The sequence below is a fragment of the Amblyomma mixtum genome, chromosome 5 (assembly GCF_055824585.1).
Source record: "Amblyomma mixtum isolate Tamu chromosome 5, ASM5582458v1, whole genome shotgun sequence".
Taxonomy (NCBI): domain Eukaryota; kingdom Metazoa; phylum Arthropoda; class Arachnida; order Ixodida; family Ixodidae; genus Amblyomma; species Amblyomma mixtum.
The window spans coordinates 58159609-58447966 of NC_143016.1; the positions used below are offsets into that span (position 1 = coordinate 58159609).

Genomic DNA, 288358 nt, shown 5'->3' on the forward strand with positions numbered 1-288358 from the left:
AGAAAACAGCCTGCTATACAGGAAATAACCCTGACGAGATAGCCAAACTAAACCATGTTTAGTCGTCGAGCATTATTCTTAGTAATATTAAGTTGTGCAATAAACCTTATAAACAGAAAGGAAAACGCTGTTCATGGATTGCCAATTCCTTGCAATCCATAAGACATTGTGCATTGCCTTGTTACCAGATACAGCTCCGGCATTACACGCGTACCTTCGAATGTGAGTGGGTTCGGGAAAAAAAGCTAGAAACGGCGGCTGAGAAAAACAGAAACAGATTTATCTTACTACTACCGTCCAACTCAAATACGATGGCTTGTGGCCGGAAAGGCCTTCTACTTACGCACTCGGCACATGCGCGACCAGAAGTGCCAAAAACACTTTGTCATGGTGATCATGCAAATATTTGCCCCAAGCTCATTCCCGAAAAACGTTGCCCCGGGGGCCTGGGCAAAGCCTTAGGGTTTACGCAACATTTACTAGAAAAACTTTCTGGCAAAGGCGCACGTAAAATCTGACGAGGAGACCCTGTCAGAAAGGTGCAATCTTTGTATATGTAGCGAAATGCAAAGAAGAAGCGGCACTAGCGATGGCAATACTGAAAACATTTTAATTTGGCCTAAAACTGATGGTTGGTCACCCTATTCCGAATTGTTATGTGTTCTGTTTCACTTAGCTCTTTAGCCTTTTTTTTTTACTTCCACTTCTTTCTTTAAAGTCCGTCGTTGCATGTGCCTCCAAGTGAAATTATTCGTAGCTATAGCGATATAGAAAGAGTTTAGCCAAAGTATTTCCAGCGCAGTTTGATGAAAACTACTTCGGGGCTTGTAACTTGTAAATCTCTAATGCAAACCCTCTCGCTGGCATTCGGTATGGCATAGCCCGCTACGTAGCACGTAAAAAGCCCCCTTTCTTCCTGCCGTCCTTGAGTTAAGACTTTGGGCCGTGACCCGGGATCCATATAAAGCAACCTGAAGTCAAACTAGAGGTAATAAGTCGGTACAGCGATCGCATTTCTTAGTTCTGTTAGTTAAAGACAAAAGAGGTCAGAAGCGGTCATGTCATTCTATGTGGAAGCTTTTGGACGATTTTTCCGAAGCACGCAATGAAGAAATTGTTTCGAGTGGTATACGCACGCCGGGCGGCATCTTCGTAGCCAACCGTAACAGCCAAGCGACCAAATATATCTCACGGAAGACGCAAGCTAGATTCCATTAATGAGCAGAACAACCCTTACAAAAATTTCTTTACACACTCTGCAGACTCTCCATAGACTTTTGCCTCTAAAGTGTATAGACTGGCTATAGAGAAATCTTAGAGCATAGTCTATAGACAGTACGAATACTATAGACAGAAGAGCAAGTTGCTGGGCTAGGTGGTGCTGTTGCATCGTGGCGGAGCAGCGCAAAGGACGGGACACAAGAAACAAGGAAGGACGTACACAGGCGCTGAGACTCCCGTCCTTTGCGCTGCTCCGCCACGATCCTATAGACAGTCTGTAGAAAATCTATAGATTTATGACCATACACTTTTACTAGACTTTTGTATATAGATAGTCTATAAACTGTGATTGACAAAAGGAATTATCTATAGGAAGGCAATAGAGCCTACAAGAAGTCTATAGACTGCCTATAGACCACACTTTTCTAAGGGAAGACGCAGATCGCACTTTGTTCAAATGTTAGAGAACAATGCGCTTCAGACAAGGTCATCAAAGTGTGCGCACTTTGGTAATAGCACCAACTTGCTGCGGGGATTGTGAGTGCATATTTTACAACGACGCGACCTCTTGCAGATATATCGCCCAGTGTTTCCTCACGCAAAGAGTATTCAGTGCTTTAAAGAAAGGGTACGCTTCGCTCGACGCAGCGCGACGATTCCCAAGCAGTGGTCGTATAAAAACGCCCGCTACTGACCCAATAAACAAGTGGGCTTGCTCAGAGTTTGCAAACGTGAATAAAGCTCCCCCGAGGACGCGACAAAGCAGGAACGTGCTAAAGTATGTGGCAAGCTGAGAGAACGGAGACGCGTAAACTCTGCGCTTGCCAGCCAACCGTGAAGTGAGGCAGTTTGGGTGCATACTCGCGCACTCGCTTCGCCTTACACCACCGCTGCTCAAGTGCCTCCCATTCTAGTCCGAAGCGCCTTTGCTTACGGCGGAAACCGTGGCAGCCGTTGTGGCAATATCGCTTCTATATGGCGTGCTCCATTCCGGAGTTTGTTCACTATTGTTTTGTTCTTAGCGTGGCGGCAGCAGTGGATGAACTTTTTAATTTTTTCGGGCTTGGAAAGCTTCTATTATTGAGAATTGCGGATTACCTATCTGCTATGCCTAGAATATTGGTTTTGTTTCGTTTGGTTTGGTTTATTGGTTTTAACTTCCTTAAGTGACTCAGGCTATGATGGGACACCCTAGTGGAAGGCTGCGGACAATTTCGACCACCTGTGGTTCTTTAACGTGCAGTTATTTAACGTGGGGTTCTTTAACGTTAACAGTACACGGGTCTATGTCACCACCACGGCCGGATCTAAACCACATCATTGGGGTCTGTATAACCTAGCACCACAACCCTTGAGCTACCGCGGTGGCTTCTTAGTCTGATGTCCAACATTCTTGAGTGAAAATATTGGATATCCCAAAATTGCAAGGTACTGTTATGGAAATATTGAAGGTAATGGTCCATTATTCCATTATGTAGAAAAATCTTTCTTTTAAAGTTTTTTTCATTGCTCTCATCGAGCAGTTAAGACTGTCACAGAAAACTATTGGGGAGCGCTTTTGACGATAACAAAAGCATTAATAGCAAAAAAAAAAACGCAAGCCTGTGGACGGGATATCTGCGGTTGTAATGACTGGTAGAGTAAAATCTTTCAATATATAAATAAATTGCATTCATAACCTCTTTCCCTTTGGAAATTGTTTTGTCTAGAATTATTGGGCATGAGAAAAGTATAATCCGTTATTATTTCAAACAATGAAAGTAATTGGATGACCATAATGTAAGAAAAATTATGGCTTCTAAGTGAGTTTTAGCAAAACCGTTTTCCTTTCCCACTCCGCAGGTATGTGCATTCGTAGGGATTATCAGAAGGCAAAATGTTTAAGAAATATTTGTAAACGTACGTTCCATGGTTCGAAAACAAAGAGGCGGGGAAAAAAAGATATGAGTCTCAGTTAAGAGGCTTCCAGGGCTAAGAGCTCTGAAATCACGCCTCCCATCTCGCCCCTCCCCCCCAACACCCCCACTCCCCCTTGCCTTTTTAGCTGAACTTTTCCGACTGAGGAAGCTGCTGAAATGTTTTGCTGTACGGTGCGTTTTTGTCACCAAAAGCTTCTATTTTCTAAAGATTTACTTGAACTTTACTGAAGGCACAAAGCAGATTAATTTTCACTTGAAAATTGGTTAGTGAAAGAACGCATGCTTTTAATTAAAAAAGAGCAGATGAATGAAATAAACCCTTAACTCGAAGTCTTCGAAAAGAATACACAGGTTTTTTTTTTTTTTTTTCATGCTAATAAGACAAACACAGTTGAATCATATGCGTTTGCGAAGTACGTTTGTTTCTGTGTTTTGCCGGCAACGACTAGCACTACATTCATACCATGGCCATAAGTAGACTGGCGGCTGTTTCTAAAACTTTTTTTGGAAGTCTTAGCTTCAGTTTCACGGCCTGTAAGATATCAGAACTAATAACAAGATTACGAAACAGCCAGCTTTAATGAAACGTCACAACAGAAGCATTAACGAACAACCGCAAAACTTTACAAACCGTTCGAGAGCGAGTGAGGGGGCAAAATAAAGGTTATAAAAAAAAATCCCCCAACCGAATGCGAAATCCGGGATATCAGTTTTCGCTGTTTGTCTGCAAGAGAGAAAAAGAAACCGAACACATGATCAGGATGAGAAAAAACCTATTTCTGCCTTTAATAATAGTGTCAGTGTTCAATATTCACCGTATGCTCGAAGAATGAAGAACGAAAATAACACTGCTAAATGTACAGAAAATAAAGTGCGCAACTGAGAGGCCTACAGTGCGAGAGAAATGGAGTCGAATGTGCGGAATAAGCGGATGCAAGAGGGATCTTGTCTCTCTGCTAGATTATACAATTTGAAGATACGTTGACACCAAAGCTCAAAAAGTAAAACAGTTATTGGGGAGACTTGCAATAGGTGGCCTCACGTAATTTAGAGCAAAAGAACAAAAACTGAAGCAATGAAAAAATACCCGTTTCCCCCTGGATTTCATTTGTCCTCATATATATGCGAATCAAGAAGGAAACAGCAGCAATCCGAGAGGAACACGTCGTTAATAATGCTCTCGGTTCAATTGTTCCGTATTTTTTCAGCTTGTTCAACTATTTCGCGCAATGTGCTCTAACAACGAATTCTTCACAAAGAACAATGAAGAAGGCAACATGAGAAAAGGCGATAGAAAGATAGACAAAGGAGACTGCAAAGGAGGGTTGCCTAGCAATTGCCGCGTATGTCGGAAGAAAGGAATTAAGCAATGCAGAAAGTGGTGAAGTGGGAGCCGGAGAAATAATAAGGACACGTTTTCTGGATTTCAAGTGCAGCAGTGGTTGCGACGAAACAAGAAACAGAGATTACGAACGCTGCCCTCGGGGAATGCAAGAACAAATGAGGAGAGAGGGACAAGAAGGTTGACAGAACCATGACCGATAACCCTGACTCCCTGCGCTGCTTTTTTTTCGCGCCACGAAAGAGCACGTTAAGAAAGGGTCGCACTGACTTCGCTTGCGGCTGGCTGCAAATAGAGTGCAGCATCGCAGTACAGCGGTTGCTTGCCTATTTCGAGAATCAGCGCATGGTGCCCGAAGCACAAAATGAAAAAAAAAATATAGAAGGCGAAGGACAGTGGAAAGAAAGGAGGAAGGAAATTGTGTGACATTCGGAAAACGACCATTGGCTGAGCTGTGTCAAGGGACTGATGGCCTCTCTGCCTCCTGGAGGGACAGCTAAGCAACAAATGTTCGTTAAAGAAATCGTTAATTACATTTCATCGCAGGCAGTCCTTTGTTTCACCAAATTACTATATCTCTGGCTCTGTAATTTCCGCTGTTGAATCTTATAAATACCTTGGTGTCACCATTTCTAATTCCCTGAACTGGGCTTCCCACATTTCTAACATTACTAAAGACGCCAACCGCGTGCTCGGTTTTCTACGTCGTAACCTGCGTCTAGCACCTCCTTCTATAAAACAGCTTACCTACATAACACTCGTCCGTCCCAAATTGGAGTACGCATGTGCAGTTTGGGACCCTCATCAGACAATTCTTTCTCTCGCCCTCGAATCCATTCAAAATCGTGCAGCAAGATTCATTCATTCGAACTACTCCTATCATTCAAGCGTCACTAATATGAAGTTGCAATCTAATCTTCCATCCCTCGATTCGCGACGTAAAATAGCCAGACTATGCCTTTTTCACAAGTTTTACCACTCATCACTTGGAAGCTGTGTCATCGTCCCTGCACATCGAGCCTCTCACCGCCTTAACCACGGCAAAGCAGTCTACCCGCCATCAGCACATACCACTGCGCATCTGAACGCTTTTTTCGTTCAGACAGCAAAGGACTGGAATCACCTTCCTGCCGAAGCAGTTCGCCACATCCATCCAGGCCGCTTCAAGTCATTCATCGAAAGAATAACATAACGCCTGTAATAAGCCCACCCCTCATGTAATACCCCAACTGGGGCATTTGAGGTATAATAAATAAAATAAAATCTCTTCATCACCGGTTACCTAGCTGCAGCGGTGGCTGATGAAGATATTTTTGACATTACGCATGCTGTTTAATTATTCACTGAGACAAGTTCGCCGCAGATGCACACTCATATGTTAAAAAAAGAGTAGCAATCATAATTAACCGTCTGTTGTTCTACAAAAGCAGCTATGACTTAAACTAAGCAGTTTTTCACACAGGGGAAAAGAAACGAAGTAACTAATCATACATTCGCGACTTCTCACTCGCCTACTCAATGCATGTAATAACTACTAACCACACATCTCTTGCTTTAGAAATGCACTTTCAGGCTTTTGCTTATTGCTCCCGAGCTCAAAGCATGGCTATCTCCAGCTGCCATACGATATCCACAGCATAGGCTTACGATAATGTAGAAATCTATACCTTTCTATCTTAGCTTTTCAGCCGAATTAGACATTTAAAAAACGATCGACATCGTTCCGTCATTTCCTGCAATGAGGGCAATCAAGCAACATGTGCCGATAAATATTTTTAGAGGCTCGCAAGCTTTGTAAGACGATCGAAGCGACCGCGGCGTACAGCTAAAACAATTGCACATAATTAGGAAGGTGGCCTGCGCAAAAATTAAACGCTTTATGAGATTACGTACGTGGCAATTTTAAATCTATAAAGAAAAAGAAATCCGTCCGTGATTTATTTAAAACAGGAAACCACGCACTCCGTTACTAAGGCCGGTTTAAGGTCTTTGTTGCTTTGTAACATTGCTTTAGATAAATTTTTGTTCAGTAGAAGCCCTCATCATTTATCACAGCTTCCACGAGGAATTACTCTAAGCAACGGGGAAAGCGATAGCGCCCCCTGCGTATACAAAACAGCTACACCCACGTTTTTCTATATGAAGGCGGGCGGGGGGGGGGGGGGGGGGGGGGGGGGGGGGGGGGGGGGGGGGCAGGACATAGCAGGTTTTCTTAAATATGAGAAAGGTAGAAAACCTAACGTGCATTATTCAGACAAATGCCAAACACGGCACGTGCTTCTTCTGGCTTGTTTTTCATCGAGATAATGTAATCCAAAGTTACTTCGCCTCTTTTAATCCCGTCCGCTGTTATAGCATATCTTTAGGTAATGTGCCTCTGAAATCAATCTTTCAGAACGGCTAACTGTAGCGCCGTTAGGAACCATGATGAAATTTTTTATACTTATCGTTTCCAGCCCCATACGGGGAGGTTTATTTTAGTAATAGATGGCTTGGCTTCACGATGTTCTCGTAGTTACGAAGCTAAGCCGAGCAAATCGGTTCGAAAAGCACTACAGCAAATTCGCTAGCAAGGCGCGAAAAAATGCTACCAATCTCAGAATGTCGTTTGCGAAACGAATTTACCTCTAAGCTCGCTCGCCCGTATTATTAATACGCACCGACATCCGGGAAATTTCAATCAAACATAGCCGGCAGAAACGTGGTAATGCTGCGGCATAATTACTAAATATTCTACGTAGGAACGGAGGAGTTAATGTTTATTTTTAAAAAGCACGAGAAGTTGAGTTCGACGTAAAAAAAAAAATCTCTTCGTTTGTCTGCAATCCCCATGATAATCTCATTTTGTGTGCATGGCAATATCAGACTCTAGAAATAGGTGGTATCTGCTACTTTAGAGCCGCAGGGCTAGTTAATATATCTCCGAGAATAAAAAAAAAATGACGTTTCATTCATTCATAACATACTCGTACAGATCCCAGAAATTTTTTTGTTTATGGTTTTCCTCTCTGTTGGGTTTAGATTTCAACGCTTCAGACGCTATGTTTTCGAATAGATGCCCACATTCTGGTTGATTATGAGGGTAGTAAGGAAGGAGAAACTTTTAAGCTACTTATGCTAGAATATACTGCACTCCTGCTCTGAATGCGATGCAACCGAGACCGAAAACAAGAAAATATTTCTTGGCGTTGCACTCAAAAGCCATCTGAAGCGTGATTGTTCTTGCAGCCTCGAAACGGAAGGTTAATCAACTCCAGCAGAGAAGCAAATTTCTTTTATAAGGCGAAAGCCTTTAATGGCTCATTCTGTCGTCCGTCCGTCCGGCATTACATCCAGCGCTTGGGGTGACTCATCGAAGAGCGCTGCTGCCAAAATGTGACGTCATCTTCGTCGGCAGGGGGAGCTGTCGGCGCGGCGGCGTCGAGAATCGCAGAACGTGTTTTCACCGAAGTTTCAGTGTTCGAAAAAGAGAAACAAGCATGCAAACGACGCAGGAAACGTGCAGGTGCACACTATTCGTTTCTGTGTAAGTACAAGTGTTCAAAACTAATCATGTTGACAGGTTTGCCTGTCTGGTTGGGTTTGATGACTGATAACAAACTCTAACACACCTCGAAACAAAAAGTTTAATTTGAAACACAAAGTTTCGGAGTCTGCTCGGCTCCTACTTCTGGGCTGACTGGGGGTAGCAGCTAGCGTCGTTCAGTCTCCTTCCTGTGTCCGTCCTTTTCGCATATGGTTAGGTCGCAAATCTGTCACACCAAATGTACCACGATCTACTTGATACAAGAAAATGCTAATTTCCAGGACAGACTTGTCTGCGATCAGCGTAAAACGAACAAACGATACGCCTTACTGTTTTTGTACCGCAAGAAAAAAATATCTACGAAAGAAATCGTCCTCTCTTCGGGGGGGGGGGGGGGGGGGGGGGGGGATTTGTTATTTTTCTGGTGGAAAATGACGTCACAGATTGCAAAATAAAACAAAATTTATCCAGTGGTTACGAGACACTAAAAAAGAGCTTTCAAAGGAATGAACAAAAAGAATATTTTGACTGTCAGCTGGAAAAAAAAAGATCAGGGAGAGGGGGGGGGGGGGGGGGACAAGGCAACGGAACGTCTTTATCTGAGATAAAGAAAGATAAAAGAGGGTCTTGGAGAGATTTATCTAACCATTCAGAGAGTTTGCATTCTACATCAAGCAATGAATCAGCATAAGCTCTCCGGGACCAAAAATACGCTGGATCGTATTTGCGTCCCATTTTTTTTGGTTCCCGAATATTTGCACACAGTCTCGCACTCCAGAGGCAACATTTCTTGGCCGCTTACCTCTAAGCGGATGATTTCTCTTTCAGGATGCAAGGAAAAGTGAACAAAACGCACTGTTCTTGCATTTTCTTTCCAAATCCCCGCCTTTCCGAGGAAAATTTATACAATGAGATTAACCTTCCATGCGCGCGCCTTTTCTTGTCGCTTATCTTTGCAAATGAATTTCCAGCAAAATGAGATGAGACCATCTTGCTGCTCCTAATCTAATTACGGAGCGTTATGTCACTTTATTACAAGCGGTTTCTCTGCTATTTTCGCGGCGGTTATACGCAAAGATGCTCATCACGCTCGTTACTTGTACCACTCCATCGTACAAGACATAAAAGAAATGTGGACCGGAAGCAAGCAATAACTAATTCTTGTTTATGAACTCCAGACGTTGCTTACGAGGCGCTTTTGTCTCGACCGTCGTTTTGGACCAGTCCCACGCAGCTCAGTCAACAGTAGCTTTCATTATCTATGCTTTGACATATCTCAAAGCTCGACATATCTCACTAAATTCTCTCGTGGGATCGTTATCACGGGTAATACGGTATGTTTGGGTTCACTGTTGGTGGCAAGAGGACGAATTCAGGTTGACAAGATTCCACAAACACGGATCGTGTGGTGGTCTGGCTTTACCCGCTGCTTCACCCATATCTCTCCAATGCCCGTAATGGGACGATTAACTATCGGTGCGTATACTTCGAGTGTGCCAGCAATGCTGTTCGGGCTGCTATCTATAGTATACACGCATGACACGTCGTTGGTTGCAACGCGACTTAACTGCAAAATTGCTCCTGGCTTTCTGAATGCAAGCATTAGGTGCGTGTGATTTTCTGCCATTTGTTGAAGGCCGCTTATGAACGTTGAGGCTTTCCTTGCGGCGAGCCGTGTTTTCCGGTCGATGTTGTGTGCTCGCCGCATCCCTGCTCCCATGTGGCGACGACTGAGCGGGCTTCGTTCGCCTCTCGCTAATATTCAACTTATTCAATTTTTTTTCCTGCAATATTTATGCTCAGCTTTAACGTCTGTTTTTCTTTATTTTTACTTTATTTTGGCTCATGGTGCTTTAGGCGGTGCGATCTGCTTTTTTGTAGCTTATCATAATATATATTATAGTAAGAGCTAGGCATAAGAGCATAATAAATCCTAACTGTAACGGGTGTAAGTTACAGTGTAGCGATTGCTGACTGAACCAAATGAAACGATTGAAAAATTATGTCGATATTAACTTACACCACTGAATATGCGACGACCTACAGTGGGGAGCATGTGGACGGCACTGTTTTGCAGTTAACATTTATCAATCTCTTGTCTCTTCCGCGGATATGAGTTCTCATTCTTTCATTTGAACGCTTTTTACTTCTGACGTTTTTGAGAATGAAAATGATCGACCTAGTTTCAGACCAGTTGAATAAAGAAACTAAGTTTGATAAAGAATTTGTAGTTAAATTATTAACCTGAAAAGCTAACAACACCGAACGTCTGTTGTTCCAAGAATGAAGCTGTTTTAATGAGCACCAGTGCCATCAATATATATATATATATATATATATATATATATATATATATATATATATATATATATATATATATATATATATATATAGTCTGTGCGGTGGGTATTCTTCGCAGCACGGCTAGCGCTCAAGCGCTCTGAAAATTTTGCGAAGCAACCCTGCTCACATTTTAGAAAATATGAAGGTCAAAAGCACCCTACAAGGCTGAGCACAACAGCACCCCCCTCAACTTCGTTTATTCGTTTGTTGGTTTTTATTTTGAACGTACACTCGCTAAAAATTTACAAATAATGAGGGATATGTAATTAAGTTCATTTTCTGATGTCAGAATTCTTTCACATATTGTCCTTTCCAATAAATTTTTACATTTAAGTATCTTTAGCATTCTTTTTATTCAGTAACCTCCTTCGTGGCCTAAGACTACACTGATACCGCGGACAGTAAAAAAAAGGACTAAATATTTGAATTTTTTTCTTGGGGGGGGGAGGGCTGGGGGGGGGGCGTTAACTAAATCTATGCAGGTTTGTCTCTATCATCCTCGGACTCTAATACACCGCCCTTAAAAATAATGGCAAAATAAAATGAGAGAGCATCTGTGAGCCCAGCCGGCAACTTTCGTTTGCTTAGCATAATTAGAGTTTCAGTGTCGCGTGTAATCGGCTTTATTTCGGCTGATTTAATCACCCAGGGCTAATTTCATGGTTCAGAGATTCTGAAGAAGGCAGCCATAGAAATTAACGTTGTCTTTACGTTTGTCTTAACTGTATTTTATTTATTCCTATTGCCATGCCGATTCGAAGACCCGTGCAGGTTAAGACAAGGTCAGGGGCCACGCTCCTGTAAGCAAACTTGCCTTCATCTTGTTAAAACAGTATCCTTAAACACAGCTAAAGTTCAGCGTTTCCATTTGGCTGAAACATTTTAGCTAGTAACTGCGACATTGCAACTAGTATGGAAAGCACAAGGACAGCGACAAAGAAACCGACGGGACAGCACGCTAGACTTCAACTGACGTTTTAATGCACACATAACAAATTTATACACTTGTATTCGGCGCATGCTCAGGAGACTGTACCCCCGCCCCCTTCACCTGCGCAACAAAATACGCCACGCGGTTTGTGAACTGCACCATCGGTGTGGTGTACCTTATCCCACTGACATCTGGTAAGTGTTATATTGGACAAACAGGCCAGTGCCTTAATGAAAGGCTACGAAAACACCGGACTACAGTCGCAGCTCTGATGGCGGGGGGCCATTTGGCCGCACATTGCCGCAAATGCCAAGTAAAAACAACAGGCGGTAATGAAGAAAAATGTGTTCCACTCTTTAGCCACATGAGAGTGCTGGGGCGGCTTCATATGCAGGGTGATAGGGAGATATTTGAAGCATTTTGCATTGATAAGGCAGGGGACAAGTGCGTGAGCACACCCTCAGTAGCCCTCACGAAAAAAGAGATAATCTATCTGTCAAAAAACTTGCGCGTCAATTTGGTTTAAATGTTTACTCTTTGTTATGACAACCTGCTTTGTGATAAAGTGAAGGGGGCGGGCGTACAGTCTCCTGAGCATGCGCCGAATACGAATGTATAAATCTGTTATGTGTGCATTAAAACGTTAGTTGAAGTCTAGGGTGCTGTCCCGTCGGTTCCTTTGTCGCTGTCCTTGTGCTTTCCACGCTAGTTGCAATGTTGCAGTCACTAACGAATACACACCAACTAGCCCAACTGTCCTCCATAAACATTTTAGCAACCTTGTTTCATTTATTTCCTTAGCTGTAACTTTTTTTTGTCTTTCTCCAAAATAGGCGAAAAAAAAAGTGAGGTGTGATTCGGGGGACGAAGAGTTGACTTGCCTACGAGTCGATCAACTACCAACTACACTGCAGGCGGCAAAATTAGGTCTTCTCGTCTGAAAGGATTTTCAGCGAAATGTCATTTATGCCACACCAGAACACCTTTCAGAACAACACACGAACGTCTGCGTTCGAAGCAAACTGCACATTCACACGTAAACTATTTTAACATGATGGCGTTAAGGTTCAGCGGTAAACCCGGCGTAGACGCCATCGGTGGCGTGAGCGAAAATTTTGCAGAGAAGCACGTGGGTGGGCCAACTAAGTGGCAGGTGAGCACCTAGGTCACGTGACCCAGCGACGTCATTGCAACCTGCGATGTGAGCAAACTGTCCACCGTGGCAGGCGGCAGTTAAAGTAGTGATTGGTCGCGAGAGGTTGCTCGAGAACAGGAACCGGGGTCTCACAAGCTCCAAGCGGTAGGTGCGTTTGAAACAGCTATCTGCCGGGACAGTGGTGCGTCGCTTAACCGCTGCACAGCTGCACAGCTGTGCCAGGCGTGGTCACGACTCCCAGCGGTCTATGAATGTAAAGTAGACAGTGATCAATTCCGTATAAATGGGCAATCCATCACCGTTACATGGTGCCTCTGAAGAAGGGTAAGCAATTTGAGCTGAAAAGAAAAACTGTCGAGCAGTAACTAGAACTGCTGCCCCTTCCGTCGTGAGCCGGACGCGCTACCCCCCCCCCCCCCCCCCCCACTGCTGACGAACGTTCCTTCCACTTGGTTAAAGGGAGGCCTTGGGTGTCTTGTGGATAAAAGGGGAAAGAAAAATTACAAAACAGAAATAAAAATTTAGAAGTAGGATATGAAAAAACTGTCCGTGTCTCCTCAGGGCAGAGTGTCCCGGGGTTTTTTTTTTTATTGCTGTTTACACCTTTCGAATGGGATCTAAACTGTAAACACCATTTGATACTGGCATGCTGCAGCCACAGCCCGTATCAATCCATGAGCTTGATGCGCTCGAACGTTAAAGCTTGCTTCCAGGTCAGAATCAGCATTCTGCTCGCATTTTTCTTTAGCAGCTTCCGGAGTTTCTTCATCGGAGGAGACCTCTATCCAACTTTCCTATAGCTCGAAGCTCACAACTTCAATGGCCTACAGAGGATAAGACACATTATCACAGGGCGCCATAATGAATAGCGCTCATAATTACCGTATGCACTTGTATAACGGACGCATTTTTTTTCGAGATTTTGACGGCGTGCGCGGCCCTTATACAAAAGCAACATTTTTTCCACTCAGATTTTCCGACTGCAGTGGAGCCCAAATGATGCGACAACCTACGGGAACCATCACCCATCAAACTGGTTTGTAGCGCAGACGTGAAGTAACCCCAAATTATACGGAATAACAAGTAGGCGGGGAGATGTGCGTACAGAGATTCGATTTGCTCTCGACCGTTATGACGGCTTCACCGACGCTTTTAAACGGACAGCGTTTCGCGAGCGCAACCCGCAGCCGTAGGTACGAGGCAACTTTCGCATCGCCTCTTCTCCTTCAGCTTGTTGTGTTATCAGCTTCATGTTATTGTGTTAGTGGCAAACAGGTAAAAAGGTTTGTTTTCTTTGTGATAAGCGGTGGTTACCGTCAACGTGCCTTCTACTGTGGCTTCGATGCGAAACATCTTAAGTCTAGCGACACCGAGTAACCGACGCGCTACTGCACTGTAAACAGAAAGTAGTAAAATGGGAGTAAACTGTCCTCTAGCGCACTCCCTTTTATAAAGGGGAGTGCTCTAGAGGACAGCTTGCTCACTTTTTACTCCCATACAAGGCGCATTTGATTTTAGAGTGCGATCTGCCTTCGCTCGGCGCACCGGCGGGATGTGTGGTGCTTCGGGGCAGCGCACTGCTAGCGAGGGTCCACCTCACTGGGGCTTTTACGCAGCACCTAAGCGAGGTGATAGCTTGTTTATTATTAAAAAGATGGTATTAGAAGCCTCATGGAGGAAAAAATGCGTTTCTGGTGCTTAATTCTCAGGACCTGAAGGGACCTCACAAGAGCGAAAGTGACAATTGTACGTTTCGATGCATTTGTAATGAAGGACGTCTTAAGGTGCTGCGTCGCGAACAACTACCACTTCAGTCCCGAACCAGTCCAACAGCAGAGATCAGTCCAGAGCACGCACGAGCGTCGGTCGGTCGGTCGGTCGGTCGGTCGGTCGGTCGGTCGGTCGGTCGGTCGGTCGGTCGGTCGGTCGGTCGGTCGGTCGGTCGGTCGGTCGGTCGGTCGGTCGGTCGGTCGGTCGGTCGGTCGGTCGGTCGGTCGGTCGGTCGGTCGGTCGGTCGGTCGGTCGGTCGGTCGGTCGGTCGGTCGGTCGGTCGGTCGGTCGGTCGGTCGGTCGGTCGGTCGGTCGGTCGGTCGGTCGGTCGGTCGGTCGGTCGGTCGGTCGGTCGGTCGGTCGGTCGGTCGGTCGGTCGGTCGGTCGGTCGGTCGGTCGGTCGGTCGGTCGGTCGGTCGGTCGGTCGGTCGGTCGGTCGGTCGGTCGGTCGGTCGGTCGGTCGGTCGGTCGGTCGGTCGGTCGGTCGGTCGGTCGGTCGGTCGGTCGGTCGGTCGGTCGGTCGGTCGGTCGGTCGGTCGGTCGGTCGGTCGGTCGGTCGGTCGGTCGGTCGGTCGGTCGGTCGGTCGGTCGGTCGGTCGGTCGGTCGGTCGGTCGGTCGGTCGGTCGGTCGGTCGGTCGGTCGGTCGGTCGGTCGGTCGGTCGGTCGGTCGGTCGGTCGGTCGGTCGGTCGGTCGGTCGGTCGGTCGGTCGGTCGGTCGGTCGGTCGGTCGGTCGGTCGGTCGGTCGGTCGGTCGGTCGGTCGGTCGGTCGGTCGGTCGGTCGGTCGGTCGGTCGGTCGGTCGGTCGGTCGGTCGGTCGGTCGGTCGGTCGGTCGGTCGGTCGGTCGGTCGGTCGGTCGGTCGGTCGGTCGGTCGGTCGGTCGGTCGGTCGGTCGGTCGGTCGGTCGGTCGGTCGGTCGGTCGGTCGGTCGGTCGGTCGGTCGGTCGGTCGGTCGGTCGGTCGGTCGGTCGGTCGGTCGGTCGGTCGGTCGGTCGGTCGGTCGGTCGGTCGGTCGGTCGGTCGGTCGGTCGGTCGGTCGGTCGGTCGGTCGGTCGGTCGGTCGGTCGGTCGGTCGGTCGGTCGGTCGGTCGGTCGGTCGGTCGGTCGGTCGGTCGGTCGGTCGGTCGGTCGGTCGGTCGGTCGGTCGGTCGGTCGGTCGGTCGGTCGGTCGGTCGGTCGGTCGGTCGGTCGGTCGGTCGGTCGGTCGGTCGGTCGGTCGGTCGGTCGGTCGGTCGGTCGGTCGGTCGGTCGGTCGGTCGGTCGGTCGGTCGGTCGGTCGGTCGGTCGGTCGGTCGGTCGGTCGGTCGGTCGGTCGGTCGGTCGGTCGGTCGGTCGGTCGGTCGGTCGGTCGGTCGGTCGGTCGGTCGGTCGGTCGGTCGGTCGGTCGGTCGGTCGGTCGGTCGGTCGGTCGGTCGGTCGGTCGGTCGGTCGGTCGGTCGGTCGGTCGGTCGGTCGGTCGGTCGGTCGGTCGGTCGGTCGGTCGGTCGGTCGGTCGGTCGGTCGGTCTCAAACAAAACGAGCGTCGGAGCGTTCAGTGCTTGTTGTCTTTTTCTTAAGCGCCAGCCGGTAAAGGTTCCGGAGCCGAAAGCCTGTCTTACATTTTTTTTTCTTTTGCGTCCTTGTCACTACTCTAAACATCTTCAGGAAAACATTAACCCCCAGCTAAAGGACCCGAAAAAATATCTGGCAGTGTGCAGACAGACGTGTAGCAGTCCCCAGACACAGCCATGAAAGAATGACATATAGCTCGATGTAAAGGCATCAACAGCTTCTAATGCTATCGTACAGCTGACACATAATGTTATTAGGTGTCCCTGTGAACTTCTCCTGGTGCGATTCTCTTGTACGTATGACGAATTCAGTAGTGTTAAGGCATTGCTGCGTAGTGGCGAATCCTCCTTCCGATAGCGGTTCTAGGGGGAGTCTGAAAAGAAACGACACGTCCTTGGTATGATCGTCTACCGCGTGTAGCAGACAGTTGTCGCACTCTAGCACGGCTCCCCGCCGAAGGTGCCGCAGAAGGAAGGTCATACACGTTTAAAACGCACTTTGGCTTTTGCCGACTTCTTTTTTTTTTAATTATCGGCTGCCAAGTTCGGGGCAGGGACCTTACACGAGAGCGCATGGTATTCAGTCTATCTGAGGACTCAGCGGTCTTGGAGATTTAAACCTGGTATCCTGTGCTGATATTCATTTACAATCATACTTCTATATGGGGTGAGACATGTAGCGGATAGCTTGCATGCAGAACTAACATTTCAGAGTTCATCTGCTCTCGGCAGTCTGCTTGAATCCTTCGCTCTTGTTTGCACTATCACATTGGTTCTCATCATTGAAGGACTCCGCAGGCTGTACGGATACAGGCTGTAGAGCTACTGGCGTGCTCGCTCACTAGCAAGGCACTACTTTTTATGCGGGCGTCGTTGTGTCTTTTTCAATCTTTACAGGACAACTGCTAACCATTCAGCTTACCAGGTCTTCCATCATTTCTTTATTATGTATCACCTTCCAGGTCGGCTACAACGCCTACTTACTAGCGCTTGAGAAAATAAGTTTCTCTTGTTTTCTTCATTTCTTCATTCAGCATCCTGTTTCCTGGTTTCTCTTATGTTTAGACACGACAAGAGTACTCACAGAGTGGAAGAGACAGACGTGCGTCCGGCTCTTCTGTTCGTCACTCCCTTTCTAGGTGTGCCTACCCTTACCATGAACAACTCGCCGAAACTTCTACCCTTGTTTATCAGCGGACTGCTTATTCCTCCGTTTATTTTATTCCCACATTCGCATGCGTGAGTGAAAGCACCTCCATGCATGGCACGTTTAGACAGAGAGAGTATTCTTTTAGAGGAGTAGGATGCAAAAAGGCCACAATCGCTACGGTCCACTCTGATCGGGTAGACAAATTGAAGACTGACACCAGAACACTCTGGAAGGAATGTGAAAGGAAACTACACGACACCGGTTGTTTACTCTAAGCTGGAATCTGGGCTTGGACCATGCGCTCTTCAAAAGTGGCATGAAACCGAATCAGAAAATAGAAGAGAACAAAGAAAAGGCAGAAAAAAATGGGGAAAAACAAGGAAGGGGGCAGCTGTCGTCGACGCCAAAATAGATTAGGCCTTGACTCCTCTCTCGGAGGGCCTGGGGGGCATGCATACCTCAGTTCCCATCGAACTAGCGGAACGAGTAGGCGTACGGAAAGTCGTGTCGAATATTCAACGCTCTTGACAATTTCTCGGGCTCACCTTCGCTCTACACCTTCGTTTCCTTTTTGCTCACTCAAGTTTACATCTCAAGATGGCGCGGTTGCCATCGTGGTATGGAAGAAGGCAATCAATTTCCAGTTCGCCGTTAGCGCCCGAGGGTAAACTATACCGAGGGGGGGGGGGGAGGGGGGGGGTAGACGGGGGAAGGGGAGCGTCGTCTCCGCAGAAGAGTCTGCATAGCGTTTCCTGATTGTATACCCTGGTTCCTTTCCTTTTTTTCTTTGTTTCTTTTCAACCCAGCCATAAACTCAGTTTCTTGTTTTCCGAAGCGGAAAATGATAAATTGCTACCTCGGGAATCCCTTTCGTGCGTATCGCAAGTACAAGATTTCTTTTCTGATACTCTTTCCACGCCCATAAAAACAAGAATTTTCATCTTAGAGCTTCAGCAAGTGAAAACGCAGTGGGATATGTTGGCAGCCTCGGGTAGTAATAATGCATTAATGCGTTTGGGCAAGAAAGTGCAGACAAAAAGAAGTAAAGCAGCCGCCGCGGTGGCTAAGTGGTTATGGTGCTCGGCTGCTGACCCGAAAGACGCGGGTTCGATCCCGGCCGCGGCGGTTGAATTTCTTTGGAGGAGAAATTCTAGAGGCCCGTGTACTGTGCGATGTCAGTGCACGTTAAATAACCCCAGGTGGTCGAAATTTTCGGAGCCCTCCACTACGGCGTCTCTCATAGCCTTAGTCGCTTTGGGACGTTAAACCCCATAAACCAACCAACCAACCAAAAACAAGTGAAGCAGAAAAAGCGAAGGCACTTTCAAATAAGTGCAGTCTACTTTGTGTTAAAGTGGTGGGCACAGCACTACAAAGTCATATATAAATGGCGCTGTCTTTTTTACAGCTTATTGGAGGTAAATTACGTAGCCGAGCTCCAGGGGCATATTCTTGCTTCTCTGATTCGAGGGTTTTCAAGGCGTATACCGATATTGGCCCTGACGGCACGCGCTTGCAGCTTAGGCGAGTTCTTTCTACTTGTTGGCCAACGCTTCCGCCTTCGACCTACATTTTGTTTTAGACCCAATAAAATTCGTTTTAGCTTACTTGCCAGTTCAGGCACCCTGGTACGCTCTTTCTCGTTTAATTAGCTAACACATGCAATTTCTGCTGAGGTTTAATGCGCACACAGAAAGGCCCTGGGACGAATTGGTTCTGTTAAAACATACAAAGGTGGGGGAGTTGGGGAGAACACTTCCACTCGGCTTGTTTTCCACGGTATTCCGCTTTTCGCAGTATTCTTTCCCATCGCCGCCACGTGCGGCAAATATCCGCTCATCAAGTATCCTCTTAGACACTTAGAGGGACAGGGGGACAGCTGGCAGATGGAAAGTTGAGAGAGAAAAATCCTGATAAGCATCACCTGGCACGGTTGGCAGGTGCAGGTTTCACAAAGACGCCGACGCCGGACACTTTTCGCCTTCATGTCACTCCTAATGCTAACCCATTCGAATGAATGGCATGGAAACAAAGCGCGCTCTTGCTGTTTCGTCTTTCCCAAGCGCGGCCGAAGCTTTTTCCCAAAAAACGAGACTGACGAAGGTGGAAGGAGGCTGCGCAGTGAATCCCATTCAAAGCACTCTTTCAGTTCCAATTTCCCTTATCACCTGGCTTTTATTCCCAGTGACGTGGGAGGTGATCTTATGGCGAGAAAAACTTTTCTTGGCGCTCATGGAGTGTGTCACGCGCTGGGATTTCGATAAAGCTGGAGGATTTCAGTTAGCGACGAGGTCCTTTTGTCATGACTACGCAGCGCAGCAGTGCTTAATTTCTTCTTCTTTCTTTCTTTTTGAACGCGGTAGTCTGCACAAACTTGACGCCGGCAGAAATGTAGAGACGTTCCCGATTGCGGCTGAAAACTCTCCTCTCATAACTGCCTGGCCCTTATTTCCTTAGAAAATCGGCACCAGTTATTCTGTTTCTTTCTTTGATAGCCTGGGGTGGTGCTGATATTCTTATATGCTTATTTGTTTCTTTCTTCAATTATTTGTTTAGTTCGTTTCATTCATTTGAGCATTCATTCATTTCTTTGCTTGGGCATTCTGTATCGCTATTCTCTACACTATAACAATAAAAAATATCGTGAGCAAAACCCTTATTTTTATTTTGATTTTATTTCCAAAACTATCTGCACAAAATTCCAAGAGAAATTCAGACAATGAGGAGGACGGAGGGAATACGATAACTGCAAAAGAAAATTGGGTAAATAGACGGGGAGATTAAAACGGAGGCTTTGTAAAAGCGCATGGCCGTGCAACAGCACGCGATGGCACCTCACGACCATTTTTTGGTTGCCTCTGAAAGCGTCATCTCTCATGCAAAAGACGCTCCTCCACCCCAGAGGACAGGATTTGCCGCAACCTCAAGGAACGTTGGCAACAGTGGCCTGGTCGTGGAGATATGCGCTTTCTGATTTTGCAGAGGATGTGGAGGAGAAAGTCCCTGAGCAAGGTCCGTCCTTCATCTCCCTTCTTTGGAGGCCGCCCGCCGCAGTGGAGCCGACCCGACAGCGGCGACATGTCCGAGGCGAGCGACCAAACTCTTAGCGGAACCACGACGCGAACACAAACTGCCATGGGAAGCTGACTCTTTTAGACGAAGAAAGGCTTCTTATGGGATCGATAACTCCAGGCGCATTCGCCTTAATGGGCAATCGCAACACCCTGCCCCACCCGTGCGTCCCGACTCTTTTTTTCTGTCAGTGAGCAAGTTCCGGGCGAATGGAGCGGAGAGCGAGGTTACGAGGACAGGCCGTCCTCGCTTGACAGCTTATAAAGACGAGCTTTCGGCTTGCTGCCCCCAATGTGTTCTCATCCCAGTGAATGCCAGCTTCGTGGATGAAGGAACGCGTTAGGTTTGCTTTACTTGCGCCGACGGGGTGGCAGAGGTGTCGCGATGACGGAGTGTTGATGCACTCCGTGCCGATCCGACAGCGTGACGTTTTCTTCTCATTCTTTCTATCGCAATTCCACGCTTATCCTAAAATTTGACGAAACTTGCTCTCTGGTCGTATAAGAAACTACCGGAATCGCAAAAGTAGAACATTACTCCTCTCTTCAGCTCCTCGCAGCCGTTCGTTTATGTGTCTGATAGGGAACGCTTCAGATTCAGAAAAGAAACAAGGGACAAACGGTAAAACCTTGCCAGAGAACTGGAATTTCTTTCTGAATTTTATTCTCGCTAATTTTCGTCGCTTAGCGCGTTTACTCTTTCCTATTCTATCTTTGTGAGGAGAAAATAGAGGAGTGAGTATACACTTCTGCTTATCACGAATGCTTGAACAAACCGCCTGAGGTTGTGTTCTTGCAATTTTCGGTGCTTGTTTGCTATTCTTTTGATTAGCCTGATGGTTTGATGTGTCATTATTGTGAATTCTGAGATGGTCTCTGAATTGAGGTCGTTTGGATGAACATTCCAAGGTGCGGAGTTTCTGCACCTCCGGCCCTGGGAGGCCGTCGACCGTAACTTCTAGAGAGGGGTTTCCCTTTCTGTGACGGTCCGCGGCCGGGTGGAGCAGCATTTGTGGGCGAGCATGCAAGGCCTATACAGGCCGCACACTCCACTCGAATTTCAACGGCTCCTCGGAAAATTCTCTCATATTCTCACGGCCGTCCATGGCAACAAAGCATGATGAAGTGTCGTGCGACTATTTAGAGAGGAAATACAAAAAAAAAGGAAGAAAAACCTTCTCACGATTTTAAGTGACAAAGCGCCGCATATAACCTTCAGCTTCCCCAGATTTGAAATGTGATTGGTTTCGAGGAAAGGAAATGACGCAGTAGCTGTATCACATATCTCAGTGGATACCCGAACCGCGCCGTAAGGGAAGGGATGAAGGAAGGAGCGAAGGGATAAAGGGGGGGGGGGGGGGGGCAGATTTGCAGCCACATGGAAGGAAATCTGCGACTGAAAGACAAGTGGAAACTTCTACCCATAGCCCGAAAATCGGAGCGGAACCCACATCTACCCCGCTCCTTCGACGCAGACGACAGCGCCCTGTGGATGACCACGGGAAATGTCGGCGAAATGGAGGAAACCCTCCAAGCGGGAGCTGACGCGGTATTGGAGTGCGCGGCACTATAGGCCTTGCATGCTCGCCCACAAATGCTGCTCCATCCGACCGCGGACCGTCACAGAAAGGGAAACCCCTGTCTACAAGTTACTGTCGACGGCCTCCCAGTGCCGGAGGTGCAGAAACTCCGCACCTTGGAATTTTCATCCAAAACAACGACCTAAATACAGAGACCGTCTCCAAATTCACGATCATGACACATCAAACCATCAGGATAATCAAAAAGATAGCAAACAAGCACTGAAGTTTGCAAGAACACGACCTCAGGCGGTTAGTTCAAGTATTCGTGATAAGCAGAAGTGTATACTCACTCCCCTATCGTCTCCTCAAAAAGATAGAATAGGAAGGAGTAAACGCGCTAATAACACAGGCCTACAAATCGGCCCTAAATCTCCTTCAAGGGACCTCAACCAACACACTCCTCCACATGGTGTTCATAGCACTCAACAAAAACTGACTGAAGCCCACCGCACAGCACATTTGGGCAGTCTATCCTCCACAAACACGGGCAGGCACATCCTAGCCGCATTAAAGATTCAACCAACGGGCCCCCTCCGGACAACACCCACAAAATTCCTAAACAAATCAAGGAAAAGTTAATCGTCCACCCACTACCCAAGAACGCACACCCAGCCCACAACCGGCAAAGACGTGAAGCATGCGCCGGAGCCCTGTATAAGAAAGCACACGGACAATGAAGCCGCACTCTACGTAGACGCGGCAGAATATGCATGCTACCCAGCCTACGCCCTAAACGTGGTGTCACACAACCTCAAGCACAAGGCCTCGGGCTTAATAAGGGCAACCACCTCCCTCGAAGCCCAAGAGACGGCCGTAGCATTGGGCATAGCATCTTCCACTGCTACGCTCATAATTAGCCACTCCAAAACCGCAGTAAGGAATTTTGCAAAAGGATTGATCCATTCTGTCGCCTACAATATTCTCCAATCAAGCCCCCACGACGCCAGACCAATCCAACTAGTCTATAGGTGCCAGCCCACGCAGGCAACCCCGGAAATGATGAGGCGCACTCTGTTGCTCGAGCGCACGTCAACCGAGCAGGCCAAACAGTTGAGAGGGATTGCGCGAGGGACACACTAATCACCTACAATGAAATCACCCTACACTTTAGAGAGGAAAGGTTCACATATCCGCTACCACACCACACCCTCACGAAAGCAACAGACTATATGAAGGCAACATCCAGTACAGAACGTTTCCTTCACCGACCTGTCTGGCACTAATGCACCCTGGTTAATACTAACCTCAATGCTCTCTTTGTGGGGCTCCGAGAGCAAACTTCGAGCACATACTGTTCATATGCCACCGCAGCGGTGGCCTAGTGGTTTCAGCATCCGCCTCGCATTCGGAGGTGCGGTGTTCGATCTACAGTGTCACTGGGCACCCACTGGTGATACAACGGGTGCAAGCTTTCCCTTGCCTGGTGCTCGGCCTGTTTAGGATGAAATGCTTGAAAAATGGGTCCTGGACCCCACCTTGAGAGGAAGACAAAACCTTGTGTCATGGCGCTTTTTGGCCACAGGCGCCCCTGCGACATAAAAATTCCTCATCGTCATCATCGCCATATGCCGGCAAACTCTAACCACCATCTCGCTGGAACCTTAGAGACCTAAAATGTTTGGAGATCGCGGTCTCTATAGCTCAGATCCGGCCTCACAAAAGAGGCTGGTGGAATGGACGGAGAAGGTCGCCAGAACTTATGGACTGATGGCCGCCACCCGGGATTAAGAAACAAGCAAACCAAACCTCCCCTAACGTCTTCCCTTACTTGGTTCATGCATAAAGTTTTATGCGAAGCATACTACTTTAGCTACCACTTCAGCCCTTCACCGTGGTTATGCGCCTCCAAATCACGTGATACATGACGTCACACCACGTGACACGATGACGTCACGACAGTAGAGAAACGGGGGCCCACCTCGCGCCGTCGCTGTGGTTGTGCGCCTCCAAATCACGTGATACATGACGTCACACCACGTGACACGATGACGTCACGACAGTGGAGAAACGGGGGCCCACCTCGCGCCGTCGCTGTGGTCGTGCGCCTCCAAATCACGTGATACATGACGTCACACCACGTGACACGATGACGTCACGACAGTGGAGAAACGGGGGCCCACCTCGCTCCGTCGCTGTGGTTGTGCGCCTCCAAATTACGCGACACGATGTTGCTTCGTATTCTCCAGGCTTAACCAAGTTAAGCCTCAGCCATTTTTTTTTACCTACCTTTGCGTTTCGCCTCCATCGAAGCGCGGCCTCCGTGATCGGGTTCGAACCCGGGTATTCCGGCTTAGTAGACGAGCGCATTAACCACGGAGCCACCGCGGTGGTTTAAATATTTGCCATGTTACAATTCTGTTCATGTGAGTAACCTGTAGTTACTGCGCAAAGAGAACGAGACGAAAGGCACACATAAGCTGAGACAATGCGCAGATTCGCTCGTTCACTTCGAATGAACCAACTAGCCCGCCAAAGTGTCCTATTGCAGTTACTATGTTAGGGGAACTTGCACACGTCTCAGCTGCAGATGCTAATCAGGCATAACCCCGTTGTAACAGGTGATTACTGCAACTCTGAATCAAGTAAAAAAATTACTTAGTGGAGTGTTTCTTGAAGAAGGAAAATGTGTGAAAAATAACAAGTTGTCTGTAATTATACATACATGACTTGCTCGAATTCTTTGCCTCAATCTATCGAAAAGCTGAAACAGCTAATGAGCTGCGCTCACGTTTCGCTTTAGGATATAATGTAATCGTCTACGAATTTTGTTATCTACCTCGCCTCCGGCGGTGATTGGGCCCTCGGCACTGATGATGGCGCGTGCAGCGTTACACGAGCGGATGTCGTTTTCGGCACCACCTCCGCCTCTGGACATACATCATGTACCGGCGGCCGGACGTGTTCCTTTGATCGCGTGCGGAGTCGGGACCCCGGCGCATAATGCGAGGGGTTGGGGCCAGCGGCTCGCCGACGCTGGCGCCATCAGCCTAGTCGGCAGTCACCGATCAAAGAGCGCCACCGCGCATCCGGGATGATCGTTTGTCAGTGGGCGCTCGTACTTCGTGGAAGCTGTCTGCTTAGAATAGGTCATACCTAGAAATTCCACGGCATAACTGTATAGTCGGGAAAGCTAAAGGGACGTGAAGTGTTGTATATTGCCCGCCTTTCTTTAACTCCTCCTCCGCTAACTCAGAGCACTCCCAGCCGTCTCAAAATTGTTAACTTCCAGACGACTTCGAAACTTGAGAGCGAACAAGGAGCCGAACGTATCAGAAACGTTGCAAAGTTTTCCATCCAAGCGATATCTACAATAAAAAAAAGCTTTACCATATTACAGCCTCGAGCCGGATTTGAACCAGCGTGAAGCCGATGCCTTAAACCAGTAGACCATCGCCGCTGCCGCTCGCACTCCGCATTCTAAATGGGAGCCTCTCACGCTGTGCTGGATATCGCCGCCTTCATCACTGTTCACCGTTTTGAAATGCACCGTAAATGGTTGACAACGCCGCTGAAGAGCGGGAGATCGCTATGGCACGCAAAACAGAAAAAAAAAACAACAAAGAAACGCAGCGCAAAATGCCCCCGTGTGTTTTGCGATGTCAGGACACGTGAAAGATCCCCAGGTGGTCGAAATTATTCCGGAGACCTCCACTACGGCATCTCTTTCTTCATTTCTTCTCTCACTCCCTCCGATATCCCTTGCCTTACGGCGCGGTTCAGGCGTCCATCGAGACGTGTGAGACAGTTACTACGTCATTTCCTTTCCTCAAAACCAAAATCAACCAAAACCAATTTGTTGCCTTCAAGTTATGATATTGTCACCGACAAACGCAGCAGGAAGCGGGAAGCACAGACGTATTCTCAGACGAGGCTCGCCGAACCACCGGCTCATGCAAGACAAAGACGACGCTCGACCACGCGCTGGGAGCCAAGGTGCGGCCACCAGGTGGCACCTGCAGAGTGTCAACAGTGTGGCATTGCCCCTCTCCCTTCCAAGAGGCATCGGCTCGATGCTGCACGGGCGGGGAAATAAAAATAATAATAAAGGTAAGGCGGAAAGTTAACGGCGCGAGTGTCTCCGCGAAGAGGGGCTAACGGGAGTAATACAGGTGGCGCTAACGGGTGGCGCCTGCAGAGTGTCAGCAGTGTGGCAATATCATAATAATTTCAACAGCGCATGCTACACACGGACACAGGACGAGGAAACACACACGAGCGCTCGCGTGTGTGTTTCCTCGTCCTGTGTCCGTGTGTAGCATGCGCTGCTGAAATTATTATGAATGGCCAACTGCCCGTCAGCTCACTCTGTTTATGATATCAGTTCGCCTTTAATCAATACTCAGCCATTTTCATTATTAAGGTCTGCTCAAATGGGACAATATAAACTGCTTAATTAAGTAAAGCTATCTCCTCGCACCGTTTCAATTAACAAATATTTATTCTCTGCATCTTTCGTTAAGCACTTTGCGCTTGGAGAAAAAGCTTTTTATGCGGTTTCGTTTCTTGTCTGTTGTTATAGGAACGGCAACTGGTTCTACGCATCCTTACCTCCGAGCTTAAAGACCTTTCATAAACAAATGTCATGTATGAAAAACCGGTTCTAAATGTCACGGTTTCCTTTTTCGCCGAAGCTCACCACGAGCGAATCGTTTCCGTGTTCTTTAACCGCTAACATTAACCTCTCGGCACAAAGCAATCGAAACCACGGTTAGCCCGCATGCGAACATGCTTAAAATAACAGGTCGTTAAACGTCGCTGCCCATCAACCTAAAACTCTACTTATTGATGTACATAGAAAGGACTAACTGCTCCTTAACAGAAAACTGACCATCTTATCTTGCTGCTGCTATTGCTCTTCATCTTGCTTGCTGTTCTTTCCCTTTTAATGGTCAATTTATCTAGTTTTATGCCATGCCAGTCTTCTTCTTATATTCTTATTGTTTTACGTTCCGTGTAAAGCTCGCTGTGGAATTTATTCTCAGCAGAACAAAAGGTGCACTAGGTATAATGATTCGTTACCGGGAAAGGAAAGACGCAGTATTTGGCTCACTGTGGACACTTGAACCGCGCCCAGGAGAAGGGATAAAGAAGGTTTATGGTTTTGGGGGTTTAACGTCCCAAAGCGACTCAGGCTATGAGGGACGCCACAGCGAAGGGCTCCAGAAATTTTGACCTCCTGGCGTTCTTTAACGTGCACTGACATCGCACAGAACACGGGGCTTTTGAATTCTACCTCAATCGAAATTCTAGAGGGAAGGTGTCATAGCGGTGAACTACGGATTAATTTCGACCACCTGGGGTTTCGACCACCTGGGGCTTTTACCACCTGGGTGAGTCACCTTCGTCGAAAAGTGGATGCCGCGAATTGAACCCGCGTCCTCAGGCTCAGCAGTCCACCATTGTAACCAATGAGCCGGCGCGGCGGGATATTATAATAAAACACTCGAGAAATCGAGCGCACATATGAACACCCTCGCTACATCAAAGAGCGAAAAAAAGTTGTGTTCATAAGTCCTGAAGGCGAATGTGGAACACCTTAAAAGTGCAGTGAAGAGGAATCGGAACTCGTCTTTTTGCCGCGAGAACTCGATCTACACGTTCCGAGCATTCTTAGAAACTTCGACTTATTGCCCTGTATGGCCGATTTCCCTAATTAAATCGGATTAACGTCCGGCTCCCGCCTTTTTTTTTTAATTTCTTCGCGTACGGTGGGCGGAGTCGACCAACGCGTGGAGCGCCTTTCAGCCAGCTCCGTGGAGGCTTGCCGCTCTGCCATCGGCGGAGTAATGCGTAGTGATCCGTGGTAGCAAATAGTCCGCGCGTATTTTTATTTTTGCGGGCTTATTTTGTGGCTATTTATCTGCAAATGAAACTATTTATTCACGGAAACCTAAAAAACAATATAAGGTAAAAGCAAAGCCTCCACGGAGCTGGCTGAAAGGCACTCCACGCGTTGGTCGACTCCGCCCACCATACGCGGAGAATTAAAAAAAGAAAGGCGGGAGCCGGACGTTAACTCGATTTAATTAGGGAAATCGGCCACACAGGGCAATAAGTCGAAGTTTCTAAGAATGCTAGGAACGTGTAGAGCGAGTTGCCGCGGCAAAAAGACCAGTTCAGATTTCTCTTCACTGAACCTTTAATTTCGCAGTGAGTATTCCGCATTCGCGCCGAAAATCAGAAACGTCATCTTTTTTTTTCCAGTTCCTTTTTCCTCTCTCTACCCAAAAGTAATGCACTGCTAAAGAATAGTGATCGAACATGAGCACAAAAAAGATCTCCGAGATTTTCGCTTTTATCCCGGCAGCGAACAAATGAGGGCGTAACTTGTTCCACCATTCACACCCATTCGTTCCACTAAGTGCACTTGCTCCCACTGGCACCTGTCACATGTGCCCACAGGTGACGCCACACTATACGGGACTAAGACCGACGTGAACAACATCGCCTTCTGGCAGCAGGTATACGCTGGAATGACCATTTGCGACATGCCATGCCATCTACGAACAAAAGAAAGAAGCATCAGCAAGGCGTCTTTCACTCTCTCCCTCTTCGTTTCCTTTCAGGTTTCATCTCCAGCCTCGCCGCTGATCCATTTATTCCTCCGCGCCATTCCCTTTGTGCCTTTCACTCCGACCGCCTTTTTTTTCCCTTCCGCCCTTAGCGAACCACGTGCCGACGTTCCAGAAGAATGACCGTCGCGACACGGCTGATTGCTGCCCAGCGTTCCACTTCTTTTGCCTTGCGATGCTTTCCTGTCCATTCCCAATCCTCGTCGCTCATTACCAACGAGCACCAGCTGCTGGATGAGTATGAAGAGCGAAGGGAAGACGACACAGCAGGAGAGGGGGAAAGACACGACAGAGCTCACAACCCTGGACAGAGGGGGAACCCACGGTCGCTGTCCCTGTCTGTTTCAATTTTGCAGGGCTATTAATAACGGTTCCCCAAGAAACCAGGCGTGCATGACGCAAGTTTTCAAACGCCTTGTCGCTGCTCCTTTTTTGTCTCTTTGTTTCTCTCTCACCCCTTTAATCTTTTCTCTTATATATCAATATTTCCTTCGCAACGCATGATCGTCTCGCCGTTGAGGATAAGCAAGAGATGTGAACGCGGCGTTAACGATGTCTTTCAGAACGTCGGCTGGATGATTGAGGCAGATATGTGGATGGTGCGGAGGAAAAAAATATCGGAGAACGCAGGCTCTGAGATGGGCTTCAGCATCTGCAGACGGTGCCAGCTCCTGCCTTTGATGTGGCTCGCTTATTTAAAGATATAGAAAGTATAAAGGTCTGTCCATTCTGGGCTGAGGTGAAGGTCGCGAACGCTTGCTTTTTTTGCCGCCGTGTTAAATTTTAGCTGAAACGAAATTTCATTAAATTGGGCTTGCTTTGCGCGAGCCCAATTTAATGAAATTCCGTTTCAGCTAAAATTTAACACGACGGCAAAAGAGAAAAAGGCCGATTTCCTGCGTAACCTGCAGAGTTTGTATGAAACAAGTTTGATTCAGGACAACTACCGGAAGCACATATGAGATGGGCTCGGCGACGAGCCGCTGGCCTTCGTGCCGGGTAGTTGTCCTCAAGAAGATAATGGCGCACGCCCACTGCGGGGGATTGACCAAGCCACAGGGTATACTGCTGTATCAAATCTTCCTCTGCGTCTTTCACTGTCTTCCTGAACACAAGTGTACAGCTTCTAAAAAAACAGCAATAAACTATTTGCGTTGAGAGCCCGACAGTAGACAAAGAACACTAGCCTTCCGTTTTATCCTGCTGCCATATTCACTTTGTAGTATGGTAACGTACAGACTTATTAAACAAATTTATTAGGAATTCGGAACTTTTCACAAGTCGAGCAATGTGAACAAGTAAAGAGTGCACCAAACTGTACATTGGGATTCCTGTAAACCTTCCGTTGAAGATGGGATGAACATAGTGAATGGCAATGTCGCTCTTCAGTCGACAAAATGTTTTGTCCTTTCGTATGAACGACACGTTTTTTGTATACTGTCGCATTTTTCAGTAGGTCTTTGGCTTAGGCAATGGGCAGCTGCGTAGGACAAAAAATTCAATTGTTACTATACCCAAACTCTTCCTACCCCTCAGCTTCTATCGTACTTCAGCCCGGTTTCCCCAGAGTGCACTCTCGGCGGAGAATCGCACGCCACCCTGGACCACATCCTCTTCGGCTGCCCTGCCGATCCTAACCCCCAGGGACAGCCCGCCATTGGAACATGGGAGGAATGGGATGCCCTCCTTCCGTCACAGGACCCGGACACGCAACTTCGCTGTGTGAACCGGGTGCCAGTGCCATGGCCCTACGTGGCCTGGACACATGCGCGTAATGTGAGGGCTGTGCGGTGGCCCTGAGACCTTGAACGGTCCAAACTCGCTTGCATAATCAAGTTTTCCATGCATACTATAAAAACTGCTGTCTACAAGTTCACGGCCAAGAATACTGCAATAAATCTGTTGTGACGACACAAATTATTCTGTTTTGGTTTATCCACAACGTAATGCCTATATCATCACTCTTAGCGTAGGATTGGCTAAACAGAAGAGTATAATATGTATTCTTGGTCACATACAGCATATGTTTCCGCGTCATTGAAAGTACTATTTATTGAACATTAATTGGCGTTTCTAAAAGAATAACGAAACGAAGAAGCAAGAAATAGGCTACGAAGAAGACGATAACCCGGAAGAATAGAAGGGCTTGTGTGGGTAACTAGCAAGTCGCAGTCGCACGCAACGCTCCTCGTGTGCTGTGGCGTGAACTGGAACGCGAACAGGATGACTTGAAACTAATAATACAAAAATATTATAGTCTTGAGGGCAAAAACGCTAACTAAATCAATTAGCACCTCCGTGATGCAGACTTTGGGACATAGAAGTGAATATCAAGTGCGCTAGTACTTAGTCCTCCTCGACTAAGGTTCCTCCTTTGTTGTTCGCGTTGCAACTGTCCTGTTCACGTTTCATTTTACACTAAGAGTGCATCGGCACACAAAAAAAAAAAACAGTACATAGCGCAAACCAAGTTGAAGTGCCAGAGATAGCTGAAGACTGAGCGTGGGAGCTCTCTCTGGAGAAACGGCATGGCTTTTCAGTGTTGCACTCATGTATACAGCAATTTCAAGGATAGGGTGGGAAATTTTTCGTTTGTTTTTACTGCCTTGCTTTTAGTGTGGAAAACCTGACGCGTGAGTAATGCGTGCGCGTTTACCTGTATTATTTAAACCATGTTAAAACACGAATTTGTTGGCTTGTACTTCACCTAAAACTTGCAAGCAAAATTAATCATAGCCTTCATAACGCGGAAGTCAACAGGAAATACTATGTTTAGCGATGAGTAGCCTGCAGTCTAGGTGATCGGTGGCCGCCTTCCCTTAACAACCACGATGTTTTGAGAGGAAACCGGGCACGAAAACGTCACAGCCAAGAAATGCGGCAAGTAATAACATACGACCTCCTGTCAGCGCCCACTCGGACAGCCTGCCTACGTGTCTATGTTGTGAGGTTGCAGTTGCACCCTTGTACTTGATATTGATGTATTTGTATATTTATTTCAATTGTACGACATTCTATAAACTATGCAGCTGTAACTAAATGTTGCTAAGGTTGGATCGCTTCTACACCGATGGTATGTCTTTTGTGTCCTTTTACGCAATACATATTTTATGTTTATGCTTGCTGGAACCCACGTACACTAAAATCCGTTTGTGTTCTGCGGTGTTTTTAAGAAAACACATCATTTTTGAAGCTTAAGTGCCGTTGAAAGTCACAGAGTACGGACTGTACTTTAACGCAGTACCCTTTCAATAATTTTTTGGCAATAGGATTGCTCTCAGACGCGTTGCAAGATGTTCGCTTCGTATAAACGAACTTCTTGGCGCTAATGACCAACTAACTTCAATCCTCGGGCTTAATCGAAAAATTATATGTAGTTCGATTAAAATATGAATTCTGCCACATTTTCATTAAGCTAAATACGCGTTTCAAGACATTCTTTCACGTTTCAGAAGGAATAAAAACGGCTGGCACAAAGTATGCGGGAAAGTAATAGAGAAATAACTGTGGGACATACGGCTGCTGCATTTTCTGTCGTAATTTACAGGTATTTCCCTATTTAATAAATATGTGGTCGTTAACAGTGACAAGCCCAACTTTTGTTTGACTCTGAAGGGAATATACGAAAACTAACTGCTCACGGTCGTACCGCACTTGCGCAGCTGAACCCGTCAAATTTACCACACAAATACAATCATGTTGTGTACCTTAGGTGGATAGTCCAACCAATCATAAACTTCGCCGTCTTTGCAGCATAGTGTTTCTTGAAACTGACAGGTACAGTCTGTGTCAAAAATATACGACCCAAAGGATTTCGTTTCAGGACATAAACTGCCGCTCGTTTTGCATCGTCAACGGTAAAAATCTCTCGAAGTTGAGAGGAGACCTCGTCATCCTCCCTCTGTAGTCACTGAGGACGTCTAGTGGCACTAAAGAGCCTTGCCACACAGCTTAAAAGCAAAGCCTTTGGGCCATGCATTTTTGACTCAGACCATACATGTGAAGTGAGGCAAACTTTTAACATCTAAACTTGCGTAAAACCGCTCTCATGTTTAGAAGTGGTTCTGTCTGGTAGTTACTATTTTTGAATCGGCTGGTGGCTCGCAGATTTAGTGGCAGAAGATTCAAATAAATTCGTGCCACACATGACAGCTGACCACCATCAACTTCCCCGACTTCGCAGCCATCCAGTGGAGTAGACATGACCTATTCCAAGCGAAGTGTTCCTCTCCTCCGAAGTACGCGCGCCCATCGACGAACGACGCACGCGGGCGCTCGGTAGAGTAGTTCGATCGACGGCCGCCGACCAGGCTGGTGGCGCCAAAGTCGGCGAGCCAGTAGCCCACACCACCCACACTCTCCGCCGGGGTCCCGACTCCGCGCTCGGGCACACCTCCGGCCGCCGGCACGTGATGCTCGCCCAGCGGCGGCGGAGGCGGCGGCGGCGCCCAAGACGACATCCGCTCGTGCTGCACGCCACGACAACGCTTGCCATGCCAGCATCAGCGCCGAGCGCCTGATTGCCGCCGGTTGCGAGGGAGATTCGAAGATTCTCCGCGCCGAGCGGCGTGGCAGCGGGTCTCAATATGCGCAACGCCAGCAGCTGCTGCGGCAGCAGCTACTACTCCAACCACGACAAGTGTCGCCGTGGGACACCCAGCCATCGCCTTACAGCCGAGTGATGCCGCCCGTGGTTCCCATGCTGGTCGCCTGCATGGTCTGCGGCGTGATCCTTAGTCGCACGGCCGCCGCCGCTTCCGACCGGACCCCTCGTCGCCAGCAGATAGTCGTGCTGCCACACGAGGACCGGTGCCGTGGCTTCAACTTGAGCACGCTGCGATATGCCACGGACACCCTGGTGGCGAACCACACGCAGCTCGCCACGTACCTGGCCGAGTCCAACCTGACTCTCACGGTACGCAACGTGTCCGAACGTGTCTGCGACACGGGCGGTCTGCTGCCCCTCATCGAAGCCATGGAGGACCCGCAGGTGGCCGGGGTCGTCGGAGGCCTGGACGAAGAAGTGTGCGCCGCTGGCGAGGTCCTGGCGCAGGTGCACCGCAAGCCTCTGGTTGTGTGGAACTGTCACGGCCATGGCAGCTCTGCAACTGCGGCGGCAGCCAACGCCGACAAGGCGCCCGTGTTCTTCGGCCGTGTGTCTCCAAACGTGGCCCTGGCGGCGTTTGCCGTCGCCTCTTGCCTCAACGACCTGCGGGTCAAGTACGCAGTGCTAGTGGTGTGCGAGGAGCAGCCGTGGCTGGCGCTGGCCAACGAGCTGGAGGCCAGGCTACGGCCGTCGGGGCTCGTCGTGCGACGTGTCATTGCACTCTCATCCAGTGCCAAGCTGGAAGAGGTGGACGCAGCTCTGCGGGTGATTAAGACGCCCATAAAAGGTAAGCCAACATTGCTTTTATGCATACCCGTTCACCATATCGGTTTGCGAAGTGCCTCAGGTGAATGAAGACTAAAAGTAGCGCATTGCCACGCCTCGACGTGAGTGATGTCAGACGACAAGTTGACCACCATGGGGGAACAAAACAATATCTTTATGTCCGCCTCACTTTCTATTCCGTGTACACTGATGACCAAGAGCAGACTCCTGATATTTCATTCTGTTAGTAAACATACCTGCCTCCGGATTATTATAACAAGCCGCAATGGATCAGGAGCGCCGGCATTCGGCTGCTGAGGCCGAGGTCGCTGGATCGAATCCCAGGAGCGGCGGCGGCAAGATTTGGGTGGCAGTGAGATGCGAATTACGCTCGTCGGCTGAGCGCTGTTAGTGCAGATTAAATAACTCCAGCCAGTCGAAATTAATCAGGAGCCCTCCACTACGGGGCTATCAGTGCTCAGGGGAAGATACGACACGTTGACGTTCACATATATTTGCGCTTTATTAAAACTTAAGTTTGCAAAATAGCGTGGCGTAGGATTATCGTACGGCTGCGATCATATTTTGAGAATTCTCTAAAATATTACTCCAACTGCATGCTACAATTTTCGCTCATCACCCCAACTGTGTGACGTCATTAGAATTGTTGTTTAGCGGTAGGAAACACAGCGGTAGTGGGACACTTCTGCTTAAAAATTAAAAGAACAAAACTGGCAAGGATAGCAGTTACACATGCGAGACGCCCACTCCTGACCGAGAAACAAGTGTCGTTTGAGCTTAGGGGTCAATTCATCAATGCCAACGGGGTCTGGCGTGCTAAAGTTCTTAGCCAGACGGCATATGCTATCTGTTGTCTTGATCAAAGCGCACCCGTTGCTGTTTCCCTCCATAGTGTGCATATGTTTCACATCGCTATGCTCGGATAGGAAGGACTTTCTGAGCGCTTGTCTCATGAATAATTGGTCTGCTTTTTTTCTCTCAGATGCGATCGAATGTTTTCCTCATCCAGTTTGATTAAATGACTTCTTTCGGCGTCGATCGCTTTAGAGCTGCAAAATTATCTACGCAACTCTGAGCAAAAACACAGGCTTATCTTGGCTGTCTGAATACGTTGAAGCCGCTGGCAAACTTTGTGCTGCAGCAGCTGCATTTTCGCCTACCTAGTGCGCACGCGCAAAAGCTGGGCACGCTTGAAAAATGCATGCGACTGCGGAACAGCTTCGCCACTCTCTGTTACTGTCCATTCCGCGCAGCCGTCGTTTTTGTCCCTTATCCTTTTAAGCACAAGGTACACTGTTACTGGGTGCACCTGCACTGCAGCATAGAATTTATCGATTGGTTCTTGCTTGCATGCGTTTGTAGTCTTAGATGCTGTTGATTTCAAACAGTACACAAAACTGCAAACTCACTCAGTCGCAGTCAGCTTTATATGTACTGTTCAACCTTTGCCTGCTTATCGACAGTTATCGTTTCAGTGCGTATGATTCTCTTATTTGTTTTCAACGTCAGTTTGCCATGGGAACCAACGGTGCTTAGCATAATGAATCACTGTCCCGAGACAGGCACAGAGATTCAATCTACAGCTATAATTTTAGCTCATGGCAAGCCTGAGTGCTCCCAATCGCCAAAGAACGAGCCGAGACGACGTGGCCATCAATAATCCAATAACGATTAACACACACATATTTTTTTATTCTTTTCCTGTTGGGTCACAAGTATGTGTTGGGTGCAGGGGTCGCTTGTAACTGCCACCCCGCTAATTACCGATCGCGAGTGTTGACCAGACAAATGCACTTTGATTTGCATGTCCTTAACCTCTTGACCGTGTGCGCGCACATCCTGCTTGTATGTGCGATGAATTCTCTTTTATATTTTTTATTGAAGAAAACGCTTGCCTGTACTGATAACGAATATGACTCGCTTCAATTTGCTTTTTTTTCTATTTACATTAATATAATTAAGCGTATTAGTGCATGTGTATGCAGCACTAAATAACCTCATGATGAAAATTTGTGGGCGCGAACAAACAAAAGACAAAGAAGAAACCAATCTTTTGTTTGTTCGCGCCCACAAATTTTCATCATGAACAACCTACAACTAGGCCAGCTTTCCAGTCTGTTGAGTAAATAACCTAACGAGGTATACGCGGCTTGTTCGTAATCTCTCCGATAAATCCTAATCTCTCCGTCAGTATGTTTGCTCGGCAGCGTTTGTGTGTTCCTGGTATCTAATCACGCATGTAGGCTTCGGATGAAATATGTTACCCGTGAATCGGTTCTACTAGAAACCTTAACTCTGAAATGACTTCCGATATGCATAGCCTCTTCTTTCTCATTCCCGGATTCCTCAATTGTGCTGAAACCTCACTGCTATTCAAAGCTGCTTTTGCATGCTGAAAAAATAAACAGATACTTTTTCTAACAGACAGAGAGTCTTGCCATAATTACCTCCTTTTTTTTTTCCTACCGGAGAAAAGCTTTGACACCGCAATTCTGCTGCCTTTCTCAGTTACTTTGAAAGCTCTCTGGCCTCGAACTCCTCATTTTCACCTGAGTAACCATCCGTTCCCATTTTCTCGATTTATTTTTCGTCACCTCTACGGGACACTGCTTAATCCGCGACAAGTTATTGCTTTTCCGGCACGGCACCGACTTCGGCGCCTCTGTTCTTTCCTGCTCTCATGGGCTCACACTTTCATAGGCTAACCCCACCCCCCACTCCCTACCACAGCGAACACAGCCCCCTATGGTGACACTCCTTTCGTGCATGTTCGCGTGGCTGTTTCCAGGGGTGATAATTCTCGTTAAAAAGACAAGCTCTATGTTCGTCTAAATTAGATTTATGTCCACCCTATTTGCAGTTTTGCGCAGGAGCAGCAAGTCAAGCTACTGTTGTGGGTTAACGGCCTCCGGGCGAACCACGTGGACATGACAGCTTCAAAGCGGTGATCACTGACGGTGCGCGAAAATGAGGTCTTTTTGCATTAAGGTCGAGTCAAGTATGACTTGTAAGATGGAACTTCTTGACAGCTTGTAGGAACCTGCGTGGTTTCGTACGCTGCTCAGCTCGACACGTTGAATCATTAATTCAGCTATTATCAACGAGGCAACGAATTATTTGCGGCTGATGGCGGAACTCTGCCTAATACCGACCCCTGTGGCAAGAATTATCCGACTGTGTCTTTTCCTCTGATTTATATCTGCTAGTAATTCTGCAAAGTAGAGATATTAATCCTAAACCCTTCGCTTGAACGTCCTAATAATGAAATTAGGTGACATATACCGCTTTTTCTAGTGTCAAGTCCAATAGCAGAAACCAAAACAGTGATGTTTCTTCAAGTTGCTTCGCCTGTTTCGTCGACTAAGCGCAAATTTGATAAATTGGCCTTTTTCCGAACATGACTCAGCACGTCGAGTTCGCATTGCTGACGCGCCACAAGCCCGGTTAGCGTGGCGCACCTCAGCTTAATTAACCGAACGCACCGAACCGTCCTCACTGCACCGTCGAGATAGCGTGCAACTTGACACCTCTAACGTACTTTTGCCTGACACAGTGAGCCGGTCTTCGCGCTTAGCGCCGAGACACCCCGTCAGAGCTTCCATATGTAGCGTGATCGATCAGCGACCGTGACATCACTTCGCGAAAGCGTCGGTCCATCATCCACAATATAGCTCTGCGGTGGCCGAGATAGGTGGGGAACGAGACACATTGCACGGTTGAATCAATAAACCCGCCAGCGTGACGTCGAGACCCACGCCATTGGGTTTAGTGGTTGCCTGATTGACGGCGGAGTGCGCACGTCAGAGGAGTGGCGTGTTGACGCGGTGTGGTTATACTGCTCGTTTTAGATACGGACGAGGTTGTCGATCAAGTCACCCAGGACGAGATTCGTCACGTCGTCGGCAACAGCAGCGAGGACATTTTGGCAACTAAAGTGTTAAGAGGCGAAAGCCGAGGACACTATGCCGTGACGACTTCCAGTGGATGTGACGTCACACCGTTCCCATGGCTTTATCGATGCCCTAGTTGTACATCTTTTGGGGGATCTTAAGTGTTAATTACGCGTAATTACACATTTTTCCATTTAATTTGATACAAATCCGAAGTTCTTCCGACCATTCTGTGACAATTTTTACTATGCCGTGACGACTTCCGGTGGACGTGACGTCACACTGTTCCCGTGGCTATATAGACGTCTGCACTATTTCGACACAATTTTAACATTTTTGCCTATAATTAATAACTAATTACTCTACAGTCATCAAACTTGTCTACTAGGTTAATTTTTTCCTCCTCTATCTGTAGCACCCATTGTTTTTCTTCTATCTTTTTTTAATTCCCGAGTTAAAGTCGTGTGACACGCTTTGTTAAAGGACGGACGACAGTATGAGCCATTAAAGGCTTTCGCCTTAAAATTCTTGGCATCCGATTGCAACTTCTTCTTGGGTGACCTGCGCACGGACGCCAATTCAATGCCTTCTGAGGATTTAACGTGCGAGACTGAGTGAATTCATGAGTAAAGTCCGATAAATTGAGAAATCGAGCCGTCACTAGCCCTGCCTCCGTATCGCTCGATCACGTGAACGCATTCCTATCTGTGTGCCTCCGCTGGAATCTTGAGAGCCCACGAGCTGCAAGCATCCAGCCCCGTGAAGAAAATCGCTGCGAAGCCTCTATTAAACTACTGTTAGGAGAACGATTAAACGAACAAAGAGTCCAAATCTAATATCTCATGTAAACACAGCCCGTAATGTTATTGCGCCTTTTAAGATCCTGGCTGGACATTTTTAAATTCAGTTGAAAAAATCAGCTTGCAATTTTTTGTGCAAGTGGAGTTGACTTGCAAGGCCGCATTGTTTAATTTCTCATCCCCACACCACCAGTGCATTCCTGAATGAGCTGTTCACGGGAACTCTAACAATTAAACACTGATCATTCACCTTAACGCTTTAAACTTTTGCTAGCAGGCCGGCAAAGTCTCAGCTAAACATTACTGATCCTGTCTAAGCATTAACCAGCTCTGGAATCGCATTGACGACAGCGCAGTTTTACCTTCGCCTTGTGGTACTGTGGCTTTGCTAAGCGGATACTCATTATTCCACGCTTCATAAAGTTATCACAAGCGCGAAAATTTAATTATCTTCGCATGAAAACAGTGTGGCCGCTTTTAGTCTGCACAGACCTTACGGGGACTTCTCTCGCCCAGGAATTATGTGCATGCCCTGAAATGCGTGTACGAAACAATTAAATTACGCATTAATAACAGCAGCGTGTTTCGACCGCTGTCTGGTCTGGTTTAAATCCATATTGCACGCCAGCACATATGTCGATCCGAGAGCCCGTCCGAGAAATGAACTATTCACGTCGGACCATGCTCTCACATTACAAGCGGTTCTGCGTGTCGCGAGTAGCGGAGTTATTGGATGTGGTTTTTATCTTTCATGCTTGGCTATGGGTAAGCACGAACAGACTGCGGAGCAACGCCATCTCTCGCTGAAACTGAATCCGCCATCTAAAGCAGCAGATATTAAATATGAAGGCCTTCGTAAATACTCCTAGTCCCTCGAAACTACCACAGTGGATATTTCTGAAGTATGTATATGTCGTTAAAAGGAGCTAGCTTGCTTTTATACCAGTATTTGCTATAAAGCAACACAAGTCAGCATCCACGTGTTCTAACTCGAAAAAGCATCGCACAGGCCTGATGTGCTTTTGTTTTGTTAAGAGGCTTCAGTCTAGCGCGTTCCTAAAGACCAGCGCTGTTGCGTTTTTTGTTTTGTTACGTACAGGGATTTATAAAGCTGCATTCTTTAAATACGTTTTTCACTTTCGCCCTACACTTTCTTTCTCCATCTGGCTCTTAATTTTTCGCAGCGATTGAGGCCTACTGCCACTTTCTCATATCTTAACTTAACTTCTAAAGAAATCGATAATAAATAATGAGAATTTTTTTATATGCTTTAGGTTTAGCTACAAGGAAAGAGAAAACGCCATTTACAGCGGCTGTCGGTTTTGATGGTTAATAAATATTTCAAATGTTTTCTCCCTTTCTGTGAATTTAGGTGTCTTACCTTATAAAGTTCAAGATTGAATTGTGTTAATTAGTGCGCTCTCTACCGCTGTGATGCCCGCGCGATTCACTGTGCACTTGGTCTTTACCAGCACTGTCAAGGTGCATTATGGCGTGAGTCACAGCCAATCCATTCCTAAGATTGATAGGGCACGCTGCTGTGTTGGCACCTCTGCCAGGGTGGACATAAATTGCTCGATCCATTTCCCATGTGCTGTAATTCCTCTTCCGCGCGACGTCTTTTACGCGAAAACACGCTAGATCTTTGGCCGCCCTGAAAGCCGTCTGTGCGCTTAGATATTTTAGACAGTGAGTGAGTGAGTGAGTGAGTGAGTGAGTGAGTGAGTGAGTGAGTGAGTGAGTGAGTGAGTGAGTGAGTGAGTGAGTGAGTGAGTGAGTGAGTGAGTGAGTGAGTGAGTGAGTGAGTGAGCGAGCGAGCGAGCGAGTGAGCGAGTGAGTGAGTGAGTGAGTGAGCGAGTGAGCGAGTGAGTGAGTGAGTGAGTGAGTGAGTGAGTGTGAGTGAGTGAGTGAGTGAGTGAGTGAGTGAGTGAGTGAGTGAGTGAGTGAGTGAGTGAGTGAGTGAGGGAGGGAGGGAGGGAGGGAGGGAGGGAGGGAGGGAGGGAGGGAGGGAGGGTCGGTCGGTCGGTGGAATTTTCCTACCAAGTTTTTGAGTTTAGCTTTATACCTACTGTGATATGGAGGTAAGTGGCAACTCTTGAGCTTATACTCTTGTTTTTAATAGCGAATTTACACGCGAGCTCATTGTATAACCTGCCTGTCTATTCTATGTGCTGAATAAAGCAACAGTTAAAGCTGTACGACTCAGCTGGCAGCTTCCCAGTGAATGTATTTTAGAGCTTCCTCTTGGTTGCATAAAGCATACGTCAGAAAGAGTGTAAGGACGTGTTTATGTCGTACGTGTTGGCAATGTGATACGCGTTAGCCGTGCATCCTGTTCGGGGCTATCAAGAAGCACCTGCGCCGCTGTTGTGACGTTCTCAGAAGACGTAGCATCAAACGAGTGGTTTTAATCAAAAGAGGATGATGTGAGGATTCTGCGCAAAAAAATATGTCGATAGGATGATTAGTTAACTAATTAGAGCCAATAATGTCGAAAAAACGTCAAAATAGAGCAGTCGCCGATATAGTGAGTGGACGGGAAAACAGCTGTGGACGGCAAAATGGTGGGAAAATAACAAAAGAGTGAAAATAAAGTTTGAAATGAATTGAAATGTAATTTATCAGTGATAATTAATTGAACAAAAAATTTCGTTGGGTACTTGAAAAGGCGGGACGGGATATAGTAAGGGGACGGGAAAGCAAGAACCAAAATGTTTGATTGAGATAAAAGAAGGTATAATAAGAGTAAATAAATCTGTCTTTAATTAAACCATAAGCTAATTACACTAATTCAGTAGTTAAATTAATTAACAAGCAAAAATAAAATTAAAAGCATGCAAAGAGAGGCGATGAGTGCCGCGGAGCAGTCAATGCTTTCGCAGTTCTCCTAATGCGGGTAGCCGCAGTCATCTCTAATTTTTTATGCGTCAGACAACTATTATTCAGGAGAAACAAGCAAGCGGCAACTGCTAAATATTGATAATATGGTCTTTGTCATCGCAACGCACGGTGTTTGTAAAGTACAATCATGAGACATCAGTATTAGGGAGCTGATAATGTTGTATATTTGCTGAGTGTTTGCACAAACAAGACAACAGCGAAGAGAGTACTTTCTAACCTGTGAGCGCTGCTGAAGACTCGCAAAGCTTCTTGGCGACTAATAAAAGTTAATGCGATCACTTTGCGGCACGTAACTCCTATCTACATTCGGCTTTTGCACGCTTATGAGCAGCGCGCTTGAGTCGGCTCGCTCATGTTTAATTCATACCCCCGGTGGACCTTTCAAGAAGAGTTACTAACTATGCATGAAAATACTGCAAAATCTTCATGCGGTTCAGCAAAGGGAAAGTTCAGGTTGTAGCTGGGGTCCCTTTTTCGAAGCGCATAATTTTTACGCCATCGATTGAAAGACCTTATATACGCTGTGCTCAGCTCGCGCTGACCGCTGTTCATTAGCCGTGATTGTCATTTGACACTGCTCTGCGGGGCAGATGTGAAGCGAGTTTTACGTTGCCCAGAAATTACTTTACGCTAAAGATTTCATTATGTCTCTTGAAGCGAGCTCGGGTCACTGAATCCTCACTGCTTTGAATTTACACTGAAACTGAACTGCTCACGCCAAGAGGCTTAGAAGCAGCGGTAACCTTTCTGTGACTTCTTCCAGGGCCCAATTTCGTCTTTGTTCCTCATACAGCTGTAGCATACGATTTGAGAGATGAAAGGTTTCTAAACCTTCCGTTGTGGAAGTGTACCGGGCATAAGACTTCGTGGTGGAGTTTCCTACGCCTGTGAGTTATACCAAAATAGGGAACACTTGAACGGCCTTTCTGTAAAACAGCCTCTAAAGGCCAGAAAGAGAAGAGAGAAAAGGGAGCTTCAACATACATCACCAATGCTGATGTATGTAGCAGAAAGAACGCTTTGTATTTAGAACGAGCGATACCATCAAGAAATGAATGTTGCGGGCGAACAAATTGTGAGAACTTGAGAACTATAAAGATACTATGGCTGCTCGGAAAGCAGTATTGCGAGGATAGAACAGATACGCTGGCTTTATTACGTACGGACCCTGCTAAAACGAAGCGTGTCAAAAAATAGGAAACATAACAACAGATACCACAATCAAGCCGCCGTCATCCATAGATGGCCAGCTGTGATTTGCATAGTAAGAATGCTTCACAGAAGAAATCAAGGCCTTGCCGACTCCAGCTTTGAAAGCAGAAAGAAGCCGTTGACAGATGTTTAACAAATCAATGGCTTGCTTAATGATTTTAAGAAAACTTGAGCTACTCCTTCTTAAGCTATAGCATGTTGCCATTTTGAAACAGTGTGTCATGGGTAGGTAATAGTTCATGAAAGTAGGCTCAGAGCACTAAGTTAAGTCGTGGCCGATTTCTCAGCGTTCCATCCTGAAGGCATCATATTATTACTTCCCGGCCGAAGTTTGACCGATATTTAGTAACAGGGTGCATTCGGAGTAACCAGCACGCGTACTTTTCCGAGGCTCGCAAATTGGTTGCACATGAACTTTTTGTTAGGGGTGCGCGTAAGCCCTTTATCCTTCTATAACGACCACAAGAACATTAAAGGTCTAGTGGTTAATTTCAGCGCTAGCCCTTCTGCTGGCTTATTGTGATGGAAAATAACCTACCTGACTAACTGAAGATAAACGGTCTATTCTTACTCAGGTCTTCTTCCGATTGCACTGTGCCAGAAAGAAAGCGCTAATGCAAAGATAAAACACGGCCATCCGGGATAGGGTCGACACTGTTAAGAACAGTGCTGCACAAAATCGAACTAGCCACAAAATAATAAGAAAGGAATAGAGCTAATCTTGGAACTTCGAAGTAACAGTCGCGTCATGTCGCTGTTGGGGAGGACAGCCAACTTCACTCCACTTCATCTGGACTGTGCTTTAGATTCACTGAACGCGTAGCGTTGGGAACAACTTCATCCGGTCATTGCCGTAGAAAGGATCGACGATAGGACGTCGGTGCTCACCTGCCCCGCTAGAGGGCAGAGAGGGCGCTGAAGCGCTGACACAGCTCGGCCAATTACCGCCCTCTAGATGTCACTGGGCCTCTCCTCCTCCTCTTTTCCTTCTGTTTCTTTTTTATTTATTTCTCCCTCTCCACCTAGCCGCGTTGTACACAAAGCCCCCGGGGAATGCACGAAAAAGAAGTAGCGGCCCTAGCAGCCTAAAACATCGGGGTTTGCCAGCGAGCGCACGCAGGCGCGAATGACCTTTTTTGTTCGCTTTTTTTGTTCGTGCTCGCTCGTTTCGCGACAAAAAGAAGCCCAAGAATCAAGGCTATTGATCACGGGGGCGCCCTGAAGGGGATTCTTGCGCTTCGATTTCTTGTTTTCCGACCGTTAGGGCCTGAAAACCTGTACTCAGTTCCTTGCTTCAGCCTGTGGAGGTTTCCGCTGTTTCCTTGCTTTCTTTCGTAGTGTCATTTTTGTCCACTTCTTTGCCTCGATGTGTCGGCAGACCACATTGCTCCCTTTTGTATTGTTTCAGACACTGTTTCCTGCGTTGTCTTGTACATGGCTTTTTCAAAGAGCAATTTCGCTGATAGAGCATGCGACGTGATAAAGAAACGCAAGGGCGTTAAAAATAAGGTGTACTAGAAATATCAAGAGTGAAAGATAAAGCTGTAGTTTGAGAGGAAACGATGTGAACGAGGTATTCCCAGCACCGCGTGGCGAAGGGTGCTGGATTTCTCAACACTTCTGCGTTATTTCAACGTTTTTTTCTTGTGTGTGTGTGTGTGTGGCACGTTTCCAACCAGTGGCAAAGAGAATTTACTTTCTGCTGCTTTTTTCTAGCCTTTCTCCTTTACTGGCGGGAAAGGGAGTAGTGTTTTGATTTTTGACATTTTTGGAAGTGAAACTTCGAATCGACCATCTTCCCGGCCACAAGCTACTCCTCTTGCTGCTGCTGTCGCTTTTTCCTTAACCAGCTTCTACTTACATTTGCGGTTTTATATCCGTCATGAGGACAAGCCACATTTCCTCACGCTAGATTTAAACGAAATTATTGTTAGCTTTCGCTAAGCCTTCTGGATAAACTGAGTGTCTGTATATACCTATATATTATTATCAGAGGGTCATCTTACTGCCCCAGGACGTTTTTTTTTTAACACTTGAGGATTAAGTTTATGCGTTTTCTTTTTTGTTAGGCATAATAAGTAAGGTTTACTTCATGATGTGGGATTTGCATAAGCTTAACGTGATTAGTGTAATGCAGAGCGCATCGACCTAACAGCCTTTGTTTCTAATATATGTAGAAGTGTGCCTTTTTCCCCTTGCTGAAGGTTTCTTATTGTAAATGCGCAGTTCAGTTATAATCCCCACGCAGCGTTGAAGAGAGCGCAATCGGCGCTGCTCTTGTCGCGAAGGAATAATGTACTCCTGGCCGGTTGCAGGGCCGTACATTTTCTTCCTTCTCTTATTTGGGCACTGCAGACCTAAACTAGTCTCACAAAACGAAGTAAACCCGCTTCTCTCATGGTGTTTCTACATATCTGCAGCCCAATCTTTCGTGTACATTTCTTTCTATATTTATGGATCAGGCTACGACTTACTTAAGAAATCAGTGCTACCACGAAAGCCTCTACTTTTGTTAAGTTCAATATTTCTCCCACACACATGGTCTCAATGTCCTCGAAACGGACACAACAGGAAATTACCCCCACATTTCAACTTGCGCGTGTGACGCATAACTCTAGGGGTTGCTATGAACCCCGAAACGACGCCCTGAGGGTCATATTGTTCGGCCGTGGCAAGCGCATAACTTGGGAGTAACGTTGAGCGATTTCGCTGATTGACAGCGCAGTCGTCGTTATCCTCAATAGTTTGTGTGTATTCCTCTCCTTCCCCTTTCTTGAAAAAAAATAGGTTCATTATGCTACAAATGCAGGACGGATTTTTTCGGGGATCTCCAGCCTTTAAGAGAGAGAGCCAGACAAGGATGAATAGGCAGGGCGGTCAACCACGCCATCCCGGTCATGTATGGCAGACATGGGGAGAGAAATGAAGAGAGCGAAAGAGAAGAAAGGAGGAAAGTTAAGTTCGTTATGTAAACAGAACTTTTCCGTAGCCATATGCCCTTCAAAAATATCGACACTGACGGATGAATACGCCTAAAAAGAAAAGAAGCAACTATGTTACCGAAGAAAGCATATCAGGTGTTGGCCTCGACATTGACTGAAGCGGTTTGACTACCACAAAAAGTGCAAGATGTTTACTGTAGCACGTTGATCTAACATGTCGCTAGGGAATAAGCAACCACTCGCGGAGAATAACGGGCAGAGCTGCGTCAGTTTACTTGCGGGCACGGGCGTTGAATTAAACGCGCGGCACTTGAGCGGAGCAAGCCGAAGCGACTGGGCGCGGGTCAGCGCCCAAATGGCCCCTCCCTCACGGCTGAGCGGTGGGACGCTGCGTTTACGCGCTGGCGCGGCAAATCGACGACGCGTGCTGTCACTCAACGTCACGCGTGTGTGCAAGCCCTTCGCCGCGGCGCAGTCGGTGGAACTAATCTTATTCTTAGGTTCCGCGCGCAGTCCATTCTTTCGGCGGTGTCTAAAAGCTGTCATTTTCGCGCAACGTGTTAGTGACAACACGATGCAGAGTTGAGAAATACGCCCCCTTTGCAAGACAATGGCCCGCGTTCCTTCAAGCAGCTCTGGTTATAAATACGCTCTTGCTGTCTGTGTGGAAACCTCCAGCTACTTCGTTCCTCTGGTGAGTAAAGGCCAGTGCTTTTGAAAGACTTGCTGCCAAAGCTTTTCTTTTTCTTCTTTTCGCTATCCCCGTGGGTGTACTTTTGGTACTCGTTCTTTGCGCGTGCTCAGATGGCATGCCTGACGGCAGGGCAGATATGGGTCTATTAAACTGCCACAGACTGTGGAACTAAATTTGCGGTTCCAAAACTAAGCTGAATAATCGTGTCTGCCTGTGTAATCGCTGAAAGTAATATCGAAAAAAAAAAAGCGAATTCAGCCAACCGCAGAGGACTGCAGAAAGTTGTCTATTCTTATTGTCACTGTCCCATTGGGCATTTCCGGATTTCAAGTTTGCTTGTTTTCATTCGAGAAACACTTGAAATGCATCTAAACAAAATAGTGGGCCTTCTGCATAAGAAATATAAGGGCGGAAACTATTAGAAAAGAAAAAACCTGATAATGTAAAAACCGATTGAGAAGAAAGGAAATCTCGAGAGCTTCCTGCGAATATTCCAGAGAAAAGAATAGATGTTTCGCGGAACAATTTTTTTTTTAATATGCTGGCTTCATTCACTCTTTCCTGGTTGGCGGAGGGAAGAAATAAAATACAGACTGCTTTATATTTGCTTGTTACTTCTAACAATTAGGAAGGTTAAGATGTATTCGTCTTGTTTTTCGTTCAAACATCAAAACCACCGATTGGACTAAACCTCTCTTATCGAACAACGAGTTTATCTCGCATTAAATTCCTGGCCAAGGCCCACTGGTATATTTCTGTTGTCTGCCATGCTCAAATTTATTTTATTTATTTATTCAAATTTATTCGCCAAGAGATGTACGTAACAAAAAATGCCTGCAGGTAAAGCTACAGAAATATAAGTAAAAGATGAGAATCTCTGATCGTACTTAAACTGTAACAAACATCCAAGCCTATCCCGCAAATGGACGTAAAACAAAGCATAAAATGGCTACTGACGCATCCAGTGTCGTAAGCTTCCGTCGCAGTGTGACCGCCGTCCATCGTGAGAACGTCGCTCCCAAGTTATCACTCTTCACAGCGGTGTGCTGCAATTTTCTTATCCCCTCGAGCTGAAACACGTGTTCATTGCAAGTGTGTCAGTTCCGCTAAGCTGACAGTACTGTTTGTCTTGTAGACTAAGAAGGCAGTTTTCGGGACCGCAACATGTTTTTTGGCGACAAAAATCTCCAGTGTACTGCAGCCAGGTTATCCCCGGTACTAAACGTTATATTCAAACAAAATTTTCGTCCGCGATAGTTTAGTCACTTCTTAATAAGTGTTAATCCCCTTGAAAAAAACAACGGCAGGTTACGTAAAACCATGGTAAATGCGCGAAATACAGCGCCAGTCTGTGTTTTTTCTTGTGCCTTTGTAATCTCATCCCATCTTTTCGATGTTTCCCAACGTGTTAGAATTAAGTCTTCCAGTGAACATGTGCGACTTTTATGAGTTCTTGAATCTTTGAGCAAAGTACGGGACTGTCAGCTTTTCAGGCTTGGAAGAGCTGGCGGTTAGCATCTTGAGACTTCGCACTTCGCGACACCTCTCATCCGTCCGCGCAAGCATTCTTGCCGGCCACCCATCCATATTTTCGTAACGAAGCGACTACTTCTTAATGTCCCCATTCTCGCTTTAGTGGAGGTCTAAGCAATGCGTTTATATTTCAGCACTTTTTGTGGAAACAGGGTGCTATTTAAATTTACACTCCATGGTCACAACGCGTCAATGGTTCTACAAGGACTTGTAATCTATGCTTTGTCCACCACCTCTGCTTCGCTCTCTGTGCTTTGATTGCTAAGGATAGGAAATAGTTGCACCAGCTATCGAGCTACTGTTACTTCTCAAGCTGAAACATTTTTCGAAGGAATAACCACAAAGACATTGCCGTTTAAAGCATGGATACACAGGAAAGGTGTTTAGTTTCTTCAGTCAATGGCGATCTTTATTTTTGATGCTCCTGCAATCATCGAACACTGCTTGAATAACCGCGCGGACATCATTTTTTTAGTACACCAGAGAAAGTTACTTCAAAGAGCACTATAAAAAAAGACTAGAACACTAAAAATAACTCCTATTCCTAAGTTCTTACAGACTGTCACGCATGACAAACTTGATAATGATCTTTTTTGCCTTTTGAAGTAGCCTGAGACAGTAGATAGCATAGCCTCTGAAAGACCTTGATGTTGGGCCGTAACGCCAAACCGGTTGTTTCTTCAAAACTGCTTTTCAGTCAAAACATGCTGCACCCTTACATTGTCCGACCAAGGTGGCGTCTTATCGGACATACCCCCTTTGCTGCTCAGCTAGTAATCCCTGCTTGTCCTTTAGTCGTCCAAATCGCGCTGATGACATTTCTTGGGCTCTAAAGACCATCGTAGAAATCATTAATGGAAATACTAATAAAGCATGCTGTATCTCTGCGCCCACTTGGTTATGCCGCTAGAAAGTACACCACTAACTGGCCGCTGTGTAAATAAGCTCAATAAAACCGTACATTTCTTTCTTCACACACACACACATTTAGTTTTTTCCCGAAATTAATGCAAGGAAGAAAGACAGCTTCGTAGCTCATTTGTTATCACAACTGTCAGTTTTATGCCGCCTTAAAGTTCTTTGCTCGTTTTTTTTTCTTTATCACTTAACGACCGGTGGCGAATAGCGTGTTGGCAAAACTTCACCATACCCTGTCGGACACCGAGCTTTATCCACTTCAATTATTTCACGCATAGAAGAATGCCAGCAGCACCGCGACACAAAGCTCTGCTCTTGCTCCCACGCACGAGAAACAAGGATCGTTTTTTCCTGATGGCATTAAGACAAAACCATTAGGGAAGCCCCAGGCAAGATTCCGTGAAAAGGCCTCGCGAGGGGCGTTGGATTGCTAGCGTCTCCTTTAAGACGCGGGGGCTTCGTCCAGAAGCCAAGGTTCTCGGCTCGCGAAAAAGGTGCCTGAGGCACATTCCTGCATTAAAGCCTCGAGAATCTGCCTTTTACACCTTCGGGAGCGCGTGTGTGGCGTAATTAAGAAGCAATCCTTTGCATCCCAACGCCACCCTCGACTTGCGATGGCGAGAGAAGGAAGATTAATTAATTACAGCTTCCTTCGGGCTCCCCCGTCGCTACTTAATTATTGAGGAACGCTGAAACCTGAGAAGGGGCTGGGGCAGGTCTGAAGCTATAACTTGTACGGAGCCGAGGAATTAAGCGCAAGTGCCCCAAGCTTGCGAGAAACCAGCAACACCGTACACCTGAACTGTTCGTGTTAAGAAATTCTCTCGAAATTACACGTAAGTGCTTTTTTGTTCTTGTTCTCAAATGTACATGTGCAAACCTCGAGGTGTTCGTAATTGTAGTTGCACGTGTAAGAAAAATAAAATTTTTCTTCATAGAGCGAGATTTGGAGGTGACCAAGGAGCAGGTAGTGTCATCTGCAAAGAGGGCGGAGGGGGGGGGGGGGGGGGAGAGAGAGAGAGAGAGGAGAAGAAGGCAGAAAAGTTCTCAGTTATGGGCGATGTTAACCGTGTAAAGAGTGCCAGGATTTGCGTAAGCTTTGGCAGATGCAAGAATGGAGGCAAGCCCCACACGTATCATGTTACGTCATGCCACAGTGAAAAAGGCACCACGCTTTCGAAGGCGAGGCTACCTGTACAGAACTCGCACAAAGACCAGCGACCTGCACGCTCTACCCACGAGCATCACCAGGACGTTGACGGTCATGGCTGGTCTGATTTGTTTTCAAGGTTTGTAAGCAGCCGCATTCGCTCCATAAACAGCCAGAATGACGACAAAGCTACAACGTGCTCCTAAATAAAAGCTTTGAATCTTCAAAAAACGACCTTTCCTTCCTTTTTTTAGGTACACGTTCTTTTGTGTTATACGCTAAGCGTTCCCCCTGCTACTTGTGTTGCAAGTTTCCCTTGATGCTATGGGCCTAATAACCTTTGTTATCTCATTTCGCAGTGACACAAAGGCAGTACTTAGAGCCGTCAAAGAAATACACCCCCCCCCCCCCCCCTCCAGAAATCGGCCATTTTTCTTTATTTCTGGAACTTGAGTTGTTATGATGGCTCGAACCCTACCATAAAGGCCGCATTTCGATGAAGGTTTAATGACAAAACACTCGAGTACTGAAATTTTTCTTCCTAGTCAAATACCAGCAGGCGGTCGAAACTAATTTATTGCACCCCCCCCCCCCTTCCCCCTATGAAGCCCCTCACAGCCCGCAGCGCCTGTCCATTTACTAAGTGTTTCCTGTTCATCCTGTCTTCTCCACGCCGTTTTAAAAGCTCTCCGGTTGCTCCACCGAATTGTTCGACCGAACTGATCCACCAGTGTCCAGGCATTCGAAGCGTGTGCTTGTGTGTGTGGAGGAATCCTGGGAAGGAGAGGTTGATCCCTACAGAACTCACGCAAATGATGCATATTTTACAAACACAGACATATCGGACGCAGACTGAAACTCTGCACACATCCTCGCATTTTCACGGTGGTTTGATGTGAAAAAGAAACAAGTCTTAAGAAATTAGCTTAATGGTGGCTCTGCTGAGTGCATCTAGTGCATTCAGCACTTAAGTTTAAATCTGATCACCGCAGGGAGGCTTTTGCGTTGGAGCTGAATACGCCGCATAAATCCTGCGCCGGGGCTAATTGGCCCGAGCAATTATTATGTGTGTCTCTTTTAAACTCGTTGGGTTTCAACATTGTTTCATTAGTTACAGGTGATGATCGATGCACGGTGAGGCGTGCCATTGGGAAACTTTTCATATTTATCACCATTTATAAGTATCACAGTGCATACCGGCGTTCATGCCAGTGACGTGAAGCTATTTCTATAGGTTCATATTAATACACGAAATCAATAATATAACTCACAAAACCAGCAGTAACGATAAAAACAGCCCTACGGAAAGCACTATGTGCGCATCGTAAGACTTTCAGCAGTTTACTATTCGGTACTGTTGATTTCAGGTTTTAAGAAAACATGAGTTTTGATCTAAATGACTACATTCAAGCACACTTTTTAAGACTGACAGTGTCGCCTATCGCGCGAATACGAGTTAGCTTTTAGCGAACAAAAGAAATGCTGCATTTTTCCTCCTCTGTATCACTTGAAACCACTTTCTATTACTTGCAAGAAACTTTTTGGTTCCATTTTTACATCTATTCCTAATTTTCTCTGGGGTAATACTAATATTGAGTTTGATGTCAAGAATAAGCGAAAGAAGAAATATATAAATAACAAGTTGTCCAGTGGTGTTCCAAGCCGGAACAGAGAATTTCTTGAGTTAGACCAAAAATTCCCTACGCAGCTAGACCTTTCTTCCCTGCAGCTGCTCGAAACCTCCGTGCATTTGGTGGGAGAGGGGGAGGGGTGAGACATTTTCGGTTTTTCCAGTTTTTCCAAACTTTAAACTTCGTAAAAACTCCCTTTTTGCCACATTTCGCTTCTCAAATTATACAAAAAGGGATAAATTCCTTGACTGCAACATCACTCCAATCCTCATCTGTATAGTTTGTGTCATTCAGTGAAAAGTTTTCTCACCACCAGACTCTTATGACTGCATAAGTTAAGAAAATAGGTAGAAATAAATTAGAAAATTATTTACTAGTAGCCCCCAACTCAAAGCTGTCACTTTATAGCATAAACCCCTACTGGTGTCTATAGTATCCACGCGAATAGACAGAGGCCCGTAAAACGTGCGCCGACTCTTTCTTTTGTACGGTTTTCTCAGCTTCTAATGCTGCACTGTATACGATCTGAATCTACTAGAGATAAGCAAATTGTAGATGTTCTTCTTAAACACCTTTGGTGCGACTGTGGCAACTTCTCTTCAGTTCTCACCGGACATATAGTTCAAGACGATTATTTTTAGAGATATCAGCAAACAGAGCCTTTGACAACTTTTCATAAAGCGCAAAGCACGGAATCTCATTAAACTGCTACTTTACATTGTTTGAACTTGCATTGCCAGCGGTAAATTCTTTCAAAGTGTGCCATGAAAGATTACTATTCAGATCATAGTGACCTCAGAAGAGGGAGCTTTCCGCACTGAAAAAAATCAACAAAACTTCCTTTTTCCGCCGTCAGCTCCCACGAGACGATATCAAACGGCTACTGTACCTTGATCGTCTGACGCAGCTATCAATCGCCTTTTATTATCGTATAACATTTTTCGGTAGACCAAGAAGCTTCCACGAAATTTTCAGAGGTATATAATTGAAAACTATGGATAATTGATTGCGGGAAAACCTTTTTAGCGGATAGGTCTTTAATATGTAACCACATAAAAAAGCCATCCCTTACTGCGCGTTAAATCATCCACGATAGTGGACGGTACCGAAATTACTTCGTTTCATATTTAATGACAAAAGCTTCGAGGTCTGAGCAGCCCTAATAAAAAAAAAACGATAAAGATAATACGAAAAAAAATCCACTTATTGAAAACCCTAAATTCTAAAAAAAACTCTACGGCTTTTCAATTAAGCGGATAGCTCAACCAAACGAAGAGCTCTTCTTCTTCAGCACACGAGAGGTTTCGTGTCGTGAGTTTAGCATAGGCAATGAAAGAAGTAGTCAGGCAAATTGACGACAAAGCAAAAAGTTCCTCGAAGTGACTTTACTCCTTATATATTATGCTCTGCAGAAGCCTTTCTGCTAAGTGAAGTCGTGCTTTGAAGGAGCTTCTCCGGTTCACGACTGATCGCCCCCGCCTGGCTTTAGCCTTCGACCTTTCATGAAGGAGATTGCCGCCCCTTGGGAGTGTAGAAGACCTATCGACGACGGAAGCACTCCCTTTCGACATCCTCGCTCGCAAGCCGCTTCTCTGCCGTATAAATATCGTCTCGCACGCTTTGTAATAAAGGACCTGCAGAGCGAGTCCTGAATCTGAATGCCATCGTAAAATTACACGAGTCGTGGGTTGGCGCGACTCTGAAAGATAAGGCGTCTTAACTGATCGCTTCGTGCAAAGCGGTCTTGTAGGCGCCTTTTTAATACGGTCATGAGCCTTCGTGTCGTGGACCATTCAGTTCTTTTTCAGTTATGGCTTGAGCAGCAGTGTGCGTCGAATCGCATCTAGTGCTGACTTTGCTAAACACGGAAATGGTGGGCACCGATAACATTACTTCAAGCAGTTTAGTTCATTGTTTTTTTTTAAGAGTCTAGTATTGAAACTATGGGGTCTTATTGGAAGTTTGCTACTGTTCCAAAGCACTGCATATATTGATTCTGCGCATAACCTGTAGTACTTTTTTCTAAGCTACTTTTGTTGGCTGTAATGTAATTTGACTCTGAGAAACTTGGCCTGTTAAACCTTTCTGTCCCGGTGTCTTCTCACTAATCACCATCGTTACGCACTTCAGCAAAGGTGTAACTTTTTTTCTTCTAACACAGTTTGGATTATTGTATGTGGTGCTTAACATCCCGAAGCGACACATGGGATATGACGAACGCCGTACTCCGCTGGAGAGGGCTCCAGGTCGATTTTGACCACCTGGCGTTCTTTAACGTGCGCTGACATCCCACAGCGCACGTGCGTTTTTCTATTTCACCTTCATCAAAATACGGCCGTCGCTGCCGGGATCTAACTCGTAAAATTTCTTAAAAAATGATTTTCTTCGATTTTCTTCGATCAATTTTCTTAAAAAATGAATAAATAAATGAATAAAAATAAAACCCTAGGGGTCAATAGCCGAACGCCAATGCAACTGAGCCACCGCGGGCTGATATCTTAGCGTTATATTTTGCTTGCTGTGAAATACGGGCTTCCCACTCATAGCAGAATACGTTCGCTTAATTCATCAAAAATTTCACCGTACTTAGTCAAGGCCTTTTTAAGACTGAGAAAAAAAGCAAGGGAGATGCGCTAGCACGGTAAGCTCCAGTGCACAGAAATTTAGGCTAAAACATAATGTTCTGCTCCTCATAATAAAGATAGACACTACGGCATCACAGCAAAAAAAAAACAGCGTCATGAATGCTCGCGGTGATGAATTTGTCATTATTCTTGTTTGCAGCGGCTCTCAGTTGCAGCTGAAACGTTTCGTGGAGTCACCTTATAAAAAGGCCGGTTTACTTAAAACAGAAAACTCGAAACGCAGAAATACAGCTGCGATCACCTTAATGTTACTGTGATCAGTTCTGATGGTTGCTACTGCTGCTGCGATTTTCTTTCCGCAATACAAAGGTTTCAAATTAGCACGCAAAAAGAGATATAGGCATTCTTCCATGGACTCTATTAATTCATTATAGTGTATTTGCAAAAGCAATGCTTTAATCATCTAGTATGAATGAAGTGTGAGCTAGAGTGCAGGCAACTAAAAAGTAATTTCGCAGTTATGATAGTCCTCGTGCAATGAAAAAAAAATAGAATTTCAGCCTTTTCAGATCATTTTTTCCTTGCTTCCTTATTAAGCTTACTACAGATGAAAACGAAAATAAGTTATTCAAGCAGCTTCAGCCTTAGTAAAGGCTCAGCTGTTACAATTTTTTTTTAAGCTAAAAGTTCGTTGTAAGGGAAAATTCTGAGTGCGGGCGTCTTTAATTACACCCTTTAAAATAAAACTGAACGTAGGGCATGAAAAGTACCGAATATATTAATATCCTCTGCCATTACCACAACGTTCGGCGAGGGGCCGCAGTTCATTTCTCGGTTCGTTGAAGCGAACTGGATGAGCGAAGCAGGAAGTCTGCATTTTTCGCTAAGCGTGCAAGGAATGTCTAAAAACTCTGTCTTCAATTCCCACTTTTCTTTTTTATAACTCTGAGCCACGCGATATTAAGCATTCAGGCGTTAAGCATTGCGTACTGCTCGATTTTCTTATCAACGCGGTGATATAAAACATAATAACGGTTTACTGAAGCCTTTCCCTGCCTGGAAATGTCGTGCACGGTAACGACTTTTTCCGAACGACACCATATTTGAAGTACACGCTTCTGTAAATGGTTACACGCGTCGAAAATATAGGGTATGTTGGTACGTCAGCTTCACTGAGAGACGCCTTAGTGGAGGGCTACGGATTAATCCTGACGGCCAGGAGTTCTTAAATGTGCCATCACATCGCACAGCAAATGAGCCTATTTTGCATTTCTCTGCAGCAAAATGCATGTGCTTCAACCGGCATTCGAACCCACGTCCTGTGGTTCAGCAGCCGAATGCCGTATCCACTCGGCCATATTGGATGGTGCGTCGTCAAAAATGCTGGCATTCCGTGTTGTAACCCCTTGTGTTATCCGCCAGTGAATGCATGTGGGCTGTGCTCTGGGACAGCTGGGAACGGTTCGGAGTGCATTTTCGCGTTGCAGACTGTTTCGCACGTTTGTTAATTGTGACTAACAACACGGAAGTGACGTGTTCAAGCCTTGTTGCTAACAGTCTTGAGACTCGTTGAAAAAATTCCAAATAAAATATGGTTGGCAATAAAAATAATTAGACTTGGTACAATAACAGTTCTGGCGATCTGAATAAAAGGCTTTTTCTTGGCTTGTCGACAGCCGTAGAGAGCTTCTAGCGTTCTAATTTTCTGACAGCCCATGACTGCCCGTAGTGGCGTTAGCGTAGGCAAGTATGAATTGTGGCGTTTTTCAAACTACGAAGTCCTGTCTGAAGAAGTTTTGTTTCAAAATAGTAAGGGAAAAGAAAGTAATGAGTTCGCGCGCTTTTCGATCCCTATGTACAACTTTAATTTGTCTGAGCAGGTCACCAATGTCTTCTTCAAGGTACCTGAGCAAATGAAACCTTCTTACCTTTCGATGAGGTCAGCTGTTTGACCAATTCGGTGTGTGACGATCAATGATTAAGTGCTTAGAAATGAAGGCATACCTGTGTAGCAGACAACGCATAACGCATGTATTTATTGCTTACATATCATCTCTGTCTCTGTTTATAATCGCTGCCGCATTCATCTTCGTACGGTACGGCACAGCCACTGAAACCTGTTCGCGTTTATTGCGAGCCGTAATTATGCATTCTTCTTGTGATAATAACACTGATGATGAGCGCAGTTATTATGATTATGGCGGTGGCGGTGGAGGTGGTGGTTGTTCTAATCGGGATGATGAATGCGCGTAAACTTTTGACGTAAGCACATTCATCCATCACACAATTTTGGTATCAGTAAGCTCGTGCTCTGCGACTGCTGTTTTACGCTTTTCCTTGCTCACTTTTACAGCGGAAGCGTTCAAGCGCCGTGATAGGCATGTCTGTCAGTATTTTACTTACTATACCTGGAATAATCTGTTCCTGACCGGGTCGCCCCGACGCAAAAAAGAAATTAAAAAACAGAGAAGGAAACAAACTTGAGTACATGAAAATTCTCTTATGAAGAAAGCTGTAATCATTTGCAGTCGTTCTTCACGATCAAAGTAAGTCAAGCACACGTGTTCACTGACCAGGGCCAAGTTGCTTTTTTTTCTGCGTCAATTAGTCTTCGGGTTGATGCGCCTGGTTTCGTTATTCGGCAAATTTCTCCTTTTTTTTTTCCTCTTTTGAAGCAAACTAAAAAGGAAAGGAAGCTTCGTTATCAGCCTCCTTCCAGCTTGCGCATTGCGTGAGAAGCAGACATACAAGCTCACGTGTAACCTACATCAGAGCCAAGAGTACCGTTAGCGCACGAAAGGCTCTCAGCTCCGAGCTCCGCTTTAATTTGTTCTGCCTCTCTAGGGACAAGTGAGGGTTCCGGAACAAGAGAAAAAATAAATGAAAGCTTCGGAGGCTATCTTCCTTCTGTGATGACCCGGGAGACAGAAGCAATACCCGTCCCCATTCAATAGCAGCCGCATGCCGCGCGGAGTACATGCGAACGGAAGCGGAACTGTACGAATGCCTTTGTACTCGGGAATGTGGGCGCCCAGGTGTAGAGAGAGAAATAGGCAAAAGCGAAAGGACAATACAGCGCTCGTTCCGAGAATGCGGAAACGAGGTATCCAAAGTTACATAGGAAGAGGAAATGTCCCTGCGTCCGCGGCAAGAGGAGGGAGATAATAAGACTCGATTCGTCAATGCCACAGCGCATAATGACGAAAAGCAAGCTCGAGCTCTTGTACGACATCCCAACAGCCCGAATGAATGTTTCGCTAGCGCAATTTTTATCTTTATTTTCGCTCGCAGGCAGATGACGGTGTTCTTGCAAATCTCCGTTATTCATTCTGAAATACTGGTGGTGAAAAGCGTCAAACGCATCAGAAGCAAGTTCGTTGTTTCTTTTAACGCTTTCACATTTATATATCTATGCTTACCATGGCTGAAAATACGGGAAGAGCAAAAATGAAAATATTGGAATAATTAGGGTGATTCATTGCCCTGCCCTGGTACATGCAATTCATTATATAAAAAAGGTAATACTTCGAAGCAGTCGAGGTGTCTCTTTCTTTGTTCAGAACGCACCCAGTTGCAGAGCCTCTGCAAACCAGCCACGTTGTTGTTGCCCCGTTGTCTTATGTATTTCCATGGCTAGAAAGGCTGGCCGACAAAAGAATATTTTGAATTAAATCCCATTCTGATGCGACGCCGGTTTGGCGATTTAATACTACACTTAGGCTACGCTATACGAGGAAAGGCGTATTCACATTTTGTCTTAGCAGAGATTCTACTAATGTTAACAGCAGTATGAGAGCCATTCTACAAGGGCTTAAAAACTATTCTCATATCGAGCTCTGAATTCTCACCTGAAGGGTATCCAGAACACGATAAATTTGGGCTTGCTTATAATCGACTAAAAGCGCGGTTGGTGGTACCTAGGGATAAAGCGGATAAATAACTAGCTAAAATAATTTAGTAGCAATAGATCATTTCAGTAGTACTAAGGAAGAAGACAAAGATACTGCATCTTACACGTCGGCCAAATGTTTCAGACGGTTTCTCAACAACCGCGCGCTGTCTTTTTTCTCGGACATTTCCGGAAGCAGCAGCTCAGTATAGAGTGCAGCAATTCTGCGACCTGTATCTCAGTATACAACATGAAAATAAGAATAAGAATGGGGTGGAGCGCATATGGCTGGTTCTCTCAGATCATGAATGGCAGTTTACCAATATCCCTCAAGAGAAAAGTATACAGCAGTTGTATCTTACCGGTACCCACCTATGGGGCAAAAACGTGGAGGCTAACGAAAAGCGTTCAGCTCAAGTTAGAGACAACGCAGAGAGCATTGGAAAGAAAAATGATCGGTGTAACGCTAAGAGACCGCAAGTGGGCAGAGTGGGTGAGGGAACAAACGCGTATTAATGACATCCCAGTCGAAACAAGAGGAAGAAATGGGTTCAAGCAGGGCATGTAATGCGAATGCAAGATAACCGCTTGTCATTAAGGGTAACGGAATGCATTTCAAAAGAAGACAAGCGTAGCAGGGGCCGGCAGAAAGTTAGGTAGGCGGATGAGATTAAGAAGTTTGTGTGGATACGGTGGCCGCAGCTGGCAAAGGACAGGGTAGATATGGGCGAGACCTTTGCCCTGCAGTGGGCGCAGTCAGGCTGATGATGATGATGATGATACAACATGCTGTCATAATCGCCATCAACACCTGGTTATACGAGTCTAGATTGTACTACAGAACAAAAAATGGCTCCTGAATCAGCGCAGTGCCCTTCTTCCGCTGTCATTCAGCACTGCCCCAGAGGAAACAGAACCATAGCTGTGTCCAGAGTTTCTTTCCCATCGTCTGTGTGCGAAAACGGGCACTTGCAGCCTTTTAGTTCTCGCAGCTAGGCGGCATAAAAGAGCCGCGATTACTGCCCGGCACAAGCGGCGACGACCCTCATAAAGGGAATGGTGGCGGCGGGATCGCACACGCCTCGCTCCTGATGACCACGGCCGAGGCTCGTTCCCTGAATGGAGCTGGGTGCTTGCAGAGCGAGACAGCAGCTGTCATCGGGGCGTCTTTGTTGACTGGCTCGTGTAAACAGAAATCGGCACGCGGCAACGCGTTGCCTGGCGGCGTTGGTCTTCCGTGTTGATCCGCGCGCGGTCGTCCCAAGGGGTTGCAAATGGGGAGATTGGTGAAACTTGGGGCGCCACGCCTGGTATCTGGGAGTCGTAACAATCTACCCGCAGGGGCGTTCTTTCGCGTGCGACGAGGCTGATCGAGGTTCTGAATAATTCGCGACATGTTTACCGCCAGGCCCCACCGCCGTGGCCTATCTATCGATTTCAACTGGCCTGTTTTAATTGAAAATCATCGATTTGCCCACTTTGTAATTAGAGACAGCCTTTTTGGGGATGCACGGGGGCCTCAAAAAAGACCGTGGACGGAGAAACAGAGCTGTCGGAAACTGTAGCGAAAACATGAACAACGCAGACTTGTTCCTTTTATTTCTGTCGTTTTCTTTGTTTGGTTCGTTCATTTACAAGCGCAGCTGAATAGCCTTGTTGACACAGCATAATTGAAATGAGGCACAAGATTTTAGAGATCAGCACACAACAGGTGTCCTCCATTTCCTGCCCCTGTTTTAAACAGTGTACAAAGGGGGGGAAGCATCAGGGGCCACAACATTGTGGCTTCCCGCCCCTTGTTCACTTTGTGCTGTAAAAAATCTCATCCAGCTGCCCTCTTTCTGCCATGCTCCTCATTTTATGTCGTATTTCTTTGTTTATTTTGCTTGCTTTCTTGCTGGATTGATTGATTGATTGATTGATTGATTGATTGATTGATTGATTGATTGATTGATTGATTGATTGATTGATTGATTGATTGATTGATTGATTGATTGATTGATTGATTGATTGATTGATTGATTGATTGATTGATTGATTGATTGATTGATTGATTGATTGATTGATTGATTGATTGATTGTACGGAGTCAAGCAAAATTCTGACGCTTTTTGTCCACTGCACTGTCCGCAACACAGCCGTATGTAGACGCTGACATCAAAATAAAATTAGATTAGATGGTAAAATTGGATTAGACTTTCTTGCCCTACGTAGTGCTCGATACCTCACTAATCACGTTGACTATCGTTCGTGGCAACGATATTAAGCACAATAGCGTTTTCTGACCCTTTAAATATTCGACAGTAGCTTGGCCACGCCGTTATTAATCGTACGTCGATGTGAGAGCACATGGGCACAGCCTCGAAGCGCAGTGCCACGGTATAGAATCACTGAGGATCCCTTCCCGCACTGCTAGGCTTAGCGTTATTGCGCTGTGTGCTGAAAACCTGGCTTTTCCTTTTCGAATGTGTTTTCATCGGACAAGTAACTTGCGACATCCGCACATCGATACCCTGTGCGTACGCCGAATAGGTGAAGCAACAACTGTGGCCTTTGTAACGGCAGCTGCCTTCTTTCGTAAGCGTCAGCGCTGAAAGCGATCCCGTCCCAGTACAGTAGACACGGCAGATGTCGTTTAGCAATATTTGGCACGAGCGGCAGAACTTTATAGCTGAGCTAGCAGGAAAATGCGCTCTAATTAGTACGCACCCCGACGCACCCACGCTGATTTTGCAAAATGGCGCCCGTCAGCAAATCAGAACGCCTAAACACTTCCCGTGCTTCTTCCGGGGCAAATGCGCGGCTGGGGAAACATCCTGTGTCGAAACCACGTGTTTTGTCCCATCATTATTTTTATCACACGTCTACCGCCGCTACAACCTGGCCGTAGAAGTAACCCGGAGCAGGGACAGCTTTTTCACTGCACTAAATTACAATTACTATTCTAGCGGAATAGAAATTAAACTCACACCGTACGTCAACCGTACGTTGTGACTTTGCCCGTTTATCTCTGCTAGACGAAATCACTCGCCCCATTCGACAATTTTCAGCATGCTAGCAGCGCCCCCCTAGCGCTCAACATGGGCAGATTTTACGGCGTACCTCGTTCGTTGAACTTTTCTGTGCTTCCTCGTGCTGTCCTTCCATGGAGCGGTATTCCAGACTTCATCTCCTCACAAAGCAATCGCGGCACTTTCCGTACTCATCTTGTGAAGAATTTTTTTGACAGCAGTCTTGTACACCGATTCTCTATTCTTCCGCTCTACAATTTTTCATACATCTTTTTGTTATTGTTCGTTCTTTTCCTTGCCTTTTCGTTTTTATCTTCGCTTTTATACACGTGCAGAAATAGCCTTTTCTGCTTTTTACTTGCCTTGTTTCATGACATATTCCTGCTTCACTTTTTCTTTCATGCAGTCTCATTTAATTTAAAGCGATTGGTTGTCGTTCATTCTTGAAATGGGATTATTTATACTCAGTTGCTGTTGGCGCTGTTATGTTGCGCGTTTTTTTCTAATCATTGTTCATAAAGGCTTCTACTCTCAATGAATACCACTTCCACACATGTCTTTGTAGCATCCCCAATGACATCAATTAAATATTGAAATCACCTAGAAAACGGGAAAGCTCGAAAAGGTCAAGGCTAAGTATTAAGACGTTGACAACAAATCACTTATGGCATGTTCAGCATGGGATAAAAAATGTAACTCCTTTTTTTTTTTTTGACCGGAGGAAACTTTGATCCTTCTGGGCTTATTATGCGCAGTGGTCAGCGGCATTCTAGCTGCGACTACGCTTGCACATAGTGCATGTCACGTGTGGCACAGTAGCAAGAAATGGATAAACGCCACTCTACTGGTGTAGAGCTCTGTTTGTCATTTTCTTATTGGACATTATTGAACATCAGCACCCCTCAGTCTAGTTATGAGACTAGTTTGTAATATCGATTAAAAGAGTATGCAACCACCGAAGTGTGTATATTCGCTCCAAAACACTATGCGAATTCGGACTGGCGCTGCGCAACGCCCAAACAAAAGCATGACTATCGCAACGCTCCTCTACTACACCCCAGATTATCGTAAACACTGAAGCTCACGAAGCACCTCCTACAAGCATCATGCACGAGGCCTTCAATCCCCAACAGGAGTACTGCTCCTCCCCGGTCTTTGGCCGAAGGGAAAAAAAAAAGAAAAAAACGCGCGATCGCAATCCGCATCGACACGGCAACGAAAACACTTGATAGCCGAGTTTCCTCACGTAATGCCGCTGGCGTTTGCGCTTGCCACAGGCAGAGAGGCCCAGGAGCCAAGAGAGAACAGGAGCGGCTGGAGAGCTCGTATGCCTAGCATGCTAGCTTCAATGTCACCGCTTCGCTAATAAAAATCTACAACAAAGAGGCAGAGGAGAAAAAGAGGTGGCGGGAGGGGGAGGGGAGGCAGTCTCGGCAAACAGCGTGCGTTTCACGACCGTCCTTTCTTTCTTTTTTTTTTTTTTGTCTGTCCTTCGATTCTTTCTTGCCGAGACACACCAGCACTCGATTCCCTAGCCATCTGCTTGCATTGGGGGATCCAGTCTCGGCTCTGATTTGGATTGGTTGCGCCCATCCAAATCAGGAGAAAGAAAGCCTCACCGCGAGGCGGCCTTCTGGCTCCCTCGCTCGCTCGCCTCCAAATTGCTTTCGTTGTGCCTGCTCCAGAAGACTGCTAGTGTAACACGTTTATAGGTGGGAACAACGGCTGCTGCGGACCTGGCGTCCCGTTATCTCCAAGCCAAACTGGGTTCTCTTTTCCGTCCTCTCTCTCTCTGTCTCCTATCACAAAGAAATCACTTGGCTCTCATGTTGTTCTGCTCTGTTTTCCTCTGTGCTTCCAGACGAAAGAAGAGAAACACTTGGTTCACGTGCAGGGCACAACCGCCCCTTGGCGGTTCAGGGAGCGGACTGTGCTCAACTTCTTCAACAGTTTTCTTGCAGTGCTTTTTTTTTTCGTATCTCGGCGTCTGCGTATATCGTTGGGCTAAGCTCTTCATCTTTGTACATTGTGCAATTTGCAGCGTCTCACTCGGAGTAAATAACACAATCATGCGCGCATTGGTTAAGTTTTTCTGGAATGAAATCGCAAGTGCAACGATCATTGGAATGTGCGCAAAAGATTTGCTCGATTACTGAGATACTGATGGTGCCAGTGATCAGCTCATGTTATGCAAGGATTTTATAAAGTTTGAATCTGTTAAAGCTATCCTCATAATCAATTCCCGTCAAATAACTTTCTTTTTTCCAAGTATTCGCCGCCCAATGCTTTTCAACGAATATCTTGAATGTCAGTTTAAGAAGAGAAGACGAAGTAATACGTCGAGAAGAGCACAATTTCAATAGAAAACATGGGCTTCTGTGGTCAATAGGCAATGAAACCAAACAGGTGAGAGAGAAGCAGTTTGCTATAACAGTGATGTTCCGGAGGTACTGAGAATCTGAAACTATTTACCCAAACTATTCACGGTAGGTGCGGGCTATCAGAGAACACTGAAAAAACGAGCAAATATATATATTTTTTTTTTCAGGATTTAAGCATGTGCTTTAGGTGATGAAGTATTTGTAAGCTGCTGCTCATAACACGGTGGCGTGTGCTTGCGGCAAAGGCCGCCGTGTTATGAGCAGCAGCTCACAAATATCGCTCACGTGAAAAGAGCACGGGAGATGAGTCTTTTCAGTACCTGCTATAGGGGCAAAAAACTTGCAGCTGGACGATATAGACTGAAATGAGATTTAGAACATGGGCGCTCACAATGAGAAGAAAGACGGGCAGGAGCAACGTTAAGGTGCAGGAAGAGAGCTTACTGCTTTAGAGTACGAGCACTAGGGGATCGTCTTTTAATTAAAGTTTAGAGCAAGAAATAGAATTTAACATGGCATGTTATACGCATAACTGGTGCTGGTGGCTTATAGGGCGAAAAACGTGGTAAATAATGGACAGCAGTCAGGCGGAGTGAGAAGATTACGCCGCATGATGGTGCGGAAAATCCCTGAATGACATTTGCCTTTGCGGTGGTCTCAGAACCAGGAGACACTGAAGGCGATTTTTCTGTGCAGCGGACCTAACTTGTGCTACTGTGATGACGACGATAATGCAAGTTACAGTTGTTTCATTTTTACTTCAACAAAGTACTTTTCATGTTCCTTTTTCTAAGTGATTCTGCTAATTCTTCACGTAGGCATTTTTCCAACCCTGGTGAATATCATCCAAACGATATAAATGGTTTTTCACCTAAGAATTTAAATAATTTTAAAAAATAGGCTTTTTGAGTCTGAAGACAGCATTTGGCGGCATAGGTTTCTTGGCGGTGTAATACATGAGAATGCAGGTAAAATGCGCTAACCAGTAGCTGGTTAACTAATATTGAATAGTTAACTTTTTAACTATCACTCTTAGGCTCCTTAATTATTAAGAGGCGTGCAGCCCACTGTAAGTAATATCCATATCAGTTTGTAGAATTTCGAAAACGGGCTTACCCTCGGCGCTGTGGCTCAACAAATTTGCGACATCACGGCAGAATACATGCGCTTTCGAGGAGCTTTCAGGCAAAGCAACCTCTCCAGTGCAGTTAACTCGTCGAAATAGCCAAAATTTGTTGGGCCACAGCGCCAAGGGCAATAGCGTTGTCGAAGTTCTAAAACTGATATGAACATTACTTACCGCGGGCTACACGCCTCTCAATAATTAAGGAAACTAACATTAAGGAGCCTAATTAGCACGTCTTAGCTGTATTCTGATGTACTACACCACTGACAATGCTATGCCGAAACAAGTGCTATTCTAACTCAAAAAGCCTATTTTTAAAAACCATCTAAAGTCTTAGGTGAAACGCCTTGTATATATTCACCGGAGCCGGAATAATAAAATAAACGACAGAAAGGTTTCAGTGTTCATGCTTGAAAGTTTTCTCCTCGCCAGTTATAAACTCTTCGCTGTGGCAGCGAAGAAACGACAATTACTCCGTTGTGCGCTACTTCCCCAAAAAGAAGGATGAAGAGCAGAAGGATGCTGGCATCGACTGTGTCGTGTTAGACATGCTTCAATTACTTTTTCAAAACGAGCTGCAGTTATTATCCTTTCTTTTTCCTGACCCGACTTCAGCGCAGCAGCGTTTTTTTTTTTACTTTTGCATTTTTCATTTCCTTCTTTCTCTCTTTTGCTTTCCTTCCTCGCTTTTTGATTGTTCTGTATCTCGTTTCCCGATTTGTTTACTTGTTTCAGCGTTCCCAACCCATCATTTACAATGTACAGGCGGAACGGAGGAGTAAATATATTTGCGTTGTCCCAGCCAGCCCGCTCGGTTGTGGTGTGAGCCTCTAATCAGCGCTGCCGCAGAACGACTGTGAAAGGACGACGCCGGGATTGCACGGCGTACTAATCCTCGCCACCACCGCCGCCTCTCTCCCTCGTCGGCCCTTCTTCTTCCCCTCTCCAGCCACTCGCTCAAACATGAGCTCGCTCTCGGACAAACCGAACACGCCGCTGTTCATCGCGCTATGAAAAGGCAGCAGCCGCAATCGGAGCTGGCCCTGCGTTAATTAACCCGCGGCCTGGAACGCAGCAAATCCGAAGCCTCTGCGAAGCGTACGAAACAAACGAGACTCGCTGCGCGCTCTCCCACCCTTTCGCTGCCTGCGAACAGGTTCGCGGGAAAAAACAAGGAGGGAGGGGGGGGGTCTGAATAAGAGCTGCATTCATGCGAGCATACAACGCGGGAACCCGTGTAAGATCTCCCTCATGTGGACTGTTGCGCGGGTTTCTGCGCGGCGCTTTTCTCCACGCGCCGAAATATGAGCAGGCCAGCGATACCGAGGCGCCCCCGTCGACCTCTGTGTTTGGTTTGAGCCGGCCCGCTGGTTGGCAGCGGCGTGGATCCCATTTGCATTCGCTCGAAAGGCATTCCGCTGCGTTTTGGGTGGCTGAACTTTCCTACATATCTGTGTGTTTGCGGCCGTGAGTTCGCACTTGTGTGTTGTGTGTGCGTGTACGCGAGTGGGCGGCTGAATTTTTTTGCGAATGATAGATCCGTTTGCGTCCCGCCTTTTTTTTGACGCTATATCGGTAAGTTATGCCCCGGTGAGCGGTGCTGAAGAATAAATCGATGGAGATGATCGGAGAAAAGGAGAATTGCAGATATACCTCTAAAATAATAGCCAGTTTTTTGTGGCTGGCTGATTCTACTTGCCGTTTCTTTCTCTTGAGAACTTGAAACTGCTTGTGCAGCGTTTAGAGTAGGGCGAATAAAGTATTGAACAGGCAGTTATGACCTGTATGGCATTTCGCACTTCTAAGAACTTCCGGACCACCTCCCAGTAAAATGTGGTTATCTTGAAGGACATTGCTAGGAATTCATCTTCCTCGTGGTTGCTACCGATCGTCATTTTATAATCTCGCCCTCCATTGTGCATCTGAAGTTATGGGACTCTTCTAGAAGTAACTTTCTCGGCATCCTATGTCCTAGACGACACATCTCTTTAAAATGTAGACCTTCCAGCTTGAGTCTTCAACGGGACGAAGAAGGTCAGTTATGCATCTTGCAAACTAGGCACCCCTTGCAAACTATCTGGTCACAATATTTCGTAGCGATTAGTGCAGCTTGAGATTCGCAGACACTCCCGTACGTATTATGGGGAAGATGTCCTTCGGGATAGGGGTACTATATTTGTAGGCAGTGCCGTAATGTGCAGGTGTCAAGCGGAGTGATAATTCACTGACGGAATACATGAAGCGTCTATGGCTGTGCTGCCTGACACGCGTGTGGCCAACCGAGCCGTCGGTATGAACTTGTAGGATGGCGTCAGATAACATCCTTAAGTGTTCCAGGATGGGTAGTAGGCTGCTGCAGAAAGCGGGTCTGACTTTTAGGCAGGTGTAGTTACTGATGACATGTAGCAGGTAACGAAGTTCATGATAGTTGTAGGCCGAAAGCGGGTTAACAGGGCCTCCTGCTTCCCGCAGAAGTGTGTCTGTTCCTCGAAGGGAAATAATTAAGAGGAGCTAGACGGTAAATTTCAGCAGCCTACCCTTACAAAAAAAGTTTTAGACAGTCTATAGAGTGTCTATCGACTTCTGTCTATAAAGTCTATATAGTGTCTATAGACAAAAGTCTATAGGCAATACAAATGCCATAGAGAGTCTATAGACAATCTATAGATTTATGGCCATACACTTTTAGTAGACTTTTGTCTACATACATTCTATAGACTATAAATAGACACAAATCAATATCTATAGGAAGTCAGTAGAGTCAATAAGAGGTCTATAGACTGTCTATAGACCATTTTTATAAGGGTAGTTCTAAGACCTATACCGATTCGTCTTGAAAACACAGTTTCAACCTTAATAATTATATACACTGTAATGAAACACACCACGATGTAAACTACGACGACGAAGAAAACACAAAGGGCAGAAAGGAGAGAAGACGCCGAAGAGATCATAGATTAAGGGAAGGCGTTCGAAGGACTGTTCACTCCACCTGAGGCCAACAACAACAACGACCCTCCACAGTGGGTATGCGCCATCTGTACCTAAAGAAAACAAAAAAGATCACCTGTGCTCCTTGATCTCCCTTAGAAAGGCACATTCGGCTAGTCCCCGGAATGTAAAACATCAGCGATCCCATCGTGCTTCGAAGAGGGTGGGATATTCAACGGTCAGCATCACTGCCACACGCTAACCCCGCATCGCCTGAGAACGGCGTCCACACCTCCTCGGCTGATTCTAACCAGAGCCTTGCCCAGGTCATCTCATCGCTCTTCCATCGGCTAGGGTTCTTCGTCTCCTCTTTCGTATCCGCTCTTGGTCGCTCCACCCTGAAAACTGCGCACTGATCGGCGAGCCTAACGGTATTTAAATGCCTCCCTGACGACCCTGCTGCGTTGGTGCAAGCCGTAGAAATCGCTGCCCGTCGCTCCGCATTGCCCTTCAGACCTTATGCGAACTTTTGCGAAAGAACATTTCCGCGGTGCCACTCGAGAATGGAACCTTTACGGGGGCCATCGCTACCTCACTTGGTCGGCCTATACCACGGCATTCCTCCCAGCTTTCTCCAAACTTCCCCGTAAGTAAGACGTCCAGTTCAAGAGGATGCGATCGCGACAGCAATTTCGGGGGCAGGACGTCTCCACATTCATTTATGTCCAACTTCACCTCATTAAGGCGTGAAATAGCACGTGGCCATCGCCTGCAGCTCGGCAGTATTTCGTCGACAGCCTGCATGATTCCATCTATGCGGCTATCCTGACAGCCCAGGACACCAACTCTATAAACGATTTCGTGTACCTCCGTATTGCACGACACCGCAAATCGGCGCAAGACGCCCTCCTCCACCTGAACATCTGCCGGGAGTCCACGCATCCAATATCAACTCTGAGATGTGTAGCACCGAACGAGTGCTTCGGTTCCTGGGGAGCATGTTCAAGGCAAGATCAAGTGGTTCATCATGACGAGCAGCTACTCTTTCATCAACGGCACGGCAGCCAAAGCGACATCTTCGCATCAGTTAAGGGAAGGTAGTCTAGTTCAGCGTTGTTGATGAAGAGCACGACTACAAAGCGTCCAATGTCATTGGTCTCGCAACTTCCAAGCAAGTAACCTGCAGAGAAAAATACCATGGCAGAGGGACTCACGTGGACGTGCATGCGCGATTCAAATGAGCAGGGGTTCCCAAAAGTGACATGAAAAAACCTGTGTTTCATGACTCAGCAAATAATTCTATCAGTACCAAAAATATAAGATTGTCGGTCTGTACGGTTATTTTTTACCTCTGTTAGGAGTGCCTATCATCAAGCATGCCTAAAGATGGAATAAAAAGGTAACAACAGAAGGAATGGTATCGGAATGTAGAAGGCATTCATAATGCTCCTCCTTACTGCGAGCTATCGTAGCAGTCGGCAGCTTAATTTCACTAGCGACCGCTCAGGGTTAAAAGAGAAGCCGCATTCACGCTGGGAATTTGATTGAAAGACGGAGAGGGAACGCTACTTACAAATTCACATTCGGCGCTTAGGCAGGTAGAAAATTGATTTCAAAAACTGGATTCTAAAAAAAGCAGATAAAACATGATCACAAACATAGACGATAGGGCTTTCAATAAGTACTCTCATGTTCCTGCAGAATACTTTTTCCCCGGTCGCTTTAGAGCACTACGATGCCTTCTTTAAGGCTTCAATGTAAAGATCACGAATCTTTACGTCTCGGTTTCGCCGAGTTGCGACGAGGTAAGACGTAGCACTGGTATTAAAATACAAAGCCCGAGCACTGAGCTGTTGCCCGAATTTCATGGCGCACGCAGTCAGTCGGTCTTCGAACGAAATCGCAGCCAGCAAAACCGAGTGCTAATTTGAAATCTCAGAAAGCCGGGTACTGGGAAAGAGCGAATGAGAGAGAGAAAGAGATGAGAGGTAGGGAGGGATGCAGATACCGGCTCTCCATCGGTGATGATGCTAGGGACGGACGACAAGCGACCTGCTCTGCCCATCCGGGGCTTCAACGTTAAATGGGCAGGCGGCAGCGCCGGGCCTCCGGGGTCAGCGGAGGCAGTGACATGGGCGACGGCAGGGGGAGGAATCAATGGCGGCGCCCGACAGTATACGCGCTTCCACCGAACAAACACCTCTTCCTACCTCCCTTCCTCTCTTCCCTCCCTTCCTGCATCAGTGCACCAACCGCGCACGCATCGGCGCCCGTCTTCCCTCGGTTGCCAGATTCCTGCCGGCGAGGGTCTGGAAGCGGTCGAGTAGACTGGCGGACAAACGCGACTCCCTTGCGCTTCGCTCGTCCCTCTCTCTTTCTCTCTCCACGGTTTCCCGCACGTCAGCACAAACTGCGTCACTGGTGCACGCGAGCATCCTCAAGTCTTGCTATGTCGGCGTTCGCTTGTGTATGTCTATTTTAGTTCGCATCTTTCTTTATCGCTCTTCTCATGAGGGCAGCGCAACGTCCGCGGCACCGGAAGCCCGCTTCAGCTGCCACAGAAGGAGGGTGCCGTGCCGTCTTTCTTGTCGCAGTCCTGATCGTGTTGTTTGCTCGTGTCACGTTCATTAATATTGTTGTTGACGCTGTTGCTGCCTTTGTTTTTCTACTTGTTATTTACAGCGCCTTGCCTCTTTGTGCTCCGGCCCAACTCCCGTCGAGATGCGATCCCCATTTCCGGTCACCCTTTTGCTTTCGCCTCGAAGGCTTTGTACCTGTTTTTCTCTCGGTCCCTGTCTTCCGTCGAAGCTCCGTTAACCAGCTAATCGCTGAAATCTGCTGAGAACGCTGCAGAGGCATCTCACATAGTCCTGTGCTTCCCTAATTTCATAGGCGCACATAACCACTGGTATCGTGTTTAGTAAAAGTGTATTTGTGATTTTGTTTATTGCCTTCTGCAAGGCACAGACGTGAAGTCTTCGGTTCTTGTGCTTCTGTACAGTGAATACTTAGCTTAACGCTATCGTTTATTGCTACTTAGCTAACACTTGTCTTCGCAAACATTTCGCTGCCCTTCCTGCTTTACTTTCTAAGCATTAAATATTTAGGAAACTGGGACTAGAATAACTGCGTTTTGAGCTGTGTTTAGAATAAATTCTATTTTCAATAATCTACTTCCATTCGCAATTTTTTTTTCTTTGGAAAGTTGTCAAAATAAAATTCTGCACAGTAAAGTTTCAGATCCGATGAAAGCCTGCAGTGCATAGACGCTCATTGCCGTGAGTTGTATTTCTTCTCGACGTAGAGCACGAGATTACAGCGTTAAAATAGCAGTCGGAAGGGAAAGTGGTAGATTTATAGTTCAGTTCAGGTGGCTGCAAAAGCTAAATCCGAATCTAAAAATGAACTTAGAACGAAAACCACGCACAGGACGATACACAGGGAAGAAGTAGACAGGACGAGCGCGTTCTAAGTTCATGCATTACCAACTAGCCCCCCATCGTACACTCTCCGAATCCAAAGCAGTCTTTGGTCTGGCGTACCCATTCTCTACACGACATTACCGCTATGAGGTGAAGTTACCTATTGAATTGTGAAGTCAAGCTAGCGGTCGTTAAGTTGCTTTGAAACCAGCATGCCAGAAAGCATTACTATTCATTTTTAATACTGTTTCGTCTAATGCTCATTCTTCCAAAATTCTGATTGATTGATTGATTGATTGATTGATTGATTGATTGATTGATTGATTGATTGATTGATTGATTGATTGATTGATTGATTGATTGATTGATTGATTGATTGATTGATTGATTGATTGATTGATTGATTGATTGATTGATTGATTGATTGATTGATTGATTGGTTGATTCTGCAATAACGCTTAAACGACGAACAAAAAACAAGCAAAGATAGTAAGCGACATGGCACCGCTGATAAAACTCTGTTGTGCCATCTCTTTTTCCTCTCAGTCGTCATTTTCTTGTGAGCTGCAGCAAAAGAAACAAAGGCGATGTTGTCCACCTCAAATTTTACTAAGGGTCCCAATTTTCCTTCAGCTACTTTGACGTCTTCTGCAGCAAAGTTTCATTACGTGCTCCAAGTATATCACGGTCAATGAAAAAATAAATAAAAAACAGCGCATGGCCGCTGCTCTTTCGCAGTATTCATATATATAACGATGTTCTCTTCAATGGTCCAGACATCCTCCAAAACATCGCCAAGGTCGTGCGTGCTCAGGTCCATTAAGGCCACGAAAATAAAGATGACAAATGGGCCACAAGCTCAAGCAAGTTTTAAGGGTTCATCGTCATATCCAACTAAATATATAATCCGGTGTTTACGTTTCTCCGCGATTCCGACATCATCAGAGAAAAAAAGTGCTTGATCCGGTACTTAGAAGATATGGGAGGTTGAAGGACAGTTTACTTACCGAGGACAATAACAACCCATTCTTCTCCTGTTGTGCTTTCCCTATCTCCTGTTGCCTGCCTGAACAACAGTTCGCAGAAGCAACAAATAGCCTTGTCTCGAAGATCGAATACGTTAAAGGCAGAAGCGAACGTTGGAATCAATGTTTTCAGCTCCATCTCAAAAGCAAGATTGAGCGGGTCTGAAAGGCAGAGCCTTACTCCATACGGGCTCACAATCTCCTCCGTCCGTATTCTTGTTCCAGACCCCGTTTTCATATCAGCGTCGTTACTGAACAAAAGTCTATCGATTCGCTTCCGTCGTGGAGTGCATAGAAAGCGCACCGTTAATAAAAGAAGCGGTAACGACCTGTAATTCTTTTACCCTGCGAGTACTCGGTTCCCCTGTTTTATTTTTTTGCTTAGAAAGCTGCCTCGTCTCTCAAATTATATCCCCGTAATGTTCAGAGCTGCAATCTGGAAGAGGCACCATGCTTCTGCGTACTTTTCGACGAAGCGCCGTTAGGATCTAGAAATAGCCAGAAAGCAAACTTCGGCATCACAGCAATTATTTCGCGGGTCGCAGGTATGCGCACGCGCACATCGCGTCTTCTGCTGTTTATTTTGGTATTTCTTCGCCCGTGGTGGTGGTTGTTGTGAGTGCGAGGAAAGGACATTGGTTAGAACCATAAGAAAAGAAAAATGTGACATATAAGAAAGAAATGAATTTGAAAGTCTACGAAAAGTTAGCTCAATGACAAAAGCACGTCATTTCAACGAAGAAGTAGTTTAGATTTTAGGTTTTATGGGGTTAACGTCCCTAAGCAACTCAGGCTATTAGAAACGCCGTAGTGGAGAGCTCCGGATAATTTCGACCACCTGGGGTTTTTTTAACGAGCACTGATATCGCACAGTACACTCGCTATCAGTACTTTTACTTCGATATCGTACCAACTATGCAGTCCCTAATCGCTCATCAGGCTTTGAGCAAACTGTTTAGCTACAAAATCTGTGGCCTTCTTGTCAAGAACGTCTTGAACGTAGTACGAAGTCTGTCTTTCAGTGTGAGACTCTGACCACAACGTACGGCCTCTAGGACCCACATGCCCTATCCCTTACTATGCAGTTGCGCATGGCGACATGTTTTACACGGTACTAATGTCAGTCTTTGGTGTGATAGGAGAAAATTAGTGGCCCTGTGGTACTTGTGTAGACCAACGGTTTGCGTGTGCAGTTTGTACAGGTAGCTTGGGACGTTAGCATAGAAAACATGAGACGTCAGCTGTACGTTGTTCATATCATTTTTTGAAAACCACCATCTTCAAATCAGCATAGCTCAGCTTGCAAGCAGTTCAATGACTAAATTGGGAATCTTCCTCATGCAGAAAACCACAAGTTACATGGCAAAAAATGTGTGCAGAGAGCAAGGAATTGTCGTTTGTACTGGTCCCAGCTGTCACTTCCGAAGGGGCCAGCCCCGGAACTGAAGCTCAAAAGGGAGCAGCTGCGAACAGCAAAGGCGTGAATTATTTGTTTGTTGCCACACTGCGCGGCGTCTCTACTTGGCAGAGCCGCCGCGGTGGCTCAGTGGTTATGGTGCTCGGCTGCTGACCCGAAAGACGCGGGTTCGATCCCGGCCGCGGCGGCTAGAATTTCTTTGGAGGAGAAATTCTAGAGGCCCGTGTACTGTGCGATGTCAGTGCACGTTAAAGAACCCCAGGTGGTCGAAATTTCCGGAGCCCTCCACTACGGCGTCTCTCATAGCCTTAGTCGCTTTGGGACGTTAAACCCCATAAACCAAACCAACTAAACCATCTACTTGGCAGAGCAAGGCTGTCGTATCTTCTGCTCTCCCCTTAATTAGTTTTGTGTTTTTGTGTGTTAACTTGGTAATTCATTGTTAATTTGGTTGTTAATGGTTAAATTTGTGTAAGTCTGTTATTTAGTTCAATGGTAATTGTCTATACATCAGACGGCGTGTATCAAAGCTCCACTATGTTTTACATTGGTGGCCAGCAATTTATCGAAAGGTTTTTTGTAATGGGCTAATATACCAATTCTGCCTTATGTAAGCCTATTTCAATGTCCAGGGCTGTCAGAAACCGTTGATGCTCTTTGTTTCGCAACATTGTTATCGTTTTAATCGTGTTTGGAACGTGGCGAAGTGTTACTAGGCTGTCGTTCACAAAAACAACAAAAAAGCGGAAACGAGTGAAAGTCCTTCTCGCGCCATTGCTCTAAGTCGACAGCCTCGGGCGCTGAGCGAGTAGCGCCGCTCGAAGGGCCCTCAAAACTGGAAACTTGTTCCCACACTCGCCGCTGTGGTCGTCGAAGTCGAGGTCGAACACGGCAAGCCCGTTGACCAGCTCCGTCGTGAAGCCGACGCTTCGAGGCCCCAACGACGACATCCAGCCCCGGTTGCCGTCCCAAGCGACGAAGCATTCGCTGACATTGTCGTGCCAGTGATGCCAGGGTTGCTTGCAGATCTCCCGGTATGGCACTCGGCGAACAAACGTCGCCGGCGCGCCAACGTCGTGGTTGCTGCGGTTCTTAAGGTGGAACTTAAGACCGCCAAATGAGATCCCTATCAGGTACCGCGGCGCCGGTTGTTCGTCCTCTACCGCAGCTGCGTCAGAAGCGTAATCGGCGCTGTCTGCCATCGAAGACAGCAGCGTCCGCGAGAGCTGGTAGATGAACTCCAGCGAGGATCCCTCGTGGACGCTGCGACGGGGATGCGGGCATGTAGCGAACTGCTGCCGCGGATCCCTGCCGTAGCCTTGAGACGGAGGTGAGATGACCAGCATGTCTTTGGTGTTAGCGTAGATCTCAGTGCGGTAGTAGCGCACTTGCTGGCGCAGGTCCCGCGGCAGCACCACTGCCACGGACACGTCCCGCACAGCCATGATGAGGTCGTGGACACGGAACGCGTGCTTGAGCATCTCCACGTCCTCTAGGTAGACCGCAAGGCCGCCGGCGCCCAGCTTCTGCACCTGCCCCGAGAGCTCCGTGGCAAAGCGTGCGGTGTTGGCCAGGGCCATGTCCAAATGGTTCACCAAAACGCGATGGCCCCCGAGTGTCACAAATAGATGGCTCGGAGGCAGGAATTCCTGACCTACGACCTTCAGGAACACCCTTAGGTGCCTGGTGACCACAACCTGACCTCTGGTGTTCACATCTACGCAGCAAAAGGCCACATCAGTGCAGAGCTGCACGGGGAAGTCGTACACCGAGAAACCCGGGGACCGGATGCTGCTGCGGTCGTCGTAGAAGCAGAACAGCAGCCACAGTGATGAGCGAGGTTTACGGTGTGCCCGGGCGCCGTTCCTTGCCTTCCTGTCTGCAGCTGGAACGAAGGCAGCGGCTCGTCCAGTTTGGTGTGTTGTGGTGCTGGTCGTGGAACTTGGCGGCATAATCTTCGTAGATGTTTTGAGCGTGGTTGCAATTGCTGCAGCTGATGATGAAGCCGAAGGCGACGTGGTGGAAGTCGCTGCAGTGGGGCGACTTGTCGTAGACAGTGTTCCTCGTGGTGACGCTGTCGAGGATGACAAAACAAAAGCGTTCGATGAGGTTGAATTATCCTCTCCTTGCGACGCGGTCTGCCACACTTCTTCGTACAGTTCTTCCACCTGTGTTCTGTCCCTAGTGTCTTCTGTTGTACTGAAATCACCCGTCACTTCGCCGTAGTAAGCGTCATCGTTAACAAACACCAGCGCATGTTTGTCAAGCTGGGTGGTGATGTTTTCCTCCAACGTTGTGGCTGCGCCCGCACTGCTGCTTGTCACAATTAGGGTTTGCTTCAAAGGGACGGCTTTCTTCGTAGTGAAAGTGTGCGAGCTGCTTGCCTTTTTTCCAGCTCTTGTTCTGCGTCGCGGCTTTCGCGTGGCAGGTCGATGCTTCTCCGCCGACAAGGTCGCCGAGTAGACGGGAAGAACACGAAAATCCTCCTGCGCTGGACGAGGCAAGGGGGCATTCTGAAGCGGACTCGCGGATGGCCTGTTCTCGCGGGACGCCGTGTTCGCAGTCTCGTTGGCCGATACGTCCCCGGAGTCACGCACGATGACCGTGAGCACCGTAGTGATGCCGCACACGCCGAGGAGGGACAGCCCGGCAAAGATGGCGGCGGCTGTTCCCTTACTGAAGCCTCTTGTCAAAGAGCTGCGCTGTTCGTACATTTTCCGCAGAAACACTTGCGATGAGTCTCCGCTCATCTTGAAATCGGCGCTAGAAGCGAGCATCGTGGATCAGAGCGAGAGACGCACGTCCAGGCAAGACAGTCGTTTTGGAAGGGAATGGCAGTAGCCTTACGAGCAGCGCGTTCGTATTTACGTTCTTCTTCCTCACCATTCATCCACACCTGGCTGCAACGAAGCGGCGGTGGTTGACTGAGCCGGAGAAGAGTGAATATATGAGCGCGGTCTGCTGACAGTGGTATGATAATGATTTGACGTTCAACACGTGTGATCTTAAAAATGAATTTAGTATTTCCTCGCTGATGTCGGCATTAGCATCACCTTTGAACAAGTTTCCAACGTTGACGACCCTTCGCTTGTAGGGTTCTGTATATATCCAAAGATTTCATGCGTGTAACTTGCGTTGTGCAGTATTTAAATAGAATTCAAAAAGAATGCCATGAACTTTCAACTTCAGTTACTTAAAAAGTATATTATTGTTTGAAAACAGCACCTTGTTGTTCACGATGGAATGAAGGACCCCGCAGTAAAAAGACGTTCTCGTAAAGAAAGGTGTCTAGCATAAGTGTGAACATTTTCTGTCTCTACTATCTTTTTTACCTCAGCGTAATATACTAGTACCTTCTCATTTACGGCCTCGACATCACCGGGCGAGTAAATTATGCTGAAATGACGTGAACTTCGTTTTCCTCGTGCTATATAGGGCATTTGCATCTCTTACCTTACTCGGCCGCATCTAAGGGCAGTTAAAGCAGGAAAGAAAATAATTAGTTCTAATTCACCGATGATATTTCCGGCTACAGTGTAATTAATGTGAGAACACGCCTCAGCAGCAGTCATACGCCATCTAAAAAAAAGTTTCAAAGCTTTCTGAATGCTTGTGGTTCGAGAAAAACTTGTACTCGCCCGAAGGTCGAACTCGGAACCATCTACCAACCTGGCGCGTTTTCGTTTTTATTACTTACACAACACCATAACCGTAGTCCTGTCCTATAGTCTCTTATTCGTGTCGGTATTGCTGCTATTTCGTTACTCGAATTTAAAGGATTACGTAATGCACACTAAGCAGTACGACTGCTGAATAAATAACAATATATATTCGGAGGTCGTGGGTTCGGATCCCACCGGCGGCATGTGGTTGTTTTTTCTTCTACTTTTCTAATCAATTAGCTTTAAGCGACAACGTATTCAGTAATATTCTTACTTGATCAACACCACAAAAAATAAATTAATTAAAAAATCCCCTGTGCTCCTTGGTTTCTGTGGCTGTTGGCTTCTCTCATATTTATAACGAGCCCCTCATCCCCTTCCCTTGTTTGCTTAAGTTTTTTATGTAAGATGCATACGTGCAGTCCTTTTCAGAATTATCAATAACAGAAGATTTGCTTCTAAGCCGTCCGGTGAGGCTCTCTAGCACTACCGGAAGTCTTAAGCTCAGGAAAGGTGCGGGTTTCTCTCATTTTCCAAAGATTTAGAACACCCACGAAGCAAACTGAGCCACGAAAACCAAACCCAGTGGGCTCTGTATATTTGACAATTTCCCTGTATCATTAGGGAAATCGAGGAGCTCGCTGCTGTACTGGAATGAAGACAGCAGTTGTTTTTTTTTACCTAAAAAAAAAGAGTGCAGAGGAATGTAGTTGAGAATGCAGCGGTATATTTCATTTTCCTTGAGGAGGAATATAACACAGCCATCGCATAGTAATAGTTTTAAATAGTTTCAAACAGTTTTTGCATCTTGCTCATGCATATAGGTCCCCTCCCTTCTGTTACGCCTAAAAAGGCGCTCTAGGCAATGAAAGAACGAATTCCTCTCTGTGTTAGGCCAGAGCGTGTCATATTTCTTCCCACTGCCTGCTCCATCTGACCCTTATTTGGTGGCGTCTTTCAGCCGTGCTGCTGTCCATGGACCCGTGGGGCCTGTTGCTGAGCCGTGCCCTGAAGGCGCTGCACAGCCAGGGCGTGGGTCGCGCGGGAATCGCGCCCGCGCTGTTCCTGGTGAGCGCTCCGCGGGCGCTGCACCCTCGGGGCCTCCTGTCGCCGGCGCTGCTCGCGCTGGACGCGGCGGCGCCCGAGCTGCTGCGCGCCCTGTTCGTGGTGACCTTCGTGTCGGCCGACACGTCGTACGCCAAGCTCTGGAGGGACCGCCGCGCGCAGCAGCTGCACCGACAGGCCGCGGCGCACACGTCGGCCGTGAGTGCTGCTCTTGCCCTGAGCCCGATAGGTCGCATTTCCAAAGGTTAAGCGAAATCAGTGTATTGTCCGGTTTGTGTTAAAAGCGCATACGCATTTAATGGCCGTGTTTTATCGTCTCCTCTTTTTATTTCTTTTATTTTACCGTTGCCACACCGCTCTCCTTCCGTCTTTATCTCCCAAATTCACACCCCTTCCCCATGCAGAGTAGCATGTCAGTGATATTTAAACGCCGCCTAAATTCTCTGTTTTGAAGCGAAACGCTTCACTAGGCTCGTCAACACCGCGCTTCGCGTGGGCCACCCCTGGGCGCCGCCGTGGCGCGCCCTTTCCCTCTTCTCTGTTCTCCTCCTTCGCCGCTGCCGCGCGGTCTCCGCCGCAGTCCCAAGAGAAGGTTCTTTCGCAAGGCGTTGCGATAACGCGTGAGCGGCGGCGGCGGCCGTAGAAGAGGCGCAGACATTCGCCATGGACAAAAGAAAAGAAGACCCAGAAGTGATAGCGATGGAATTGGCTCAAAATCTACACCGCTATCGTGGTGCTCCCAGTGCCTTGTGAGCGAACTGCGACAGCCATGACGTCAAACAAAGCATAAATGCAGCTTTTCGCTTGTATATCCAGGCTTAACCAGAGCTAAGCCACTGCGAATTTTTTCATTAAAGTGTCTCTCTCTCTCTTGCCAAAAGTAACCGGGGGCGTACTTTGTGGCTGTGAACCAAGTAGCCTTTGCGCCGCGTTCTGTGTATTTGTTTTGTTATATCGGCATGGGCACGAGAGAGAGGGCGTCTAGTGGTGGCACCAGCTGGACCTTGTCAAAGAAGGAAAGAAACGCACAACTGGCATACCCAATAGAAAACAGAGAATATGGCATACACAACCTATCTACAATATACGGCTACCGCATAAAAAGATCGTCAGTATAGGCAGGAAGTTTTACAGTAGTATACCTCAACAGCAAACTGATCCCCAGCAGGCAAGCCAATGAAATTAAAAAAAGAAATATACAAGCATGCATTCGGCGGCGCCTCTTTTTGAAGTTCGCGGAAGTTTTTCTCGGCTCTGTTAGTTAATGGAGGAGTTTAACTACAGCACTAGTGTATTCTTTCTTTCAAGTATTGCCCTGCACGCATCACAGGAGCATACGAACGAATGGTTAAGCCCTGTGCTTGCTCTGATATTTTTTTTTTTTGACTGCTCATGTTTGCCCCTTGCAAACTGTGGCGTTCGGATTTTGTATTTCCGATCGGCGCTGTTGCACAAGCGAGGGCAAGAGAATAGCACTTCTGAAATCTTCCAGACAGAGAGAGAGGGGGGGGGGGGGGGGGTATTTTTTGGCTCATGTCCGAGCCTACGAAATTTTCAGAAAGAAGCCTGGCTGGAATTACTGTTGTTTTCAGATCTTTCATAGTATCCGCATCGCACAACCGGCATGCGAAGTTACTTCAGAAACAACAGAAAATAATTTAGAAAGATCGAGTCAAATTTACCATCTGAGACTAAATCGAAGGGAACCAGCAGCTACTCTTGTTACTCATTAGAATTGGTTGACGCGTCCCTTATGAGCGTAATGGACGCATCACTGTATCCCGTTGCTTTCCAGAGTGAAGTGCACGCCGCCTTTCGTTACTTCAACGCCGTGTCGCTCCTCGTCACTGCCCTGTGGCGATCGTCGCTACAATCAAAACCATCGAGCGGCGTCGCGCCATTGCCTCCCGGGTCCTCGTTCTTCTTCAACGGCACTTTCCCCAGCCTTCCGGCCGCCTCGAGTTGGGCCGATGCTCGGGGGCAGGTGAGGGCCTCTGCACGCTCTGGTGACGAGTTGTGAGCGAGCCGCCATGAGGATCGGGAGTTCGACTACTTGCAGTGCAAGTGATCAGTCGATAAATCGAACCGACTGAAGGGACAATGAGAAGATATTAATGGGATAGCATAACAAGCCTCATAGAGAAAAAAATGCATTGCTCATAAGATTCGCCCATTGGCTGGAGCGAAGTGACGTCATCAGACAGGAAGTGATGTCACTTCCGGTAAAAGCACTAAATGCTTATAATGCTACCCCATTGCCAATACATAAGAAAATTAGCTCTCCCTGTGAATTTTTAGGTATGGCGCACATCAATTTATTATTGGTTTGTGATAAAACATAACATACTTTCACTGAAAGCAGAGTCTTTATAAACTGGAACTTATAAACTGGAACATTACTAAGAACGAGATGCAAGTTTTCATGCCCGCGGGCGTTTTGACATGTGAACTGCGATGACATCAGTACATTTTTGGCACGTACCTCTGAGGCTAAACTACATCGCTATGCATATAATCTGTGATCACAGGGTCTTAACTATCTTGACGCAGTCATAAGCGTCACGAATTTTATTCCAAGGGATGGGAGAAAAATATTCTAATTTTCATGTCAAAACTTCCCAGCCATAAATACACCTTTTCACGAAGGACCGTTAACATGGAGAAGGACAAACATTCAAATTTTACTGAGACCAAAAGCTCGATGAAATTGTCCTCACCCTCCCTTTAAGCTGTGAGGCACGTTCAGTACTGGCCGAAGTATGCGCCTGTTCGTTAGTTTAAATTTGTCGCAGAGCTCTTTGGCATGCACGTTCCAAACTGAGTTTGACTGCGTCAATTCCCTGGTAAAGTATTAACTTCCTTCCTATCTCTTAACTGAAAGGAAAGGAGGAAGGAACATCAAAATACATTTCCTTTTTTTGCCTGCTAAGAGTTATTTTCCATCGCTCCCCAAAACAACGTGCATTCAAGCGCATAGCTTGGCAACTCTCCCTCGGCTTGAAGGGCTGCTCGTGACATGCGCAATCATTCGCATGAAATGGTCCCGGAACCATGTTATAAACGCAGTAAGAAAACTCACATACGACTAGACTGCACCTAAATAAGAGTTATAAACGCTATACGCCTATACAACCACACTGCAAATAATGTTCGCCCTTTCCTGCATCTGTTTCAAAGCGTGGCACTCCTTTCATGCTCCTGTCACGCCTTTTCATCTCGTGCCCATTGTGGCCGGAGGCTGCGTCTGCGATTAGCTGCATCTCTCCCGCGTCTCGAACGGCAGGTGCCACTGGCAGAGCAACGGCCCACAAAGCAGGCCTAAAAACCGCAGCCAGTCGCGCGCCGAAACAGGCGGTAATTGGTTCAGCCGAGTCAGGAGAACAAGGAAAAAAACAAGCCGAAATAAATGTATAGCACACTCGTTAGGAGGAGCGTCATGAGCTTGTGCACACTTGTAGCTTCACGGCGGGCGGGAGCTGCAAGTAGCGGCACAGCGCGTGACGCATTGAGGTGCACGCTAGTTCGTTGATGGGTCGGTGGGGGTTTATAGGAATTGCCTCCGCAAGCGTACAGCGGCAGGAGGTTCCACAAATGGTGAGGCTTTGTAGTAAACAGATTAATGTAAAGTTGAACCTGCGATTGAACCTACAGTTGGCTCGGTGATTACTTCGTTATAGCCCGTGTGGATCGAGCTTCCAAGGAGAATCGTCATTCCTTCGTTATATCCATTATTTTGTTCTAAACCGCTCCGTTATCACGAAGTTCGACTGTATTTCATAATATTCTTTCTGTGGTATCACCATGACACAAGTGTGCATATACATTTGCACCCAATATCATCATCATCATTAGCAATCCTCTAGATATGTAAGGCTTTTAGCAAAAAAAAATCATTCTGGCACTCCTTCAGACCTCAACGGACCTTGGTGTTCGACGACAACACATTATTGCCAAAAAGAATAGGAGTGCATTGACGTAAAACTGCTTTACCGAAAACCGAGCGAATGTATTGGCGATTTTCATGGCCTAGAGGGGCAGCCTCCTTTGATGTGGTCGCCCGGTTCTTGGGCGGCATACCTCGCCTCCAAAAGGGAGTGCACAACTGGACAGTTTACTTCAGTTATACTCCCCTATAGGGGAATTCATGTTTAGAGTGTTGGAACATATTTGCACCATGTTGATGACGCTGAAAGATTAACGTTGAGATCTTAACGGTATAAACAGAAGGCTTCCAATAGTGGCCTTTCTCTCGTTCCCGCCTGGTCATGTGCGCAGGTACAGAGCAAGGCGGTGTTGCTGGACTACAGCCCGGGCGCTCGGGGCTTCGTGGCCGTGCGAGAGACGGAGTTCCGGGATGCGGCGCAGCCCCTTCGCAGCGGCGCCTACCAGGTGTCGGACCGAGGCTCATCGCGCTCCTGGATCGGACGCGTCGACTGGCCCGCAGGCCGCCGGCTCGAGCCGGACCCGGAGTGCGTCCTCAGGGAGGTCCAGTGCGGGGGCACGTGGGCAAGTGAGTGCATTCCTCGCATCAGCTACAGCCGGTGATGTAGGCAGCTGGCTAAACAAGTTGCCATGCTCCAGAGAGTGCGCTTGCGAAAGACACAACAGTCGGCGATTATTGTTTGACTTCATCTTTTTTTCTGCGTTGGCCCCGGCAGTTCTTTTAAATTTGCAATTCAATTTTTTTATTACTCTTTCGTTGTTTCTCTATGCAACTTTTTAAGCAATGTCTTGGCATACACATGAAAATTGCAATGTTCGCTGGCGACAATTAATAGGTGAAAGAAATGTCAATTTTGTCGCTGCACTGAAATATGCCAAGATTATTTTACCGTAATAACCTATCAACTAGAGTGTTTGAGTTCACTTTCTTTGGGAATAAGGCTCGTGTTTTTAGGCAGAACGCAATATGGCGCATCGCATAAGCACCAGCACTGATGTGTCCCAAGAATGAGTGCTAAGGAAGCTACGCATGTGAGCTCAACCCTAGAAGGAAATAAAAAGGGCTGGAGTAGGCACTGTATATCACATTCATGCCGTACGTCGAGGTAAAAAGGATTTAAAGGTAGGATGGAGCGAAGACATACAAGTGGAGCGAGTATTGGGTAGCAACCAGTTCAGTTTATTACTTGTCACTCTTCATACGCCAAAGGCGAAGAGACGACATGCTGAAGCTGCTTGTTACTACACAAGGTATGGCGTGCCTGCGTTTTCATGTGCGTGGGTGCCTGTTGCGCTGCGTTCTGTCGGAACACATCTTTCCCGAAGTACACACCAGCAACTGTGACAAAATCTTGTACACGTTACACTCGGCATCACCTGGCTACTTCGATAGTATCAGAAGCAGGTGTCTCCGCAAGTTGCTCAACAATAGCTTTTTACGGCTCTAATTCAAGCCGAACTGTTCCGCAAAAAATCTTTTGTCCCCCTTACCGTTTCTTTTCACTTTACCTGTCTAGACGACAGCGAGTTTTCTCTGCACGTTTGTGCGGAAAATGGGTGACCTGGCGTAAAAATTCAAGAACGCGAACACCTTTACCAATCCTTTCAAAATAAACAAGGGGGCTTTGAGGGCACCTCACGGTAAACCTCGTACCCTTTTTAACAAAGCGTTCTTGCACGCTAATTGGTCCATTACGAACAAAGATAAGACTACGCAAATATGGAAAGCACTAAGTGACCTCATATTCGTTTCTTTTCCTCTTTTCGTTGTCACATTCGCGCTGTATTAGCTTTGTTCCTAATCAAATTTACAGCAGAGCTCTATTAACCCTAAAATCAGCTTGGACATCCTGATTTTATCACACGCAGCAGTTCTGTGCAAGTCGAATATTTTTGTTTGCAAGCGTCGCTAGAGCTCACCTATGGAAACAAAGATCTCGCAGTCCATTTCTCGAAGGCGCTGTCTTGAGCAATCACTACTACAGGTTATTAAGCAAACAAGGAAGGGGAATGAGGGGCTCGTTGTAAATATGACAGAAGCCAACAGCCACAGAAACCAAGGGGCACAGGGGATTTTTTTTTCATTAATTTATTTATTTTGTGGTGTTGATCAATTTAGAATATTACTGAATATGTCATCGCTTAAAGCTAATTGATTAGAAAAGCAGAAGAAAAAACAACCACATGCCGCCGTTGGGATCCGAACCCACGACCTCCGAATTACGCGTCCGGTGCTCTACCTCAGAGCTACGGCGACGGCTGTCAAACATTCTGGTTTCGGCTGTCAAACCTGTGCCCCTGGTTTCTGTGGCTGTTGGCTTCTGTCATATTTACAACGAGCCCCTCATCCCCCTTCCTTGTTTGCTTAAATGCTTAGCGAGGGCCTCGATTCTGGCAGCCTTGATGCCATAGGAAGCATAAGAGGGTTCTCACACAGCTTCCACCCTCTCCGTTCGATGACGTTCTACGTCACACCTGCGGTAACTCAGGACGTTCTACGTCCGCCGCTTATGAACGTGGGTGGCGCTGATGAACACTCTCAAGGTTAGGTTACTTGTAAACATAAATACCCCCGAAAGCAGAAGGTTTGACAGCCGTCGCCGTAGCTCAGAGGTAGAGCACCGGACGCGTAATTCGGAGGTCGTGGGTTCGGATCCCACCGGCGGCATGTGTTTGTTTTTTTCTTCTGCTTTTCTAATCAATTAGCTTTAAGCGATGACATATTCAGTAATATTCTAAATTGATCAACACCACAAAATAAATTAATTAATTTTTAAAAAAAAATCCCCTGTGCCCCTTGGTTTCTGTGGCTGTTGGCTTCTACTACAGGTTATGCTATTTATGGGGCCATAACACCAGTGGCGTGATTGAGTTTTACGTCAGCAGAACGTTTCGGAAGAGCGGACGATGCTTCTAGATCCGTGGTGCTACCTTGGTAATCTCCCTGGTTTGTTCGTTTGTTTGCTTGTATTACTTCTTTACTTCCGTATATTCTCCTTCGCCCGTATAATCAACATGTGGTAAATAGGTGCGAATCCCCCGCAGGAGGATCGGATTTCACTTGACTAGCAGCTTGGTCTAGTCGATGAAAACCAATATAGGTTCACCGCTGGTTTGATTAAACGACAGACGACCTGCTTCCGACCTAAAATTCCACATCACGAGGGAAATGACCGACAAGAGCGTTCCTCGTTGTCGTCTGTCGCATTCCCCGCGATGTGCACTTCTAAATAAGAAGCGCTACGTAGTGAAATGGTAAACTTCTGAATGCTACGAAAAATAAAAGAGAGAAGCTGTTAGACGTAGAGACCCAACGTTGGAGGTGAGCTTGTGCCGTGCGCTGATACTACTGCCCACAATCACGGATTTCGCCAGAGTCTGGCCAAAACCGCGCCGTTACCTTGAAGCGAGAAAGATTAGCAGGTGGCTACGCTAGCGTCACACAGCTTAGCCAATGACGAGGCGGCACAGCTAATGAGAGAGCGGCTGTATCACAGCTTCGGCCGTGTAACGCGTGTCAGCGCTCACTCCGTAGATACATTGGGATTGTCCATGGGGGCACCTGACGGAGTAGTCGAGCGTCGCTCGCCCTCCCTCAAGCAATGCTATAGCACCTACTTCGCATTTGATTAATGATGGAAATCGACTCTAATTTCTTTTTTTCAGAAAGCTTACTCAGAGCTACTACAACACCGCAAATATTTCGCTCGATTCGAATTTAGGACCACTTTTCAATTTTTTGATGCATGGATCGGCGCGCTTCTTTCTCTATCACTGACTGAAAGGCTGTCTTACACCGGTTGCAAAGGCATTCCGACAAGTTACGGGCTCGAAGCGTGTCAAGTTGGACGTGATTCCCAGGCGTGTCGATCCGCCGTACCGGAGTGAAGCAAAGGGCTGTTTCTGGGACCGGGGCCGTCTTTCACGGCAGGCCACCCGATAATCATATCGATGGCTTCACGGTGCGTTAGACCGTATACGCGTCAGAGCGATGTAAGAGCCGTAAACATCGGATCCACCAGCCACGTTCGCAGAGGACGTGCTGCTATGAACGGCTATCGTGTTACTGTGTACATTCGATATCGTGTAACAGAACTCTGCAACATTTTTTTTTATTCGGGTTCCGGCATGCTGCGGCAATTTCCGTACCTGATGCGCACAACAGCAAGCACGAATCACCAATAGCCGAGGCCCTTCAGCGATTGTGTTTCTACGTCATCATTTTGTCTCTTCATTATTGACAGCCCCCGGAGCGTCATGGAACCAAGCGAGTGACGTCAATCGTCGGCTGGGTATCAAATGATGGGGCAACCAAGGGAAATAACGCAAAACAATGCAGCTCAGATCGCTGCAGAAAGACGACGAAGCTGCTTGAGTGTAATGTAGGCGCAAATCGCCGCATCTTAAATAGGGTTTATCGGGTTTAATGTCCCAAAGTTACTCAGGCTATGAAGGACGCCGTAATGAAGAGCTCCGGAAATTTCGACCATCTGTAGTTCTTTAACGTGCACTGACATCGCACAGTACACGGGCCTCTAGAATTCCGCCTCCATCGAAATTCGACCACCGCGCCGGGATTGAACCCGCGTCTTTGAGGTCAGCAGCCAAGTGCCGTAACCACTCAGCTACCGCAGTGGCGCATCTTAAATACGTCGCTACATGGGATATAAACGAATGAAACTATCCTAGGAAAAGAGAAAGCAGGAAAGGCAGGTCTCCTAAAGCATTCTGCAAAAGTCCACTTCTTTTGTATGCGTGGTTTTTTTGCGGAACGCTTTATGCATCTGAAACCTATGTCCACGAAATTCAATAATTTGAAGTACGTTGACTAAAAACTGATTTAATGAAAGCGAATCACCTAAAAAAAGTTTAAAAAAAAGCAGTAGCTGCCACTGCTAGTCGCTGAACACATTTAGCGGTCGTTCTCCACTTTGTTTTTAGTGGCATCTGGTTCCACTGCACAAGGAACGAATACTTGAAAATTCTCATTCCAGACAGAAACCTTCATTTCGTAATGGATTGAACAGCAGCCATGAAAAAACGACTTCGTTAGGAAACACCACAAAAGGGCTCGAAACGAACTTTTATATTTGCCGATGTCTTTTAAACGCCGACCAAAAAAGAGGATCATAGGCATCATCGCACCAACCAGCGAACAACGAATACGCTGCACCCGAGTCCTTGAAGCCCCTCAACTTTAGCGTCCTCGGTGAGAGCGTGTTATCGAGCGCCACTTGTAGGCGGACACAAGATGAGTCGCTTACACGGTGGCCGGCTTCTGTTCACGCCAGCTCCACAGTCTCTGCCGCCGTTCCACTCATATATTTTCCTCCTCCTCCACTTCCTGTTCGTGCTTTGTTTTATAACGCTTTCCCCAGCGTGCGCTATTTTAATTTCCTCGAGCGCCGCATTCGCCACTGGCATGCCGCGAAGAACGCCGAGCTTTCAAGCGTGCAAAATTTGTGACCAGCTAGCAGCTTGTTCACAAATTTCGCGGACGGCAAAAATTGTTTTTGTTTTGCGCTGCGCGCGGACAATTCCGCGCCGCTCCGACGCGTCGTCCACGACGCCTCCACGCCTGGCTCATTTCCCCGGCCGGCCAAGGCGTCGTCACGCGCTCACAACGACGATATTTCGCGCCTCCGCTGTCATGCGTACGTGTGTGCGTCTGTGCATAAAGCAGAGAGGAAAGCCTGACTTGCGCCAAAGTCCGCTCTCCGCATACAGCAACGCCGCCACATAGCTGGGCAGCGGGCCGCACGCGTCTTTCTTCGTTTATGTTTCGCCTTCCCTAGACGGTGCCACGCACAGCTCGGTGTAGGCGACCAAAGCAGCTTACAGAAAAGAGGGCGCGTAGAGCCACCGAGGAGCAGCGGCGGCCAATGCGTGGGTTTCGCGCCGTCAGGCGCCACATTCTGACACTGCCTCGCGGGCTGCTGCTGCTCGATCTATCCTGGGGGATTTTACTTCCTTCTTTTTCCTTCTTTCCCTCCTACTATGCTCCTCCTTGTCCCGTACGTCACTTCCATTGTGCGAGCTCGCCGGGGGTGCCCAGTCTCCCTTTCTTCCCCCGGGCAACTGCTGCTCTGTGGTCGACATGGGACATAAAACTGCTCGTATTGGGCCGAAAACGGAAGTAAGAAATGAGTGAGTACGACGCGTCGATCCCCCTCTTCCTTCTCTCAGGCCACTTGCTGTCGGCCTCGCTCGGGCCTCAGCGATGTTGCCGTAGCAGTGGCTTTATTTGTTCGAGCCGCTTCGGACGAAGCGGCTTATAAAGCCACACTCGTTGCGACCACGCAAGAAAGGAAGCAGAAAAGGAAAGAGCGCTCTCTTTCCCGCTCGATGGCATCTGTCGCGGCAGAGATAAGCGCTTTACTCGAGAAAGATGAGCGCGCTCTTCTCCATTGCGACACCGCAAAAGCACGCGCGCTGAAGTTGTTGCTAAGACGCAGCGGCGGCTTCGTGGAGAGGAGAGCAAAACGCCGGCCTCCTATTGTGCATTTCCATTGTTCAATTAGATGTTCGCCATGTTTTTTAGGCGTCTGGAACGAAGGGATTATGTACGCAGCGTGGTGGCTGAGCTTTCGGAGAAAGGCTGTGAGAGTCGCAAGGCCGCGATGCTCTTTCTCGTTGCTGAATTCAATCAATTTTATTTATTCATTTAAATTTTCAACACATCTCGCTTTACGCATCTCGTTCTTGGGACCCCTGCTCTCTAAATTATTTTTTTTGTTGTTTGCTGAGACCCTTTCTCGTTCCAGCCGGCTGCTAGGAAGTTTGACGGCGCTTTAAAGAAACCATGGATCGTCCCAAATACTTTTTTGAGCACTACATTACATCTATAATGCTTTTGTCGTTGCCCAGCCACTACTAGGCGCACTTTTGTCCATTTATACTGGCGTGTGTATTATCAAATTTTTGAGGGCGGGTGGAGAAGATCCGCGTGTTCACTGTGCTTCCTACGTCATCATTTTTGGGCATGAATTTCGTCACTGCCCTAAAATTCTGACCTTTTGCGAAGTATGACCACTGCAGGTAGCCTGGAAGCTTGTTTTTTACATTTTTACTGCGTGCGCAAGTAATTGATATCTGGCACCTTAAGCCTCCAGTGAAGGTCTGTACTCATTAAATTGAACGTGTTTATGCTTGTTCCCTGTTTTCAGTTTATATTTTCACCGACAAAGATTATCAATTTATTGCATTTATCTGAAACTCAAATGCAAAATTACAACTAGCGACGCTTGTGGGATTCGGCGTAACCAGATGGAGCGGGGGTTAAGACATGGAGGATATTTGACGTCGCTTATACACTGCAGCCAACCACGCGTCGAAGGAAGCGGCGGCGGCAAGAGCTTTTTAAAAACCCGCCGCTTCATCTCCCGCCTCACTCTAATCGCTGCGTTTCCAACTTTACTCGTTCTGCGTTATCGGCTGTCTTCAATCACAACTTATACTATCGTACAAATAAAGAACATTCCAATGCCTGCAGGCATAAATGCAGTTGAATTCTATTCTTTATCACCAAAACAACGCAACCAAAGCCGCCGCCTCGTATTCATTCCTCTCATTCTTTACTCAACTGAAGGAGCAAACACAGTAAGAGGCATTTTCTTTTTTGTACCTGCGCACACATTTGCTTTCGTTAGAATTTTGTCAGCACATCGCCTTCGTCATCTCCAACCATAGCGATACTGGCAAACAGCTATTCTACTTGCCCCCCAACGTTTATAAACGCCTTCTTGAACAGACGCTATTTTCTTTTTGCCACAACAACGTGCAAATAGCTCGAAAATCGTGACTAGGGATGTTACTATTCACTTCTGCCACTGGAATACGCTCTTCCCAAGTGGCGCCAAGGCGCCCAGTCAGTACAGCCCGCTGTGTGCATTGCTTCTGGGGACGACTCAGTAGCTGGCGCTTCCGAGAATCGCCTGCCTAGCGACACATCATCCGTTGCATGCAGCCGGGTTCCTAAGAGCCGTGCTCCTACGACGCCTGCCGAGAAAGTTGTTCGAGTTTAGGCTGAACTCGGGGCCCGCATTCTTGTACCTATATATTCTCGTCCTGGGCACTCGGGCGAGCAATGAAGCCACTCTTCATGTGCCTAGCCGCCCTTACACCGGCCCTCATTTCGCGCACAAGCAACAGCTTCGTTGTATTCTAATCTCTTTGTCTTTGCGCGGAATTCTCAGCGACGACGAATGGCATGCGTACAGTTTGCGCAAGACGACGGTTCAAAGTCCCCGTAACGCAGGCCCCCCGAAGAGGAAACTTCGCAAATTGTGGCGGGGGTCGAGGCAATCCCGAGAGAAGCGGTGAGGATTAAATTCGTGCTCGCCTCGGCGGATGGCGAAGCCGGCGGCAGGAGGCATCCGCCGTTTCTTCCTTAGTCTCCTGCTCCTTACGGAAAAGAAAGCAGCGTCTACGATTGCCGCACGGCTGTGGTCGTCGTTCTCTACCGTCGTCTCCCGACCCGCCGTGCTCGTCGGAGCATACTCGAACGTGCCGCGCGGCAAATCAATTTAATTCTCGACCGGCGCACGTCTCCGCCTGCGCCCCACTTGCCGCCACTTTTGCCCGTTCAATTCCTCTCCCTCTCTCCCCCGACTTCCCCTTTATTTTCTCATTCTTTCTCTCTAATCCATCGATTTATTGTAATGCGTTTCTACCTCGCTTCGCCTGGGGTTTTTTTTAGGTTTTTTTACAACGTCACCCGCTAAATGCTTCGTGTGCTGAGATCCCATTGTTCGCAAAAAATTAAATTCGATTTAGTTCGGTTTATTTCTCCCTAAAGAAACTGAATGGTCTCCTGGGCTTAAAGCTGCTTAAACGGCTTGACTGGGGCCCAGGAGACGTGACAGGAACAGTTTACAGCAAGACGAATTTGCATTAAAGAAGGCATCAGTAATTGCGAACCTAATAAGCAAGTGGACAAAGGTTACAAACCGTCAAATGAATTCTAAACTAACAACAAACATCGACTTGTGCACAGCAAGACATATTTAAAAAATACTACGAAAAATTAGACTGTCAGCTTGCAGCACAACCGGCAAAGTAAGGCAAATCATAATTTAAATGTAGGCATCAGCATCGCGTGATCATACTCTACGACGCCACCATCGTCACATGAACTATTGTCATCGGTCACGGTGATGCCGGTCATCCGTCCCATTGGTCATATTATTGTGTCCTGCCACTCATTGTTAATGAGCCACATGACTGATTAAAACAACCCTTATACATGACCATGTCAGCGCCGCCGCGGTGGCTCAGCGGTTACGGTGCTCGGCTGCTGTCCCGAAAGACGCGGGTTCGATCCCGGCCGCGGCGGCTAGAATTTCTTTGGAGGAGAAATTCTAGAGGCCCGTGTACTGTGCGATGTCAGTGCACGTTAAAGAACCCCAGGTGGTCCAAATTTCCGGAGCCCTCCACTACGGCGTCTCTAATAGCCTTAGTCGCTTTGGGACGTTAAACCCCATAAACCTAAACCTAAACCATGACCATGTCAGTATTAAAACATACACGACCACCGTCATCTCTTTACACAACCGGACCAAATTCACACCTCACGCCCAAAGTCGTATCACATTATGCGAACGTTCCTTCAATTTCTCTCCTATTTTCTATTTCTTTCCCAAACACTTCTGAACAAAGCTATACGGAGAGGAGCACGCTGGAGAAGGATGGCTCTCGAAAAAGCGCCGATGTTTCTCGACACTGAGGGGTCCAAATCCGGTTCACCAATGCGGAGGAAACACATGGCTTGGAAGAAAAGGCGTCGGCTCCCCAATCGCAACCTCACACGAGAGCGCGAATGGATGCTGGCAGGCGGCGGCTGGCGCTTCGAGCGAGAGCGCGCGGGTGGGGGATACCTCGTCAACTGGCGCCGAAAAACGAAATCTTCAAGAGAGAAAAGCGCAGCTAGAATGAAAGAGAGAAGAAGAGAAACAACGTCAGACGTGTGCAGGACTGTCGCGCCCTCTTGCTATCGCTGAGCGACCCGCCCACGTCGAATGCGATTCCAGTCTGGCCGGAAACAACACCGGGGGTGCACGTCAGCGGACCGATATGTGTTTATTCGTATCTTCCCTCTGGCGCGCTCTCACGAGCGCACGGCGCAATATTGAAATTCGTCTCTCGAAAGAAAGTTTCATCACTTAACATGACGGACCGGTGTTTGTTTTGTCTTTGTACAACGAAATATGAAACGGCTTATTGGGAAGGTGGTTTCAAACTTGCGTAGTTTGTTGACGCAGGAGGCTTAAGAGCATGCACCATTGACCATCGGTTATGTAAGCGCAGACTTAAAAATATTTTGACTTTCCGGTTCCCTGAAAAGTAGCTTGTGCTTGTTTATGCTGGAAAAGCAGCGCTAAGGATGCCAACACGCTTGACGTGGCAAAATGCGTGGTGCGTTTCCCGCCTTGCTGCACAGCTGAGCGCACTGTTGTCGCCATAAGCCAGAAGGGAATAAAAATGACGCAAGGGTTCCTCCTTGGAGACGAGCGGCGTTGAGAATGCCAATAGTCCCCTCAAGCCACCAGTTCTGCCTCAGAGACTAACTTTCAGTGGGATCACCGGCCTTGGTTGGACCCCCCTAACCTTTTGTCGCGAGCTCTATAAGAGCTGTAGAGTGTCCCATTTTTTCCTGTTTTGGCTCACACTCTACTGCAGTTCAATCCTGCCCTCACTAACATGCTGAACATCCCTTTCAACGCTGTCTTGACTTCCCCCAAAGTGCCTATCGTCGTTATGGATATAAACTGTGGTAGTAACACACAGTACAGTGACACTCACAAGATCGTGTGTGGGGCGAGAAAGGACTGAAGGAATGGAGGGCACCGTTGACGCAAAGTAAGCTACAGCAGGATACACCTACAGCAACCTATTTCCGGCTTTCTTCCAAGCCACCTCATCTGCGCACACATTCCATGCCCAACCAGCATTTGTCCTTGCGCAATTGGGTTCCTATTGGTTAAAAGACAGAAAAAAGCTATAAAGCCATTGCAAGCGCAAAGGACACAAACAAGCGCTACACATTGGCCGGAGGGGAAACGAAAATACGCCAAATGAAGGGCTCACTGTCGAGAAAGATCCATTAGGATAAATTGTCCTCGGACGAGTTAGTTCGGATTCATATTAACAGAACTGTGATTTCCTATATTAATGAGCAGAGTCGAAATTTGTAGTTTAATGCACAACTGCTGTAAAATGTTTTCTTCAAAAGCAGTGCATTACTTATCACTTGTCACTGTAGTTTTATACACAGTTTTTTTTTTTTTTTTCACGGAGCCTCGTACGCATTAGTAATCGCTGGTAAAAGAATGCAAATTCTGATTAGCTACTGAAAAACCAAATCGGCGGCGCCAGGGGTAGAAACTGAAGTAAAATGAAAGATTCGAAACAATCACTCTTGTGCTCAAGCTTTCCAGTATGGAAGTAATTCTACCATCGCTTCGATCCGCAGCGAAGCTTTCGAGCTTCTTTTAGCCTAAAGTTCGGGCTTTTATTAGCCTAAAATCAAAGCAAGCTCTGCATCTTCAAACAGGCTCGCCTTCCAAGAGGAGACGCCCTCAGCGCCCAGCTCGTCGCTTTGTTAGTGCAAGTCACTAATTGGCTTCCCGCCCCACCACTGAAACCCATCAAGGTCGCTGGCGCGAACAGTGGCAGCGCATAAAATTTAGATTCCCGCGCGGACGTGCCAAAGCGAAGGAACTTTCAAACAACAAATTCAATGAGGAAAAAAGGTAGGAAAGGATGAGAGTTTCCTCTGTGCGTCCGGGGACGGGAAGGCATTACGCCCAGTTGCCAACTAATTATCTTACCCAACTCGATCGTGAAGTTTCACGTTTCTAAACTTTGGTGGATTTTTTTTTTCTTTTTGAGGGGAGGTATGCCAACCTCCTGGATTCTCTGAAATTCGGTGTTCAGCGCACGAGATAGAGAGTTTAGGCAGAGAGTGCTGTCTCAAGTATCAGGAACGGCTTTGGCGTTTCATTACGTGCTGTTTTTAGAGTACAATAAATTAATTGTCGCCGTAGGCCGCAGGAAGAGTGTTGCGTTGCACAAAGTGTTTCAAGTTACTGAATGTTGTGAAACGCGCTTATGACGGGCTGCCTGGTGCGCAGTGATCCTTCGATATATCGGGTAGTTCCACATAATGAAAATTCTATGGAAGGAACATTTATATGGGGCCTGTTATCCGGATACGCTAAACTAACTGCAGAACAAACAATACGAAGTACTCTTTTTTTTTTTTTGCGCGTAGTATGTGTTAGTAGAATAAGTTGCAAGTTAAGGAGGTGCATGTACAGCCTTTGTCAAAAGTAACCAGGCTGCATGGTTTGCTTCTAGCTCGTACAGTGGTGCCCTTACAGCTTCCCTGAAACTGAAATGGTCTTTAAAGGTAAGGACTGCGGGTCTTTTTACCTTCCAACACCTTTTGATCTTTAGGAAAGCCACAAGGGCTCCGCTATACAAGCTAGAGGCAAACCATGCAGCCTGGTTACTTTTAACAAAGGCTGTACATCGAGGCTTCTATTAGGCTATGTTGTGTTGGGTTTAATGGCACATAGGCAGCTAAGGCCATCATGCGCCAAGCTTAGGCTAGTAAATGAGCTGCCAATATACTGTTCTTTAAGATCAACGATTGCAGAGTGAAAGTACTGCTGTCTTGTTATTTTTTTCCTATTTGCTGTTTCATCGGTTTTGTTCCATTGCTTCCTTTTCCTCCTCATGCCTTCATTTTAATTTTACTGTACTCTTGTTAGCTTTATATCCTCCCTGTGCTCTTTACCATGTTTTACGTAATCTGCTGCTGTAATGCTCCGGCGCTGCAGGGCGTTCTATAAATAATAAAATAAAATAAAATAACAGCAAAGAAAAGCATTTGCTTCCCGCTTAGAACGTCACATTATCCACAGCGATAAAGCGTACACAGTTCAGCATACTTCTTAATTCAAGGCACATTGGCGCTTTCGGAATAAATTGAGAAAAGGAACCCAAGTAAAAAGGCCAGCGGAAGTTATTCGGCACCTTTAATGCATCGGTACAGATGGCATCCTTAATGACGTATTTAGTAGAGTAAATGAATTTCAGCAAAGACGAAAACGGGTGCAGAGTTTCCCCACAAAGGCGGCTACCTTCTTGTCCCATTTGTAGCGACCGAATGCGAAGTGACGTCGAGCGCTTTATGTTCGGCCTGCTCGAATAACCTCCGCACCTCTCCGTCCCGTGCCCGCGATGCTCTTCCATTCCGCTCCTTTTGCTCCGAGTGCGCCTTTTGTACCCTCTGCGGCGTACTAATGGATTTGGTGGCCTCTAGGCGCCGCTGAGGCCATTAGGCTTTCATTTTTTTCTGCTCGTGACAGTGGACGACCGCTTAATTGCACTGCGCTTTGCGAGGTTGTAGCCTGGATGTAAATGTCTTTCGAATTCGTGCCGCAAGCGTGAAAGCACTTTCCCGCGAGAGAGCATCGCTGATCCCAGCTTCGTCTTAAAAGCTGTTTCTCCCATTTATTTCGTTGTGCAACGGTGAAACATTTATTCGTGTCGAGGAGGGGGTGGGTGGCTGGAAACTCTTCGCCATTTCATTCGACTCTTTCACGCAATTAGGCCTACTGCACGTTCGTGGTTATCTAAAACTTTGTTCGGATTGTGACTGTTTTTTTTATCTCGAAGGCACTGCAAGCAAGATAAAAAAATACTCACGGCTTTGTTTTTTAATCATAAAATAGTCATCTAGTAAAATGTTTCATTTGAAAAACTGCGCACGCGCTAAATTCTATGGGACAGTTTCTTCTAATCGCTCGAACGACCAAGCTATTTAATCGCTGCCCCATGAAGATGGATAAATATAATGCACCTGACGGCTTTCTTGGAGGCTCGGTTCACTGAATAGTGTTGATCTTCCGCATTATTCAAAATAAATTGGAGGTGTTTTTGTTGTCAGCGCGTCTTTATGGCATTGTGTATTCATGTGCTTGGATATTATTTCGCACCATTTTTAGGCGAAGATACGCATAGACAAAGTACTCGGGTGCACATTAAATAGTTTTCGCATTTAGCGACTCTCGAGTCGCTAATCTTTTGCCTAGACTTGAATTTAATGCCGTCAGTGCAAGAAGCGGAGTATTCTTCGGAACCTCCAAAAGACATTATGTAGATGATTGCAGATTCTTGTTTACAGTACAGAATAATTGTCTGTTAGAGGGCCTGAGCCCGAAAACGGCATAGCTTCCCGTAGACCTCGACTACAGCACCTCTTTCTCTCTTTCTTCTTTCACTCCCATCTTCCTCCCTTCCCTTACGACGTGGTTCAAGTGTCCACCGAGATATGTGAGACAAATAATGCGCTATTTCTTTTTCTCAAAAACCAATTTAATTAATTTAATTATATTGTTGTCATCATCATCATCAGTCTGACTACGCCCACTGCAGGGCAAAGGCCTCTCCCATGTCTCTCCAATTAACCCTGTCCTTCGCCAGCCGCGGCCACCATATTCCGACAAATTTCTTAATCTCATCCGCCCACCTAATTTTCTGCGGCCCCCTGCTACGCTTGCCTTCTCTTGGAATCCACTACGTTACCCTTAGGGATCAGCGGTTATCTTGCCTTCGCATTGCATGCCCTGCCCAAGTCCACTTCTTCTTCTTGATTTCAACTAGGATATAACTAACGCGCGTCTGTTCTCTCACCCACTACGCCCGCTTCCGATCTATTAACGTTACACCTATCAAATTTCTTTCTATAGCTCGCTGCGTTGTCCTGAACTTAAGCTGAACCCTCTTTATTAACCTCCACGTTTCTGCCCCATAGGTGAGTACCGGTAAGATACACCTGTTGTATACTTTTCTCTTGAGGGATATTGGTAAACTGCCATTCATGATCTGAGATAACCTGCCATATGCGCTCCACCCCATTCTTATTCTTCTAGTTATTTCCGTCTCATGATCTGGATCAGCTGTCACTACCTGCCCTAAATAGACATATTCCCTTACTACTTACTAATCTCGTCTCGTAGACTAAATAAGCGGCAGACGCTTACTAGTTCTGTTGTAGTTGGGTACTAAGTTTACCTTAATGAGTTGCTCCGAGTTCGGATTCATTTGCCATGAGCAATGCCTTTCCTTTTTTGAGGAATGTTTACATATATCTCTGATAACGAAATATTTTTAGTTCGGATTACCTTTTTTCGATATTTTATCAGAATGAGCTTAATCAGCTTCAAGCTACAAAAAAATGTTTGCGCAGCATTACCTTTTTTTACAAATCTTTATACTATCGAATGCGAGATTATTATTTTCTAGGTGTCACTTTAAAGCCATTATCTCGTAAACCATTTATAAATAACACGTATTTCTAGTTCCTTTAATTTTCAGCACATGGTCAGTGATAACAAAAGGTAATCACTGACACGTCAGGGCAGTCCAGCAAAATAAGAAAGCGTGAATCGGATGCCCGATCGGCAGCCTTCATTCCTTCTAGCTGGCTTCGATTCCATCATCGCATCTACACACGTGCTCGGTTCCAGCCGTATGAAAGGTCAAGGGCACAAGTTCGTTGGTCTCGCCGACTTCTCGTTACAGTCGGAGCATTTTCCTTTCGCTGTCCCTCTCGTTCACTTAATGAACGAAGTATGTTGAAACCTAGAGGCCTGTCTCAACCTTTTCTGGACCGGAAAAAAACAAGCACCGATCAATATGGTGGCTTCGAGAATGTCGTTGACTCCCACAAGAACGTCGGTCACGAATATATCCCCGAGCCATATATCCCTTGGAATTAGTCGTTGAACGACAAAAATGCCGTGATCGCGCCATTATTTACGGCCCGAGCAGGCTGCTTCCCAAGACAACGGCGCTGTCCTCCTAATCTCGTCTCGTAGACTAAATAAGCGGTAGACGCTTACGGCACAATTTCTCGCTGGCTCAACAAACTGCTTCTGTACTTATACTGCGCCCACATTTAAGCTGCATGTGGGATTATCTCACGTTGCCTGCGCTAATGATCAACGTCCAGCTCCTTATCTCGCTCTGAATTAAAAATTGCGAAACAAAAAACTAGCTCGTGTTGATCGCAGCGTTCGCGAATCTGCCAGTAGCCTATCGATAAACAATGGCTGCTCGCCTGTCTATTAGCTTCGTGCGGCTCTATCTCTAACAAGAAAGCACTGAGCAGACTTTAGTTTGCGAGATGATTTTTTGTTATCGAAGTCCAATAAAAACACCACGCGCGGAGTTCTTATTGATTGAACGTGCGCGGGGTCATGTGCCGGCAAAGTTTCGGCGTGTTTATCGATCTTTGCTAGGCCGGCCTCTCTGCTGCCGTATCTTCATAGATTGTATCGCGCTTCCCGACCTCAATATGCGCTTGCATATAAGTCCTCATTCCGGCGCGGACATTTCTGACAGATAGCTAGTTCGTGGGGCATTACCACCAGTAACGTGGGCACCGGGTTCGTTTCATCCTCAATTTTTTTTTTTTCATTTTATTTATGGTTCCGCTTTTCTAAGAACTTTTCAAACGGAGACTTCTATGTGGACAATTTTAAAAAGGCGCTTTGGGCACATAGTTTCTCTACTGCAGCTTAGTCTATCACTGCTCAAATTGCCGACATGTGTGGGCTTCGCAAAAAAGTTTTCTGTGCACTATTTCGCACAACCTTCAAAGAGATGGGAGTCAGATTCCAGTCGTGTTGTAATTACTTATGTTGTTTTTTATGTTTGCGGGAGCGACTTCGGCAGCAGATAAACAGGATACCAAGCATGTTCACACAGCTACTGCCAGGCGCCGAAGTTATCGGACGGCGGTATGCGCTCAAACAACGGGTCTCGGCGCCGTGACGAGCAAACAGCAATTGATATACGCACGTGTCTAACGTGTAAACAAGCACGGACATCATCTTTGCATTTCTTGCCTTGCGCCTGCGAGAAATTCGGTTTTGCGCGGCTGCCGCGGTTGGTGAAATTTCACACCCTATATAGATGGCTTCCACTGGAGTCACCTTGGAGAGAACCCACTCAGTTGCTTAACCCGCTTATCGCAGCCTGTCTGGGTAATGTCATTTTTGTTTCTTTTGGTTTGGTTTGGATTGGTTTGGACACGTTTATGACGTTTAACGTTCCGAAGCGACTAAGGCTATGAGGGACACCGCAGTGGAGGGCCCCGGAAAATTTCGACCACTTGGGGCTCTTTAACGTGCACTGGCATCGCGCAGTACACGGGCCTTTAGCGTTTCGCCCTGATCTAAATACGACCTCCGGTGCTGGGGTAGCACCTGCGTCTTTCGGATCTGCAGTCAAGAACCATAACAACTGAGTCACCAAGGCAGCTTTTTATGTCTTCAGTGGCAGCGCACGTAGAAAGAAGGGGCGGGATAGGACACAAGATTAAAGAGCACTGTATTCTAGATTTTTCAACTACTTTTTTTTTTTCAGTGCCAATTTTAATTATGTCTTGTGAAAGACTGGTGGAAGCTATGCGCGGTCTGTCATCATGGCAGCGCTGACGTCATGTGCAAGCCACCTAGAATGCATAAAATGAATCAGAAGATCTAAAAAGGTCCATCGGCGCGGAAACACAGGACAAGGAAGAGGACACATCCCAAAGCGCCACTGAAACTCTGTCCACTCTTGCTGCGTCGAAACACCACCCTTATGCGTATAATGTATTACCAGCACAACCTTGCTAAGTGCAGTGTATTGAGAGAAAACCCATAAAGAAGAGCACGCTTCAATTAGTGAGTAATTACTAATTATCGCCCAAATGAGCATAGCCATACGGCTACAAAGGAAAGCTATACAACTTTCTCAGAAAATTCTTAGCGGAAGAAAAATTCCTCCTGTTCCAGGGGCCAGGTCCTCGGACCAGGACAAAGATTGCTGTCGACGCTAATCAGTAATTATATTTAATTGCATCAGAAGCTGTTGTCAAAGCTTGTTGTCCCTTTTTTAACCACGTGACACGACCCTTCAGTGAAGTGCATGCACAGGTTTCTCTTCCAAGTACCGTGCTGAGACTAGTAACCTTGGCTATCCGCTTAAAACATCAAAGCAAGTAAGCTAGGCATTGACAGGAAAGAGCGGGAGCAGCCCTTGCACTCTCCTGTAGCCTGTCAAGCGTTTTTATGCAGACTCTTTCCCCTGTGCGACGTTCAAGATTCTGTAACAACCCTATTGCTTGCAAAGACAAGGTTAAAATCACGGGACCTCCTTCCGAGAGCGCACTGATAAAATATATTTTCCTGACTCCAAAATACGCATATATTTAAGGCAGGCACGATCGTTAAACCCACCCACTTACTCCAGCGAGCGTTGCCTCACAAAAAAACGGTGCCTAAAATTTTTATATTTCTTTCATGAAGAGTTCCTGTCACCCTTGTCGGCGAATACTCGTTTTGTTAGTTCATTCCTATGTTTTTGATCCGACGACGCTATTTTAAGCATGCGTACGTCACCGGTTTATATATACTTACGCTCGGCAAATCTTCGAAAAAAGCCCCGTGCGCTCTTATCCTACGGGTGATCAGCACAATCGAGCAGAAGATGAACGTCGCAATGATTTTCTCGCAGTGCGGAGGTAGAGTGCAACTCCGTACGCGCAATTTAGTTCGCGCTTCAATTTGTCTCGCAGACTCGGAAGATAGGGGCCTCTTCTACGGCGCATATTCTCTTGCGAACACTGTATCGACAGAACTCAGTGGCGTTCGATTTTCCGTTCGATGCCCAAGTTCGGATGAAGCCGGTTTCTTGTTCACCCTTGCTGTGTTCTTTTCGAGCTGTTGTAGCAGACGCAAAGAGTTCTTGTCGAACGTCCCGACCTTCAACTTCCGCGCCGTCGCTTCATCGCAAACGCCCGAGGGAGAATTTTAAAAATATATACTGCTGGTTAGAATCCTGCAATGTTCGATCCGTGGCCTAATTTGTCAATATTGGACACAACTTTCCCTTGCAGAGCTCGTCTCACTACTCTGCTGGGTGCCTCGTTTATCGACTGTCCAACTACGTTCTGTATCGTACGGACGTTAATATTATGTTTCCTCTTTCATTTCCTTCTGTGTTTCTGCTTCGCTCGTTCAAAAACAGGGCCCGTAATCATGAATATTCGCTTTCATCTTTTCAGTTGCTTCCAGAGATATTTACTTAAACACAGCACTTGAGCGTGAATCAAGACAGTAAAACTTCTGTCTGTTCCTCGATGTTCAGTTCTCTTGATTAATAAACATTCCATGTTCAGCTTCAAGGTATTTTAGGAAGAAACAAGTGGGAGTCTACTTAACATTACCCATATTCCAATCGTATTTCACAAATGGTAATCCAGGCGTTCGTAAAGCGGAAGACCCGTAGGCGTTAAACCTTGTGCAGCTATGTCGGTCTCTTTCACATCACGGGAATATACGGCCGCCTATCGCCGCATCCCCAGTACACCGCAGTTCAGAAACAGAGGCATGATGATGGTGAGCGCATAGCTTCAAGCACTCGCTATGCACAGAGGATGGCAGCGTTTAAACCTCTCACGTCTTGCTCTAACCACTTTTGTACTTTTTTGAAGTTTTATAGTACGACTTCGCTCTACGAACGGCTTTTCTTTAGAATGCGGGACGAATCAGTAGCGATGCAGCGAATGGTGGCAGCAGTGCGGAAAGAGAAGCAAAAATTAGTGGTATTTCAGACCGCACCTTTCTGGCCTTGATGCATGGCAAGTAATGTTCAGGTAAGTAGAGTCTGGGCATACTCAATTATGCGTGCTTCTTTTTTCTCGTATTTCGAAGTTGCAGGGTTTGATCCCCAGTGCAGCAAGGTACCCGCCGGTTTCTTTAAGTGTACAAATTTTCTCTTGACATGGTACTCGGCTTCTTACGGGTGAAATGCTTAGAAAGGTGGATCTTTATCCCCGCCTGTAAAGGCCCAAAAAAAAACCGTTAGCGATGGCGCTCCTTGGACAAGCTCATTTACGCCATTAAAAATAAATATATAAAACAATCAGTCAGTCAGTCAATCATTTAATCATCATCATCATGACTTTGTCTCTGAACTGCGCTTTACTAAGCCCTTGAGTTCCAGCTAGTGACGACCGCCTGTGACTCCTGCGAATTGCGCCTATGAGTGTCTGAGAGGGGGTAAAATAAGTTCTTTTTTCAAGTTATATTTTGCCCTGTTTTTATTCTCATGCTCAGTGCTGCTACTGTGAACAGCCGGCACCAATCTCTCTTTATTCATGTGATCAAATAAGTAGCAGAGAAATAAATATAAGCGTGAAAATATAATTCGAATTCAACTTGCCTCTTAACGAGCTTTATACTGCTTTTTTCGGTGGGGTTGTTTCGTATTGCTTCCTCTATACGAATTCGATGTCCTCACCAGGAACCTTGCTTTTCTTGATGCTAACCAAAATTTATTTCAAACGAATATATTTCACACCTATCAGCGCAATATTTATTTATCGCCGCTATATTTACCCGATAATCATAAAGCGTACGTCGTTCTGAAGACCGTAGCGAAATTGGATCAAAGAATCGAGAGGCTCCAATGTTTGTTTTTCTTGAAATAAATGTTTTTCTTCCTAAAAAAAAAGGTCGACTTGTCGTCCGGCGAGATAACACTCGACAGTGAAGCCCCGCTCAGGAGAATGGAGCCAGGTCGCTCTTGAGAAAGAAAAATAATAAAGACGAGCTGCGAATGCATTCTCACGACCGCGCGAAGTGCGAGCTGCCAAAACAGTGCCCGGCGGCTGCGCATTCGATTGGTTTTGGGGAGAACGTCCTATAAAACGGGCGTCACGGAGAAAATTGAGAGAAGGGGGTTAGGATGAAGACGCCACGGCGCCCCTCTGCGTGAAAGCAAACAGGCCGCGGATCGGCGATCAAAATCAAGTCATCTCTGGCTTTATTGCTTGGACGCGGCAAGAGAGGGCAGTCAACTCCATTCTTTTTATTTTACTGATTTCTATTTTCTTGTCGCCTTTCTTTCCTTATATCTTTCGATTTGATTTCGTTCTTTCTTGCCTTATTTTTCATTTCTTGCTTGCTAGTTATGAAATATGTGCCTCATCTTCTCGGATTTTTCACGTGCGAATCCAAAGAGAAGCAAAAATGGAACTAATTTAACATCACTGACCGGATGGATAGATGGATGGATATTTGTCTCCACCTTTTTCCACTCAAGATTGGTCAGTTCTAAACTCATTTTTGTTAACTTGTCCTGTGCTGCTTCAGTATTCGGGGATATGACCGTATCATCGCTTCTAAATGACACAGCTATAACTAATGTAATGTATACCACAGCCTCGTCTCCCTATAAACGTTTTCTCTTGCTATCTTGAATTCGTTCCTGCTTTGTGTGATTTTTTTTTTACCCAGACAACTTATATGGTTCCAAAATTTTCTTGGCCCACCTTTGTTGCATCGCAAATTTCAGCCATGAGAGGTCAGTATACTGCTTTATTTTACCCTGGATGAGGATGTGCACTTCCAGTTTCTTTTGTGAATAAGATTCCCATTTTTCGTCTATTTCCTCTCGAGAACTCTGGCCTTCTTTGACTCTGTGTTCCCTCGAAGCCACTCGTCGTTGTTCGCAGGCCTCCTTAATTTCCCTATTCCACAAGCTTCGTGGTTTTTGCTTTCGTTTCCAGCGGTTTGCCTTTTTCGCTTGGCCAATTTTCGTACTGATGAGTTGTTCTCACGTATTATATTCCCACTCTTCCATCAGGCCCTTTTCTATTCCTTCCTGAACGCCTGCGGTTATTAGCTCTATTTGTTCGTCGTTTCGATTTGCGTACCCTTTTTCTCTTTCCTGCATTTCTCATTTGATCAGGGCTTTCATCTGCCGACTAATACGTTTACGATCACTACCCAAACTGTACTCCTTTCCTCGTCTATTTGCATTTTTGCGAGCTTGTTATAGATTTCCTACGACATTAGGCAGTAGTCAATAGTCGTTTGCTTGTTCCAGAATTCCCACGGGACTTATCTCTCACATGTTGTTTCTCTATTTGCAATAGCTAGGTTGCGCTGCTCACATAATTCTAGCATTAACTTCTCGTTACAATCTCCATATCCGTCAAGATCCTCGATGTGGCCATTCCATCCCCCCAATAGAACAATCTCACCACTGTCTCCAGACTGCTTTAGATCTTCATTGAGGCATTGAACCAGATCCTTGTTTTCTTGCCTGCAATATGTTCTCTGTGTATAAATACACTACCGCGAGCCTTGTCCGCTTATATGCAGCTGTTCCTGATATCCAGGCATGTTTTTGCAAGTTTATTTTATTCTACGCCAGTTTGTTCTTTTATGTACCGGCATACCTCACCCCCTCCCCTCTTTCCTCTCCGTTGTTGCTCTGCTGCTCCCTTTCCAGACATAGCCAACGATATCGTCGGATCTTCTAGATCCCCGAGATGTTTCTCGCAGAGAGCATATGTAGCCATTTCATCATCCTTTAACTGTTGTTCTACTTCTAACCATTTAAGTCTCTTTCTACCCCTTGCATGTTTATGCAAGTTATCTTAACGTTGAATTTCTTTGTTATGGTTTTCTTCCTGAACCACCTAGTGGTCATTGTTGGGCTCAGCCTCCGTGATTAGGTTCTCCTCTTTCCTTCCATCTACCTCTACGCCCGGAGGTGGCTACTGCACGGCCTGCCAGACGCCAGCCAGCCTCTGCTCCCCCGCCTCCCCTCCCCCTTCTACTAAAATGGATGTCATCTAGTTCAAACCCTATGCCAACGCCTGCCCCCCGCACTTCCCTGTTTATTTCTACCACTTCGAAGACTTTCTCCTGGCTTAACTTCCTCATCTCCCGTTGAACAGTTGCCACTTCCCTGCCACCCTCCGTTCACTCCTAGCACCTCCGGTACTGTGTACACCACTGTCTACACCGGCGGTGTTATTTCCCTTCTGTCCTAGACTCCCTGTGCTAATCTTTCCATCACTTGTTGCTTACTTCCTCCTACAGTTTCCTGCTTTGTTTAGCGCGTAACGCCATGTGAAGTACACACCAAACAATGCGGCCTCACTTCTCTTCCTCCCTCTGCACAGGGCCTTATATTGCAAAAATATATTGTAAAGGTAAAATTGTGCTGTTTAGTAATCAAACACTCTCTTGTGCTATTCTTGCACTGACGTCACTGTTGTTGATGTTGTTGTTGTCCTCAAGATAATAGCGCGTACTCACTGCGGGGGATTGTCCAAGACACAGGCAGCGACTGACAGGTGCTCAAAACGTTAAAAAATTAAATAAAATAACAAATTATAAGATAATAATAATACTAATAAAATAATAATAAGTAAATTAATAACAGGAGTTCAGATTTGTTGATTTAAATAAACAAATCATGCACTGTGAGTTGGGGACTGAAAGAGGAAACAGGGCTAAAAGTGCCGTGTTTAGTATTGTGACCCAAACCTAAATCGCATGAGGTGAACGCGGTCAACAATCTTTTCTTTGCTGCCCTCTGTCGCGTGTCGCGTGCTTACTTTTTTTTGTGAACAAACAAATCCAGGTACTTCTTTTCACTCTTAGTAGTTGGCATGTGTAGTTATAGTGTTTAACATGACTTTTGCTTGTCACCAACGCTAGTCGCCTCAACAAACTTCTTAAACGCAACGGTTCCATTCGTTAAGTCAACCGTACTGAAACTTTGATCAAGCGCTTGGTGTCTATTTGTCTTATCTCTTTGTGCCCTTTTCCTATCCCGAGCATACAGCAGCAAAACCAGACGCTCTTCGCGTTAAAGCCCTCTCGTCATCTTCCTTGTCTAATTCTCTAGGTCTCAGTGCCACGAAGAATTAACATGTCCTTGGCCGAGCTGGCTTAAATCCCGTCTCTTTGCATCTATATTTTCTACACATGTCCCTATTACAAGAGAACCGCGCAAAACCCATTCAACCTTTTTCCCTGTTCTGAGAACGAGCGCACAGACACAAGCTCATTTCAGTGCGTGTTTCGCCATCTAGCCGCAAGATGGGGGTACAGATGTTCTTCTTAATTTAACCAACCTCTATATTATGGCAAGCCTGTCGTTTCGATGGGAGAGCGCGTGCCGATCTTACACCATAAACGAGTTGGTGAATTGTTCAGGGAAATTTTCTAAGCGGGACCAAATTTGTGATAAGGGAGTAATCACTCGCTGGCATGCACCCAAGCGCAGCCCTAAGGCTACAAACGACAGTTATACAGCTTCGACACAAAGTTCGTAGTTAAAGTAAAATTCGTCCTGGTCCGGGGTTTGAACCCGTTACCTCCGTTTCGCCAGAGCTGTCACTCTACCAACTGAGCTAACCGAGACGGCTAGCATATGGTACGAAGAGTGAATTGATCAGTAACTCGAAGAGTGGGAATAGTGTTGGTCAAAGATTAAAAGTTTATTTTAGTTTAATCAGGTTTAACATCCCAAAGCGACTCAGACTATGAAGGACACCAAATGTCAGAAGTAATTACTCCCTTATTGCAAATATTCTCTACCTTGGGGGATACCCCTAAACATTTCACCGACAGTGTTCCCGCTTCAACTTATTGATCAATTCGCTCTGTACCTACCATATGCTAGCTCAATTGGTAGAGTAACTGCCCCGGTGAAGTCGTGGTCCCGGGTTCCAACACTGGACAATGAATTTTTCTTTATCTATGGGGTTTCGGTGGAAGCTGTATAGCCTTCCTTTGTAAGACATGATGTTGGGCTAGTCGGTTCATGGTTAGAGCGAAACAAAACTGCGCGAAGAAGACGGGACAAAAGAAAGGCACGAATACACACACACAAAGCGCTTTGTGTGTGTGTATTCGTGCCTTTCTTTTGTCCCGTCTTCTTCGCGCAGTTTTGTTTCGCCCTTCCTTTGTAGCCGTATGGCCGCGCTTGGGTGGATGCCAATGAGTGATTACTTCCTTACCAAATCAAATCAAATCAAATGCAGTTTATTTCCGTCAGAAAGAAATCAACGGAGGAGGCTCGAGCAAAAAGTGAAACATGTTCACTTGATTGCGCTCAAGCCCCCTTTTACATGGCATGCAGAGACGACACACAGGTGGATATTATATAAAACATACTCGTGGAGTATGGAAATATGGAACAAAGCAAACGAAACGTTCAAGGTTAAACAATATAGAGGGGTTTTGCAAAGCTCTCTTGTGGAACTTAAACAATTTTTATATGTACAGCAAGTACGAAGACAAAAAAATAAACTGTAGTAATTTACAAACAGAATGGAAAGTGCATACAGGTACATATTCATAAAGGCAAACGGTTTTGCAACAGAATTGCATGTTATTATTTCAGTTGCATTAATTAGTATGGGTTGTCTGATGCTTGCTCCGAAAGGAAAGACCTAATTTTTGAAATACTAAGGTGGTTAATGTCAATTCCGTTATGTTCGAGATTGTTTAAAAGTGTCGGCAATGAAATGTAGCATTTGTTGACCATAATTTGTCCGCGAGTAAGGAACTTTCCAAGGTTCTGAAAAGCGTGTATCACGTACATGTGTTGATCGAGTTAACTGTGTCATATATTTTAATTCTTGCTGGCTGTTACGAAGTTGTTGTTTGTATATTTTTGACAATGTGTTTAGGTATAGATTATGTACACTAACGAGTTGCATGTTAGGGTCACCTCGAGTTACTATGAGCTTAACCGCGCACGTCCCATCGCCATATGGGCCTGCCGGATGCCTCTCAACCTTTCGCCGAAAGCCCCGCGCTGGCCATTGTAGCTCAGTACTCGACATGCCACTGAGGCTGGCAATAAAAAAAGAAGGCGTGCTTGTCCAACCAACGAAGTACCCTTTTGCGCAATGGTCACTGTATCAAACACAGCATAGCCTCGTAGTATATGGAATAAAAGAGAAACGAGACGTATTGCACAGAATGGCTGAAATTCCTGCCAAACACCGCCTCACTGCAAGCTTCTTCAACAGTAGTGAACCGATAAACGCCGTAAACTACTCAGAGGCCGAGTTAAGCGGCGACTAATTGTGAGATACGCAAGATTTCTCTACGATGTTGGTTCACGTCGACGTCAGCGGTCAGACGAATAGCGGCGTGTGCTGCGTGCAAGTCGTAGAGCAGGTATTTTGTCGAGAGAAACGTAAGCTACTATGACGATTGCGTACTGGCAGATTTTGACGAGGCAGAAGTCGCCGACTCAGCTGAGGTAAGGGAGTCAGTTCATTAGGGGTGCATCACGATGACAGACCCCTTCCTTGAGCGCATTCATGTAGCCCAGCGAAGACGTTCATTCTGAACTCATTCTGAAGCATATGAGTGCCATCCGCGCATGCGCAGTGGGAGGAGCGGGCTCCTTCCTTACCACTGCGTTTTCTAAGTTGGCACCAAACCGGTCCAGTCATGGAGTAAAAAAAAAAAAGAAATCTACGGGGGAATGTGATATCATGCAGCGAGCCTCCGCAAGGTAGGCTTTCTCAAAGCCATCAGGAAGCCAATCCCATCCCTATTGATCATTCCGGTCATGCCAAAGTAGGCCCCACGTGGCTGAAGGGAATCGACTCTGGCCGATAGAACCCACTTTGTGATTTTGCTTGGGATCGACTTTCTTTTTATGACCGGCTTTCAAAACTGCCATGGGGCGCTCCCTACCGAGTTTTTTATTTTTTTTCCCGTCGTGGGCGCAGTGCATACCTGCGCCAGTACCTATCCACTGTGCTAAATTCTTCAATCCCAACGCCATCATCCTGCACACGATGGCTAATCCACGTGATTGCACACTTGCATAACCAGGCACGTCCACTGGAAATTTGTCAAGTCAGGGTCTTTGCGGCTGCAGGGTTGAACGTGTCGCGTGCAGTGTCACATCGGTGGCGCCACTCCAGTGCAGCGGCTGGGAAGTGCACCGATGCGTTCGGATGCACCGTAAGGCGGCTGTGGCGTGCGGCCGCCACGGCCAAGGAAGGGTGGAAGCCAGCAAGCAACCAGTCCAACCCGGCGGCGCGGTCATTGATTTGCGAGCAAGCGTGGCGGATCGATGCTGCAGCACAGCGCAGCGTGCAGCACAGCCTCGGTGGCGGCGGCGGCGACTCCTGGTCCGGCGTCGGGCGGCCTCGAAGGTCGCGCCGCGTGCGCGATATGCGCCGCCCCGCCGCTGACGGCCATTCATTTCCCGCGCCGGCCTTGGCGCCACACTCTGCGCGCTCCCGCGTTCCCGCGCTTTCTTGGTGTATCCCCAGCGCATACGTCGCCGCCCCCTCCCGCCTTTCTTTCCTGGCTTGACTCGGCGTTGTTTCAGATGCCTTCTTTCTTTCTTCCTCTCTTTCTTTCCTTCTTTCTTTCTTTCTTTCTTCCTTTCTTTCTTTCTTTCTTTCTTTCTTCCTTTCTTTCTCTCTTTATTCCTTTTCCCCATAACCAGCATTGTTTCGCTATTACTTTTTGCAGTCGACTTCGCAAAGATGTTTTTTCTTGCGGGAACTTGAAGGGAGATGCCCGAGAGGAGCGAATGCTCCACAGGAATACACTTTTTGCATACTGTGTTGGGTGGAAGGAGCGCATTCTTATCGCGAGGGCCACTTTTTCGCCCGGTGCTTTGAACCTCGGCTCGCTTGCGGTTTTCTCATTCTAACGAACTGGTGGTGAATAATAACAACGACTACGAGAAATGTTGTACGCGCGCTTGTTCTGTGCAGCTAACATATGCTTGACGCTGGGAGGTTATCGAAGTGCGGGAACAGCTGCGCTGTAGTTCAACGGCTCTGAAATGTGTGTTAAACGTGTATTCGGCCGCCGCGGTGGCTCAGTAGCTATGGTGCTCGGCTGCTGGCCCGAAAGACGCGGGTTCGATCCCGGCCGCGGCGGTTGAATTTCTTTGGAGGAGAAATTCGAGGCCCGTGTACTGTGCGATGTCAGTGCACGTTAAAGAACCCCAGGTGGTCGAAATTTCCGGAGCCCTCCACTACGGCGTCTCTCATAGCCTCAGTCGCTTTGGGACGTTAAACCCCATAAACCAACCAACCAACCAAACGTGTATTCGATGTTTTTTATTTCTATCTAAAAGGCATCATTATACACGGCAGGATTTTTGGTGTTTTTTGTGCGTTTTAATGAGCTCTTGTGTTTCAACTTTCAATAATAAATTTGTTCTCGGCTTTGCGTACCATCTAAAACCCATGTTCCTTGGTTTAACATACGTGTTACTCACTCACAGAAGAATTCCGCTTCTTAAGCCTAGCAGTAAACCTAGGGATATTAGCAGCTTTTTTCATCAAGATAGCTTTGTTCTCAGTTGAAAACACATCCTTGCAAGAAGGCTTGGCCAACTTCAACGTCGTGCTAAAATATAGATGTCACTCATTTCTGTACGGTACGAATCCGCTGTCTCACATTTGGCTGTACTGGTTCCTTTTTGTTTTTCCTTTTGCAGTTTATGAGTCATATCTCACGTACAGAGGGCAAAACGCATGTCTAGAACAAGCGAACTGTCTGTTCCGCACCTCTCAAAGCCGCTGCGACCAGGAAGTAAAAAAATGACAATGAAAAAATGACAAATAAGTTTAACTGCACATGCTTACATCCAAACCATTTTTAACCAAATGTTATCTATAGATATCGCGTGTTGAGCTCGAAACACGCCCAGGGTGTGTTCTAGACATGCGTTTTGCCCGCTGTACGGTCTTATTTCGAGCACTCCGTCATTATTTCATTTCAACTTTTAGGGTGTTCGATAGTTTTCTCTATTTTTATTTCTGTCAGATTAAGGTGCCGCTCATTTTCCTATGGTCATTCATTTCCTGATGCTTCTTTTTATGCCTTTCTTCAGTGCTACTACCTCAGAGTTAAGTAATTTTCTTCGGTATTCCCGCTTGCAAGACAGGCACTTTCACTTTTACTGATCAAACCAGCCAGTTTTATTGCTATGCTTCTTTAATTACTGCAGTATCAAATATCAAAAGAATAACGTGCTCTGATGTGGATTTTCCGGCCTGCCCCAAGTTTCGAAAAAAATTTCTTCTGTGCACTAAAATTGTCCTTTGCGAAATAATGGCGACTCGGCTAACATCGTCTCCACCGAATCTATATTTCTCCCTTCCTTTTTTTTTTTGTCCACTTGAGAGGAAAAATAATCTGAAAAAAAACGTTGTCTATTGCTGCAACTAATCTTAAATCACTCTCGAAACATAGTTTTACAATATTCACTTCCTCGGAAGCTGCAAAACGGATGATTAAACGCATTCTGTCTTGTGACCGCGCGCAGTTAGGAGTTTGACAGATAATTAGCTGGTTTAATTTAAATGCTTTCGGAGAAAGGATCCAACTTCGGATTGAGACCCTGCAATATGGCAGCTTTTCAGACGCCATTAGAAACCATGGAAGGTAATGAGTGCTATCACAATGTAAGAAATTACTTGACGTGCGAAGCAGTCGACTGCACGCATGAACCAATAGCCCGAAATTTTCTTCCAAGCTCCAATGCTGTGACGCGAAGACAAAGTCTCTATTTTTCTTTCCATATATCTCTGCTTCCATCACTTTAAAGCGGAAAGGTAGATAAAGGTGTGTTTTCGTAGGTTGCGGATGTATCACAGTAAATTAACTTACTCGTGCCTGCTCGTGAGCAGCTAACCGCCGACGTATACCAAAGGTGTACACAGACGCAAGTCATGAGTGCAGTAATGTCATGTTTAACGTCCTAATTAAAGAAAAGATGCACTTTCCGCCTGCACACGAGAGCTCGATACAGTTTATTACACCTTTATTCCTGCTGACGGTGCTGCTCTTTAATTTAAAACTGTTGTCTGTATCTCTAAGGAGGGATTATGAGCTACAGGTGGCTTTTAAAATTCGAGGCATAGCGCCGCCTCTCAAAGGGGGGTTTTCTGCAATATGAAGTACAAAGCAGAAGTCCAGGCGTGCTTCTGTCTGTTCCTCAGCTCAGTATTTACTAGGCTCTGTGCAAGGCTGCAGTCAGGAACCCATGCTCTGTAAAACATTCTTGTACGATGCTTGCTACCTGGTCTAGTGACCATTTACTCCTGCTCTGTCATTCGTAGTCATTACTTTTTACCAATAGTTTTAAAGACCGCTTTACCAGTTACATACTATAGCTCAGAATTAAGGATCCTAACCTCCTGTTCACATAAGTTGCACCCCATAAATATCCGCAAATATCTAGCGCTCTTTGGCCAAACATGACCCTTGGACGATAAATAACTAAAAAATAAACTTGTTTAGAAGACAATAAATGCGCCAGCAACTGTCTCACTTCTCGATTAACCCTCACACATTAATAACGCTTCCTTTTTCATCAGTGCAATTTTTTTTTTCTTCAGCGTTTTCTCCAGGCCCAAAATGTATGCATTCTTCGAGGACGCGTATCCCCATGCGTCACCCCCCCCCCCCCCCCCCTTTCTACCCTGCTTTAAATATATTCGGGGTGCACAGTCCTTCGGAGGGCCAGGTTCACGAAACCACGCATAAAACGTGAAGCCCGTACCACTCATCACAGCGTACCCCGTCTAGATGCCGTTATCTTCCTCCGTAGGACATAAAAGAATACGGGGCAACTCGCCCTGCGGCGATCGCCGCTATATATACGCGCCTCTTAATATTTCAGCGCGTGTTAAAGTGTCCTCTCAGCTCTCCATTTCGGCCTGCTTGCAAAGATGAACGGCGGTGGAACCACGCCCCCACGCGACTGTGTCACCTTCGCAGCGCAACGCCCTGAAACGACGGCGACAATGTTTGTACGGGGGCGCCGCACTTTACGGGACGCACGCCAGCAATTTACGGCAGCCTTCCGGGCCTGTCCCGCACGCGACATAATACCGGAGGCACGGCGGTGAGGCCTTTACTGCTGGGGAGGAGGCGGAGAAGGCTGGAATGACGAGGCGACGGTTCCGCACGCTAGGGCGCAATTAACTGGGCCACGCCGCCGACGCAGCGGCATAGCCCGCTGGACCCCCCTCCCTCATCACCTCCCCCTCATACCGTCATTGTGCCTTCCGTGGTGGTGTCCGCAGGCGAGCGCGGGGAAGGCAATATGAGTCCCCGCTAAAATGCAGGGCGGGGAACTTCCGCTCCCCAGGACGAGTGCCAGAGTGTGGCCTGGAAGGCTTTCCCGGCCTCAGTAAACAGCTCAATTTAAATACGCGCTCTGGTAAATTCGTGGTTATATCAACCCTCGTATACTGGTTATACTGGGAAAGGGCGGAATGTTCTATTAGGCGAGCCGGCAAGCGCTTGGGGGCATGGTGCTGAATATTTGAGGTGAACGTACGCAAGGCTCCTAATGAACGCATTTGTTTCTAAGAAATGAGAATTTTCGTGGTATCAGTGAAGATGTTTGTTTTCTTTATTTAATATTTGTTTAAGAAAGAATGAAAACCGACATTGGCAATAATTTTGGCATACGTTGTGTAACGATCGATGATGCCATCCACCGTGATATATAGATGTATCAGTCTTTGCACTCTTTCTCAACATTATACGCTTGGCCGGCACATGAAAATGCCTTTTTCGGCTATTCATGTCACAAAACATAAACCATACACTTCGTTGAAATGAAGCCATTCAGAATACGGTAGGTCAGCAGTTTTGCGTGTTGGTCGAAAACATTTCTTACACGGGAAAACATGCGTACAGGTTCAATATGAGTTCTTGTCAGGGCTCATTTGAAGGATTTATTTCGTGCTCAGTGCCGGAATAAAACGGTTTCGGTTTCGGTTTAGGGGGGTTTAACGTCCCAAAGCGACTCAGGTCATGTGGGACGCCGTAGTGAACGGCTCCGGAAATTTCGACCACCTGGGGTTTTTTCACGTGCACGGACATCGAACAGTACACAGGCTTCTAAAATTTCGCCTCCATCGAAATTCGACCACTGAGGCTCGGGATAAAACGAACTGCTGGGCGGCCATTTCTTCGGTGACAAAGGCTCCTGCAGCAAGCGGCTTGAAAGACGAAATGCGTTTAGCTTCTATTCTCGGAAAATTCAGGCGTTCGGAAAACGCGGTGAGCCTAAGGCTGGAAGATGAAGCCTGACGTTTCCGAGGAACTCCGAAATTTTGTGATTCGACAGTATCGATGAAAAAAAAAAACTCAACCACTAGTGAGACTCGAACCAGCGCCAACGAAAACAGGGCACTTCCGTTTAGCGATGCCTCATATTTTGCGGCCGTTGCCATAAAATTATATATTTTTTTTAAATTTATGGCATGCCAGAACAACACCCTCAATGAGTTCCTTCATCCCGGTTCACATTCAACCGGTTGACATTCAACCGGTTGACATTCAACCGGTTGACATTCAGTGATCATCCGGTCATGCATTCTCACGCCGTCATCACGCTTATCGCTCCACCCGCACTTCAAAATTCTAAGAGGCACACACATGTGTCACGTAATGGCAACCTGTGAGGTATTCTTTAATTGTACGGAACAAAAAAGACAAGAACACTAGAAAAAGATTTAAAAAAATACGGCATAAACCTTGGCGAACAAACGCACTTTCTCTTTTGTTCTGAGAGAAAAAAACGGTTAATTGAAGGCTTTCTATCTGGGCTGAACTAATTAGCACCGGGTTATGGGAACAAAGACCGGCTTCATTGAGTTCAACACCATAACCTCGCCTCGCCTTCATAAAGTTCGTTCACAACCGCTATACTGAAAAAACCAGCACAAATTAAACGTCGTAACCTGTGGATGACAACTATCGGATGGCACTGCAGCCTCATTCCTAGGCGTTTACTGCTCAACTCTATACAACTATTTTAATGCTTTGTTTAAGAAGTTTGTCATTTTTTCCCCTTCGCCTTTCATTCCTCTGTGATTGAAAACTGAGTTGAATGATTATGTTTCAATTAATTATTTTGCTTATTAGCTTAAATTCGCAACGCGAAAGGTCGGTACACCGTTAACAAATTAGGGTCATCATGTACGCTCAAATATGAAAGTTTGATACAGTCCTCAGTCCACTTACGTGCCATCCAGCTGAGCATAATGCTGTCAAGAGGATTTTCTCACCGGGTGAATTCATTGCACGGCTCGTTGTTGTCTTTATTCTTGCTGTGTTTCTTGTTGTCTTTATTTATCGAATCAATAACTAGCTCATGACTCATCGGCATCCCTCTGCTTTTCAGGCTTTCCCCTCACGAGCGGAGAGACGGTGGGAGTGACGGCGTCTCTGCTGGTGTGCATATCGGCAGCCCTGGGAGTTGCTGCACTGGTCAGGTGCGTATTTTCAGCAGGTCCTTCACTAATCCTTTCCTGACAGATGGTCGCTTTTTTCTTTTCCTCTTTTTATCTGAGCTATGAAGCATAAACATCTTTTTGGGCTACCTGGTTACTGCTCAGTTAGAAATATTTTCGCTACAGCGGCGACAAACGATTGGTCTAAGACATCTTTTTTTATTGGGCCGCCAACTTCACACAAACCTTCTTATTTGACTAAGAACTCCTTGTGCATTCTCTCTCAATCTCGCAGTCAACTTCTCTCTTCCCCTCCTTAGAGTTCTCATTTGTCGCTGCAGTAGCCAAAGCAATCGCTTGGGTTTCACAGCGGGCCAGCACACATCTGAGATGCGATGTCAGTGGTGGTTAGTCAGTTGGTACCAACCAAGAAACTTTTACGAGTTTTTCTGATCGCAGCTTCAAAACCAAGGGGCATTTAGAGTGGTCATCAAGGAAACAAAGTTGGTTCCTAAATTATGTCATTGTATAATACCGCCAAGTATATTACCAGCCACTTCACTTCATCAGAGTTTTTTTTTTTTTGTCATGTAATTGTCGCCGTTGCTGTTATTTTTGTTGTTACCTGCAAATCATTAAGGTGCAGAAGTTGTATCGTGAAAGTTGCTGCGTATCTGCTGACCTATGTGACCGTGCTTTTAATCAGTGAATGTTTTCTTTTGTCTGGTTTACGTGTGTCTTCTGTCCAGCAAGCAAGCATTCTGGTGCCTTTTCGCTTCATATTTGGTTAGTAGAACATCGATGGAAAAAAATAAATTTTTCAACACAGCGTCCGAAGATGTCAACTGCTAAAAATTTTTGTTGGCTCCTAAACTCCAAACATAATAGTTGCTCGTAGAAAAATGCCCACCACGAATCTTTTTGTTCATTTTTTCGCCGCATGATCAATAAAGGCATAACCGTTGTTGCTGCTGCGACTGAAGGAAGAATGAAAAAGAAAGTGCGCACACCTGTAAACTCGCTTGAGCTGAGCCAGTGGTGGTGACCACGTGCAGACAACGGAGAGTTGAAAGAGATGTAAGAGGAGAGATTGAATGGAGATACGCGCGTCGCAACAACCACATCCGCCGCAGCGACGAAAGCGGCTTTAGCAGCAGATAACCCAGTGGCAAGGAGCCCTCGCTGCAGTCGGCGGCTCCTATGCCCTAGCCCAAAAAAGGCGAGGCCAAGCCACCCGATGATAACACCGCAAGAACAGAGACTCGCTTTGGCTACAGCACGAAGAAACTAACAGATTTAGATTTAGGCACTAACGGAACATTAGAAGCAAACTTCTTTTGGCTATCTATCACTTTTTTATTAGCACGAAATCGACTAACATGGAAAATTTTAATTTATTCTTTATTACCACGTTCAAGCTCGATGAAACGTGCATCATACATACTAAAACACGTAAAGCTCGGCCTGAGCCAACCATCAAAACGGAAAGCTAAAAGCATCATATCAAAGCTTTGCCTCAACAAGCATAGCCTTGTGGTGGTACATGCTTCACAAGGGCACATAACGGTGCATGGCGTAATAGTTTTTGCGGATGGGAAATAACACTCCCTCGAAGAACAAAACTCACCAAAGTCGTTCTCTGCATAATTGCTCTGGCACTCATTAAGACATGTACTCGTCTCCAAATTCATTGCCAAAATCATGCTTAGCCACCCCTCTTGTTCACTCAACAGCTTACACCTTGGTTGTTGTTTTTGGTGTAATCTAATGTTAAAAGCTTGGCTGGTTTCGAAATTTTGTATACAGTATTATCCTCAAGTTTACTGTAAGAGATTAATAATATAAACTTGGTTCGTTTGCATTACCGCGTGACAGTGATGTGGCGTGGAAAAAATTCGTACAACAGTCTGAAGGTCATCTCCAAACACACCCCACGTTCACCTCGCCACACGGTTTCTCAATGTTAGTGATGTCAGCAGGTGCCCAAAGCTGCGCAGCCGATTAGTATCCGGGCGCGAAAAGTGCATGTAGAGTGATGTCAGGAGAAGTGTCAATTTCAGAGGACTGGTGCGCCGTCCGGTATATTGAGTGCTTCGCTTAACGTGAGTTCGATACAAGGGAACAACCGTTGTATACTTTTGCACTGGATTTTTTAGAGATGTTCTAGCTGCTCGATATAAACAATATTTCGATGTATCCTGATTGGATATATTCGGCCTTAACTGCAAATACTTTTTACGCTCAGCTAGAGTTCATAACTCTGTGAGTGGTCTGTTGTGCCATAGAGGTCGTCCTGTAGCGCTCGCCACCCGTTTTGTGACTGAGCGCTGCCAGCTCTCTTGGCGGTAGCGAAGTCTCCGAGTCCGGCGTCGGTGAGATAAAGAAAAACGCTTTATACACTATGTACATACAGGGAATTACACAGTACAATATCGGCGCGGGGGCCGAGAGCTACACGACGCGACTGTTCTCGCACAGCGACGCGACGACCAGCGAGACACCAACGCGTCACACCACCAGACTCCACCCGTGAGCAGCACTCGACTTACGGTGGGTCAGTCACTTAGCTAGCTGTAGCTGCCATCCAAATGGCAGCGGTGGGGCTTATAAAGCCTGAGGAACGGCGGTCACTCAAAACTGTCCAATCCGAAGGCAGCACTCGACGGCAGTCCGCGAGGTCCAACCAGCGGCCGAGCCGGCCACCCGCTTCAAATTTTGCCGCGCGTGGTGACACCCTGGGGAAAGGGAAACCGGTGCCTCGCTGTCCGGCACCCCGCGACGTGTCCAGGCATGCTGCTCGCCGATGCTTCTCCCTAAGACCCCGCTGACTTACGGCGCAGCATCATGACTTGTCAAGGGAGCGTTAGGGCACGTTGCCTTGCGGCGCAGCACCAGGGCTTGCCAAAGGGACGTTCGCAGGAGAAAGTTAGGGGGCCTGCAGAATTGGAATCCGGGCGGGTTTCCCGGCATAACAGGTCGTAGCATGTATAATTTTTTACTGCCATCTCAGAATACAGTCGTGAGACAATGTTAATGGCTTTAAGTAAAGTAGCAAAGCATATTTTTCCTTTCCTCTGAAGCATTGTGTTTCTGTATATCTTTAAGAGATGTGAGGTTGCGATGTTTGATACGAATCATCTGCAGTCTAGATCCTCTCATGCCGCTTGTTTCGAAACATGAAGTGCTCGTTTCTCCAATTTTCGTCATTTTAAGGCTACATGGTCAAGGGTAGAAATTCCGGTTAGTTTCAGTTTTAATTACTTCAGCGTACCTTGGAACTGGAAGAGAAGTGAGGCCTAAAACTAAATTATTCCTCCGCACACACGCAGTGTGAGAGGTAACGGCAGTGGTCGCATTGTTTGAGGCACAGGGGTTGAAGTTGCCCTATTTTATCCAGTCGTGGTTCAAACCCCATTTGAGATTAAGTTTTTTGTTCTTCTTCTGAATACCGTTTTCATGAAAACGATGCGACGCTCCAGTTGGCTTCCCTGCTGCTGTTATTTTATGAATGAGCGCTGACGTCTGTATTGGCTGGATAATGGTGTATATGAAAGGTTCCAACCTCCTGACATGGTCCGGAAACAGCTGCGAACCTGAAGCCGAACACGAGATTACACTTACCCGAAAACTTTCGAGCGTCTCCATCAGAATACTGCCAAGAAAGAATTTCGCAATAACATAGCCCCGACGGAGATTCAAACGACGCCTTTACAAATAGGGCGGCTTCGTTTACCGACGCCGTAGACCACTCAGCTGGCGCCACAACATCTCGCGCGCCGCTTCCCAACTGATAAGCCTTCACAAAATGCGCTGGAAATCGTACTCTTGGTAATCTCTTGCGGATGTTGTTAAAGAGTGGGCGAGCGCTGCGGCACGTCAAAGAGCGAAAGCAGCGAGACATAGAACGTCATCCTAGCATTCAAAAAAAAAAAAAAAAGAGGTTGAACGCGGTGTAACGTAAGGCATCAAGAGCACGTGAGAAAAGTGGTTGATTGCGGAGGCTCCTCAGCATGCGAAATCAGCCAGAAAGACCATGCGTGCTGCCTACCTCGAAGAACACTAGCGGTCGAAGGTGCGGACACGTCCTAAAGCCGAAAAACTCCCCATTACCCGGATGCTGGTATCAACATCAATGAGCCTTCCCAGCATGCACTTCGTCTTTCCTGCGGTACATTTCTTTCTTACATCTACTCCTGACGACGAGACAAACTATTAATTTTACTTTAAAGCCGCTAATACTGTCCCTAGTGTGTATCGTAAAGCACCTGATGTTTGCTCAATCCGTCGTGTCTATCCGTCGCAGGCGCAAGCTGGCTGTGAAGCAGATGCGCCGCAGAATCCTGCTGACGCAGCAAGATATCAGCATCTCCCCTCCTATGAAAAAGGTAAGCCATGCCTTTCTCGCAGTAGGCTTTTCAGTTTCTTTCTTAGTGCTCCCCTATGGCTGTATATATTCGCATTTTGACCTATTCCGCTCGTTTCTTATTAGTCAGTGGTTAGTACGGCAAAGTAAAAAAAATACTGCCGAAATTGATGTTTCAAGATATAAATGTAATCTTCGGGATCTGAAACAGCAAATTCTGAAAAACAGTTGTGAGGAATGCTTCGGACTACGTGACCGCTGTAATTTTACTGTTGTTTATTGCACAGGGGATCATTCCTGGCGCCATTATCCGCAGTTTGAGAGGGAAACCCAGAAAGAAATAAAAAGTATATGTTCCTGGGTATCACGGCTTCCGCGCTCCTATAAAGCGGGCTATACCAAAAAATAACAGAGGAATGCAAAAGCATAACGCTGGGATTATGTCGAATTTTGAAGTGTAAAATTTGGGACAGTCGTCTATAAATTTCCAGCAATTAAAGCCTTTTTGTGTGTGTGTGTGTTAGGGCAACTGCGTAAAATCAAACTCCATAAACACATAGCATGTAGCCTGTGTTGGCTTTATGTGCGCGTATTCTGGCTTTACTTCGTGTGCTTAATTGTGCAGTTATTCTTATTATGTTGAATAGCATAAGAGGATTGCGGTCATGTCATCGCCTCCAGCTATTTCTTCGTGTGATGTATACGCACCGTGTTAGGGTGAAAATTTACTGTGCAATAACCTCCTCCGGTTACTGCGAGCATTCAATGCGGCAACGAGAGAGAGAGAGATAGAAAAGGACGGAAAGGCAGGGAGGTTAACCAGGCGATGCCCAGTTGGCTACCCTACACTTGGGGAGGGGAACAAAGGGGAAAAAAGGAAAAAGAGCGGCAAAGAAATGAGTCTGTCAAGTGTCCATCGACCACTATATGTCACAGGGACAGAGGGCGCGCACAGAAAACTTAGATTATAGGCGGGAATGCAACCCCGAGTCCCTTAGGAAATTCAGGAGCGCTTTCACCGCTTTCCGTTGTCTGGAAGGTTGCGTCCAAGGCCCCAGAACGTTAGACTCTGTTAAAGGACGCGAGTCCAAGCGGAGCAGAGAAGTAACTAGGCAACCGCGCTCTCGCTCAAAACGAGGGCAGTCACAGAGGAGGTGGCTAATCGTCTCGTCACAACCACACTGGCCACACGCAGGAGAGTCAGCCATTGAGATGAGATGGGAATAGGCGTTTGTGAACGCCGCTCCCAGCCACAGGCGGCACAACAGCGTAGTATCACTGCGGGGGAGTCCGAATGGTATATGATGTTGGAGCAAGAGGTTGAAGTGATGCGAGCGGGGTGTCCAACCTCCAGGGGCAGACCACGATGTTACAGTCAGGTTTCGGGCGAGCAGTTGAAGGTGCCTTGCTGCGTCAGCTCTTGTCAGTGGTATGCGGACAGTGTTGGTTGTCTCGTGAGCCGATCGAGCAGCATCGTCAGCTAAGGCGTTACCAACAATGCCCCTATGGCCTGGTACCCACTGGAAGATGATTTCATGGTCTTGTTCGATTGCCTGGTGATGCAGATATCGTATCTCCGCTATAAGTTGCTCATGGTCGCTATGTCTCAAGGCAGATTGAAGACATTGTAGGGCAGCTTTTGAATCACAGAAAACAGCCCATTTTTGAGGTGATTGTTGTGAGATATACTGTACCGCCGCAAGAAGTGCGGCCAACTCTGCTCCAGTAGAGGTAGTCCGATGCGAAATTTGTTGGTGAATTTGAGTCTGTCGCGCAGGAACGACCACAGCGCAAACAGAACTAGTAGAGGTTACTGATCCATCCGTATAGACGTGAGTACGGTCCGAATATCCGAAGTGGAGCATGGACAGTGTCAGTTGCTTAATGGCTGGCGTCGATAAATTTGACTTCTTCGCTATCCCCGGAATAGCAAGGCGCACACATGGGAGCCGCGTACACCACAGAGGAGAGGGAGGTAGTGCTGCCGGGGTGAACTGTTGTGGGATCGACGACTGTTGCGTCGTTATCACCTTCGCAAATGCAGAATGTGGTCTCTGCAGTGGCAAGGGCGCAAGGTGATGCTGTGGAATCCTTGAGATATGACGTATGTGCATTCGCAAGCAGTCTAGGACAATATAAGTAGAGATCGGGTGGTCTTTGGCGAGTGCAATGCTACCCAGTGTTGATGCGCTCCGAGGGAGACCTAGGCATGTGCGAAGGGCCTGACCCTGCACTGACTGGAGGGCACGCATGTTAGTTTTGCACGTGTTTGAGAGTACAGGTGTACTGTACCGCAAGCATCCCACAAATAGAGCTCTGTACAACTCCAGCATTGACTGGACCGCCGAGCCCCATGATTTTCCTCCCAGAAATCGAAGTAAATGAGCGATAGATGTTAGCTTTTTTTTTCAGTAGAGTGCAATGCGGGCTCCATGATAAATTGCGGTCGATCAGGATTCCTAGGAAACGATGAGATTTGCTGTAAGAAATGACTTGACCGTCGATGCGTACCGGATATGGAGTCATACATTTACGTGTAAATGCCACTAGCGCGCACTTTTCCGGTGAAACGCTGAGACCTTTCTTCTGGAGATAGGAAGAAGTGATTGATGCTGCCCGCTGAAGTCTTGCCCGCACCTGGGGGCGCGTCACAGAGGAGGCCCAAATGCAGATATCATCGGCGTACATACACACCTGGACGGTGTTGGGGAGGTACTCAGGGAGGGCGATGAGAGTCAGATTAAACAATGTAGGGCTAAGGACACCGCCCTGGGGCACGCCACGGTAGGTGTAATGCGCAGGCGTCGGGCCATCATCACATTGGATAAAAAATGATCTTTTGGACAGATAGCTCTCTATCCATGCAAACATCCGACCACCGATGCCCACAGTTTCCAGCGCATCAAGGATGGCCTCATGGGTCACGTTGTCGTAGGCACCTTTTACATCCAGAAAGAGTGCCACTGACAAACGTTTCAAGTGCTTCTGTTGTTGAACCGTGGATACGAGGTCAACGACGTTGTCAATAGAAGAGCGACCCCGCCTGAAGCCGGCCATAGCGTCGGGGTATATTTTGTAGTGTTCGAGGTACCACTCAAGGCGCGACAAAATCATTTTCTCCATGACCTTTCCTACGCAACTGGCCAAAGCTATTGGCCTATACGATGAGAGCTCGAGTGGAGATTTCCCTGGTTTTAGTAGGGGTATCAATCGACTCGATTTCCATTCTTGAGGAACAGCACCGTCGAGCCAAGAGTCGTTGTAACGTTTGAGGAGCTCTTCTCGCGCGTCGTGGCCAAGGTGGGACAGCGCAGCATATGTGATTCCATCTGGCCCTGGTGAAGACGAACGCCGACATCCTGCAAGAGCAGCGTCGAGTTCCTCGCGAGAAAAAAGGACATCCATGGCTGAGACCCGTGAGGCAGGGGGAACACGCCGGGAACTCGAAGCAGTTGGTACACCAGCAATTTTCCTGCAGTAGTCCGTTGCTACCTCAGACTGCTGTCGATCTTGATAGACAGCCAACGCATAGAATGGTTGTCTTTGTTGCGGAAGCGTACGGAGGCCCCGCACAGTACGCCATATGAGGGACATGGGCTTGCGGGGATCCAAGTGCTGACAAAAGGACCTCCAGCGCTGGTTCGCCAGCTGATCCAATCTTCGTTTGATTTTTTTCTGCGTACGTCTCGCCTCCCGTAGGTCATTTAAGCACTTGGTTCGTCTGTATCGCTTTTCTGCTCGCCGCCGAAGAGCACGCAGACGTTCTAGTTCAATATCGAAATCACTGCGTATTCTTGAGGACGTGATGTGACTTCTCGCAACGTTCATAGCATTAGCTATAGTGTGCTCCAGCCTGCCAGTGAGGGCTTCTTTGCTCGTCTCCTCCATATGTTTTCGAAATACTGCCCAGTCGATTCGCGCGAGTTGGGCTGGGGTGGACGCACCAAGGCCGTTTATTTTGAGGTAGGTAGGAATGTGGTCACTTCCATGGGTCTCCACATCACAAAACCAGCGAACACTCCGGTGCAACGACCTTGAAACTAATGTCAGGTCCAGGCAGCTGCTGTAGTGACAGCCGCGCAGGTATGTAGGACTGCCGTCATTCATAACATACAGATCATTGTCGGAAGCAAACAACGCCAGATGCCTTCCTTTGGCGTTAATCCTGGTGCTTCCCCATAGCAAATGGTGGGCGTTAAAATCGCCAGTAATGATCCAAGGAGCACGGGTTTCTTCCATGATGGCCTTCAGCCTTTCGCAGTCTAATTGAGAGGAGGGTGACACATATGCTGCAATCAGTGTGAATTCTAGCGTTTTTGTCTTGATTAAGAAACACGCGTATTGATTGTCATTGTGAGGTGGAACTGGGCAGCAAACATACGTCATGTCAGTGCGGAGGTATACCAAGACTTGGCTGCGCTCCCCGCATGTAGGGGCGAAAAAAGATTCGTACCCGGAGAGCCTGATTGCTTCTGATAATTTGGGCTCGCAGATTACCAATATCGGGAAGTAGTTAGTGAATACGTAAGGACGAAGACTTGACATTCGCGACCTCAGACCTCTTGCGTTCCATTGGAAGATCGTGGCGCCTCTGACTTCCACACGAAAGGTGGGGAGGTGGCCAGCCATTATGGATTAAAGTCCTTGAAGTGCTGAACCCAGGGAGTCCAGCACTAGTAAAACGCTTCGAGCAGTTGGGGATTGCAGAGCCTGTAGGAGAGGCCGAATTGCGTTGACCACGGTCTTTAAAATCACAAGGGTTTGGCGGTCTTGCTCCGGGAGCCCGTCTGCAGCGGCCGACGTGCTCAGCGATGGGAGCTTACGTGGAGGGGCCTCAGGAGGACATAATGGCGGAAGCGCTGGCCAAGGATCGGAACCTGATGACATCTGGCCACCCTTGTCCACAGAGGGCGGACGGTGCACACTGGGGCGAGGAGGAACAGGAGGTGGAGGAGGGTGAGCAGGAGGCGCCAACAGCGCGTCGTTGCGGCTGTCATTGGCAGTAGCCTGTCTGGATTTCCTCTTGCGTCGGGCGCGTCTCTTGCGAACGATCGCGGCGGCTTCGCGGTGCGTCGAGTTGTCTCGGACCATTTGTCTTAGGACAGCACGCTCTTCTTTTAGCCGCGGGCAGTCTCTAGATGAGGCGTCATGGGGACCGTTGCAGTTTGAACACCTGAGAATTTGTGCTGTGCATGTCTCAGAATCATGAGGCTCGGCACACCGGGAACACACACTCGCGTTGCCGCAGACTCCGCTAACATGGCCCAGTTTCATACAATTGGTGCATTGTAGGGGCTTTGGTATGAATGGCCGTACTGCGTGACGAAAAAGGCCTACCTTCACATGTGACGGAAGGCTGTCGCCTTTGAAGATAATCTTGACACAGCGAGATTTCCCAAGACGTGAGACTCGGAGAATCACGGTGCCTTCGTTTCCTGGCTTCACAAGTATGGGCAGATCTTCTTGCGTGATCGTCTCATCGACGTCATAGATGACGCCAGAAGAAACGTCCTCGCCGAGCGGGATAACTGTACGGACCGACATGCCTCCGAGTTCAGTGATGGCCCGCAGTGATTCGAGTGCTGGCGCATGATGGACGTCAACAGCAACAACGTTTTTGCGCGAGTTCACGCGAACGTCTTTAATTTCGTTCGGCACAAGGGCCTCAAGTTGCATTGAGACAGCTTGCCTGTTAAGCCGCCTCATGTTGTGGGATCGATGCGCAGGCAGGATGAGAATAGTATGCTTCGATGCTTGGCCAGTTGTCTTCACCGTGGACTGGCTCGATGAGGAGCTGGCTCTTAATAGTCTTCTTTTGGTCCTGCGGCTCAGGTATGTCTCAAATTCACCTTCGGTACTGTCCTCGCTGAAGTACTCTATGGTATCCTCGCTGTCGGGGTCACTGGGAAGGCTGCAACGCTTCCTCGAAGAACTCGAGGAAGGAGCCGGCAATCTGGTCGGATGCCCAGGAGGATCCACATCCATCGCCGTATGACGGGGGCGGCGTCCCCGCAATGCACACAAAATACACTAAAAAACACTGGAGACGGATAGAAAGCGATTCCACAAGGATGCCAATGCGGCAACGAAATCCTGCGAAACGGGGTATCTATAGTGGTTGGAAAGGCTGTGGACTTGTTTCTTCATTCTTCGAATGTCGTACGTGTTTAAGTGCTTGTTCGTTGCTTAATCATACCTACTTGCACTCGGCGGAAATTTCCCAATAGCGACTCGGCTGCTCAACTATTTCTTCTTTGATTAAACTCGTTGTGTTTTATACTTAAAGTCTGCCAAAGCACAAATCCTGCGATAACGCGGGTATTGCTCCTCCACATGCATCGCAGCCTTAAAGTCAGCGCTTTCTTCAATCACCGTAGGTGCCCTCCAGCCTGCCAGATAACGACCTTCGAGAGCCGCGTAAAAATAGAGCGCTCCGCTAAGGATCGATCTCGCGCAAATGCTGCTGCGTGCGCGCTCCTGGGTAAGAATCTTTTCGAGTGTTCGCAAGCCCGCCACTACTTGCTTTCTTGAAGGTATTGCGCTATCAAAATATGGAAAATAGCACGAACACACAGGACGAAGCGCTTTCTAACAACTGTTTAATCTCTGAAGAAACATGACTATATGCAGATATTGACGTCATACGCCACTATGCTACTCTCAGCATTTTGCGTTCGGCTGCGGCGTCGCATCGCCGCTTACCGGCGTTATTAAATAAATCGTCATGTGAGCAGCGAGCGGTGCGTTTTCTCCGCTGCCATCGCGACATCATCAGTTGACTGCTTCATGCCGGAGGTGGAGAACTTCGTCGCGTTATTGTTTGTTCTTCGCTGTTGCTCGAAACCAAATGAAAGTTCTAACCTCAAGCATACGCTGAGAAAACTGGATAGGCACTGTTCAAGTTATCTCTGTACTATGCGGGAGCAAATAAAGCTACGACGGGAGAAGTGCGAAACTGGTCATTAGCTTATGTTCGCAGAAAAGCCTCTAGGACACATACACAAACTCGTCTTTACACCGACGCTAATGGCGCGCTTTATGAAATGCACTGTGTGCCTTAGAGGCTCTGCCATTTGCTTGTTTTCACAAATATCTTGATTTCTTGTCTGTGGGTGAAAAAATATCTGTTCCAATTCACGCTTACTCTATCCGTGAACCCATCCCGAATGTGGTGCAGAAAGCTTTAAAAAAATACTAATATTGTTAGCCGTCAACTGTTGTTATGCCACATGGCCTAAGAATATGCTTACAAAATGTGGAGAGTAGACGTCTACATAATAAAGGTATTGTTTTGCAGTACTTTTTATTTGCTGTACTGCAGAACCAGCGTAAATGCACACGCTTCCGTGCGGGCATAGCTTACGAGTCTTATCATCACTTACCATTTGTGGCTAACTACGAAACTAAAAGCACTTCAGCGACTGTCGTGCGAGCTAGTTATTTTTAGTTAGTCAGTTAGTTGCATAGTTGGCTATTTGGTTGGATATTTATTTATTTATTTATTTATTTATTTATTTATTTATTTATTTATTTATTTATTTATTTATTTTTACCTTTACACTTTTATCCTTTATTTTTTTTCTCTTCACCTTACCCTCACCTTTTCATTTTTGCGTCACGTCTCTGGAACGCGCAAAGAATGCTGGTAGCTCGATTAATACAGCCCGCTTCGGCTCGATTGAAAAGCTTCGCTTACGCATGACTGAGCAAAGTTTCGCGAAATAGGAAGCGGCTGTTATAAAAGCGCCCGTAGACCTCACATATCACATACTTTTTTTTATTTTTGCTGTTCTCTTTCCCCTCCCTGTTATAAAAGCCCGGATCTTACCTTCTTCGTAATTTCTTTTTTTTTTTATATGCACTGCAGGTGAACGTCCGTCTCACAGTTTTCTCTGACGCAATTTCTTGCCGACGAGTTTGTTGCGGGCCCTTTATAACTGTTGGGCGTTGTTCTCAGCCTTGTTTACTCTGCACGGGTAGATAAAGGAGGAGACGCTTGTCACTCGTTCTGGTTCGCACCGGACGAGAGAATGCGTACGTGAATAGCGTCGGTGCGTTTGGCCGCCTCGATTTCAACGACGTGCCTCGAATCGAGGCACGGACGCTAGTACAGAAATGGCCGCTTGTATAAGCTCAGAAACAAAGACCAAGAGAAATAAAAGAAAAGAACAGCAAAGCAAAAAGCCATCACTGCGATGTTCTTCCGCACGTATCTTGCGGCTCGCACACAGCGGCTCGGCATCGCTGTCAGCCTTCACGCCGCGTACGTGCTTTCGGAAGATGTGCGTAGTGTAAACATTCTCCCCTCTGCGCGGAGTTGTTCTCGGAGGTTTTCGCTCCCCCAACCTTTATGCATGCATGAGCACATACCAGTGTGCGATTCGTTTTTGCTTTTTTTTGGTTTAGGATGCGTGCTTTGCTTTTGTGCGGAGTTGCGCTGGCTGTTTTCAGGTGGCTGGCCTTTTCAGAGACTAATCTCGGGGGAACAAGTGGTGATGTGCGCTCTTTTTTCTTAGTTTTTTTTTTGTGTGTGTGCAATTTCTTCAATGCATTTATTCTTTTTGTCCGAAGTACAAAAAGACAAGCAGTGCTCAAGCTTTTGGTCAGGTCTGGCTTTGATTGCTCGAAGGTTTTGGTTTGTTTAACCTTGACAGAAACGCTCTGCATCTATTTCTTTTTTTTATTTTATACGTGTGGTGGAAGGAAAATGCGACCCGTCCAACCATCAAATAATTCTCAGCTCTTAGAGCATGTGTATGCGAATAACTTTTGTTTGTTGCTCTGTCCCGTTAATTTCATTATGATTGAGCCGATGATAAATACTAAGACACTAAGATACCAAATTTCACCCTTATTATTTGCGAATTTATCAAACACCTTGCCTAATCACATCACCTAAATTGATTTATCAAATTTTAAAAAGAACTTTCAACACAGCTTGGTTGCTTCATACACTGTAATCTTGTTTTTTTCATTATTTTTGTTTTGCGAATGCAGTGCTATATAATAAACTTATGTATAACACTTTTTTCAATTTTATTTGTTAAGGAAAGCCTGCGAATATATTTCTCTATTTTGCTTATCAAGTTAAGTTTTTAGTTTATATGTCTCATTCCCGATATAATGCCCTGTTGGGTTTTAGAGTATTTAAATTAATAAATCTTCATCAAGCCTAACGTCAAATACCTGACTGCTATAGCACCACCATGTACAATGTGGCGCTGGTTGATTTACTTATCAGAATCGGAGTGGTAACGTGCCCGAAGTGTGCAGAGTGTACAGCCGAGATGTTTGGTGCTTAAGTACGAAAGAGTACTTATTATTTCGCTTCTGTTCCCATGTTCTAAGCGCACCAAGCTCGGCGGCTCTGACAGCCCCAGGATGCTGACTCCGAGCTGCAAATGATTAGCATAGCTCGCTTTAAACGCCCGAACTGCTTTATTCCTCCCAATATATATTCATTCACTGACGGTACGAACAAGCCCTAAGTAATTTACGCAACTAAGCATTCTGATCAATTTGCAAAATTACCCATTCTCTCTGCTGTCTTTATTGCTGTAAAGCTTCTAATTTAGCCGTAATGAATAACCTTTAACAAAGATTCTCACAGGTGCGCGATGGTCGTGGTAACGCTCTTTTATCGAAAAGCTCAGACTGCCATGCCATGACTACTCCCAGTTATTGCCATCACTAAGCTCTAAAGAGCAGCGTAGATCCTTAGCACAATCAAAGTCGAGCGGCAGACCTTACCGTCTTAGTTCCATTTTAATAACCATAAAAATCAGTGCCTCAAAAAATCTAAACAGCTAAAATTTCCGTGTAAAAAAAAATCCTTTTAAGCTTGTACGACCTACTGTAGTCCCCTCACAATAACATGCTTGAGTAGTTTTAATTTTCTTTCTGTGTATTCCGGACACCGTTTAGTGTGTCTTCGCACTTTTTGTCTGACATCAAAAAATAAAGCAACACAAATGCTGAATTCGTGCAAGTTGGAAAACTCTGGACGCCTTTTCATCGTCTTCCAAGCGCTTTCAAGTCTCTTCAGTCGCAGAGGGAGATCCGAAGAAGGACCTTTTTGCGCTTTTGTGCTGCTTGTCTGCGCTCCTTCCTATTTTTGTTAACAGGGTGTGCATACATGTCTTGTATTTTATCATTCCAGAACATGCTTGATGCTTCAGCACGCGCAGCAGAGAATGAGTTTGCTTTTGCAGACATCAGTAAGAGTTGAACAAAAGTCAATCAACCGTAAATTCATTTTACGGCTTTCCCGAACTTTTTTTTCTTGTTTCGGGCAATAGCTTACCCAAGCGAATACAGATGCAAAACAGGCTTTTTCAGAGCGGTGACCGTTTTTCTGTAGCTAGTTAATAGGTAAACGAAACATAAGGCTTTAGAACCTATTCATGAATAATATATCTGTCACCACACATTTCGCCAGTCACAATGCAGAGAGAGTTCTTTTTCTTTATCTACACACTATACACTCATTATAGCGCATTCTTCGTAGAATGCATTGCACTAAGCTATTTGCGCACGCAAGAATAGTTTTTTTTAAATGGTTCTGGTTATTGACTTAATAATTACTGAACTGCAGTGGCTAATTTTTTTATTAACGGCCTTTTGCGCAAGTTCTGCTTGTAGGGTTGGACGCAGTTGATGCATAGCAATAGTTCTTTTTTTTACATATTCGATGGAAGCAAACGCTTGTTTTATGATATTCTTTCTTTTACTCTGCGATTCCACTTCGCATATATTGCCCGCAAATGCGCTTCCCATTAACTCCTGTTAACTCCTGGATTCAGAAAGCCTGTTAATCTTCCTTTAATTTATACTGCACGTTTGCAGCTGGCTAACTAATTCGAGCTGCCCAGATGTGGCTACGACAAGCGATATTTATTGCTCGGGCTTCGGCACCACAATGGCGGAGTGGAAATACCTGGCTGTCCTGGTCGCACAGCCAGGCGAACTAAGCGCCAATACATTCGAGCGGCACAGCTTACAACAGGCTGTTTACGAGGCTATTTACCACACTTTATGGCACTATTTACGAGATTTGATGAAAATCAAGCAGAGGAACAAGGCTCGGAGAATCAGTGACAGAGCCCTTGTATGATCTAGCGTAAGTCATGGACGTACTTGTCATTGCAGCTTAGTGAAGTGATGGACTGATTACTATGACCACTTCATCCGACCAGTACCCATCTAAACGAGCTGTCTAAACGACAGCTATCTAAACGAGCTGCAAAGAATAAAAAGCGTATTTTCTCAAGTTTGTTGGATTATAAAGGGCACTTGATATTGAACAGCGAGCCCGAAACGAGCAGTTCAGCAAAACTCGAAACTGATTTATAGTATGCGCAAGAAAGCCAAAAGTGGGAATGTAAAAGACAACTGAACGTAAGGGTTCAACACGGAACCCTTTCACTCGGGGACGCTTAACGTATCGCTTAAGGTGGTGACCGAGCTTTTCATTCATTTTGTGGGTGCCTGCAATGGGCGTCTACATTTTCTAGTTGAACGGCCTGCTGTCACAGAACAGTTCACTACCAAGTGTCGATGCCGAAATTCATGGGTTGTGCTGCTCTTTGTTTTGCTATATAAGGATTTCTTTTTACGTGTTCTACGATTCATTCGGCCTTTCCTTTACTTTCTTATCCTCCTCGCGCTGCTTCCACTATCGCGCCATCTAACGATGGAAACTGAAAGGAACCGCAATCGGCATCATCCTGGTGATCCCGTTCCCCATAATTGTGTTGGCAACCCGGACAGATCTCGCTTTCTTCGCCTATTACAGCATTCTATGGTCGGTCGGAACGTTCTTCGTAAAAAAAAAAGAAACGAGAGCAGTAAAACGAAGGAAAAATCCAATTGCGGTTGCTATGGTACTGCGCTATTTTGTTCTTTTCAGGACATTTGTCGCACGAGAGCGGCTTCCATTACGTCTCCTAGTATGACCGCGGTCGTTATTCGCCGGCCGTGGCATACCTCCTTTGCTTCATTATCTGTGGGGAAGCATAGGCTCTCGGGGGAGGCGAAAGCGAAATGGTATAGGACACAGCACTGCGGGTTTGCTAACGTCCTTGGGGGTTACTCTCCAGTTCTTGCAGGTCTTATATATTTATCTTTTCTTTTTTATTTAACTGCTCTTGGAGAGCAAGGCAAAGCATGCTGTAAGAGGCAAGAAAAACAAGTTTTTGGCCACTTATCAAACTTTTGTGGGTTGGTTATTTTCGAGAACCGGAAATACACGACAAGCCCAATCTCTATACCTTCTTTATTTATTTTTTTGTTTTAAGTAAACCGAGCTCGATAGTAAGGACATGTATTGAATATTTTCACAGTCATTACACCGCGGAGTGATCGATTTCGAAACTTTCGTCAACATAAATTAGCGGCGGCGTAAAATATAGTCTTCTTATCGATTCCTTTTTTTGTTTTAATTTCGAATCGAATTGTCAGTAAACGTAAGTCAATTAATTACAACCGTGATTTTGTGCTTCATTATGTTTTACAAATTTTAATATCATACTGAATCCACACATAAACACTCCCCATTAGGAACTGTCAAAGAAGGCTATTGCACTTGAGCCTTAATGGAGCGAATAATGAGGCCTCACATTGTTCACTTTTTAAGTCCGTTTTAGTATAGTTTAGATAACTTACTGCACAACTCATCTTAGTAGAACGTTAAGTTGGGCGGGTTGGTATGGGTTCATGGTTGAAAAACAGCGCACAAAAGACTAGAGACAAGACTAAAGGCAACGACATGACAAGCGCTGAACTCACAACTTAGGCTTTATTGCGAAAACCTGGGTATATAATATACCATGAACCTGTTTTTCAACCATGAACAACTCATCTGCTTCGCCTTCCAAAGTACTGCAGAAAATATCCTGCCGCCATAGCTGCAGATATGCACTGCATGACGAAGAGCACCTCAAACGCAGCGTTTAACCACTACCTCCCGTAACTATTGCTTAATTTAGCCGCAAGTATAGGCCCTCCATGCTAACAATGCGCCAAGATCCGGTGCTCTGTTGCAAAGAGAAGCCTACTACATTGATTCCATCTGCAGGTATACAAACAGTGCAACAGAGGTGATTACGCATAGGCACTATCAGTAGCCCAAGCTCGCTTGCGCACTCTTCTCGAAATCGATGCAAAGCTGCACTAGGTGCGGCAGCGCAAATTACCATCCTCACACCAAGAAACAAAAAAAGAACAGTTAGGCCAGTCAAAGCCAGCGCCTAATTACAGTCCGCATCGCCCGTTGCGTTGGGAACAGACGCTAGTCGCATTGACGCCGATTGCCCAACGTACGCCCGCGAATCCTCTTCAAGCTTAGCCATCCATGATGTCCATGCCTGCTCTCAGTCGAAAGCGCATTAAGGACTGGCGCCTTCTCTTCTCCCTTTCCTCTTGTTCATTTCCTCCTCCTCTCCGCAAAAACACAGCTCCAGCGGTGACGGATAATGAAGCGCTCTTAACGAGCCGTCTAAAAGAGCGCGCCTTGCCGGGAACGAGTGAAATGAGTCCGCGGAAAGCCGGTTCCACTACACGACCGCTGTGTGGGCTGCAGTTTATTATGGTGTAACCGAACGTAACGACTCGAATGCGACTGCGCGCAATGCGGTGGTGCTGCCCGGCTCTGAACTACACCCTTGTAGTGTATAAACAGAAAAATCAGCCCGCATTCCGGAGCCGCAAAAAGGTTTGTGCTTCCCTGGCGGTGGATTGGACGCCTGGTTTTGTTACGTTCATGGTATGCAGCCATTTCGTTTGTTTTCGTTATTTCCATTAATATTGCATCGTGCTCTCACAGTTTTAACTGAGGATCTATTTCGCAATTTTTGTCGGCTATGCTGTCCCGCGTTGAGGTGAGAGCGAGTCAGTTTTGTTTGGAGAGCACCATGTTTCAAACCACTGAGCTGTTCCCCCGTGGGTTTTCTCCGATGATCAGGTAACTCGAGACTCATTCATTGAGAATGCAGCTTTAGTTTTGTGCGGCTATTCGCAGCGCAAATGTAAATTAAAGCTCCTGCGACACGCTATTCAAAACAAAAATAAAGCAAGTGTGCAAAGCAGAATGACGAGTACGCATGCCAGAGTACTACTGTAGACGTGTTACTTTGTTTGCATTTCTATTTTTTTTCTACAGTTGCTCTGAAACTTCATGCTGATAATAAGCCGCAAAAAATGCTACTATAGCTAATTTGCGTCTTTGCTTTCCAATTTTAGTAATTGATGCCTCAATAAGCTGTGCTGAAGAGTAAAAATGATGTCCGTCGCGAAAAACAACCTTATAGAAGCATCGCTTTCAGAGCACCTTATAAAAATTCGAATAGATATTTTTTATTATTAGCATTAAATCTGGCACCTCAAATAAGAGCATGGCTTCCTAAGATTAATTTTTGCTCTATATTTTAATGCGCTAGTTGGTTTTATCTACGAAATTATGTATCATTTCGCAGACGACAACAGTATCTGTGGCATAAGCAGGGCCCTCCTGTTTTCTAAATCTCGGTAAACAGTAGGGGCGAGGATAAGGTGCCTTCAGTGGAGTCTGGTAAGTCACCCGATCTTTTTCCCCCGAGCAGATTTCTTTATAATCAGGTTAAACGCGACTTATACCTGTAAATGTGCCGTGCGCAGAACATATTTTCGAAGTACACGAAGGTGAAGACACCGCTGGAAAATTTGCGTATGTGGTGTGTTTATCTCAAAGAGGTGGTTTTCATTAACTGATGATTTTAAACAACGAAGAGCTTCGTTGTCATGACGCAGCTTAATGTGAGGTCAAGTTTTAAAAGTATGTTTCTAAAACGAAATACTGAAATACGGGCATTGACCACAGGCTTATTGGCGCCATAATATCAAGTGCTACCCACGCTAACAACGACCTTCTCTAAGGCTCTTTCGCGTTTAAATGGTCAAAAGTGAACGAATTTTTTCACAGTGTTCCAAGGCATTCAGGTTGGAAGGAAGGCAGGCATGGACTAGACGAAATAACGGTAGCAAATGAAAATGAAACATCTGGTTCGGCAAAGTGCTTAGATGAACCTGCCATTTTGATATGATTTATGAAAATGGTCAGCAAGATATACAGTATTTTATGTCCCGCCTAAAAAAAGAGCGCTCATGGCATATTGCACTTTAGTGCAAAATATGACCTGGTGAAACCAAATTTTGTAAGCTTTTTTTTTTTTAGTAACCAGATTGGTACCCGAATTTAAGCTATAGGATTAACACGTGATTTTAACCTCCCCCCCCCCCCTCCCCTCCTCTCGAATTCCAGTAAATTCCGGAGGGACCGGGGAGGGGAGGCATTCCTGTGAAGCAATTCTTTCCCGCAGCTGTGGAATGCGCGAAATGAATTAGAAAGATGAGAAGGTTTGTGGAGAATATTTGTGATGCAAGGAAGACATGAGCGGTATACATGCAAGTGCATGACGCATTCCTCTAGCTAAACTTTAAACTTTTTGCAACATTTTGTCAGAAATACACCGCGGCCAGGTTTCATCCAGGGTCATAGAACGTGCAGTTTACCAAGAGCACAGAATTCTACTTCTTGATAGCAGTCCCAGCGGTCGATACACCTGCCAGGTCGATGATTTTAGCACGCTTTATTCACGCGAATGCTTGTACGCCTTCATAGTTAACCATCTCTTGGAGGTTGCCTATATTTTATATGCGGCTCATCGGGCTTTTGCAGCACAGCCATTCAAAGATTATGTTAACATGAGAGCAAATATTTTCTGAGATTCTTTGAGCCATTTTTCTTTGTTTCCCGAAAGAAATAAAAGAAAGCTTAGAAAGCTAACCTAAATGTCGGAATATAACATTTCAAGTAAATAAAGCCGACTTCACGCACACGAAGTAACCCGCGTCCTATGTGGCGATGGCTGTAAAAGCGTACAAAGCAATCAGCGGCCTTCAGCCGTCTTCCTTTCTAGCGCACTCTTATGCGTGCAAAGAAAAGCACGACACAGCCTTGTGGTGAGGCTGGAAAATTTTAACACACACACAACGAGGGCGGCGTTTACGGGATGCTTGATGAAAGCGTGTGTTACAGGAGATTTCCATTAGCTCCAACCGCGGAGGCGGCCACTTACTGACGAGCACTCCCCGCTCCTGTGTGGCTCGCGGAGAGCATGATTACTTGCTTGTGTAATGGAGTCTTTGGCTACCCTCTTATATAAATTACGGGGTGTGTGTCAGCGTGAGCCACGCTATACGTAAACAAATGTCAACCACCATACTAATTAATGACACTCCGCTGCCTTGTCGTCTTTGCTAGGCATTTGCTTCATCTGCGTGAGCCATTTGAATTGCGAGCATAAGAATTAGTAAGCTCCGTTGCGCGACCTCGTTGCACCAAAAAGCAGTAAGCCGCAGCCTGCATTGATCGAAGAGTCCATAATGCTCGCAGAAGAGCTGAAACTTTTAACGAGATTTTAGCTGCGCAAGTTTTTTCTCTCTCGTTTCTTACAAACGCAGCTTTCAGGGCTCCGCGACGTGGTAAAGTACACTTTAGTTAAACTCCCTGAGAACCAGGTCCACCCTTCGAACAACTGCGTCAGATGGCTATGTATCAATGTTTGATACCGCTTCGTTGATTTATTGGCTTCGCACTGTGTGCAGGATGTATGCGCCATATTCCCTCTTGTTTTATTTTTTCTCACTTTTTTATTTTATACCTCCCCTTGCTCCTCTTGTTCTTATACAGGTCTTAAGCTCTTGCTCTAGCTATTTTCGATGATATTGAAGTTGCACATTTGCTATCGCCATTAGTGTTCTTTTTTTTTCAGTTTGTATTGGAATTTGTTTCTGAGCTTGCATAAAATTCAGCGGTACAATCAGGCCTCGATTTCGCAAAACGTTTAACTGGCACTGCAATCTACTGCTTTCTTTTTTTTTTCTTTCACGCAGCACTTTCTACCCTTTCAGCTTTGCAGAGATGGGGCGAACTTGAGCGGAACTCTCTAAGTGAACTGGACACGGTCTGGTAGAAAAATCGATACGAGAGGCATGCTTTTCTTTAAAAAAAAAAAGAATAAAGTTTATCTCAGTTTTTCTTCGGCGGTTCTTCGTTTGGGAACATCAATATCTGCCTCCACGTTCCTTCGCCTCCGTTTCTTGTCGACCGATGTTTCAGAGTAGCAAAATTTTTTATCCACTGCCATAGCCGAGTGGAATGTCCTTCCAGACAGTGTTGTGAATGAAGTTAATTCCCTAAAATTTAAACAGATGTTAATTGATTTATTCCCCAAATAATTCCTGTTGAAGGCCCTTTTTTTTCTTTTTCTTTTTTTTATCTACTTACTCGCTTGTTTTTCTTTTGAAGTGTTCACAGATGTATCTACATGTGTTTAAGTTTATGTTCCAACTTTGTTCGTTGTGACTTGATTACTGTTCGCCCCCTCCCCCCTTATGTAATGCCCCCTGGAGCCCTTAAGGGTAAATAAATGATGATGATGATGATGATGATGATGATGATGATGATGATGATGATGATGATGATGATACGCCTTGTCCTTTTTCGAGACGTACCGTCGAACAATATATCTGAGGTAGTAGTTATTCTGTTCGTAGTCAACACGCTACTGTTTTACTTGTTTGCCTCTCTCAAGTTTGTTGGAGCTCAGCGGGTAAAGACGTCCTCTCTTTCGTGCCGTGCAGGCCTTCGATGGTTACTACTTCGAGCGTCCCGACATCCTGAAGGGCTCCCACGATTCCCTTCGGCAGGCCTACACCAACAGCAGTCTGCAGAGTCTGCACGCTAGCCTGGACGACCGACCCAACTGCGCGAGGCTCAAGGCAAAGGTGGGCCCAAGTTTCAATCCCGTTTGTTGGTTTCTCTTCGATTCTCCACAAAGCGCTCTTCTGGTGTTTCCATAAATGCTCATAATAAGGCACGATACATTGGTCAATGACCTCATCGGAGCAATCAAGTCATAGCTGCGGAGGCATTTGAAGCGACTCCGGTCACTATGCTTAGATACCTATTGGCTTAACTACAAATGAACTTATAGCAGCAGTTTTCAAGCGGAAATCATAATTTTAAGTGTTGTTACCCTGCTTAATGAAATGCATAACCACTTTTAGGGTAGCAAAATGAAGACGTTGTGACATCCTGTGGCTGAATAATTTTTTTAAGTGATGCGTCAAACCAAATGTGAACAATTTATAAACGAAACTAGCAGCACTCTTGAAAAAAACGCTTCTTTGCGACTACTGCGTCGGTGGCAGGCTTTTCTTGTGGGGGCCTCTTCGCATCATCTACCTCGACAAACTAAATTTTCGCGATGAGGCCCTCACGTTACTTATTAATAGACATTTCTGGGAGTACCACGTGAAGAATTGCATAAAATTTTCGTCCTTGCCACTAGGTACCTGTCGCTGTTTTTTTTTTTTTTTTTTTTAAGGAAAGACACGAGTGCTTTACTGAAGGAACTCATTTACGAGCCGCAGTATTAGCCCCGGACGGGCTAAGACTGGACCGAGGGCGGGGGGAAAGCTAAAAATAAATTTTACGATTCGTTGCATAGAAACCGTGGCTGCATTTTATTTCAAGCTGAGCTCAAAAAGGCTGTGACTATCGGGTGCAAGACACTCGTTCTATCCTGGCGGCAGCGGTCGCATTTCTAGGGACGCCAAAAGCAGACATTCCAATGTACGTTAAAAATCGCCGGAATTACTGCAGTCCTTGACTTCAGCGTCCCTCATAGCGCACAGGGTTGCATTGGCAGTTAAAAAATAATTAACCGATAACACAACCTTACACCTCCGAGGTGCATTGCATGGTATTGCGAGCCGTAAATATACGAAGCAACGGCTGCAGGGCTTGCCACCACGACTCCGAGTTACATATGTTGGAGCTCTCTAAAGTGTATCGTGATATATTTACATCTTTGTGTTGTAGTTTTGCCAAGAGTCATTACTTAGAGACATTGAAAGCAGCAGGATGTGTTATTGTGAATGCAAAAAAGAAAACAATCTGCTCGTGTTCAAACATTTAATCACATTGACTGCTATTTGATTTGCTCTCAATATATTTTTCTGACTGCTCGACTTATGATCTTCTTTTTATTTCAGGGAGACATGGTTTATTTAAAGTATCTGATAGTCCAAACAGCTTTCGAAATCAAGACAAAAGCAATGAAGCAGCTTCAAATTGTAAGTACTCCTGCTCATGGTTTTATTATTTTCAAAAGCTATCCGGCGCATTTTATACATTATCAGCACCATAGTGTGCCTTCCATTCGCTCCGCTGAAGCAAAGGTGCGTACGTGCCTAAATGATAGCCTTCTCCGAGGAGCTGCATCAAACAAAGAAATGTCATCTCGGCATTTTTTCTATTTTCATTCTGGGCAGCTTGATAACGCAAAAAAGAAAGCATACAATATGTGCAAGGTATGCCACCACAATAGGGCAAGAGAATTTTCGGAATGCAGTCTTACGGTTTATTTTTTCTTCACTCGTTCAATAAGGCATCAATAAGAAAAATCATGCCATTGTCATGTGGCAAGTGCAGGCATCATTTTTTTTTTTCTATCACGGCAGCCAGTGGACACCCAGTGTCGAAAATCAGGGTTTCAAAAGTCAGGGTCGAAAGTCAGGAATATAATTTATATATTCTAAACGGCAATTTCATATTTGCCAAACATGTTTGACTGTGCCCAGACTTTTGAATAAGTTCTCCCATTTTTTTGCTCTACGACGCAATCATTATTTGTTTGTTCATTATTGCCTACAAAATTAGAACCACTGACCATTAGCTTTGTCATGTTTACCAAAAAAAGCATCAATTAGCAGCTACTCATTTTTGTAATCTCGCACTCTACGCACTATAGTACCGCCCAGCGCTGAACCAACCATGCAGCTGCCGTCGTGCACTCCCTGCAATCTTACAGAGCAGCCGAAACACTTGTTTGCCTATTGAAGTGCTACTACTGGTTTTTCTTATATATCTCAGTGTGATTCAGGTGATGCGACTTAAAATAAGGCGTCAGCATTAACCTCTTGACAAAAACAGCGCTTGCAGACAAAGGACAAGGACGAGGACCAACTGGACTGGACGAGGACCAAGGACCAACTGCTCTGCGCGTTGTGTGTCCTTCTCGTTTTGGTCCTTTGTCTGCAAGCGCTGTTTTTCTCAAGACGTACCTCAACCAACTCGTCCAGCAACACACCTAGCATTAACCTCTGTCTTGAGCGAAAGTGGAGAAGCCCACGCGCGCAGACGAATCATTTAAGATCCTGGGAAAAAACAAATGACTACCAAATTGACGATGAATAAGCGGGTCGTTAAGAGTACCCGAGCCTGTAGTTCGCAGCTTCCTCTCAGTAAAATAAGAAGAAAAATAAAGAACTGGCCCATGAGCGAAACTGTTCCAGGTCCAGTATAAGTACGTGTGCCTCTTCGCCGCCAAACTTAGCTGACATTACTGCTTTCAGAATGTAGAGCAGCACCATGTTCATTATTAACTAATTTTTCTATTCTTTTTTTATTGTGCACCTAGACTTGCAGTTTTCCTTGCGTGAACCTGAGCAATGCTGTTGACAATGCAATGCACGAATAGCCAGCTCCGAAGGATGACCGTGTACCATACACCCGCAGTACAGCCGTGATACTCTGGTAGAATAGATATCAGGATAAACTCGTACTGAAACAACCTTTTCTTCTTCCCAACTGTAAAACAGAGGCCGCTTCAATAAGAAGCGAAAATAGACAATATATTTCCACTGAGCTGCCTTGCTAGCACCCTGTAAAGCGTGCTTCGTTGCAATAATAACGTTTGTGAGGAGAAACATCTTTTTGAAAACGAAAACACTGCCTGTGCGATTCCAGCCACCGTGTCCCGAGGAAATGAAATTCGGAATCATGAGAGGAAGACGTGCTGCAGGCTCGGACATAAGTAGCACATGTAAATAAGTCATATGACAGTATGTAGTGACAGTGTGGACGTGAAAAAAATTATTGAGCACGCTGCTTTTGCGACCATACAATGGCTGCAAGCGAAAGCTTTGGAAGTATCTGGTAGCAACAGAGACAATATGGATATTACAGCAAACTCCAATAGCAAAATTGTCAACACTTATGAGCTCTCACACTTGATGACAATTGTAACATAATGAGTATAAGCAGCGTCTAAAGAAAAGAAACTGTTCCAAGGTGGACATGCGTTGTTTCTTCTCGACGAGAAAGACGCGGGTTCGATCCCGGCTGCGGCGGTTGAATTTCTTTGGAGGAGAAATTCTAGAGGCCCGTGTACTGTACGATGTCAGTGCATGTTAAAGAACCCCAGGTGGTCGAAATTTCCGGAGCCCTCCACTACGGCGTCTCTCATAGCCTTAGTTGCTTTGGGACGTTAAACCCCATTAACCGACCAACTAACCAACCGAGAAAGGTTACAAGATCAAAACTGTTTTCTCCGTAGCCAATGTAAGTTGCAAAGCTAAGATCTTAGGAAAGATTTTCCTACGACTGTATAGGTCAGCGGAACCAAAGGAAATAAAAGAAGACCTGGCAGCCGGGGCAGACGTTAAGCACCTTGTTTATTTCGTACAGGTGTCAGAGAGGAAAGATTAACCATATTTCCTTGATAGTACACAAACTTCGTTTTTATCTCCTGGAAGAGCAACAGAATTCAAAATTATCCGGACGCCCCTGGTAGACTTAAAGACAAAAACCATGATAAGTCTTGTCACTGCACAACACTAAACCAACCTCGTAGATTCCACTGTCTTTGTTGCATACGGCTCTAGTCACCGTGCTGTGCTGACAAGGGACTTACACCATGACAGGACTGTCTATCTGCACTGTTATGACTCGAAATGAAAAAAAAAACTTGTCGCATCCTGTAAATGGGTGATCGTGCGTCTATAAGGCGCTCGTAGTTCATGATTATGTTGCCCACACTTCTTGACTACCGAGCTGTCACGTACAAAGCCGGCCTATTAGTACTTAATGTTTGCAGTCGAAATTACTAAACATTTAGAAATGTGTCAGCACATTAATAACATCCTAGTTGTGCTTGTGTGCCAGTATCTCGGCTTGGATTTGCAATACTCTTCGTGTGTGACGCCCAGTCATGACTGGCTCACCTATGAGCCGGCCATTTCCGGCAGCCAGAGAGTCCCTATATTCGACGCTGCAGAACTGCAAAACAGGTTTCTGAAAAAGAGTCTCTTGAATCGTTCCCCTGGTACCTCACGTTCACAGAGGACAACATACTGAACTACGGAAAGAAACATAATAGGCGCAACAGGGGCAGGGAGTGAGCAAAGTGCGGCAGGAAACAAAAGCGAGTTACCAACATCCTAGTCGAAACCAAGGAGAAGAAACGACCGTGGGCAGAGCATGTGATGCTAAAGCAAGGTAACCGATGACCGTTAAAGGTAACGGAGTGTATTCCAAATGAAGTCAAGCGTAGCAGTGGACAGCGGCAGCTGGCAAAAGACTGAGTTAATTGGAGAGATGCGGAAGAGGCCTTTGTCCGGCAGCGGGTGCAGTTAAGGTAATGATGACGACGAATTCACATTAGCGACGTGTCAATATTTCGGTAAATTTGAAGTAAGTTATCCTTGCTAACTAGCTATCCTCTAGTATGTACGTTTGCGTCAAAACTATTTTTATTCAGGTCTGGTCCCAGATTAATACAAAAAAAAATGTGGCTATCTCGTTGCCGATAGTACGCGTAGGTGTGAAATTCATTGCAAGAAAAGCACACTCAAGTGCTAGCCAGGTCATTTTGTTGCTGAACGATCCGCTGCCTTTGCCCGCTACTAATCCTCGACGTGGTCAGTGCGCATGATGAACTTGGCTGCTTTTGCGACTTGAGGAGCCGCCACCATCAGCTGCTCCTCTTCTAGCTCAACAACGCTGTCAGTGCCCCCTGCTCCTCTTGGTGCTTTACGTGCAAGCACATTCAGCCCCTTTCGTTGCTTGACGAGCCATAGCTCTCCACCCGTTTTTCTGCATGCTCAGGGACGCGTTAGGACGCCTTCACCACCTTCTCACTTTCATGTGCGGCTCCATAAAGATGCCGCTGGAGACATCGGCGAATTTTTCCTACCGACTCAACTGGCTTCTTTGCGCGACCACAGTAGAAGTAATACTACCGCAGAGTAGCGAGGGAGGCTACCAATTAGAGCATGTAGCTTCAAAGGTTGCGTCGATGGCCGAGTGGACTAATCGCTTACTTCAATCAGCAATCCGGAGCACGTTGTGATGCACTGCTAATTGAAAAACGTGCTTCAATGGGAGATTTGGATTCTAATCTGAATTCTTACTGACCAAGACAAACTTTGAGCTTCTTTGTGGATTCGGATCTTTGCTTCGGGTCGCTGATTCGAATAGGCCATAAGATAACGGGAAACGCAGCTGCCCCGTTTGCACTGGCGATGACTGGAATACGGCTCTGGGTTAAAGTATTTTTTTCTCTCCTGAATACGCTTGGACAAAAAAATTTTTAATGGCTCGAAATCGTTCGGCTTCAAGTTCACACTCAGATCAGCAGTGGTTTCCGGACGGACATCTTTTTCCTAAATTTTCTGAGAATGGGCGCTAAAAATACTTCATAAGTGAAACTAGTTGTGTATATTATGCTGAACAAACGTACAAAACAGATTTGTCTAGCACTGAATTGTACGTTAACTTATTAGGATATGCAAACTAAGGCATAAGTGCGGACAAGGTACAGTACAGAGCATCGGGGTGTAAAAAAGAATGCAAAAGAAGTTGCCAACTTTTAACCAGAAAAGTAGATCCATTAACTCATCTTCCTTATCATCGCCGCCGTCGGCATTATCTTCGTAAAGTATAGACCAATGCAGTACAAAGTCCTCTTCCACTGATTAATCCTGCCTCGCTGCCCACGGCATCATTTTTCCGCAGATTCCTCTCACTCGTCAACCCATCTGATTCTCGGTCGCCGTTGATCGCGTTCTTATTTTACGGATATCAGATCTGAGAGACCCCCGGCCATCAGCTGTGCCTAATGCGTGTGTTGCCCCCATGCCCATTTCTTCTTTTTCATCATCATTATCAGCCTGACTACGCGCACTGCAGAACTAAGGCTTCTCCCATATCTCCCATATTAACCCTGTCCTGTTCCAGCTGCAGCCACTTTATCCCCACAAACTTCTTAATCTCATCAGCCCAATTGACTTTCTGCCGCCCGCTGCTACGCTTCGCTTCTCTTGAAATCTAATCTGTTATCATTAAGGACCATGGGTTATCTCGCCTTCGCATAACATGCACTGCCCAAGCCCATTTCTTCCTCTTGATTTCGACTAGGATGTCATTAGCTCGTGTCTGATCCCTGACCCGCTCTTCCCTCTTCCTGTCTCTTAACGTTACACCTATCATTTTTCTTCCCATAGCTGGCTGCGGTGTCCTTAACTTAAGCTGAACCTTTTTAGTTAGCCTCCATGTTTCTGTCCAGCAGGTGAGTACCGGTAAGATACAGCTGTTATACACCTTTCTCTTGAGGGACCTTCTTTTTTCTAAGCATTGCCAAAATATATCTTCAACTCTCGCGGGGCATGACATTAAGTGTCTGCGTTGTGTGCACGTTCAGATGTACGAGATGCGGCACGAGAACATCAATTCGTTCTTGGGCTGCCTGGCGGACCCGTCGCAGCCGGCGCTGGTGTGGGAGATGTGCACGCGCGGCTCGCTCACCGACGTGCTCGCCAGCGAGGACATCCGACTCGACTGGACATTCCGCCTATCGCTCCTCAACGACCTCGTCAAGGTTCGTAAACACTCGTCGCGAAGACTGCTCTATTTTTTTTTAACCACTGTGGCTCATGAAATATACCAAGGCCTGTACATTTGGTCTACTCTTTATGTTTGATTCGATTTCATTCTGTTTCGTTCGTGCTCAGATTCCCTCGAACTCTGCAGAGAAAACGTATGTAGTACAAGTTGCGTTCTTCATCTTCCTGGCGTGGCAGTGAAAACAATTAGATTCGAAATATTCGAATAAATATTTTTTTTGCCTTCTCTCGATCTCTCCTTTTCCAAAACGGTTTGCCCAAAACGGGACTATTACGGCTTCTCCTGCTCCTCGCGAAATTCAACAGACGCCCTTGTTCCCCTTCACTGCTCTTTGTGGAGCTCCTTTTCCTCAGGCTTTCTACGAGCGTCCTGAACAAATGAAGTTGTGCATCAGTCAAGGCAGCCGTACTCGCTTTCTGTTTTCTCATACGTTTTGCTTATTCTTCGCTTCCTCCAGTCTACGAGGTCATGTCTGTGTACAGCCTGCGCTCAAAACGAGGACGGGTCACCGTATCTCGTACTCCTACGCCCCCCGCAGAAGGGGGGAGGGGGGGGGGGGGGAATCATAAGCGACGCCGTAAAATGTGGCGATCACTTAGTCGCCGTCGTCGCCGCTGCAACTCTCTCATAAATATATATAAACATATACGAAGCGGTGGCAGCGTGGCTGTCACCGTCGCAGCCGCCTCCTGCAGTGAAGAACGCGTCGCTACTCATGGCCTTTCTTTCCTCCGCCTTCCACTGCACACAGTACCGGATCTCTTAGCTTCAGCTAAAGCAGACGCCTCTCTTATTCTTTTTCGCGGCACAGATGATGCTTGAGTGGACCTATCCGGAGTGGTCATAAAACGCCGGTGACTTATTTCTTAGTCCTTGGTTTTACTTGGCTCTTGCCCATTCGACAAAGAACTTGCACCGCCCTCTTTCCTTTTTTCTTACTGCGTCCCGCCTGCCTTCACGAGCAATAAACCAAACTACCGCCGCCGCTCCACTCTCTCTCTCTCTCTTATCCATTTCTTTAGAGGAAGGAAAAGAGAGAAGGAGAAAGGAAGAGGAAGGGATGCGGAGAGAGTGGGAGGAAGCGCCGAGCGCTTAACAGTCTCGGTCGGCGCGCGTGTCTTTAACCTTGCAGCGTCATCATCGATTCAGTCGCTCATGCCGCTGAACAGGCACCGCGGCTGTTGTCATTTCTCAGCTCCCCGACGCGCGGTGCTCGCCAGCTCGACATCACGGCGACGCCGCACCGTTCTTTAGCGCGGCGCTCGCGTTGCCTCCGACGGCGTCGTGACGCTCCTCTTGCCCTTCTCCACTTTCTTTCTCTCACTTCAAGCAAACTCCTTCTTCTCTTTTCCTTCTTTCCTTCGCTTAAACATCCCCTGCGTCTGGGAATCATTCCACCTCTTTTTTGTTCTTATTATTTTCTTGTTGCTCCGTACTCCGTATAAAGGTTTGTAGACTCCCGCTAGGGGCCCTAGCCTTTATGTACAGCGACCGTGGATCACTTCTTTCCTTCGTTTGCTTTTTCATTCGGCTCTTCCGAGCCATCATTTCTCTCGATTTCGGCGCGCGGTCCCCGAAGACCCTTATCATTCTTTTAGAGAATCTCGGTAGTTTTACGTACTGCGCACACATACACGGCCTTATACTTACCACTAGGTAACGCACGAACAACTCCGGAGCTCTTCGCCATTCACTCACTTTACTTTTCCTTTTGCCCTCCTCTCTAGCTTTGCCTCGTTTTCTCTTTCTCTTGTAGCACTCTCCTGTTCTGTTCTTCAATAGCTGTTGTTCTGAATCTACGGGTAGTCGCATTTACTAGCGCATCTTTCGGAGCAGGCGCAAGAAACGTAAAAGCACTGACGAGAACGCATTACGATGTATTCGTTCTGTTTTGTTTCTTCTTTTCCTTTCTACGCGGCGCCGATAGTTTCCCGGTTTTCCTAGTCAAATAGTGCCCCCGAAGCTATGGAATTCCCGTCGCTCAAGTTTCTGCGAGATCGTGTACATATATACGCGTCTGTTTACCCCCGGCCGACGCGGAATGCGCCGTAAAACAGAGCGGTAGAAACAATGCTGTTGGCATTCGACCCGACTGATGCCTCAGGCAGCGACGCATTCGAAAGCGACGCCTGAAGCGAATTCACTTGGTGTCCTCTTCGCTTTTTTTGTGTGTATGGAGGATAAAAACGAGTACGGGCGCTAAAATCAAAGCGGCCGGATGCCCTCTTGAAAAGTCCAAAAGGACTGAACCTGCACGGAGTGTTTTAGGCCTACCTCGGCTTGTCGGCGCCGCTTGAATGATTGCCAGTGCAAATACGACGTGATCAAAAAGCCGGCAACTTGATTTCTTTTTTCTTTTTTTTTTTGCATGTCTGTGCAAGCGTTTGTCGCAAGCAGAAAAAGTCTTTTGATTCAATGTAAACGGCTAAGGTGGATATCCAAAGCTTTTACGAACGCAGTCTGCATTACTACGAAGTTGCCGGGAAAGTGCGAGTGACATTCAGCGGCAATAGAATCAATAAAAAAAAGTTGAAAATGAAAAATGGAAAAAGGGAAATGAATTCGACGGCACGCAACAAAGGCACATCAAAGTCGTCGCGCTTATGGTTTATGCATATTGCGTGATATGTAGCCAATTTCAAGCGCTCGCTAGGGCCTGTCCTGAGCACGCTGTTTTTCTTTTTTTTTTTTCTCACGTAGCTCTACATTGAAACTGGTGCCATGGAGTTTAAACCATCGTACAACCACGTTAGTTTATGCTACACCGGAATAGCATAAAAATATACAGAGCTGTGCTGATGTGCGAGTGTATGTATACCAGACAGAATGATCCGTGACATCACCTTTGTTTTCTGACTATTTTTTTACATGAGCAATGCCACCCTTGGAACAGCACTGCAGTCTTTTGAACGTTAAAAGGAAAACATTCAGCTCGCTTATTATATTTTGCGAGCTGGGCCCTCTTGTTTTACATGCTTCTTGTTTAAACGTAAACATTTGTGCTTTTTTAAATTCCAACGACAGAAGTGACGCTTTTAATTGTAATGCAGAAAGCCTTTTTCTTCGTGGATGAGCTAGTTTGCTCACCCTCCTTCGAGAGCAATATGTGTGCTCACCAAGTAAATAGCATGCCTTTATCAATCTTTTCTTTCGTTTTCTTTTTTTCGGGATATGAGCTGTTTTGTTTCAATAAACGGGTCTTCGACGCCAGAATACTTTGTGCAGGGTGAGACTCTCGTCTCTTATAGTACCGCATTATGCTCTTTAACAAACTTCTCGAATTTCTCACAGTCCGAGTACAGTTTTTCACCATAGACGAACTCTGATGGCCAGAAGTAAGCATTTCAGCACTTATCATGTGTTTTCTCTATTCTTATTCTGAAAGAGTAGCTTACGAGTGTTCAAAATTGACTTTCGAGAGCGCACGAACGTTCTTTCAGAATACACTCATTATTTCATTTAGCTGCAGTGATCATTTTCATGCAGGTCATTTTTGTACACACTCGGTCGCAATAAGAACATAACAGACACTGAAACAGTGAAAATTTGTGGTGTAGCGCGCAGTGGCCATCGGGAAAGAGAAGCCGAACTCCCACTCACAACGCAGACTGGGAATTGTGCTGGCGCGTATGGACCTCACAGCTCCCTGTTCTCACTTTTCCACCCTGAAACCTTTTCCGTCCAAGATTTATTTTAATTCGTTCTGACTGGGAGGCTGGCCGCACCCGCAGGGCATGAGGTACCTGCACAACTCCCCGATACGACAGCACGGTCACTTAACGTCACGGAACTGCGTCATCGACTCCCGCTGGGTGCTCAAGGTGACCGACTACGGGATGCCTGTCTTCCAGGACCTTCAGGCCATCACGACGCTGGTCAGATCGGCCAAAGGTAAACACCGAGATGCTTGCAAACCAAAAAATGGTGCGAAAGGAGCAGTGCGATAAAAAAAAATTCTGACACGAATTTCATCCCTCCTCCCCCCTCCCCCACCACCACCTCTTTATTTTTATTGTTTTTTGCAGAGTTTAAAACCGTCTTAAGAGCTCCCACATATGTGTTCTTTTAAAATAGACGTTTCAAAAACTGTTTCCAACAATAAACTGCATCTTACTTTTATGTGCTTAGACATAAAAAGCGACGCTCCTAACTCTCATCTTAACCTCAGGGCATGCGTGTCGACTATACGTGCACTCTAAACAAAAAAGAGCAAAGACGAATTAAGGCGCCCTCTAGCGCAGTCCTTTTTACAAAAGGCAGTGCGCTAGAGGCTAGCTAAATTCCATTTTACTCTCATATAAGCGTATTTGTGTATAGAGTGTATATTGGTGCATGCATTCTTGATCTGAATGGCGTAACTTCGCTCGAAAAGTATGGTACGACCAAAAAAAAGTGCGATCGAAACAAAGTACTAAGCACAAATGCGCTTTTCACTCAGAGTATCTGCGCCACTTCTAATTCCTGTGTGTGTGCATGTAGTTAATCAGGAAGACCTGATAAGTCAGCACTTGAATACAGTTGAAGATCACTTAGAGCGATTTCTGCCTTCAGTGCATTAGGTAACGTCCTTCAGCTGTTAAAGAAAATAAACAAGGGAGTGACGCACATCCAAGCCTCTGGGAAAGAAGTTTCATTTCCTGCTCCTGCGCATCTGGGAGGCTTGCTTTCACGAAAGCGCCACCTTGTGTAACCGAGCACACTTTCATCACCGGCGCCCAGAGAAGCGTGCGTGCGTTAAGCGTAACCCTAAGTGGCGAAAAGAAGTACCGGGGTCAAAACAACAAACACTGAAGACGAAACAAAAGGTTGGAAGAAAAGGCTTAAAGAGCAGGCGTTGCGTGGAGGAAAAGAAAAAAAAAGGAGGATAGAAAAAAGAACAAATTGCTGCCTGCTTTCGAGCCTCACGTTTTACGTGTCATTTCCTGTTCCCCTCCAATGTGTTCTTATTTATCGCTTGCTTCTTCCACTGCGTGGCTTTGTTTCTCCTCCCGTGCGTCTAGTGTTTTTCTCTGTGCGTTTTGTTTCATCCGTGTCGCTCAGAGGAGCAAAGACACCCGACGTAAAAAGAAAGAGAAAGGCAGAGCGTGGTGCTTTGCGTGCGATTTCGAGACGACGCAGGAGCCAAGATAGACGCGTAAAAGACTCAGTTTCACTGCTAAGCGAAGGCGCGAGAAAGCACAGGGGTTTCGAGGAGGCCGTTCGGGACGAGCTGCCCTCCAACTGGTCCCCAGGGTTTCCTTCTCCCCGACGCAGACTTGCTGTGGACGGCGCCCGAGTTGCTGCGTGGGGACGGCTCGCTCCTGAGGCGAGGCACGCAGGCCGGCGACGTGTACAGCTTCGCCATCGTGATGCAGGAGGTGCTGCTCAGGGGAGACCCGTACTGCATGCTGCCCCTCACGGCCGAAGGTGAGTCCGTGCGCAGAGAAGAGGGAGGTGGAAAGGAAGGTAATTCTTCCTCTTTTTTTCTGCACTCGCACGCTTGCAGACAGGGGGCATTTACTTCCCACCCGCAGTCCTCCTTCACCTCAGCACTCGGTTAGAAATTAGCCGGAGCTGGCGAGTGGGTTCCGTTGGGAAACTTTAGGAGCGTGGAGAGGAACAAAAGGAAAGTGTGTGTTGATACAAATCTCAGCGCCCCGGTCACCCCGGGGAATGAACTTTTTTCCCTCCGTTGACCTAAGTAAATGCCCCATTTATCTGTTAGTGCGTTTTTCGTACGTACTCAGGAGAAACAGCTATACGAAAACATGCGCAATTTACTTTCGTTAAAAGTTTGACTAAAATGTCAGGAGTGGTTTCTTGGTTTCTTAGTTTTTTTTTCTGCAAAAAGCATTTAAACGCACTCTCTCTTTTTCTCTCCTCTCTTTCGTTTTGTCTCTCTTTGCTATAGTTTAGTGAGCACTGTCGTGCACCGTACAGCTATGAGTTATCATCGAATTCGACGTAAATTGAAATAGTCGTGAAAAATAATTCAAATGAATAAGAATGAGAAAATGACACATAAATACATATAAAATAGGCTGCAGACAATTAATAATGATCAGAAAAGCCATTTCGTGTAGTCTATTTTAAAGTAAGAGAGCGCCATTAGCAAACATCTGTCGCAGCCTAGTGATACATTACAAGTATATTTTGGTTTTCACTGCTTCTGTAAAGAAGACGCGCATACGTGTGAGCCACATTGCCGTCGCTCAGCACCCAACCGATTGGATTGGCTGACATCAGACTACTCTCCCCGCTGCTCTCGTTTCCTAATCTTCTATGAATAGATCCCCGTCTTATACATGCTATACTTTGGAAAGGTTCGCTTTAAATAAAGAAAATTATTTAGTCAGAGTTCGGACTTAGTATATTGTCTCATACTTCATGTCAGCAGAACGAAGCGTCAACCAGTCATTCGCTCTTTCTACTTCCTTCTGTTTGGAAGGACGCGTTTGAGCCACGATGTGAAAATAAATGTGAGGGAGCACGATTACTGAAAGAACCATAGGCTATTTACGGCTACAGTTCCTGCAAACAGGCGCCAAATAATTGCGGTAGCCCAATAATTGCGCCTGCCAGTAGCGTTCACGGAATGACAGAAAGTGCTAAACAAAAAAAATCAACAACCGAACAGATCTCCAGATGTTCATCCTAATCATCTTGATCATCATGATGGTGATACGAGCCCAACTAGCCTAAATGCGGGTACAGATCAAAATCCCAAAAGCTGGTTTCACTATATGTTTGACTATATCTTGAGAGGTTGCACATAACTTGCTTCATTCACTCTTCAGAACACGCTCACGTCATCAGTACTCCCGTTTGTTCTTGAGGGCATGAGAAGCTTCACAAATTTTGCAGAGGCACAATTCGAAGGAAGCCATGGAAGGAATATTTTATACCGCTTTTTTTCCTGGCTGCGATGGTACATTTTCACCACTACCAACACTTATGTGATCACTTCGCTTCAGGTTTGCGTTCTTTTTCTTTTCAGAAATCATCGAAAAACTAAAGCACCCACCTCCACTGATCAGGCCGTCTGTGTCAAAGCAGACGGCTCCGCCCGAAGCCCTGCATATCATGAGACAGTGCTGGGCAGAGGCTCCGGAAATGCGTCCGGACTTCGACGTCATAGCGGATAGGTTCAAGTCGCTATACCACGGAAGGTAAGAAAGTTGAAGTACCAATCAATCTCTATCGTCTCTCAAAAATGATGCATAAAATGTCCATAAAAAGGTGTGCAGGAGAGCATATAGCCTAAAAAACACCGTGCATAAGTTACTGCATTTCACTAAAAAGCCGTGCACTTCCCGTAAAACGAACGTTGTCAAACGGCGTCAGCAGCGGTACAGGGTTCAGCTATTCGGGGACTAACTTCTCTAATCGTAGAAAGAGCAACTTTTACTCCCTTGTAAAGGCATGGTTGCTTTTCGGGAAGCGCAAAGCAATCATCGGCCACAGTTCTATCCTCATGAGCTAACCGTTCTTCACAAGGGCTAAGGGCTGCAGGTAGCCCTATTTTGCCCATTTTACAGCGCAGTGGTGAGTAGACCATTCCCCTGTATCCGCCGCCGTTGTCGAAGTAGCACGGCTGCTCATCGCACAATCAACGCCATGACGTCACCCAATCGAGTGCTTCACGTATTCACGCCAGCCACATGAGTCTGCGTCGTGACGTCAAGGAAAACAGATGACGTCAACAGTAACAGAGCCATGCGGTGCAGAACCCTCCCAACCACTCACGTGATCCCCGCACCTTGAAGTCACCGCGAGCATGCCATGAATAGAAGACAGGGAGCTATTGCTAATTCACTAAGAGCAAAATTAAAAATCGCGAGATCATAAATCACGAAAGCATACACGTTTCGCTGGATAAACGCATTAATAAGATGCCTAATCGTTCAGGGATTTTTTGGCTTAGAGAATAGAATTCCGGGAGGAGGCAAGGTAAGAAGGTGGAGGTGATGGAGGCATATAGAAATGATCGGCATAACCGGACTCCCAGATTAATCGAAATAGAAACTGTTTGTATTACCAGAGGCTGTTGCTTCTCAAAAATAGCATCTTTACAAATGTCGCATTAAGCAGCGCAGCCGCTGATGGGCTGTGTCATCCTGTCTCATTCTGTCTGATGGCACTGAAATTGCGACATTTTTATGCAGCATAAGCAGTCTTTCTGCGGTCAGTTTGGCGCGCACGACAAAGGCAGCACGGCGAGGCTTTTATAGATTAAAGTTCTCCAGTTAAAGTTTCGCAAACTTCATTTGAGAGTCGTAAATTCAGTGATACCGTCCTTGCAGTTCTCATTCGACTGAAGCTTAATGAACATCGACATAATTCGTGTTACAGATTAATGTTTAGCTCGACATAAATTTTATGCATTTATCCTTCAGCGTTCATTGATTTCTCTACTTATCTGCAAGGCTGATAGTTTTTCTGAAGAATGCGCAGTCACAGTTCTATATCAGAAAAAAACAAGAGCGAAAAATTGTGGAAATTGATTATAATGAAAAGATCCGTTCGCATATTATGCAATGAGATGACTATTAATGGGCATCGAACCTTATCTCTTGTAGTCAGGATAATAGCGAAAAGCTAGAACATCAAAGGTCGCCGATAGAAAACAATATCCTGCAAAGCACCGCGCCCTAATTATTTGCTCGAGAATCGTGAGCTCTGAACACCACATTTCATCACAAGTGCGTAATATTCTACCTAACATTAAAATCCGTGCCGCAGGTTTTCTTTGAATGGTGAAATTCAACATAACGCACTTGTCTTGCATTGCGCTTTCGTGTGCGCGCGTGTGTTCGCGCTTGTTGTGAGAATGTACTTTTGAACAAATAGCCGGCAAGCCAGTGTAGATGTCATTTTTTTTTTTTTGCCTCGTTACGTTTCCTAACAACTTTACCTCCGGCTTCGACTACGGCCGCAGGAAAGCAAACATCGTGGAGACAATGTTTCAAATGCTCGAGAAGTACTCCAACAACCTCGAGGATCTGATCAGGGAGCGGACGGTACAGCTGGATGAAGAGAAGAAGAAGACTGAGCACCTTCTCAACAGAATGCTCCCAAGGTACGTACGATTCCGGAGCATCGTGGGAGGACGACAAGGAAGGGGAGGATGAACATGAAAATTCATTGCGGTCGCCCCTGTATGTGCACTTGGCTGTTCACTATAAAACATGAAGCGGCTTTTTTCATATTTAGAACTCGTATTTTTCAGGTATTTTTAAAAAAGCCAACTATCTATTTAAATGCCTAGTGTAAACTAGCCTACTTGGATGCCTTGCAATCGTTCATGAAAGTTTTTACGGCATTGCTTTGTTCGTGTTTTGGCGGTCATTTTTCTAGTGCAAATTCAATTATACGAAACTGAGAAGAAACGAAGTCCACTCAGCGAACCTCAATATCTCAGCAGCACATTCAACTGGTTACAATGATCACAACACCGGCTAGACAGAGATAGTAAAGCTTAAAGAGAGGAAAAGTGAAGAAGTCGAGTGGAGGTAACGTGAACCTCGCCTGCCACTCCACACGGGGGAAAGAAGAAAGCGGAGAGGTGTAGTGCAAATGGGGACTGATGACGTCATAATGCAAAGAATTGCTGTGTCCAGCATTTTCCACACTGCACTCATACGCCACGCAATGCATTAACGTTCCCCGGAATGCCAACCACCAACGTGCAACTTTTGCAATGACCTACGTTCATCCTATCATTTTTATGAGACTATCGAAAATAAAAAGAATTTAAGCACAGAAATCGGGAAGCATGAATCTTTATCAGCCTTTTTACCGGTATGGTTCACTCTAACGACAACGTCAGCAGGCCAGCTAATTTTAGTCAAACACATCGCTCATAACTCCTGAAATATCTAAAAAAAAATTGTTTTCTTCTTTTTTTATATAATGTCCCTTTTTTAATAGAACTCAGTTAAGAGTCAGCGCTTGCACCATGTTATCTTCTATGTGGTCCGCTTTCTTTCGTTGTTTGACTATTATGCATTACCAATTTGCCCAGCTTTCTCTCCCACTAAATGGGCTTAGAAGGTGATGAAAGAGGACAAACAAAAAGCTTACTGGATTCGATGTCCTCAGCTCCGTAGCGGAAACGCTCAAGGCTGGCCTACCTGTGGTGCCGGAAAAGTTCGAAGAGGTCACCGTCTACTTCAGTGACATTGTTGGCTTCACTACGATATCAGCCTACAGCGAGCCAATGGAAATCGTGGATCTCCTCAACGATCTCTACACTGCGTTTGACTCCACCATTAACCACTATAACGTCTACAAGGTATGAACAGTGCGGCGCCTAAAGTCTGACTTCAGGGTTAAAATCAGTTTCAGGGTAACAGCTTTGTTGTTACCACCTGTTCAACAGCATGTTTCACGCCTCCGTCAATCTCTTGTGCTTCTGCGTTTGCATGGGTCAACATTCAAGCCTGATCCGGAAACTATCTTGCAGATTGCCATAGCCTCGGTCTAACTTCCCGAAGTTATTGTGTTGATTTTAAAGGACCTAGAAGTCTTTCCGCGACTACGAAATTTCTTAAAGGAAAACATTTCACTTAAGTGACTAGTTCTTAACATCAGCACAGTTGCTATCGCCGTGATTCTGTGGCCTTCAGCGTGCCTCTGTGCTCATTTTTATGACGAAAAAAAAAAAAGTCGATTCAGCACCAAGCACATGAAGGACGTGCGCAAAGCAAAGCTCATGTCTTCTTGCTAATTAAAGCCTCCTACTGCGCTAACAGACCGACTCACTTTATTTAATTTCCATGCAAGCGATGTACAGAACAGTGATCGGACAATGCACGCACATCGCGAAGAAAAAATGGCGATGGTCTTGAGAATAATCCCAGTAACATGGAAATCGAATGGCTCTCTGCCCCACTCGAAACCGCCATTTCACTCTGTACTTTCGTAGCGCACATAGAACTTGCGGAGGAGTTTTTCGTTGCAAGAATCGGGCGGCTACACAGCATTCGTGTATTCATGCGCAGGTGGAGACCATCGGCGACGCCTACATGGTGGTGGGTGGCCTGCCCGAGCGCACCCGCGACCACGCCGAGCAGGTGGCCACCATGGCGCTGGACTTGCTCCACCACTGCGGACGCTTCCGCATCCGGCACATGCCTAACGTGCCGCTCATGCTCCGCATCGGCCTCCACACCGGTACGCGCCTCCTCTGCTCCATTCCGGTTGAGTGACAGCTGCCGTCAGCTGTACCAGGAAGGTTTCGGGGGCTTTATAAGGAGTCGTCGTCTCGTAATACCATCGATCTAAGCAGTGCATCTCTCGCAAATGAAAAAAAGGCAAGACACCGCCACTTAGGAATTGCATGATTACAGCGAGCTATGGAAAGGAAAATGATAGGTGTAACGTTAAGATACCGGAAGAGGGCGGAGTGGGTGAGGGAACAAACGCGGTTTAATGACATATTAGTTAAAATCAAGAGGAAGAAATGGGCTTGGGCAGGGCATGTAATGCGAAGGCAAGATAACCGCTGGTCCTTAAGGGTAACGGAGTGGATTCCAAGAGAAAGCAAACGTAGCAGGGGACGGCAGAAAGTTAGGTGGGCGGATGAGATTAAGTTTGCGGGGATACAGTGGCGGCAACTCACAAAGGACAGGGTTAATTGGAGAGACATGGGAGAGGCCTTTGCCCTGCAAAGGGGGTAGTCAGGGTGATGATGATGATGATGATGATGATGATGATGATGATGATGATGATGATTACCTTCTGACCAAAAATAATCGTGCATTCATCGACCTCCAGTGATAACGTGCCATCCGTTGTCATGTGATCCATGAAGACTAAAATGTATGGGATTTTTGTTTTCTTGGCGTCATAGAATTTATTGGGCGCCCAGTATAGGCATGCCATGCATACGTACGAAGATTGATGGAGCGGGAGTATGTACAGACAACCAGCGGCATCGCGAAAGGAACGTACAGGTGCACTCCAATCAGAAAGGAGTAATAAAGAAGTGCGCTGTCCTCTAGCGCACACCTTTTTATAAAATGTTGTGCGCTAGAAACATCTTACTCCCTATTTGCTCCCGTATAGGCATATTGGTGTTCAGCGTGTGGGCGATGGTCGCGTGTGAAGAGAAAGAGACACATGAGGTGCGAGTTCAGGGGAGATATGAGGTACAATGCACGAGATGAGGTAATTGGGCAGAGCCGGATTGGTAGAGGTTAAGAACACTGAACGCTCTCTGCTTCCGCCTCTCCCTTCCTTTTTTCGCCCCTTAACAACGTTAATTTTAAGGCGAAAGCCTTTAATGCCTCATACTGTCGTTAGCAGACGCGTCGGCAGATTTGTTCGCCTTTCGGCGTCGCTCCTTAAAAAGAAACTGCGCCGAGGGTGGGAATTGAACCAGGGCCTTCGGCATTTGAAGCGGAGACGCTACCACTCCTCGACGAAGGCTCAAGGTTCGAGCATGAATAAAGGCGCATCTAATGAATGCATGGGTTTCATAAATAAAATAAAAGGAATGAAGTCAAGAAAAAGAAAAATAAAAAAAATAAAATAAACAAAAATAAAAACAAAACAAAAATAAGAAATGGAAATAATGATAAAAACAACAAAAGTAAGTAAAGGAGCAAAAGTGAAAAAAATAATAAAAAAAAAACAAAATATGAAAAATAAAGAAAGTAAATAAAAACAAACAATGCGCCAGAAAACGCTTTCGCCTTGCAGCACTTTAGAGAGCCAAAGTGCCCCCTGAATTTTTTGTAATGTTTATAAGAAAATGTTGTTTTATATTTCAATTTTCAGCCCCGATAGTATTATTATTGCGGTCTTAGTTAGGCCAAGAGCCCCTTACTAACTGTTCGTGCGTAATTCAAAAGAGTCATGTCTTCAATGATTAATTACATAAGAGCTCTATATAACAAGGTGTGGAACTAGACCAAAACTCGTGTTGTGTAGTTTGGCCAGAGCTATGTTACTTCGTTACTTGAAAGCGGCCTGCTACCGTGCTGCACATCTTTATTCGGAATCAGAATCAACCTATTTCTTTGGATAAATTATGCGTTACTGAAAATGAAATCTGCATTCGTTAGCGGACATATTGAAGTACTATAGCGCCGGAAGAACGGGGAGTTCCAAGTAGGGCGTTTTGAAATGTTCCTCTCAAGATTTACATTTCCCCTGCATTTCATCACCGAAAAAACACCTCTGCTAAATCCGACGGCCCTTTCACATCTGTATCATACTCTCAGTTTCTCCGCTGCTGGTTCTTTTCTAAAGCCGACAGAATCGCTAAAGCCTTCTTCGCTCACATTCTTCGGGAGGCGATTTCACAGACCATATTTTCTAAACTGTTTTCCCCTTTTATTCAAGTTCGAACTTTCTCGAGGGCGGTATTGTTCCTCTTGCAGTGAATACAAGCGTCGAAAAGTGTTCGTGTCTTTCGCAAGAATTTTCTAGAATGAAGTTTTCGAAACTGCTGCCGTCTCAGAACCATGAGTGTGAAACGCACCGCGCCGTTTATCCGGGCAGAAGATATCAAGTGCATCGACAAAGCAAAGCGTGCTATCATTCAAGAGACCTCTCTCCTTTTGGCCCGCGATCTCAGGGGTATTATACGCAAATCCGCCGCCTTTCTTGTTTCGGGTCGCATTATTTATAGGCGACATTTTTCTTCAAGTGCCAGTTTAGTTTTCTGTTTTTTATATATATATATATTATATTTTACAGCCGTGTTCAATCTTCTGTTTGACCAGAACTTAGAATGCAATTTTTCGTTTTTAGCGCATCGAAATACTTGCTTTCCAGTTTTGTTCTTTTTAAAGCACAATAAGTGCGATCTTTGTCAGCGTTTAGAACTATGAATAAATCATGGCAAAAAGGTATTCTTTGGAGACATGGCATGGAACAATCTAACAATTCTTTTCATCCAACTTTATTTTCTTCTCACTATACTTGCAGTGCTAAATAGCAGATCTTGGTGATAACGGACGGTCGTGGGCCAAGCATGTTTCTACGTTTTGAAATCAATACAAACTACAGAAAAATGTTTACCCCAAAAAATTCCTTTTGTTTTTTATCTGGACTTATCAGCAAAAATAATTGTAACGTGAGCCTTTATTTGCCGTATTTATTTATTCTCAGTTTGTTTAAAATCGTTCAACAATGATGCTGCGTGACAAAAAAAAAAAAGGCCGCCGCGGTGGCTCAAAGGTTATGGTGCTCGGCTGCTGAGAAGAAAGGTGTGGGTTTGATCCCGGTAGGGGCGCTAGCATTTCGATAGAGGTGAAATGCTAGAAGCCCGAGTACTGTGCGATGTCAGTGCGCGTTAAAGAACTCCAGGTGATCGAAATTATCCGGAGCCCTTCACAACGGCGTTCCTCATAGCCTGAGTAGCCTTGGGGCGTTAGACCCCATAAAACCAAAACTACTCAAAAACAAACTTCATGAACAGGACTAAGTCCAGTTATAGCGAAACGGTGTCAGGGTTCATCTGCAAACGAAATTAACTGCAAACCAAACGATATCCCCACAGAGCATACCATACGCGGAGTTTGAGCATAGTTTCGCTTTCCACAGTAGATAACAACCGGGGACGTTTTGCAACAACGCGATTTTACACTTGGCGGAGACACTCCCCATGAGGTCAAAAAAAAAAAAAAAAAAAACTCGTGAGTCCGCTTTCCGAACAGCACGTATATAAAGGACCCGGTGCCGAAAATAGCCCTCGTCACTTTCGTTGCGCCATTCGTACAAACCGGTGACCCCGTATCGCTGAGCACCAACTGCTTGCGTAAGGGATTGGCCGCGGATAGCGGCGCCCAGCAAAGCGTCACGTTGAGTTGCGCAGCCCGCGAGCCGCTCGGCTGGCGGGCTATGCGACGGCGCCTGGGTGGGAACGCGTGAACGCCCGCGCTGGGCGCCCTGACCATTTGTCTTCCCAAAACGCGCTTTCACAAAGGCCAAGAGCTGGCCACGTAGTGGTCAACACAAGGCACTCTTGTGCCTCCGAATGAGAGAAATGTTGTCATATCTAAGCCACGCTGCAGTCGCCAGTCAAAGTGTGCGGGTCCAATGGGCTCAATAACAAATTTATGATGGCGCTGCCTCCCAACCCTTTCGCCAGGTACAGATCAGACATGGCAGTAATTAAATTAGAGCCAGAAAAATAGCAAAATGATTACTTTTTGCGGTAATTTGTAATAATGATTTTCTTGGCTACTGTAGTAATTTAGTGTTTTCATTATTTATTTATGGGCAGGAATTTCGCAGCAAAGGTAATTATTTACTTTAGAAGTTACTTTTCGTAAACTGCATCACTGCTCTTTGTGTCGTCAAAGCTTCGGTGTTTCGTGCCGAAACTGACACTTTACAGTAAAGAAAGAAACAAACAGGCAGTGTCCTTGTTGTACAGCGTTCACTTCACAGGTGCTGGGTTCGATCCCCAGTGCCGTTGATATCCGACCTGTTTTCTAATGGTCACGAGATTTCCTCCGGTCAGGCGCTGTGCTTGTCTGGGGTAAAATGTTTGGAAAAGAGCCTTTGTCCAACCTCACCCCTCTGGACAAATAATCGATTCGCGAGGGACCGAAATCCACCTTCTGTAGTAAAGACCATGGTGGCCATTTTTTTTACTCGAGGCAGGGACCAACATTAATTTTCCAAGCATTTCACTCCGAACAAGCCAGGGGTGCTTATTATATCACCGGTGGGTACCCGGCTGGACTTCAAATGGGGAATGATGCGCGGCAAGTCTCAGCCAATTAGGAATGGAGAATTAAGTTAATAAAAGAATTCAGTATGACCATGCGTCCGAGACCCCAGGCGTCGTCTTTTGCTGAGTGACCGCCTGCACGTGCGTGTACGAGATGTAAACAGTAGTGTACAAGTCGCGAGCAAGCCCCAAAATCATTTTTAAACGGGATGACACACGCGTGAGTTAAAAACGAGCAAGGAACGCACGCTGAGGCACTGTCTGGTCACCTCGGCTGAGGGCACAGCCGTTCCCAGTTACGATCGCGGCCACGGGGCACAGGGAACTAAGCGAAAATTCGCATGGCGCCAACGCAAGCTGCCGAGGTCGATTCCTGTGACCTCCGAAGCAATAAATAACCTGCTTCGCCGGCGTGAAACGACGGAGAAAGCAACAGGCAGCAAGGCGTAGGGTTCACTGCCCGTTTATGTCTTGAGCGCTGTCAAAGTGACGAGTGCTTGGCGATGCTTTTGTTTTCATTGTTCTGTCCGCGTTGACTTACCTTTGTAATGACCCGTTTTTTTAGGGAAGAAAAGGAATGAGGGAATGGCTGGCTGGTGCGGAATTTGGCGGGAAGATCAATGTGTGCGTCACGCCTAGAGATCAATATGGCGTTTCTCTTGCTCCCTTTGCTTTGGTTCTTTGCATGCAGGAAAAATAGAAAATAATTTAAAAGTAGATGCACTACCTTTCGGAAGTAATTGTAGTGTAGTGTCATTACTTTTTTAGAGCAGTAACTGATAGTGTCATTTAATTGCTGTGATGCGGTTTTTAAGAACGTAATTAGTCATGTAAATGAATTACTTTTGAAAACCAATTTTGCCGTGTATGGTATAGCTACCAGATGGAGTGTGCACGGCCCTTTTTTTGCAGGTATTTCAAGCATTTTACTTGCTTGACGGCTCAGAAATAATGTATTTTTCTTACAGCACACCCCATAAAACTTTTCTTGCCAACTGAATTACAATATCGACTTGAAAATAATTACGTTCAAATTAAAGAGGAGAATAGATAGATACCTACCGAAAAAAGTAACGCGCAAAACTTGCAATTTGTGGCTTATAGTGCGTCGTGAACGAAAAGAAAGAACGTAGTCGAGGAATAACTATGCCCCGACTGCCGCTAAACAAGCATACTCGAGTACTTGGATAATTATCATGATGATGATAACAATAGTTACGACGACGACATCCGATTTCATTGATATCTTGTGCAAATTGTTAAAGCGAGTGACTCTGATTTTCAGGTCTGCCAAAAAGAAAACATTTCTCGTTAACCAAACTTGCGTAGATTACACTATTAGTTCTCTATACGCATGTAGACCGCACATCCAAGTCTTTACGGCTGTTACGATGTACCAGTCAACATCTTGTGGCACTGCCCCACAAGGCAACCCTCAGAGCGAAAAGACTTAAGTTTTTTTAACGTAGTCATCCATCGACGCTTAAGACACCGGTGCTTCTTTGGTTAGTGATTCGTAATCTCAGTAAATGACGTACGACTCATCTGTAGCGTCGGATTGTACCACTATAGCGCTTGTTGCGCGCATAGTGCGCTTCGAGAGCTCGATACGAAATTTTCTCACTGTAACTGAGTCCTAAAAATAGAGTATGGGGCTACCAACCTCCGCGCGGTTGGCCAGCAGCTTTAAGCCACATGGCTAGAGTGTTTTGCTGCTGAAAACCAAACCACCACCAACCATTGGCCAAAAGAACCTTTGAAGTAGTTCCTCGAATGCACCTGTATAGTGCAGTTATCAACGCGTTTGCAAGCTGTCTTGCCATCATAAAGAATTTTTTTTCTGGGCAATATTTAAGAGTATTGAAGTAACAGTACCCTACATTAGAACTTTCGTTATTTTTTGCTTTCTGGACGGGGTGTGGCGCAAATATGCGTAAATAGCACTGAATTCAACAGATTTACCCGAATTAAGGAAGCATAGTCAATTTTATTGCTGAAATTGTTTATTTATTTTGTCTACAGGACCGGTTGTGGCTGGAGTGGTGGGGCTGACCATGCCACGCTATTGTCTCTTTGGTGATACCGTTAACACGGCTTCAAGAATGGAATCGACGGGCCGAGGTACGCCATTGCACGGCATCTACTCTTTTTTTATTTTCTCATCCACACTATGTACCCCTGAGGCCCTAGCAATCTCTTTTCTTCTTGTCCCACTGCAGCATATCGGATCCACATCAGCAGGACGACTGAAAGAAAACTGCGACAGGCTGGGGGCTACGCTGTCAAGTACAGGGGAGAAATTGTGCTCAAGGTAAAGTTTAGATGAACGGTGGTTTGTTGGAAGGCATCATTCACTTATTTTGTTTGCATGCAGCCTATCCGGGTAGTTTAGGGCCGCATAAACTGCGTTCAACCTTTCAGAAGGAACGAGATAACTAGACAGGCTTTCGTTATAAACGTCAAGGGACTAACTGACTTTTCGTTTTTTTTTTTACTTCTAAACCCATCGTTGGCGTTTCAGTGAGAAATGTTTGTTTTCTATACAATCAGAAGCGCGGTCGCCATGCCAATTAGCACAAACTAACACAGAACGCGAAAAACAGCGCTAGCACATGAAGCTAGCTGCTAATTACTGAAAATATAACTGCGGTTATGCAGCTAAGGCTTAAAAGTCAGGAAAACTGGCACAAAAAAGTAAAGCAGTTTAGTGGAGTTATCGGTGCTGTTCGGCTGTAAAAGCTGGCATCTGCCTAGCTTTACGCCCGAAGTGTCCGCTCAGCTTCTCGTACTCTTAATTTTTTAGTAAACATTTTTGTGGTGCCTGCAAGTACACATTGAACTCTACGTAGCTCTCTCATGCAACTGTAAGCTCGTCATGGCTGCTAACAGCTGTTGTCCCGAAAAGGTCATAACCGCAGTTCCGATAAAGCTGTTGAAAGTCATTCCTGTGTTGGGTGGCGTGAGGAATAAGCACCACCACCTAACACATTTTAATTCTGTTCCTTGTATTTGATTCCCGGTACACAGGGCCGTGGACGGCAGCCGACATATTGGCTGACTGGGAAACAAGGCTTCAACAAAATTCTACCTGAGCCGCCTCAGGATGATGAGTAAGTCGATCCATTTGCATACTTTGTTCTTGTTCTGCGAAACGAAAAAAAAAAAAGGAATTCTTGGCCCCAGCAACAGAGAAATATACCACAGCTCCAGAATCTTACCAAGACCGGACTCAATTTATGCAACCGTGCGGGCATAGTCACCTTGTGCACATTTTCATATATGGGCGTGCGGGTGTACACCCAATGTTGATTGCAGACTATAAAACCTTTCTTCTAGCTCTACAACGCACTCATCATTATAGCAGGGGGCGAGCACTCCACTGCAGTTATTTCTCTCTTCGCTGATGTCTTATCGAGGAAATTTGTTATGCAGCGTAACAGCGCAAGCAAATAAGACGTCACTAACAAGAAGCAGGGGTTATTGACATCTTCTTTTCACTGTAACCTCAGAGGACATGGTCTCTTTTCTTTGAGCTGCAAGTGCAGTTCGAAAGCACCTGCATTCATGGATGAGCGAGGCGTGTTGTAATTTTATTTTTCCTTAGTAAATAGCGTCTACATAGTAGTCTGTCGTGAACGAAAACTCTCGCGCTTACCTCAAAGAACGTTTTTTTTTCTCTTTTTTGTGTGTACTTGAGCCACGGTAGGAACAATGGTAACGGGAACTGGGCACTGTCGAGGATGTGCTTCTGTGGTCAAGTAGTCCAGTTTGGCTTACGACCGGTGCGTTTTGAGGGCTGGAGGCATACCTTTTTTTCCCCTGTTCTTTGTCGACCACTCAATTAAAAGTTGACATCACTGCATAATCAGAAGTTCTTGAAAGAAAGAAATTAGTATTTATTAGATTGTTGTATTCAAGGTCGATACTCGTAATTCCGAAGCCCAGCGCTAGCTGCAATGTCCTGCTCACGGTGGACCAGCATAAGGCGGACGAGATTAGGGAAAGCCAGTGTTCCCACGCTGCTCTATTGAGGAGGCGGAAGAGATGGTGGGCATGGGGTGGCACGCGAATTTCCGCACCATGTGGTAGTGAGTCGAGGGGCCTGCTCTAAAGCTACAGCAGGTTGCGGATGAGTCGGTGCGGTGACTTGCATGTTGGTTTTGAGGCGAGGGGATGGTGCTTGTGATACCGATAGCGGACAGATTCCTTTCTCGGAAGTGTGCTGTAGAAAGAAGAAGGGGGGGGGGGGGGGGGGGGGAGTATGTTTCCCTCATATAAGTACACGTTCTGCCTCTGCCCCTCATTTAAGGCCATGCCACTAACTGTCCCACAGGCAACCTGTTTCCATTGCTCGCAGTCGAGCTCGTGTGAGCACTCATTTCCAGTGTCAGCTGAGTTCCCTAGTACCCATACGATGCGGTAACAGCAGACGGGGGAAGCCAGTGCGTGGCGCGTTACTCGTGCCACGGTGCGGTTGTGTCTTCGTTATTGGAAGCGCCCACATGCACTGCGAGTTTATATGAACGATCACTGGTTGGTGATTATTTTTTGACCGTGTTGGACCGCGCGTAGGTCTATGGCTTAAGTTATTGCTAGTTTCCTGAGATCCAGGGCGGTGCTGGCTTGTAATTCAGCGGTGACAAGTACCTGAGAGCCATTGGTCTTGGCGACGGCGGTCGTCCCTCCCCATCGCTCAGGCAACGGAGATGATGGGGACAGCACGTGCTCGAGCCCTTCTCGACTGTCGCAACGCTTCTGATAAAATTTGCGAGGAGTTGCCATCGGGCTTGCTGTTTGTTTACCTGGGCGCATATTGAGTAGAACAGGTGCGACGCGGATCCAGGCTCGCTCGTCTGGGAGAATTGTGGGATGCGGTGAGGGGCTGCCTTGGATGCCACGTAACCGAGGCAAGCGAGTGCTTCAGGGCGCTCTAGGTTTTCAGGCGGGCGGTGTAACTGGTTTGCTTCCTGCGCGGCTAACAGGTCGACGAGCGTTTTGTGCAGGCCAAGGAAGAGGAGTTTGGTCGCGAGAGTGCGAATCGGCATCTATAGCGCGGTCATCGTTGTCTTGCCGATCGCCGCCTCCATTTGGCCGTGCATGTGTTTGGTTCTTGCTGTCCTTTGATTCCCGTCAAAGGAGACTGGCTACTCTAGTCCCTGTAGTATCTGCCACCTCCTCTACCGAAAGTGCTGCAGGGACAAGTTTCCTTAGACGGAAACCCATCTACTCCGTTGTTTTTCTCCCTTTTATTTTTCTCTTTGTCTTTTTAGCGTTGTGGCACATATTTCAGAAAGCAGGAAACGAGAAGACGACCCAGCCCTTTTTTCTTTTTATTTTTGCGGCTCGTAGTGTCGCGCCGATGTTTTGTTGGGAGCTACTTGCTCGCAATCTGCGCAGATCTTCATATGTGCCATATGTCGCCAGGTTTGCCAGGCCAACGGGCCATGGCCGGAGCTGGAAAGCAGGCTTCTCTCTACGCAGCAGCTGCGTCAGTTTGATCGCTCAAGCACGAGAGAAATAGCAAAATTCTTCCTGGCCTTTTTCAATCTCAATACTAGCTAGACGAATCTATCACTGCGCTGCTATATACGGCTTCGTGTACACTAGGGCGACGAAAGGGTACACATAAAATTCCTGACAGAAGGTACGCGTGGCCGTTTGTTTTTTTTTGTCATAACATAACGTGTGTGCCGACCATGCCGTGGTCAGCGCCTTATCACAAAGCAAAACAATGAAATCATACAGAATGCATGGATGCCGCTGCCAACGCCATCTGCTGCGCTCTTTTGTAGAGCGTCCACATTCCCTGCTTGCTGCCCTTACACAGAACTTGCCACGAAACTATGATGTTCTACAGTACACCTGCCGATGTTGTCAGAAGTAAGATCAGGTTACTTCAACCGACAGATATTTTCTCGTTGACTTCAAAGTGCTCTGAGCGAGGAATTTGTAAAATTAGGTAGGCTTGTTGCACTGTGTGTAAGGGTTTCCGGTTCACATTCATGCACCTGAGTACTAAGCCTCCGACATTGCCCTCTCATGAATGCATTCGTTGCAGGATTGCGATGCGTCTATTTTTTATGCGACTGATGCGACGTAGTTAATGGGAACCTTAGACTGCGCGTAAGTCGTTCTTATAGGTGCTTGCAAACATATACATAAACGCGGTGGGGAAGTTTTAAGACGCCAGCGATGAAAGTAGCATGAAAAGAGTAAGCAGAAAATCTACTGGGCGGCTCCACGGAACACCGCATTCGAAGACACTGTCAGTGGCTTGATTTCAGGGCAAATACGCACGTAGTCCTTCGACGCTTCATGCCGCACTGGACGCTTGAATAGGAGCAGGAGCTGAGGCAACACCATTTGAAAAAGTTGGCCGTCTCCGTTTCTCCATCAGATAAATAGCCCTCTCCCTGTCGTTTACCGATAACGACGTGCTTTTGCTTACTGCTCATTTGTCACGCAGCCAAGAGCACGTAAGCCAAACTGACGCTGCAAAGATATTGTCCTACCTTTTGGATGTTTTCTGCAGACTCGAACTGATGGTGTGAAGTTAATAACGCCATCTCATTTTGTTTATGCGGCCAGTTGGAACAACCATGGGTGAGTACACTTGTGTTTCTTTTTCTTTGGAAGGTCATTGTGACTAGGAAGTTTCATGCTCTCAAGCTTTGATGTCGATCCTGTCGCATTCATTTAATTTAGTAATTTGGCTTAAACCTTTACGCTCTATCATAGCTGATCACATCAAAGTCAGGCTGTTTATTAATTGGTTTAATAGTTTGCTTCACTTAATGGCCTGCTGGTCAGCAATTATTGATCAGAGGAAAACAACGGAATGTAGTAAGTAATCAAAGCGATTGCATATTCCTTTAAGAAAAAGCATGCAGTTTTCAAGGCAGAGGCGTTTCACATAGCCATCAAATGAGCACCTATGTTAGAAGAAAAAGACACTTTCAACTACCCGCCGCGGTGGCTCAGTGGCTACGGCGCTCGGCTGCTGACCCGAAAGACGCGGGTTCGATTCCGGCCGCGGCGGATGAATTTCTATGAAGGCGAAATTCTAGAGGCCTGTGTGCTGTGCGATGTCAGTGCGCGTTAAAGAACCCCAGGTGGTCGAAATTTCCGGAGCCCTTCACTACGGCGTCCCTCATAGCCTAAGTTGCTTCGGGACGTTAAACCCCAATAAACCAAACCAAATAAACACTTTCAACTACGGTTCCGGCGGGGATGTTCACAGTATGTACTACCGAGTGCTTTTCTTCAAAGGGCTTATGTACAAATGCCATTTTTTGGAAGCTTATAAACTAAGCATCTTTGTTCGAACGCTTCTCTTGTACCAGTACAGCAGTATTCTTTAAATTTTAAACCACCGTCAACTGAATTCACATTGCGGTGTAAAAAAAAAAACCATACATTTTGTGTTTGATCGGTTGTGCTAGTGTGTTCCCTGACGAGACTGTCACCAGCACTAGGCACAAATTGCGCAACAACAGCTCAATCAACTGGTCATTATCGCTTTATCCTCACGAGCGTGCAGTACGGGGTTCACACGTGGTCACAGTGACACCTGTGGCTTCAAGCCTTTGCGTCAGCACCTCGGGAGTGCACACATACAACGTTCTAGCCAGTGTGCTTAATTTCCTATTACATAGTTAACGTCAAGGCTGGAGTTTTCTCATATTTTATGACAAGTCAGCAAGAAACTTAGGTCAAATTTTGCCTCGCTTCCGTTCGCTTTTAGACTTCAAGTATGTACGCATGCGCAGGTTCAAGGATGAGGAGATCTTCAAGGCGCTTGGCCGGAAAAAAGCGGACGACATCCTCGACGCACCGCCGTCGCCGCTCTCCCCGTACGGTCACAAAGTCATCGACGGCATCGAAGGGGCGGGTGGCCTAGCGTCTGTGGCCGAAGTGCACGCCGTGATGGGGCGGCCCTCCGTCGCATCGGCAAACGGCATCTGCCCGCCGGACAGCCTGAGCCCCTGCCTGAGTCCCGTTAGCCCGTGCCACTCCTGGAACACACCCACCGCAGAAGCGTGGGGCTGCAAGAAGAGCAAGCTTCCTGCCGATCCTCCCCGTACGGCCGCTTCACCGTCGTCCGGTAGCGCCAGCAGTGGAGGACACAAGAAGAGCAACAAAGTGGCCGCCAAGGAATCTGAACCGACAGCCCAGCTATCCTGGCCCGAGAACGACCTGTCCGTCGATGACCCATTCGGGGCAGCTAGCGGCGTTGGTGTGGGCTGCAAGGACTCCGAGGAGAGATCCTCCTGGCCGGCCACGAGGAACTCGTCACCTTCACAGTCCTCGTGGCTAAGGCATAGCTGCAGCTCGTTAAAGCAGCTCTCGTCACCCAGTGACACCGAACACGTTTAAGTGCCGTTGGGCAGTTGCTCCACCGCGAATTTACTTTACACTTGTGAATACTCGTTGAAATACAAGCGCCGAGGCCGACAAGCAGGACGCTCTAACCCGGCCGGTTCCTTTCTGTGCATCAAGCGAATGTTTGAGATCGATGTGACCAAAGTGCACGCGCCGCCGCGATCTCCCCTCTCCACTGTATAGGATGAGGAAGACAGTGGCCAGTGAAGTGGTGTTGTTACAGACGTTTCTTTGTTTCCTATGACGAGTCCTGGTGGCGCTCCGGCTGTCTTGCAACAGACGGCTTGCGACAGCCTGTATATGCATTAAGAGAGCTTAAAAAGCCTAGAGGAAGAGGAGGAGATTAGGAAAGGGAGGGGGAGTGGGGTAGAAGAAACGCTTGGTCGAACAAAACGATTGTAAAGCGAAGCGACTATTCAGAACGCAACTGTGCTTTTACCCTGCTCTTTTTCCAGCAGGAGCGCAGTGCAGCTGTAAATAGCTCCGAAGCTCACTAAGCCTATTTCTGAAAGATGCGTTTGCTCTCAACAGTATTGACTGCGGGTGGGCGAGTTTCTTTATTTTTTTTTAATCCAAAAATGTTTCACAAGGCATAGGTCTAGAAAAGTGTGTGTGGAGGGAGAAGGGGGGGGGGGCGAGTTAACGCACATAAAAGAAGCAGAAAAAGGGCGCGGATACAATGTTTTATTGCACATGTTTCGAAACGCATATAATAACAACTTAATATTAGAAAAAAAAAGGACGCGAACAGTAAGCAAAACAACGAACAAGAGATGGCTGCGCAGAAAGTGTGCGGTCACTGTCGCAGTGCAACACTCGAATAAAAATAACTTTTTCCTTTTCCCTCAAAGTCATCGAGGAGCTGCGCACGCGCGTACCGCTCCTGCTGTCGATTCCGAAGGCTCTGGTCACTTAGTAACCACGCTTCGCACCACTGCCTGCGTCGGAAAACTCAGGAGTTACAGCGTCACCGAATCAGCGGACGAAAACCTGCTCCGATAGGCCATCTTGCTGCTGCCAGCTCCGCGATTATCGCTTGGATTTCTGGTCACTCTTGTCCTACGTGTAGGACAAGGAAAACCAGAGACATTAGTGAGGCTTTAGGGTTGATAAGAGCGTGAGCAGTTCCTAATGACATTGTCGAAAAAGGATATCTTGTTTCCGCCTCAGTGCGCGCAGCGATGATGACCGCTTATTGAGTGCGTAGTTGCCTCCATTGTTTACTTTCGCTGTCTTATTTTCTTATTTTAATTTGTTATAAACGTACATGAGTGACGAAAAGTGAGCCATAAAAAATTAAAACAGTCAGTTGTAAGCAGTAAGTAGTGGGGTCACGTCCCTGCCTATTTCTATCCGTCTTTTGTGCCCTTCTTGCGGTTTCAACGAACATGCGCTTACTGATTTTTTTATTACACTCGACGCGAGTAGTGAATGACTCTTTCATGACATTTACAAGATTATATATATATATATATATATATATATATATATATATATATATATATATATATATAGGTTGCGAAAGCATGGAGTACTTGACTGCTTACAAGAGTATATAGCGAAGTATACGCTTCGTTAAAGGAAACATATTTATCCTACTCTACGTTTCGATCGGAAGACCGATCTTCTTCAGGAGTGATGACAAGAAGATCGGTCTTCCGATCGAAACGTAGAGTAGAATAAATATGTTTCCTTTAACGAAGCGTATACTTCGCTATATATATATATATATATATATATATATATATATATATATATATATATATATATATATATATATATATATATATATATATATATATATATATATATATATATATATATTCCCATCTTACGATTAGTGTAAGTTTCGTAATGCCTAATTCCTACTGCCACCGTCCTGAAAAACAAATATTCGGTTCACGGTGCGCCTACCCTATGCATTGAGTTAAGCGTTTGTCTTTCTAATTTGTACTTTATGTGTGATGACAGCCTTCGTGGCGAATACTCGCTTTTCCGCGTCATACAATACGTGTTTTGCTACCCACTCTCGTCAGTGCAGGGCCTTTAAGTGTAGGAACGTAAATCGCACAATACGGCACGGAGCGGTGAAATAAATCCTAAAACTGTGCCAGCTGCACGCGTTAAGTACGTGACATCTGGGAGGAGACTGACCAAGACGTAGTCCTTTTGTCATACCAGTTCCAAAAGTTGTTTTCAACATGCAACCATCCCGTGTGACCTACTCTGAAATCTGAGATATGCATGCACCCTCTGCGGTCAAGAAGCAGCAGCTATGGGCCATATAATACAGATCCGAGTTTGAGTCCATCATTTCTTTGTTATGGTTTTTTTTTCTATCTTTATAAATGGCTCAAGCGAAGCCACGCCCCAAGTAGCGCTGGGCTTGGGCCAATGACGAATGGCGTAAGTGGCTGTGGTCGTTTCTTAGACAATCATAAAAATCGGGAGAAAAAATACAAAATGGAATCTAAATTATATCACCGTCTTATTCCAAAGTCAACCCTCTTAGTTTTTATCAGTTAGTTTTTCTGTGCCCACCCAAGCCTTCACAACCTATATTATAAAAGTTTCTGTTCATCAGCTAACAGCTGTTTCTTGAAATGGGAAACCATAAGAAAATTTCGTGGCAGGCGTATGAGAAAAGCTCATTTTGATGTTTCGTACTGCTTTTTTTACTTAATTCTTTTATCTACCAGCGTTAGTCACCACTGCCCATGACGTCAGTAAAGAAAGCAAGTATATAAGTGGCTTTTTGTTTCAAATTCAGTGTTCTTCATAAGCAACAGGCAAGACAATGAATTTGGATAACAAACAAAATACAAATTGGTCGCTCTCCCCAGCTGGCCAAATTGCTATACGCCGAGCAAGAAAGAGGTCTGAAGCGGTTGATGCGACGCCATAAGTAAAAAAAAACGTTTTGTACATTCAATCAGTATGCAATCGTCAAACCTAAAACTTCCACTCTGATTTCCGTATAACATTGCACCATAATTCTTCTTGAGGTTTGAACGAAGCTGTTTTTTCGGGCATGTCAGAATGATAATTGTCACCATAGGGAAAAAGGGTAGGGGGAGAAAAAAAGGGAGGGTCAGGATAGTAGCCTAGAAAACGTGTACTTCCCCAAAATTACACGCCATGAACCCTGGAAGTATTTTCCGAGGATGCATCTTATACATCCTCAAATTCTCGTTATACTCAAGTGGTGGTCACTGGAAAGCGGCTCGAGAGACTTCAAAATTCAGGAGAAAACTTAGATTGGGGTCGCATAGAGCACTTGATTCCTCATGCTCACTACGTTTTTTTCTTGTGGCGGAGGCAGCTGGCAGGGGAGTGAAGTAGTGGTTACGTGCCGTATCCAATTATTTCAATGCCCGTATCCGCACCAGATGGCTGTCGCTTACCACAAGTAGTCCCTACTGTCATGAATCAGTGCCTACAAATCGAATATCACTGTGACAATGCAGAAACTTGGCGCCGTAATAGAAATGCTTTTCTCTGTTTGTTTGTTTTTTAAGAGCGCATCGTTTCTGATTGGTGTCTCACTGGGTTTACTTATAACGTTGTAGCAGTTATTGGTTGTTTTAGGATGGTAGCCTGATGATAGCTATCCATGCCAGCTATAGTTCTAATGGCATTAGTACAATTTGTCTCCCACTGTCTCGGTACTTTTTATTTGAATCTCGAAAAAGTGTTTTTTACAAAGTCACTTGCTTACCATCCTAGCCATCGTCATACTAGAGCTTTGCAGCGCGTTAACAGCAAAACCAGGTCAATCCTCATAGCCGTTCCACTGTCGGCCCCATACTCGAGGCTGATCGTCTAGAGCGTTTCAAAGTTCAAAGCGCGAAAGTGTGCTCCCACGTTAGATATCTCGTTCCTGTTTCTTAAATGTACATATTATGTATTCGTTGTGTACGTGTGCCTGCTTGTGTGATCATTAAGTGTTTATACCTATCTTTCTGACACATTGCTCGCGACTTTCTAAATACTGTAGAACGCGTCGAGCACTGCTTTTCCCGCCAGATTTCACGGCTTTCCAAATAAGGTCTGTGCCGTTATATGGTTCGCAAGGCCCTTTAATTCTGGTTAAAGTGCCGTGTGAAACGAGTATGTGTTGTCAAATTTTATTTGCTCTTTTTGTATGTAAAAAAGAGTGACACGGATATGACGCAGGCTGGACTCTGAGAGCTCTTGCTACGCCTCGCTTCGTAAGATTACTTCGCTGATGAGGTAAGGTGGCAAATTTGGCGAGTTGGTTAATGTTCACCCTGGCAACATCGCAGAAAGGCACGGCACGCAATGACGCGCCCTGTCTTGTTTCGTTCTTGGTATTTGTGTGCCGTTGTTCTGCGCTGTTGACAAGATGAACGTTGGGCTTAGTCTCCCCTGGTTTATGAACTTGTAAATCATGATAGCTAACGAAGCAATTAGTATAGCTCAAATGCTGGACGATTACCGAACTGGTCTTACGTTCAAAAAGCGTATAAATAGCTCCATGAGTCTGGGCCGTAGGCCCTTGATGGTCTATGAGAGGGGAGAAGTGAAACTCATTTCATGTACGCAGCGACTACACTAAATGAGTATGCAGCTGTGTGCCTACTTATAGCTGTGCGCTTTCTAGATTTTTCTAGTCTCGTTGTCCCCGCGTTGTGAAGGAGCCGTGTTTCCTTCCTTCACCCGAGCACCTGTAAATGGCTTATGCAATGCAAGCAACGCCGACTCAAGTGTCGATCAATCATCATTCCTTTTACACGTTCTTGAAGCTCCTGTTGAAAAGAACATAAAGCTGCACTTGCGCTACATTAACTATCGATTGTTCTGGTCAGATTACTGTGTTGAGCAGTTGGCTTGTGCTTAAAAGGATCGCCGAGAAAGTTGTTTGGGAAGGTAGATTTGCAGCCAATTGGAAGAGGACTCGGCGAGTTGTTTTCTACTGTAAAGTGTGACTGGCTTTAAGAAGAAACACGGGTGTTGCAGATCTCACGTTAAGTTTTTCTTATAGAGTGTGCTGCTGGACGTTTACCTATGCGTTTACCGACTGTCACATTGTTGTAAACTGCAAAACAACTTCAGACGTCCTGTCTGAAACTACCACCTCTTTGGTCGTTCTTTTTTTTAATAAAGCAAGAAAAGTCAATTTTTTGTTCGTTTTTCTGCGTCTTTATTTTTTTCCGCGATTCACATTCTCCTTTGCACTCGTGCACTTAGATGGCTTTTTGTTTGTTGTTTATTTAGTGTACAAAGTCTGTTCTCTCCGAAGAAGTAATTGAGCTTGTGAAAAAAAAATCATTTGAACAGTTAGGTCCAACTCAAACATGCAACATATTGTGAAATGTAGTGATTATGTGGCTCCTGTGCAAATATGTACCGTCAAGAGCTTAAAGTTATTCATTGTATGTTTATTATGAATATTACCCAGCAGTGTTGCATTATCAGCAAAGATTCTCCTACATGGCTACGGGCTTCCCCGTAGTGGTAATATTGTGATAATTGACCGCAGCTCATTTTAACCGGTCAGTTACATCCACTTTCCTCGGGAGTAAACAACGGCTGTTCAGCGAGCACTTGCCTCTTCACCGGCCGAGCACATTCACGAGAGAGAGATATGATAGTATCTAACACGTTTTATGCAAAATGACTAAGTTTTGATAAAAACGTGCCTTCCCTAGGCGGCACCCTAACATTAAATCATATTACTGTTGTATGAGAATTTCTCGGGCCGAAATGTTACTATAAAAAGATGTATTACATGAACAAAGTTACGTATTAAGTTTATTGTATTGCAAGTTTAAGTAAGTTTATTGCAAGTTTCTTGTTTATTGTAAGTGCACAAAGTTATTAAGTTAAGTATTGAGAAGACGTGTTAAGTTTAAGATTTGTTTATGGCCGTCCAACCATTACAGTGTTTGCAATTAAGGCAAACTGCAGGATTCTCTCGAGCCTTGCTTTCAGGATCAGTCTTTGAAGGTTGTTTAGAGTTGTGTTAGTGTGAGATCATGTTACGAAAGGTGTACAAAGTACGTCTTATCACTGTCTTTCAGTATTTTGTCTCCAAACTGTTTCCTTCACAAGGTTAAACCGCTCGTAGGAGAACAGTCATCTAAAAGGTCTGCAAGGGCACAACAAAAGCAATAAACAGTAAAAGGAAAAAAACCCATATAACATGTGCTTCTCGGATCTATGCAACCTAACTAACAACCAGCCCTGCTTCACTGGTCTATCCAAGGACGGTGCGTCAAGGTAACGTTCAATTGGTTCAGGCAAAGCGACTGCGTTTTTCTTTTGAACATCTTGCCTTATAATAGGGTGATTTTAAAAACTGAACGGTTAATGCTAATGTATAACGGGAAATTTTTAGCCTGCTGTCCACAACAAATGGCTTGTACACAAACAACACCGCGTCCAAAACAAAGGCTGCGACCCCCATACGCTGACCTAGATGCGGAACTGTTGCGTGCTGACGCGTTAGTACAAATGTTGCATGCGTTTCCAAGGCAACAGTGACACAACTAATGACGCCGGCTGTTTTGGGGTCACAACGCCCATGGCACACCCGACCCCGACGCAGTATACTTCCGTCACCACAACCTCTTTAATGGAGCCACGCATCAGTTACTTATTATGGCTCGCAGTGTTTCGTCGAACGAGGCCACGCAGACGAATAAGTTTTTTAACACTAACAAAGAAACAGCAGCGCGAAGAAAATGTGTGCACAGAGGAAGAAAAAAAATATTTGCTTAAACAGCCCACGAATAGGTCCGCGTTTAGGAGGATGAAGGTTGACGGTCCTCCTTCACACTGATGTGAAGGTGGTGAAGGAGAGCGCTTCAAGAACAAGTTGATTAAATGGTCGCTGGAGGGTACGAAATTCATACAGCTTAAAAAGAGTGTTTGGCAAAGCACGCATAACAAGACAGGCTCAGTAGTTCAGCATTTAAGTTAATGTACCAAATAATCTGTACAAGTAAGACCAATTAAAATGCGTCCAGACGCAAAGAAATTATTGCGGATCAAGATAACTGCCTCAACAAAAGTTCAGTATTTTCGCAGCCCAAGTACAGAGCTTGAAATTGGCGGATTCACTATGCTTTTCACCAGCGGATGTGTGGGCTCCGTTGCTCATTGTGAGACAATGTCTACTACGTCGAAAAGGAAACATTTGTAAGGTTGGTTGGTTTATGGGGTTTAACGTCCCAAAGCGACTCAGGCTATGAGAGACGCCGTAGTGATAGCTCCGGAAATTTCGGCCACCTGGGGTTCTTTAACGTGCACTGACATCGCACAGTACACGGACCTTTAGACCTTCTCCTCCAACGAAATTCCGCCGCCGCGGCCGGGATCGAACCCGCGTCTTTTGGGTCAGCAGCCTAGCACCATAACCACTGAGCCACCGCGGCGGCTAACCTTTGTAAGCATCTCCAGTCCTCATGCTTTCAATCACACTTGTACGAATGCATCAAGTGATAAAAACATCTTGTCTAACTCATCTACTTAAAGAAAAAACGCACATGGGTGGTTGACATTTACGCCATCAGTACCACCCGTTTTACCCCATTAAGCGGGCACTTTCATTGCAAGCAAGAGCTGAATAATATTTTATTTAGCGTGCAAACAGTAAATACAGACTCCAGGAAGCGAAATAGAGCTAACTGTTAGCTTTCTGTGGGATATAAAGAACGTTAGCTAGCCAAGATTATTAAATCAGCTTTTTCTGGGGCTACCTCGCACACGGGCATATTTCTTTGTTTGAGACCTTGAATAATGATTTTTTTCTGAGAAGGCACGGCGCCTCCCTTCTCAAGGAAAAGTAGAGAAATAAAAAGGGCCCACAAGATCTCATTGTTCTCTAATATCAACGCACAAAATGGCGTCATGCTCCTTTGAAAGCTACCGTGCGCACAGCACAAGTGTAGGGTTGGAAGCGACATTTCAAAATGATTTCGGCATTCCAAGCAACGCCATTTTTTACAGCTGCAGAATCACTACCGTCGAACCTTTCTGTGGTAGAGTGTCATTTTCTTACCTCGTCATGAGCTGTTGTGTCCATCGTCAGAATGAATAACTGTTTTCTCTTCTCGCATCCTAGAAAATGCTGTGGCTGCCTAGAATATGGAAGGTCCAATCCTGTAGCTTTTTCTCGTTTTTCATTAAGCACATTTTTTTAAATCTAATAATCACAGAAAACCAATGGCACAATATATTTAGAGTTTGTAAAAATTGAGTCCGTAGTCCAAGATATGGGCGGCGCTTAAATGTTGCGCGATGTTTTACCAAAAGGAAAGAGTATAGCAAAGGATGATAGAAGGAGAGGCGATGAAAGGGAAAGTCCCGGCTAGGCCACAGCCCCTATCTGTGGTTTCCTGATAGCGTTAATATGAATTTCTGCTTTCTGCAATGTGGGAGAATAGTACGGCTGAAAACTTCTTAAATGGTGGCTTTCAAGTAGCAAAAATGACGTCAAGGCGGGGCCTGTGATGCATCAAACAAGGCATCAATCAAATTGCGTTGATAAACAGTGATTCACCGGGTGCTACCGTGGCTCGCTTATAGCTGGGATAGAGGCGGCTCTTCGAAACGTAAACACCGCAATCTCCGATAGGCTAAATATTTACACTTAGAGGAACGAGAAAATAGCTAATTTTGGCGGGCCAGCTTAACGTCTTGAAGTAGGAGCACAACTAACTTCACGCTGTTTGTATACAAAAAGAAAAAATTTTGCTGGAAAGAAACCCAGACAAGGTATTGCGAGCGTGTCGACCACTAGTGATATTTTCACAAAGTGATGTTTCATGCCACAACCAAAAATTTCCACAGTTAGACCCAAAATCTTTTTCTTCAGACCCTTTTTTTCTGGCGCAGATTGAAAAATTAGACAATTTGAAAAAAAATTCAGACAATTTCTTTTTTAAAAAATTCTTGAAACTCGGTAAAAATTCTCTTTTCTCCAAATTTTGCCCCTCAAATTCCTTGAAGAAGGGAAAATTCCCAGATTGGAACATTACTGCTATCACTTGTTCTACCTTATTTTCTAAGACCTATGATAAGTAGCATTATTGTCTCTCTGAGTAGCCATCCAGCAAGGTTGAAAGAAGGGACGAAACGTTTATGGTTTTCAACGTTTTACACATTAACACCCGATGCCAAGAGAATATGCTATGTTTAATAAGTCTGCGAACTCTTTAAAACTGTTTCAATCATTATTCTAGGTACTGTAGGCAGCAGATAAGCAATAACTCGTGGAGCCTGAGGGTGAAAGTAGGCGGCTGCTGTGCAACCCCACCTAGTTCTTTCCTCTACGAGAAGACACAAACCTGGCCTTCCGGGTAGCTGCCATAATCACGGCTACAGACCCTCCTTCTTCTTGCTAACACCCAAACGCGCAAGCTATATCGGCTCCCAAAATGTCTATACAGCCTTCTGGGCATATAATGAGCGATAAACCCTAATCTCTTTTTAATTAATACTAAAATGATTGAGAATCGGGCAAACAAAGACGCTGTTTACACCACCCACTAATCAACACGTCATAAACTGAAAGAAATTAATAATAAAAGAAAATATCAAAGGAAGCCTCTATGAGGAGAGCCCGAGTGCCTCAAGCATATTCATTCACACTAAATGAAAAGGATCCTGTATGGATGTCGTTTCGATAAAGGCCCTTGTCGCAATTTCCTACGCGCGAAAATAGATCATGTGGAAATTTTCTTCGTTATGAACGAACTGCTTTGGTTGGTACTATAATCCTTTAAATAGCACTTAAGGTGTGCAAACGTTAAATTTGGCATTCGTCTGTGTCTTGATAGACCACTCACTTTATACATTCAATATGTCGATATCTCTATAAGAACGTAAGCTCCAGCTGGCTTCATCATGCGTAGACCCGCTATAGATCCCCTTCAAAAGAAGAAGTGGTCATTCGAGGAGGCATTTTGTTATCTTTGAACCTACCTTTCGAGGTACCCTTAATCAACCTTATGTAAAGAACTTTCGCGTGATTTTGTATTTGTTTAAGACATTGTAATAAAGCATAAATCAGCAAATTCAAGTGCAGGATATTTCAGCTGAAGGATCCTGACCACGGCGGCAACATTTTGAAGTAGGCGAAATAGAAAAAAAAACTATTGTGTATTGCGCAACGCCAGTTCCCGTTAAAGAGCCAATTGGTCACTGAAATCAGCACGATTTTCTGCACGATACGGCGTTCCTTTTAGCCCATACGAACAAAACGAAACAAAAATGAACAAAAATACAGAACATAAATTTCGGGTTAGTATAAAAAGAAAATGATGGTTAGTTTTCGTAGTCGGGCTAAATGCGAATCACGTGTGCTAGCAGTTTGGTTTTCCCTTCGGTTCCAGTGTTCAGATTCAGTGTTCACGGATGGAAATTGTTCGGATAGCGATAATGGCTTAACGCACATATGTGAACAATTGGTCATTCTCTACTTTAAGTCCCCTACCACTCCTGGCTCATTGATGCAGCGGTTAAGCGATGCGCCACTGCCCTGCGATGGCAGGTGCTGCCATCGGTGGGGCTTGCGAGACCCGGGTTTTTCTTCCCGAGCAACCGCGTGACCTCTCGCTACCAATCATTAAAGGGTCAGTCTACTCAACGAGATGAGTGTATAAATAATGGCATATTCTGGTAGTTGGCACCCTATAACATCAATAACGAGGAATCTGCGCCCGGTTTAGGCAGGAATTTATATTTTATTTCGGCGTTAAAAGTCGCGTAAAAGTGCATGGTGGCGACCCCAAACGTTCATTTTGTTCAAGAAAGTGGTAGTCTTTTTCTGTAGAAGCATAAGTGAATATACTACGTACCATTTGTATGCCCCAATGTCAGAGAAACGCGCGTTTTGTTCTAGTAAACTGTAGAAGGCGTACCGCTCGCTTTTTCTGTAAATCACATGAATATTTATAGTTACACGTACGCAAAACGCAGGCACATTCCCACTTTTAGTTCAGCGTATGCTAGCAGAGACGCAAAAATAAACTCAGCCTATAGTGGCGCCATCTGGTCGTCAGGACGGGAACCATTGCTGCAAACAAACCGACTCTCCACTTAAGCCTAGGATAGGCAGAATCGTCACTCTAATTATTAAAATAAAGCAAATTTATCCCTTATATGTTTTCTTATAGGCGAGATGAGACGAAGCGAAAGACAGGCGTCCCATTTATGGCCAGTGAACGCACTGAAAAAGGCAGCAACAACGAGAATTCAGTCCGAAGCGAGAGGTCCGGCTTCGACGGGCGCCGCCATGTTTGTCGCCGCGCGGCGGAAACATAGAGTTTCTTACTATTACCTAGAGGGAAAGCTGGCAAGCCGTCTATGGGAGTTTGCATGGAGAACCCACGTGACCACCTCAGCCACCATGGGCGCTCAAAGCATCATGGGGCGGTGAGCTACTTGTTGCGGAACTGTAACTTTTGGCCAAAAAATAATAACAAAATAAAGCTGTTTGATAGCTACAAACGTCCTAACATTCAATATCTTGTCTAATGATTGCAACAAACGAGCAGAAAAGCATTTAAGTGCAAAGTTTGCCTAAAATAAGACATGACTAGCTTTCCTATTGGCCAAGTGATGAACACTAAAAAAACTAATATTTCGTAATTAACAGGCGCACTTTTAAAAGTAAATATGTTTTCAAAAAAAATGTTGTTGTTTAGATACTTTAAGAGGTTTTTTAATGGCATTTCGGAAGAGTAAAACCTTTTATTGGCGTCGTGTGTCGTCGCGTCTTCACTACTATGGCTTTTGCACACTGCGTTCGCGAGAAAGTCGTCTGCGCAATGAAACGCCTTCGCCTTCGGAATGAAACGCCTTAGTACTGCCACTCCGTGTTCCCGAAAAACTACGACTGTGCCGCAACAAGTAGCTCACCGCCCCATGATGCTTTGAGCGTCCATGGTGGCTGAAGTGCAGCGCCGCCAGCTTTCCCTCTAGGTAGTAGTAAGAAACTCTATGGGCGGAAATCGAGATGGTTGCCAGATGAGACTACCATCTCATACAGATGTGTTCCCACATTAATAAATTCTATTTTAAAATGTTCTACCGCACTCCTTGGCACCACAGCTGGCTAAACGGTAATTTGAGTAAAGAGCTATCGGTTGCCGCAAAGAAAATATGGTCGATAAAATTCAGTAGACTGACCCTTTAATTGAACTGGCACCTGCCATGGGGAGCAGGTTGCCAGTTATAGATTATATACCAGGTTAGAAGTCTCCGGCTACAAATCTCTAATTGCTACCAGTAGCCTAACTGCTATAGTTAAAAAGTTAATTAACAGAAATTAGTTATGCAGTTGACTAGTTAACTTTATTTAGATCTTTTCGGATGTCTGCCAGCGTAGGTATTATTGTGCCGCAGAAGTCTCCTTCATACCTTAAAAAGCCTATTTTGAAGAATTTTGGTTCACATAAAATGAAACACCAGGTATATATATACCTTGGTAGGTTGCCCACCATGCTATGGGCAAGTGGGCAGCCTGCCAAAAAGGTAAAATCGGCTTCAAGTATCGGGGTTTTTGCAATAATGCCGGTAGTGGTGCTACCGCACGAGAAATGGACGAGAAACGGGCAACCAATGCACAAGCTGAAAACTGGTAGTCTAATATAAAGAGCGTCATAGTGGATACCATGAGAAGGGAAGCGCAATGGATGTGGCTGGCGCCAAACGACAGAGCTCACAGAGCTCACAAAACGAGAGCTCACAGAGAAAGGTCACTGTCCGGCTATGAACTCAGCTTGGTAGTTTATGGCAATAAGGACGACAATGATGACGACAACAATAATGATGATGGTGAAGGTAATATATTTGCAGCTGCCGCGGTGGCTCAGTGGTTACGGTGCTCGGCTGCTGACCCAAAAGACGCGGGTTCGATCCCGGCCGCGGCGGTTGAATTTCTTTGGAGGAGAAATTCTAGAGGCCCGTGTATTGTGCGATCTCAGTGCACGCTAAAGAACCCCAGGTGGTCGAAATTTCCGGAGCCCTCCACTACGGCGTCTCTCATAGTCTTAGTTGCTTTGGGACGTTAAACCCCATAAACCAAACCAAACCAATATATTTGCACGTTCTTGGGAAGCACCTGTTTAAGTAACCTACTGATACATTATGGAGACGTCGTCTGGCACAGCCGCCAGGGTTTTACGAGGCTGAGACTCGATGAGGCAGGAACCTCTGAGCAGGCTTTAAACTTTTCTTGGCACAAGGAAGAGTTGCATACTGCAGTGGCAATTACAAGACTCGCTTCAAGGGAAACAACTATGAACGCAAACGACGCAGACTACATGTGAGAACGCAGACAACATGTTTGTTACAATGATTTGCGGAAGCCAGACACGTTATTCGCGTAGTAAGCGTTCATAAAGCCTCTACAGCCATCTTAGTGATCAAATGTCGTGATGCTATAATGACATTTGTGTTTGTTTCTCTTATTATACATTTCAAGTTTACCGCCTTTACCTTGCACCGAAAATTAGGGACACACTCCGCGTGTTGCTCTGCCATCTCTTCTCTGCAGGCATATCGCTTCTTCTCCAAAAGCCTCTCAACATGAAGAGTCGGGCCTTGTGATGCTATGTACGGAGCACGACAAACAGCGTGTGACCTCTCGCGTTCTCCAGAGCCAGCCCCCTGGACCAGGGCTCGCCATGCACTCTCCTCCTCCGTCTCTCCTACTCTCTCTTCTCGTCGCCTAACAGCGCCCGAACAGGCCCAGCAACACGGGACCCAGGGCAGCATAGATTGATGCGGTCATATCGTCGAGTGGCCACGCTGCTTCGAGGAGCCAATAGGAAGCGCCGCGGGCGGGCACGCTAGAAGGCAGAGACGTCTTTGCGTGCAGAAACACTGACGCTGCCACTGGCGTCCGAACGAAGACTTCACGACGTTCCTGCCACAGAGTTGCAGAAGGACCCCCGGTAGCGCGTGGATTCGGGTAAGTCAGCTGCACTTCTGTTTTCTGATAGACTAGCGAAGAGCTTTAAACATTGTAATCAATGTTCATTACCATCCAAAAACTTTCATCCGTCTTCTAAAATGTTGGTCACGATCTTGATCATTTCTCTTTTTTTCGCCCCTTGGACTTCAAACAACAGCCCTCTTGATTGCTCCGGGCGGCGCACACTAAGTACGATCCTGCTGTGAAGGAACATCACTCGCACATATTGTCACCACTTCACCTTGAGTACCCTTTGTAGCCCTTCACAAGACAACTGTTGAAGCATCTTATAAAATATTGAGCAGTCCTTTTTGACTGGGGGCTGTCTAGACCCAGCGAATCGCAAACCAAACATACATAGTGCAAAGAGCTCTGTCAATGCGGGCACTGAACAGGCCCCCATTGCATGCAGATAATCTGGTTCTTCGTGTCTCAGCTTCATATGTCTGGAGACTTCAGCGGCCCTCGATAAAATAAATGAAGCGAGACTTTGGTTTGAGCCAGTTAATGAAGAGACAGCTAATGGAATACAACGGCGAAAGGAAACAGGGACGAGAACGCATAATATACAGTACGGTCGACAACTACCAACTGATAGTTGCTAGGTGGCACCCATCCTGTCTATTTCGTGTTTTCGTGCTTGTTTCCTTGCGTCTTGTATTCCCTCAGCTAAGAAATAAAGACTTTTTATTATTTTCTGACTGAGACGGACTCATGAGCATGGTCACGTCCCGCGGGCACGACAGACTAAACATTTTTTCTATCCGTCTTCTCTCCCACACCCTTTACTCCCCACCCCAGGTTTAAGGCAGCCAACCGGGAATTACGCCTGGTTAATCTCCCTGCATTTCCTTTCTTCTCTCTTTGTCTGTATTCCATGGATCATCCTCGTACGAGGGTAGACAGCCGAAGACTGTGAAGGGCCACCAGGAACTCGGAAAGAATGATGTTCCGTACTCTAAAGACACGCACAAGTCCGCTGGTGGCGCCAGAGTCCATGATCAATGGGCGGCCCAAGATCATCCGCCTGTCCAAGAGCGCCTTCCACAAGCATCGCTTCGGTGGACGTGACGCGGCGGCCGCCTTCGCTGCCGCCACCCGCGGCACCGGTTTCTCCTGGCTGGCCAAGTTTCGTAGTCGCTGGCTGCCCAACATCAACAAGAACGTTCTCCTGCCGGCGCTCATCTCGCTTCGTAGCGTCGGCCTGCGCATCATTGACAGCAATGACCACGTGATCCTGTCGGCCTGCTCTACCATCTGGGCCATCCTGTCGGTCGCCTTCCAGACCGTCAACGTGTGCATGACGATCATGGGTGTTGTGTCTAACAATTTTCACGGCTACCTGCTAGACCAGGTTTGCTTCCTAGTTTGCTTCCTTTTTGCTCGTTCTTTGAGGCTTATGGAGACCCCAAATTGTTTAGCGTCTCCGTTCTTACGCATTTTTGCTTCTCATCTTTCCTCTCGAACAAATTTCTTCTCGAACGAATTTCGCGAACAAATTGTTTATCAGACTCAATTTTGGTGTTGAGAAGCGGCACCAATGTGCACTTTATCTCGCAGCTGCACTAGAAAGTGAAATCTTGTCAGTTGGAATAACATTTGTGCACAAAGATCTAAATGTTTTTTACCATATCTGAGACAACATAAAGGTGACTGCTGGCAGGAGTACAGTGTCTGCGAAGTTAAGATACTTTGACCATTTACGTCATGATGAAACCAACCGACCGTGATCACACGAGCTAGGCAGGGCTAAAAAGGTGAAAACATGAAAACGTGACAACTGATTTGATGTTTGACGTTCGTTTCGCCTGTCAGGTGTACTAAAGTACTTGTCTTTTATCTGTCCTTTACATGTCTTAAGCAACCAACTATGCCGTCTGCCTGCTTTAAGCATAACTGGTTCCAATAGAGCGTGGGAGTGACATATCATGCAACCGCAAACATAGCTTTCTTTTCTGACAGGTCTCACTCGTACTGGCCACGCTTTGCTCGATCATCTGCTCAGTGTTGCTGGCGTTCAGCCCTGGGAGGCTGAATGCCCTTATCGAGAAAGTGGAGGACACGCTGTTCGAACTGCATTGCGCGCGTGACCTGCGCCAGTACTGGATGCCTATCAGCCTGCTCACAGTGGTCGGCTGGCTGTACATGGCTCTCAGGTTCGTCGCCGTCACCTGGGTGCTCGACAACCAGCCGCCGAGGGATGTCTTCAAGGTGATTGCTGCGGCTGCGTTGGCAAAGTATATATACTTTGACCCTCAAGTTTCGCTGACCCTCAAGTTGAATATGATGTTCGTGCCAGCCAATCGAGGCTCGAACTATCCAAGCACATCAACACAGATAGCTATTTGAGATTGCCTCTTGCCGACACTTCGTGAATCATGGTATCTCGGTGCGCGAAATCCATAGCAACGACCGACCACGCGGTCTTAAAACACGTACAGAACTTTGAGAATGCGACTGCTTATTTTCTGGCAGCCCAGCTGTTGCTTCCGCATGAGTACCAATTACTTCGACCTTGCCTGCATGCTGGGGTCAACAGGTCTGTGTTTATAACCACGCGAGCTCTCTTCAGACAAGGCACGATAGGTTTGTGTGCCAGCTTACTAAAGTTCTCGGGGCCTCCCATAAAACAAATTAACCGGAATCACCCGGGAAGTTTCTAATTTCTAGTAACCCGCAAGCCACCAAAGGTTTGTAGCCAGTGAAGCTGTTATTAACCGCGCGCAAAGGCTAGTCGCGAACGCTTCGGTTGATAGCACAGCTTGTCATTTTTATCGGAATGTCACAGCGCTATCGGTCGTGAATTTTGCGCTGCAATGCACGGCAGAATTTTGTTACAAACTCGCAAGATGCGTCGAAACTGTGAAGTCTGACTGTTTTTGTTCTGTGTCTGTGTGTATGTGTAAAATTTTCTAATTCATTAAGTTTTGTGTGCACAAAAATGTTTTCATGTACACTCACGGCAGTTAGCAAGCTCAAATTTTCAGATAATAATTCTCAAGGCACGCTCTGCTTTTTTATTTCACACACATTCTGGTCAATGCGTTCAATCTCTAGAAAACAAACTCAAGTTTCCCTGATGCCTGCTACGCAGGGTGTATTCTTCACGGAGGCAAGCCGCGAGTACTCGGAGAACACGTTGCTGTTCCTGGTAGCGCTCATGTGGTACCTGAACACGCTGTTCGTCTACGGCACGCTCGTGTTCGTGCCCATCCTGTTCATCTCCTTCTGCCTGATCCTGGCGCGGGCTTTCCACGTGCACAACACCGTCATCAGAGACGTGCACCGATCCGGGCGATCCGTCGAGGCGGACACGCTGGCGCAGGTACGCATCTTCTACGAACGCATCTGCACCCTGGTCACCGACCTGAACGAGCTCTTCGGGCCCGTCATCTTCTCTTGGTACATCATGATTGTGCTCAGCGTCTGCATCGACATGACGCAGCTCTTCAGCGACACGAACCTACTGAAAAACACCAAGGAGGATGAAGGGTTCCTCTTCAGCCTGCGCGGCATCTACTCCCTGTTGTCCTTTTTGGGCACGTGTTTGGCCGCGTCGCGTGTGTCCGAGGAAGCGCTCGCCCCTCTGCCGCACTTGCACGAGCTGACGTTGCGCAGCTGGAGGCTCGACATGAACGCCAAGATGGAGGCGCACTTCTTCCTCAGCCGACTGTCCTCCTCGCCGGTCTCGATGACAGGCTGGAACTTCTTCACCATCAACAGAGGCTTTATACTGAGCGTGTGCGCTGCGCTCACCACTTACGTGGTGATCATCATCCAGATGAACCCCAAGGCCATGAAGACCATCAACAAGCTGGTGACCACGGCGCTGAACAACACCGGCAACGGAACTGCTTCGAGTGAATGACCGGCCCGGTGGCTACAAACAGCGACGCTCTTCGTTCTACCAAACGAAGGGCTCGGAGATTACCAGAAATCAGTTCTCACCTTCAGAGTATCTTCTAGTGTGATTAGTTTTATGAAAAACGGAGAGTTATCGATCTCCAACGGTAATTCATGTCATGTGTTGTGTCCCAAAGTGGCAATGTAAGCGTCATAACACACAGGTACAGAGGTGTTCGGTTAAGTATATTGAACATATAAAAAAGATACTTTTAAATGTACTAATATCCTTCCATGATTAAGGTTATTTTGATCTCGAAAGCTATACTTCTACTGCACCTATGTAAGCGCACATCATCTTTTATGTGCCACGCACCGAGGTGTCTTACTATGATAACGCTATTATTATACACAAGATACTATTAGTATACTTTTTTTATTCAGTACGTGTACCAATGATTTAACAGACGTTGGTCTTTCTGCGCAATCATTCTTTCACGCAAATGATACCCGCATTATTTTTAAAGGGGAATTCGGCTGACGAACTACTATTGAAAAACAGCGCTGTCATCACTCATTTGTTCGCTCAATTGTTCACTAAATATTGTGTTATGTCGGCGTTAACCACTTGCCACTACCGACAGTATAAACACAGGCAAGAATTGAAAAGTGAAATTGCTCTCTTGCAACATCTGCCAGATCTGTAAAATAATTTCAAGCCACATAACACGCATTACAATGAACGAAGTAAAAACATTCGCAACAATGTTTGGATTACAGGCGCTGCAAAATCTACTATATACTAAGGATATTAAACCAACTAAACGGCAGCAAAATCTACCTTGAAAATATCGCTTTCAGAGAGCTGAGGTCGCATTTTATGAATGGGAGGTTATTTTTTTTTATTTATTTTCTTCGGTCACTTGAACTTTAAAACCACTGACAATTTTGTTTTCGTTCCTCTTCAATTGTTTTCTTAAGCAATTTTATTTTGCGTATTAATTTCTGCATCCACTTGAGTATGTGGGAGGAACGGTGGCATGAGCTGTTAATCACTTATAATGAGCAGTTGGTTTTCTGTCAAATAGGCAGTCACGTGATAGATACTAATTGCCTCGGCTCAACACTTCTGCCAAAAATTTCTTACTCTGTTTGGTGGCTTTTGTTGTGCGACACACTGAAACGACCCGTGTAGAGGGACTGCGACCTTGTAAAGCTGTCCACGTGGCAGCTTTTTCTGCGGGCCTGCAGCATCCTATCATCGCCATCATCAGCCTGCCTACGCCTACAGCAGGGAAAGGCCTCTCCCATATCACTCCAACTAACCTGGTCCTGTGACAGCTGCGGCCGCCCTATCCCCGCAAACTTCTTTATCTCACCAGCCCACTTAACTTTCTGCCAGCCCCCGCTGTTTGCCTTGTGTTGGAATCCAGTCCGTTACCTTTAACAACCATCGCTTATCTGGACTTCACAATACATGTCCTGCCGATGACCATTTCTTCTTGATCCTCATCGATAACATTAATTTCCGTTTGTTTGTTTTTGACCAACTCTGCTTTCTTCCTGTCTCTTAACGTTACAGCTATATCATTTTTCTTCCCATAGCTAGCGGTGTTGTCCTTAATTCATGCTGAACCATATTCTTTAGCCACCACGTTTCTGCCCCATAGGTGAGTACAGGTAAGATACAGCTGTTATATACCTTTCTTCTTGAAGGATATTGGTAAACTGCCAATCATGATCTGAGAGTACCTGCCAAATTATTCTTTTAAGTTTTTCACTATACGTTATCCGTATCTGCGGTCAGTACCTGCCCTAAGTAGATGCATTTCTTTACAGCTTCCAGCGCCTTGCTACCAATTGTGAGCTGCTGTTCTTTTGCGAGACTGTTCAACATCCTGTATTTATAGTTCATGCGAGTAAATAAACAAGCAAATAAATTATTCTGTCGGCCTAGTGCAGGAGTCACTAAAAGACATTGCTTATGAGTTCCATGTGAACAGTGGATCACAATGAACACTGTGATTCCTACAACACGCACAAGAACTAGAAAAAGAACTGCCACTGGTGGGGCTTGTACGACCCAGTTGTCTTTCCCGAACAACCTCTCGTCCAAACTAATAATAAACTTAACTGCCACCTGCCACGGTGCACAGTTTGCTCACAATAGGGTGGGCAGGTTATGAAGACGCCACAAGGTTGCGTGATCTGGGTGGCTCACCTGCCACCTAGGTTTCTTTTCTGGGGATTTTTCGTCGGTTTTTCGCTCATGATCAATGGCGCAGGCGCATGACCCCGAATATTCTGCGACACAAACCCCTTAGTGCTATCTCATTAAAAAAATTTCTTTGTGGCTTAGCTTGGTTAAGCCCGGTAATTGCGAAAGCAATATCCGTACCTACGCCATGGTACAGCTGGTAGTGTAGCTGGTGGTGGCGCTTGTGGTTAGACTTGTGGTGATTCATCGGTTATACAATCCAATACAATCCAATCGAATCCAAACCAATACAATCCCATCCAATCCATTCCAATCCAATCCACTCCTATCCAATCCAATCCAATGTAATCTACTCTAATCTAATGTAATCTAATCTAATCTAATCCAGTCCAGTTCAGTCCAATCCAATGTAATGTAATCCAATCTAATCCAACTAATGCAATCAAGGTCAAATGAAGGTCAATGGTGGTCACCGCCGCGGCACGATGGTGGTCACCTGCAAAGTGCAAGTAGTATTGCTTTCGCAATAAAACTGATCGTCCAACTTGTCGTCGAGTGTAGATACAACCATGAAATTCATGCCATAGCAGGCGTAACGTTTCATGGGGTAGCTCATAGATGGTGGTATCCGCACTAGAGTGTTGATCAGATCCTTCGGCGGCTCAACCTGCCCGCATTCGCCCTTTTCTGTTCTCGGCCACCCAGATTGATTTCGCGGAATTGAAAAACCTCCGCAATCAGCCGCTTTTCTTAGTTGGACAGCAGGTTCGGCTTCCTTCGCCGCTTTTGATGCATAAAGTTCTGCCGCATACAGCGGCTTCCTTTTTTTAATGCTAAGCAGTTCGCATGGCGTCCCTTGCTTGATTTCACGCTTTGACTAGTCACAGCCCTCGCCCGCTCTTCAGCGGCCTTAGCTAAAATTCGCGGCGCAGAAAGAACGTGTGAACGATGACGACTTCCAACACATAGCCAGAGAGGAGACCAGCTAGAGCATGCAGCGCAAGAGATATCCGCGATGGCCTATAGTGGTCCAAGGCATCGGAAAGCGTAGCTGCTTTGCGTGATACCGTACTGATTCAAAACTTCGGAAGTTTACGGATAAGCTCACCTTCATGTTCGGCTTCACGTCCACCGCGTAGTCTGGAAAACATTCGCCTTAATTTACCAACACTGGGAGCTAACGCATTTTATGTTTGCAATCAATGCATATGAAGGAACACGTGCACCACAATACGGCCTGTGTTGCCTATCCGGGCGGTACAGATGCAGAACACCCAGGCGCGTGATACGGAATGTTATCGCGCAATGATAAGACTCGCTTTCAGACCTGACCAAAGTTCCCCTCATCGGCGTCGCTTGGGCAGGACAGCAGTCAGCAAGGTGGCCATCATTGCGAACTTGGTGGCTCTCGCTATGAGGCGGAGGTGGTTCTGGAGCGTGGAAATGGGACAAAACAGATGGGCGAACTGGACAGTACAATGTAGCGCGGTTTTTCATGATGATTTTGCATCAAATAAAGCGCAACTATACTGGCGCCAAAATTTATTATGTTTGTTCGCCCATGCTCGAAACCGTCGGCACGTGGCTTTATCACTTTGCGATGCGCGAGGGGACCAGATTCCCCTGGAGGGGCTGCAGACACGCTCAACTATTTCTATGATGTTCGGGACTGTCGTGAGCGCTTTCCAGGCTCTAAATAAAAAGTTCCTCGTCAGCTTTAAATCCAGCACACCCGAGAGCGGCGATGATTCTGTTCTTGAACGACAGCTTAGCTCACTTGGTGCTATCGGCGCCATGAAGTCCAATGCATTTGATCGCGCACGTTCGCCCGATGAACAATCTCCTTTGAAAGCCTCAAGCTGTCTTCTTGCCGGTCGACTGTTGTCACCACCAAGTGACTTGTGATTAGTTTCATTCTTTAAATGCTAACCGCCAACCAAAAGAAGCAGTTATGATAGCGGATGGGAAAGAAAAAACGCTGCAGAGATGTCCACCGAGAAGTCAGATAGTTACAGCGCTTTTCCTTTCCCGAAACCAATTTTAATTTTTTCGTATTTGCATGAAGCAGGAGCCGCGAAAAGAATTCAAGGAGTGTACGATGAGGGCCTAGGGGGTATGGCATCATTTTAAAACATAAAATTGTGCAGGAGACAAGACACAGGATAGATGCAGACGGGACGAGTGCAGGATTGCCGCGCTCCTCTAACATGTGAACATTGCATAATAACAAAAGTTGCGTGAGCTTCACCTGTACTGTTCACACACCAAGCTCGTAAAACTGTTTACACTGAACTCAGTTCAACACTGTACACACCTGGCAAATTTTTTATAAGAACCTTGACTTTAGAGGTAAGTTTTATCGCTTCGTTATTCAGGTATCATGTTCGAGCATCTAAAAATAAAACTGTTCTTACGAAGAATTGCATCAGCGCTTCAGTATTCGATGCGGCATTCAATATTCAAATTTGTACTCAAAAAATTTTAGAATGTGACCAACACCCATAGCAGCGCTAAAAGCAGGTACAAAGGCTTGATTATTTCCTCTTTGAAGTTCTTTTGCTTGCTAGCTAAAGTTTACAGCAGGGAAACTGAGCGAATCAAAGGTCTCCTCGATTTGGCTGCACTTTCTGCACTAGTTCACAAAAGTGCCGTGCTAGTGCAGTGCCAGTTCTTGCAGCGCGAGTGTAGCCTGGCACTAGTGCTGTCGGTGCAGCGGCCAAATCGAGTGCAAAAGTGCCGAAACGTTCGTCTGCTGCGGCCGTGCGTTGGTGTTTGTCGCGTGGTTTGACATATGCGCGGGATTGTGCTAGCTCTATTGAACACTGCGCATTTCTTCGAAGTGGCGCATCTCGTGGAGTGGCTCAAAAATTTGTTAATTTCAAAAGGGTGAAGAATTTGACACCGTCCTTTCCGTTGCATTGTGCAAAGTGGCGCAGGACGGCCGATCGTCACCAGCCAGCCAGTCGCTTACGGACGTACACAGACACGCACGCACACGCGCGCATACACACACGCACGTGCGCGTACTATCATTTCAGCTCTTTAGTGAGGGCACGGGGCAGATTCCGAGTCTAGCACGGGTATGCAGCCGTCTTCTCAACGCCGGCATAGCCACGGAGCCGTCTGCTACGGAGCGCGCCAAGCACCCTGCACTACTTGCACGAGAAGAGAACTCGCCGGAAGGCTAGTGCAAAAGTGCAGCAGAACTCGGGAGAACTCGTGCAGCACTACGTCAAATCGAGTGCCCAAGTGCAGGTGGCGCTAGCTGCACTGGCAAATCGAGGACGCGAGTGCAGCACCGCCTGAACTGGTGCAGAAAGGGCAGCCAAATCGAGGAGACCACAAGTGACCGTCTGCACCCGACACACGCCCCATCAGACGTCCGATCATGCGTTCTTATACTTGTCTAAAGAAACACCTGCGATCACCATACCCTCTTCGCGCGCGTCAAATCGACCTGGCGACATGTGCGCAAGCACTTAAAACAAGACGAGGTGATAGCAGTGTATGCGCCTAAAGAACGCCCCTATGACGTCTGCTCTTCATACCTGTTTTGTCGCCAGCTACAAGCGCGCGAGGATGACGCGGATAATCACGTGACGACAGAACAGATATATAATGCGAAGCATATCATGGCGTTTTTTCAGTAGGTTGTTCCAGCAGCTAGGTGGGCAGCGCCTCTGTGTCGTCTGGGGCCTGCAATCTTTGCACGTAAGTTTGGTGCACGGCTTGCTGGCTGAATTTTGTCATGACTCCATATTCATCTGCGTCTGTGCGTTTCTATTCTTATGGCATTATGTGAAATTCTCGTTCGTTTAGTGCATTACATTTACTAGTGCCGTTCGTTTAGCTTGATGTCGAAGTCGTAAACCTCGCGATGGTATCGTAGTTACGGCATCGTATTATTGATTACCGAGACGTGGGCTTGGTATACTAGATATTTAGGTGTTTACTTTTTTGGGGGGCGGGGTATCCTTTAGGCGTTTCCAAGCGAACGCTTGGAGCTGGTACGGTTCGTACCACGTGCGGTGCTTTCATGAAAGTGGAACGCACAAATGCTTGGGTGTTGAGTTCGGTGTTCCTGGAGTGTCACTGAAGGTAGAATTTAGTATTTTTCCCCATCCTTGGCGTCCGTCGTAGCCCGTAGTTCATTTTCAAAAACTCTTCAAAATAGCCTCTTATAACCGCTAAAGGCTGGCACTTGCGCACCACTTGTCGTCTTATGCCACATTCTGTGCCGCTGAGTGAACATTCTGGAAGCAAAGGATTCCAGAGGCCTTTGCTTACCAAGTATTCACACAGTCGTGTGACGCTAGCCATATCAGCCGGTGTCGAAATTTAAAGCATTCTCCTCCTGCCCTTCACTGCAGTCTCCCATTCGCTCTAGTCGGATATAGTTCAAGAAGACCGCGGATACCCTTCAGCAGAGGCCCTCTGACCAAAGGAGTCGACTGATTGTCGTGACATCGCAGTTAATCCCCTTTCACGGGGGCACCTGCCATTCATCTGCGATATCGTGCTAGGGGTTAACCGCGACTTCACGAGAACCGATTCAATCGACGCCATTGGCGGGAGAGCATCCTTTGAGGGACATTCGCCGCTGCGTTCTCGTGTTGTATGCGACTCTAGACTTCTTGTATGCGTCGAACGTGCTGTGGGAGTGGGCACCGTATCGCAGTGCTACAGGAGTTTGGTTTATGGTTTATGGGGGTTTTACGTCCCAAAGCGACTAAGGCTATGAGAGACGCCGTAGTGGAGGGCTCCGGGAATTTCGACCACCGGGGGTTCTTCAACGTGCACTGACATCGCACAGTACACGGGCCTCTAGAATTTCTCCTCCAGAGAAATTCCAGCCGCCGCGGCCGGGATCGAACCCGCGTCTTTTGGGTCAGCAGCCGAGCACCATAACCACTGAGCCACCGCGGCGGCAACAGGAGTGGGCAGAAATTTTTCTTCGCGAGGAGGTATCTTCACCATTCACTAGTTGCCAGGGGACGCCCAAATTGTATGGAGGAGGCAAGCATGGAAATCTTTGCGTCAGGATTGTCCTTGCTCGCCAGTGTTGTGAATAGTTTATGTAATAATTTTGGATGGAACACATGCCACAGAACCCCACAGAATGCCACAGAAACCGGCCATTGACATTCGAGCTGTGGGCGTCGCACACTTTGCACGTCGTACATCGCTTTTCAATCAGCTTGTCTTTGCAGGGTACAGCTCTATCGCATTTTTATTTATTGCTGACTAAGGCTTTGGCCCTAGCAGCAGGGTCATTAAAACAAGACTTAATGGTGAAAAGGCTATACAACAAAAGGACAACTACCTAGAACGCGAACGCGAGATCAACTCTAGGCGTCATGGTAAGAAAAATGGCATATATCGTGAAAACATTGCAACTCAAGGCGCCTTTGCTTAAAAAAAAAAAAAATCAAATTCTGCCAGGAAGTCGTTCGAATCAGACGCGATCGGTGGTAAATCGTTCCATTCCTTCAATGTTTACAGGAATAACTGTTCTTGTAGGAGTTTGTTTTTGCAAACGGATCCAGTGTTTGTTGTGTGATGTGCCTTGTTCGCCTGTTAACTTGCTGTATGAAATTCGGCAAGCATAATGAGATTTTTTTTGCCTTGGCATCTGATGCCCTTGCATGAGCAGAGGAGAGGCAAGTCTTATCTATTTCCCAAATAGACCTAACCGTGCTTCTGTTAATACGTCCCCATGTTTCTGTCCATCTTGGTGTAGGGATCCCCTAGTACCGATGCATATCCCAACTTGTACCTTGCATGCACATTATACGTTAGAAGCCTTTGTACTCACGGGCGCCTTTTCTAGCTTTCTTTTAACAAAACTTGACTTTTTAAAATCAGGAGCACAAATATCTGAAATATATGGACCATGATAGATTATTCGTAAGGATTACTTCTGTGTACTTGTCTTCTTAAATCGCACTGCTACCAAGGTAATTGGTAAGTATGCTGCGACCTTTCTTGTTACTCGTAGAGAAAATGTTCCAGAGTTCAGTTCCATACCCCACTCCACGTAAGGTCGCTCTTTGAGGCAAAGAAGTGCCGGTTTTCAGCTTATCCTGCACCCGCGGGCAAAGCAGGTTAGCATGCTGGCTGCACGTAAACTCCTCTCATCGCGCGATGACGCATTGAGCTCAAGCACTATACTGAATCCAGGATCATGCACTTTCGAACCTACAGCGATCACCTAGCTGCAGGCTACCATGTCTGTCGTCACGACTGCCCCTCTGGTACGCGTCACAGCGTCCTTACACGGCTCAGAACTGCCCACGAGGACGTAAAACCTCCGGCGTGGGCGGAGAAGAAAATAGCCGGATGCTCAGGCCGCACAAGTGACGTAAGCTTGGATTCCCTCGATATGCCTTCCTTTGTTGCGGTGGAGACTCCCATGGTCCGATTGAAATGACCAATTTTCAATCACAAGTTTTGCACCGACCCCTGCAATGAACAGACAGGCGCGAAAATTTATTCTGAAATAAGACGGCGATGTGCAGAAGCAGCATTAGGCGCTATCATCTTTCAGAAATTTTAACCCCACCGTACGGTAAACGCGGTTACTACGGCAAGTTTGGCTAGTCAAGCCTGGTAGCGGTAGCAACGGCAACGCGTTGCCGTATTTACCGGACGGCTGTCCGGCTACGCTAAAACTATCTAAAGGTGCGGAAATGTTTAGTACCGGAGAAATATTTTCATGCGGTAAAACGATCCCCCGCTCCAATATGGCAGTGCCATCACCCTACCCAAGAAAGCTGCATCGAGATGGTATCAAGGCACCCTAGCGCACGCTTAGACCATAGCGCCCCCTCAGAGGCTAGAAACAAGTCTGCGCCCGGCTGCGGAGCGGCAGTTTGGAGTAAATTTGTTTAAAACAGCTTCTCTAAGCAGCAATTGGCACGGCCATTTTCTTCCGGCCTGAGATGCCTCGTAGGACCAGCGCCGCGATACACCCTATTCTGATTTGAGGTACTGTTTTTTTAGCTGCATTGCCGTGAAGTGTTGAGATTTATTTCATACAAATATTTCCAGTCGCACGTAACACCTTCAATGAGACCCACTGACAAGTGCCACTTCAGTACGTTCGACACCGATGGGCCAGTAGTATCGCTCATAATATATTTGATGCACTAGTGGCTCAATATTCCGTAGCTACCGTTACTCACCGAACACAAAGCTTTTAGAGTTCGTGCAGGTTTCTTTCGTACTCAAAGCGCGTGTCGCGTTAAGTAGCTGTTTCCTGCGATGTCCAGTGGTAGTCAACTAGCGCCCTCAATGTTGACGGGCTCACCATTCTACAACGCCAACCCCTCATTACAATGTAGACTTCTTTGAATCAGTTAACGGAAGTACGGCACCTGCAGGTTCAGGCATGCTACAGCTTGCATCGCAGGTTGGCGAGCTTCTTTTTCGGGGCTTCCCTGGTCGTATTAAGATAGTGAGACTTCAGAAGTGGTGATCGTAGAATATTCCGCAGCAGTGGCATAATCAAAGCTGAATTATTGAATCGTGGTTCAAATAATGCACAGGAGCTGTAGGAGCAAAATAAGTTTAGTTTTTCCGGTAAAGTACAATTTTTCTCAACACACGTTTATGCGTTTATTTATTTGTTTTAGAATTGGCCTGAAACTCAAAGCTGAAATTAGCAGTGCGGAAAGACATTTATGTAACAGAAGTGGAACTAGACTTGTAAGCCTAGAATAAAAACTACGTTTCCTCATCGAGCACATTTTCTGTAGTGAACACAGAAGATTATGAAAAACGTAGTTTCTATTCTATGCTTATAATTCTCGTTCCACCTCTGTAACATGTCTTTCTGTGTGAAAATTAAAATGAATTAAATTTAAGTGTAAAAACTTTCCTACAAATTCCCTTTTGTAATTACAGCTTTTGTGCATTACCTGTGCCAAGTTTCATTGCCCTCGCATTGACTGTACCATTGCTACACATTTTTTTATGCTCGCTAATTCTAAAGTCTCGCACTCCTCCCCCTATCCCCCCCCCCTCCCTAAGCAAGCCTCAGGCCTGCATTCAGTTGTACAATGAACAGTAATTCATATTCCGTCACCCGCAAGGTCACTTAATTGTCTAACCCAATATGCAGCAAACACGGCTATGCCCTTGGGCATCAAATATTTAGCAGGCGCTGGACATTGAAGCCATATAAACCCAGGAACATGCTATTACTTCCAGACGCAGCATGGCGGAGCGCGGGCGACGCTCCCACACAGGGGCTCCCCCGCACTACAATAGAGGGCCAAACGACGCCAGAGAGCCGAACGTGAACCACCCTGCACCTCCCCTACAGGGCCACCCCGTCGAACAGGCCTCGACATCAGCACAATCAACGCATTACAACGTCTACCGACAACGGTATAACCCCCAAGCCATGAATGTGAGGGCCACAGATGGCGCTGGAGTTGCAGGTCCTAACTACCATGCGAGTTCACAAGAGGGCCAGATCTCGTACGGCCCGGACGTGAACCACCCTGCACTTCCCCTACAGGGCCACTACGTCGAACAGGCCTCGACATCAGCACAATCAATGCATTACAACCTCTACCCACAAGGGCATTTCCCCCAAGCCATGAATGCGAGGGCCACAGGCGGCGCTGGAGTTGCAGGTCCTAACTACCATGCGAGTTCACAAGAGGGCCAGATCTCGCACGGCCCGGACGTGAACCACCCTGCACTTCCCCTACAGGGCCACTACGTCGAACAGGCCTCGACATCAGCACAATCAATGCATTACAACCTCTACCCACAAGGGCATTTCCCCCAAGCCATGAATGCGAGGGCCACAGGCGGCGCTGGAGACCCTAACTACCAAGCGAGTTCACAAGCGGGCCAGATCGCGTACCAAGCACAGCCTTATCAGTACCAGCCTTCACCAGCCTATGGGCACGTTGATCCTGCTGCCTCGGGCCAACAAGTGCCTGTGGGTGTAAGCTCCCCCTATGCATCCAGTGGGTACAATGTTGCCCCAGGGGCCTTGGGACCTCGGTGCTATGACGCGCTACTGCATCCTCCCACTCAAGCGCCTGGCTCTGCTCTAATGAACCCTGGCTTCAATATGGGCATCGGGCCTGGTCGCCGGCTTGGTCAAGCGGGAAGGGGCGATGGCCAACAACGCGTAAAGTACCAACACTCGCATCATGGGCCGCGTGCCCGGCAGCTGACGGGAGTAGCAGAGTACCCTCAGCAACAGCTGGCGTCCCAACGCCCGCCTTCGAGACCGCGTCCCCGTGGTCAACGTGGAGGCTGGAATTATGGTGGTGAACAGCGGCCCGCTCCTGCGATACAAAACTCCAATCGAGGAAACCCACTGCGCGGTCAGTCACGTGAGTTCTACATAGATGTGCATTTGCGCTGTCGCTTGCAGCCTTGTCGCGCATACTTCGCGGCGTTTTTCGGCATTTTATTAAATGCGTTTGCATTAGAACCCCCTCCACCTTAGCAGAAAGTGCCCAGCGTTGTCCTGCGGGTAAAGTCTCGGTGGAGATGAGGTAAACTGAAGAGGAAAAGGGCGAGAAGGAAGAGGACAGGACAGGGAAAGTAGAAGTGAGTGCGAGTCCGTAGGAAGTGACGGGTGGCAAGAGGGAAACCATGGTCCACCAATCAGAGTCGAGGGGTGAGACGAGTGGCGAGGGGGTACGGCGTCGCACACTGAAATTAACGGATTGGGTCACGTCACCGGCAAGAGGGGGAACAGTGATGGCAACGCAGGCTATGCCTCATGAATCGCATTGGCCGTCCCTGCCATTTTTTAACTTAAAAGGACAGTTAGGTGTTCAACAGATACGCGCGACAAATCGGGGCGCAAGGAACGGTAGAGTAACGAAAAATTCGTTTCACCATGACCGCTTATGCTGTCCAGTTCCTTGAATCTGTTTTACTTTAGACGACAGCCGTACAGTGCTTAACTTACGAGCAATTTGGGAAGGTGGGAGGTGGTGTGGCCCCCTCCTCGCTTTTTTTTTTTCACTAGCGGCAGTTTTGTTATTCTAATTTGTCGTTTGCCTGCGGTTAGAGGGTACCCGCCGCTGCTACCTCTGTTCTAGCTTACTACGTGCTTCGCTGTATGTGGTGTACGCAACGTTATTCCGTGGAAAGTATAAATCGCTTTGCTGTCGTGTACAGCTACGTAAGTTGCAATAGCGCTTGCACGCACGAGGACCTGTTGAATGCCTGCAGTAATCCGAACAGACCTTGCAGTGCGAACACTCACTAAACCCGGATTATCTTCCTTGCTTGTGTCTACCGAGCAGGTTCACTCCCTACTCATCCCACAGCCGACGCCGCCAGCAGCTCAAGCCCTGCGCTGTCGTCAACACTCAACCCTCAAGCACGACCATTCAGCCCATGCAGCCGCAGCAGTGCCAGTGGTTCAACCAACAGCTCGCGTCAAGGTAAGTTACATAGCGCTTACAATGAACGAACGAGTAGTGCGACAATTAGTTTCTAGTCTTCCCAGTGAAGACACAGACACTGTCCTTTATGGCTAGTATTCACATTGGTAACTGTTCCGGCGACAGCTGAACACGTGTTGTCCTCCCTTGCCTGCTACACTGCCAACGCCATTGGCCCCTTAACTGTCCCTCATCCAACTGTTGCGATATTGAGGCCCTTCGCACTGGCTCAGAGGCTTCTGTTTGACTGTGCATATCTCAAACGATGCAGCGCGAATGTGGCGCAAAAGCTACGTTTGCCGCTGTCTTTGTCCTGCCTTTGATCGTACATAGTCTTGATGGCCAGTGCTTTATCGAATCAAACTTGTAGTATAGCTGGTTATCAAACTCGAGGTGCCTTTCACGTCAGTTGCTGTTTGAGGCGTGGTTCACAGCCGTAGAGACGGGTATCCGAAAGCCTTGAGCGCGCCTACAAAGGTTGGAGGCTGCTTCCTCACGCTAGCGCACTGACGTCGCTGTTTTCATTTGCAGATACCACATGACGGCACTAGTTATCATGGCATTTTTTTATCGAGGTGGATGATCCTGCTTGAAAACCGATATTCCAGCATTTTGCTCCAGTATATCAGTTGCACAAGTTCTTCAGCTTCCTCTCCAGCACACCACATGTTGAAAAACAAAAAAAAACCTATGCTCCTTGGTTTCGGCGACTGTTGGCTGCCGTCATGTATATCATAACAAGCACCTCTTTCTCCCTTCCTTTGTTTGCTCATTAGCTTAACGAGGGCCTCGAATCTGGCAGTCTTGGTATCATTGGTAGCATACATAAGAGGGTTCTCGCACAACTTCGCCCTCACCGGGCGATCACGTTCCTACGTGGCACTCGCGGTAATACAGGACGTACTACGTCCGTCGTATGGACGATGATGGCGCTGGTGAACTCTCAAGCTTCGGTTACACTTCACATAGTTGCCCCCGAAAGCAGAAGGTTGGACAGCCACGCCGTAGCTCAGAGGTAGAGCACCGGTCACGAAATTCGGAGGTCGTGGGTTCTGATCCTATGGGTGGCATGTGACTTTTTGGTCTTTTGCTTTTAAAAAAAAAAACATTTAAAAAAACATGACCTATACTCCTTGGTTTCGGTGACTCTCGGCTGCCGTCATGTGCCGTCCTATGCCCGATCGCGATCGGGCGCGATCAAGTTTGCACAGCAAGCTTTTGTCGCAGATTTCGGATAAACTCAACAGGTTGAAGGAACTCAGGTGCATCAGGTTTACGGACATCAAACGGGCACAACAAACAGACGCTGCCCTATCTCATTCTTTTCAAAATGCGCAGCGGCAGCGCCAAACATATTCGAGGTTTACGTTCCGAGCCGCAGCTGCATATATACCACGCATGCCACCACCTGCCAGTCTGGTCTTGTGCGACATTAGCGGCACTGACAAATGGTACCAAAACTCTAACCCTCCGCCCTCCTTTCTTATCGCCAGCTCACTAGCCTTCTTGAAACAAAAGTGGTTCGTTGGTTTCGTAAGGTTGTTGCGCAAGGCCTAGAAAGCAATGACGGCGGCAGCGTAGTTGCATGCGCATGAACATCTGCCATCTTCATGTTCCTGCCAAGTGATGGGTCAGTTTCACTTAAGACGACCTAATATCTATTTGAAACGGCTTCCCCATTATGCGCCAGCGAAACTTCAAGAGAACCAGTGGTTTTACATGAGCCGGCTGGTAACTCTTTACTGGGCAGAGAGGAAGGCAGTCGCCTCTCTTTCAAGGCGCTGCAAGTATTCTTGATTCCTGTTTCGTGTCGTCATCGTCCCTTCCGTAGTTCCCGTCATTTATGGGTAGACTGCTGTCGTTTAGTGTCCTTCATTGCAACACTCGAGTGGCATGAACACAATCGTCGCAGCATAATGTGTGGCATTCTGGTTGGGCTAATCACTTATCAAACTAGCCAACTGTGATAACTCTTCGCACCGTGAGGGTAAGCGCCTGTAATGCTTGCCTCTGAAAGGCAGGCAACCAGACCCAGCTCTGTGGCCTCTGCACCTTCCCTTGCTAGAGGCTCGTGTGATGTGCGATGTCAGTGCACGTTAATGAACCCCAGGTAGCCGAAATTATCGGGAGCCTCCCACTAGGGCGTCCCTCATAGCCTGAGTCACTTTGGGACGTTAAACCCCATAAACCATAACCATAAACCTTGCTTCAGTGCTCTTCTAAAGCGTCATCTATTCTACACTTCGCTGAAAAAAAAGTGAATTAAGCGCGCTGCTTAACCTGTTGATCTAGTTGTAATGCGCGCGGTCAACATGCCTCCACATTAGGAATGCCGTGCTCATGAGTTCTTTGTAATTCGCGCAGAGCTCTCCTCGCCAGCAGGTTCTCGCAAGTCGGCGGAGTCCACCAAGATCGTTCGTTCAGCTGACAGTGCCCACGGCTCTAGGACCGCACTTGTTCCTGACGTTGCAATCGGCTTCCCACGGCGTCCAGGACACGGCACAGAGGGCGGAGGAGTCTCCATCAAAGCGAACTTCTTCCGTGTGCAGTTACGGGAAAACTTAATCCTCTATCACTACGACGTGGACATTGCAAAAGTCTGTTCGCCGGTACCTGCGGCGCATGCAGGCGCAGATGCTGGCGCGGACCCTTCTGGGGAAAAGAAACCTCCTCCCCGGCTTTCCAAGCGCTGCAAGTCTCTGGTCCTCTGGGAGTTCCGTAAGCAGTACGAAAACATCGATGCTGTTTTCGACGGCGAAAAGAACATGTACACGACGCAGGCCCTCCCGATTTCCGACGAGAAAGTCAGTGTTACTTTGAAGAGAACATACGGGAAAGAGGGGTCGGACCAGTTCTCGATTTTCGTGCGCAAAGTAGCGGAGCTGAGCAGCATCGACCAGCAGGCGATGGTGCAAGCGCTGGATATTGCGATACGCCAAGCTTGCTCCAAGGAACGGCAGACTGTCGGCAGGCTCCTCTTCAAACACGTTGGGCCTGGGGCACCGGATATTCCTGGAATCGTCATCGGCGAGGGCCTGTTCACCAGCCTCCGCATAGGCGAGGGTGGTGCGTTCATTAACGTAGACGTCGTCCGAGCGGCCTTCTACAACGAAGCGGAAGACCTCGCCTTGCTGGCAAGACATTTGTTATTTAAGAGAAGGGGGGTGCATGTCGAGTGGTTGAGTGGAAGGGACGTCGAGAAGACCAACAGTTTTTTTTGCGGCATGCCGATCTGCGTCAAGCACTTGGCGTACCCTCGCAAATATTCCGTTGCGCACGTGACCATGGACTCGGCGGAGACGAAGAAATTTGATTACGGAGGTCAAGAAACCACCGTGGCGACATACTTCAACGGACAGTATACGCCCAAGCTTGCTTACCCGAAATTTCCTTGCATCCAAGTGGGTGACACGTGCTTCTATCCCATGGAGAAATGTTTCCCCGTTAAGTACGGTAAGTGCGTACAAATCTTGAAGGAGTTCACTCTAGCAGAACACGTCAAAAAATATATGCGGATGACACCGCAAGATAAGTTCTATAAAGCCATAGAAGCCGTGGATAAAGGGACTGATAAGTCGCTGCTCAAGAGCTTCTTTGAAAACTTATCTGCATCCCCCGTCGAACTCACGGCAAGGCAGTTGAAACCATTTCCATTCGAAGCCGAACCGAATGTTTCCTTCACGGTCGACCACTGGATCATAGCCAACGCGTGCTCAGACCACCTAGCAGAGAATCAACTTGAAATATTCATAAGCACGCTGATCAGAGAGGGTAACAAGTTGAAGGTACACCTAAACCCAAACAATTATCATCACATGGATTTCATGAGGACTGAGCCACACGATATGCTTTACGAGATAAAAAGCGGATTCCCAACGGTCCAGGTAGTTTTCGTCATTCTGGACAAGAACTCTTCTCACTACAACAGCATAAAATACTACGCGGAGACACAGTTCGGCCTCATAACGCAGTGCGTTACCAAAGAGAACTTCTACAAAGAAAGGCAGATTGGAAGCGTCCTTTCCAACGTGATGCGCAAGGTGAAGGCCAAGATAGGAGGCGCGGAAAAAGTCATGCCGGCTGATGTCGGTGCCTTCAGCTTCGACCACGTGATGATTATTGGCGCGGATGTCAGCCACCACGGCCCGAACGAGAGAGGCAAACCCTCCGTGGCCGCTATCGTAGCCAGCATCGATGCGCGGGCCTCTCGCTACGTCGCCACTTTCCGTGTACAGGCACAGGATCCTACAACCAAAAAGCGAGTCGAGATTATCGAGGACATGGAGAATGTCGCCAAAGAACTCCTCCGAACCTACAAGACGAAAATGAAAGCCGAACCGAAGAAAATAGTCTTCTATCGAGACGGAGTCAGCGAAGGGCAGTTCTCGCAAGTGCTACAGTCGGAGCTCCGCGCCTTAAGAACGGCGTGCGACGACGAGCTGGAAGAGCGGCCGGCCATCACGTTTCTCACCGTTCAGAAGCGGCACAGGACTCGCTTCTTGCGCGACGAGAATTACAATGTGCAGCAGGGCACCGTCGTCGACACTGTCATCACACATCCGCATGATTTCGACTTCTACCTGTGCTCCCACAACTCCCCGCTCGGCACCGCTCGACCGGCCCACTACTACGTGCTCTGGGACGAGATCGGTTTTACGTCGGACGACCTGCAGAAGCTGACGTACGGCCTCTGCCACGTGTACGCCCGGTGCCGGTCGCCCGTCTCCATCCCCGCGCCCGTGTACTACGCTCACCACGCCGCCACCAGGGCGTCATGCTACCTGCAAGTTCGGGGCGGTGAACCCGAAAATACCTTCAAGCTATCCGACGACGTCAAGGCCAAAATGTTTTTCATCTAAGTCTACCTCGGTCGCTAGTGTCCGTCGCATGCGTGGCCTAGTCGCGCATAGCAATGCCGAGCCCTGCTTTTTCTTTCTTATATAAGCATGGTTCTGACCTGTGTTCTCACACACGGATTATTCACAACTTTTGTATTTGCTGCTTTTTACGCCACATCTTTGAAGAATGTTAGCGACCATACACTATTACTGACCGACAGCAGCATTCGCCCAGCTTCGTCACGTCGACCAGTGCACAATGCACAAGATTTTGTGTGACGCGAATGCTCGGATTTTAGTGCTGCACGTAAAAACCTGTCTTGAGCGCTTTACTTTTTTACATATTGCGAAAAACAAGCAGCACCTCTACATTGCTCATCGCTCGCTTGAGCACCTTTTTTTTTTTTTTTAGCGAAACAGTCTCACTGCTTGTACAGCAATTTTATTCTTCGGACACCTTCCATGTGACAATCATCGGGGAGTGCAACTCGCTAATAAAGACTACCCCCAGTTTGCGCATGTGCAGTGTTTTTGTCGCGTCTGTAGGCTTGTAAAAGCTTGCGGCCCATTCTGGACAAAGAGCCAGATTTTAGAACGCTTTAGACAAGTCAGACAACTGGTCAAAATTTGAAGCTTAATTATAATATCATACCTTCCTCTCTTTCTTACTCAATCGTGGCCCCTTGATAGCGAGTTTCTTTCTGAAAGTCTGAGCACAAATAAAAGTTAATAACCCATGACCAGTCGCGCTCCCCCCCCCCCCCCCCCCCCCCCCCCGTTTTTGAGAGAAAATAGAGCAGCTTTTAACACACACGTATGGAAAATCACGTTCACTTTAGTCCCGCCACAAGCCATGACAGTCAGCGATGTTGTTCAGCACTCGGGAAAAGAAAGTTCTCGAAATCTTCAATCTTTTATAGGGTATTCTTCCTATTCAAACCAGGATTCTTATTTTTATTAAACAATTCAGAAAAGCCGGTGTGCAAAAAAAGGCGTCTTCAAATGACTGCTTCATGGTATTTGCAGACACACGCAAAGTTACACAAGGGATACTGGACGAAGGCAAAAAAGGCACTCCCAAACTTTATTTCTGAGCTTCCTTTTGTACAAAAGTAAGGCACGTTGGTGTTGCTCAAGTAATATCAAGTTCGCGTCTACACTAAAATTGTTTGCTCGGGTGACCCATCGGCTATGGGAAGCTTAAGAAAAGCGAAAAAACAATGACAGATGACACAGGTAAACGACGACTAGACATCACAAAACTAAGCAATGTGGCTCAAGGTACATGTGGAGAGCCTCTCATTTGTTAAGAAATTTCCCGCCATAATGCACTGCTATTTGAGCAGCTTATCGATTCTAGACAAACGCACAGAACTAAACATTTTTGAACAAACAAAACGTGAAGTATGTACAGGTGCTCTTCGCCTGTCGTCACCAGCATACTTAGCAAACGCTACGCTTGACAACAGGAAAGGCACATTTTGGCACTTGTCACGGGAGCTTTTCCTTTCAGGGAAATTCACGATTAGCGAAGTTTTAGTAAAAGAAAATGTCACGACAAACACTGATTTATTGTTTCGATTATATATACTGTTCACATCACACGAAATACGCTACATATCACACAAATAAAGTCTCAAGGAAGTTTTAAAAAAAAAAGCCTCTACTTCAAACTCATTCATGTATCCAGTTGTTTGGGATTCGTTGTGGCTGACACGTAATTCTGACTGCAAAAATTTCTTCGGCATGTAGTTGTTCAGTGCGCCTCGCTTAAGCTTTTCTTCCTCGCATGTATCGAAAATGGCTTGCAAGGCGCTAATTCCTTGACGGGTACTTGAGATCGCTTTGTTAATGCTCTCGAGTTGTAAAAACTCGCAAGACTGCACTTCAGCGGATATTCGTAGCGTCATAAAAACAGACTTGGAACGTAGTCGAAAGGAAGACGACAGGCTGTTTCACAGACGCGCGGTGTTTAAAAGAGTTAGGCCTAGAGCATAGAGTGATCCGCGATGCGTTAACGTGTATTGCTTCCGCGGGGCGAAACTGCGCATGAGTACATCACCCCAAAGGCACCAGATGGCGCCAGGTTCCGGCCAGCTACGCACACTCCTGCCGCGTCGGGACCAATCAGCGCATGAGCACTAGCGGCGCACGGTAGCGGATCGCGTATCGCGATGTGCTATAACCCAGGCGAAAATCGTAACTGGTCAAACTGGTTTAAGGAACAATTTCCCAGTTGATTCCAGTTGTTTCCCGATGGCTCCCAGTTGAATACCAGTTGCATCCAACTGGAATCAACTGGGAAATTGTTCCTTAAAGGGATACTGAGGCGGTTTTCGAATCAGCTAATTTTTTACGGCTTTGAAGTCTTGTCATTGCTGATCACGTCTATGAAATTATTTTTTCGATTTTGGCTAAAATAGTGGCGCAATCACCAATTAAAAACGCGATGTTCAAATCTCCCGCTCCCCGCGCGAGCGTAGGAGAGGAAAGCAGCGGAGAGGGAAACCTCGTCCATGTCGGCCAACGTGACGTCAGGTTGAGGAGCCGGGGATACTTCGGCGCGCGTTTTTTCTCGTGCTGCGTGCGTTGTGACGTACAAAGCGTGTCAGCCGACCTTGAGAATCAGATTCAACACGAGGTACTACTCTGCGTTCGTGTCCATAAACAAATACGGCCGAGACTGTATCGTTTTCCACTGCTTTTCGCAAGATCATAAGCTCGCAGCGCAAGCGCTCGATGCTGTGACGAAGAATTCAAGCTGACCAAAGCAAGCCTACTCTGCTCGAAGCACTTTCGTAAGAGCGGCTACATGCAGAGCTTGTCCCTAATGGGACCTCTGGAGATTTCTGTCGAAAAGGCGCGGCTGAACCACGACACAGTTCCATCGATTTTCTCGCACATGAGAGGCATATGTCACCATTCCGAAGAAGCGCCTAGCTCTCTTAAAAGTAGAAACATGCTCACTTAGCCCCTGAAGAAACCTTATAGAGGCTTAAGCATGTGTCGCTTTCCTCAGCTTAGGTGCGACCAGACCACCTGAGACGTGCAAGGCTCGGTCATTGATTTTATACTCGGTTCGACGTGTTCAAGCAAGCAAGCAGAGCAAAGCACAATAAAGCGAAGCAAGCATAGAAGCTCTTCATATGCGGCATCTCGTTTAATCGTAGCTAAGCGATTAAAATGAAAGCGTTCGACGTTGATTTCGGATGCAAATTTATGAGAGAAATGAATGGCAACGGAGATTTTGCAAAAAAACACCGCAACCTTACTCGGTTTCTTCATCAATTTGTGGCAGCGGGCGAGTTGCAGCTAGCTTGGCTTTTAAACACACATATAGTTGGCAACTACTTCACTGAACCTAAACTGCAAATCTAGGAAGGGCGAAGGTTTCCGAGGCAGCGATTAATATTTTCTGGCATCTGCTGAACGCGCCACGAGTGAAGCAGCTGCCTTGTGCGCGTATTTGGCTTGGTTTCCAGCGCACAATGATTGCGTCACTATCCTGTGGTCACATGCCTCGCAGTGCTTGGCCACTGCGCTTCGCTAATTTTGACATCAACTCTGTGCTCCTTCATCGTTTCCTTGAAATACTTTCTTGCCTTAACCTGCAACGCCGGGTACTGAGAACAGGATTTTTTGTACACAGTGCTTTGGGCCTTTTCTTTAGGATGACGCTCTTCCGGGCGAGCCAGGAGGCGTCCGGGGGTGGTAATTGACTTGAGTATTGTTCGCACCCCTTCCTTTCCGAGAATACGAGCCGAGGTTGTGCTGGCACCTTTTACGCATGGTCTGCATCGCGTCTTTGACGCTGGCGTACGCTTGTGCTAGGCGTAGAATTTTTTGCTTGTGTCTTTTTTGGTTTCAGGCGATACGTGGAATGAGCAAACTGTAGTATCCTTTTCTTCGGAGGTCAGTAAAAAAAAATAGTCGCCGTATTCGCTTTTACAACGACACGGAAAGCTGCGATCTGCACTCAACGCAGCGCCGGATCCGCATCGGCAGCTTCTCCAGTCCTCAAAGTGACGTCACGACCTCTCTTGACCAATCACGGGCGGCGGCGCGCCGCGCGGCGTGCCCCGCGGCACAGGCCGCATATTTCGGCTAAAAAAGGCAATTCGCGCTTGTTTTTGCCTTATTTGGATGCGATATTCCAGTATACAGCATGAAAAACTATAGGACGCCGCTGCCAGCCTGATATTCAAAAAAAGTGCTTCAGTCTCCCTTTAAACCAGTTTGACCAGTTAAGATTTTCGCCTGGGAACTGTATAATGTTTACAAACCGATTGCCAACAAACAGGGTGGACAGTGCAGATACCTTGGAGTCAAATTAGTGAAATTCGTCTCGCTTACACTGACAATTTTTTTTCATTTACATGTTAACACAAATATGATAATGATCCCGATGTATATATATATATCATACGCAATTGTCATGACAAGTCTGTCACAAAGCTGTCACAATGAGCACTACGGACACACTGTAGAAAAACACAACACACAACAACACAAATGGAAAGAGTCTGAAAAGAACCTTTATAATGTACATGAAATAACAGCATCGACAAGATTTTTGAAGAACGAAACTACATGTTCAATATGAATGCCTCAGAGATGATGGGATGAAGAAACACTAATGACACAGACGTGTAGTAACCGGAAACTGCACGTGAGCCCGCCTTCCTTTTCACTGTGTGGAACCACTCTTCTCACACCACCGTTCAATGAATACGAAGACAATTAGTGGAAGTACACTTTAGGTGCAGTGCAAAAAATAGAGGGGGAAGGGAGGGGGACACTGAATGTCTCTGCAAGAACCCTTATGGTAAGGGGTGTGTATTTACAAAATCTCTGACCCCTTCAGGCGTGCGTACCTGTTGATGCTATGAGCGCATACATTTCGTTAGGATCGAGATGTGCTCTTGGAGGAATGTGTTTTGTTATCGCATGCACGTGGACAACGTGTTCTTCGGCTACATTCTGCAGGCATTTGTGGCTGTGGATTCAACCACTGTTACTTATCAGTGGATTTCTGAGCTTTTGCTTGAAACATCGGCACTGTGGTTGCAAAAATAAGCAAAATCTATTAAGTGTAAGTTAGACATTTCGAATAATGTTTCACCATAGTTTGGACGTAGATGTCAGATTGTGAAGCCATTCGTCGCTGACTTGGTGTTAAGACTTTCTTCTTACCTCATGAGATAGGAAATCTATACCTGTTTGCCTGACAAGTTAGCTAGTTATGAAAAATACTGCCTACTTTTAAGTTAGGGTTTCATCGCGAACGCTCAGTTATGCAGCTGACAGCGAACTCCGTTTACATAAATTCATCAGTACGTCAGCCTTATTTACATTGTATATAATTCGATATTATAAATACATTTAGTTTTGTACGTGCATAGAGAAACAGTTAACATAGAAGGCTTACCGCAGTGAATGATGGCAACGATAAAAATGGCGAGTTCGGTTTCGTGACCTCGCATACACGAGCTGTAAATTGAAACAACCTCATTGTTTCGTGGAGAAATTTATAAAGATACATGCCTGTGTGAGTCGCATTTCATGAGCGTGAAATGTGGCTTCTGGCGAAGTTTCAGTTCAGCGCACATTTAATGCGAAAGACAAGAAAGTATGGGTAATGTGATCTAGGGAAGACGAAGGCAACAGCGATGACAAGGGTTATGCTTTGGATTGTTCGTAAAACTCTCATAACATCTTTAAACAGCTCCAACACACTTCAAGACGGGAAAACCACGTCACTTTTTTGTCTTGTGCATGTACTCCCCTTTTCATTATTCTTGTTACTGCTGCTGCTCTCTTTCTAGCATTTCTCTCGCCAGTCACACCTTTCATACCCCTCACTACAACCCTATCGTGTTCTGATGAGTGCTTAGAGCAATGGGCCATAAAACCAGTGCACACACACACGTCACAAACCTTAAATGAGAGCGCAGTCCCCACCGAGGAGAGAAGTGCCAGTGACCCTAAAGGAGCCGCGAGCAATGGCAATCTCCTGGAAACCGATGCGAAGAGCGCAGAGGCACTTATTGGAGCTCGAAGAACAAGTCGCCGTCGTTGAAGGCTTCTACAAGCCACCGCCTTGTCGACGCCCGCCGAGGCAAAATCAGTTCCTGCCGTACCATAGCTCTGCCCCATGGTCGCTTCCTCAGCACGATGGAGCGAACGCGTTAAGTAAAGAAGTCAAGCGGAGGCAGCGGCGACAAGGAGTTGTCCTTGCCTTTCATCATGAGGTGCTGCATGGTGCCCATCTGATGCAGGTCGGCATCCAGCAGGCCGTTTGTGCCGACCAACCCCCCGCCACCGCCGCCTTGCTTCTTGTCGTTGTCAGGGCTGGCGGAGCACCCGTAAGACATGGGCGAGCAGCCTTTCTGCTGGTGTGGATCGGGCGAAGGCGCGCCGCAGGGTCGCTGCATACCGACGCCCGAAGCAGAGCTGCTGACGGGTGGGAGCGGCGGCAGGAGTTGGTCTTGCGCCGGGGGCAGCATGGTGCTGTAGAAGGAGCTCGGGTTGGTCGAGGCCGTCGCCATGCCGCCCATACCGCCGGGACCCGTCGGGGAGAAGCCCGAGCCGTAGCCGCCCGCCCCCGGTCCCGGAGACGGCTGCAGGGAGGACGTCTGGAAGCCAAAGTCATACGGATTCCCGGTGCCGAAGGCCCAGGAGTCCATGGGCGGGTTGAGCGGTGGCAACGTCGGGGACGCGGAAGAGTACGGGTGGCCGCCTTTTTGCATATTCTGGGCGGCCGCTGTTTCAATTTTCGTGTTCGGGCCGACGAGGTGCATGGAAGGAAATGCGGGAAGAGGAAAAGGTATTAGGTCTGTGCGGTACCATCTGAACTGTTTAATGATGTCGCGTTTACTGCAACTGTTCCCTAAACAAGAAACATATTGTGAAACAAAATAACAGAAGTCTACTTGCTGGCATGAAATTTTTTCCACATAGCTTTAAGAAAATTGCAAAACTGGGTGAAAAAAAAACACAAGGCAGAAGTTTTAAAATTAAAGTAGATTTTTCTAGTATGTATATTATGAAGAGGGCATGAAAGTAGTTCGTGCGGCGTGACACGGCACGACATGTCGACACACGGCAGTAGAACAAGGAAACCCCGACACGTGACGCACACTAAAGTCAAAAGCGCTCCCTCGTGCATGCAAATTCGAAATTGCACGGCTGACATTGCTTGTTTCTCTTTTCCTCTAGCCGTATTGATTAAAATTGGCTAGATGTGCGGACAACCTGCCATGTGTAGAAACTTCACCTGGATCTACTAAGCTTGAATCAAACAGTACACAGACAACCGAAATAAAACAAAAATAATGAAGTGGGGCCTGTGGTATCAATCTTACCTGCTTGCAGAAAGTTTGTCTTGCGCGGTGGTTCTCGTTTTCTCCACTTGGCACGCCGATTTTGAAACCAGACCTGCAAGCAAAAATAAAAATGATGGTTTATGAGGTTTAACGTACGTCCCAAAGCGACTAAGGCTATGAGAGACGCCGTAGTGGAGGGCTCCGGAAATTTCGACCACCTGGGGTTCTTTAACGTGCACTGACATCGCACAGCACACGGGCCTCTAGAATTTCTCCTCCAAAGAAATTCTAGCCGCCGCGGCCGGGATCGAACGCGCGTCTTTTGGGTCAGCAGCCGAGCATCATAACCGCTGAGCCACCGCGGCGGCATATAAAAATGATGTAAATGGTGATACGCACACACATAAAAGTTTAAGGACAGAAGCTCTGAAAACAGTAGTATTCGAAATTAAGGGTCGTCCGCCAGCTCTTGTCTTGTGATTAAAATTATTTCATTTTAATGTAGGAAGAGGTGTTTTGCCAAAGACCGTCAAGGCTGGGTGTCCATGGCCAAGTCAAGCGGTCCAAGAGGCCGCTTTTACTATGGGCACCCCGTCACCATGTATATTGTGGTGGTAAATAAATAAATATCAAATATCAAAATATCAAACATGTTCGTTGCATTCTTTGTGGAGTCAAAGAACCTTTATTTCAATCATTTCATCACAAAGAAGTAGAACGCCAGGCTGGGAGAAAGAGTGTATTCTTTGCAAAACCAGTGGTTACCCGGTGACTCTGGGGGCATCGTACCCCGCTCCTCTGTACGAGGCGAGCGCTCAAACTACTACGCCCCGCGGTGGTCTCCTCTGTATATAACGTTGTGGGCTATATATCCCTTGGCGATAGAGAGCGACTAACCAAACACTTCAACCACCTCTCCTTTTTTTTTTTTTTGCTGACGGCGCAAAGATGACCAACCACACGTGCCAATAGTGGGGTTCTAAAAGGTGCTCCACCTACGCGATTGTAGATTCCTTCAGATATCACCTGATATTAAATAAAAAAACGATAAAGGTGTGTTCTCATTGCCGACTACGATGGGTTAATCACCGTCAATACACAGTTCGTACTGTTGCATTTGAAATTTCTTTATTTTGTTACACACCTCCTTCATTACTTGCATTTATTTGCTTTCGCTTCTAGATCTATATAATGTCGAACTATATAATGTCAGTTTAATAAAACGATATAAGAGAAGTAATACCAAGCGTAATTTTCTTGAAACTTTGTCTCATCTAACACCCAGAGAACACACTCATGCCATAAGAAACCGCGATGAATCGTTCATTCCCCAAACGCGAACTAATTATGGACGTCAAATGCTCAGCTATCACTTCCCACCATTGTTATTCTTTCAAACCTTTATTTTGCAACTTATTGCTTTTGCCGTTTTGTTTGTTTTTTTTGTTTTTTGTTTTTTCCTATCAGTTCAGTCTCGTTTATTTTTTCGCAAACGCAACTGTTTTATTAGTTGTTGCCAATGTATGTAATTAAACAATTCTTGAAACCTTTTACGGGGGTGCAGGCGCTCAGTCAAGCTCCAATGAGAGCTTTTTGCCTGCGCCTCTAACATCTGGATGATGTAAATAAAGATTTGATTTGATTTGATCTCATCTTGGTGTTCACAAAGCGCCCGTTTGAGAAAGAGGTCGGCCGCTTTCGAGCTGTCGATTCAGGGTATTGCATAATACAGTAGGCTGCCAGCCATCGGACAGTACTTTCTCCAGCACAATTATCACCACAGAAAGCGCGCACAATAAGAGATGGCTTCGCAACTCTCCAGTTCAGTCTAATGAAGCGCCTGTCCAGTCACGTGAAATATCTGCGTTAGGGAAAAAATTCCGTAAAACTGACCAGAAAGTGCCGAGAACACTTCATTCCCTGCACTCCGTCGATCACGAGTTCAGGGAGGAGTGCTCGGATTATCGCGCTTTACTTTGCCGTGTATACAATAAGCTTTTCACCGCCGCGGTGGCTCAGTGGTTACAGCGCTCGGCTGCTGACCGGAAAGACGCGGGTTCGATCCCGGCCGCGGCGGTTGAATTCCTTTGGAGGAGAAACTCTAGAGGCCCGTGTAGTGTGCGATGTCACTGCACGTTACAGAACCCCAGGTGGTCGAAATCTCCGGAGCCCTTCACTACGGCGTCTCTCATAGCCTTAGTAGCTTTGGGACGTTAAACCTCATAAACCAAACCAAACCAAAATAAGCTTTCACCTCAACCGTAAATCTGCTGTTTCTGATTTTCTTCGGCCATTACCATATAGTATATCCGGCGCATCGCCCGGATTATTCTGCAAATAACGCAGACGCTGTGGCGTCCCAGCCGATAAAGAACAGAGAAACTAGCAGGGTTTCAATGCAACTACGGTAGTTTCGCAGAGGCTTGAGTGCTTAGTGAACAGACAAGCCATGCACGTGGTAATGTATACCTGCACTCTGGACTCGCTGAGGTTCAGCCTGAGGGCGAGGTCCTCTCTGGCGAAAACGTCCGGGTAGGGGGCGCGCTGGAAGGCCCGCTCCAGCTCATCCAGCTGGAAGGCCGTGAACGTCGTCCTGCGAAAATCCAAACGTGACGTTATTTAAGGGGGCAAAAGTTGAACGTGCATTCACATAATGTGACACGAGGTTCGGACTCAACTCTGTAGGGGGATAATATTTTTACAAGAAAGTTACAGGGGTCATGCGTAAGAAGGGGTCGTGGTCATACGCAGGGGTTTTGATAACTCATATGACCGACTGTTAAATAATTAGACAATCAATCATTTATTTTTGTATACAATGTGGAGCGAAAAAGCATGAACGAAGAGAAAAGCCGATTCTTTGAGCAGTCACCCATCAGCAACGACGTACGATACATTTTGGATATGAATAGAGAAAGTAGTATGATTTTTGTAATAGGAAAAAAAAAAGCAGACAAAATACAGAGGGAAAATAGGTATACATAACCAGAAATGCGAAAACCAGATAACAAAAATGAGATGATGCAACAATATTAGTGCAGTATTGGCAGGCAATTTTTATATGAACACTTTGGTATGGTTTAGTGGGGTAGAAGTACATTATCAATTTATTGTGCATCAAAGTGATTTAGTACTGGTGGCAACGTAAATTGTAATTAGTTCGTGATGACTAGGCCAACCAAGATGATTTATAAGAGAAAGAGCCGTTTGTAAACGGTTGTTTTCAGTTGAACTAAGTTAAAATATATATCTGAAGTACGATTAAGAGTACTTTTCTGACTGCAAAGTTATTTAAACAGATACACATCTTGCGCCTTAATAATTTATGTTGATGAAAAAATGGCGCCCTGTACTTCAAGAATGATACGTTTCCTACTACGCGGGTAGCTCCAGTGTGCAAGAGAGCAATTTTCTGCATTTTCGTTGCAGTGGTGTTGCCCCACACTAAAACCCACTAGCACAGGAGGGAATCTAGAAAAGCATACTATAACATGCGTTTTAGTGCAGATGGAAGGAAATGAATTCACTGGTTTATCATACCAACAGTCTTATAACAGTTTCACTAAAAATAGTTCACGTGGTCATTTCATAACATGTGTTTCGAAAAGATCAGTTATTTGACACATTTTTTACTCACAGTACCGTTTGACTAAAGATAGTTGAAGTGGTCATTCCATGACATGTGCTCCGGAAAGATCACGCGAAGGGATATGATACATTTTTTATACAGAGTATGTTCGGATCATGAATGGCAGCTTACCAATATCCCTGAAGAGAAAAGTATACAACAGCTGTATCCTACCAGTACTCACCTATGGGGCAGAAACCTGGAGGCTAACAAAGAGGGCTCAGCTTAAGTTAAGAGCAACGCAGCGAGCTATGGAAAGGAAAATGATAGGTGTAACGTTAAGAGATCGGAAGCGGGCGGAGTGGGTGAGGGAACAAACGCGGGTTAATGACATCTTAGTTGAAATCAAGAGGAAGAAATGGGCTTGGGCAGGGCATGTAATGCGAAGGCAAGAAAACCGCTGGTCCTTAAGGGTAATGGAGTGGATTCCAAGAGAAAGGAAACGTAGCAGGGGACGGCAGAAAGTTAGGTGGGCGGATGAGATTAAGAAGTTTGCGGGGATACAGTGGCGGCAACTGACAAAGGACAGGGTTAATTGGAGATACATGGGAGAGGCATTTGCCCTGCAGTGGGTGTAGTCAGGCTGATGATGATGATGATGATGATGTTCGGATCTAAAATAACAGTTTTGGGTACATCACCTAACGATCGTGAGCCCGAAATAGGATGCATTTTGTTATCGATCCATTCAGAATCAGAGCCGCCGCGGTGGATCACTGGTTATGGTGCTCAGCTGCTGACCCAGAAAACGCGGTTCGATCCCGGTCGCGGCAGTCGAATTTCGATGGAGGCGAAATTCTAGAGGCCCGTGTACTGTGCGATGTCAGCGCACGTGAAAGAACCCCAGGCGGTCGAAATTTCCGGAGCCCTTCACGACGGCGTCTCTCATAGCCTGAGTCGCTTTGGGGCGTTAAACCCCAAGCTCCCGCAATCCCACAATTCGTCTGCATTTATCATCAACGGTGAGTTCTGTGCTGATTCCTTTCTCATAGCTGTAGCTTTCAATTATCACTTCCAGTCAGTATTCACTAGAGATGACGGAACCGCTCCTGAATTTACTTGGAATACTGCGCTTGACCCTTTTCCTAGCATTGAAATAAACGATGCTGGTGTGCATAACCTGCTATCAAACTTGGACGTAACCAAAAGTTCTGGGCCTGACGTTGTGTCCAACACATTACTGAAACGGCATTCCGAATGGATTTCTCGTTATTTAACAGTACTGTTTAGAAAATCGCTGGAGTCTGAAACCGTAGCGTTTCTCTGGAAAAATGTGAAAATTATTCCAGTGCATAATGACGGTAAAAGGCTCCTGGTCACGAATTACAGGCCAACTTCCTTAATATTTACTACACGCAAACTCCTAGAGCATATCGTTCATAAATACATTGTTCAGTATTTAACTGAGCTTAACACATTGTCTAAAGCACAGCATGGTTTTCGCGTTAATTTTTCCACTGTGTAGCAACTAATCAAGTTCACGCATGATATCGCTGCAACACTTAACACGCGAGGACAGATTGATGCCATTTTTATAGATTATGCGAAAGCATTTGATGCCATATGCCATCAAAAGCTCTTAATTAAACTCAAGTCTTTCCTTAATGATTCTAAACTTGCTGGCTCGCTCTCTGATTACTTGCACTTACGCTCGTAGTTCGTTTCCTATAACCAGTAAAAATCATCTAGCATAAGAGTAACTTCTAGGGTCCCTGAAGGGTCTGTTTTAGAGCCACTTTTATTTATTACTTACATCAATGATGTTATTACAGCTATTGGTGACCTTCCGGTAAACAATCGATTATATTCCGACGGCTGCGTCCTTTATTCCAAAATCTCCTCGAAAATTTATTCCAAAATAAATAATAAATAAATAAACCAACCTAAACCAAAGAGTTGTTCAGAATCAGCGCTTTTTTTCACTAAACGAGCAGTTTGCGACAAATATTACTATCATTTGCTTTTATTTCCGCTATATCTATGTCCGAGAAACGCACGATACTGTTGTCCGCGTAATAAAAAAACCGACAGTTATCGTCTAATTTTACAATCTCTTAGATATAGTAAAGAAACAGAATAAGTCCTAGAATACTTCGTTGCGGAAATCCTGATCCTGTACGTTTGGGCGATTATTTATGATAACTAATGTCCGTGAATTCAAGCTAGCCTTCAAGGAAAGATTGCAGTAGTCGTTGAGCACAGCCTCTAAATCCCTATTTTTCACGCTTATCTAGGAAAATTGAATGATTTACGCAATAAAAGGCCGCAGTGAAGTCTAGGTATAGTCCAAGAACCAATCATTTATCTTCAACATTGTTTAGTAGTGTCACTTTTCGCACCAGCCACGCTGTTTCTGTTGTCCGGTTCTTTCTAAGCCAGACTGATACTGATCTATATAACTGAGTTCGTGTTTCTGGTAAAGGTATTCAGCACGTACTTTAACAACAGTCTCGAGTCCTTTAGAGAAAATTGGCAGTATTGAAACTAGCCTAATTTCCCAAAGTATTTCTAGCACCATACTTGTGGATTGCGATTACTTTTGCGACTTGCATATTTTTCGAAAGATACCTGCGGAAAGTAAGCTTTTGTGTTTGTATTTAACCGGTCTGATTTCTGCGTCGTTTGCGTCACGGCTGTAGCTCTTTATAAGTGCATGAAAAAGTGAAGTGACTTCAGAGGCACACGTAGGCTAAAAAAATATAGTGTGTGGTAATGGCGAAATTTTATGAAGTAGCGTCAGGAGAATATTTAAAACGGCATATTTCTAAGAAGTCATTAAATTTGTTTGCAGGACTCATGCCGGTGGCTTCTATACCATTTACAATAATTCAGTTATTGCTGCTAAGTGTCGTTCGCCCACTAAGAGCTTCATTTAGTTTCTTCCACGTGACGTTGCTTTTATGCTGGCTACACATTTCAGTTATCCGTTTGTAGCATATTTCTGTGTAAATTTTTAAGCACCTATTAAACTTGTTCCTAAATGCTTCAACATCGCGCATCTTGTCTTTATCACGAAAGCGTATGAAAGCTTGATTGGGTGAATAATAATGACTCTAATGGCCCATGATGCGATCACAAGTTTAAATAGCCCATAGGTCACGTGATCGGTGGCATTAGTCTCATGGCCGAATAAAACGTCACTCTCAATGGTGACGTAATGATGGCGTCATTTGGTATGAACGATTCGACCGCCGCACAACAAGCCTACAGCGCCTGACATCGCAAAAAGAAAGAAAAAACATCCCGTGGATTTTTTTGTCAACATCGAAAAAGAGGAAATTGTACTGTGAGCTAGCAGCCCTTCACTGAACCCAGTTAGAACGTAAGCTCAAATGCCCTTGTAGACCAGGCTGGCATGGATCGCATGAGCAAAAAGGACACATTGCCCGAAGCGTCAGCTCCTCAGCCCACCTGTGTAGCAACGCCTTGGGACAGCGAGTGAGTGAAGAAGAGAATATTCTTGCCTGACATAATACGAAGCTGGCGCCGTTATCCCCCCAGGAAATCTCCCGATTCAGGTGCACCGATGGAGAAGAGTCAGCTCTTCGAGGACCTATCCTGGCAAGGTGCTCAAAGTGTTCTTCAGACCAAAATGGAGAGCCACACGTACACGCTTCAAGGAGCCGACGATATTGCTCCCGATTCGATTGCCGCTCGGTTGAGTGGGACGACGACGGGCGATCGAAGTGGTTCGCATTGCTCAAGGTTTCGACGGTTGGCCAACCGAATCTTAAAACCTTGCCTAACCAGCCGCACTGCTACAGTTTCTTTCGTCCATTCTCTCCAGAATCCTATGCTGCACAAAGGGAGATATGCTGAGTGCTCCCCACTCTCCACTTTGTTACACCACCCGCTATGGGAAGAGGAGGTCCGAGATGGTGCGCAATCATTTTTCTGAGCGCCTCGATTTTGAAATTGCGGAGAAAGATTGCGCCTGCCTCTACACGCCTGGGCGGCATTTCTCGCACCACAACGCTTGTATAGCGAACGCTTCGGCAGTTCTCGCTGAGATAGGTTTTCTCAGAAGGGTTACTCTTCACATGGTTCGTAGATTTTTCTTGTACTCAATTCTCTCACTGCCCCCCCCCCCCCCCCTCCAACTTTAATATTGTAGGTGTTAATAAAAACGCTTGTCACTCGAAATTTTCGTGAAATTCAGCTTCCATTGCATCGGTTTGAAGTGCAACCCACTAAAATGCTTGCTTCAGGGACGCGACAGAAATTTGAAGGACAAAGGTATATATAGGTGTGACATAAACATATCTGAAATATCAACATATATACTTAAATATAAAGTGGAAATGACGCTAGAACTTAGTGGCGCATGTCACGATCGCTGAGAGGAGTCGTATTTACGTACGGGCATACGCTATGCTCGACACGTGCGTTGCATAACCCTCTGTACACAGGTACTACATCACTTCGGTAAACGGAACTGATTGCCCCCTTTTACTGTTTCCATACCTGGTCTTTTTCTTTTTGACCGCCTTGTCTCCATCTGAGGAAGACGACTTTTCCGTTGACTTGCCCTTCTGCGTTTCTGCAAAGGAAATGATAGTACAGTGCTTAGACAGCGCAGCAAATCATGTCGGTTACCACATCCCATATTCATCTAATGCGGATCAGTATGTCACCTTGTTGTTGTTGGCCTTTGCCTCCTTGTTGACGGGAAATCGTGAAAGTGCGTTCTTTTCCTTTTTTTCCTGCTTTTTAAGGACTAAATAAAGTCTCAAGTACGTGACCTAAACTTCATGAATAAAAACTCTATCCCGGGGGCTGCTTCAGCTTGGTGAAAAAAGCAGCAGTTTCGTGCACATGGAATAAAATGGGAACGCTGTAGGCTAATACCCTTATCATAATGAAGCAGTACAGCTACAGTCACTATTAAGAACAGGATCTTGTGGTCTGTATATCCTGACACTTTAAACCAGAAAGGAATAAAAGCGGTACAGATGTTAGTCATTTTGCTGCTGTCTGCGTTCTCAGAACCATTACTGCCTTAAAGGTTGATCATTGCTCCCTTAGAGACTAACTGCAATTAAAGAGACATAAGCCACAGTAACTGCTGCCATAGCGAGGATTAAATCACGTAGTTATAACCTCATTGTACTAAGTATTTGCCGTGCAGTGTACGCGGCGCTTGCCCTCTTCGGGTTAGTGTGGTTAGGAGTAAAAACTAATCGGATTGACTAATATGGCACAGTAAGACTAGCATTCGCATGGACAGTTATTTGGCGCTATCTTCTAGAAGCGTAGTTTCAAACGCCCAGGTACGTCGCGGAGGTCCCAGTGAAGTGTATGAACAAACTGTGAAATGGAGTACAGGGGCTCATGCGTCTGCACTCAAGTGTTCTTTATTCCTTCGAGTTACGAAAGTATGAATCAAACTACGACCATTACCTCGACCATTAAATTAAATTTTGACCATTAGATCGATCCCTTTAGACGGGCTTGTAGCGGGGGCCACAAGCGTTGATTTTTTTCTGTCTTTATTTCTTTGACTTAAATTTCAAACTTAAAAAGTATCTCGAAATTCATCCGGAAAGGGTAATTTCTATATAGTTATAAGACAGTTGAAAGTCAGCAGACAGGGGTGCCACCTATGGGCTGGGTGCTCAGCGAACGATGAAGTCCTACAACTTTTCTTTCTTCGTCACGACCGTGCTTTGAGTAGCAGTGAGGAGTTCGGCTGAATACCGCTGGTGGCGTGACAATCTGTTAACACCTAAAGGAAGGAGCTCTACAGACACCAGAGCTTTGATTGAAGAGTTCGCGGTACAGTTGGCTCGAAAAGTACATCCCAGCATCTGTGGGACAAGCTTCAGACCACGGTCTTGCAAAATTTACATCTTAATGTCGAGCTCACCTCACTTTCTCTGTTCTTCTGGGCTGTCAAGTGAGGTTAGACCGAAAGAGAAAAGTATAAACAAGCACCTTCTTTCCTGGGCGCTGCTGGGGGCATGCCGTCAGCGCCACCGAGGCAGCCCATGGGTTGTGAAGCGGCCATGCTCGGCAGCGGGCCGGACAGGTCCCGGGTTCTCATGCCGACACAGGGAGCCATGGATACCAAGCCCGGCAGAAGGCTGCTCATGCTGGTTGCCATGGGGTCCAAAGAGGAGACACTTGTGGCAGGCACGTAGTCGACCACGCCCTGGTTGCACAGCTAGACAAGAGAAAAAGCCAAGCATTAGCTGAAAGACAATTTGCACAGCAGTGGCTTCGAGACTACTCAATGATACTGACTGCATTTACCTCGTACTTCTACGCATTTCATAGCCAAGCCCCTTTGTTACTTATATGATTTCCAATATGCAAAAAATAAATGCGCAAATATTGTCAGATTCTTTAAAGAAAAGCAGGCAGAAAGAAGACAAAGGAGCCGAAATTAATGTTTTATTGAAATAACTTATGCCCGCGAAAAAACGAAAAGCACAGTAACGGCGGTAGCGCTACGCAAAGACGGCGGTACCCAAAGGCCGAGAGCATAATGTATACCGGCGGTAAGTTGATAGAATACATAGAGCACCTTCTTTTCCAATTCCAAAAACGCACAACTCATCGCGGCAAGCAATTGGACAATGCATACAAAGCTGTGTCTTTAAATAAAAGCTTGGGAGCAAAATACATTACATTCCAAGGGCTTTCTAGGCGCACACTAACAGATTTTCTCTATGATACCGGTATCTCGTAGCAATATATGGCCGCTGTACATAGTTGGGAGTTCGTTTATGCTCTTGGCATCTAATTTCACGTAAAAATAATCGCAGCACCAGGCAAATAATAACGTGAGCTATGTTTGCGGTTCCGCATGCTTTCTCAATGACTTCTTTTGCACACAACGACAGCTCAAGAACTCATGAAATGGGGTTTATTACATGATCTTTCGCGGTAAACAATTGTGAACTCGGAGCCTTTTCTCTCCTACAAAAATTATACTTTATCACGACGCCTGTCACATCATCCTGTATGTCCCTTAAGTGATACAGGTAGCCGATCACTGCATTATTATCCAGCGTAACCTATTGCTTACCTAACCAGAGAAAGACAAAGGAATGCTCAGTTTGCGCTTGTATTTATTTTTGGTCAATAACCCCTGATTGTGTTGTATGTGTGTAGTGTATTTCTTTTTTCCATTTTTTATTAGCGTGCATCTATACGCCTCAGCAATATATCGGCAGCCAAAATGAATCGTTAATGACGACTTACTCAAGAACTTCAAGAACACAGGGTGAAAATAAATAAAACTGAATGATTTTGAAAAAAAAAAACAGTTTTTCCCTTCAAAAGCTTCCCTTGAGTATACTGTGTGCGTGAAGCCATAAATTTCGAGACTCCGCTATCAACTTAGCAGTTGATCAATTGTATGTTCATTTTCGATCTTTTTGTATCCACTCCCCTCTCTAATGCCTCTGGTTCTGAGGGTAGATAAATAAATGCAGTGTTCCCGCTCTGCAATTTTGATAAGCTACCGTCAATCGAAAGAAACACTATAGGTCACAGCAGCGCTCTCAGCGTATTCCAAAACCCTGCATCAATAAGCGGCGCTAGAGATAATATTATTTTACGATAATCGATAATATTTTTTCGCACTTTGTCGCTCATACAGGTAAAGGTGCGGGAACGTCGTATGTCGTTCCTGCAACTCGCTTGATATATGTCGTCAGCGCAGGAGTGATGGGCCCATGAAGCATGAAATAGTGTCTCAACAGGCCGCGAACTCTGCGTGTATAAGCTTTTCTGCTCTCCATATTGATTTTTTTTAAATACGAACAAACCGTGTCATCATTTCCTTTGAAGAAATTTTTAACGCCTCCGCCAACTTATGATGTTCATTGATAAGCAGCATTTTATGCTCACAGTGACCCGCGATCGTTGTCTAATGCGACCTGCCCCGCTTGGGTCCCTGCTTATCTATTACGGTGGTAACAATACATGTAACACCTGCGACAAGCACTCAGCATATTCGCTATTATCTATAATAGCGGCTTTCGGCACCGTTATTCATTTCCGTTATATAAAATAAACGTATACTGCACCTCGCTTCTTAATCCTACAGCAATAAAACAAAAAAAAGAAGTGACGCTAACGAATGTGCCGTAGTGTCAGTTTAATTATTATTCATAGACCGGGTTTAGAATCAATACGGTGCCACGAATTCGTCTCTCCGTTTTCATAGACCTGCCGAATAGCTTGTGCTATTCGCTGGCATAAGTAAAGTTCTTAATGGTAGTTTCTCGGATCTAAATATAGGATCGTACTTTTAATAGTATTTTGAACAGTATATACCTAGTATTACCTTTGTTTGATAGTAAAGGCAAAAGAGTGAACAAGTGTGGACTTGTTCCTTCTCTACGTGCCTACATTGTTAGAATACACGCAAATCAATCACGAGCTAGAGCACACCCGTTAACCTTCAGTCCTACATAATAGCGGAAAACTGCCAGTTTAAACGCATTCGAACTCATTCTGCGCAAACTACGAGTATGACCGCTTCCTAAGGGTAGAATTTCTTAGTGGATATTCGATCGGAACACACCTCAGGCAATGCACCTGAGCTCATTTAAGAGTGGGTTTACATGGAAATGTAAACTATTACGTCTACCTTACCTTCAGCCTCAGCAAGAAAATGATAGTTATTTCCTTGCTTGAAATCTGTCCAACTCTAGGCATTCCTCTCAATGCGTTCAGGTCTGCCGATCGGCTCGGTCTTACCGCCCTGTTTGCGTGCCGCCTCAATTAGTTCCGTTCGTACAAAGACAGGCCCAGGCCACGCTGCACGGCATTCTATGCTATAAAGTGAGTGTCAAATGCGATAACTGGTGTGTGTGAAATTTACAGCACCGTTTAGAGTTCTTCCCAAAGACACTTCCCTGGAATGACGTGATCTGTTGACTAAACCCTGAGCCAGAAATGCGCTAGCGAGCCAGCCGTGGTTCACGCGCAAGCACAGCAGGCTATTTTCACCTGGTGCTGCTGCTGGTGGTGGGGCGGCGGCGGCGAGGAGCCAGTGTGCTGCTGGTGCAGGCCCAGCATGACCTGGATGCTGTGGAAGTGTCCGCGCGAGTCCTCCTCGGCCTGCGGGTCTTCCTCGCCACCTGGCGGCTGCAGAGCCGACTCGTCCTGCAGCAGAGGAGCACCCTTGGCGCCGCCACTCAGATGCATGGCCCCGGACGGTGGCTCTTCGGAACAGGCTCTGGCTGCTTCGCTCCTCTCCCAACGGGCTCACGAACACGGGGCTGCAATCACGCCGCTCAGTTAGAGCCCAAATCTACGCATATGCATGCGTAGCTTTGAACGGTTCTCTTATCTCTACTTCAAAACCGACCACACTGTTTTTGTGAAGTTACCATAATCAAAAACGCCTCGTGACCGCAAAAGCGATGTCTCCGCTCCCCCCCACCCTCATTTTTTATTTTTAATTCTAGTAATGCTCCTTCTCTAAAAGCCATCCTTACTGCTTTTCTCCCCATGCAAATGCATGCAAATGTCTTCCTCCTCCTTGATGACCCCCGACGGTTTCACTTTTTGCAGCATATATGGAAATGAGTGATGAAACTTTACCTTGAAAAATTCTCCGTAACCACCGAGAGAAATAGCAGTCGAAAGGCACCGACTAGATGAGAGAAAACAGGGCGTTGAGTTCCAGCCGAAAGAAAAGCGTAGCACATGCGCCGGGTGGTAGTCTCAACTATTTATTTCAACACTCATCTTTTTCTTCATCCTTTCAGCTGTTCGAGCTTTCCTTTTTTACTTCTTTCTTTCACAAGAATTGCGAAAGGTACAGAATGTTAATAACTAAGCTGATCAAAATAAAATGTGATCGGCCACATTGTATCGTAACGTTTTGCTTTGGTTTGCGTTTTAGCCCAGAGGACCTAGTTATTTCTCTGGTAGCGATACTGAAGGGTAACTAACGCACGCGTCATGCCGACCATTCCACATGTGAAACGCCTGGTTACTTCCCCTAATCTGTATTTCTCTTTGCTTTTAAATTGAGCATAGTCTTCTCAAGCTGTGGTGCGCATAATGCTGAAATTATGAAGAAGAAAAAGATGATGTGGTGGAATAAATGGTTGACGGTAGCGTAAGTTATATATGCTTCGTTTCTTTCTGTCTCGACTTCCTGTCGTCTGTCATCCCTACGAAAGCCTTGTGTAATTACGCTTTCGGAAAATTGTTTACCTCACGCACCATACGTAAATCTAAGACTATCATCACCAGCAGTTGAAACAGGCACTGCAGGTTATTGTTAAAAGAAGATGTACTCTGATGCGTTATTCTAGAACGGATGGCCGTAAGCGCCATGTAAGAGATCTAGTCCAGGTTTTTTTTTTTTTGCTTTTGGTTTTAAAAAGATGAAATTGATGATTCCCGATGTCGAAAAGCATTCGTGGTGGAACATGCTAACCTAGCAGGGGAACCTAAAAAAAAATGCGTCTGCTAGAACAATCCTCGATACACGTGAATAAACTTTGCGGAGAACGTTCGCCAGGTCAAGGGAACGTTCGCACTGTTCAGGTGACCGATAACAGACCCGCATTTTAGTTTCGAGCTTTAAAAACTACCGCTACGTATTGGTCTTTTGTCCGTAACGTTACTACTTTCTGCAGCCATGTCTTCGCTTGTGTTTCTGCTCAGAATTCTAATTCTGACAACTTAGGATGCATGTCGCCAGGCTCCAATATCACTGCGCCCATGCCCATTGCCATGGCCACTCTCACATTTAAAAATTCGGTACAACAAATTTTACTGCCTATTCTGATCGTTCCTATGAACGCCTAGGCAGCTGCGTGACGTTTAGCTTAGTGGATGAAATGTTTTCAGCATATTCAGTATTCAGCATATTCTCGTGTTCTGTTGATGTACGGATACAGAATACAACACACGTGATCGAGTTGCAATACTTGAAGGCACTCACCTCACGTCGACATTACAATGTTGCAATGCCAGAATTCTCTCTTGCGTCGTTTATCTCATCTCACAGCCCTGTCACCCAAGAGGATTCTCAAGCGCGAACAAAACGTTTCCACGGAGTGAATTCCGAAGTCCGCGAACCACGGTGCACACACTAAAGCGTTGCAGCACCAGACTTGCTGTTCCGCCATTGATATCCCTGGGTTCCAGGACCGAAAACACAGTTCTAGGTCAGCTGTGCCCTTTGCGGAGTATCAACAGAAATCCAGACGGATTTTGCAGAAAAGAGCCTGAACGGCGGTAGGACGACAATCCTCCGGTAACGAAATGGCCGATGCGTATAGAGCAGCAGCGCGAGGTCGGCGCACGATCCAGGCGTCGGAGCAGCGCGACTGAGTCTGGGCCAGGCCGCCTTGGCTCGGAGCGCGACGCAGAGTCCAAATCAGGACACGGCCCTCCAAAAGGAACGAGAAGAAATTGCCATCATTGACGGTGAATCGCCGGCAACGATGCCTGATTGCGCCTAACTTCTCTAGATGAGCTCCGCCGGTCGGACTCATTGGAACCAATTAGCAATCATCAGCGATATTAGGGAAACCCGGAAGATGACATTACAATGTGCGCGCCAATTGAGACCTCCCACGCGCGAGCTCCCTTTCACGCCACGTTCCGTCGGGAAGGCGGGCAACGAGGAATAAGTCCGGGAAAAAGGAGATTGGAAGAAAGGGGGTAAATGGGCCGATAACGGCTTTTTTTCACCGGTCTCACCTGAACGTGGCACCTTGGGCTCGGAGTGACGCCTGGTCTTGTCTAGCGGGCCTGGCGTCGACAAACTGGCTCGGTCCTTTTAGGCTGTGCAGCAGCGCTCCCTAGCGGCCCTCGTCGGGCCGATTCGCACTTCCCCCTCCGCCGTTTCCTCTCACTAGGCGCCTTCAATTGGAGGTGAAGGCCTTTCGCCCATATTTGGACGTCTGGCTTGGGCAACGAGCGTGTCGCCGATAGTTTAACGAGCCAAGCTCCGCCCACTCTGACCCGGCGTTGTAGCTGCGCGCCGCATACACGACTCTGGCCAATGGGAGAGGCGCCGGCTTGTCGCGGTTTGTTGCCTTTTGGGCTTCTGCGTGCCCGCACGTGGGGTTCGGGGGCTGGCGAGAGGAGCGTCCCGCCGACGGGGTTGGGACCCCCGTAGGGGAAAGAGTGAAGGCGCGGTCCCAGACAGGCGAGGGAGGGGAGAATTCGAGGTTCCAGCTACGGGACCGTCCCGTTTAGAGAGCTGGCTCGGAGAGGAGAGCGGTGGCCTACGTGATATGGAGTCTGCGAGACCGCGTCGCAGCGTCTTTGTTCCCTGCCTTTTAAAACAATTAAACTAAATATATACATTGTCGCGTGTGAAAATAGCGACCTACAAGCACAAATTTATAAATTTGGGCATTACGTTAATCTGAGTTGCTCGAAACAGTGTAAAGACGAACAATGGAGCTGACGTAAGGCAATTTTAATTAACGGCATGGTTTAATATGCTTTATTTTTTTTAACTGCATTAGTGTTTTCTATAGAGTCTCGAACACTTTGGACAAAGTCACACGTGTGTAAAAGAAAATTGTTCGATTGTTTGCATCGAGAGAAGGTGGGCATCTGAGCTGCTAAGAAGCTGTAGGCGGCCATGTGCGCTATATACTAAAAATAATTTAGAGACCCGTCAGTCAGTCTATGTACGTCATCCGAAAGTCTCACCATTGCACCCAGTAAACTAGTAGGTTCAAAAGTATATGCGAAACAAATGGGAACTACACAGAAACGAAACGTGACATGAGTGAAACGTGTTTAACGAAAAACGTTAAACGAAACGTGTTTAAACCAAACTGAAATGCACGGTTAACCAGGAATGCATAAAGCAGGACGCGGGCTACGCTTCCAATCTCAAGATACTTCAACCTTACTTGCTCAAATATTGTGAATGTTGACTGCCGCTCTGTACATGCTTCTTAGACAACAGTACATTCTATCCTTTCACCATGATACGTTGTCCTCTGTTGCATTTTTCATCTACAAAAGCTGCCTTCCCAAATATTATTGCCGTAAGCTGACAAAGCTGATATGTCGGTGATAATAAGCAAATGCAATAAACGTGTTTTGTAAGCACTTAATGACACTGATCGGTGGCGGTCGGAACGTTTCGTAAGAGTGTACGAAAGGAGAAGAAACGCGCATTCACAAAAAGTCAAAATAAACACAAAGTACAGAGAGGAGAAAATGTCTTTGTTCAAAGCAATGAATAGGCCAGGAACGTCCGAAACGTCGGACGCAGAAAGTTAGGTGGGCGGATTAGATTAAGTTTGCGGAGATACGGTAGCCGCAGCTGGCAAAATACAGCGTTAATCGAAGAGACACAGCGTGAGCGTAATCAGGCTGATGATGATGATGATGATGATGACGCTGTCAAAGACGCGCCTAATTCTCTGCTGGTAAAATATTCATAGTCATTAATCATTGCTTTTGTCAACCTGTAAAAACAAATAATGTGTGTCATACACATGTTCTGTGTACCTGGCGCAGCATGAACGTTATCATAGTATATGCTCAGTTGTGGTGCAGCCGCTTAGAGTGGTGTCAGGCATTTATATTCTCTTAGATCCGCTGAAACCAACTTCGAAGGGGAAAATCTTGAAACCATGGGCAAGCTATTAAAATTCAATACACATCAGCGCATAGCAAAGAAATTCATTTGTGACGTCATCCGTCCGCCATCAGATGACGTCCTCACCTTAGAAATTCTAATCCGACGAGATCCATTTCTCGGTCGTGACCCTGCGTCGGGATGGTCGTCGGTTGTCGCAGCTCTAGATTAACTCACTGGGAATCTTGTTACTTCAAGAGCTAGACCGAACACAGACCAAGAGTAACCACCATAAACCTCTGATGCTTTATACGTTGCTTCCGCAATAAAAGAAGCGATTGCCTAATATACTTCAAGAAATTGAAATCCGTGTTTAAATATTTACGTATAAATGCAAACAACGGGGCATCAAGGCAGCTGTCAAAAGCATCGGCGGGAGCTCACTCAGAGAAAAAAAAAATATTGATGCAAAACACAAAAATACCAGCAGATTGAAGAGGAGAGTGTAGATTGGAATCATGAGAGGAAAGTTCGGGTCGCAAGGCCGATATCCGAACGTCAGCAACAGGGTTATTGGAGGACAGTCCTTGAGAAAGAAGATGTTGACTTAGCTGAGCCGCATTTTGGGGAGCAAAGGAGCGTGTAATTCTAATTTCTCACCGGAATAGCAGGAAATAACCAGACTAAAGAGCTGCGTTTAGGAACTTAAAAAGCTATTTCGACATGAAGCAAGACTGTCATCGCAAATATACCGACAGGTATGCACGATGCTCCCATCCTGAGGCTTTCGGTCTTTCTCACCGTTAGAGTGTGAAAGACAAATACTCGCTAACCATAGGAGCTTCCAGAGAAAGTACAGACGCAAAGAATCGAGACACCAAAATAATAACAAGTGCGCGCTTACCCGGCAAAGCATCCCATTGCTTGCATGTGGTTTCACCTGGAGGTCACTGCCATTTATCACTGGTTCAACATCCGTAATTGTACAAGTGGACACCCCGGACTGTTCCACATGTGGCATACCCGAAACTGTGGAGCATGTACTAGTGGTGTGTCCAGTATATGCGCTCCAAAGACGAACATTGGCTGTTCCCTTGAAGCGTTTGGACAGCAGGCCACTCTCTGAGGACCTAATGCTAGGCGCTTGGCCGCAAAGTTGGCAAGCACCCCAGGCAATGCGGGCGTTTTCACTTTTTTTGAGTTACACTGGCCTCGACTCGTGGCTGTGGTGCCATCAAATGTGCGTGAACATACTCTCATCTCTCCACATCGTCACACATCACGACCCTCTTTCTTCTCCTCTTACCCTTCTCCAGTGCAGAGCAGTAAGCCCGATGTTCATTTTTCCGCCCGACCTCTTTGCCTTCGTTTCATTAAATGCGTCTATCTATCTCTCATCCGATTCTCGTGCTTTATAAATACTCAATCCGCGGTTTTCATCGGCGGTGACGACGTTACTGCAGCACACCAAGATTTCATTTTAGAACTATTCGCGAACATTAAAACCCAAATGGGCAATACATGCATCTGCGCGTAAATGCAATTATGGGCATCTGTCCACATACTCTCCCATCTATCTGTCTTTCATCCCGCCGATATTTCTTTCCACCGCTGCGCTTCGTTTTATGTTCACTATCGCATCGAAGCGCAAAGTTGTGATTCTTCTTGAGACGTACGAGCAGATTGCGTCTGAAAGAAAACATCGCGAAGTTCAGTATGAATTCAGAATCACGTAGCATTTGCATGAGGCTGGCAAACATAGCAAATTATGCAAATAATTATTCTCAAAACAGTGAGCTTGACGGCATTTGCTTCGAGATGGCTACAATTGACGATTTTATGATGACATTCTACTCTGGAATTTCTGGCGTTAAATACTGCTTCGAAAAGTACAAGTTCCTTAAGTGGTTATTTTCTTTCACTTTAATATCTCGCAGCATTGTGACTTTGTATATGCAATTGTATACGCACTTGTAGAAAAGCAACGGCTTTTGTTTCATATTTCAAAATAAACTGGCCTTCCTTAGGGCTGCAGAGACTATAGATTTATTTACATTTTTAATTAAAAGTGTTGAGCGGCGTCTGAAAGAGATGTTCTGTGACCTAAAGTTGTCGGCACTGCGACGACAGCCGTGGCTTGAACCACCAAATCAGGGACGGAACTCCGAAATCTCCTCGCCCGTTAGAATTGTGCGTAATCGGCCGACGTTTTGCTACCGTATGCCGGGTCATTTGCTGCGATAATTTTCAAATATGCCGTGATAATTCTTGTGATATGCTGCGATAATTCGGCCCGTAATTCATACTGGCATAAAGGTGAAACCAGTCTGCGGGTTTGCGATGACTGCCTGTGCTCTAGCTAAAATAGTTGCTATAACACTTGCTTGCATTCTTTTTTCTAGATATTAGTTCTTAATTTAGATAGTTTCTGATAAGATACAACTATATAGTGACCACTGCATTCTACCGAGCGCTGAATGTAGTTATGTATCATGTGATGCATTTTTCCAGTTTCCACATTACAGTAGGCGGTGCTAAAATTAAATAGTTGTTAGTTTGTGCCTGCATATGAATATGAGTTTCCTTCGTCTGTATAAATTTGCAAAAACTCAATAGTTTTACCGATATGTCAAACCAACTAGCCAGAACCAAATGCCTACTTCACTTTAGTCCGACGTCAGGTTCGTTATGTTGTGCTGTGGGGTGCAGTATCTGCGGCCTGTGTTCACGTCTTATTCAGGGAGCGTAACGACAAAAAATCATTTTGAGGCGTATGTCGTAGCTGAAATTCTGTAGTAGTCTACTCGCGAAATACAAAGCTGTTTGTGTATTGATAGCCTTTTTTTTTTCACAAGACCAGTCATGGATTACTCCCCAGATACAGTGTACATTAAACTAGGGTGTCTTCAGGTATGTACATCTGAGGAAAAGCTTTTCAAAGCGAAAGTTTCGTAAGGATTAACGTGAACTTGCGGGAGAGCTGCTTGGTATTCGCAGTATCTTCGATGAATAACCAACATTTCCGTCAGCCCGAAAGCCATCCCTAGCGGATGCAAGCTGTCGCCATTTTCTGATACGACCGAAAAAGGGAGGACCACGTTGGGGGACTCAAGTCCTCGCGAAGTCGTTTGTCGCCTTACCAAGAATTGGGAGGGTCGCAGCGTATACAGCGTGCAACTGCCGTAGAAAGTATTTGCCATCATAAATGCTGTCGGAGCTTTAAAGCACATAGATTAGCACTCTATGACTGCAACAACAGCGCTTGAGGATTTCACCCAATTTAGTGTTTTTTTAGGTACGCGGCTATTTTGGTGCCCCAGACAACAGGAAAGCACGCGCACATAACTATGAAGTCTGATATAGAGCTAAGATGACACGACCCAAGCAGCACAGGTAATCGGTCCGATATTGTTGCGAAAGCGACACTACGCGAGTCGCCGAGCCATCTCGCGGAGCTTAGGAAAGGCCATACTGCGCATGCGCACGGAACAGTGACATGACATGGCGCACAGCTGGCACGCCTAGAGATGTGAAGGCCTGAAAAAAACACTGCAGTTTTGGAAAAAAAACCGTTTTTTTTTCGTTTTTTTCAGACGAGGAAGAATGGAAAGAAACATCGAAAATTTCACAATGCAAATTCAAGGTTTTATGATTGCTTGCTTTTAGTTTAGGTTTTTGTTTCTGCTTTGAAAATCATTACAGCGTGCATCGTTGAATGATTGGAGAGCAGTCGTCATCACCGGTGTCAGGTAGTGCTTTTAAAATGTTCGTGCTGCGAGTACGCGGGTTGAAGGCCAGGTCACATATAAGACCCAGGCTTGACTTAAAAACACTAACACTTGAACACACAGCTGAAGTAAAACAAAATGGCTGCAAATTCTACAGCGCTACTCATGTGGCATAAATAACATAGGCTGCTGTGCACGTAAGCGGTTTTAGCCAAATGCAAGCCTAGCTTCTTGATTTCCAACGTAGCAGAGTACAGGACATCCGCACAAATTTGGTCCAGGAAAGGCGTCTTCTGCGAAGCACGTGGCCCCATCTACCTGGGGGCAAGGCCTCTGCATTAACCAGCTGCTAACTCGTCTGCCTTGCCGACTGCTGCAAATACCGCCACCATCCGCCAGCCGCGAACGAAACTGGTCACGTTTCGGAAACGTCCATACAAGGATTCGCAGCAGGCTGTCAGGGGAACGCGTTCGAAAGCTTGTGTATGTGCAGTCGAACCTAGCTGTGGTTACAACTTCAATCCATGCTGCTGCGCGTAGTGCCGCATCCAGCGACAGTGACTCTGTGTCCGAAATGGAGTGACTCATAGATAAGTTTTCATGTTCCCTTTCTTGGTACAATAGAACAAAAAGTTCGTTCCACAAATATGATACTTATATCTCCATATTTGCCTCAAGTGCAAATCATTATCTTCTCGGTGCAATAGAACAAGAAGTTCGTTTCACAATATGACATCTATAACTGCATATTCGACTAAACTTCAGAGCATTATTATTGATCGTTGTGCTGTTGCAAATAAATCTGTTTATGTCATGTTTTGCAAAATTTCCAATTTTTCATGGAAAAAACCCTGAAAAGAACGGTTTTTTTCATGCCCTTCAAAATTTCTTGAAATTTTACATCTCTAGGCACGCCACCGCCGTCGCTGCGCGGGTGACTCATAGGTGCCGCCGCCGCACTTGCCAGTTGCGCATGCGCAGTAGCGGCGCACAGCTAGCGTGCCGAGGCCGCCGTCGCTGCCGCGCGCTCTCCACCGCCTCTCTCTCCGCATTGCTTTCGCAATCGTCCAGGTTTAACCAGAGCTAAACCACTGCCAATTTTTTAAATAATAGTGTGTGCCAAAAGAGGAGCCGCATTCAAAGAAACCGCAGTGCCCGTTTCAGGACAAAGAAAGGGAATTTATTTGTTTGACATGCTTTTATAGGCAGAGATGGCTTATCCGCCACCGTTATCAGTTCGCGTGATGTGCAATCAGCGCATCATGCATTTCGCGCTGTCACAGTGGAGCAAAGTTCCGGCGGCAGTCGTGGACTTAGCATACCTAAAAATCCATGTTTCTCTTTTTTGCCTCTATCTTGTTTTAATTGTTATTATTATTAGCGTTCTTGCCGCATCATTGCGTTTTTTATACCTCTCTTTCTTTCTCGAGAAGTTTCACGCCAACCGAGCGACGTATGGGTAACGGGCATCGAATACTCTCTAAACCGTCTCGTTCGAAGGTTTAGTGCTCTAATTGTTCGTGAGATTCTTTCCGACTCTTGCCTAGCTGTCTCATGTGCAGGCAAACAAGAAATGGGTCTCTGAAAGAAAATTTATATCATTCTGAAATTAGAGATAAATTTCCACCTCAGAGTGAACCTTCATGGGGTTTAGCGTGGTTTTCTAGCGATAAATTTGTAGTTGGAAAACTATGTTGAATCGCATATTCTTTTGAAGAAAAGGGTCCTAAAATTACATGGTTCAAATGTAACCCCTCTCGATAACTGCCCCTCCAAGAGTGAGCCATAAATCCGCTCCTGAAGTTGCCAAACTTAGTCAAGGAGAAGATAATAGATTCACTAGCCATGAGAGAAAATTGACTCGATTTACATGTATGACAGGGGCCTTAGCCCTTGATCCTCCTTCCCTCCTCTCCTTGATTGCCCTGGGTTTGTCTGTGCACGAGCACAGGCCAATTAGAAGCAGGTCGTAGGTGCGGACGCGTAACAGTATAGCTTTTTGGTCCCTCTCCTGGTCTCTAAGAATGGTTTCATGTGTGGCTCTATTTTCGGTAGGTAATTATACTTTTTTTTTTTTTTTTGCGTGACAGCGACAATTTTTTTCACCCACTGACTTGGCTTCCTGTATATTTGCTTGCATTTTGTAACGAACAATCGCTACAAAGCACTGAACGACTCTAAAACCGCGCCGACTTTAATATCTGTGATTTCGAGAAAGCAAGTGCCGTTGCTTTCCGGCGCCTGTTGCTCGACAGCCCCGGTTACACAAGCGACGCGTCCGTCTGGCCCGTGTGTGGGGCCACAGGGCATACAGGCTGGCTGGCTGGCTGGCTGGCTGCCCCGCCGTCGCCGCCGCCGGCGACTGATTGAGGAAACGGCAACAATTACGTCCAATAAAGAAGAGGGCCCCGACGGCTGCGGGTTCCTCCCAAGGGGGAGCTGGCTCTCTCCTCCCCCTTTCCCTCTCCTCTCGTGCAGAGCGTGCAAGGCCCCGCACTCGGCATACGTCACGATTCTCGTAGCCACCGTCTCGACTCCGTATTCTGACACTCGTATAGTTTCTTTGTGTTTTTCCCCAAAGGGAGAGGAGTGTGCTAGCGTAGCGTGCGTCGGATGCTTCAAAAGAGCTCAAACTGAAGTACAGCGAGTATCAGCCTTGTGTAGGGCGTTCAGGAGGCGCAACGCCTAACAAACGAAGCGAGGCATTTTAAATAGGAAAACCATGTTGAACACTGTTTGTCTGGCCGTGCCATGTTCTCAAAAAAATAGTTAGCTTGGAAACGCAGCCACATGAACCCACAAGACAGAAGAGCACCATCACCTCACCTGAAACCCAGTGGTCGCAATCTGATTTTACTTTTTATTGTTTGCAATATAGTGCTCGAGAGCTCTTACACACAGGTGATGTGCAATGTAACTGCGAACCCGGCTTACGCCTGTGTTCACTATTTCGTGCGATTGCTCATGACATCGGCGTCAGAAGTTTGCTCGGGGCGGGAGCACAGCGAAAGAAAAATGGCCGCGGTCATTTCGGATATCCACATTTTAGAACATATAATTCATAAACATATATTAGGTTTCTGGGAAGAGCACAAAGTACTTACCGATTTTCAGCATGGTTTCAGGCGCGGGTTTTCTACAAGTACACAGTTAGTTGAAACTGTGCATGACTTTTCTCAGTCGATTAACCAGGGAAAGCAAACAGACGCAATATTCATGGATTTCCGCAAAGCATTTGATAAGGTGTCACATAACAAACTAATTCATAAATTAAGTCATTACATTAAAAACGACAGGATTCTTGCATGGATCACAGCTTACCTCTCGAACAGGTGTCAATTCGTCTCTCTAAACAATATTTCTTCTAGCAGTGTCCGGGTTATGTCTGGCGTCCCCCAAGGATCTGTTCTGGGACCACTCTTATTTCTTTTGTTTATTAATGACATTGTGGCAGATCTTTCAGTCCGCGTGAAGCTGTACGCGGATGACTGTATCCTGTATCAAATGGTGTCTTCAGCTGACGACCAGATGCTTCTAAATAATGACCTAGCGAAGGTGGTTGCTTGGTGCAACAAATGGCAGATGTGCATTAATATTGAAAAAACCGTCTTCATAAAAATTACAAACAAAAAAATGCCTCTTCATTTTGTGTATGGTACTAACAGCATATCATTATTAGAGGTGAAAGAGTATAAATATTTGGGCCTATGGATTACTAACAACCTTTCGTGGTCAAAACACATAGACGCTGTAGTAGCAAGCTCAATGCGGGAACTCTTTTTCTTGAGGCACTCACTAAAGTCACCCCCACCTAGTGTTCGTACATTGGCGTACAATTCCCTCATCCGTCCGTTACTAGAATATGCCGTAATCATTTGGGACCCTTTCACATTAACAAACATTCAGAAATTAGGGCAAATACAGCATAAAGTAGCTAAATTTGTTTTTAACTCATATGGCCGTGCATCTGTAAGTGAGCTCGTGAGGCGAAGTGGGTTACCCCCCGTCGTTGAGCGCAATCGTGTTTGTCGATTAAAGTTTTTCTTCCAGCTTATAAAAGGACATTACAAAGTTGATACTTCTAATTATTTTTCTTACTCCTCAGGATATAACACGAGACAAAGGCATGCACTAACAATAACCCCTTTGAAAGCGCGAAATAACTGCTTTAAATATTCTTTTTTTCCGAGGACAATTACTGATTGGAACAAACTTAATAGCGAGACTGTTAATCATAATTCTTTACTGCTGTCTGAAAAGTGCCTGCAAATGTTATGAATTTGAGTGTATTTATATGCTTGTATTTTGTTTTGTCCCACCCTGCTATGATCTGCACAAGATCGCAGTATCTATAAATAAATAAAAAAAAAATAATGGCAAGGAGAAACCGGGCCTTGAAATCAAGATTGGCACAGTTTGAATTACTGGAGGCATTTCGTTTTGTTGATGATTTCCTGCTTTGCTTCCCTTTGCGATTGTGAACCGATTGTTAGTAAGCAGTATATTAGACGTGTTCCTAGAGGTTTTCGCCGAGCTGTAATCCACGTTCGAACTGCCACAGAACTCTGTGATTAGATTCTTGGACATAGAGATAAAAGAAGGTGGGAAGCACACGTGTTGGACGTACCGGACGAAAACAGGAAACAGCTTCTTAAGTTATCTTTCGGCGCACTCTAAGTTGGTGAAAAGGAGTTCAGCAAGTAACAGTTTAGCGCAGTGTCTTAAGAAATCGTGTTCTCATCAGGTAGAGCGTAGTATCAAGAGGCAGGTTGATAGGCTAAGGATAAGTGGGTACCCTGACGCGCTTATAACATCGGTGGCTGAAAAGAACCTGCAAAAGCTACTGGACAGCAAAAGACCGCAAAAAAAAGTATGCAGTGCAGGCTACTGGAGTGGTTGTCATTCCTTATGTAAGTACATAATGTTTCGCACAGCTTAAAGAAGGTAACAAACAGATATGATGTTCCCCTGGTGTTTACCGCACCCCAGAAATTAGTGAGCCTTTGTCATGAAATGAATAAATCGAGGAAATAGTTGCTAACACATGTGGTATCGCACACCAATGAAAGTTCGTAAAATGTGTGACCGGTATAGTCTACAAAATGTCCTTGTCACGCGGCATGAGTTACATAGGTCAATCAGGCAGATGTCTAAACACCAGGTTAAAAGAGCGCAGCAGTAACTCAGGAAAAACAACGAATTTTTTAAACCTTCCCTCCATTGCGCAAGTCACAAATGTTTACCTTACTTTGAACGGACTATAATTTTAGCTCGTACAAGGGGCAAGAAAGAAAGATCAATAAAAGAAGCCGTTTAGACATGGGTGACCGGTGAAGACGAGTGCGTAAGCACACCCTCGGTGTTGTTATCAAGCGAGGAGTTAGAACTAATCAAGAAACGAGGGAGCGTGCGACATAGCCGGTGGCAATGAATTGATTGTTTTGAGCATGTGCATGAAATCTATTTATGTGCCCTCGCACCAGAATAAATCTCAGTTGTTAGTGCGCGCTTGTCCTGTGTACGTCGTTTCAGTTGTCGTTTTTGTCCTTGTGTAGCGCGTTATTCCCCTCAAATGAACAACCAACTAAACCACATTGCTGCCTTGCTTGAAGACAGAACCGAAGGAAGTTATCCGAGGATTCTCGAAGGCTTTGTGTAGGGAATACTGCGAGTTCGAAAAGCTTTCATTTTTCGATGGGTATAGGGCGCCAGGGAAGCTGGAAAACAGTGGCGGTATGCTCCGTTTGTTTCTTTTTTGTTTTGTTTTTTTATCCTGGACGTTACAGTTGTTCCACTGCGTGGCAGGCTCACCATGTGGCAGTGCCGATGGACAGTAAAGCATACAACTTCAATGTCGAAGAAAGCGTCGCTACGCGGCTCAGACGTGCTCCACAAAGCGCTATTCCGGTTCGCGATGACGTCAGCTCGCTTCGCATGAAGGCTCGATTGGCCGCAATGAAGATGGACGGCTGAGCACAACGCTGACTGCGTGCGCATTGGCGCAGCGCCCTTCTCCTTTCATCTCGGCGAGAGCCGACGCTGAAGAGTCCCTCCTCGTCAGGCCTGCCGCAGGACGGATCGTAAAGCGTGGACGGAAACAGGTTCTTATTTTTTCTTGCCCTTGGTTGCGTTTCCATATAGAGAAGACAACAGCAGCATATGAAACGTCAGTTATTTTAGCAGATTTGTTTAGTTACTGTTGTGGTGGCATCTGCAGGAGCCATGGTCGCAGTAGTCACAGAAGTAAGAGCACAAGGAGGATCAGTTGGAATGATTGAGGTGGCGTTGCTGATGGATTTGCTGCAGCAGTAGTAGTAGCAGTAGCAGTAGAAGTACCAGTAGCAGTACCAGTAGCAGTAGTAGTACCAGTAGTAGTACCAGTAGTAGTACCAGTAGTAGTACCAGTAGTAGTAACAGTAGTAGTAGCAGTAGTACCAGTACTAGTAGCAGCAGTCGTAGCAGTAGTAGTAGTAGTGTACCACTACTAGTAGCAGTAGTCGTAGCAGTAGTAGCAGTGATAGTAGTAGTAGTAACAGCAGTAGTAATAATAGTAGTAGCAGTAACAGTACTAGTAGTAGTAGTACCAGTAGCAGTAACAGTAACCGTACAAGTAGTAACAGTAGTGGTAGCGGTAGCAGCAGCAGCAGTGGTAGTAACAGTAGTAGCAGAAGCAGTAGCAGCAGCTTTCATCGTCAATGCCTCCTGTACAACCACCTAATATCCAATTTCGACAACCGTAGACAGCCTACAGAGCCAGACTCTGGACCATGGGAAAAATGCATGGCTTTTCCGCAACGCCAGCCCTTCTTCTTGGGACCACCCTCTCGTTACCCTCTCGAGAAAGGGTGCTTGGGGCAAGGGGCAGGCATTAAAGCGGGTGTTTCGCCTGTGGCCCATCATCGAAAACCATGTCACCGCACGTCCGTGCCAGTCACTGCGCGCAGCTAGCCTCACAATCGAACCAGAGGAGCTGACTTTCGCGCCTTACTGAATAGCGCGGCCTCTATTAGGCGCTCTCCTACACGCCCCGCATGCGTTCATCGAGGTACAGTGAGATAGGTACGAGTATGACGCATGCACAATGGCACAGCGGGACGTCATTTTCTCACCGCCGCGGTTCCGAATCCCCCTTCTCTCGGCGACACCGCGACGATCGCGTGCTGGGTTTAAATAAACGCCAACGTTTACTGCCGCTTCCCTGAACGACAGAGACAGCACGACACCGAGTACTGCGGGTCCCACCATCACGCTACCTTCTCACCCGCCCCTACAACATTGCGACTTTCACTGCTGGAGTTGTCGCTGTTTTCAGAGGGCACCTTCCGATGCAGGGGCTGCAGCCCATGTGCCGAGTTTTCCGCTTCTTAAGGGGCCGCCTGTCGAAAGTTACGTTTCATGTGCAGATTATGATGATGATGATTGCATCTTGACTGGCGCAAGGGCAGCTCGGACAAAGAGCTTCATGACTAGCGTTTGAGGTCTGCACGATGCGGGATCCAGGACCTATTTATTTTTTTCATTACACCTCAGATAAGCCATGCATCAGTAACTTCCGTGGACAGGACGTCCACACAGTTTACTGTTTAAAATTGGCAACATCAATGTCTGCCATCTCCGCATATTCTTGCTTGTAAACCAGTGTTACTCACGAAAACCGGTGCACTAACGCCATCTGCTCGAGAGCTGCTGATGTTGTGCATTAGAACTAAGGCCTGAAGTGCAGTCATGGCTCTCAGTTTAGGGCTTCAGCCAAGGCCTTAGTTAAAATATGTGCCCGTTGTAAGAAATGAGGTAAACCTTCGAGCCCATCTTAATACGCTTTCACACGATTCCCAGCACAACCACCTCAAAATTTTAAGCAAATTTTTAACGGAACGGCTTGGGAACAAAGAGGGCTGAATGTCACGGCATCTTCGTCACTTAAAAACCCCATTCTTGAATGACCTCTCACACTGAATATTTAGCGCAGGAGGTTGGCAAAATGTTGAGGCTTTTACAACAAAATTTAAACGAACATTAAATGCGGAATTACATCTGCGGTATTCTTATTTTCTATAAAGAGTGTCGTTAACGCAGCTAATGCAATTTTTCTTCTCGCATGTGCGTATCCTCCCATTACACGCGAGAGAAAACGGTAGATCCTCTCGCGCCTGCTCAGAGGTCCGAGGTGGGAGATCCGACAGCTACGGAACCCTCCCCTCCCCCAGCAGCCACTTCCTCCGTCCGCCCCCTTTTCGAGGGGTTCCTGACACTTGGCGGCGACTCCCGAGAGGTCCGGAAGAGTAGCAAGCAGCGGCGCCGCTATAGCCGCGCCGTTCGCAATAATAAATAACGGCCGCCGGCCGACCAGCTAGGCAGTGGCAGCATTCGCCGTGGGGTGCTGGGAAAGCGAGGAATGTCTTACTCCGCGCAGCGCGAGCTCTTGCGAATGATTGAGCACTTTTCGCCGCGTGTGTGCTCCCGCGCGCGCAGCTCGAGGTGAAAGCGGAGTCCCCCGAGGCTATGGGAGGTAGCGGCAGTCGGCGGAGAGGTGAAGGGGGCGGGGGGAGTGTCGGCCATTGTGTGTCGCGTGCTTGGTGCTTGTTTACTCTGGATTATCGGCTTTGATGTGGGCGCTTAAATGACCACTGGCTCGTGCGCGAACTGTTGCGGGTGCTTCCGCAGTGGGGCGCCGGTATTTATGTGGTCGCCGCTGCTGTGCCAGTCTTTGAAGCGGCATACGTAACGTGTCTGTGTTGTCGTTCGTCTGCAGTGAGAGCTCCTGTCCCACGTGCGCGACTGATAGGACAGATAATTTAGAGAAGGTGAGAACGCTGCATGAAGAGTACAACGAGAAGCGGGTTTTGCGTCGTGGACAGTGGACCACCCCTCTAGGGGCCGCCAAGCGAAGCAGTACTTTTGCCGGATAAGGTCGCCAAAGCTCTCTCGCAACCTTTTTGCAAAAGTTCTTTGACAATGGTTGGTGGGCTTCTTTTGCGGGCAGTAGTTAAGAGCAGCGCTGGCTTCACATAACCAGAGCAGATAGGGGAGAGTTATCTGTGGACGCATCTTCCCTGCTGTACTTGATCTGTCTAATATTTTTTTAATAAATAAATAAATCTTGACTGAAGATGACTGTCGAGTCTGACCGCTTCTTCTTCATTGGGGGACGGTACATGCGGGGACTACGCGTGCTTCTGCGAGGGCCTATAAGATGCTAACACTGCACCTAATTACTCTCCCGCAGTTCGTCCCGCTGTTGACTGAGGAAACGTTGTTCGTGGATAGTGCAGCGAACTCCTCCCCCATTTTTTTCTGCCAGAGTCGGCGAAAATGGAACAAGGCCCGGAGCGCATGCGCAGGGCGTTACTGGAAAAAAATTTGGTTGCAGTGCTAGAAGGGCAGCTACCATCTACTCATCGACACTTCTAAACACAATTACACTTTGTTAACATCTGTCTAACCCGTAAGAAGGAAAATCGCCCTTTACCTGGCATCTGAAATCGATGTCTAGTGTAGTGGTAGTCCTTGGTTGATGGAACAAAAAAGGAGGTGAATGGCCGTGTGCAACATGACTGCCTCACTGAACGTTGGACACCCTAGATATTCCGACATTTTGTTTATGCCAACGACGTAATAGTATACTTTCCTTAACTGAAGACACAGCCTTGAAACAGCAGGTCATTTTGCTGCAGGAACCTAACAACTCTCTTCTTCTTTTTTTCTTTTGGAAATATAAGCGTTTATATTTACAGACGTGTCCTTCGTGCGCGATTCGACATAACTGTGGCGGCCATGTCGTCATAGAGCTTTTGTTGCCTCGATATGAACCGAAGATACCTTGATATTAATCTCTTCAGCGCATATAGGATTTCTTTTTTCTTGTACAATTCAAGGCGACTACTTCTAACCCGTCCGCAATTGTCCATCGACTGATAGTGATTTAATAAACGCGAGAATGAGCAGCAGAAAATAGCCCGCGTGAAGCTGTGCGCATAAACCTTCGCGCTCTGCGATCAACACGCAATTGTGCAGTACTGGGAGCTAATGTTTCTGTCGTTGACATTTGGAAATATAGACCAAGGAATGGCTGAATACATTCGGGACAAAAGCCAGGACTCAGGTCATATGCATCGCGTCGTTCTGGCTTCCGTGCATCACATTTAGCGCTGCACTTCTGCGTCAGTGGCGTAGTTTATGATTTAACGGCATGTGTACCTGTGTTCAAACCACATTGCAATGTAGAAAACTAATGTTTTGTTGCTGTACCCGCTGACTCTGTCATTGGGTTCCTCAGTACTATCGCAACTTTCATGCATACTTTCCTTCATTTTATTTTCCTTCCTTCGAGCCATGTGTGGAACAGTAGTGCGGAAGCCAATGTCGTGAAGTTATCCTCTCTCATTTTGTATTCGGGGTCAACGGATGAACGCAAGCAGCCAACGATGCCGTGGCAATAGCAGGAAACAAACCGAGGCGGAGAGGGAGGGGGGGAATGAGTGAAATTTGGAACAGAATGAAAAAAAAATGATAAAAACCACTCGTGATGTCAAGTTGGCAGGAGTTCACAGGATCAACTTGATGCACGAACTGTACAGCACGATGCCTTCCCAGCACGACACTGCACCTTCGTGTCACTCTTCTGTCGATGGCCCCAGCGCCCCGACGGCGACTTTCCCCCGTTCTTCCTTTCTGCCTTTTTCGGCAACAATCATTTTCTAATCTCACAAATTTGATGCACAAAGCAGCCACGATTAGCATCGCCGAACAAAGCGCCTATCCGTTCGCGATCCGCGAGTCACTCTCTCAGCCGCGCAGGAATAGCGCACCCTCAGCCCCCCCCCCCCCCCCCCCTTCCGCGTACGCCGCTCACCCTCCCAAAATCCTTTCCAGCAACCCCCCCCCCCCCCCCCCCCCCACCGCCGCTTCTGTAGAATATACCGCGGTGCGTTGAGCTAAAGCGCCAGAATGGCCATTTACATCGGCTCTCGAACCAGAACATGGCAGGAGGGGAGGGGTGAGGATTGGAGGGGCGCCAGGCACGTGGCCTGTCACGTGGCCCAACGGGTGCCGTCAGCCTCCGTATTGTGGCTTTTCATTTAATGCCAACTTCCCTCCCGGGACGCGTACTAAGCGCGTCGGCAGCCTCGGAGCAGCGGTGCTTCTCTATGCTCCTGCACAGTTTGTGTCAAGACGCTGGAGGGCAGACAATATGGTTGCTGTGACATCACACTACGACTTTCTTTGTGCGTTCTCTTGCTCAATTCCGTTTAGATACCGTTTTCCTATCAACGTGATGATTTCCTTTCAGGTAGGTATACATATCGAACAGGTAATATGAACGATAACAACTTACTAGGCGATCCAAAAAAAATGCGAAGATGCATGTCTACAAGAGGGCAGGGGGGGGGGGGGGGGGGGATAACCGATCATTCATGCAGTCCGACAAAAGTATTTGTACAGGCTGTCAACATCTCTCCCACTGCATGTAGACGGTGCGAGAAGTTGTGGACTTGCCCAGCGACGGCCCCTATTAGAAAACGGGTCCTCAGGGAGTTCGGCCTGTGGTGGAACCGCGAAGGGGACTATGTGAAGTGGACTATGGACAATCACTTCACCAGCAGCCTATGCGACTACCTCGCAGAAACTGGTCTACACTCCTTCTTCTAACTTTCTGTAACCTACATTCCACTCCCCCTTTTCTCAACTTATGCCTCATGGCAGACTTCTCGAATAAAAAAAAAAAAAGTTAGTTACCGGTGCTCAATTAAGTGACACACGAGGCTTTGCTGCTTCAGTATTAAGCCTACAATGCGTGGACTAGGAGCAGGCTTCAGTACAGGACCGCATTACACAGCTTTCGAATTGAAGCAGTTTGTTTTTCGTGTCACAGCGTAATACATTGTAACAGACAGCGATGAAAACACTTTTTCTTTAGTGTACCTGACCCTTTTCATCTGTACCCTTTTAATGCAGTCAGGGTAAGTCGAACCTCACTATAACGAAAAGGTTTATAACGAAATATTAGATATAGCGAAGCAATTTCCATTCCCTTTCGGAATCTTCCATGCAAGCGCATGTATTCGATGCCTCCTTTTACGGAGTAAAATTTTCCTAGAGCAGAATATAACGAATCTTCAATGAATCCAATGAATGACTTTGGAGCTATGTCAATTTTTCCCGGTTCAAAAACCAACCGCGCAAATTTGAAGTGGCAAATTGCTGTACCCGCGTTCTCCAACCTCTTCTCTGCACACAGTCAGCTGCGAGTGCGCCCTGCTTCTCTGATGGCATGAGCAGCTTTGTCTCCTTTTTCGCAGCTTGAGTGCCACGTGGTTATTAAAACCGTTTGGCATTAAGCTTGGTGTGCTTGAAGATATCGAGGTCCCGCTGGTTTCAAGGACCATGCAGCCGAAAACGGATACGTAAAGCAATTTGTATTAACCAGAGGGCGGCTATCATCAAAGCCTTCGGTATGGAGTGCTCAGTCTGTCTTCACAGACGCTACTGTTGTGCGAAGGAGTGTTGTGGCTCACGTGCTCCTGAGCTGTGCAGCGAAGCCAACCAAAATAGGTTCTCGTGATGGAGTCGCTACCAGCTCCCTCTTTTACAGCGGCTTAAGAACCTCGAAAACGAAGCTAAGCATTCTTAATAGGCCTGCCTCTGTCCTCTACGACGTTACTGCTCCAAGACCTGTTTTGTATATATAGGGTCTAAATCTTATGCGGGCTGAGGAAGCCTGGGGCGCGCGTTGGCAAGCGCAACACATTTGTTTGGTGTACGTATAATCGGCTATGTGGTAGGCAATCGGTGGGCGTGTTCAAAGCTCCCGCAACGCACATTGACGGCATCCAAATCGCTGGCTATGTTGTTCTCAGCATAGACAACGGCAGGTAAGCCCACTGGTATGCGACGGTTGCAGCCAAGGTCGCGTACCGCTATATCGAAGCAGTTATTGTAACGAAGAAATTGTGGGCCTTCTTCGACTTTATTATAGGTTCAACTAGTCACTGAATAAGTGGATAAACACTTATTAAGTTGCAACGAAACTACAGCCGACAAATAAATGCCGCACAGTAAAGAAGGCACGTAAGGCTGACTAACAACTTACAAGGCTGAATAGCAAGTTGTTAGTTAGCCTTGTGTACGAGTCTTCCTTACTGAGTAGCGCTTATTTGTCGGCTGTAGTTCCCTTGCATCATGAACCACCAACTAGCTCACAAACAAATCCTTCTGCAGCAATTTATTAGGTGGCCGCCCATACTCCGCTTGTGGTACTGCCGCTCCAGTTCAACGCTGCTCTCTCCACGCCTCTTAAACCGGGACACAAAGGTCGACGTTGCGGTGGCAGCGAGATGAGGTGACGGCTCCGCAGTCAGTCCGCGGTCACGGCCGCAAGCCGGGGGAGGGGCGCATCCACTGAAGAGTCCCATCATCTCTCGCCCACCATCGCCGGGAAATAAAGAGAAAAAAGAATCAAGGCGAAATGAAACAAGCCGACGAGTGCACGTCGTCCGAAGGAGCACACCGCTGCGTTTCGCCGTCAGTCCCGTCGCCGTGACAGCGTGCGTACGCCGACGAGGCCTAGCTCACGCGGCCCTCTTTGACGCGGTGGCGCGGACGACGACGAGCTCCCGATGACCGTGGGAGCCGCCGCCGAGCAAAGGCGCACGCGAGTGCTACGTGCGGAGGCGGTCCGGGGAGCCGAGTATCTCTTATCTCATCTCTCGGTGCGGCCGCGGGAGGCGTGTGCGGGGGGAAATATTACGGTCAGGTTTTCCTTTACTCCCTTTTTCTTTCCCTTGCGCAGCGGGTTTGACAGGGGAAGCGCGCGTCGGACAGTATCCGCCGGAGACTCGCGTGGAAGCGGTATGGGTCTTCGCAGCATCGAAGCGAAGGGCATGCGGGCGAATTGCTGGCTGGCTGGCTAATGGAGCGTGTGACCTGAGCGACTCGGTGGTTTTATGGCCCTCTATCTCCGCCGCGATCTTGGGCTCCCGAAACAAGCTCGAGAAAGGAGCGAGCGAACACCGCCACAGATGAGTTGGGAACGAAAGCAATGGTCTTGTGCAACGTCACGAAGCCTACCAGGAAAATATTTTGCGGTCGTTGTCGTGAACCGACCTGAAAGAGAAACGCGCATATCTCTTCTGCAGCGTTCGGCAGGTATTGGGTTACTGCAGCAGGATTTATCCTCTCGCACAGAAAGAAAGGGCCTTCAACAAAATTGGTCGTGTAACCACAATCGATGTTCCCAGGGGGCTTTAGTTTGGACTTCCTTGTCCGTTTGTTTCTTCCTTTTTTTTAACAACATAGCGGTCGTGAGGAAACTACTCCCGGATTAGTGTCCGTCGTTCATAATCGCTTCTAAGTATTTTCTATTATGCTCACAACATTGTGCGTAATCATATCGCCAGCGCGGCAGTGCTAGCGATCTCGCTTTACGCTTCACGACCGCAAAGCGTCGCTCTTGAATTGTCCACAGGAAACTGTACATTGGTTAGCCATGTCACACAAAGTAATAAGTGCTAAGTGAGGTGGAATCGTTTTTACACTAACTTATGTGAAAGGAACTTAGGCGTAGTAATTCCGCTTAGGCTTTCGTCATCCTTGTGGGTGATTCTTCAGAGCACTGGCAGCGCGTCGCAGCCCCTTTTAGACTAAACAAACAGCGCACAGAAAACAGGAAAACAACTGACGCGCTAAAGCGCTTTCTGTTACTTCGTGATTTATGTCCCATTTTCTACGCGCTCTTTCATGAATGATACGGCGCCTTAGCAACCGGGACAATTACGCATACGCAGATTTCAGCTGGACGGAAGGGGAAATTGCGTGACGAGTAGTAAGTAGGCACCTACTGTCCCGGAGCCGCAGAGCCCTGACGTCAGTGAGAAGCCGCGCAGTAACCGGTGCCATTTTGATGCATAACGCGGATATCCAGAGCGTTTTTTTTTTTGCCATTCTTTATTTTATTAGGTGAGAGTGCTTGGTGGTAAGCAACTGTGGCAGCTGGCCTGTTCAGGTTCCTCAGGCTCTTAATGAGATCCTCGAGCATCAAGACTGATCGGAGGACAAGCCCCCTTCGCGGTAGATACTCCTTTTTTCCACCTTGCCTCTTATGCTGAATTCCAATGGCAGATCGAGACCGCTCCGTCGGATCGCGTACGGAGCGCGTCGGAGCGCGTAGATTTGCCACCTCCCAGTTTGCGATTGGAATGCCAGTGATCCCTCGGGAGCGCGACGTCAGCGCCGCAGCGGCGACCGCGGAAACTAGGCGCGCCGCCGGAGCGGACGCCCTGCTAGCTTCGTGTTCGAGTGCGACAGGAGTTGCGCGAGGCGCGATCTCCGCGTTGACAGACGCCGTCTCGGCGAAACAAAAAGGAGGTAGTACGAAGGCCGTAATGTAAAACCAAAACCAAAGCGTATGTACAGGATGGTCCACTCTCCGTGAACACGCGAGTATGCGGCCGCGGTCTTCGGAGAGCCGGTGAGCCTGTCCCTACCGTTCACGAAAGAAGTGGCGGACGACGCGCAGGCAAGTTTCTCGCTGCTCGATTTTCCAGCCTTGCGACTGCGAGACGCAAGCCGCTGAACCAATCAGCGAGACAGTCGAGCTTTCGGCAACGACGCCGCCCGCGGACACGCCGAGCGACGAACTGCGCTGCCCCCCGGCCAACGTTTCTCCCTGGCTGCCGTAGTCGTCGCTAAGCCTAACTGTTTTTCATCGATGCCGCAGCTGAGGGCGCTTCGGAATTGGCCAGCGCTGTAGTAAAGGTGCTACTCGCGTCACCGTTTTACTGTGTTCCTCGTCTCACAATAAAATAAAGACATGATCGATTTCTGCGACGCCTCCAACAGCGGAGCTAGCAGACAGCAGGCCAGCCGCACTGGGCATCAGGAAGAAATTTGCTTGTATCGCAGTTATCACTTCTACCAGCAACTCGGTATTGGCCAACGATCCTCAAAAATGATTCATTTTTTACATTCCTCTACTCCAGGGCTTGTTATGAACGCGAACAAAGAATATTAGCGCATTTTTCTGACGCCGGCGGCAGGCATATACAGGTCGGCAGCTTCACACTCGCTGTCCGGTTCAGACGAATCTTCACTGCTGGGCTCTGAGCTTTCAGTGCCCGAGTCGGAACTGTCACTTCCATGAAGCAAAATTAGTGCCGCACGGCTCGAAGCAAGATCATTGCCGTCCACTGTTGACTGGAAAGTGCCCGTCTGTCCCGGCTCGCCCGGCTCACCACGTAGCGACGACAGGAACGAAGCGGCTGCTGCCGGTCGCGACAGGAAGTAGACGCGGCGGAAAAGAAAACGTCACGCGAGGTTCCGGTCAAATCCGCCGATTTCGGCAGATCAAGAATCGCTGCTCCACGGAGCGATCCGGGATTTACGCCTGATCCCGATCTGCCATTTGAACATACAACTCGCGCTCCCATTTTACCATTGGAATACGACTGATCCAAACCGAGCAGAAAAACTTGATCCCGATCTGCCATTGGAATTCACCATTAGACGCCACACAACCGGATGTCGGACGTTGTGCTCTCGGTGCTGATTGAGTAAAGACCGGTGCACCCAGCGCCACACATGTTACTTCCGTCACCGCCGAGCAAAGAGAGCAGTCCGCCAGTGGCTCATGGAACATGCCGAGGTGTAATATATGAACACTCAGAATCCGAGCTCCGCTTGTTATGGCACGCTTAATCAAAATAAAGATGCTTATCTACTCATCCACACTTACTGAAATGGTGACCGAGAAAGCAGCGTTGTTGTTGTACTCAGGGGTAAATGGTGCGTACCCAAGCACTGCGGGGGATTGGCCAAGACACAGGCGGGCGACTGACAAAAGCTCAAAAACGTTTTTCGAAAAAAAAAAGGCTGGGATATTGGGATATTAAAACAAAGAACAAATTGGTTGATGAGAGATAGGTGCAGTGCTCAATTAGAGACCCACTTCGCCGTCTTCTAATTTTTAGGCATAGGCAGCTGGGATTATGGCAGCCAAAACAGCGCATATGTTGGAAAGGCATAGAAAAATGTGAAACGGGGTTTGCGCTGCGTCCTTGTTACTCCTTTCGTCCTAGCCTTATTTCCTTCGATGTCCAGTTGCTATGAAAACGTCGTACGTGCCCTAACCCCACCATCCTAACGAACACTACGCCCTCCTTCCTCCTCTATGTACCCGACTTACTCACCCCTTCCACAAGTTTCACCTTGTGTAAATAAAAGAATTTTACCGACCAACTAAAGCCATGCGAACAACCCTTTGGGCCTCAGAGGTGAGCAAGTGTTGCAGCGGCATTGAAACTGCTTCTGTAACTACAGGGTCTTAATTCTCTTTGCCCAGTCCTTGTGCCCTTCGCAGTGTTTAGTCATTCTAACTCTTATCTGTTCCTTTCGCAGCCCTGTTTCTTTTCTCGTCATCTATAGCGAGACAAGTATCAACGTAAACAAAGTTGAAACTGAGCTAGTCCCTTAGGTGTGGCCGAGCGAAAGGCGCAAATATTTAAAAACGCCCTCAACAGAACCACGCGACAAGCGCTATTCATGTAACGCATCTGGCTTTGCAGAAATCCCAGCGTTTGGTCTGAGAATGTTTCCTTGGCGTTTTTTCTCACATGTCACAAACCAACGCAAGAATTCGCACAAGCACCGTTACCAACAGCGTCTCTTTAGCTGTCTCTGCACAGAAACTAGATGTCATTTCCATTTCGTACAACGCTGTGCATTGTCTTCGGGCTCAGTATCGATTTAGGCTACATTCTGAACGTTGCATTTAGTTAGCCGCTCTATATGCAACCGCTAATTCTCTTTTCTCGTTCATTCTTTTTTTTCTTACCTTTCCTCCGTGCGTTCGCCCGTACCACCCACCTGGAAAACCACGCCAGGCGTGACGACAACGAGGGCGACCATCCCCGGGCGGAACCGCGAGGTGATGGACCGAAGCGCCCCGCCCTTCGATTGATACAGCGCAGAATCCTCACTTTTCTTTCTTACCCCAAGTTTCCGTTTCTTTTTTTATTATTATTATAACTTCTCTATTGCTTTTCATTTCTTCTCTACCTTATTCCCTTCATTTTTTTGTTTCGCTGTTTGTTCTAGCTTCTGTTAAGCTGGTCGTTTGTTCTCCTACGTGGCAGAGCAAGACCCTAATGCCTTAGCAGAGCATACACAGTGTTGCGCAGAAGAGTGCCGCGGGCACCTAATTTTCGACGCCACCACGACCTCTGAGCAAAACAGGCAGCCAAAAAAAGAGGCGAACTAAGGCCAGGCGAACTAAGGCCGGGCGAAGGGCGCCTCGGAGCCAAACAACAACAACAAACAGCAGCAGCAGCTAGTGAGCGCTCCGCTGTGTTCTCGCCGAACCGCGAACCGTGTAATTGCGGTGGCCGCGAGTCCGTGCGTGGGGGCCAGCGTTGTATGCAGGAGGGGCAGTCGTTTTGCACTCACTTTTACATACTTTTGCCGAAGGCGTCCCTGCGGCTATCACGGCGTTTGCAGGAACTGCAGAAGCTCGGAGTCTCTTGCGGCGTGTCCATATTGCTTCTAGGGAAAGTTCTGCGTGGGTTGGAATTAGCAAGTACGCGCGTTAGGGCACGGGAAGGGATCTGCGTACACTGAACGTATACGCTTATTAAGACTTTCGAGCATTGCAAATAAGACGCGAAGCTGTTGAGACTTCGAACAATGCAATTCCACGACGCCTCTCAAGGGACTCCTTGTTCACCTTAATCGAGCTACTAGGAATTGCAGTAAATTGCCAGTATGAAGTGCCAGTCTTTGGTAAAACCTTCGCTTTTCACTTAATATAATCCCAGTACCGGTGGTCTATGTAGTCGCTACAGTATTCAAATGCCGATAATGCCAGCCACGAAGAGCGCGTGAAGGCTCCCAAAGTGAGAACAACAACGTAACCCACAGACTAGGAAAAACAATTGAAAGGTGAGTGAATACATGTTGAAAGTATAAGTTAAGGTTCCGTCGCATATTGGCCACGCGATGACGTACGATCGATCATCTTCCCTGTCCGCGCCCCCCGTGTGCATTCACTCTCCCGCTCAGCGCCATGTGTTGCGTGTGCGGTCCAAATACAGAGCACACACGCGCTACACTAATTCGCCCTTGCAGCGGACCTCGTCTGGCACAGTGAAGAGGACACCCGCATCTCTCCCCACCCATGAAGTTGCTTCCAATCGCCCCTTGCACAAAACCTTGCCACCCCGTTTAAATGGCTCGACGCATATGCCACATGTAGCGCTCGCCATGGCCCGCTGGACACGGAGTCCATTTTTTTGCTTTCCGCGGCATTCATCGAGTGCAGGCAACACCTCTTCGCCGTGACGTCCTGTCTTTTTTTGCTCCTTTTCTTTTGTTTGTTCCGTAGGACTGTATTCGACGCGGGCGCCCCGGGTGGCATATGCGCATCGCGATTCGACTAAACGACGTTAAATGGGCCCCACACGATCGGGCTTTTCACTGCTCTAGCTCTCTGCACGTATTCTCTACGGACGTGAACCGTGTCGTAATTTGTTCCGCAGTGCTGAGTCGATCGAGCAGACCCATCATCACGTGGCTGCACCGAACAACCCTAGCCTCGTAATTTCCATGTGCCAGTTGTGACTCGGTTCGGCTCACGGGTTGTGCCGTGAACGTAGCCGAGGGTGTGGGCAGGAGCACCAGCAGTAGTCATCGTCATAGGGGGGGATGTTCGTTTGATCCCTTCCTACAGCGTGAACAGCAGTGCATGTCGAAGTCTTTCTGGGCGCCGATGATAGACAGCTTCCCAAAGACAGCAATGAATTGGAGCGAAGGCCTGAAGAGGTAAGGTAGCGGGAGATCTTACTGGTCATCAAGTGGATAGCCTCGCGCGGTAGGTCTATATACTGCTGAGTCATTCTGGCGAACAACAGCCGTGAGTTCGTGTATAGCTTAGACTTGGTCCATTCTTGAATCTTCGCCTTGCCAAGTCTTGATTTTTCAGCCCTCCACTAATCAAACATTTTCAGTGTATAGTAACTGGTGATAACGTGGACGGATAGACTTCCTAAACGCTGACTATCCCAAACCTAACTCTGCTATTTAAACAAATCCACTGCATGGATGATGCTATAAGAGAAAAATTAGTCTGTTTCATTGTCGAGAGACGGTATCAGCACGAAATGCATTGCAGGAAAGGTGTAACCCATTCTAGAGCGACTCATAGATGGCGGTAGCCGCACACTGATACTAAAGCCCCTTGATAATATCAAATCATCAGGGGGCTTTAACTGGTACATGCCATGGCCTCTGACTGCTGAACGCGTCCCTGTCTTCATCCGCTTCTGTTCTCCAAGCTGGGCGGCGTGCAGGTCTCCCTGACTGCTTTCGCGGCTTTAGCAGCCTCCGACATCAGCCGTTTTTTTTTTTTTTTATGTACGGCGTGCTCAGTCTCTTTCGACGCTTTTTGTGCTTTATGTGCCGCTGCATTCAGAGTCTAGTTTTCGTGATGGGCAGCGCATTCAACGTCTCTCACTCCTTTCGCTGTTTGACGCGCCATAGCTCTCACCCGCAGGGTTGCCAGATGGCTCCGGCCTCTGGTAGCCAAATCGGCCTATGTAGTAGCCCAAACATAGCCAAAAGCGAAAATTTTGCGTAGCCCAAAAGTAGCCAAAAATGTCTGTTTTTGGGACGACATTTCTTAAGCATATTAAATTAATTTTCGGCAAGAATATTTACATATTAGATTTTTTTCCCGCACATGATGTCGGAGGTGGTGCCCACGGCGTGTTCTTTCCGTTGTTACGTTTCGCATCCCTCATGCGCGCTAACCAGTGCTGCTAACCAGGTCCTGAAGATAGGACCGCAGTTCCACTTTTCATGCGCGGCAGTATGCCATATCACCTGAGGCGGGTTACGACAGCCAGTCTGCACGCGGCAAAGAACGGCGGCGCTATATAACGCAATCGCAGCTCTAGTTTATAAATATTTCACCTTTTAAATGTTCGCGTGCAGATTACACACATCGACAGTGAAAATACCTTGCTTTATACTTACGCAGCCTCACATTTCAATTTTATGCATTAAGAGAAAGGGTCTCGCTGAGAGCGTCACCTCAAAGCACCTAGCATGCGCCTTCTTGAAGCTACATTCGACGATATGCATGAGCTCAGAATAAATTAAGGATATGTGCCATTAGATGATAATCTATGTCGATTTCATCTTCAATCTTCAGTCTAACAGTACGTTCACAATAATGAGAAAAGCATTTTACCCTGGAATTCCGGCTCCTTTTCCATTTCTTTCTGTAGTTCCAGATGCACATAGCCATTTGCCCATTCTGATTAAAGTTCTCGTAGCGACGGATCTAATGCCATGTCATGCCACTAACTTCCGCCGTCCTCGTTAGTAGTTACAATGGGTTCCGCGCCGCGCCAAGGGATGGGCACCGCATGAGTGCACGCGGATTACGCAACGGACACGGCGCTCTCGCGTAGCTCGCAATGAATCTCGAGGGCTGCACGTGTACCGCTTGAGGCTGCAGAAAACAGAGTAGGCTCTTGCGAGTGGCGCGCTTGCTGTGTCCACCACGAGATTAGGAAGAAACAGAAGAATACCTTATTAATGCGTAAGAAATTACTTGCCTCATGCGTATCTTGAGCAGAATGTGTCCGCAGAGCCAGAATAAACAATACAAGAAAAGGATATGCCTGGCGGTGGGTTTCCAACCAGCCACTACCGCAGCCGAAGCGGACGCCCAAACCACTAGGCCACGTCTACGGCTAACGATTAATATGTGAGGATCACGAAACCAACAGAAGCGAAACAGTAGCATTTAATGCTTACGCATTCGCACCACATAGGGAGACTTAAGTTCTCTTTGTGTTTTACCTCTATCCTGGTACCATGGTCACCCGTGGTGCACCGTCAATGGGAGAACGCTCACGTGTGCAGACGGCAACAGTCTATGTTCGGTGGCGCGCGGGCGCGGGTGGCGTTAGTTCGCGAATTAAGTGGAATCTATAGGCCATTAAGTGTTTTGCTGGGGGCAGCTTTCACGTAGTGTCCACTCTTTATAAAAGAAATCGAAAGGCCATGAGTAAAGCAGAAATTTGGGCAAGTTGGTACTTATTCATTCTTTCAATAAACCCAGTTGGTAGTCAGCGCCTGTTTGTCTTTACCCCTCAGTTTCCGCGTCCCGTCTTTGTTGCGCTGTTTCAAGAATGAAAGGCCATGATCCTTGGCCGCCTGACACATGCTAGTTTTCTCGAACACAGCGTTTACAAATTGTCATTTTGTAGCAGACGCGCTCAATTTTTTTTATTTTTTTAGCCTGCTATAGCCTGCATTTTTATTCCAACATGCCTTTTATTTCTGTCCCTGCGTTATTGTAACAGAGCACATTATAACTACTTTAACTTTTTTTTTCACGCATGAAAAAGATGTAGCCCAAAAGTAGCCACATAGCCAAACCGAAATTTCTGACGCCAACTCGGACAAAAAGTAGCCCAATTTGGCTATTAATAGCCCAATCTGGCAACCCTGCTCACCCGCTCCTTTTCGGCTTTAGTGACGCATTAGGCCACCTATCGGCCGCCACCTCAACTTCCAGCGCTGTTACATAAATCTGTCATGGGCAGCATTGCCGATGATGATGATGAAAACATGTTAATTTGAACTAAAATTAACGGTCGGTCTCCATATTCCAGGAGTCCATTGGATCTTGCAGCTACTCTAGCCCTTTCGGTCAGCTCTTGCTGAACTTTCGGATCTGAGCTGGAGAGCATTTCCTCCCACCACTCGATCGTCGGTTCTTTTATTCTTTCCATTTCTGTGTCGTTTCGGGAGAACTATACCATTTGGTATGGACGCCATTGTAGAGCCTGTCTATATAAAGACTCAACTGGCTGAATTGCACAGCCAGGGCGTCAGCATTACTGGCTCCAAGCGTTTGGAAGCGCAAAGCGAACTAATGAAAGATGAGGAAGGCGACGATTTACAAGCACCAGAGCCTACCAGTTGGAAAACACCGAGGAAAAAGCTTTGGGTCTGGCCAAGTATTAGGTACACCGTCATCTGATTAACAAGTGCGTAGCGGCGAACGTATACTTGCCTGAAATAAAAGAACTGTAAGGACGTTATCGGATTTTTTTTTTCGACTGCAGCGTAGGAACTTTTGGGAATATGGGCGGCTACCCGACGGACCAGTTGGATCGCTGCCAAGTTCGTTCGCCTTCTGACATAGCCCCACCTGCACTCGCAAAAGAAATTTCCGCCTTCCCGAGCGGTTTCTTGATATTTGACGCACACTTCTACGCACCATACGTTAAAGAGAAGCATATGAGAAGTTAAACGTTATAAGCACGCGATGTCTGAAACGCTGTGTAAAGAGTAACCCTCCTCAGTTCTTCCAGTACTGCGGGTGGAGACACGGTAAAATAATGGTCAAGCTGCCACCTCGGGACAGGCTGAACATTTTGTCTTGTGAGGGCCTCACTACATAGTCTGTCTTACAGTTTGTTTGCTTGACAGTGGACGGAAGAATCAGGAGGTCATTGGCAGAAGGCCTTTGTTCTGGCGTGGGTTCAACTCAGCTGGTGGTGATGGTGGGGATAGCGAAGGGAAGGTATGCGCACGCCACGCCGAATTCTCAAAGCTATAGCTGCATCTGAGGACAGTCGTGACAGGTTCGCGCCCGTCACTTCGGCGATCGAGACAGACTGGCTTGCGGTAGCACTAGAAATGCTGCATTACCACGCGCCTATTTAATGCACGAACATTGCAAATTTTGTCCCTTATTTGCAGGTGAGAGCAGTGGCTTCCATTTCGGTACCACCAAGCTTTGAGAGAGTATGTAAACGGTGTCAGAGTTGTAACTTTCGTCGCCGCTATGTGACATTTTTAGTCTTCCTTGCTATGCTTGAGTATATGTGGCATGCATAGTGCGTGGTCATAAGTGGTCGTGTTTCTTCACTGTTTAACATAGAGCCCTGCTCTCTAGAAGGCTTTGTAGAAGTTACGAGAGAGAAGGACGGGAAAGGGTCAGCAGCACGCAGTTCACGAAAAGTGTTGGGGGGTTCCTTGTGAAGCACCCTGCAGTGTTCCTTTCAGTTGTGTTCGTATCTTACCAAAAGAGGGAGGGTCTCGGTTTTCTTCAGAGCAGGAAATATGAAATTCAGCAGTTTCATCTCATTAAGGAAGGAAGGAAGGAAGGAAGGAAGGAAGGAAGGAAGGAAGGAAGGAAGGAAGGAAGGAAGGAAGGAAGGAAGGAAGGAAGGAAGGAAGGAAGGAAGGAAGGAAGGAAGGAAGGAAGGAAGGAAGGAAGGAAGGAAGGAAGGAAGGAAGGAAGGAAGGAAGGAAGGAAGGAAGGAAGGAAGGAAGGAAGGAAGGAAGGAAGGAAGGAAGGAAGGAAGGAAGGAAGGAAGGAAGGAAGGAAGGAAGGAAGGAAGGAAGGAAGGAAGGAAGGAAGGAAGGAAGGAAGGAAGGAAGGAAGGAAGGAAGGAAGGAAGGAAGGAAGGAAGGAAGGAAGGAAGGAAGGAAGGAAGGAAGGAAGGAAGGAAGGAAGGAAGGAAGGAAGGAAGGAAGGAAGGAAGGAAGGAAGGAAGGAAGGAAGGAAGGAAGGAAGGAAGGAAGGAAGGAAGGAAGGAAGGAAGGAAGGAAGGAAGGAAGGAAGGAAGGAAGGAAGGAAGGAAGGAAGGAAGGAAGGAAGGAAGGAAGGAAGGAAGGAAGGAAGGAAGGAAGGAAGGAAGGAAGGAAGGAAGGAAGGAAGGAAGGAAGGAAGGAAGGAAGGAAGGAAGGAAGGAAGGAAGGAAGGAAGGAAGGAAGGAAGGAAGGAAGGAAGGAAGGAAGGAAGGAAGGAAGGAAGGAAGGAAGGAAGGAAGGAAGGAAGGAAGGAAGGAATAGACTTTAATGTCCATTGTCCAACGAATAAGGGGATCTACCCACACCCTGACACGCAGGTCAGGGGGCAGGTGCCGCCGCCTCAGATGCAGGCTGGGAGGTCTTGGGTTCCAGCAGCCTCTTCAGCCAGTTGGACGAGCAGGAGCTGGAGCTCAGGGTCCGAGCTACGCAGCAGGGTCTCCCAGGTGTCTCTACTGTCTATATTGTGCTTCCCCCGGGAGAGTATGGGCCTTCCCATATTATGTGGTCGAGGGTCCCTCTCGCGCTACAAAGATTACATTTATCGCTCCTGGCCTCGGGGAACATGTGGTTCGTCATAACCGGGTGCGGATAGATATAAGCTTGCAGTCGCCCCATGCATCTGCTTGTCTGTTGTCTAATTTCGGATCTGGTGGGGGTACCAGTCTACGCTCCAATCTATAACGCTGCGTGATCTTCCCATATTTTAGCATGCGCTTTCCGCTCCCTCTGTCATCGAGGGGCCCTGTAGCGGCTCGGCGGTAGAGATCTCGAGCCAGCTCGTGGGCCGCCTCATTGCCGGGGATGGCTTCGTGCGCCGGAGTCCAAATTATTTGAATTTTCCTATCCAACTTTCTCTGGCCTAGGATTCTGGCCGCTAAGGGCGAGATCCTTCCCTTGCTAAAATTTTGTATGGCAGTTTTGCTGCCACTGATGACAAACTTCGCTTCCGTTCCAACGCAATCTACCGCGATCACAATTTCCTCGGCAACTTCTATGCTCTGCCCGCGCAAAGTAGCAGCTGTCACGGGATTGACCCGGCCGCTGTGGACCGTTGCCATCATAAAACCGCCACCACCTCCCGCCGCGTCTACATAAGCCACCTCATGTTCCGAAATTTTGCCGAATCTAATTTCTAATATCCCGGCTCTTTTTCGCCTCCTGTGTGTGTTATATCCCGGGTGCATGTTTTTTGCAGGGGGGTGGGGGGGGGGGGGAATCATCAGATTTTGTTTGACCTCCCTATCTACCTCCACCTTTTGCGTAGGACCCCTATCCGGCTTTATTCCAACTTCGGTCACAATGGCTCTTCCTGTCTTCGTGGTGCTAAGTACGCTCCAGGGATCGGTGCTGTCTCCCCTACTCTTCAACGGAAGTGCGGTGAATCCTTTTTGATAATCGCCCTTTTCTCCACCACTATTTACATACGTTTCAAGAATGTTGCACCCACAAAAACTTCGCGTACCAGCAACCCTTTTTTTTTTAGGTATCATTTCGCGTGGTTCACCGCAGCGAACAGTTTATTCACCAGCGCATAGTTTGATGTGGTCACGTGACGCACTACACTTAATAAACCGCTTGACTACTAAAACCCTCGATTGACAGTGCTTCAGAAACCACTGAGATATGCGGACCTACTAACGCAAAGCGTTGCGGCAGTAACCCTCAAAATGAAGTAGCCATAAATGAAGGGAGTAATTACTCGTTCGCAACCACACAAGCGCTGCCACACGGCTAGGAGGAAACGCTGTACAGTTTTCTGAGAAACTTCGCAGTGAAAGAAAAATGCGCCTTGGTCTAGAGTTCGAACCCGGGACCACCGCCTTTCAGGGCCAGTCTATTTACCAACAGAGCTAACCAAAACGGCCAGCAGTTCGCAGGGCGAAGCGTTATTTATTAGCATTAATTACTGGTGAGAAATGACTACCTTGACAGAAATTTGGAAAATTGCCTTAGATAAATAGATTACACCAGCGCCGTTCCTGCTTCGCATTGTTGATCAATTCTGCATCGCCCTGCCAACTTCCAGCCGTCCTGGCTAACTCAGTTGGTCGACCGACTGTTCCAGAAGAGCTGCAGTATCGGAGTTCGAGTCTCGACCCAAAACGAATTATTTTTTTCCACTTCTAAGTTTGCGAGAAAACTGTGTACCTTACGTTTGTAGTCATGTGTCTGCACTCGTATGTGCTAATGAGAAAACGCTTCTTTCACAGCTCTTTCTTTTAAATATGCCAGGGCACCAAAGTAAACACCCTGGGCTAGTCCTTCCGCCTGGTTCGAGCGCTGCCCCAAAACCTCCAGTGTCGTGCAAGAAAGCACGCTTGCTGCACAAGCGATGCGCGTTCTGATCTATAGAGCGGTGTTTCTTTAAACCTCATGTCTCCTGCATCCCCATCCTTTATTTCTAAACTTACGCCTAATAGCACACTCGTTCATTAATAAAAAAAAACCTTGTTCTCGCGTTAACAATGGTCGTGTAGAGCCCTATGAGAGAGAAAGGCCGCTAGCGTACTATATTTGTAGTGCTATTTTACGCCCATATTCGATTACAATTTAATTGCAAACCGCCTCAAAGCAAGCCTCTGAGGAAGAGCTAGACGATGGTCATTCTGGCTCCTGGTGAACGTCAAGAACAATAGGAAAGGATGGGACGGGGGAATATGACTCACCCGTGAATTCAGGCGACAGCGACACAAAAAGAATTTACAAATAGCTGTTACAGAAACGGAGGAGGGTACAACTTACGGCTGTTTGCACCGTGTTTGCAAGAAAAGCATCAGCGCTGTCGTAACGTCACCGGCTACGCATCCTCTCTGTGTGTAATTGCGTACCACATCTACAACAATAACTGATGGGCATGGTGGTCAGACGGGATTTCTTGTCTAACAACAGAAGCTTATTCAAGCCATGCATATAAAGGCGCCAGCGACACTGAAAAACAGAAAAACACAATGAACCGCGACAGATATCCCTCCGACCAGGCATGTTTTTGATACCACAAGGTTAACACGTATGCAAAAATTAATGTTCTTTTTGCAAGATAGACAGAAGGGGTGCTTGCACACCTCTGACCCAACTTCATGATCTCAGACGCCTCGATAACTTCTCTAGTCAGCTGATCTTTGTGTTTATCACCAGTCCTGCTTTTTTCGTATTAAGGCTGGCAAGAACAATCACGGCAGTGGACACCGATGTGGCGGGCAGCATTCTTGACATCGTTTTTGCGTTCCCTCAGCCTATCGTTCAAACAAAGACCAGTTTGCCAACATAGGAACCACCACAACTCAAATGGATCGCATACACAAGATTTTCTACGCACTTCACAAATTTAACCTCATGCTTTTTTGTGCAGACGGGTTCAGCTTCAATTGACTTTTTAGGGCCATTTACACGCGCGCGCAAACTTCTCAATTTCACAGGAGCTGAAAACACATCTACTCCAGCTCTCTTACCAATTCTTTTCAAATTATGCGAGACAACATGAATGTATGGTATGACAGGCACATTTTTTCTTCTGTTACTGTGGTCGACTGCGGTGCCAAGTTTCAACTTTTTCAGCATCCACTCCGCTACTGCTGCTAAAACGCGTAAACAGCGCTGTGTATCATCCCTTCTTGTCCTCTGGCCTTGTGCTGTTGCGCTGTTGCACAAGAAATCACATCTACAGACCGCAGCGCTATTCTGAACGAAATTTTGGCGTTCGGTGAAGTGTAGCCGAAAGGAACGGCAACTTTCTTTTCGAAAAGGAAAAAAAAATGGCTGTGGTTTAGTTCTGATTAAACCTGGAGTGATGGGATAGCTACAGCTGGCCGAATGGAACTGGCCGAGTCAAATTGCAAAGTCTGTCTTTCGCCGCTACGTTTCGCTGGGCGTTCCTTCTTCATCTTCGTCCCTGGACATGGATTCATATTCTCCCCTTCTCCCCCTTTCCACTCCTCCCCCACTCGGTTTCGCCGACGCGCCGCGCCGCCGGCAGCTGCTCCACACTACGTGACCAACCACGTGACCAGCCACGGCGCCGCCACGCTGAAGGCTCGAAATGCTAGCGTAATGTAGGCGCGCGGCGCGCACACCAGCTGCGGGCTATGACGTCACTCCGCGCATGCGCACAGCTGGCGGAGCGGTGGTGCCACGGCTCAGCGCGCAGCCATGCTGACCTCGCGAAGCGGCTGGCGTAGTGTAGCTATCGCTACAAAAATATAAAGCAAGCCACAAATTCCTCGCGAGCGTCAAATTAAATCCCAGTTCACGAGCTATCAAATTTAAGTCAAGAATGAACCGTTTCATCAAATGCTGAGTTTAAGAAGAATGAAAACTTAGCGCCTTGCTTTCGTTAAGTCAGTCGTGAAGACGAGGCCATTACTCCCCACGGTACGAACAGCCGAGATCAAAATTCTTTATCGCACTCAATGAATGTTTTACATCATCATCATCAATATCGGACCTTGTGGTTCGCTTCTGTGCCTTATAATGGAATCATACAGTAATAAAGCTTAATAAAAGGTACAAATCGAAGGCTTTACAGGCCGACGCACCTACATTCAGTCATAATGACGAGATAATCGAAAGGCCCCGCCGCGGTTGCTCAGTGGTTACGGCGCTCGGCTGCTGACCCGAAACACGCGGGTTCGATTCCGGCTGCGGCGGCTGAATTTCGATGAAGGCGAAATTCTAGAGGCCCATGTACTGTGCGATGTCAGTGCACGTTAAAGAACCCCTGGTGGTCGAAATTTCCGGAGCCCTTCACTACGGCGTCCCTCATAGCCTGAGTCGCTTTGGGACGTTAAACCCCAATAAACCAAACCAAACCGAGATAGTCGAAAGGTTCTATGAAGACGCATTATCGGCAATGAGCAGAATAAAAACGTAGTACGCTGTCTCATGGGCGACTGCAATGCCAAAGAAGGCAAGAAGCAGGCAGGTGACCATAGGGGATTGCGGCCTAGGTTCTAGGAATAGCAGGGGGGAGTTATTGGTAGAGTTCGCAGAACAAAATGGTTTACGGATCACGGATACATTCTTCTGCAAACAGGAGAACAGGAAGTGGACTTAAATGAGCCCGAACAGTCAAACTGAAATTAAATAAACTTCAAATTGTGCATGCATCCTGGAATCATGCAGGATGTAGTGGTACTCGGTGTGGTGAGATGTTATGACCATAATATGGTGACGTAAATATGGGAACGCTGGCAAATAGTTAGGGTGAAGCACCTCAAGTTAGCGGTAAGAGGGAAAGAGTGTGAATTCAGGATATCGCTTTAACGGAGGACGAGGACCTCAGTATTTAAGAGTTTAATCAAAATCACATAAATATAGTTTAGAATGCTCAGTAGAGGGGTAGCAAGACAGCATACTGACAAATTGTCGCAGGAGACGAAAGACCTAAAACGCCAAACTCTTAAAGCCTCTAACCCCATAGATAGGATAAAGCTGACAGAACTGTAAAATGTTATCAATAAGCGTAAGCCAAACGACATAAAGAAGTGTAATGTGGAGAGAATCGAGTAGGCTGTAAACAAGGAAAGTAGCACAAAAGCGGTCAAGAAAAGATAAGTAGTCGCTGGGCAAAGGGACGCGAATGACAGTGCCAATACCAATAAGGGTAAGGTAGTTGAAATAGCCGAAAAATTTAAATAGATATACAGTAGCCGAAATAATCAGGATGCTCAAGAAGAAGCCAGTGGTTCGAACGAAACGGGCATGCCCTCTGTAGCAAAATAGGAAGTAAGCAAAGCTTTACGAGTAATGCAAAGGGGGACAGCAGCTGGTGGGGATCACGTAACAGCAGATTTGTTGAAGGATGGCGGGGAGATTGTGCTAGAAAAACTAGCACCATGTATAAGCAAAGCCTTATGACCTCGAGCATACCGCAGTTTTTGAAGAACGTAACGTGCGCTGACATCGCACAGCACACGGGCGCTTTTTGCATTTCGCCTCCATCGAAACGCACCCGACCGCGGTGGTGGTGGTGGTGGTGAAAACTTTTAATTACTGAAATAGAGTTTGGGAGCCACGGAATGGCCCCGCTACATTGTCGGCGTCCCTAGTCCGGGACACCGCATGACAATGCCCCGTCTCTCGCCCGTTTCACCAGAGCCCTTTGGGACTCAAGCGAGAAGCAGTTGAGGATGGCAGTCTCCCATGCCTCTCTGGAAGGGGTAGGGGAAAGGGGCAGGTGGGGATTCTCAGTACATGCCCACACCATGCGGAAGATATCACAGCTCTCCCCCACAGTGCGGGCATCGCCCATCCGTGTTAGGATCGTAATGTTTTAAGATTGCAGGACAGAGTAGAGTACCTGTCTGCAGGCGCCTTAAAGTTCGCTCCTCCGTCTTACTCAGCCCCTTTGCAGGGGCCGGGAAAAGGCGGTGGTTGTCGCTATAATGCGTTATTATTTCCCTGAATCGCAGCAGCGGCTGGTTAGTCTCCGAGTCAGAAGAGCTGGGATGAGGAGCCCGGTGAATAAGCGCTCGGGCAGCCGCGTCAGCGGCCTCATTACCTCGTAAGCCCTGATGGCCAGGAGCCCAAATGATTCTTTTCTGTGTTGGATCAGTGGCAGTCCGTCTTAGAATGCAAGCAGCTAAGGGGGAGATCTCCCCTGCCAAGTAATGATCACATGCTTTTCGGGAGTCCGTAATGACGATTCTCGAACTGGCGTGGGCGGCAGCAAGCGCTATCGCTACTTCCTCGGCTCGCATTGAATTCGGGGCTCGAAAAGAGAGTCCATCAACGTGCATTTCCTGGTGAACGACAGCGGCCGTGTAAAATCCCGCGGGCGATGGCCCTGCTACGTCTACAGGCGGCAGCGTGGTCAAAATTAATCTGGAGCCCTCCACTGCGGCACCTCTTCCATCCTTTCTTCTCTCAGTCCCTCCTTTATCCCCTTTCCTTACTGCGCGGTTCAGGTGTCCACCGAGGTATGCGAGACAGATACTGCGCCATTTCCTTTTTCAAAAACCAATTTCCCAATTTTTCAACGTTGGCATCATCTTAATCCATACGACGGGGGACGTCAATTACTTGAAAAATTACAGACCGCTCAGCTTACTGTGCGTTATCTGCAAGGTATTTAATAAGGTAATTGCTACTATTGCCACGTATCACTGTAGTGTCCTTTCGTTCGCGCTCAAGGCCGCAGGAACGGGGCGTTATCATTTTTGTTCGTGCGCGAGAAGCGACCGGACTGATCTCGATTGATCACAGCCATGAAGAAGTGCATTTACGTTTTTCCAGATTACTGTAGTTACCTTTGACCTATTTTCTCGCAGTTTCCAAGCCGGCTTTAAATTGAGCGATGCAGCGAGCGGCAGGCATGCTGTTCGACGACCGCCAAACACGCTTGTTGCTACGCCGCCGCCGAGTGATTCAGTTCTTTGCAGGCGCAAGTCAGCCCAAATAAATAGCTTCGTTTAGAAGCCATTCTCGCTGTTTTCCTGTTCGCCGGACTGCAGTCACCACTACGTGACACCTGGTGGAGGTGCTGGTGCTGACCTGCTATCTTGGTAAGCCCCATCACGATGGAACCTGGCACACAGCCAACGCCCGTCGTGCTTCGACAGCCCCGTGAGCCTCCGTCTTTCGGTGGAGAACCACACGAGGATGTACAAGACTGGCTGGACATGTACAACCGTGTGGCAGCGCTGAACGCCTGGGACTACAGCGCCAAGCTTCGAAACGTTTATTTTGTATTGGATGGCACTGCGAGAACGTGGTTTGAAAACCACGAATCTTCCTTCACGACCTGGGCGACTTTCAAGAAGCAGCTGGTGGGTACGCTCACTAGAGTGCTGCAGTCACGAATTCAACACCCAAACGAGACCGTGACTGCGTATGTGGAAGAAATGAAACGCCTTTTCAGGCGCTCGAACCCTGACAAGAGAAGAAGCTCAACTTGCTAATGCGTGGCGTAAAGGAGCAACTTTTCGCCGGTTTGATCCGGGATCCTCCAAAAACCATCGCTGAGTTTTTAGTCGAAGCTTCCACCATTGAAAAGACCCTTGACGCCAGGACCCGTCACTAAAACCGACCACTTTAAGTACTGACGGCAAGCCCCCCAGAAGATACCCTTGCAAGCGGAGATAACCTGCGAGATTTGATACACGAAATTGTTCGCGCAGAACTTTGTCGGCTGCTGCCATCCCCAACGCAGCAGACGCGGCAGCCCCAGGTGGCGTCGCTCACGGACATCATCCGCGACGAAGTACAGTATGCACTTGGCTCCCCGTCACCGACGACTCCATCGGAAGGTGAAGCCATGACCTACGCCTCCGCACTACGCAGTCCTCCGCCCCGACAAAACCCCACAAGAGCGACGACACCTAGCTACCGCCCGCCCACCTTACGAGCGACACAACGGAATTAGGAAATGCGACCAGTGGAGAACTCCCGACCAGCGCCTTCCACTATGCTTTCACTGTGGCGAAGCCGGTCACATCCTCCGGCCCTACCCATACAGAAGAATCGGCATCCGAGGGTTCTCTTACGACACCCCACGACCGCGACCCGGCTAGCGACCCGTCGAAATCGAGGAGTTTTTGCATCGGGAAGAATGCTCATCGCTGAGCAGCCGATCACGTTCCCCGTCGCCATCGTCACCTTCCTTTGTACCTGGCTACGCCGTGCGCGGACGCTCGCCCCCCCCCCCCCCCCCCTGAAGGTTAAACTGAATAAAGCAGCCTCTGGAGGTGATGTTGCTTCTAAGCGCAAAAACAAAGATCCTCCATCGACGAAAACGCAAGACCATGCCACAACTACGATGGAAACACCGACGTCGACGCGGCCAGACTTGAAGCTTTTACCGCTGCCCACAAAAGTAACGCCGGAGTACTCCCATCGCAGCCTCACTATTCGACGAAGCCGAGATTGGACACCGAAGACAACGTGCAATACGAGAACGTGAACAAGTGACCTTGAAGTTACGGTCGATGGTCACGCGGTTACTGCCTTGGTTGACACGGGAGCTGACTACGCCGTCATGAGCGGCCCACTTGCTGTCCGACTCAGGAAAGCAACAACCACTTGGGATGGCCCGCTGATCCGCACCGCAGGTGGTAGGTAACCTTATTACGCCGTCAGGACGCTGCACCGCGAGAGTTACAGCAAATGGGCGAACCTATGCTACTACCCTCCTGGTACTACAGCAATGCTCGCGAGACGTGATTTTTTTAATGCAGTTCCTGAATGAACATCGGGCGATCATCAACCTTCGATCTAAGTCGATCAAGCTTTCCACGGACAAAGCCATACCTGCTGCGACGAGTGCGACTCATCACGTTGCCTTAAACGTCCTCGACGAAGCATTGAGCGTTCCGCTCCGATCAAGTGTCGTCGCCTGCATAGGTACTGGAGACATCGAAACTGCCGAAGGCGTCGTCAAGGGCAACACCCAGTTACTCCTGGATCGAGGATTGGGCGTCGCAAGGGGAGTCGCCCAAATCCGAAATGGCCCCAGGGGCTGCTAACCAACTTCACCGAAGAATAATGGCATCTAAACAAAGGTACGGCGATTGCTGTTCTCGATGAGCTGGCAGACATGAGGGACATATTTGCCCTCCCCGACCAACTCGTAGAACCATCTGACCAAGGCCATCAACCCACGTTTGATATCAACCCAGCATTACCCCGGAGCAGACAAAACCAAATACGCAGTCTTCTTTAAAGGTACAGCGATTGCTTCTCATCAGCATCGAATGTGCGACGAACCCGGCTTGCCAAACACCGCATTGTCACAGACGAACACGCCCGACCACTGCGGCAGAGCCCCTACCGCGTATCGCCGCTAGAACGCCAAGCTATCCGCAAGCAAGTTGAGGAAATGCTTCGTGACGACGCCATCCAGCCATCGAGGAGCGCCTGGGCAGCACCAGTCGTCCTAGTGAAAAAGAAAGACAGCACATTTAGCCTTTTGTTGACTACCGCCGCCTGAAAAGCATTACGATGAAGGATGACTACCCCCTTCCCCGCATCGACGATACATTGGACCGGCTGTGCAACGCTAAGTACTTCTCATCGATGGACCTGAAGAGTGGCTACTGGAAAATTGAAGTCGACGAAAAAGATCGCGAGAAGACTGCGTTCATCACACCAGACGGACTCTTCGAGTTCAAGGTGATGCCATTCGGCCTCTGTTCTGCCCCAGCGACGTTCCAGCGAGTAATGGATATGGTGCTCGCAGGCTTGAAGTGGTCAATTTGTTTAGTCTACTTAGATGACGTTGTTGTCTTCTCCTCAAGCTTTGAAGACCACCTAAGAAGGCTTCGTATAGAGCTGGAAACAATCAAGTCTTCAGGCCTAACACTGAAACCAGAGAAGTGCCACTTCGGTTACGTGGAGCTGCTGTTCCTTGGTCACGTCGTAAGCAAGGATGGAGTTCGCTCAGACCCTCAGAAGACAGCTGCGATCGCAGGGTTTCCACAGCCTAATGACAAGAAAGCTATACGCAGATTCTGCCAGCAGAGAAGCGCAACGGCCTCTCCCTCATACGTGGGGACAAAGCAGCCCTTGCACAGGGAAAAACTACCTGCGGGGAAAAAAATGATAACGCCCCGTTCCTGCGGCCTTGAGAGCGAACGAACGGACACTACAATTATACGTGGCATTATAATCAGGACAACCTTAGACTTAAATCAACTAAATGACCTGGCAGGTCATTTAGTCATTTACTCGACTATACACCTTTATCACACAAGCAACTATAGGTGATCGAGAAATGCGCCGGATACAGAAAATCTGTACCTTCATAGCCTTCATAGATTACGAGAAAGCATTTATCTCAGTCGAAACCTCAGCAGTCACGCCGGCATTGTTTAACTAAGGTGTAAAAGCTGCATATGTAAATGTACTAGAACATATTTATAGCGATTGCACAACGACCTTACTCCAGGGAAAGGGGTAAAATATCAAGAAGGGCGTCAGGCAAGGAGGCATGATCTCTTCAGTACTATTTATCACGTGTTTACAAGAGGTATTCAGATAACTGGATAGGGAAGAGTTGGGGATAAAAGATGATGGATATAATACATAAGCAATATCCGATTTGATGATGACATTGCCTTGCTAAGTACTCAGTAAACAAATTGCAACGCTTGGTCAACGACCTAAACAGGCGAAGCAGAAAGGTAATTGTAAAAATTAATATACAGAAAACTAAAATAATATTCGACAGTATCGGAAGGGAACAAAAGTTTACAATATAGGTGAGCCCTTTGTCCTGCAGTGGACGTAGTTAGGCCGATTATGATGATGATGGAACCCTTTCGGCACCACTAAAGGGCGAAAGGTCTTAAGAAGCCTCTTTCTTTCCCCTCCAGTCTTTCTTAGTGCACCCTTAAAGCGGCTTTCTACTGTATACAGTGGCATGGCCTTGGATCGCTGTCCTAACTCTGTCTCTACTCTGGCATGCGTTCACCTCGCTTCAGGATTTTCATTCGACTCGAGTCGACTCGAGACGCGAGATGATTTGCGGAGCCAACGGCGACGCACCTCTCGACATCGCCATCGAGCGCGCGCAAGGAAAAAAATGAAGATGCATCGCAGCGCATTTAGAAGTCTCGCTCGTGCCCCGACTGGTCAAGGGAAAAGGTAGAGAAGTCCCAGCAGCCGCTCGGAGAGCGGGAGGCTGTAAAGCCAGGATGTGGACGGCGCGGCTTGAAGGGGGGCCTCGCCGCGTGAACCACGCAGCCGTGGCCATCAACGGGAAGGTCTACTCATTTGGCGGCTACTGCACGGGCGAGCACTACAATGACCCCAAGCCCATCGACGTGCATGTCCTCAACACAGTGTCCCTCCGGTGGTCGCTGGTGCAAACGCAGTCGCGTCCTGACGACGTACCCTTCCAGAGGTACGGTCACACGGTGGTTGCGTACGGCAGCTACGCCTACCTGTGGGGTGGCCGCAGCGATCGTGGAGGCTGCAACGTCGTCTACCGCTTTGACACCGACTCCTTGACATGGAGCCGTCGGACAGCCTTTGGCCAAGTTCCTGGGGCCCGTGACGGCCACTCGGCTTGTGTCGTGGGCCACCGGATGTACATCTTCGGTGGCTTTGTGGAACTGTCAGACCGCTTCTCGTACTCTGTATACTTCCTCGACCTCGAGAGCATGCAGTGGCAGTACGTGCGCACCAAGGGTGAGCCTCCGCAGTGGCGCGACTTCCACACGGCGTCGGTCATTGGCCACCGTATGTACGTGTGGGGCGGCCGCGGGGATACCGAGGGGCCGTACCACTCGCAGAACGAGGTCTACGACAACCGCATGGCCTACCTGGACACGACCTCCGCATGCTGGGTGTATCCGCACGTCGACGGCGTGCTCCCCGAGGCACGCCGCAGCCATTCAGCATTCGTTCACAATGGACAGCTGTACGTCTTCGGAGGCTACAACGGGCTCCAGCTGACCCATTTCGGAGACTTGCACAAGTATGACCCCGAAACATCGCGCTGGAGTCTGGTGAAGACTCAGCGGGAGGGCCCATGTGCTAGAAGGCGCCAGTGTTGCTGCATGGTCGGCAACCGGCTGTTTCTTTTCGGAGGCACAAGCCCAACACCCAACCAGGCGGCCCTTCAACTAACGGATGTGTTCAACGCCGACGATTTGACGCTCTTGGAACACTCCGATCTGCATGTCCTCGACTTGGCACCGTCACTGAAGACCCTCTGCCTGCTGGCTGTGATTGACGCGCGCATGGACATCAGCCACTTGCCACAGGACATCAAGTGGGAGATCAGCGCTATGACTGGAAACAGCATCTCATGCCCGTTGCGTTTGATTGGCTGAACGCGGCCCACCCAGAAATCGAAAGTTTTTCATCCATGTAGCCTTACAAAGACGTTTAGTGTCGTACACGAAGCTGGGATTGCGGCAACCGTCAGGCCCTCCCCGCAAGGTCGTTTTCATCAAGCAGAAGTCGGGCTTGCAACTAGCGAGAACACTGGTTTGCCCAGTCCAGGGAGGATGCGCATCAAAGGACGAGTGTGCGGTCAAAGCATGTAATTAGAGGATATTTCAAGGGCACAAAATAAAAAAAAACATGCAAACACAGGGACATCTTGTCGTTGTCATTATTCCTATATACCTTTGGTTTGTTTTATGGGGTTTAACGTCCCAAAGCGACTAAGGCTATGAGAGACGCCGTAGTGGAGGGCTCCGGAAATTTCGACCACCTGGGGTTCTTTAACGTGCACTGACATCGCACAGTACACGGGCCTCTAGAATTTCTCCTCCAAAGAAATTCTAGCCGCCGCGGCCGGGATCGAACCCGCGTCTTTCGGGTCAGCAGCCGAGCACCGTAACCGCTGAGCCACCGCGGCGGCTATATACCTTTACCAAATATCTCTGAGTACAAATTAACAAGGAAAAAAATTACACGATTGCACTTAAGTCTGCTTAAGAGCGGAAATGCGAAAGCGTTTCCCTTTGTTCTCTTTCTCCCTCCCTTTTTCATTTTTATGTTATGTGGCGAGCCGGTCTACCCGGGTTCGAACCCGACCGCGGCGGCCGCGCTTCGATGAAGGCGGAGCACAAGGCGCCAGTGTGCTGTGTGATGTCAGTGCGCGTTAAAGATCCCCATTTGGTTGGTAACAACTTTATTCATAGTCCTGCAGGGCTTTCGCCGACGGGGCCTTAGGTCTCCCACGTGGGGACGTTGAGGCGCTGCCTCGCCGTCGCCTCGCGGGCCTGCTGGACGGCATATGATCGAAATTATTCTGGAGACCTCCACTACGGCACCTCTTTACTCCCACCTTCCCTTCCCTTACGGCGCAGTTCAGGTGTCCACAGAGATATGTGAGACAGATACTGCGCAATTTCCTTTCCTCAAAAACCAATTATTATTATTATTATTATTATTATTATTATTATTATTATTATTATTATTATTATTATTATTATTGTTATTATTATTATTATTATTATTATCATTACTGGAGTAGGCTCAACTAAGTCGACGTCCATGGCTATTGTGACGTTCGTTTCCGAGATGGGCAAGCTATGTCGACGTTCATGGCTATCGTTCGTGACGTCCGAACGACCCTCACGGGACTCGAACCCACGACCTTTTTGCTATCACTATCATCATCACTATCTCTAGCACTATCATTATCTCTAGCACAAACTATCAGTATCAGTAGCTATCGTTATCACTATCACGCCGCCACGGTGGCTCAGTGGTTATGCTCGGCAGCTAAACCGAGAGACGCGGGTTCGATCCCGGCCGCAGCGGTCGGATTTCGTTGGAGGCGAAATTCTAGAGGCCCGTGTGCTGTGCGATGTCAGTGCTATCATCACCCCAGGTGGTCGAAATTTCCAGAGCCCTTCACTACGGCGTCCCTCATAGCCCGAGTCGTTTGGGGACGTTTAACTCTCATAATTCAAAACTCATTATCACTGCCATCACTAGCACTATCACTATCGGCAGCTATCATTATGATCACTACCGTCACTAGATTCACTTCCACTGTCTATCTCTAGCACTGTCACTATCAGTAGTTATAATTATCACTATCTATTGCTGTCACCACTCCGCGCACTTAAGCGTGGTGCCGCGGTGGCTCAGTGGTTATGGTGCTCGGCTGCTGACCCGAAAGACGCGGGCTCGATCCCGGCCGCGGCGGCTAGAATTTCTTTGGAGGAGAAATTCTAGAGGCCCGTGTACTGTGCGATGTCAGTGCACGTTAAAGAACCCCAGGTGGTCGAAATTTCCGGAGCCCTTCACTACGGCGTCTCTCATAGCCTGAGTCGCTTTGGGACGTTAAACCCCATAAACCAACCAACCAGCACTTAAGCGTGCATTCCCAGACACCCTTAGAGCGTGTTGGGGTAGCGGTCTCGGTCACAAAGGACATGCCCTCGACTCAGCGTGGTTAGCTCAGCCGGAGACTAGTTACCAAGTGGCAAGGGGTTTGGTCGTTTGGTGCCCAGCTTTCGGCGGTCTCAAACCGGAGAATGGCTGGGAGCCAAAGGTTCACAAACAAAACAACGCTTATACAGCACAGAGACGATACAGAGGATTTCACAATCACTCGTATGAGCACATACAAAGTGATTTACAATACAATGCAACTGGTGCAAAGTTACACTCGTGAGAGATTACAATACAAAAGAATTATAGAACCTAAAGTGCACTAACACAAGAGAGGCAGCAAACAAAACACAATTTGTTCACCGGGCACTACGACAGTCCGACGACTAGAGGTACCCGACAGAGCCGACCCGCAGTCTGGCGCACGCTGCCTCGTTGGTACGCGGCTGGGCGAGTTGTGTTGCCCCTGGAGACGAGCGGGCGGCCTTCTCTGAGGCTTGAACGGCGGCTCGGGCTGACAGACAGCGGTCAACGCCCTTCATATATAGGCGCGCTCCGCGTCTGTTTGTTCTTCGCGTCAAGGCAGGCGCGCACATGCACACAGTATCAGCTGTGCTATTTCCTTTCCTTCTTGCTCCGGGCGCGCGTCCCATTGGTCAGGCGCAGAGACTGGCTTCAAGATGCTTCAAGATCTTTCCTGTGTGGCGCCGCCGCTGGCTGGCAAGTGAAGAGAAAGAGGGCATCACTTAGCACACTCAAGTCTACGCCCTCTCCGTCAGCATTAAAGAGAAACTGCTCGGAACTTCTGGAAAAATCGACGACATGCGCTGAATTCCCTTGGCGCCCGTTCCTGCGTTTCGCGGCGTCGCCGTTGTCCCTCGTAACCAGCTCCGCAGCGGAGGCAGCGCGCTGCTCTAGTTGCGCGCGCTCCTGGCGTCATCTCCCGCGACCTCCAGATAACTTAATTGCTCTCTTCGCTCCTCCTCCAATACCACCCCTGTGCGGCGGCAGTCAGAGCGCCGGATCGGTGTCGGCGGATCTCGGTATGTGCACCGTCCGAAACGCATAGCCGCCGCCGTTCGCCACTTCGATCCGCCTGCCTATATAAATAGTTTATTGTCTGCCATGTCTTTCGGAGCCATGAGCCAGGCAACCTGTGGAAGTCTTTCGACTGCCGCTGCTGCTAAACGAGCTGCCAGAGCAGAGGCCCAGCGCCGTAGCCGTCAGAATCCAGAGGTGCGTGCTGCCGAAGCAGAAGCTTACCGTCGCCGCCTCGAATTCTTTGCCTCAGTCTATCGAAAAGCTGTAACAGCTGCGCTCAAAATTCGCATTAGGAAGTAACGTAATCGTCGGCATTTTTTTTTTCGAAAATGCGCCGAATTTTGTGACAATCACTATATTTATTATCTATTTACTATCATTACTTATATGTTGCTTATCAAATGTTGCTTATTCAACTCATATTTTAATTACCATATACAACTTATGATTGACAGTTCGTGCGGACACTTTTGCGGACAGCCTCTCTCTACAACTTCCGTCCACACTTTTGCAAGCAGCCTCTGTCTACACCTTCTGTCCACGCCACTCCGCTAGTGGGGACAGCCTTTGGAACTGCACCGCGACGCCAAGGTTGGTAGGCCGGCGCATTTGCGTGCAGTGTGGTTTCTGTATGAGTAAATATTGAAACAAATACGACTATAGTACCCCCATGTCGGAAAAAAATAGTCGGGGTTAGTAGCTATATGAGAAAGGAATCAGCACAGGACTCATCGTTGATGATAAATGAAGACGGATTGTGGGACTGCGGGATCTTGGGGTTTAACGTCGCAAAGCGACTCAGGCTACGAGGGACGCCGTAGTTACGGACTCCGAAAATTTCGACCACCTAGGGTTCTTTTACGCGCACTGACATTGCACAGTACACCGGCCTCTAGAAGTTCGCCTCCATCGAAATTCGCCCGCCACGGTTGGGATCGAACCCGCGTCTTTCGGGTCAGCAGCCGAGCGCCATAAAGCCTGACCACTGAGCTACCGCGGCGGCCTTGCGTGATATCTTCAGTAGGCCTATATAAGCAGAATTACTCATTCTGTACTTAACATTCATTGATGGGCTCGAGTCCTCGTACCACTACCAGTGCAGTGGTTAAGAGATGTGCCACTGCACTGGCAAGTGGCCACCGGTAGGGATTCGCAACCCATTGGTGCGACCCATGTTGCTCTTCCCGAGCAATCTCTCGCGCAGCTGCCGCGTCGCTGCTCCAAACCTACCCGAGCTTACCAGAGTTACGACCCGAGCTTGCCCGAGTAAGCTCGGGTAGTAACTCGGGTTGCTAGGCAGAGGCTCAAGATCGTACGTACGGTGAACGCACGGTAACAAAATTCTTGGTCGGTGTTGGTGAGCGTATGCCATTTGTTTCAGGGAAGACTTTCAAAAGTAATTTTCAACAATAATATTTTTGAGGTAAAGTTAACTTTTGCGGCATAGTGCTTTGGCGGATCAAGTCATCAACATATTCTCCTAGAGGAGTCATTCCGTATTTCAAAAAAAAAAAAAAGAACTTTCGCAAGCAATCGCCATTCACATTAGAGGAAGAGGTGGGGAGAAGCGCGGGGCGGCAGTCTAATGATTTGAGATTTTTCAGATAAGACAGAAAGCCAACCAGACAGACACAACCCTCCCTCTCCAAATACCAGCCTGATCAACCTTCCTACAGGCCACTTGAAAGGCAGAGTCCACCAGAGCTACTGGTCGGACCAACAGAGAGCCACCATGCAAAGCCGAGCACTAATTATCTTACTGTTTCATTCAATGCACTACTTCCATCCATCCATCCATCGCGTTCTCCTGGCGGCGGTCGGGCTGTTATACCTCGTTGCTCGGGCCAGCACATGAAAGAAGCTAAGTCACCCAAACCAACGTTACTAGAACCTACTGAGTTTGTTCTAGTAACGTTGACCCAAACCGAGGTTCATAGCGGATTTTTTTATTTTTTTTTAATTTGTGGTATTCATCAATGTCATTTGTACTCTTTGACCATTTTTCGCGTTCGCTCTAAGCGGAGCACTCCTTTGCTGGAAACGCGTTGTTTAATTCTAAACAGGATATGCTCACCATCCCCAAGTTATCATCGATAGTTCTGTGGACAAGGTCAGCGGAGCTAGCCCAGCGGCATTTTATATTGTATCTTTCAATACTGCCTGGTCTACTCGCCTTATTACTCGGATCGCATCCTCCACAAGGGGTGGAAGAGTTGTCACGTGAGGCATGAAAAAAAAACTGCAATATAATAGCCCATGCGTAGTTTTAATTTACTACAGCGCTTAATGAGCCAGCCTGCTTGAAGAGCTTAAATGACAATAAACGACGTATCAGCTGTGATACATCTTGCGTTATGCGTCACTGTAGACAATAAAACACACAACTAAAATTGGGTATTATAGTCCTTTGGTGCGTTTGTGGTTGCTTCCTAAGCTGTCCTTCTACATGTTCATTCCACAAAAGTCCAACGGGTCATAGGTGCGCTTCTTGAAACAAGGGATGCCCAGGGCAAATCTAGTAGAGGAATGCCAGAGGAATAGGGACAGAGTCGTCAGCGCGGAACAACGTTCACGTGCTTGTACTCGGGGACAAAAGAGGTGTACTCCACACGGCGGGAGCCGGAGCAACGAAAACCTGCGGCATTTTGGCAAGCTAAAGCACGAAACATCGAAACGAGCCAAGTGATCAGCCTGCTGATAATAAAGGTCTCGCATTGGCTGTCTCGATCCCAAATGCCTCCTGTAAATGGCGTTGTAATGCAGTTTTCCGTTGCTCCCGCACTTCCCCGATAGTACAACAAACGTTACACACTGTATGTATGTCATTTGGGACTTACGAAAGGGTGTTAAATGAAAAAGAACAACTTCTGCTTATATGTCTCCGGGATGAAGGAGGATCGAAACCATATCAAAACACGTTGTCGATCGCATTCCGTGAGGCCTTCAATCTCCCCTTTCAACCGATTCACCTTTAATACCTTTAATACGCGAAGTTCTTGCTTGTTGTCTGGTTATTTGCTAAAAATAACCCGACAAGCGACCTGTCGAAACTTTTGTAAATATAATTTCAGGCGCACCACCAACAAACGAGTGAACAAAGTAGCAGATGAAACTGAAACCGAAAGTACACAATGCAAAAACCAAAACTACAAGTTAGTTTTCAAAGTAAGCAACATTTGCAACGCATAAAATTTGTGGCGAAACACTAAATAATTGTAGTTTAAGCATTTAGTTTTACAACAAACGCTGAAATAAATTTATTACCCGAGTGCAGAGGGGGATGAGCACACAGGACCCAATACAGAAAGCACATCATCATCGCAGTTTCAAAGCAGCGTATGTCAAGTAGTCGTAGATGCCTCTGGCAGCTTCAGGGTGTAACGGAGCAGCTACATAGCTGATACGTAGCGGTTGAAACAGTTGCTTGCTCGTTTGACGCTATACCTATCATTTCTGGAATCAGGCTTGCATCAAGTTTATGTGACATACTACAACAAATGGAGTCGATTCTTGAAGACTACGTGAGCGCTACAGACCTCAAAGTAAGCTTGCATCGCTTAGTTTGCTTCGCGTAGCTTGCCATGTATCATCTGTAGCCTCTGCGAAACTTTCGTTCTCGGTCACTCTGTCAGAGAAATTGTGTTTTGAAACTCTAGAAGCGTTTTTGTGAAAAGCAGAGGCTCTACTGAGTATTGTTTTTATTTTCTTTTCAGCTGGTTGTAGGCTGTGCGCTGTTTTGCTGCTAGTTTTCATTGTGTCACTCTCGAAGCTGTCGAGATTAGGATATCGCTTTCTGCTGGATGTCTGTATAAACAAAGCTTTCAGTGTCTTAATTATTGATGCCGTCTAGTTTCAAGTTTGCTGTATACGTATGAGATCGGTGGCTACAATTTCGTCAGCTATACGAAATTCGTGTCGGTGTCTGTTCCGGAATGTTGTCCGCCTGTGACGCAATGAGCGCAAAGACAGCTTACCCTCCTTTTTTTTTCGTACCTTGTTAAGCAATACGAAGAGCGGTACCATGAAGAAATGAAAAGAGGTGACGTTGATCCGAAGACACAGTTCGAGTATGCGTGGTGTCTTGTCAGAAGCAGATATCCAGCAGATATCCGCCGGGGTGTTATGCTGATGGAAGGTGAGTCATCGCCCGTCATGTGTTCTCAGTGAATGCGAACTATGTGCCGTTCAGCCTTGGGCATTAGTTCTAAGCCGAGGTTGCGTGCAGATTGGTAGGGCGTTTGCTAAACAATGCCTCTGATTGTATCGCTACTCACTGCTTATTATAGTGTGCTCCTGTATTCCATCTAACAGGTAGCTATATAACAGGAGTTGAAGTAAAAGGGAGTACACAACTGGCTCTGCTGTGAGCAGGGGTTCAAAATATATATATAGCTTTTCAGAGGTTCTGCTTCGGGTCGCACACTGTACCAAGTGGAATGCCTTCATAGTGGCAGCTGACAGTTTAATAGAAGAGAACTATCGTGTTAGATGATAGGGTGGAGGAGAGAACAGTCGAATATATATGGGGCTTTTAGTCAGTTTTTACCCCCAGGATATGCATATAGTCTATTTCAATAGTCTTTGGGCCATATGGGCTGCTTTTGAGTCTCATAGTGGAGCACTCGCAGTGCCCTGAAAGGAGTACAGACACCTAATTTTGGTGTCGTGTTTTCTTCTCAACAATGATGTGGAAGGCACTACCACGCATAAATCACCGCGTGGTATTCGCTTGTGTCCTCCAAGTAACTTATAATTGAATTTTTTGTCATGCTGTTTCGGTTCCAACAACCGACGATGACTGGGACGTCAGTGTGCTTATAGTTCATGTGACATATGAAAAAACTGCAATATAATGACTGCTTCTACACTCGTCATTTTGGCTTTGGAGACATGCTGGCTTTAGCATGGCAGTGAATTTAAACTACGTAGCAGCGATTATATCGCAGCTTTCTCATGTGTCACGTGACCTATCACCACATTGTGACGTCACATTCATTGTTCAACTGTTCAAATTGAAACAGCTCAAGAAAAAAATTATTGTAAATTATTTAGCAGTCATAGGAGAATACCACGTGGTAATCCATGTATAGTAATGCCTTACGCATCATTACAAAAAACACACGCACCCAAAACTTGGGTCTACGCTCCTCTAATCACAGGTCTGAAGCTCTTGCGGCCACTGGCCATTTTTCACAGTGTTTGCATTTTGAACGCACTAGGACGCACTACGTCCACCTCTATGAACGAGGGCGGTGCTGGTGAACACTCTCAAAGGGAGGTTACACTACGCATAAATACCGCCACAGCAGAAGATTGGACTGCCGTCGCCGTACCTCAGTTGGTAGAGCAACGGATGCGAAATTTGGTGGACATGGATTCGGATCCCACCAGCAACATGTGGTTGTTTTTTCTTCTGCTTTCTTATCGGTTATCTTTAATCAATAAAATAATTATAGTATTAATCTCCAATTAATTGTCACCACAAATTAAAACAAAACCCTCCCTATGCACCTTGGTTTCGGTGATCGTTGGCTTCAGTCATGTATGTCATAACAAACCCCTCTTTTTTCCTTCACGTGTGTGCTTAAGAGGACGACAAGGGTCATTTTTGCCTTACAGAAGTTTACAGCCTGATGAATGCCTTGAGTGCTCCACTACTTGGCTAAAGAGCAAGCCTGATGGCCTGAAGACTTTTTATAGGAGGTATTGCAGAGCATAGAGGCAATATGTAATGAGAAACGAAGGGAAGTGAGTGAAACAGCAAAGAAAAGGCATAAAATTCCAAAAATGGAAAGCAAGATGATGTAAAGAGATCTGTGATAAGTTTTCTTTTTGTGAATTGGTTTTCTTATATTTGTGCACGATGAGAGCAGGTTATTTCAGTTGTTACTCATCTGAATAATAAGTTCAAATTGTTGTACAACAAGCAGCATGCTCAACTTGTGAATATGAATGTGACAAGGAGAAATAAGTGGTGGTGGGAAGAGTCATAAAGAGTCAAGAGTATGTTTATGTAATACATAATGGGAGATATTTTTATAGGTTTTACGTAGTGATAGTAGTAGCGGTATTGCAGCAGTTACAATTAGCTAGGGTTCACTGGATTCTGTTATGATGTGCCGACAGCACCCAATGATGCTTCATCTTAATTTGCCTTCATGTGTATTCAACAGATTTGTTTCACCATGGAAACACAGAGGCCAAGCGAGATTATCTTTTCTACCTGGCTGTTGGCAGCACCAAACTTAAGGTTTGTAGTTTCAAATATACCACTTAGTTATGTTCAGATGCTTTATTAATGAGACATTGCACAAGCTGCTAGCAGTTTGCACAACCTTGCTCAAAACAGTCAGTGAGCCATTTGATTGGCATTGTACCATTTGTTTTCAACCTCTGGAGTACTGCCTTGACTAGTGGTCTAGTGAATGATGTTAACAGTATGTTCCTCTCAAATAGTCTGGCAGCAGGTCAGTGGCTTCACACTAACATTTGCAATGCATCCCTGTGTAAGCGGCCACGTATCGTGCACGCAGCTTTAATGATGTTATCTTCTGATGACTGGCAGGTAACGACAGCGAGCCACTGTGATGGGAAGGCTTTAAGGCTTTTGTTTGTGTTCATAAAGGTTCTGAGCGTAGATAACATGTGCAATCTCGTTATCTAACTGGTATTGCATTTGTTTTGAACTACTTTTGTTCCCAGGAGTACTCAAAAGCATTGAAATTTATCAAGGCATTCCTTCATGTTGAGCCAGCCAACAGACAAGCACAGGACCTTGAGGCAACTATTAAGAGCAGAATGAAGAAAGGTATGTTCTCCTGGATCTCAACTGCTTTTCTCTTTTATTTTTAATGCTGGGTGATTAGAGCCCTGACAAAATATGGATGCATGCAGAAAAGAAAGGTACCTACTGTTTGTTGTTACCAAAATTCTGGTATTTTCTATGTGATATTGTGCAGCATCATATTTAATCTTATTATGGAGCCTGCCTACGTTGTCCAATATGGCCTCCTGTAATATTACTATTTCTCCGAGACTACCATGTTGGCCTGCCAAATGAGTACACAAAAACATAGTTCTCAGACAAATTTCTCAACCCTCTGTTGCATAGCAACACGTTAGAGCACTGCAAAAGCTTCATTCAAAGGTCTGACCCCAAGGCTCAACATCCGAAATTAGCACAGACTTGTTACATTTATTTCTACTCATAATTTGGCCCACAAAACTCATTTCGAGGCCAGGGACCGGGCAGCACAACTGTATAATTGCTCATTTTGTGCACGTATCACTGCCCCTTATTAGCCTTTCAAGTCATGCCATCTGTATTGCATTTTATCATTTTTAGTATACTCCGGCTCAGCCTAAAGCCTTGCTAAGTTCCTAGGGGGCTCATGTACTTCCTTCACTATGGAATCTCATTATTTTTGCACTGCACTAAGCACCTGCAAACATTTATTATAAGCAATGTTTCAATGTGCACTGTTGTGTATTAAAAGTAGCCTCCCTCTGTTACAGAGATGTCTAATATTTGTGTACAGGGTGGTCCACTCTAAGTGCGAACACGGCTCCGCGTGGCCGCGCTCCGCGGAGCGCCAGTGTATCCGGCGCGTTCGCGCATCGAAGCAAAGCCGCGCAGGCGCACAGGGGCCCGGGGGAGGAGCTTCGTGTCGTCTGCTACAGCGCTGGCGCGCACCTCGCTTGCATTGCTGGTAGCAGACGACACGAAGCTCCTCCCCTGGGCCCCTGTGCGCCTGCGCGGCTTTGCTTCGATGCGCGAACGCGCCGGATCCGCTGGCGCTCCGCGGAGCGCGGCCACGCGGAGCCGTGTTCACACTTAGACTGGACCATCCTGTACATCTAGCTGAAAGAAGCATGCAGCATGTCCAATCCAGTGCAGCGAGCAAGCTGATTCTCTGGAAGTGGTCAGGTGTCTAGCTGCTGCAATCCCCATTGGCTTGCTTCAGCTAGAGGCTTTGCAGTTATTTGCCAAGTTATGATGGGACAAGAGTATAGTGCTTGGGTGGAGAAACTGTTCTATATTTGATGTGAAGGTATTTGCTGCATAAGAGTAGCAAAATTTGCCTTCGACGATGTGGGAGCTCAGTATGAAATTACTCATTCCAGAGGGCATAAAAGGCATGGCCATTGTTGGTGGTGCTGCTCTTGCTGTTAGCGGGCTTGTCGGCCTTGGAATTGCCTTAGCCAAAAGGTGAGCCTATACATTAGGACTTCGTCTGAGCAGATCTGCTGAGCTGCACTTTTTATACTGTGTAACACTTCTTTTCCATGCAGGTAAATGACATCAGTCCTTCTCCTGCCCAGATTTGCTCTAGCCGAATGTTATTTTTCATGATGTAAGAAGTGTCAAAATAAAAGTGGGTAATGCATTCCGCCACACTGTGTTGTGTAATGTAAAGGACTTGTTTACACTGGAACATATACACTAGGAGAGCTTGGCATGAGTGATACGTCCATCATGGAAAGGGCCTTCTTGAAAGTGCAGCAGCTCCTGACAAGTAATCCAAGCAATGTTGTGTATTTGTGTAATTAAATGTCCTCTACGTGGGGATGCAATACACAGTGCTGCCACCACTAGGAAGAGCAAGTGCTGTAAGAATGCATCCCAGTTTCACATCACATGAGCAGCCAACGAACACCAAAGCCATGATCAGGTGAAGTACTTTCTGGTTTTAACCGAAAAACACTGATAAACATCCACCAGTAAAAAAAATTCTGGAATCCGTTAAAATCGAAAGTCGCCGGTTTATGTCTATGTTGAGGTTGGCTGACGGCCATTTTTCACCAATGAACAATCATCCTCCTTCCCCTTTCAAAGACAGAAACGCTAAGGAGACACTCAGAACAATACCACCAATGTTTCAACGCTTGTCGACAAGAATATTTCAACAGTGATTCATTTCCTCTTCTGAAGAGTGCAGTGGACACAGCCAAGCACCTAAGCGCAGGCAGCACATTCGATGCGAGGAAAGTTTGTCATTAGCACTAATTTTGCAGGTCAATGCATGGCCCCGTTTCTTTTAAATCTACAGCGATGAAACCTCGGATTCGGCGGAGCTCATGGGCAACAGCAGTAATCTCCACAGAGAGTACTGGATCACGGCTCTCATGAAAAGCTACTGGAAACTAAAGCATTGAGTTCAATTTTATATATCGTTTTTATTAGGTCTTGAGCTCCAAAAAAAAATTGACTCCGCAATGAGCGCCCTAATGACAATTTTCCATCAGCTTGTTGCCGATGTTGTGAAGCATTAGTAGCAAACTTTGCCATTTCTCAGTAGCCTCTGACACTGTTGAAGAGAAAAGCCAGAAGCTTAAATCACTTGTCTAAACTAGAGTATTCAGAAAAACTTATAGAAATGGTCTTTCTGTATGAGACGTCTGGCTCGTTACTCAAGGTTATGACTCTTCAGTCGGAGCTGGAACCTTCTGTGCAAGATGTGTCTTCTCCTTGGTATGAAGTGTGTTGCCCTGCTAAGGAAGTGGAATCTGGCTCCTGCAGAAGACCACTAAGGCGTGGACAACCAAATGAATATTGTAGATAAGGACCTAGGATTGTAGCCAGCAAGTTTTGTACATCATTCTTCAAGGTGTACTGACAAGTTGCTTAACAACATCTAGTGGAACTACTATTCTGACTGGCAATTCACTGGTGACCCCTACATTGACCTCCTAATTGTGAATTATTGTGGAAAAGGAGCTGCCAGAGTATTTTGCATTCTACGAACAGACTTCAGACTCATAGTGCGGGACAGCAGCTTGAAGCTTTGTCTGGAGGTCGAAACTTCCCACCTTATAGGCACAGTGCTGTGGTTGTCGATCCGTTGTTTTGGGAACTATATGTGTGCAACTACTCCGGTTTTTTGCAAGCGCCTTTTAACGTCTCCAGTGCTAATGTCGAACTAGCATTTTCGAAGTTGGGTGCCATCAATAAAGGCATGCTAACACAATCAAGTCAACAAGGTCAGCAATTCTCCTACTAAAACCAACTGTGCACAGGCTGCATATGAATAAGGTAAACAAAAAAATTCAGCTCTTAGAGTCTATTGCTCCTTTCGAGAGCAGCTTTTTTCTTTTTCGTCGATAATCGCTCCTTTTAGAGTTTGTGCCGTACAACTAACCGAAAAACACAGATTTCGCAAAACGAAATAATACGCCAAAAAGCACCTGCCGATTTTTCGCGGAAATAAATAAACACCGGCCTAGGTGTGATGGGTGGAAATGGGACCTGCAGAAAATAAGTAACACACTGCTGTATACAGCTTCTCATCCCCACAGGCACATTCTTCAGAAGTTCTGAAATAAATATTTTAAGAACATATTGTATGGGCAGCACCAGAAAGAAAGGATCAAAAGACCAACGTCGTACAAAGTACTGTCGATCCCAGATGTATAGAACTTTAACAGGATTGTGAAATAGTTTGATAAATCAATGATTCAGTATACAAAAGAGAATAGATAAGCTTATTTGTTACATAGAAGCAAGAATACAGTGGACTTCTGCTAGTGGCATGCTTCTTGCAGCAACATGCCACTCTAAGCCTCACTAGGTTCAGCTTACTTTGTAGCAAAGCCACAGCAAATGGTGCTTTGCAACTAGCCACCGCCTATCCTAAGAGATCTAATCCTGTTACCAGTGGTGCGTGCAAGGTGTCTCTTAGACAACCACTACTACCTACCAGTACACTACAATAGAATAATATCTCATTAAAGCAAAGGAGCAGTTGGTTTCCATGTCTTTGGCAGTGAAGCAAGCTAAGCACAGCAGGAGAGGACCTCCAGTCACCTAGCAGGCTTCACCACATAATGAGTAGTGTAACGAAACCCAGCTCTTCTGCATAACACTGGTCACCTAGCGGGCTTCACCGCATGATAAGCTGTGTAACAAAACCCAGCTTTTCTGCACAATACTGGTCACCTAGTAGGCTTCACTGCATAATAAGCTGTGTAACGAAACCCAGCTCTTCTGCACAACACTGGTCACCTAGTAGGCTTCACCGCATAATAAGCTGAGTAATGAAAGTCAGCTCTTCCACACAACACCAGTGTCACGTGAAAAATGAGAACAAGACTGAAGGCTGCCCTCAAACACACCCTGTGTTCACCATGTGACGCACATCCGTCCCAGCTCCACGCACAAAAAGTGACTGTGGGAGCTTCATTAGAAGTACCACTTGCAGGGACACGGCATGCCGTTTGATATACTATTGAATGTTCCACTGAACACAAGTTCAGTAACGTGAAACAATAGTGCTATATTTTTGCATTTATTTTCAGGTGGATGTTCTGACTGTTTGATGTAAATCACAATTTCTTTGAGTGCAGTCTGTTAATATTGCAATGTTATCATTCACAACGTCCATGTGCACTGAAGGTTCTTGGAACAGACATGCCTAGTTTGATGCTAAGTGTGATACTAAAATGATGCCATCTTTAAAGGGGCTAGTCTCATTTTGCCATGAATAAAACTGCTGTAAATTAACAGACACATCATTTTGCACAAGCTTTATTGTACGAATGCATTCAAAATAGGAATGCTTGTACAAGGCTGAAGACCAACTGCAATAGAAAAACAAATGCCTAGAAAACACGTCACTAGCTTATTGTACACAACATTGATAAACTTAAATATACTATTTTATATTCTGGCATGCTTGTAAAATTGGCTCCTGCATAATGAATGGACAGTTAGACTAACATTGGCATGTCAACAATACATCCTTCGAGGCATCAGAAATGCCTGTTTGGAAAAAAGCCAGCCATCAATCGATACACGAAGCATCTGACTATGAAAAGAAAGCCTGCACTCTCCCCCAAAACAAGCTTCGGGCAAGCAGCTCGCCAACTGGACTACAAATGTACCACATGCAATCTGACTAGTAGCAGTCAAGCAACACGCTACCGGTTAACGTGACACTGTTGCACATCGATTAACAAGTGCTATTTAGCATAGAGTCTCACTAGAACATCATTGGCACAGCAGCAACAACAAACAGGTACTGATTGCAACTACCACAACTAGGAAGCCTAGGCGCAACACTATGGCTCTTATCTTGCCTAGCGCTATGCTGCTCTTGTTTTGCTGTCACAACACAAGGAAGACACTGCATAGGCACACAACATTGACACAGTACAGTTAAAATGACACAGACAAATAACAGCAACAAATGCTTCTTGTGTGTGTTGGCACCTTAGCTCGAGACAGCAGACTGGTGCACTGCTGTAACTGTGGAGGCCTCTCATGAAACCGCCAATCTTTCTTCTCTCTACACTTATCGCACATCGGTACTCTGCACAGGAGTACTCTCCTACTACTCGACTCCAACTCCTCCACTACGCCATTCTAGCTCCTCCTCCTCTGCTCCACTTCAACTGGAGTAGTACTTAACTCCTTCTCTATCTAAGGAAATGTGCTTATTCGCTGCAACAGGTGTTCCTACTACAAGCCTTGTTTACGAAATACGATATGATATACAGAGACACTGCAACATTGTTGTTCATCCTCCAACATATATTTTGGCTAGCACATTAGGTACACTGCTCAACTGAAGTGAAGCAACGCAGATGAAAAAGCTAACACAGCATTTCGCTGTTCCCAGCAATGTCATACTACAAACTGACAATACATGAGCGAAGACTATTCAGGCTACCACAGCCTGCTTAAATTTTTTATGGACTGAAGCAAGGCCTTGTGTGTATTGCTCCTGTCAGGTTTTTTTCTGCAAACATCTCATAACAGACATGTATATATTCCATTTTTCTTATTTAGCGGCATTTGCAGGGAGGCTTGTACGATTCGCCTCCAAGTTGCCTTGCAACAGTAACTTGAGATTAAGTACACCTTAAGCATGTCCAGCGCCAGAACAGTTTTAAACATCATAACAGCTAGCAATTAGTGCCCAAATTTAAAATTTTTGCATATGCAGGAACATTAGAAACTTGCAATAGGACACAAGGGCCACTTTGGCACCAAAATTAAGATTTCCCTAAAGAAAGCAGGGTGGAACATATATTACATTACACGTGCTGGCAAAAAGTTCACATACCAGCATTTCTGGAATGCTTATTTCTTGCACTGCTGCTTGTAAAGCAAGAACCAATAGCTGTAGCTCACCCAATTGGTACTTCAGCGGCTATACCTAGTTGTGCATATCACTTGGACGCAATATATGGCAACATATTTTGTGTTGGCACGAAAACTTGTGGCACAGGTGTTTGAAATGCATGAAACCCGACATCAACTTTCAAGAAAAAATGACGGTATATGCGCACCTTAACTAAAAGCTCAGTCATGAGCTTTGAACGATGTCACGGTTGGGCTTCCATTAAATGTTCTGGATGGAGCCTGCAGAGCTCTGCAGTAAGCATCTCATCAGCAACAACAAACGGGTATCCACCAAGACGACATCAACTCAGACAGCATACAAAGGCGGTAAAACAATGCGATATGCAATAACAAGTCTCTGGGATTAGTGACGTAACACTGTTCAACAGAGCAATTCACTGGTACTGCAACAGAAAACCGGCATCTCAGTGATTTGCTTGCACACTAGGTATCACAAAGGAGGTCTTTCTTTGGCTTAAAAAACCCTGTAAAGTATACTTTGAAAAAATTTCAGACTGACTTTCCCAGCAATTCATACTATTTCCAGCAACCTACAAAGCATCATAAAGATAAAACAGGCGCAACCCAGTCCCAGCTGGAGTACATCGGTTGAAAACAAGGGGCAAGGACGTTACTGTCATGACTCCTGGCTCAAACAATAAAAAAGCAATGGGATACAAGTAAACGGTACAGCGACAACATGCAGCTTCCTCGCCTGTAACTTCTGCCTCAATGTCGTCGGGTAGCAGCAGAAAGAGTGCTGAGGCAAGGCCCTATTAGCCTGTGCGGACACTGGGCTAAATTTGGCATCGTGAGAACTTTGGTCTCTGTCACTACACTGCACTTAGTACTGCTTTCTGTGCCTCAGTCTTGAACGCTACTTTCTCCCTGCCATGAGGGACACTAAATGAAAACATCAGCTATGACTACTCTGTGCATATGACAGGCTGTAACTTGCGCTGTTTCTAGTAAAAAAAAAAAAAAAGATTAAAGGAACCTTGACCTCCAAAAAGCAGTTGAAGATGCGGTTTGCAACAGCATTCTTGAGGCAAAAACACCTCATTGGAGCAAAATGACCCTTCCAATTCACCCGGGGAACAGACGGGAAATGTCACTACTTTGTGACAAAACAATCTGTCAGTGCATTGCATCGCAACGCGGGCAAGATGCGGCGACCTTTCTTGGGGCAGTTTGTGATTTTGAAACCATTCAAAGTAAGGCTTGTGTGCAGCACTGTGAACACCGAAGACATGCCGCAGATACCAAAGCCACACACACCACCCAGCCCACAACACATCTGTTCTACAGTGCTGTCTAAGCAGCCAAAAGTGACAGTTCTGCTTGCACAAATGACACTGCAGATAGGATATATGACCAATTTTTGTGATAAATAGCTACATTGGTGTCTAACAGATGGTCTAGTTCATGCGAAAAATTAAATAAATATTAAATATTTGCTTTTACCAAGGAAACCACAATTGCAGTTAAGTGCTTCCCAACAGTCCGTCAAATGCAAATATGAAAAAAGAAATCAAAAAGTAACAGCTTCCAACGCCTGATCAGTTGGCCGTGCACCCTGCCTTGCTACCTTCTCAAAAACCCTAAAACAGGTATCTGGCTCATTTTAGTGGCACACGATAATGGCTACAAAGCAATCACCGAATCCAGGAGTCCACACTGATCAACTCCAGCAAGGACAGCTAAGAAGAGCACGAATTCTGTTCCTTTGTTCTCAACAAGAACATGAATTTTCAAATAACGCTAAACAACACTACATTACGCTGCGCAAAGTACTCGAAGCCCTGTTGATGGACCAACATGTTTGTCCTGTAACATCAAGCCCAAACTTTCTCCCATATGGCAGCACCAACAGCAATGGCAATGAGCTTGCTCAATGCATGCTCTCTTATCCATATATTTGAGCACATCGACACAATGTCAGCTCACTGCGACCAGGTATTCGCAGTTAATGTTGGGACTCACAGTCTGTGAAAACAAAAACATGCAAGGCAGTAAAGCAGGAAGGTTTATAACCAGCAGGAAAACCTGCTTATGAGTCACTTTTAGCAGAATTCTGTCCTTTTAAGTAGCTGACAACTTGCAATCACTCATAAAAGAAATGTTTACTTTACCACCCAGGTTTAGACGAACTTTAAAAATCGGTGATCTGCCTTATAACATCATGTTAGCGTCACTTGTCTTTCGATTAATTCAAAACAGAGCAGATAATTTCTGCAGAACTGTAAAGCAATGGTGCAAAGATGCAATGCTTCAAGAGGCACCATCTCAGGGGTCTGACCTCTTTCTCTCTACAGCACTGCTGACTCCTCAAAATTAACAGGATGCCTTAATTAATACTTTACACTGTCTCCAAAACTTCATGTTTGGCACCTTTTTCTGCTAACTTAAATATAAACAACACAGAACACAAGCTGCATGACAATAGTACAAGAAAACTATTGCCATTTATCACTGTTCTGCTCGCACATTTGAAGAAAAAAATTGGACATCAGTCCAAGAACACGCATGATGAAGCAGTCTGGTGCATACTGACAGACAAATAAACTGCACGAAAGGAGCAAGGAAAAAGGAAAGAGCAAACACGGTGAACATACTATATGCAATGCAGACATATCTATGCGTATGTTTCATTTTCAGTCCCTGTTCTTTTCGCACAGTTCATTTGTTTGAATGTCAGTGGGCTAAGGATTGTGAACTGATTCCAACTGGAAGCCATGTGATGCTGTTTCATGGGTGAATGTCATATTGTTGAAGAAAATGGTAAGGACCCATCAAGCAAGCAGCATACTTATGGTCCAAAGGTCATTTCCAATGATTTAATGCCTTGCATCATCGTCTTTTGTAACTGTGAAGGACAACATAAAACAAACTTCAGGAATCACTGCAAAGCTAGTCGTGTGAGACACGAAAGCTTGCATAGGCACTGTAGCTTGTGATTTTTTATCAGCTTGATCCTCTGTCCCTTACAGCCCGCATAATGAGGCTCAGTAGCTCCTGCTTTTAAATCTCACTGCAACACTTGAACTTTGGGTGACAACACAGAGCTTACACTGCCAAGAGTCATTTGATCCACAACAAAGTACAGTACAGGGAAGCCTTCATTTAGCTTGAGTCATAAGAACACTTTAACCACTGCACTGTACCAAAAAGCATGTTCTCACTTCCGTTTTCAAAAATGACTAGCTTCATAAGGACACAAAGATAAAATGAAGTGACAAAGTGCACACAACAAAAACTTGACTAGCGAGTCAGGCTTCAACGCCTCAGACAAATATTAATGCAAGCCTGGTTGGTACACAAGAAACTAGCACCTCAA

The 288358-nt window shown here is 46.6% G+C and overlaps 6 protein-coding genes, 1 long non-coding RNA gene and 1 pseudogene across 12 annotated transcripts in view; 5 read left to right on the forward strand and 3 right to left on the reverse strand.

The window, feature by feature from the left end:
• The first annotated feature begins 32510 nt into the window (after positions 1–32510).
• On the forward strand, positions 32511–169464 carry LOC149342305 (retinal guanylyl cyclase 1). The gene is made up of 20 exons (XM_089542147.1): positions 32511–33527; positions 77607–77908; positions 79506–79694; positions 81986–82220; positions 114722–114812; positions 119074–119155; positions 136813–136956; positions 138229–138309; positions 143718–143894; positions 147652–147811; positions 149174–149326; positions 150897–151068; positions 152838–152978; positions 154001–154193; positions 154903–155074; positions 161613–161711; positions 161810–161901; positions 162618–162700; positions 166179–166193; positions 167360–169464. The coding sequence occupies exons 1-20, from the start codon at positions 32816–32818 to the stop codon at positions 167964–167966; spliced, it is 3900 nt and encodes a 1299-aa protein (XP_089398273.1). The 5' UTR covers positions 32511–32815; the 3' UTR covers positions 167967–169464.
• On the reverse strand, positions 73763–75760 carry LOC149342306 (uncharacterized). Its single transcript, XM_089542776.1, has one exon. The coding sequence runs from the start codon at positions 75758–75760 to the stop codon at positions 73763–73765; it is 1998 nt and encodes a 665-aa protein (XP_089398902.1).
• A 13384-nt stretch (positions 169465–182848) lies between the features above and the next one.
• LOC149342307 (uncharacterized) lies at positions 182849–185788 on the forward strand. The gene is made up of 3 exons (XM_089542148.1): positions 182849–183274; positions 183883–184131; positions 185015–185788. The coding sequence occupies exons 1-3, from the start codon at positions 182864–182866 to the stop codon at positions 185786–185788; spliced, it is 1434 nt and encodes a 477-aa protein (XP_089398274.1). The 5' UTR covers positions 182849–182863.
• A 19782-nt stretch (positions 185789–205570) lies between these two features.
• Positions 205571–225948, reverse strand: LOC149342308 (uncharacterized). 2 transcript variants are annotated; one of them, XM_089544595.1, is made up of 7 exons: positions 225882–225948; positions 223164–223435; positions 220134–220362; positions 218664–218739; positions 213041–213164; positions 210611–210683; positions 205571–210009 (listed from the first exon to the last, which is right to left on the reverse strand). In XM_089544595.1, exons 2-7 carry the CDS (start codon positions 223359–223361, stop codon positions 209435–209437), a joined length of 1275 nt encoding a protein of 424 aa, XP_089400721.1. In that variant the 5' UTR covers positions 223362–223435; positions 225882–225948; the 3' UTR covers positions 205571–209434. The 2 variants fall into 2 exon arrangements, with proteins under 2 accessions (XP_089400721.1, XP_089400722.1); XM_089544596.1 differs by lacking the exon at positions 225882–225948 and adding an exon at positions 225118–225317.
• Positions 225949–246694: 20746 nt separating this feature from the next.
• Positions 246695–247226, forward strand: LOC149342309 (uncharacterized). Its single transcript, XR_016282667.1, has 2 exons — positions 246695–246924; positions 247001–247226. It is a non-coding gene; the product is annotated as an uncharacterized LOC149342309 (long non-coding RNA).
• Positions 247227–267590: 20364 nt separating this feature from the next.
• LOC149342310 (kelch domain-containing protein 3 pseudogene) lies at positions 267591–268857 on the forward strand (annotated as a pseudogene).
• A 6359-nt stretch (positions 268858–275216) lies between these two features.
• On the forward strand, positions 275217–280295 carry LOC149342311 (mitochondrial fission 1 protein-like). Of its 2 annotated transcripts, XM_089544599.1 has the most exons (6): positions 275217–275440; positions 275901–276033; positions 278072–278148; positions 278601–278706; positions 280023–280107; positions 280191–280295. In XM_089544599.1, the coding sequence occupies exons 1-6, from the start codon at positions 275396–275398 to the stop codon at positions 280192–280194; spliced, it is 450 nt and encodes a 149-aa protein (XP_089400725.1). In that variant the 5' UTR covers positions 275217–275395; the 3' UTR covers positions 280195–280295. The 2 variants fall into 2 exon arrangements, with proteins under 2 accessions (XP_089400725.1, XP_089400726.1); XM_089544600.1 differs by lacking the exon at positions 280191–280295 and having other exon boundaries at positions 280023–280111.
• A 3099-nt stretch (positions 280296–283394) lies between these two features.
• Positions 283395–288358, reverse strand: part of unc80 (unc80, NALCN channel complex subunit) — a 139197-nt gene continuing 134233 nt past the window's right edge. For all 4 annotated transcript variants that reach the window (XM_089544604.1, XM_089544603.1, XM_089544602.1 and 1 more), the window contains one exon: positions 283395–288358. This exon is cut by the window's right edge and continues 782 nt beyond it. The gene's annotated coding sequence lies outside the window, so the exon portion shown is untranslated.

Coding starts and splice junctions, on each gene's coding strand:
- LOC149342307 (XM_089542148.1), top strand. CDS start 182,864: ATGATGTTCCGTACTCTAAAGACACGCACAAGTCCGCTGGTGGCGCCA. Junction 183,275..183,882: donor ACGGCTACCTGCTAGACCAG/GTTTGCTTCCTA, acceptor CTTTTCTGACAG/GTCTCACTCGTACTGGCCAC. Junction 184,132..185,014: donor CGCCGAGGGATGTCTTCAAG/GTGATTGCTGCG, acceptor CCTGCTACGCAG/GGTGTATTCTTCACGGAGGC.
- LOC149342311 (XM_089544599.1), top strand. CDS start 275,396: ATGGAGTCGATTCTTGAAGACTACGTGAGCGCTACAGACCTCAAA. Junction 275,441..275,900: donor TGAGCGCTACAGACCTCAAA/GTAAGCTTGCAT, acceptor TACCTTGTTAAG/CAATACGAAGAGCGGTACCA. Junction 278,707..280,022: donor TAAGAGCAGAATGAAGAAAG/GTATGTTCTCCT, acceptor TACTCATTCCAG/AGGGCATAAAAGGCATGGCC.
- LOC149342306 (XM_089542776.1), bottom strand. CDS start 75,760: ATGCTCGCTTCTAGCGCCGATTTCAAGATGAGCGGAGACTCATCGCAA.
- LOC149342305 (XM_089542147.1), top strand. CDS start 32,816: ATGCCGCCCGTGGTTCCCATGCTGGTCGCCTGCATGGTCTGCGGCGTG. Junction 33,528..77,606: donor GATTAAGACGCCCATAAAAG/GTAAGCCAACAT, acceptor GGCGTCTTTCAG/CCGTGCTGCTGTCCATGGAC. Junction 79,695..81,985: donor GGGCCGATGCTCGGGGGCAG/GTGAGGGCCTCT, acceptor TCATGTGCGCAG/GTACAGAGCAAGGCGGTGTT.
- LOC149342308 (XM_089544595.1), bottom strand. CDS start 223,361: ATGCATCTGAGTGGCGGCGCCAAGGGTGCTCCTCTGCTGCAGGACGAG. Junction 210,684..213,040: donor TCAGCGAGTCCAGAGTGCAG/GTATACATTACC, acceptor TTTTGCTTGCAG/GTCTGGTTTCAAAATCGGCG. Junction 210,010..210,610: donor GACAAACTTTCTGCAAGCAG/GTAAGATTGATA, acceptor AAATTGAAACAG/CGGCCGCCCAGAATATGCAA.